This window comes from Schistocerca cancellata, chromosome 12 (assembly GCF_023864275.1).
Source record: "Schistocerca cancellata isolate TAMUIC-IGC-003103 chromosome 12, iqSchCanc2.1, whole genome shotgun sequence".
Classification (NCBI taxonomy): domain Eukaryota; kingdom Metazoa; phylum Arthropoda; class Insecta; order Orthoptera; family Acrididae; genus Schistocerca; species Schistocerca cancellata.
The window spans coordinates 83,113,082-83,401,439 of NC_064637.1; positions in this window are offsets into that span (position 1 = coordinate 83,113,082).

Sequence of the window (288,358 nt, forward strand, 5' to 3'; positions counted from 1 at the left end):
TAGAATTAACTTCTTTTTTTAACTTTGTGTTGTGCCTTGCGGCAGGTTTTGTCATGGGGGAAGCCTCGTCAGAGGGGTCCACCGCATGAGCGTCTAGAGAAATGATTCCAGTGGTGGTTTCCCGTTGCCTTCCACTGATGATGATGAAATGACAATGAGGACAACACAACACCTAGTCCCTGAGCGGAGAAAATCTCCGACCCAGCCTGGAATCGAATCCGGGATCCTTGGCTTGACAAACTGCCGCGCTGACCATTCAGCTATCGGGGTGGACAATAGAATTAAAGGATCACTTTTTCCAAACTCCGTAATTACCTTCCACTGCGACGCATAGCTTTGAAATTTGGCTCAAATGTGCGTGCAACCTTCCTCTGTAATGGTGCAAAACCATGGTGGTCTTCGAAGTTAACGTCGGGCTTGGCGACGCTTCAGGCAGCAGGGTGTCGACACCGGCGAAAATAAGGTCACGGCTCAGAAGTTCATGTGAGCTGTAAGGTAGATTACCTACGTCACATTGCCACCAGGTATCTCCACAATTATGCCCAACGGCACCGTCGTCGTGTGACAGCCTCTATTACCCCCCCCCCCCCCCCTGATCCCTTATTTCGACGTATCTGCGATGGAGTTTAGAGCCGCGACACGCATTGCTGAAATAACGCCATTTTCTTATGGGTGGCCTAGGAAAACACTCCAGGCATACCACCACTATGAATTGACTCGAAAAGGCCTCAGAGGGTGGCATAAAGGACGTCGGTCAGACCACACATTTGCCTGCGGCTTTGATCCCCGCATGTTTCGCGTTGAAAAGGACAGATGACAGTGCGACGCTCTTTATGCCACACCCTGAGGCCGTTCCGTGTTGATTCTGAGCGGCAGTGTGCCTGAAATATTTTCCTTGGTAACACATAAGAAAACCGTGTGGTTTCAGCGCTGGGTGTCGCCGTTCTGACCTCCATCGCAAAGCCGTCAGAAGGAGGAGTGAAATCATCACTTATCACTTCCAGGCTGAGATGCCGTGGTCCATACATAAGACTCTCCCCTGACGTTTCGCCCTCGACTGCGGAAGGCATCCTCCGAGGACAATCGGCGAACTGCGATTGTGCTCGGAAGATGCCTTCCGCAGTCGAAGGCGAAACGTCAGGGGAGAGTCTTATGTATGGACCACGGCATCTGAGCCCGGAAGTGTTAAGTATGACAACTCCTGCCGTGAAAGCCTTCATTCTATGATCAAGGAGTGAAATGGTAGTAAGAGTAGCTGTGACGAACTTCTCATCGTGTGACGCGTCCACATGGCTTTGGGCAGAATTGTGGCGAAATTCGGTGCCAGTGTGACCTCATTAACCCACCTTGCAGCTCACGAGAACTTCCGAGCTCTGTTTGAAGCAACGCCGAGGCCGAAGGTGGAACCGCAGGGCGCCACGCATTTGCACCGTTGCAGACGAAGGTTGTAGCCACCTTTGAGTCCAATTTGAAGCTTAAGCGTCGCAGCGGGTGGCAATTACGGGATTTCGAAAAAGTGACAATTTAGTTTTGTTGCGCAGTGTAGAAGTAACTAAGGTGTGCCCCAGGACAGTCCGTTGAGATAATTGCTCTTCATTCTGTAATCTGATGACCAGACAGATAACATTCATAGCAACCTCAGTCGTTTCGTAGACGATGTTGTTAGCTGTAGAGAACTCCGTCTGAAAGCAGCTGCAGGAACAGTCAAGATCTTAAGACATCCAAGTGATGCAAAGGTTGACAGCTCGTTTTAAAAGCTTATGAATGTAAAATTGCGCACTTCAGGAATCGGAAACTGGAAGTGTTCTGCAACATCAGTATCGATGAATCACGACTGCAGTCGGTCAACACCTAAAAAGAGCTGAGTGTAACAATTTGTGGGGATATGATGTGCAACGATCTCTTAGACTGAGGTGTAGGTAAAGCAGATGGCTCTGGACGTTCGTAGCTCACAGTCACAACGTTGCCACGATCAGAACTACTGTGCCGATATTCCCATTAGACGATGAAGGGCCATCCTAGCTGGGCTCTTCAGTTGCTAACAGGAGCGGAGCGTGGTGGTGGAACAGCTTCTTTACGATCGGCAGAGACAGTCGGCAACACCCAACGGTGCTCAGCACCATTCATCACTCCCGCACATTCACGACCATCATTAAGACATTTATACCACTCATAAACACCTATACGACTCATAAAATCCGTCCGTCTACCACCTTCAAACCTCAGACGTGCGAGCCTTTTTACGTGCTTGAAGGAAACGGTGACAAATTTGACGCTTGTATTACAGACACATCTTTCTTGTTTACCGACACAGAGGGGATTCAAAGGTTTAACTGTAGACAGTATGTAACGACAGATGCAAGAGCTAACGTGTACGAAAAGAGGAGATACGTGGTCCGAGTGCCACACAGATGGCCTTCGTTCAACGGAAATTAATATTTCGCGTCTTGCTACACAGTCAAATCAAATAACGGGTCTACTTGACCAGCGGAATGCTCTTGTTTTTCTGGCTTTTCCAACAGTTGTGTTGGGCCTATTGACTCTAAATAGACAATTTGAAATACACTCTAGGAAAAGGGACGGAATCAATACACGTGATGTCCACGTAGAGACAAACACATGATTACAATTTCAGAAAAATTGAATGATTCATTCGATAGGAGGAGCTCCACCAACTGAGGAAGTCAATAACGACTTGATCCACCGATGGCCTTTATTCAAGCAGTTATTCGGCTCGGCATTGGTTTATAGAATTGATGGATGTCCTCCTGAGGGATATCGTGCCTATTTCTGCCAAATTGACTCGTTGGAGCGTCAAAATTCCGAGCTGGTTGGAGGACCCTGTTCATAACGCTTCAGACATTCTCAACTGAGGAGAGATTCAGCTACCTTGCTGGCCAAGGTAGGGTTTGGCAAGGACGAAGACAGGCAGTAGAAACTCTCTACGCATGCAGGTGGGCATTATCTTCCAGAAATGTAAGCCTAGGATGGTCGGCCATGAAGGGCAACAAAATGGAGCATAGAATATCGTCTGCGGCGCCCTTACAGCACAGCGGTTCGCCGACGGTATTCCACGCTCCGTTTTGTTGCCCTTCATGGTGAACCATCCTGAACTTAAATTTCAACAAGATAACGCCCACCCGCATGCGGCGACAGTTTGTACTGCTTTGCTTCGTACTTGCGAAACGCTACCTTGGTCAACAATGCCGCAAGGATTTTCCGCATTTGAGAAAGTTTGGGGCTTCCCGAGAGGGTCCTCCAACCAGCTAGGTATTTTCACGAGCTGATGCTGCAGTTGGACAGAATCTAGCACGGGGATGTACGACGACTCTGTCAACCACGCAGAATAACTGCTTCCATAAGGGCCAGGGGAGATCGAATGCGTTACTGACTTGCTCAGTTGGTGAAGCTGTTCCTCTTGAACGAGCCATCTCATTATTTGTTTGAAACTGCATTCAAAGTCAAGTTTATTGCCTATAATACAGCATACAGTCACCTGCAATCTTTATCTTACAGTTATTATTGCCTACTTTAGCCCAAATAAATAAATACTCGTCAGAATTGAGCTGCTTCTTTCTTCTAGTTGACAAATAACACGGCTTGTCTGGAACCAAAGTAACGTGCGGAATTTTTACTCAGTAGTCCTGTACTCTCTGTTATACTCCAAGTCTTCGAAGCTAGAATGTTAGCACCAGGAAAATCTTCAAGGCCACCATAATCTGCATGACCGCCCCACACTACCGCCATGTACTGCCTCGAAACACAGCTGAAACATCACAGATGAAGTGCATTCTAAGTCCACGTAAGACACATGGACCTTCAATAAACTGCTGCTTATTGAACTGCCCAGTAAGGACAATATCTACAGCCTTCAATGACTTATACACAAGAACACTGCGACGCGAACGGCGACGATGATAACGTGGAACAGGCATTACAGCGGTACGTTAACACAATTGAACGTATATATATGCGCCAAAGAAACTGATATAGAAATGCGTATTCAAATACAGACATATGCAAACAGACAAAATACGACGCTGCGGTCGGGAACGCCTGTATAAGACAACAAGTGTCTGGCGCAGTTGTTACGTCGGTTACATTGGCAGGATATCAAGATTTAAGAGAGTTTGAGCGTGGCGTTATAGTCGGCGCACGAGCGATGGGACACAGCATCTCCGAGGTAACGATGACGTAGGGATTTTTCCGTATGACCATTTCACGAATGTACCACGAATATCGGGAATCCGATCAAAACTCTGACATCGCTGCGACCGGAGAAAGATCCTGCAAGAAGGGGACCAGCGACGACTGAAGAGAATCGTTCAATTTGACAGAAGCGCAACCCTTCCGCAAATTACTGCAGATTTCAGTGGTGGGCCGACAACAAATGTCAGATTGCGAACCATTCAACGAAACATCATCGATATGAGCTTTCGAAGCCGAAGGCCTGCTCGTGAACCCTTGATGACTGCACGAGACAGAGCTTTACGCCTCGCCTGGGCCTGTCAGTACCGAGATTGGACTGTTGATGACTGGAAACATGTTGTCTGGTCGAACGGGTCTCGTTTCAGATTGTATCGAGTGGATGGACATTTACGGGTATGGGGACAAGCTCATGAACGCATGGACGCTGCATGTCAGCAAGGAGCCGGCCACGGTGGCCGAGCGGTTCTAGGCGCTTCAGTCCGGAACCGCGCGACTGCTACGGTCGCAGGTTCGAATCCTGCCTCAGGCATGGATGTGTGTGATGTCCTTAGGATAGTTAGGTTTAAGTAGTTCTAAGCTCTAGGGGACTGATGACCTCAGATGTTAAGTCCCATAGTGCTCAGAGCCATTTGAGCCATTTGTCAGCAGGGAACTGTTCAAGGCGGTGGAAGCTCTGTAGTGGTGTGAGAGTGGTGTGAGACCCCTGCCACGTCAAGATACGACTCTGACAGGTGACACGTACGTAAGCATCCTGTCTGATCACCTGTCTCCATTCATGGCCATGGTGCATGCCGACAGACTTCGGCAATCCGAGGGGGCAGTGCGACACCCCATACGTCCAAAATTGCTACAGAGTGGTCCAGGCACAGTCTTCTAAGTTTGAACAGTTCCGCTTGTCACCAAACTCCTCATACATGAACATTGTTGACCATATCTGGGATACCCTGGAGTGTGCTGTTCAGAAGGGATATCCAGCCCCTCGTACTGTTACGGATTTAAGGACAGCTCTGCAGGATTCTTGTTGTCAGTTCTCTCCAGCATTACATCAGACAGTAGTCGAGTCCATGCCACGTCGTGTTGCGGCACTTCTGCGTGCTCGCGGGGGCCGTACCCGATTATATATATAGTGAACCTATACGTATATGAATGTATGAACGTGACATAGTGCGTACTCATATTAGTTACTTGTTTTTCGCGTAACACAACAAGTGCTCTGGAAGAAGATTTCAGAACACGTGAGGCAAACGTGACCTTCGCAGTATAATCCTTCGTGCTCGGCCGTTAGGCTTCGACAGTGGGACGGAGCAGTGACAATCAACGATTGCGTGGGAAGTTTGAAAGATCCACATTCAGAAGGTCTTAACTGCTTACTATAACAATTACGACTCCAATCATAGCGTGCTATCGACTGCCGGGACTGATATCGAAGAAGTGTGCTGTTTTCTCCCTAAAATATGAGGTCAAGTCGGTGAGGTTTGGTTGGAAGCCGTGTGCAAGATGTGGCAGCTGTCCGCACTCCGTGTCCTACAAGACGGTGAGCACCCGGAAGTGACGTCTGGCGTCGGCGCCACCTTTTTCGGAGGAACATTGTTGTCCGCGGAGGCAATTAGCTTCTGGGAACTCCGAGGGAGGTCGCCGGCTGCGGCGGCACGCCCCTGAAGGCGGCCCGGCGGTCTGTGTGGTCCCCGGGCTTCACAGGCGCCGCCGTGCGCCGATTGGTTTCCCGGGAAAGTGTCTGCGTGCTGATCACCGTTAATGGCGCCTTACGGCACCCCCTGCACGTACATCGGCCGACGCCCACGACGCGCATCGCCGACTCCGACGTTCCGAGGGGAAACAAAATTTCAGAGGGTTCACCCGAAAATTCCACTTGCCTAAAAAGCTTAGCGCGTAGAGCGCACCTTGTGTGACTGGGAGGCGATGAAGTACATAAGTGACCTAGCGGATACTTCCGAACCTCTTTGAGGCTGTTCCCATTTGATGGTCTTGTACATAGGGTAGTCTCAGGGCCGGAAGATTGCAGGGAATTGCGGGAAAACCAGCAGACACTCGACGCTTGCTGCAGAGATTGCCAGCTGATGCTGACCATAAACAGTGTAACGTTTGGAATGTAGCAGCGGAGTACAGTAGGTCTCTGGAGGATTGAGGCCTTCCAGGTGACTGGAATGTGCGCAGGTCATCCCCCTTGGCAAGAAAGGTCGTCGAACAGACGCACAAAACTACAGGCCTGTGTCTCTGACGTCGCTCTATTGTACAGTTTTGGATCATGCAACATTGCAGTGACTGTGTTATTAATACAGGGTGAATAGTTTTGAACTATATGGAATGAAATCGTCATAACTTCTGAAAGGTTTATCTTAGGACGTTCAAACTGCACAGTTGGCCGCGAGGCATGATGAGAATCAATATACGCATGCATGGTTTGGTTTAGCGATGAAGCCCACTTTCAGTTGGATGAGTTTGTCAGAAAGCAAAACTGACGCATTTGGGAGACTGAGAATCCGCATTTCACGATCGAAAAGTCTCTTCACCCTCAACGGTTGTCTGTCTGGTGTGCAGTGTCCAGTCACGGTGCAACCGGTGCGATATTCCTCGAAGACATGGTGACTACCGAACTGTACGTGAAGGTTTTGGAAGCTGATTTCATCCCCATTATCCAAAGTGACCCTGATTTAGACAAGGTGTGGTTCAGGCAAGAGGGAGACAGACCCCATCGAAGCAGGAGAGTGTTTGATGTCCTGGAGGAGCACTTCGGGGACCGAATTCTGGCTCTGGGGTACCCAGAGTCCACAGGCATGGGCCTCGATTGTCAGCCATATTATCCAGATCTTAACACATGCGACTCCTTTTTGTGATGGTATATTAAAGACACGGTGTACATCAATAACTTCAAAACCGTTGCCGAGTTGAAAACAGTCATTCAGGAGGTTATCGACAGTATCGATTTTCTGACACTTCAGCGGGTCATGCTGAATTTCGCTGTTCGTCTGCGCTACATCATCGCCAATGATGGCAAGCATATCGCACGTGTCATAACCTAAATCCGAAAATCTGTAGTGACGTTCACATATTGAATAAAGTGAATGCACGTCGTAGTTTGTAACTAATTTACAGTTTTTTCATATAGTTCAATAATTGTCATCTTGCAGGAACGATACAGTGTTCCTTTGAACATGCACGCATGTCCGAAGAAATATTGGATCGTATTTATGAACAACACATGCACTGCAGTATCGTATTTATAGGCCGATGCCAGGCCGCGGGTTTCAGTCAAAATTCCCCGTTCCGTACGGAAACGAGGCCTACATAATGTGTGCACGGGTACAGGCTGTGACGCTGAAAAGATAACATTTGGAAGTTGGGTCTCGCTGTTAGTCGTGCATGGATAATCACAGCGGTAAGTCAACCGCGCGCATAAAGTGGCAAATACGGGTTCCTGTCGCGGTCCGGCACAAATTTTCATTGTCGTGGTTCCCTTATACAGCTGATGGGTGTCTGTATTCCCAACTGCAATGACCTAGTACATAACCCTGGATGTTCCACAACGCTTCTCGCAGATGACGCTCTTATATTTTCTATCATATTTAATGTATAGGTTGATTAAATATACCCGATTGGTAATATTTTGTGTGTTCTGTAATCCTGATACAGAAAAATTAAATTTTGGAATCTGTTTCGTCAAACGACGTCAGACTTTTTGACATGTAAAAATTCAAGTGTTTTTAATTACGACGACAAGTGAGATTTGTAGAACAGTTCAGAAGTTCATTGATTTTGAAGTTAATGTAAAATGTCTGATACCAGATTCTGCGAAGGAGAAACTTTATTTTGAATACTATTTTCAAACTGAAGCGTTTGGATACCCCCTTATCAGTACCTCATACTCTTCCATGTCTTGTTTGTTTGAACACGAGGAATATTTTTTTAAAGAAATCATTTTTCAATCAGAGTCATAAAACAAATATTAATTTGCCAGAATCAGAAAAAAATGTTAATGTTTGTAAAATCTTCAATGCGGGCAGCACTGCACAGCGCTGCAGTATCCAGTATTTTCACTGAACATTTGCAACATTATTCATTTATCAAGCAATCTACTGATATTAGATGGATGAAGCTACTTTACGGCCAGCATTGCACTTCGCTGTGCGAAGACTGAATATTTTCTATACCTACTGTGGAGAGAACAGAACACCAAGATTACATTCGTTGCGACTCTAGAGCTAAGGGAAATTTATTTCATTGTTTGTTTGCACAGGGAATTTTATCAGTTTATTGCACAGAGCCATAGAACTCAGTGCTCACGGGACTGAGTAAATTTCAGAGGAATTGATTTCATTATGGTTCAAATGGCTCTGAACACTATGGGACTTAACAGCTGAGGCCATCAGTTCGCTGATTTCATTATGAAAATTGCGTATTAATTTTTGCAGATTAAGTCATTTGCTCAACAACACATCACACAGTAAATCTGAATGACGCAAACATTACACATTTGGTATTCATTGGCGAACAAAAACACAAAATTTTTTTTAAAGAACGTTAAAACCTAGATTGCCCAGCATGATGTCGGCGTTAATAAACTCCCTTATAAGTCACCAGACAAACGCATAGATGAAAGCGCCATCTGTCACACGGCTTACACTGAGGGGATTAAAGTTGAAGCATACCTCCTACTACCGTCTCAGAACCTACGTTTTTCCCGGCGAAGAGCAACCACTTCACGTGTCATGGACTCAACAACTCGTTGAAACTCCCCTGCAGAAATATTCAGCCATGCTGCCTCTATAGCCGTCTATAATTGCGGAAGTGTTGCCGCTGCGGAGGTTTGTGCACGAACTGTCCTCTCTATTACGTCCCAGAAATGCTCGACGGTATTCATGTCGCGCAATCTGAGTGGCCAAATCATTCGCTCGAATTGTTCAGAATGTTCTTCATACCAGTCGCCTGCAACAGTGGCCAGGTGACTGGCGCATTGTCATCCGTACAAATTCCATCGTTATTTGATAACGTGACGTGGTTCCGTTGGACGCGAGGACCGAGTCCATTCCATTTAATCAGAGTCCACGCCATTATGGAGACACCATCAGCTTGCACGATACCTTGTCGAAAACTTGGGTCCATGGTTACGTGGGGTCTGCGTCACACTCGAACCCTGACATCAGCTCCTACCAACTGAAATCGGGACTCATCTGACCAGGCAACGGTCGTCTGAACTCCAACAAATGTGGTCAAGGGCCCGGGAAAGGGGCTGTCAGCAAAGCCACTCGCCATATTTCATCGCACTGTCCTAACGGATGCATTAGTCGCACGTCTCACGCTGATTTCTGCCGTTGTTTCGCGCAGTGTGGCTCGTCTGATAGCACTGACAACTCTGCGCAAACGCCGCTGCTGTCGGTCGCTAAGGGAAAGTTGTTGGATACTGCGTCGTCCATGGTGCGAAGTAATGCCAGAAATTTGGTATTCGTGACATAGTCGTGACACAATGGATCCCGGAGCACTGAATTCCCGAACAAGATCCGAAATGGAATATCTCGTGTGTCTGGCTCCAATCACAATTCCCTGTTCAAAGTCTGTTAATTTCCGTCGTACGGCCATAATCACATCGCAGATATTTTCACATGAATCACCTGAGTACAAATGTCAGCTCCTCCAATGCATTGCCCTTACGTTCGCAATACTACCGCCATCTGTATATGCACATATCGCTATCCCACGACTTTATTTCACGTCAGTGTACCACACCCAGTTGCCACTGAACACAGTCATTCACAGTGTTGGATATTGTTTCCAGCTGTGTAGAAAGCAACGAGAAAAACTTAGACAGTTAAAAGTGCGACACAAATACTGGTTTACTGTTGGAGAGGAACAAACCAACTGCGACGTGGTGAGAGGGAAGCTGTGCCGATGATAAAAGACTGCAGAGTGATTTTGGTAAGAGACATGTTACAGGGTAATTTGTTTCACAGTCGTATGAATGAAACGGAGGAGGAGATGGGGATTTAGTGTTACGCAAAGGTGTAGCCATGACGCTGGAAGTATACGATATGGTACTGCAGTTACGAAATGATGAGAGGCATTTGATATGAGCTGTCGCGTTGCAGAAAGGCGTGCAGCGAGTCAGGTAGCAGACAGACGTCTCGGTCCTGGCGCTAGTTTCTTGCGTGACAGCGCTCGCCTGCCAAGTGCAGTAATTTGTCCGTAGTCGGTGCACAGTAGATCGTTGGCCGTAGATACAGCACGCCAGCTGGAAATTCCCAGCGGGGCTACATTTTATAGCCTCTAATCCTGTTAAACATGCAGTCACAAGATGGGCAAAAAGTAGCACTTCGTAAAGCGGGTAATGTTTACTGACTGATACATAGTCCAGTGTTAATGCAGTCCACCGACTCGAAGCAGTTACATATTCGGTTAGCGGCCGTTTAGCTTTTGTAATCAGAACAGTTTGTAAGAATAGCTGAGGTGAAATCTGGATTCACAGGACAGAGCGGATCAGGTTGTGGAAAGGGGCCAGGGTCAATTACTGTTAGCTATACAAGAACTTTATTCCTCAGACCAATGCACAGTTTTCTCTTTAAAACAACAAAGATCAATTCACTTCTGAGGGCCCAAGTAACTTCTCCAGAACAAGTTTAAATGATTGCTTTTAAAACACCAGGATTCAGAGAAACGGCTGAAGGCCTTACGTAAGTAAAATTACAATATCTTCTCGGCTAAAGGCCGAAATATTTCAGATCAGCTAAGGAAATTCTTTAAAAGCCAAGCATTTACAAATTCTGGCTAAAGGCCATATTAAGGAAAATTCAAGTTAATTCTTCGGCTGAAAGCCCAAATAAAAAGTCAGGTATAGATGGAAGTAAAGCCGTGAGAGTGGGTCGCCAGTAGGGCATGGATAGTTCACTCGGTGCAACACTCCTCCGCGTAAGGCAAAAGATCTTAGGTTCGAGTCCCGTTGCAGCACACAGTTAATATACTGAAATACGTGACGTATTTAAAAAATTAGGAACGTCTAGGAATTCGGTCGTTATCAAGTCAGTCTGAGTTGCAATAATAACACTGGCTCTATGACTAAAAAGGGAACTAGGATTAACCAGTTCTATAGAAAAAAAAACTGGTAGTCGCGTTAGATACGCCATGGAAAACGAATACCCTGTTATTAGGACAGGATTTCTTATCTCACTCAGCTTCTCTAGGACAGTCGCGTCTCGGACGTCAGAGCGTCGCTACATGCCGGGTCTTCCCTCCTGGAGCGCTGCCAGCGTCCGTTTCTTGCAGGGATGCTCATCATCAGCGTCCTTGTTTTGCGGACCCTCTCAAGGTGAGCCTTCCGCCGCCGTCCCTTTGCTCCTCCAGCCATCGTTACAGCACTCGTGTGCAGTGCCTACGGCGACAAACTCGAGTGGGCAGTGACGAGATCAAAGTGAGTGTCTGGAGCCATGGTGCGTTGGCAGAAACCGCTGGACCCGACGATGTCTTGCGAAGCTGACGCTGACTTCTAGGTGACCAGCAGCACTGCGAAACCAATATATCCGACGAGCGCTAGTTATGTCAGTTTAGAAAACGTCAGTTGTCATTCGCATCTTATTCCAAACCACATGACAACGCCAAAAAAAAGGCAAGCTAGTAGGCTAAAGGCTGTGAATATCGCCACACCAAGAAGAATTCGGGCGAATCAGATGAAAGCACAGATTTTATATATGAACTGTCGGGAACGGGAAAGAGAGAAAGAAGGAAGACTGCGATTTAAGTTTCGGTCACGACAAAGCGATCAGAGACAGAGAACAAACCAGGAATAATGAGGCAGGAAATAATAGGTGGTGTCCTTTTCAAATAAATTATCTCGACGTTTACTTTAAGGGATTTAGCGTAAGCACTTCAAAGCTAAAGCTAGACAGCCGGATGCGGATCTCAATCGTCGACCTCCAGAATGAAAGTTCAGCGTGGTTGCCACTCCACCACCTCGTTTGGTGCAGGAAGGCCACATGACAATTATTTCCCCACTTCTGAACATCTTTTAAAAAAAAGTCTTCACTCGCCCCACCTACACATGGATCAAACAACTACATTACTTTACTGCTACATTCGCTGGTTTTCCTTAATTTGAAATTTATATATTCTGCCACCGCCCTGGGTAGCAGCGCGGTCTAGGGTCGCCTTTCCATGGTTCGCCCCTCCCCCCCCCCCTGTTGGAGGTTCGAGTCCTCCCTCGGTCATGCATGTGTGTATTGTCCTCACCGTAAGTTAGATTAAGTAGTGTGGAAGCCTAGGGACCTATGACCTCAGTAGTTTTGTCCCATAGAAACTTACCACAAATTTCCAAAAAAATTTATATTCTGCCTTATAATTCTTTACACCCAGAAATGCTGTCTTAGCTTCTTACTGTTGTTTTGTCTCTAGATCTACAAATAATACTGCTTTCCCCAATGGTTTTACTCTTTCTGGAGGTTCAAGGGCTGTAGACAGTAACATATTCCACATCTGGACGTTGTGTAAGGTTCTTACCTGTATAGTCACGAGAGGAAAGGGAACTAAAAATACCTATGAACCATAATAGAAGACCATATGAATTCAATGATCAGTGAAAGCTCTTAATATCCCAATCATTTCGTCCGTAATTTCGTCCACTCTCGCATGACAGCTTAACGTATTACTAAAAGATGTTCATTTGCTGTGTTGTGAGCAGGAAACTGCGTGTTATTTACATACTGTGTATTACTGTGCAGCAATCCATGCGAATGTTCGCGATAATTCCAGAAAAGTAAAATCTCATTGTTCCTTCTTTGCAGGTGACAGGTGAGTGCGGTGCCAGCATCCACAGCGTGTCCAACTTAACAACGGCTGCTCCTGTGATATGAAAAAATATTGCTTCTTGATTAAGTGAGTAAAATGAAGAACTGTCCTAACTACTTCTTGTAGTTGTATTTTCGGTAATACTTCTCGCAGCTGTGTTTCTGTAACTTAAGTTGAAACTTCATCAGGTCATCGTGTCTGAGTGTCCCAGACGATATCGAAAGACCGAAGACTACCGGCTATTAAATCAGAACGGCAGGACGACGATTTGGAACACAAAGCCTGTGATTAACTGAATAAGTATCATAGTACATGTCAAAGGGTTATTTGCTTGTCAGTCGTTGCTACGGATATTATCTTTCACTTACATTTTGTTTCGCCCTTAGCAATGAATTGCTTGGAAACTGCTTGACGTACAGCTATTGCTTGACTGTACGTGTTCTTACAACTGGCTGGGTAGGTCACATGAAACGATTACACCCCTGGACCTTGGTGTTTCGTAGTCAAGTCCACTATCCTTACTTCGGGGAGTGTTAGGTCTCCAAGTTTAGCAGACGAGGTTCTGTGAAGTTTGAAGGCGCAGATCCAGAGTTCGAGTCACGGTCCAGGACATAGTTTCTTGCCAGTGAACATTGCACTGCAGAGTGAAAAATTCATTCTGCAAATGTGTTCTCTCGGAAACTATTCGGAATAGGTCTTAAGTACATACGAAATTTTTGCTTCAAATGAGAGTTCCTGTTCATCTCTAAATATTGACTGTTCCTCTTGGGACACCCTCTACAGACAGTTTTTGCCTCACTCCATTTGCTGACGCAACACAAAAGGGAATGAGTAGCTGTAGTACAAGGTATCCTCCGCCATGCACCGTGCGGTGATTTGGGAAGTGTGCGTATAGATGGAGAACAGGTTAGCTTTTTAGTACCAGGAGTACTCATCGGCACAGGCCTTAAAGTGGCTTGTGGGTTGTGGATGTAGATGTACAATATGTGAGCAAAAGTATCAGAATACCTGGCTGGAAGTGACTTACAAGTTTGTGGGGCTCTCAATCGGTAATGCTGGAATTCAGTATGGTGGTGGCCCACCCTTAGCATTGATGACGGCTCCCACTCTGGCAGGCATACGTTCAATCAGGTGTTGGAAGGTTTCTTGGGGAATGGCAGCCCATTCTTCACGGAGTGCTGCACTGAGGAAAAGTATCGATGTCGGTCGGTGAGGTCTGGCACGAAGTCGTCGTTCCAAACCATCCCAAAGGATGGATTCAGGTCAGGACTCTGTGCAGTCCAGTACATTACAGGAATGTTATTGTCGTGTAACCACTCCGTCACAGGCCGTGCATTATGAACAGGTGCTCCATCGTGTTGAAAGGTGCAATCGCCATCCCCGAATTGCTCTTCAACTATGGGAAGCAAGAAGGCGCTTAAAACATCAATGTAGGCCAGTGCTGTGATAGTGCGACGCAAAACAACAAGGGATGTAAGCCCCCTCCATGAAAAACACGACCATACCCAAACACCAACGCCTCCGAATTTTACTGTTGGCACTACACACCCTGGCAGATGACTTTCACGGGGCATTCGCGATTCCCATACCCTGCTATCGGATCGCCACATTTCTTTACAGCGGTTCATCACACCACATAACGTTTTTCAACTGTTCAATCGTCCAATTTTTGCGCTCCTTACACCAAGCGAGGCGTCGTTTGGCATTTACCGGTATGATGTGTGGCTTATGAGCAGCCGCTCGACCATGAAATCCAAGTTTTCTCACCTTCCGCCTAACTGTTATAGTACTTCCAGTGGATCCTGATGCAGTTTGGAATTCCAGTGCGATGGTGGGATTGATGTCTGCCTATTACACATTACGACCTCTTCAACTGTCGGCGGTGTCTGTCAGTGACAGACGAGGTCGGCGTGTACGCCGTTTTGCTAAACGTGTCCCTTCACGTTTCCACTTCACTATCACATCGGAAACAGTGGACCTATGGATGTTTAGGGGTGTGGAAATCTCGCGTAAAGACGTATGACACGAGTGACACCCAATCACCTGACCACCTTCGAAGTCCGTGAGTTCCGCGGAGCGCCCATTCTGCTCTCTTACGACGTCTAATGACTACTTAAGTCGCTGATATGGAGTACCTGGCAGTAGGTGGCAACACGATGCAGCTAATATGAAAAACGTATGTTTTCCAGACTGTGCGGATACTTCTCATCACATAGTGTAGGTTAGAGTTATCGTTGTGTTTGTCAATTTCTTCCTCTATTGCATGGGAAGCAGCGGTATTGATCGAAGCATCAAGAAGAACGAAGATTGGAATTAAACACTTCGTCGACGACGAGGTCATTAGTGACGGAGCACAGGTTCAGATTGGTGAAAGAAATCGGTCTTTCCCTTTGAAGGAAGCATTGGTACAGTCCAGCCCTCTGGTCCGTTACGGTTCCATAGGGAGAGAAAGCCTCGTTGGGTGGGTGGGCAGTTTGTGTGTCGCCGGTTGACCTACTTGCGGTCCCTCGTCCCACAACCGGGCGGTCCCACCCGTTACGCCCGCTCGGGGCGAGCGTCACAGGTCGGAGCTTTGTCGAGCGGCGGCTGAGGGTGACGTAACGGAACTCGGGGCGGTTGCCACGCGACGGAAACTCGCCCTGAGGCTGTCTCTGTCACTGGGCTCCGTGTGCGGCGTTCGCTGTGGACTCTAAAACAAACAGTCTCCGCCGACTATGGAGCGCCTGTTGCAGGCTTCGACTTCGCCGGTTCTTTTAGAGGTATGTACCGACAGCGCCACAGGATCCCTTAGATCATCGTAGTCTTCAAAAGCAGCTTTGTTGGCGTCATCTACATCTACATCTGGGCTAAATTTCAGTAGACTCGCGACGGACGGGAAGTTGGCAATGATAAATACGGGCCGTGGCAGCGCCTCTTCCGGAAAGTGTGCGGACTAGCTTGGAATCGGCACAGCTGTAACGCCTCTTGAGGAAATCAACGTGAGTTTTAAAATATAAGTATCACGTATTTCTGCAGGAGGTAGTATTGGTCAAAATTAGAAGAAAACTCCCATAGTTATATGTCCGGAAACCAACACGTACCGCAATATGGGATGAACATCCGCAGTTCAAAGCCTGCATGTTATTTACGAATAGCCTGCGTTTTATTTGCACTTCAGGGAGAATTCACAATAGGTGCCATAGTAAATTAGGGTCTACCGAAGAATGGGATACAACCCATTAGATTCTGACCAATGACGTCATAGTTTACTCATAGCTATTAATGTCTTTCGAATCATACATAATAAATCACTTATCTTCTGTGGCGAGGCGTCATCACTGTAAATTAAAATAAATGAATATGTTTTTAAATGACAGGGCTAGATATTGGGTACGATTTTTGTCGCTTGTATTAATTTAAATCATTTGTTCCTTCCAATTCGTTCAGTACTTATTTTCATTCTTAATGAGTTTGAGATACTTTGGAAAAATTGTTTGTCATTATGGACAGTTTTTACTTTTTGATTTTCGTTTGTAGGAATGGATTTATTCATCTTAACTGCAGTATGCGATACAAATTTTAAAGTTGTCCCTTTTTTCGCCTTCGCTAGCACTGGTATTACTACAATATGTTCCAGTCACACTAATTCTTCCGAAGGCGAAAAGCGCGACATACGAAAAATTTGTATCCCGTACTTCAGTTTACCTACATAGATCAACTGAAGAATAGGATAATAGTGCTAGCAAAGACGGAAGAAAGAGAAAAAACGACATACGTAACAATGGCGTCCTGTACCTCAGTACAGTTACGATGACCGTATTCTGTGCTTCAGCTGACCTATATAGGTCAAGTGAAGTAAGAGTTGCAAATGATATGTATGTCGTTATTTTACGCTTTCGCTAGCAGTTGTATCCCGTTCTTCAGTTGACTACAGAGCGCAACTGAAGAACAGGATACTATCTTCGTAGTTCAACTGAGGCACAGGATTCCAGGGTTACGTATGTTGGTTTTCTCGTCTACGCTAGCAGTAGTATCGTATTCTTCAGTTCACCTATCTCGGTCAACTGAAGTCTGGGATACAAATTTTACGTGTGTCGGTCTTCGCGCTTTTGCTAGTACCAGTATCAACTGAAGTATACGATGCTGGTAGTAGCGGAGGCGAAAAAAGCAACAGCAGTACAATATGTCAGTTAACCTGTGCAGATGATCTGAAGTTCGGGATATAATTCATATACGTCAGCCGAGGTATTCCATACTAACGTTCCTTCTATTCTTTCTTTCATTTCTTTTTTTGCACTAGTACCCCCTTCTTCAGTTATATAGGTCAACTGAAGAATAGGATAGTACGATTCGAAGAAGTAATATACTTAACATTACGTTGTAATATAGATGTACGTGATATATGTCTACCATATGTTTTCTCTGTCCTGTATTCCTTTGTTACTCAACATTCGTCTTTGCTGTTAAATGTGTGCAACAAATCATTTCTTGTAACTTCTGACGTCATTGGTCAAAGCCGACGGGTTGTATCCCATTCTTCACTAATCCCGTAAATTACTATTACAGGCACGTGTGAGCATATACGAATCCTAGACCAATCATAGATGCCAGACATCAGGATCACTTCAGTTTCAATGTTTCGACATAAATCAGCAGTGACAGACTCATAGGAGCATACAGAATTTTGTACGATAGCTTACTAGCTCTATTGGGAAACATCTTGTCGTGAAGAAGGACAATGACTGTTGTTTATGCACGACGGGACATAACCCCATTTTCTACGCATCATGCAATGGTGCTTCACCGCAACGTTTCGTGGGTGATATATGGGTCGAGGAGGTCCCGTTCACCGGATCTGAAACCGTCGGATTGCTGGCTTTGGGGACATTTAAAGTCATCGGCGTAGGCCAAACCCATCGACAATGTGCAGACGTTACAGGAGCGTGCGACCAACGCATGTGACGCAATCCGAATGGAGCCAGGTGCGTGTGAAATAGTACGTGATTCACTGCGAAGAAATGGTGATGGATGTGTTGGGGTGTGTGGTTACCACATGCAGCATTGCCTGTAGTATCTTCTTCTACGTAACAGACGGATGGGAATGACTGTACAGTCTGGTCCATATCTCAAGTGGTTTTGGTATCCGGATATTAAATTATAGAAACTTTTCTTATAGTTCTCCAATACTCTCTCTTGTAGAAATATGTGACTCTTAAACACCTTGTCTTTGGCCTAAATGGGTTTTTCAGGATATTATTTCGTAAAAATATGAAAGAAACTTTGATTTGGAGTGATTGTTACGTGGCTCATGGCGTACTGTTTTTGCGAAATATGTAGCGATTTCCGAGATGGAGGCTAAGTTGGGTCCTACGAGCACATCATATGTTGCTGCGGGGGTAACTAGCAGCTTTGATGATTACAATCGTTCGACAGTGTCATTCCCTGTCCTCAAGCATTCCACGTGAAAGAGAACATTCAGGAAGATAGAATTAGCCAAGAAATGAGACAGGATGAGTCAAAGAATACACTAACAAAGCCTAGGAAGTGTTAAAAACTGCATTAATAAAAGTACTGTAAACTGTCTACTCTCGCTGTAGCTGAATGTGACCCAGTAAAAGCAACATAAGAGCGGCTCCTTCGAAGGGCGCTGATGCTTCTCTTTCACTGATGTTAAATAGCGGCCTTACATCGTCTGTTCCCGACTTAATATCCACATAACCACATTGAGGTGTATCATAGAACACTATCATTGTCTATAGAAGCAAAGGTTCCTATACAATAAGCAGCCGATAGCGCTACTCAGTGTTTGAATGTAGATTATTTGTAGATGGAGTACGTAACAGTGAATGTACTTCACTTTTCTTCACAATTTTTTTAGTGATTCCTGATTTATTACACTATGTCAGACACGATTTTTTTGAAGATGTTCTCGCTAGGAAACAGTATCTCAATCTAAACGCGAGATAAGCAGAAAATGTCTCTAATGAGATTATTTTACTGTCTTGTTTTGTGGTTGTGCTAGTCACAGTGCAGCTTCAAGTGATTATTATTACTAGCAACAAACAGCTTTAAGGAGCCACCTTGCTGTCGATCGGGTACACTGGTCAGCTTGAGAGTGGTTTTCCACGGTCGCTCAGGCAAACGCTGGGCTGCTGCCGAATCTCGGCCACAGAAAATACAACAAACAGTTTAAAAACGACAACACTGAGAAAGAATTTACACTGTTCAGAAACTAGTGGCGCACACGACTTCCCTTTCTTAGGTATCTTTCAACTGTGACGACAGAAAGGGTGTGCAGCGGGAAAGTTAAAATGAAAATTAATTGATAATCATATTTTGGCTGTTCTACCTCTACTTATTTTCTGTGGCTGCTAGGGTTCCAGCTGTGCAACAAGCTACAGTAGGGTCAACTTGTACACGAACTAACACGGAGATCAGTTCAGCATGTTCTTCAGCCGGAGGTTTCTCTCATTATGTTCACACGCAGCCCACGGTGTTGGTTTATCTTGCACACTCCCACAACTATCGTCTCACTGAATTATCTTCTGAGAAAAGGCACCCAAACGAAATAATCTTTATTCGCCATAAGCGAGCAATAAAAATGTGTTGTAAAGAAGAAAGGAGACTCTCTTTTGTAACTTTTATTCTGTCGTATGCGCCCTACTTTTTTATTCATTTGACAATTTAACTCTGATAATGTGGGGAGAAATTCCATCTTATAGTGGACACCGTTTTATAGTTTTGTTTCGCCCGAACATGTTTCAGCTCTTCATGTGCTCTCTTCAGTGGGATTTCTCCGTTTTTTTCCTTCCTGAAAATTTTTACTTTAGTTTACAGAACTGTGTACCATATGTAAGCAAATCTAAATCATTTAATACCTAACTGCCGCTCCTTCGAACATGTAAATAGCTTTTAGACAAAAACGTATATAATCTACACAAAAGGTTGACATGTAATAATAATTTTTCAGAAAGAAAGTAAACAAAAAGGTCCACTGAAGTTAGTACGTAAAGTGCTAAACATGTTTGGATAGCACAAAATTGTAAAACGGTGTCTCGCATGAAGCGGAATTTATTCCGGTTTTTCGGAATTAAATTGCGAAATAAGAAAAACAATGGGCATCACACTGAGGATTCGCTATTAAAGGGTAGACATGATGGCGCTCCGGTAGCTACGCCGCTACGCTAAGTGTTGGCGGACGGTGTTGAAACGGTTATCAGTACATCTACTATCCCCCAGATGACACGTGCCGTCATCGGATCAACGGTGTAGTTAGCGCGAATATACTAAAACATTAATCATTTTAGTATCCATACTTCTTGCTATTTTGATGTCTGTTGCATGCTGCCTGTATGGTGTTGAAATTTCTGTGTCTCGCAGTTTATTTTCTGTTGTGGGGAGCTATATTAGCGGAAACTCACTGCCTCACCATCACAGTTAGACCGCAAGACCGGTGATGCTGTATTGTAACGTATCACCCCGGACTACAAGTCCCTGTATTTTTCGCGGTACGGGACTAAGTTCCACACCTTCACCTGCCCAAGTTAGGCAGATGATGAAGAAATAGATGGAATGTATGACGAGATAAAAGAAATTATTCAGATAGTGAAAGGAGACGAAAATTTAATAGTCATGGGTGACTGGAATTCGGTAGTAGGAAAGGAAGAGAAGGAAACGTAGTAGTTGAATATGGATTGGGGCTAAGATATGAAAGAGGAAGCCGCCTGGTAGAATTTTGCACAGAGCACAACTTAATCATAGCTAACACTTGGTTCAAGAATCATAAAAGAAGGTTGTATACCTGGAAGAATCCTGGAGATACTAAAAGGTATCAGATAGATTATATAATGGTAAGACAGAGATTTAGGAACCAGGTTTTAAATTGTAAGACATTTCCTGGGGCAGATGTGGATTCTGACCACAATCTATTGGTTATGAAATGCAGATTGAAACTGAAGAAACTGCAAAAAGGTGGGAATTTAAGGAGATGGGACCTGGATAAACTGAAAGAACCAGAGGTTGTAGAGAGTTTCAGGGAGAGCATAAGGGAACAATTGACAGGAATGGGGGAAAGAAATACAGTAGAAGAAGAATGGGTAGCTCTGAGGGATGAAGTAGTGAAGGCAGCAGAGGATCAAGTAGGTAAAAAGACGAGGGCTAATAGAAATCCTTGGGTAACAGAAGAAATATTGAATTTAATTGATGAAAGGAGAAAATATAAAAATGCAGTAAATGAAGCAGGCAAAAAAGAATACAAACGTCTCAAAAATGATATCGACAGGAAGTGCAAAATGGCTAAGCAGGGATGGCTAGAGGACAAATGTAAGGATGTAGAGGCTTGGCTCACCAGGGGTAAGATAGATACTGCCTACAGGAAAATTAAAGAGACGTTTGGAGAGAAGAGAACCACTTGTATGAATATCAAGAGCTCAGATGGCAACCCAGTTCTAAGCAAAGAAGGGAAGGCAGAAAGGTGGAAGGAGTATATAGAGGGTTTATACAAGGGCGATGTACTTGAGGACAATATTATGGAAATGGCAGAGGATGTAGATGAAGACGAAATGGGAGATAAGATACTGCGTGAAGAGTTTGACAGAGCACTGAAAGACCTGAGTCGAAACAAGGCCCCGGGAGTAGACAACATTCCATTTGAACTAGTGAAGGCAGCAGAGGATCAAGTAGGTAAAAAGACGAGGGCTAATAGAAATCCTTGGGTAACAGAAGAAATATTGAATTTAATTGATGAAAGGAGAAAATATAAAAATGCAGTAAATGAAGCAGGCAAAAAAGAATACAAACGTCTCAAAAATGATATCGACAGGAAGTGCAAAATGGCTAAGCAGGGATGGCTAGAGGCCAAATGTAAGGATGTAGAGGCTTGGCTCACCAGGGGTAAGATAGATACTGCCTACAGGAAAATTAAAGAGACGTTTGGAGAGAAGAGAACCACTTGTATAAATATCAAGAGCTCAGATGGCAACCCAGTTCTAAGCAAAGAAGGGAAGGCAGAAAGGTGGAAGGAGTATATAGAGGGTTTATACAAGGGCGATGTACTTGAGGACAATATTATGGAAATGGCAGAGGATGTAGATGAAGACGAAATGGGAGATAAGATACTGCGTGAAGAGTTTGACAGAGCACTGAAAGACCTGAGTCGAAACAAGGCCCCGGGAGTAGACAACATTCCATTTGAACTACTGATGGCCTCGGGAGAGCCAGTCATGAAAAAACTCTACCATCTGGTGAGCACGATGTATGAGACAGGCGAAATACCCTCAGACTTCAAGAAGAATATAATAATTCCAATCCCAAAGAAAGCAGGTGTTGACAGATGTGAAAATTACCGAACAATCAGTTTAATAAGTCACAGCTGCAAAATACTAACGCGAATTCTTTACAGACGAATGGAAAAACTGGTAGAAGCCGACCTCGGGGAAGATCAGTTTGTATTCCGTAGAAATGTTGGAACACGTGAGGCAATACTGACCTTACGACTTATCTTAGAAGAAAGATTAAGAAAAGGCAAACCTACATTTCTAGCATTTGTAGACTTAGAGAAAGCTTTTGACAATGTTAACTGGAATACTCTCTTTCAAATCCTGAAGGTGGCAGGGGTAAAATACAGGGAGCGAAAGGCTATTTACAGTTTGTACAGAAACCAGATGGCAGTTATAAGAGTCGAGGGGCATGAAAGGGAAGCAGTGGTTGGGAAAGGAGTAAGACAGGGTTGTAGTCTCTCCCCGATGTTATTCAATCTGTATATTGAACAAGCAGTAAAGGAAACAAAGGAAAAATTCGGAGTAGGTATTAAAATCCATGGAGAAGAAATAAAAACTTTGAGGTTCGCTGATGACATTGTAATTCTGTGAGAGACAGCAAAGGACTTGGAAGAGCAGTTGAACGGAATGGACAGTGTCTCGAAAGAAGGATATAAGATGAACATCAACAAAAGCAAAACGAGGATAATGGAATGTAGTCAAATTAAGTCGGGTGATGCTGAGGGAATTCGATTAGGAAATGAGACACTTAAAGTAGTAAAGGAGTTTTGCTATTTAGGGAGTAAAATAACCGATGATGGTCGAAGTAGAGAGGATATAAAATGTAGACTGGCAATGGCAAGGAAAGCGTTTCTCAAGAAGAGGAATTTGTTAACATCGAGTATAGATTTAAGTGTCAGGAAGTCGTTTCTGAAAGTATTTGTATGGAGTGTAGCCATGTATGGAAGTGAAACATGGACGATAACTAGTTTGGACAAGAAGAGAATAGAAGCTTTCGAAATGTGGTGCTACAGAAGAATGCTGAAGATAAGGTGGGTAAATCACGTAACTAATGAGGAGGTATTGAATAGGATTGGGGAGAAGAGAAATTTGTGGCACAACTTGACTAGAAGAAGGGATCGGTTGGTAGGACATGTTTTGAGGCATCAAGGGATCACAAATTTAGCATTGGAGGGCAGTGTGGAGGGTAAAAATCGTAGAGGGAGCCCAAGAGATGAATACACTAAGCAGATTCAGAAGGATGTAGGTTGCAGTAGATACTGGGAGATGAAGAAGCTTGCACAGGATAGAGTAGCATGGAGAGCTGCATCAAACCAGTCTCAGGACTGAAGACCTCAACAACAACAACAACATAGACAATGAAACTCATAGGGACCTGAAGTCGCTTAAAATAAGTGGGTAAAACGGTTGGATCATTGGTTTACGGAGTACGTGAGATCCCTTGCGCTGCTGCACCTGAGAGAATGGCGGCTTCAGTCACAGTTTACCCGCACTCCAGGAATTATCTGAGAAACGAACCTAGGACATCGGAAAAGGTCGTGAGCATGTGAGCATCACATTGCCTGCTGAGGGCAGAGCTATGAAACTCTTAGGGAGAGATAACGACGTATGCTTTCACTGCTTGGATGTCTCACTATGTTATCCCGAGGCAATAAATGCAGATTTCCACCGGTTTGTTAGTTACGACGTTTTTTACCTTTTCATTTTAACATTCACTATGTACTGAAGACTAGCTGAGTGATCGGTGTTTCCCGATGATGTTTAATATCTGCCACACGAAGAGACTGGCCCTGTGTCTTGTTGATACAGCGAATGCAGTTGAATCACTGGGTGTCAACGGAATGTGACGACCGTCACCTGTATGAGAAGATGATTAGTTACGCTATCTGTTGTTACAGTTTGCGGTAGGCATTTCTTTGTGCTCTTGGAGAACGCGTCTTCTATTGTTTCATCTCAGTTTTCACAGTTTCAAGTAGGGCTGTGTTTGAGCCCGTTTCGAACTGTTCAAACAGTTTAGGTCACAGTTCGGCAAATCGCGGGTTCTTCGATATTTTAATCGGTCCGCGATCTAGTGACTTCGTTGGTGCTATATACACCACCTGCCTTATCGTTTGTGTGGCACAGTCGATTTTAATAATAAAAATAACTTTGAAACCCGAATTAAAATATTTTTGAGGCATATATCATATGCAACAGCGGCAGCTACTCAATAAATAAGACTTAGCAATCATGTCTCTGTCAAATTCTCGAGATTTCGTCGTCCTCTGATCTAGTGGCGTCTGGTGGTATTATCTCTTAGACGGGTGTTGCAGCTGTAACGTATCCTCGCGATAGGAATTACATCCAGTTTACGTCGGTATATATTGTTTGTTAGGCATTTAATTCTTCATTTACTTTCTTCATTGTTTCAGCGGAATCTAGAAATTTGTAGTAAATCGACCTGAAGTAAATTGGCCAAGAACTTTTAGAGATTTTTGGTAACAACGTTCCCCTTTATATATAACATACATATATGTTTCAAGTCAGATTACGAAATCTCATGCAGGCAGTTAACACCCGCTTGTCGTGAAGGTAAAGTGTGCAAACTTTCATAAAGATGCTGACGAAATTGTAGATTTGTATGAATAACAAACAGACAAACGGACTCTCTTCTTTATATACATATCGAAGTCTCTATACTCATTTGAAGAAAGAAAGGTAGCTTAGGGTTTAACGACCTGTCGATATCTAGGTCATTAGAGACAGAGGAGAAGCTCAGATTGGCTCAAGGATGGGGCAGGAAATCGGGGATGTCCTTTCGAAGGAACCATCTCGGCATTTCCCTGGAGTGATTTAGGAAAATCACGGAAAATCGTACCGTGGATGGTTGGACGTGGATTTGAGCCGTCCTCATTCCGAATCCGTACACTTCTATGAGCCACACTTGATGCTATTTTCGTCTCTATGGGACATTCACTGCCATAATAGCGTACTGATTTCTATTAGTAAAATGATCTTCGGTTCAATCCCATATTTACGAAGACACTCTGTACGACAGTATCTCAGACAGAAGTCGACGACGTGTTACAGTGCGAATCCTCTTACGGAGATCTGGGAGGACGCAGATTACCTGCTCACCTGCATATATTGCTTGCAGTATCTTGTGGATGAATAAAGTAAGCTTTGTTACACACGAATATTTTTGTTTTTATTGAATAGGTCGGTTTAGTTTTGAGAGGAACTTGTTATGCTTTAGGAACGTCATAGTGCATGAGCTTAGATTGTCCTCTACGATTCTACGACATCTGTTAACCTCTTTGTAAACAGAACTTACCTCCGCTGTTTTCCCACTTTCAGCGTACAGTTCACAGCGCAAGCGTTTCTCGTTACATGTGAGCTAGGAAGGGAGCTAATTCAGCTGTGTATTCACCTTAAAAAGATCTCGGGACAACAAGTTCAGTAACGTTGGCCAACGAAAGAAACTGTTTTTGTTACTCTTCTTGTTAGATAAGAGCCTAGTTATCCTAGTTACTCTCGAAACGCATTGTGTTCTCCAATAACTGTAGAATTTTCCCAAAAGCGTGAAACTTTTTGTTGAATTCGAGCTAAAATAATCACGATATCGTGTCTCGTGACTTCAAATCAGATATTGAACCTAATAATCTCTTATCCAGGCGACTTGCGAAAAAATTTACGACCTTTGCGCCTTCTATGAACTCGTAACACAGCTGGAAATATTTACATTGAGATTAATCGAGTTTCTAGATTTGGATGTTAAGGACGGAATGAAAGCACCCATTACACGTTACGACTGAACGCTTGTTATGAAAACGAGTGGGCCATTAGCGTTTAATATCAGCCGTTTCTCTCACTTTTAAACCCACTCCCGGCCGTAAATTGTCACTCCCGCGTCGCTGGAAGCTGCTACTGCAGGCGATACAGCAGTATATCCGGTGCTAAGTCAAAGGGCGCCCGGCGCCATAGATGCGGCGATAGCGATAGGTGAGCGCGTTTTATGGTCCGCCCGCTGCCAACTGCTTTGCCAGCTGTCTCTATTCCACGCGTGTTCCATTCTGCCAGCCGATACGTGGCCTCACCGTCACCCGAGCACAGGACAGGGCTCTATCGCTATCTAAATCTATCGGCAGGGATGCGGAGTGTTTCCAGAATGAGATTTTCACTCTGCAGCGGAGTGTGCGCTGATATGAAACTTCCTGGCAGATTAAAACTGTGTGCCCGACCGAGACTCGAACTCGGGACCCGAGTATGGAGGCAAATTTAGATCTGAGCTCAAGCGGAAGCCTACCAACAGTTGTTCTTCCTGAGGACTATTCACGCGGAAGCCTACCAACAGTTGTTCTTCCTGAGGACTATTCACTACTTGAACAGGAATTTAGGAAAGTTCCAGGCATATACTAAGTACCGCCAAGCTTGCTTGGGGACATAGCTGTAGAGGAAAATGGATTTGAGGTAATTTTCATAAAAGAGAAATAGCAAGATGATTAAACTCGTATCTTAGTTACAGTAGTACTCTGTAAGACGAAAAAAAAGCACGAACCACGAAGGCATTATCCGAATGCGACAGAAACCGATCGATGTGATCTACATACGCCGGCCTCTGTGGCCGACCGGTTTTAGGAGCTTCAGTGCGGAACCGCGCCGCTGCTACGGTCGCAGTTTCGAATCCTGCCTCGGGCATGGGTAACGCGCTTGTCCATCTCTGGTCCTTTTGCAAGCAGTTATTCGGCTTGACGTTGATTGACAGACTTGTTGGATGACCTCCTGAAGGATATCGTGCCAAAATCTGCCCAACTGGCACGTTAGATCGTCAAAATCCCGAGCTGGTTCGAGGGCCCTGCCAATAATGCTCCAATCGATTGGGGAGAGGTCTGGTGACCTTGTTGGCCAAGCGAGAGTTTGGCAAGCAGGAAGACAATAAGTTGAAACTCTTGCCATGTGCGGGCGGATATTGGACCCACCTTGATTTCATGTAAGCCTATGGTGGCTTGCCATGAAGGACAACAAAACTGGGCTGGTTCAAATGGCTCTGAGCACTATGAGACTTAACATCTGAGGTCATCAGTCCCCTAGAACTTAGAACTACTTAAACCTAACTAACATAAGGACACCACACACATCCATGCCTGAGGCAGGATTCGAACCTGCGACCGTAGCAGTCACAAGGTTTCGGACTGAAGCACCTAGAACCGCTCGACCACCGCGGCCGGCCAACGAAACTGGAAGTAGAATGTCGTGGACGTACCGTTGTGCTGTAGGGGTACTGCGGCTGACAACCGGAGAGGTCGTGTTATGGAAGGAAACGGCACCCCAGTTCATCACTCCTGGTTGTCAGGCCGTTTTGTGAGCGACTGTCAGACTGATGTCCCTCCGCTATCCGGGGCGTCTCCAGACACATCTTCGGCCTGGAATCTAACTGACTTGAGTGCAGCTGTCTTCAGTGATGAGTCTCACTTCAAGCTGGACCCCTATGACGAGTGAAGTCGTGTCTCCAGACGCTCCGGACAGCGGTAGAATACCAATCTGACTCAGCCCGCCGTAATACGGCTCGACAGGCAGGAGTAATGCTCTGGGGCTCCAATTCTTTTCATAGCAGGACCCCTTTCGTCGTACCCTTACAGTACAGGGGTACGTCGACGAAATTCTACGCCCCGTTTTATTGTCCTTCGTGGCAAGCAACCCGTGACTTACATATCAGCAAGATAATGCCCGTCCGCACAAAACGAAAGTGTCTGTCGCTCGCGTTCGTGATTGCCAGACGCTGCATTGCCCAGCTCGGTCCCAGGGACTCCAAAGAGCTCAGAATTTCGACGATCTAACTCTCCAATTGGACATAATTTGGCACAGTATTCCTCACGAGGACATCCGACAAATCTGTCAACCAATGCCGAGCCGAATAACTTCTTGTATAAGGGCCAGAAGTGGTCGTATTTGGTGAATTTCTGAAGCTCTTTCTCTTGAACAAATCATCGAATTTTTCGGGAGAAGGAAATAATTTCTGTCCCATTCGGATAATTTCTTTTTGGTGGGTCGTTTTCTTCCCATTGGAATGTGCATGCAATTACTGTAGACGTTTTGATGTGTTGGTTACAGCGGCTTAATTTCGGTCCAGGTATATGCCGTAGTATCTCGTAACCTTCAGTACAGTGAGAGTAAAGCACGAAGGAGAGAGAGCTAGCAGAAAACGAAGTACGCACGTGGACGAGAAACTGGAAGCAGTGTGCAGTCCGTCCGGCTATCCCCGGCTGCTCTGCATTCAGTCGGCACAGTGAATTATAGCCGCCACGGCTCACGCGTCCCGCCTCTCTGTCCGTCTATGCATGCATGCATGCATGGGGGCCGGACTTTACGATATCGCCCCGCTCCGCGTCCATCATGGCTGGAGCAACCCCAGGCCCGCGCAGGCGGCTATAAAAGTGGACGCGCCTCCCTGCCGGTATATCGCGAATATACGTAGCAGCGGCCGCGCTGGACACACAAACTTTTCCGCCGGCCCTTCGTCCCGCCATACAGCGGAACGCATCAGCCGCATAAATAATGCGTATAAACTGACAGGGCTCGGGCCTGGATACTCTCTGCCTCTCCTCTTGCGCGCTTCGCACGCCGTCTGCTTTTGACGGCAAACGTCTCTATTTCCGCTCACCGCGTGAGACTCTCGATTCACATTTCGAAAAGCCGAATAGGTGAGAGTTGTCTAAATTGCATCACTTTTGAGATTTTATTCACTCCTGGACAAAAACTCGTATGTCCTTTTAGGGATTTCCTGTTCACTCGAGATTTATTGCTGCAACAGTGCATATGGAGCTGAAACACTCTTTATTAGTACGACGTGAAGCTCCAAGCCCCTAGCATAGTGTCCGAAGTTCCATGCGGCTTTTCGCGGATGATGCTGTAGTATACAGAGAAGTTGCAGCATTAGAAAATTGGAGCGAAAAGCAGGAATATCTGCAGCGGATAAGCACTTGGTGCAGGGAGTGGCAACTGACCCTTAACATAGACAAATGTAATGTATTGCGAATACATAGAAAAAAGGATCCTTTATTGTACGATTATATGATAGCGGAACAAACATACCGAGCGAGGTGGCGCAGTGGTTAGCACACTGGACTCGTATTCGGGAAGATGACGGTTCAATCCCGCGTCCGGCCATCCTGATTTAGGTTTTCCGTGATTTCCCTAAATCGCTCCAGGCAAATGCCGGGATGGTTCCTTTGAAAGGGCACGGCCGACTTCCTTCCCTGCCGTTCCCTAATCCGATGAGACCGATGACCTCGCTGTTTGGTCTCTTCCCCCAAACAATCCAGTCCAATCCGGAACAAACACTGGTAGCAGTTACTTCTGTGAAATATCTGGCAGTATGCATACGGAACGATTTGAAGTGAAATGATCATATAAAATTAATTGTTGGTAAGACGGGTACCAGGTTGAGATTCATTGGGAGAGTCCTTAGAAAATGTAGTCCATCAACAAAGGAGGTGGCTTACAAAACACTCGTTCGACCTATACTTGAGTATTGCTCATCAGTGTGGGATCCGTACTAGGTCGGGTTGACAGAGGAGATAGAGAAGGTCCAAAGAAGAGCGGCGCGTTTCGTCACAGGGTTATTTGGTAAGCGTGATAGTCTTACGGAGATGTTTAGCAAACTCAAGTGGCAGACTCTGCAAGAGAGGCGCTCTGCATCGCGGAGTAGCTTGCTGTCCAGGTTTCGAGAGGGTGCGTTTCTGGATGAGGTGTCGAATATATTGCTTCCCGCTGTTTATACCTCCCGAGGAGATCACGAATGTAAAATTAGAGAGATTTGAGCGCGCGCGGAGGCCTTCCGGCAGTCGTTCTTCCCGCGAAACATACGCAACTGGAACAGGAAAGGGAGGTAATGACAGTGACACGTAAAGTGCCCCCAGCCATACACCGTTGGGTGGCTTGCGGAGTATAAATGTAGATGTAGATGTAGAGTGGGAATGCAGGCGCTGACTCTGGCATCCAGTCGATTGTACAAATGGCGATTACTGTCTTGGTTTACGTTGTGTCACGCCTGATCGACCTTTCCACTTAGTTCTGTAGGAGTTGTTGGTTGACGAGTCGCTTCTCGTCCCATCATATCCCACACGTGCTCGATTGGAGACGAGTCCGGAGCTCGTGCTTGCCAGGGAAGTTGCTGCACGCCTTGCAGAGCACGTTGAGTTTCACGGGCAGTGTGCCGGCGAGCGTTATCCTGTTGGAATAACACCTACCCTTCCTGTTCCAAGAACGGCAGACGAACGGGTGTAACAAAATTCTGTACATGCCGAGTGCTGGCTCGCGCCCCTTCCAGAAACTCCAAAGATGAACGAAAGATTAGGTTATCGCACCACAGTTCATAAGGCCTGGGGTGGGGTGTGTGTGTTTTGGACGAATGCACTCTACGGGCAAGCACTCACCATGTGCTACTTCTTACGTGCCAACGGCCATCATTTGCGTACAGGCAGAATCTGCTTTCATCGCTCAAGATCAGAGCGCGCCATTCCGTCTTCCAAGTGATCCTCTGAAGGCAACTGTGGACCCGGGCACTTCGATGCTGTGTCATCAGTGGAAGACGGGCTGGAAGTGTGAGTCCCACTGCTTGTAACAGCTTCTCAGCAATTCATGCCCTGCAGAATGAATGATAGGATGCAAAAAGGATAGAACTTCGAAAAAAAATGCCAAGTCTTTTGACGCACACGTTGAAAACGATGGAAAACATATGCCGTTACATGTCATACACGCCCTTCACTTGGTTTTTAACATACCACCACAGCGATGGTCGCCATCACGTTCTGTTCATTTGTCCAGGTCGCAAACGAAAGCTTACATCATCTGATTCAGTACATTCAATTGGAATCTCCTCCACAGATATACGGATTCCAACTGTGGAATCAGGACGTGTATCGTACACTTGACTCTTCCTGTGCCTGCACAAGAAGAAATCAGGGGCAGAAAAATTTGGCGACCGCGCTGGCCAATGCATGCCTCCAAATCTGGGAAGCAATCGACCAGAAAGGTGACGCTGCAACACCATATACGCTGCTGCTCTTGCGCTTTAAAAATAAATGTCGTTGCTCAACACAGGAACGAGGAAGTCATTTAACTCTGGACATAGCAGTCGCTAGTACCAGATACTGGACGGCCTTGAAGATCCTCAAGAAGATATGGATCGATGAGGCCAAGCACTCACATGTTCACGCAGCACGGGATTCTCACGCAGCCGACGACCATTATCTCCTTTTTACGCGGCGTCCGGTGCCTGCAATTCTGTTTATTTTACACTGCTGTCTAGTTGAAAGGGGTCCTTATCCCTCGTCAAGATGTTGTTTCAAATCTGCGGGTCGGGTGCCAAAAATTCGAGGAGGTACAAGACGGAGGATCGCCGGACACCTTTATCTTCTTTGTTTAGCTTGGGTACGATCTGCAGATGTGTGGGTGGAAGTGGAGGTTACCACGGAAGAGGCACCGCTGAGAACGATCTGACACAGCTAGCGGCACGTTGTCTGGTGGCGGAACGGCGAGTGAATGGCGCGCCTCTTTCGTTCACTCTTTAAGGTTTCTGGCTTTACAGCTATCACATTCAGCTAGAAGAAGCTCTTCTTAGAGCAGTCGAGAAGGCAGCAGTGGGAAGATGACTTACTGTGCTGTGAGGTGGCAGCTACAGATGGTTTATTTGGTACTGTATCGTGGGAAAGACCTCCTAAATTGTGGCCCTTCTTCGCAATTGGCTGCTGTTTTAGAAACTAGCGCACCAAAATGATAATTTTTTGTTATTAGTGTAAGAAGAACTAAGCACTGAATTTACTGTTATTTCATATGAAAGACCTCTCACGAGCAGCCTATTATTCCATTATTTCAAAAGCGTTAATAAACATCAGGATGGTAAGAAATTGCTAAACGAAAAGGCAGATGATGCACTTCAGGCCGCGCCCAACTTGAATGGCGGGCGAAGTGACGCAGCTGGAAGATCAGTGCGGGTTCAGCAGTCTCGGAGGACTGAAATGTTGTCTGCGGTGGCTGGTGTCAGTTAAGACTTAGGTAGCAATCTGTGGTTTGTAAATGTAAGAGCTCGATCGGCGGTTAAGGGGGACAAACATGTTATCTGTCACAGTCGGTATTGGTTATGAATTTAATTAGCCATCCCTGATTTTTGGACGTTTAATTGAGAACTAGTTTGTAAGCAATTACATAAACAAACAATGCATTGTTTCGTTTATTCTCCGTGAAATTTTGAAGAATGGAAGCTATTTGCAATAAATTTGCAGTTTCTGGTATTCTGCTAAGAAAACCCGAGTGGCACCCTGGTTAAACAAACCAGATCCAAATTTAATTATTTATACAATACTAGTTCCTCGCTAACAGTTTATTACAGCCTCACGTTAACGGATTCGGGACCCCCGTGCTGATTTCTACGCAGGTGACAACAAGTATAGAAAAACGCATGTTAGTGAACGTTATTCAGAACTTTTGCATTCCACTATGGGCGTTGGAAGCAACTGGCTACCGCGCGTGTACTGCAGTTTTACTACAAATGAGGCCAGTGACGCGTCGTCTGTGGTAACACAGAGGAGGTATGAAGGGAGGAAGTCTTTGAGGGAATGATTTACCATACACACGTAAATCTGTCTCGCAATCTTTCTATTTCACTTGCCGTAACTCCGTCGTCCAGCGTGTGCTTCATCGTTCTGGACTTTTCTTCCTTGTATAAGATGCAGTAGTCCGGAAATGTGGTCCAGCAATGGTCTGGTGATCAGGCATAGTAGTGTTGATGTTTTTAAAATATCGCTAGTCCGATATATTGATATTTAAAAACGAAGTATAGGCTCTTGATGTATCGAAAAACGTGTCGATATATCTGCGGAAAAAGTATCAATGTACCTGCCTACAAAAATATCGCTTGCACATTGTAAGTATACTGCCGGTTTTACAGCTGTATATTTAACTGTTGATTTACTACTAGATATTCTGTAAATCGTCCGAAGTTTGTGGTCTTGCGGTACTGTTCTCCCGGAGGGGTCCCGTGTTCGATTCCCAGCGGGGTCAGGGATTTTCCCTGCCTCCAGATGACTGGATGTTGCTGTGTCATCTTCATCATCATCGTTCATCCCCATTAAGGTCAGAGGAAGGCAATGGCAAACCACCTCCGCTAGGACATTGCCTCTTCGGCGGCCCGGGTCTCCCGCATCTTCCCCTACGCTCCTCAGAGTATGGGACATCATCATCATCATCATCATCATTCTGTCATTCCGTAAATCAACAGCCTCTCTATCCCACTTAGAGCAAGAATTTAAAGGAAAACGATGCTCGTTCACACTCGGAGATAACCACTGTGTTATCAATGGTAACTGCAGGTAAGCGACACAATTAAAGGTGCATGATGGGTCCATCGTTCGGTTACGTCCTATATCGGATTTATCCGGAACACTTCGTGTCGACTTGCCTGTTTTTCCAGCGACCTAGCAGTTGTGGTGTCAAAATTGTGTGGTGAAACTAAACGATGAAGTTTCTGTTGGTAGCTCCGAGTGCCGAATACGTCAGCATTTCCCTTCTCGCGTCTCTACCCACACATGTCATTTCGATTTTAATTCATCGTTTTCTGCAACTGGTTTAGAAGAATCTCGATGTGAAGAAATAGCACACTAGTTGCGTTAAAAATCATCGGAAACTCTGTTTTCTATTGACACCGCCAGCTTCCGTCCTTCCTCCCCGGCAGAGCAATCGGACTTCTTGTGTGCCGTCTGTATTTGCTTCACATAGTCAGAGAGAGAAGCTGGACTCGATGACATATCAAAAAGTAGTAAGACTCCTCCATACAGTGAAAGTAAAATTGTGTTCTATTACAATTTCAAATGAACAGATTGAAATATTTACCGAAAATAGGGAAAAAATATGATACAGAAATTCCAGCACTCGTTATTTCAGTTTGGATATCGATATATCGTAGAAGATATATCACCGATACGTTTTGGAAAAATATCCTGAAGGAAATTGCGATGAAAGAGTGGCTGAACTGCAATGGGAGACGCCTAATTTTTTAAATACACATTGACGGTGAAAGCTGGATGCTCTGATCAAGTAAGACCATGAAACTTCTTGGCAGATTAAAAATGTGTGCCGGACCGAGACTCGAACACGGGACATTTGCCTTTGGCAGGCGAGTGCTCTACCAACTTCTTTCTTCCAGGAGTGCTAGTTCTGCAAGGTTCGCAGGAGAGATTCTGTGAAGTTTGGAAGGTAGGGGACGAGGTACTTTTCATAATCGGCCCTCAGCCAATTCTGTAATGTTTGCACTGATTTTCTGAGGAGGGCCCATCAGGCTTAGTCCCGGAGAATTTGTTGTATTAGTTCATGGTATTCCATGTTACGAGATTGTCAGTTCATAGCCACAGCTGCAGTCCTACAAGCTACTGAAAATAAGTAATTTCACTGTACTTGTGTTTCTTGAATAATAATCCTTTTCTCTAACAGTGTGCCGTACCGCATATTATTGCAACCTGGACTCCTTGAGCTCCTATCAACTCGGCCTCCTACTTATTTGCATTTAGTGACGAGCTGAAAACACCCACGCGATTTGTGCCGTTAAACAGTGAGACAGAATAGTACTGGCAGAAGTAAAGCTGTGAGGACGGGGCATGCTTGGGTAGCTCCAGATGATAGAGCACTTGCCCGCGAAAAGCAAAGATCCCGAGTTGGAGTCTCGGTCCGGTACACAGTTTTAATCCACCAGGAAGTTTCATATCAGCGCACACTCCGCTGCAGAGTCAAAATTTTAATTCAAGTAAGACCACAATTACGAACGGCTGTCCTCCTTCAATACAGTGCACACATACTTGCTCCGCGCAGGTACAACGGCAACGACGCAGTACTGTGACTCAGATGCTGCTATTCATTCTGCCGGATCCAGTACCTTCCAGAATTGACTGGCCACCTGTGGCGACACCAGTCCGCTTGCTGGAGCCGGGGCGGCTCGGTTCCAGACTGGAGTTGCGGCAGGCGGCTGCGGCGCGCGCTGCACTGCTTTTTCCCGCCTATCTGGCGCCGCCATCGGCGGACGCGGCCGTCGCGTGTCTGCGCGCCCAACACGTGTGCGCCGTTCCGCGTCTCGATAGCGCGGCCGGCCAAGGTCGCGCGCCAGCCGCCGCACTTTCCCACTGCGGCCTGCGCTGCCCCGCGCGCCTGTTCCCACGTCACAGCCAAGGGCCTTGCTCAGCTAAGCATTTCCATCCCCATCTCGAGCTGTAAGAACCGGCAAGTAAGAATCTGGAGTTCCCCAAGGATCAATATTGGGTCCAGTGTTTTCGTGTGCCACAAGGATCTATACTGGGTCCATTTTTCCTTCACATTCATCAGTTCCTCTCCTTTACAGCTAACAATCACTGTCTGTATGGTGTTTACAGTTTCTGTACCATTCACATTCGCCGTCGAGCTGTAAAGTTCCACAAGGATCCGTATTGGATGCAGTGCTTTCATGTGCCACAAGGATTTATACTAGGTCCATTTTTTCGTCACATTTATCAGTTCCTCTCCTTTACAGCTAAAAATCGTTGTCTATACGGTGTTTCAAGTTTTCGTTTGTTCACAATTTCTAACTGTTCCACAAACCCTCTCATGACAAGCTATAAAGGGTGCAACTAAGAGTTAGGAGTTCCCCAAGGATCCATATTGGGCCCAATGTTTCGGGTCCTACAAGGATCTATACTGGACACATTTTTTCTTCACAGCCATCAGTTCTTCTCGTTATGGCGAATAATCGCTGCCTATAAAGTGTCTACAGTTTTCTTATGTTTCTAATCATAGCAGTGGCTCCCTTCCCCCTCTTTCAAAAACTGTGAAGGGCGACAAGTAATAATATGGAGTCCCACAAGGATCTATATTGGGCCCATATTTTGTTCACATTCAGCAGTTCCCTTCCTTTACAGCTAACAATCAGAGTCTGGTATGCATCTGGGCCGCTATTCGCTGTTCGCCTGCCGGAGTGCACTGAGTCCTTGTGAGGCCAACTCAGGAGCCACGTGACCGAGTAACAGCTGCTCCAAAGTCACAAAATCTAACAGTGGCTGGGAGAGGAGTCTGCTGATCACACGCTCCTCTGTCTGCATCCAGTGACGCCTGTTGGCTGCAGATGACACAGCAGTCGGTCGTTACAGTGGTGCCTTCCAAGGCCTGATCGAACAAATCATTACTACAATAGCTCACTACACTTTACCCAGCTAGCTACTAATAACTAGAAATATACTGAAAACTCAATAGAGGAAGAATCACGTGACACAGTCTGAAATTTGCACGGAAACAAATGAAGCTTGTTTACCCTCCCCTAGCCAAGTCCGTCACTTTTATGGAACACCACTTCCATCCGGCTCCTGCCTACACGCTTTGCTCTGACTCCTCTTTTTTACCGAGCAACTCCACCCACAATAAGCTGCAATACTCAAGGAGATGAACAGGAAATTACGTCAGCAGAATGCCAAGCCCGCGCAGGGGACTGCACTGTCGACGGTCTTGTAAGCTTTCCTTACAGGAGAAGTGACTTCGTTGATAACAAAGAATTACCGACTCCGGAATTCCGAAATGCTAACCACTTTAAGAGACAGTCTATGTCCCAGAGAGTTCATGATTTGCTACCTCAACGCCACGAGGGCTTCGGCTGAATTGCAATGCAAAGTTCCCTGTAATACTCATACATGTACTTGCATTGCATCGTACTCACTATACTATAAAAGTAAGTGTACATTGTGAGTGTCTCTAAAACTCAGAAAAAATCCCGATATTATCAAGGGAGTTACATGGCGTTGTAGGCGTCTATACCCCATCCACGAAGAAGTTCCCGTTTTTACATGAAGGGCACGCTTTTGTAGATATAAGGTCTGGGAAGTTTTGCCCTCTAGAAATTTCTAGACTATTACGATACATTCGAGACTATTCGACAACATTACAGAAATTCGAGAGCATTGCACAACATTCCAGAATGATCCGGATGTTCTACAGTGCTCCAGTATGTTGTGAAATGTTCGGAAATAGTCTGAAATATTCGGGAAGATTGCAGAATTTTCGAGAACATCCCAGAACACTGTGGAACATTCCAGAAGACTCTCAAATGTTGTGTAATGTTCTGGAACATTGTGGTCCATTCGAAGCCCTTTTGGTACGTTCTCGACTTCGCCGCTGCTGGGGCTAACCATTGGTAAGGTACATAATGCAAAGCCCGTCATGAGTTAGAGCGTCAGTTTCTTATCAGTGACGAAGGGAGAAAACGGATTCGTTCTTCAGTGAATGAATAAAAACAAATAGTGAAGTGTGAGTACCCAAAGTAAAACGGTGACTGAATATAAACCTAAAATAAAGTATGGAAAGTGTGTAAAGTGTGCTTAGTGTATTTGTTAATGAAAATTTGATTTGATTTATATTTTAGACGATGCCCAAACGTAAAAGAGAAGTAGATCTTGCCAGTTCTGTATCAAAACGACGAAAATGAAAATAACTTCAAAAGAAAAACGAAACAGACGAAGGGCGCGAAGCACCAGGATGTTGTTGTTGTGGTCTTCAGTCCAGAGACTGGTTTGATGCAGCTCTCAATGCTACTTTATCCTGTGCAAGCTTCTTCATCTCCCAGTACCTACGCAACCTACATCCTTCTGAATCTGCTTAGTGTATTCATCTCGTGGTCTCCCTCTACGATTTTTACCCTCCACGCTGTCCTCCAATACTAAATTGGTGATCCCTTGATGGCTCGGAATATGCCCTACCAACCGATCCCTTCTTCTACTCAAGTTGTGCCACAAATTTCTCTTCTCTCCAATTATATTCAATACCTCCTCACTAGTTACGTGATCTACCCATCTAATCTTCAGCATTCTTCTGTAGCACCACATTTCGAAAGCTAAGCACCAGGATAACGAATGGAAATTGTTGTTAATAAACAAGTATTGTAATTAGTTATATATTCTCAATAAATCCTTTGGTTCCAGCTACCTCACAACCTCAGCTCACTGAGCGAAGCCGCGTACCGCAGCTGGTTGCGAATAACACAGCCACTGCAGTGTAGTATTCATGTGCCGTTCTAGTAGAAGTCTCCTTTGTACAGGAATATACAAAATGGATGTACGAGTGCAGGTTGTAGATATGTGGTCGACGACATACGGAAGTTTGGCTTTGGTCGTGAGTCGTGATCGAATAGCCAAATGGTAAGGCGACTGTTCGTGATAAGCGCGAAATCCGGGTTCGAGTCCCGGTCGGACACAAATTTTCATTGTCGTTATTCCATTATGCAGCTGATGTGATATTAATTCCGTGTTCGCAACTGCAAGTACGTTTCATGCCTTGCTTTACGAAGTTGTAGCCCTTTCAACCAGTCATCATCAGGAGCAGAATGCAGGCATTCTCATTGACCATTCTTCTGTAAAGTGGCACCTCCTACCATAATATTAAGAACTCTTACTGCAATGGCAGTCATGGTGAAATCACACTCCTTACAAACCAAACTATCTGCTCCGTCTGGCACTCATAAATATGCCGATTGGGAATTTCTACAAACGGAACCAAGACCCCGTCTCCAGCAAAACGTTGGGACCTGATCCATACTTCTCAGAAAGAGAAGAATATTTCCGGTGATTCTCTTCGCTGTACCAGTCCTGTCGGCTGTTCTTGGTACTATCTCGGAAACTGCAACATATTCGTAAATAAAAAGCTAGTTGGAAAACGACTTTCACCGGTATCAATGTAGGACTGGGGCCCATGAATGTACATATTTGGAGACATTCTAAAACGAAAGCATATATGTTTTTTAACACAAACTTATGTTTTTTTTAAATGGACCTCCTATATTTTTTCTTCATCAGTCCATATCATGATAAAGCACATACACAATGTCGTTGATTGCATCGCAATATTCCCATTACATCCCGAGATATTAAGACGCGAAGTTGACGCTTGAAACACCCGACATGCGCTGCTAGCGCACGTCCTGAGGCTCAGGCGTCAACCCCATGCTGCCCGTAATCGCGATGTGATTGACATGCGTAATCACATTTCCATACTTATCAAGAGGTCCGAAACGAATAATACGGTCTGCTGCCATCCTGCATTAACGTCGTACATTCCAGCAGGTATTTATCCCATAGGCTAGGGGTGATGCAGTTCTGTAACATATCTGTGTACTGCAACGTTAGTCACAAAGTTAACTTCGTTTATCGTTAATCCGTTACTAAAAAGGTAATGCCGTTCAACGTTAAAACTTTACATTATTGTAGATCTAGCGCAAGTGACAGTTAATCATTCACTCATGATAGTAAAATTCATGTTGATGGTTTTAGTGAAACGAACAAGTGGACTAAAAGTTTTACCGTTGTTTAGGTAAATATGTTTTGATTTTGGAAGTTCAGGTAGGACATAGAAGATGAATGTAAACATGTTTAACCAATTAGTTTTATTATCACATAATTATCAATGTTATGTTTATCTAATGCATTAAATGACAAATTGTTGCAAACAAATGTTTTTTAACATCACTGGGTAAAATGGCCCTTTGTAGAAACTTCCACTGTGATACCAGCACTACATACTAAACATAGCGTTCACATCTCATGCTCAGAGTGATGCCCATTGGCTTGCATACATTGGGTCATTCTGCGGATGAAGGATGCCCTACTTCGTGCTACTGTTTCCTCTTTGATGGCTGTACAAACATCAATAATGCGTTGCTTCATGTCCTCTGGTGTTGTTGGTTCATGTTGGTAAACAGCATCCTTCACTGCTCCCCAAAGAAAATAATCCAGCGGTGTAAGGTCCGGAGATCGGGCAGGCCACCTAACTGGGCCACCTCGTCCAATCCACCTACCAGGGAACTTACGGTTCAGAAGTCGTCGGCTCGTAAGGCGTTATGTGCAGGGCATCCGTCATGCTGATAGCACATGACCATTCTCCGGTTCAGAGGTACGGTGTCCAAGAGAACAGGAAGATTGTGTCGTATAAATCTGGAGTATTGTCTGCCATTTTGAATGCAATTTATAAAGAAAGGTCCGATAATGGTATCTCCAATAATCCCACACCAAACATTAACTTTCCACGGACGTTGATGCTCTACCTGACGGAGCCATTTTGTATTGTCTGCGGATCAATAATGCATATTCCTCATATTGACAATTCCTTTGTTGGAAAACGATGCCTCGTCGGTAAAGAGAACATCTGCAAAAAAATTTTGATTAGTCAGAAGTTTTTGCTGAGTCCACCGACAAAATGTTACCCTATTGCGGAAGTCATTTCCATGAAGATCCTGGTGTAAATGAACATGGTAAGGATGAAATTTATGACGTTAAAGAATACGCTGTGCACGTGATTTCGACACACCAACTTCACGTTCAATTTGACGTGTGCTGATTTGAGGATTCACAGCTATGCTAGCGAGCACAGGAACTTCAGCATGTTCATCTGAGCGTGTTCTAGGACGATGTCGAGGTCTTCGATTTAAGCTTCCCGTTTCACGTAGACGAGATGTGAGACGACCAAACATCCGGCGCGAAGACGATGGCTTGTCAGGGTATCGTCTTCTGTACAGTCGTTCTGCCTGAACAGCATTTCGTCCACCTACAACGGGTATGTAGAGTAGGGTAGAAAACAGACATATTAAATTAATAATCATAATGTTCGCTATCAGTACTATCAACAAACAAGCAATCTCATAACGTATTTCCCGTCAACGTACATTCTCCATAGATCAGCAGCATTTCTACCATATCTTCAGGTGTGTACATTATACTGTACAGTATAGGTTCCACAAGACAACGTTTATTCACAATGTGTACTACCTCCGTGCCGTCACTAGATTACTCTGATGCACGACTACACTGACAAGCGGTGTACTGCACGCCAAAGCAACAACAAATGGGATGCTCGGAGGGTGGTGGAGTACAGGAGTTTGCATGGGTCGCAAATCATCAACAAGGCGAAGTGGTAACTGTGGCAGTAGTGGGAGCTACGTTGGACACTTGACTAGGTAGAGCCAGGCCCTGCGCGACAGGCACAATGGGTCATATAACGCATTAGATAAACCTTATTTTGGGTGTGCAGGATAAATAAGACAACCTGACGGGTGTACACCGATCGGTACTGATTCATATTGTGTACGTAGATACGTAAAACGTACAAGAGGGAAACCATTATGTGCTTATGAGAGTTGATGGCAGCAGACCGTATTATTCGTTTCGGACCTCTTGATAAGTATGGAGGTGTGATTACACATGTCAATCACATCGCGATTACGGGCAGCATGGGGTTTACGCCTGAGCCTCAGGACGTGCGCTAGCAGCGCATGTCGGGTGTTTTAAGCGTCAACTTCGCGTCTCAATATCTCGGGATGTAATGGGAATATTGCGATGCAATCAACGCCATTCTGTATGTGCTTTGTCATGCTATGGATTGCTGAAGAAAAAGTACAGGAGCTCCATTTAAAAAAAAACATAAGTTTGTCTTAAAGAACATATATGCTTTCGTTTTAGAATGTTTCCAAATATGTAAATTCATGGGCCCCAGGCCCTACATTGATACCGGTGAAAGTCGTTTTCCAATAGCTGTTATTGTTCCAGAGATAGCTGGGACACCCTATATATATATATATATATATATATATATATATAGGGTGTACCCAGAGATATTTTGGGTGGACAAGATAGCTGGGACACCCTATATATATATATATATATATATATAGGGTGTTACAAAAAGGTGCGGCCAAACTTTCAGGAAACATTCCTCACACACAAATAAAGAAAATATGTTATGTGGACATGTGTCCGGAAATGCTTACTTTCCAAGTTAGAGCTCATTTTATTACTTCTCTTCAAATCACATTAATCATGGAATGGAAACACACTGTAACAGAACGTACCAGCGTGACTTGCAACACTTTGTTACAGGAAATGTTCAAAATGTCCTCCGTTAGCGAGGATACATGCATCCACCCTCCGTCGCATGGAATCCCTAATGCGCTGATGCAGCCGTGGAGAATGGCGTATTGTATCACAGCCGTCCACAATACGAGCACGAAGAGTCTCTACATTTGGTACCGGGGCTGCGTAGACAAGAGCTTTCAAATGCCCTCATAAATGAAAGTCAAGAGGGTTGAGGTCAGGAGAGCGTGGAGGCCATGGAATTGGTCCGCCTCTACCAATCCATCGGTCACCGAATCTGTTGTTGAGAAGCGTACGAACACTTCGACTGAAATGTGCAGGAGCTCCATCGTGCATGAACCACATGTTGTGTCGTACTTGTAAATGCACATGTTCTAGCAGCACAGGTAGCGTATCCCGTATGAAATTATGATAACGTGCTCCATTGAGCGTAGGTGGAAGAACGTGGGGCCCAAGCAAGACATCACCAACAATGCCTGCCCAAACGTTCACAGAAAATCTGTGTTGATGACGTGATTGCACAATTGCATGCGGGTTCTCGTCAGCCCACACATGTTGATTGTGAAAATTTACAATTTGATCACGTTGGAATGAATCCTCATCCGTAAAGAGAACATTTGCACTGAAATGAGGATTGACACATTGTTGGATGAACCATTCGCAGAAGTGTACCCGTGGAGGCAAATCAGCTGCTGATAGTGCCTGCATACGCTGTACATGGTACGGAAACAACTGGTTCTCCCGTAGCACTCTCCATACTGTGACGTGGTCAACGTTACCTCGTACGGCAGCAACTTCTCTGAAGCTGAAATTAGGGTTATCGTCAACTGCACCAAGAATTGCCTCGTGCATTTCAGGTGTCCTCGTCGTTCTAGGTCTTCCCCAGTCGCGAGTCATAGGCTGGAATGTTTCGTGCTCCCTAAGACGCCGATCAATTGCTTCGAACGTCTTCCTGTCGGGACACCTTCGTTCTGGAAATCTTTCTCGATATAAACGTACCGCGCCACGACTATTGCTCCGTGCTAATCCATACATCAAGTGGGCATCTGCCAACTCCGCATTTGTAGACATTGCACTGACTGCAAAACCACGTTCGTGATGAACACTAACCTGTTGATGCTACGTACTGATGTGCTTGATGCTAGTACTGTAGAGCAATGAGTCGCATGTCAACACAAGGACCGAAGTCAACATTACCTCCCTTCATTTGGGCCAACTGGCGGTGAATCGAGGAAGTACAGTACATTCTTACGAAACTAAAATGAGCGCTAACATGGAAATTAAGCGTTTCCGGACACATGTCCACATAACATATTTTCTTTATTTGTGTGTGAGGAATGTTTCCTGAAAGTTTGGCCGTATGTTTTTGTAACATATACATACTGAAGAGCCAAAAAAATTGGTACACCTGCCTAACATCGTGTAGGACCGCGAGCACGCACATGTGTCGCAACACGACGTGGCGTGGACTCGACTAATGTCTGAAGTAGTGCTGGAGGGAACTGACACATTGAATCCTGCATGGCGATCCATAAATCCGTAAGAGAGGGTGGAAATCTCGTCTGAACAGCATGTTGCAAGACATCCCAGATATGCTCAATAACGTTCATGCCGGCCGGAGTGGCCGTGCGGTTCTAGGCTTTACAGTCTGGAACCGAGCGACCGTTACGGTCGCAGGTTCGAATCCTACCTCGGGTATGGATGTGTGTGGTGCCCTCAGGTTAGTTAGGTTTAATTAGATCTAAGTTCTAGGCGACTGATGATCTCGGAAAGTAAGTCGCATAGTGCTCAGAGCCATTTTAACCAATAATTTTCATGTCTGGGGAGTTTGGTGACCAGCGGAAGTGTTTAAACTGAGAAGGGTGTTGTTGGAGCTACTATGTGGCAATTACGGACGTGTGGGGTGTCGCATTGTCCTGCAGGAATTGCCCAAGTCCGTCAGAACGCACAAGGGACATCAATGGATGCAGGTGATCAGAAAGGATGCTTACGTGCGTGTCACCTGTCAGAGTCGTATCTAGACGTATCAGGAGTCCCATATCACTACAGCTGCACATGCTCCGCACCATTACAGAGCCTCCACCAGCTTCTTCAACAGTGCCCTGCTGACAAGCAGGGCGCGTGGATTCATGAGTTTGTCTCCATACCTGTCCACTTCCGCTCGATAAAGTTTGAAGGGAGGCTTGTCCGATCAGGCGCCATATTTCCAATCATCAACAGTCCAATGTCAGTGTTGACGAGCCCAAGTGAGGCGTAAAGCTTTGTTTCTTGCAGACATCAAAGGTACGCGAGTGGACCTTCAGCCCGGAAAGCCCGTATCGATGATTTTTCGTTGAATGGTTCGCACACTGACATTTGTTGATGATCCAACATTGAAATCTTCAGCAATTTGCGGAAGGGTTACACTTCCATCACGCTGGACGATTCTCTTTAGACGTCGTCGGTACCGTTCTTGCACGATCTTCTTCCGGTCGCAGCAATATCGGAGATTTGATGTTTCACCGGATTCCTATTATTCACGGTACACTCGTGAAGTGGTCGTACGGGAAAGTCCCCACTTCATCGCTAGTTCAGAGATGCTGTGTCCCATCCGTCGTGCGCCGACTATAAAACGACGTTCAAACTCACTTAAATCTTGATAACCTGCCATTGTAGCAGGAGTAACCGGTCTACCAACTGCTCCAGATACCTGTTGTCTTACAAAGGCGTTGCCGACCGCAGCGCCCTATTCTGCCTGTTTACATATCTCTGTATTTGAATACGCATGCCTATAACGGTTTCTTTCTATATATATGTCTTCCACCTACTGCCGGAAACTGTCTGCAATACCAAATAAGTCTAGTACAGCTGGGCGGCTAGGAAATGACATGTTACAACAGTTGTTAAGTGAGTGCCGTTTAAACTATCTGTGGCGCACTCGGCGAACTTATTTATACTTGTCTCGCCACAGTTACGGACTGTGGTATAAATAACAAGACTTCCTACGCTCGCGACAAATGCCAATAGTTGCATCTTGCAGGTAGATCGTAACTGCCAACAAGTCGGCAGCTAACAAGAGAAAGCTTTTACTTCGCTGAACCTACGTCGGCGTTATGACCTATTAATTTATAAATCGACACTGGACGACATGCGTGCTACGCAAGCTTCAGGGAGCTACTGCTTACCGTCTTCCATAAAATAAACCATAAACTGACTTTAGAGGCCGCACGGACACACATCCGTCTCACAGAAAGTTTGACGTGTAGCGTGCCCTCGACATCTACATGGTTGGAAATTGGCTTAAGCTCGGATTGGACAAGATTTGGAAAGGAAATAGACAAGATCGTTCCCAATGGAACCACCCCTATGGCAATCTGGGAGGTTGAACCTCACAGTTTCTGTACGTGAGTCCAGAACCTCAGTCGAGACTTTTCTCATTACGTTTTGGTTTTAGGCGCGCCTACGCCGTACAGCAGCCCTATCAACTAATCACGTTGTATTCGTCGCGAGAAATGATTACGAAATGCGTGGTGTGGAGGGGCAGTTGCGCACACAAATGAGCATCATTTCGTGTGAGTCCCGATTTGTCTCGTATCTTATCTTTATAGTCCTTACGCACAAGTATGTTGGAGGCAACAGAATCGTTCTGCAATCCGGTTCTCTAAATTTTATCAATAGTTTTCCTCGAGAAGAATGCTGTCTTCCCTCCAGGGGAATTGCATTTGAGTTTTTCTCAATAGTGTTCCACGATAAGAATGTTGTCTTCCCTCCAGGGGAATTGCATTTGAGTTCCCGAAGCACCTCCGTAAGAGTTACTCATTGTTCGAACCTATCAGTAACAAATCTAGCAGCCTGCCTCTGTATTACTTCGATGTCCTCCTTCAACCCGACCTGGTACGGTTCCCAAACACTGGAGCAATACTCAAGAATACGTCCCACCAGCGTCCTATACGCGATGTCCTTTACAGACGAACAATTCTTTCCTAGAATTCTCTACCGCTTCCACAATCTTCACACGCTGATTCCATTTTATATCGCTTTCCAACGCTACGCCCAGATATTTAAACGACACGATTGCATCAAACAGGACACAGCTCCTAATGAGGGTTTGTTTATCCTATTCATCCTCATTAACTTACATTTTTGTGCATTTAGAGCTAGGTGCCATTTATCACACCAACCAGAAATTTTGTGTAAGTCGTCCTGTATCTTCCTACATCAGTCAACTGCGACAGCTTACCGCACACCACTGTATCAGCAGAAAACAACCGCACATTGTTGCCCACCCTATCTGCTAGATCATTTGTGTGTACAGAGGGATCCAAAAAAAATGTATCCACTGTTTAAAAGTCCATAACTGGCAAACTAGCTGACGGAGTTGTCTCATCTTCGGTAGTGTAATAGTATGTAGTTCCGGCAATCGCCACACAAGCGTTGTATTGCGTTGTTTTGTTTTGTCAGATGACAGTCGCCAGATAGTCAGTGTTTTGTTCATAGTAGCACCTAGTTACTCGAGTAAACATGGCTGGCGCAAGGATTACTTTCGATGAAAGGAAGTCAATTTTGAAGTGGTATTTTAAGTACGAAAACATTAATGAAGTTTAACGGCAATGGCGAAATGAGTATCAAACAGAGCCACCGACACGTTTAACGATTCGTCGCATTCGAGACAAATTTGAAGCCGAAGGCTGTGTTAAAGATGTACACAAACAACGATCTGGACGACCTGTAACAGTAACAAGTCCAGCTAACTCCCGTCGTGTGTTACAACAATTCACTCGCTCACCACAGAAGTCTGTGAGACAGTGTGCCCGTGAAACTGGAGTGAGTCACTCCAAGTGTTCGGCGAATTTTGAAGACAGCAAAGAGGAAGTGCCACATCCCACCATTGTTACATCCAATGTACGAGGACGACCCAGATCGTGGAATGGAGTACTGCGAGTGGTTTACTAACATGGTGCGCAACGATGAAGAGTTTGCAGAGATGATTGGGTGGTCTGATGAGGCACAGTTCAAACTCAATGGTACGGTAAATCGCCACAATTGCATCTACTGGGCCGCCGAGAATCCGAACGTCCATGTAGACAAAGCCGTGAATTTGCCAGGAGTAAATGTGTGGTGTGGGTTGTCTTACCAGGGCTTGATTGTGCCATTCTTATTTGACGGCACAGTTACCGGTGAGGTGTACCTTCAGAAGCTTCAGACATCCATTTTACCTGCCATCCGAGACTTGTATGGAGACGGAAGAGTTTACTTTCAACAAGATGGTGCCCCAACCCACTAGCAAAATCTTGTTAGGGCGCATCTCGACGAAAATCTACCAGGAAGATGGATAGGCCGTAGAGGTATTGTGGAGTATCCACCACGTTCCCCAGACCTAACTCCTCTGGACTTTTATCTGTGAAGAACACTAAAGGACGTCGCTTATCGACAAAAGCCACGCGCATTGGATGAACTTCGAGAATCCGTCGTACATTCATATGCAAATATCCAACTGAACACGTTGCAGTCAGTAGTTCGTGCTGCAGTTCGGCGACATCGTTTGTGTGTGGATGTTAATGGTGATCATTTCAAACACCTACAGTGATATCTTTAAGTTGGACTTTAAGCTACACTTTCACCAAAAATGAGACAACTTCGTCAATTAGTTTGCAAGTTATGGACTTTTAAACAGTTGATACATTTTTTGGAACCCTCTGTATATAGAACGACAGCCGTCCTATCACACTTTTCTGGGGCACTCTTGATAGTATAATTGACTCTAATGAACACCCACCGTCGAGAACAACTGGATTCTATTACTGAAGAAGTCTTCAAGCCACTCCCATATCCGTGAATCTGTTCCAAATGCTTGTACCTTATTTAAAAGACAGCATCTAGGAACCGTGTCAAAGGCTTTCCGGAAATCTAGAAATGCGGATTCGGCATGTTGAACTTCGTCCATATTTCGCAGTACATCTTGTGAGAAAAGGGCAAGCTGAGATTCGCACTTGTAATGCTCTCTAAAACCGTGCTGATTCGTGGACATAAGCTTCTCGGTCACAAGAAAATTTATTATATTCGAACTAAGAATATGTTCAAGCAGCAAACCGATGTTACCAATATTGGTCTGAAATTTTGTGGGTCCGTTCTCTTGCCATTATTGTACAGTGGCGTCAACTGCACATTTTTCCAGTCACTTGGGACTTTGCGCTGGGCGAGGGATTCGCGATAAATGCGAGTTTAGTAAGGGGCCAGTGCCGTAGCGCACTCTTCGGAAAACCGAACTGGGATTCCATCCGGACCTGGTGACCTATTTGTTTCCAACTCTTTTAACTGCTTCTTTACGTCACTGATGCTTATTACTATGTCATCCATACTAGAGTCTGTTCGTAGATCAAACGACGGTATGTTTGTACGACTCTCGTGCGCCAACGATTTCTTGAACGTGAAATTTAAAACTTCGACTTTCGTTTTGCCGTCAACGAGTTACTGGATGGAAGCCTTAGACCCACTTAGCAATTTTATTTAGGACCAATATTTTTTCGGATTCTCTGCCAGATCTTTTGCTAAGGTATGCCGGTGCTGGCAGTTGTATGCTTCGCGCACAAGTCTTTTCACGGACTCACAAATCTCTTCAAACCTTTGCTTAACGTCATTTGCGGTTTATCTTTTGAACCGTAAGTGCATCAGTCTCTGCTTCTTCGGCATTTTTCAAATCTCCTTATTAACCCATGGTTGACCATTTCCATCCTTAATTCACTTACTAGGCTTATAATTATCCACACGATGATTTACACTCTGCTTAAACTTTGCCCATAATTCCTCTACGTTCACCTTACTGGAACTAAGTGATGTCAATTCTTGCCTACCTGGGATGATTTCTTAAAGAATGATCCTGTCGAATCCTGGCCCACCCTACCTCCATCCTAGGTCTTCACACCGTCTGTGATGACGAAGCGTTAAACACTCGTCTTCCTTCCTTCCTGTCGACGTATTTGATTTTTGGGCGCACCGAAAATCTTCGCTGATTTCACGAGGCTGTTGCGATTCTACGCAAGGCCAGGTCACTGCAAAAATATCGCTGCTTGGTAGACGTGTTGTTTACAGCTTGTCTTCACCGTGCAAAGTAGCAGCCGCACCGAGTGGTAACGCCTGAGGGGAGATTCGAAGGCCGGACGCCTGGCCGTGGGTTCGCCGTCCTCGATACGGATGCCACGAGCCGGGCTTCAGCCGGGCAGGAACAGGTTATTCTGACGTCTGCTTCCCTGTACTTGCGCGTACCGCTGGACGGAGCACGTACTTCTGCCTCAGCGCGTCAACCTCGCCATTGCACACAAGGCAACATGAACTGAATAAAAACGGTATCCAGCCACCTTGAGTGTTCGTTTGATCCGAAATCCCGCTCAAAAGAAGTCATTGCTATAATCTGTTCCTTTCCAGTATACGACTTAAGATTCATGATATCCTCTCCCACCTTTCTCTAGTCGCAAATCTTGCACACTACGTAATATTTCCGGGCTTGTTGCAGTCTGCTAAAGTCAATATACACACATGTTCCCCGCAAGTCAATATACAGTGTATGGCTGAGTGTACATCGAACGAATAGTGTCTACACTCTAAAAAAAAAAAAAAAAAAAAAAAAAAAAACTAGGCACGACGAAAGAATTCTCCGAATATGACGGAAACCGATCGTTGTGACGTACATGTAAAGATGAACAGTTTCAGAAAAATTGGATGATTTGTTCAAGTGAAAGAGCTTCACAAATTGAGCAGTCATTAACACATTCCTGCACTTGTGGCCCATATGCAGGCAGTTAATGGGCTTGGCATTGAGTGACAGAATTGTTGGATCTCCTCCGCAGGGATGTCGTGCCACAATCTGTCCTACTGGCGCGTTAGATCTCAAAATTCCGAGCTAGTTAGCGGCCCTCCCCATAATGCTCCAAATCTCTCAATTGGGGAGAGACTCGGCATGTCTTCTGGCCAAGGTAGGGTTTAGCAAGCACAAAGAGAAGCAGTAGAAACTTGCCGTCTGCGGACGGGCATTATCATGCTGAAATGTAGGCTCAGAATGGATTGCCATGAAGAGCAACAAAACGTGGCGTAGAATGACGTCGACTCATTGCTGTGGTGTAAGGGGGTGCCGTGGACGACAGCCAAAGAGTCCTGCTATGAACAGAAATGGCGCCCAAGACCAACACTATCGGTTGCCGGACCGGTAGTTAGGTTAATGTCCCACCACTGTCCGCGACGTCTCCATACACTGGTCATTGGGGACTCATTTCGAAGCGGGACTCATCAGTGAAGACAGTTGTACTCCAGTCAATGAGATCCCAGGCCGAATGTGTCAACACCACTGCAAAAAGGCTTGTTGGTGTGTAGAGGTCATTCGTAGTCGGCTCAAGGGGCGCATTGAGCCCTCTTTCTGTGAGGCCCCTATTAATGGTTCTGTTGGTCAGTGAAGCACGAGTTACACCTTCGATCGGTGATGATGCTGAATCCGCGGCTCTGACTGCCACTCTGAGTATTGCTCTGTCGTCTCTCTGGGTCGACCGCCTCCTTCTTAGCAATGTGTTTGGTCGTGGTTCACCCATTCTTGCCAACATCGTCGAATAGTGGCATTGCCTCTCTTCAAATGTCAGACTGTTCGCTGATTACTTCACTAGCCTCTATGCGAGGTATAGTTACTGTTTGGCTGAGTACACGGAATGAAGTTCGCGAAGACTTGGTGCTCTGGTATCGGCGTTTCTCCTGTTTGCTATCTTTGCCAGTTGCGTGGTGAAACTATACTGTTGCGTCACACATTCGTCCATCGGCCGCCAAATTTTACAGTTTTGTATCTTCCGTTGATACCTGTGTGAATATCAGTTTGTGGGCGTTTTGTATTTCTTCTTCGAGATGCGTCTTTTCCATCTCAGAGTATATTTCATGTATATGACTTATGTTACTGACCAGAAGATTAAAGTTACATCCGTCGAAACGGTTGTCAAAACTAAAGACGAATTTATGCGATGTTGGTAGGCAATTGAAAGTTTTTTTACTAAGTGAACCATAGATGGCCCTTTATAATTTCTCAACGTGAGAAAATTCAGTCCAGCTACTTTTAGGAAATATTACGAGAGTCGACAACGTCACCAGTAGCAGTTGAGTGCGCCGCCCCCGAATGATTACTAGATAATCTCGCCGATAATCAACACAACAACAAAAGCAGAGTGAGTAGCTGAGCAATTACACGAAAATACCGCTACAAATTCTGAATGGGATCAAAAGAAATTTATTGGGATGCATTAAGCCTTGCGAAATACGCCGCTTTTCAAATGGTTCAAATAACTCTGAAACCATGGGACTTAATTTCTGAGGTCGTCTGTCCCCTAGACTTAGAACAACTTAAACCTAATTAACGTAAGGACATCACACACACCCATGCCCGAGGCAGGATTCGAACCTGCGACCGTAGCAGCAGCGCGGTTCCCGACTGAAGCGCCTAAAACCGCTTGGCCACAACGGCCGGCTTCGCCACTTTTATCTTACACCACCTGCAGCTAGCTAATGCTTGCAGGCTTCACTCTGAGGTCTCTTTTTACCATTGAAGTCCACGTCCACTAATCCTCAATGTCAGCCGAAAAAAAAAAACAACAGGGAAGTGCCTGAACAGAATACGACGCCCGTGTACGGGAACGCGCTTTCGAATGCTTTTTAGGCATTCCGTACCGGAACAGTAACCTCGTTGTTCACGGAGTACCACCAATGCGAGACTACCGATATGGTAACCGCTTTCTGAAACGCAAACACAGCCCCAGAGTGCACAGGACTTGACACCTCAATCCCAACAGAGCTGCTCGCCGATTCCTCGATTTCGCGAGTCCGTGAAAACTTTCCACGAAATATTGTAATCGGTAAGCGTACTAGCCAATCAGAACCAGGAAAATTATGTAGGCCTTCGTATTTGTCATTTTAAGCTGCTGCTTAAGACCCCTCCGCAGGGTGGTGCCTGCTGGCAGGACTTCGAGAACTTTTTCTGCAACGGTGTAAGGTTCTTTAAAATTATTGAAATACTTAAATGAATGTCGGAACTGGGAATGGATACAGAACTTGAGTTACCGTGTTGCGTCTTGTGACTGCTAGTTGTATGCTTACTCTGTGTTATTGTTGGCAAAACTTTGTATGAACTGTTTGGACAATGCAACTCGCAATACCAATAAAGAAATACGGTGACTGAAAATACATTCAGCCCCTTAAGTACTGAATCCTCTGGCCCTGTTCAGAACTGATAACTTTGCTCACTGTGCGTACAACAAATAAACAGAATTGTCTTATCTCTAAAGTAGCACGTTATGTTCTGCTCTCACATGAAGAAGAATAAAATATACTAGCTAGAGTCTCAACAGTGTGTAATGCTGGTAGTAATATTTTGAAATATACATAAACTTCTTTTGGCTGATTAATTAAAACATTTAAGAAAAACTGAATGTCTTTAATAAAAACATATGACCTGGACAGGGAGGCGGTAGTGATTACGGTGAATTGTTACCACTGAATTTTTCAATAGTGAAGTTTTTTCGAAGTTAATTTTGGGTTTTCGAAACATCTGACAATTGAAATTACGTAATTACACATTTTTTACTAAATTAAAACCTTTCTTGCTGACGTAGTCACAAACAATGAAATCTGTACAAAGAGCATTATCTAATATCACTAAAACTACAGTCAGTTTCCGAGCAAATATTTTAATCGCTGTTATGCTAGAAATAATGATGCAACTTCCAGTAAATCACCTGAAGATGAACCTGACAACGTTCGAAAACCGGTTCACGGAATAATAAATAACTATTCAAAAGACTGACTGTTTGCAGTTTTATGTATTTAAATTCTTTTATTCGTTCTGATACAATACAATATATCTACAGAGCTTTAGTAGTTTGATCATAATCTTGACGAGAACAGTAGTCAGAAGAAAGATAGTCACAGTCACTGACATTCAAGATAACAACTGAAATTATATATAAACCAAAGGTGATAGTGTTTTTCACATGTTTCTCCAAAATTACAGCGTCTTTGATTCCTAAATACATTGCACAGTGTCAAACAGACATTTCACTAATAAAATTGTTCATATTAGATTGTGACATTACAGTAGGAGGCCATGTACAGAAACGACAATAAACTTGCCAACAACGAGCGGTACTTCTGATACTCCCAGAGCTACCGACATGATTAGGACACCTTTCCCCCTCCTACAGGCTTTCGGAGGGAAGCTATGACCCAGTGAAGTAGTCCAAGTTTATATGAATGTTGCAGTTGTTATGCAGAGATGAAGGATTGACCAGTCCTCGGATTGAAGACTACCACGACGTCATTACCTTGTAGTGAGATACTTTAGGGTTGTTCCTCTTCTTTACAGGCGTAATCTTACATTTATGCTCATTTAAGTCAATGCAGAGGGCCATTAAAAAATTCTATACTGCAAATTTTATAATAATTATATAAACGTAACCCAAATCCTTAAGTGATTAGTGGGTCCTAATTTCATCCAAACATTAACTTGTAGATACAAATTTGATTAATTAGTGAGCTACAGCTATAACTAGATAACAATGGGCAACTAATTTATCTATAATCCCGACGGGCGTGCCCCTGACACTGGGCAGGCCAGGATGTTATTCGCTGCAGGTTCCTGAATAGCTAATTTCCTAATCTAAGTCCTGCTAACTAGTTCTCACCTACATCTACATCTACACCCATACTCCGCAAGCCATCTGACGGTGTTTGGCGGAGGGTACCTTGAGTACCTCTATCGGTTCTCCCTTCTATTCCAGCCTCGTATTGTTCGTGGAAAGAAAGATTGTCTGTATGCCTCTGTGTGGGCTCTAATCTCTCTGACTTTATCCTCATGGTCTCTTCGCGAGATATACGTAGGAGGGAGCAATATACTGCTGGACTCCTCGGTGAAAGTATGTTCTCTAAACTTTAACAAAAGCCCGTACCGAGCTAGTGAGCGTCTCTCCTGCAGAGTCTTCCACTGAAGTTTATCATCTCCGTAACGCTTTCGCGATTACTAAATGGTCCTGTAACGAAGCGCGCTGCTCTCCGTTGGATCTTCTCTATCTCTTCTATCAACCCGATCTGGTACGGGTCCCAAACAGGTGACAGTATTCAAGCAGCGGGCGAACAAGCGTACTGTAACCTACTTCCTTTGTTTTCTGATTGCATTTCCTTAGGATTCTTCCAATGAATCTCAGTCTGGCATCTGCTTTACCGACGATCAACTTTATATGATCATTCCATTTTAAATCACTCCTAATGCGTACTCCCAGATAATTTATGGAATTAACTGCTTCCAGTTGCTGACCTGCTATATTGTAGATAAATGATGAAGGATCTTTCTTTCTATGTATTCGCAGCACATTACATTTGTCTACGTTCAGATTCAATTGCCATTCCCTGCACCATGCGTCAATTCGCTGCAGATCCTCCTGCATTTCAGTACAATTTTCCATTGTTACAACCTCTCGATATACCAGAGCATCATCCGCTAAAAGCCTCAGTGAACTTCCCATGTCATCCACAAGGTCATTTATGTATATTGTGAATAGCAACGGTCCTACGACACTCCACTGCGGTACAACTGAAGTCACTCTTACTTCGGAAGACTTCTCTCCATTGAGAATGACATGCTGCGTTCTGTTATCTAGGAACTCTTCAATCCAATCGCATAATTGGTCTGATAGTCCATATGCTCTTACTTTGTTCATTAAATGACTGTGGGGAACTGTATCGAACGCCTTGCGGGGCCGGCCGAAGTGGCCGCGCGGTTCTGGCGCTGCAGTCTGGAACCGCGAGACCGCTACGGTCGCAGGTTCGAATCCTGCCTCGGGCATGGATGTGTGTGATGTCCTTAGGTTAGTTAGGTTTAACTAGTTCTAAGTTCTAGGGGACTAATGACCTCAGCAGTTGAGTCCCATAGTGCTCAGAGCCATTTGAACCTTTTTGAACGCCTTGTGGAAGTCAATAAACACGGCATCTACCTGTGAACCGGTGCTTCGTCCTGTGTCGGTGATGTCGTACCCCACTCCCCCTGTCCGCAGCTCGTGGTCGTGCGGTAGCGTTCTCGCTTCTCGCGCCCGGGTTCCCGGGTTCGATTCCCGGCGGGGTCAGGGATTTTCTCTGCCTCTTGATGACTGGGTGTTGTGTGCCGTCCTTAGGTTAGTTAGGTTTAAGTAGTTCTAAGTTCTAGGGGACTGATGACTATAGCTGTTAAGTCCCACAGTACTCAGAGCCATTTTTGAATCCACTCCCCCTAGTCCTGTACGCGGCGGATTCCAGACTATGAGGAAAATCGGCCTGTCCACGCACAGGCGGTATGGGAATTGGGAGCAAAATTCAGTATTTGGCGTGTCTCCATTGCCTGGATGGGCTCGTTAGCGGTGTCCGTCCAGAGTAGAGCCAGCGGTGGGGGCGTCGGCACCCCGTGCCCGGTGTCTGGCGCAGTGGCGGAGCCGGCGGAAGTCCTCCGGAGCGCACGGCGGCCGGCCGCCTTGAAGTGGAGGCGGCGATGCGCGGCGCGTCGCGTGCCGGCGCGGCCGCTCTGCGTGTCGCGCCACCCACGCAGCCGGCGCAGGTGCGTTCGCCGCCGCGCCACGCCGCACCGCACGGCACGGCCTTCGGCGTTGCTCAACTGCGGAAGCGGCGCGGCCCTCCTTGTCCCTCGAGAGGCCTGAGGCGGTCTCGAATGACGCGGCGAGAATGCTGTCTGCGTGCTCCGCGTCCAGTCGCGTCAGCTCGGCAGGATCAACGCTCACGTAGTCACTTGTCTGCAGTTAAAGACAGCGAGAACCTTAATCAAACTGTTTCCGGACTGGAAAATGGAGGAGAACAGGTCCAATCAACATGTATTCGGAAATGGACGGTGTGCGTGCAACGAGATCTAATCGTCCCCGAACACAGTACAGAGCTGCATCGTTCAAAGTGGGCTACAAGGCATTGCAGATGACAGGGATAGTAGCGGTTGTCATGCAGGGCAGATATGATGTTACTGTGGCTTATAACGCCATGTTGGTGCGCCACTGGCCTGGAGCTTGTGCTAGGGTTCGTCTCCGTATCCTGTAGAACCCTGTCCTCCGTATCTGATGTACACACAGTCCGCCGCCTCCCTGAAGGGACCCTTCACAACACAAACATCCAAAAGGGAATGAATGTTGTGTGATGTGGTTGATGTCTGTGAGGATCCTTGTTTAGTTGTAGCCGTGCTGCCTCTCTGCCATTTCCGTCTGCTTGGTCCTAGGCATCTTGAATCCTGTTAGCATGACCGGCCGTTGTGGCCGTGCGGTTCTAGGCGCTTTAGTCCAGAACCGCGCTGCTGCTACCGTCGCAGGTTCGAATCCTGCCTCGGGAATGGATGTGTGTGATGTCCTCAGGTTAGTTAGTCTAGGGGACTGATGACCTAAGATGTTAAGTCCCATAGTGCTCAGAGCCATTTTTTTCCTGTTAGCATGCTAGTAATGGACTTTTGCTATTTAGGGAACAAAATAACTCATGATGGTCGAAGTCGAGAGGATATAAAATGTAGACTGGCAATGGCAAGGAAAGCATTTCTGAAGAAGAGAAATTTGTTAACATCGAGTATAGATTTAAGTGTCAGGAAGTCGTTTCTGAAAGTATTTGTATGGAGTGTAGCCATGTATGGAAGTGAAACATGGACGATAAATAGTTTGGACGAGAAGAGAATTGAAGCTTTCGAAATGTGGTGCTACAGAAGAATACTGAAGATTAGATGGGTAGATCATATAACTAATGAGGAGATATTGAATAGGATTGGGGAGAAGAGAAGTTTGTGGCACAACTTGACTAGAAGAAGGGATCGGTTGGTAGGACTTGTTCTGAGGCATCAAGGGATCACCAATTTAGTATTGGAGGGCAGCGTGGAGGGTAAAAATCGTAGAGGGAGACCAAGAGATGAATATACTAAGCAGATACAGAAGGATGTGGGTTACAGTAAGTACTGGGAGATGAAGAAGCTTGCACAGGATAGGGTAGCATGGAGAGCTGCATCAAACCAGTCTCAGGACTGAAGCCCTCAACAACAACAGCAACAACAGCATCCTACATGTCGCGTAACATTGGCAGCTGGATGCCCGGGTGCCCCATCATGCATGTAGCACATTTCACAACCATGGGCGAAACATGAGTCCTATTTTACGGGTGTTTAATCGAAAAGTTTATATTAAAACAATCAGATTGGTGCATAAGTTCGTAGTGTTTTTATTTTCCGTGTTGCTTTTCTGATTGTTGAGGGTTTATTTCTCGACTGTTATTTTTTGTTTCTAGTTCACACCCGCTATTTGAGTTTACATATTTCACTTTGTCATTTGGAGATTGCGTGTCGAGATGCGGATGCTAGAAAATGGAATACCAAGTGGAGAAACCACAACATTAAAAAATGGTTCAAATGGCTCTGAGCACTATGGGACGTAACATCTGAGGTCATCAGTCCCATAGACTTAGAACTACTTAAACCTAACTAACCTATGGACATCACACACATCCATGCCCGAGGCAGGATTCAAACCTGCGACCGTAGCTGTCGCACGGTGCCAGACTGTAGCGCCTAGAACCACACGGCTACTCCGAAATCACAACATTCCAACATATTCTTCTGTTTGAGTTAACGAGAGCGGTGACAGCAGCAGAGGTAGCCAGAAGCGTTTGCATCACGTGTGGGCATATTGCCATTGGACAGAGCGCGTCAAGGAAATTGTTTTTTCGTTGCAAGGAAGATTGTTTTGATATTAGTAATTATCCACTTTCAATAGGACCTTAAACCACAATAACCCACGTCACTGTAATCGATAACTGGTAAATGTGATCATTCCACCTTCGTGCGACATTTTCATGCAATGGGAAAGATTCAAAAATCGGGTGTATGGGTACCGCATGCTCAAAGCATCAGCTGATGGCCATATGTGCAACTATTCTTGCTCGTCATCAACTAGCTCATGAACAACGCCGACCATTCTTATCGTGTATCGCTAATGGTGACGAAAAATGCAGGCTTAATAAGGAAAAGAAAGGAACAGCTGGACCGAAACAAAGCAGTAATTCCTCATACAAAGACCGGAGCGCATTCACAAAAGGTAATGTGATGCATCTGGTGGAGCAGCGACGGTGTGGGGTACTACGAATGGCTTCTCCGAGGTGTAGCCATCGCTCCTGTCATTTAGTGTCAACGCCTGAGACGTCTTGCAGACGCAGTCCAAGAACAACGACCAGGAAGACTGCTTGAAGTGACGCTACTCCTCGATAAAGCCCGCCCGCATTCTGCTAGACCGACAAACACCACTATACAGGAGTTGGTTTGTGAAGTCATTCCACACTCATCTTATTCACCTGATCCTGCGCCCTCAGTTTTTCACCTTTCCCAATCACTCAAGGTACTTCCTTTCCGGAAGAAAATGCGGTCCGAACATGGCTCGACATGATTTCTACAGTCGCGCAATGGAAAAGTTACCTCAGCGTTGGTAGACTGCCGTAAATAGTGAAGGACAATGTATTATTGACGACTGAGGTGTTTGCTGTGTGTACCTGTTGTGTTTAATAAACTTACAGGAAAGCGCTACAAACCTGTGCAACAAGCTAATACATACTTTGTATTAACTGGTACGGTATTTTATACGGAAGTCACTGGCCATTCGTAGGCACGCATTCGCAATTATTACGCTAACTGATCATTTGCACATCCATGTTTACTCGAACGGTCTTGCCTGTACTATCGTATACTTTCCCGCGTGTACGTTTTCGCTATTAACTGTTTTTCATACTTTTCCTTCTCTATTCCAAGGAATAAGCCGAGCTGTTTAATATACGGTCGATTGTAAAGTTGCCGTCCTTTCCTAGTCACTTACATTACTTACTAAATTTGTCCTACCCCTCCAACCGATGGGCCCTACGTAGACAATACCTCGGTAGTGTCTGTGGGCTTGGGAAAATTGATTTAGTTGTATCAATTCAGTAATTAAATTTGATGAATTGTTAATTGATTAATCGACTGGACTGAGTTACGTATCAATTTACTCGGAATTGCATTTGCAGTTCGAATACGTGACCAGAATTAAATGATTTATTTCACTACTCTCTCTCTCTTCCCTTGTGGTGAGGGCTGGTCTGGACAGATTCTGTGGGCTTCCCACGTGCGTTTTGTACTTGACAAAGTTACTGCTTACAACATGCCACATATATCCGCAAACCAGTTTCTATGGACACTGCCGATTATTCTTAGGGTTAGAGGGCATTGTGAAGTTTCTTCAGTACGCAGTTTCCTACACGCTGCATTTATACATGGTGAACATTAATGGAGGAAAAAAGGTCCTATGAAAATGTTCCCGAGAATGCATCGTTGCCAGGGTAGATGGCGCTGACGAATGAAACCTCCTCTGACGACGTGCCCTGTGTTTCTTGCGTGCTGCAGACTGTGTGATTGACGCAGCGTACTGTAAGCAGCAGAATGGTCCGGTACTCACGTTGGGAAGAAGCCGGTATGGTGCTTGATACAAGTAATGCTGCTTCATGCAGTCAGTGTTGAAAGTCACTACAGTATGTTGCATAAAACATACGCCGTAGACGTATAAACAGAATAAAAATTTTATTGTGTAGGCCTACTATTTTCAAGTGTTTGCACTATTAGTTCTGCGATGTTACTATTTTCTATTTTCATTCCACTCAAGTATAACTGGCTTTTAATTTTATAGTACAAATTGTTCTCATTTTTAGAGTTAATGTTTTACTTAACATTTTGTAATAACTTTTAAATCTGTAGGCATCAAGCAGCTTTCTTTACATCTTCCCTTTGATTTGTTCTTTGCAACAAACATCTACAGTTGGACAGTTTTCGGTCCATTTATTTGAGGTGATGGTCAAACTGTGAATTCAAGTTGGACAAAACTCCTTTTGTTCAAAGATAAGCTGCTCGGTTCTGTGGAAGTTCAGCAGTACAGATGAGGGAGTACATAAACGGATCACCATTTTGACATAATTGATTACTGATATTTCGCCTTTTACAAGTAATAATTTATACGGCCCATCTGCATTTAATTACACTTTACACATTTCGTCCATGTACATTCAATTACACTTAACGCATTTCTAATTGGTTCATGCATTGTGCACAGTTATCGCTATGATGGTGTAAATATAAACTGCTTGATATAATACTAGGGGTCACCAAGAACATTCCGTTTCAGGGCGTTGCTGCAGCGTATACTGAAAGTTGCGCAACTCCGATGCAGGTATGTAAGCACCAGCACATAGGCGAGGTAGTAATGTGGCATTCGAGTCTTTCCGACTTTCGTGCAGGCAAACATGAATTACTGCAACGTTATTACCACAAAAGTCGAAACAGGACCAACGTTGTGTTTGTTACTCTTTTCTTGGCTGCCGAAGGAGAAACACCGATACACATCCATCGGAGAAGGAAGGATGTGTATGGCGGTAGCATGTCTGCCGAAAAGTACCGTTTTGGAATGGTGCGTTACAAGGGGCGGGGCTGCTTCACAACAAGTGGGAACACTCGAGCACCCGCCCTATAACCCTCATCTCTCGCCTTGTGGTTATCACGCCTTGAGTCCCTTAAAAAAAATGCCTGGATGTATCGACGATTCCTGTCGGACGGGAATATGCAGCAGGCAGTTACTAACTTGTTCATGCAGCGGTGCACGGTGCACCGTCTTTTGCCGAACGGGTATTTTGAATCTCGTGCGCCGCTCTGATGATAGCCTCAGTGTTCACACCGATTTTGTCTGACTAGCATACCGATTCTACACTGTATGTCTTCCAACGGAAACTCTGATTGCCGCTTATAAAAGACAAGCAACTGGGTGTCAGATATTATACATGTTTTATGTTAGTGATAAAATTTATGATCTTTGCAGAGATTCTTAAAAACCTCCATAAACCTCCTGTACTGGCTGTCTGCTGCAAGGGATTGTCTTGTAAATCTATTCTTGATATTCCGAGAGTACAGCAAGATGATCAGCAACTAAAAGGATTACACATTTTCAAGCAGCTTTCTCTGCGAAACGAACGCTCGCGCTCGTAACTCCCAGTTGGGGCTGAACTCGCAAGCTTTCCGCAGATTATCCGCCATCGGCGCCGGACGGCTGAGGCTCTCCCGCGCGGCCACGCCCAAGGGCGACGGGCGCTCTACGGCCAGCCTGGAATCCTTGGCCACTTAGCGAGCAGCGGCTCGCGGAATTAACAGCCGAGGAGGCGCGCATTTGCATCGAAACGATAGGCGGACCGCGGAGGCTAGATCGTCCGCCGCCTCGGAATGCAGACCGGGAACTGGTTTGCCGTCGGATCTGCGGCTGTTTGTCCGCCGGAGATGAGGCGAAGCGCTCTCGTCTCGCAGAGTGACCGCCTGTGCAAATGTCGACAGCGGTTACCTCTGCCGTTCGCTTCCTGAAGAGAATACAAAGGCAATTATAAGCCACTAGCTGAAGAACCCAGCGCTGGCAGGGTATTTATTTATTCCAGTCTTCTTTTAGTCCATCTCTTCCTCCTCCCCCACTCCCTCTCTGTCCATCTCCTCTTCCCCCCCCCCCCTCCATGTCCATCGCCTCCTCTCCCCCTCCCTTCTCTCTGTCAATCTGCTCCTCACCCATTTGCCCATCTGCTCCTTCCTCATCTGACTATCTCCTCCTTTCGCCTCTAATTCCATCTAATCCTCAACCTCTCTGTCAGTCTCCTCCTCTCCCTTCTCTCTGTCCATTTCCTCCTCTCAACTTCTCTCTGTCAATCTGCTCCTCACCCCTTTGTCCATCTGCTCCTTCCCCATCTAACCATCTCCTCCTTTCGCCTCTAATTCCATCTCCTCCTCAACTTATCTGTCAGTCTTCTCCTCTCCCTTCTCTCTGTCCATCTCCTACTCTCCCTTCTCTCCATCCATCTCCTCCTCTCCCTTCTCTCTGTCCATCTTCTCCTCTTCCCTTTCCCTATCCATTTCCTCCTCCCACTCTGTCTTTTGATCTCTTTCTCCGCCATCTCTCTGCCTGTATCTGGCTCCCCTTGTCTCTGTCCACCTCCTCCTCTTGCCTTTCGCTGTTCTTCTCCTCCTCTTCCGTTTCTCTGTCCATTTCCCCCTCCCCTACCTGTGTCCATCTCTTCCTCCTCCAATCTGTGCCTATCTCCTCCTTCGCCCTCACCGTCTGGCGGCTCCTGCTCCTCCCTTATCTCTTCAGGTTATCACTCCTGCCACAATTCGAGGCTGATTCTTATTACCCCTACAGTATTTCTTTCCTGATTGTAGCTAATGTATGTACCAAATTTGCCCGAAATTGTTCCAGGGGTTTAGGGTCAGCTTTTAACTGGTGGTTTACCCCCATACGCACATGTGAAACATATTTACATTTACATCTACATCTACGGGATTACTCTGCTATTCACAATAAAGTACCTGACAGAGGGTTCAATGAACCACCTTCAAGCTGTCTCTCTACCGTTCGACTCTCGAACGGCGCTCCGGAAAAACGAGCAGTTAAATTTTCGTGTGCGAGCCCTGAATTCTCTTATTTTATCGTGATCATCATTTCTCTCTACGTAGGTGGGTGCCAACAGAATATTTTCTCAATCGGAGGAGATAACTAGTGCTTAAATTTTCATGAGAAGATCCCGTCGCAACGAAAAAAGCCTTTCCTTTAATGATTGCCACTCCAGTTCACGTATCATGTCTGTGGCACTGTCTCCCCTCTTTCTCGATAATACGAAACGAGCTCCCCTTCCTTGTACTTTTCCGATGTCATCCTTTAGTCCCACCTGGTGCGGATCCCTTCTGATGCGGATCGCACACCACACAGCAATACTCCAGAACAGAACGGACAAGCGTGGTGTAAGCAGTCTCTTTAGTAGACCTGTTGCACCTTCTAAGTGCTCTGCCAGTGAATCGCAGTCTTTGGTATGCTCTACCTACGACATTATCTATGTGATCGCTCCAATTTAGGTTATTTGTAATTGTAATCCCTAAATATTTTGGGATTTGTGTGACTTACGACGTAATCGAAATTTAGCGGATTTCTTTTAGTACGCATTCGAATAACTTCACACTTTTCTTTATTCAGGATCAGTTGCCACTTTTCACACCATAGAGATATCTAAATCATTTGGCAATTTGTTCATATGACGACTTTACAAGACGGTAAATGACAGCGTCATCTGCAAACAATCAAAGATGGCTATTCAGATTGTCTCCTATGTCGTTAATATGGGTCAGAAACAATACAGGGCCCAGAACACGTCCTTGGGGAACGCCGGACATTGCTTCTGTTTTACTCAATGACTTTCCGATTATTACTACGAACTGTTACCTTTCGGACAGGAAACCCCGAATCTAGTCGCACAGCTGAGGCAATATTCTGTAGTCACGTAGTTTGGTTAGAAGACGCTTGTGAGGAACGGTGTCGAAAGCCTTCTGGAAATCTAAAAATATGGAATCAATTTGACATCCCCTGTTGACAGCACTAATTACTTCATGAGTATAAAGAGCTAGTTGTGTTTCGTAAGAACGATATTTTCTGAATCCGTGCTGACTATGTGTCAAAAATAGTTTCCTTCGAGGTACTTCATAATGTTCGAATACAGTATATGTTCCAAACCTCAACGCAGATCGACGTTAGTGATATCACCCTGTAATTCAGCGGATTACTCCTACTTCCCTTTTTGGGTATTGGTGTGACTTGAGAAATTTTCCAGTCTTTAGGTAGGGATCTTTCTGTGAGCGAGCGGTTGTATATAATTGCTAAATGTGGAGCTATTGTATCAGTACTTTCTGAGAGGAACCTGAGTGGTATACAGTCTGGATCGGAGGCCTTGGCTTTATTAACTGATTTAAGCTGCTTTGTTACACCGAGGATATCTACTTCTATGTTTCTCATCTTGCCAGTTGTTCTTGATTGGAATTCAGGAATATTTACTTCGTCTTGTTTGGTGAAGGAGTTTCGGAAAACCGTGTTTAATAACCCTGCTTTAGTGGCGTTGTCATCAGTGACTCCAACGTTGTTATATGTAATTTAACGTATTTTACGCGTATTTGTACACATATTTCACCTGTACGTCTAGCGAATTTTACCCTGTAATTTAATTTTCACACACCTTAATGTTTACGACGTCGTACCTGCCGAAATATGTGCTGTACTAAGATATAGTAGTGCAGGTACATTCAGCGTTACATGTGCCTACTGTCGGCAAAAATCTTGTGAATAGAGTTAGTAGCAACGAAGTGATAAATTTAAACGTTTTGCATTATGCAAGTTTTTCACGCATTCAGTGTTTATCACGTCGTAACTCCTGAACTAAGGGTCGCACAAAGATGTAACTTTTCTGTTAAATTCAGTGGTGTGTGTGAATAATGTTTTCAGATAGAGTTGGTAGTATAGAAGTAACGAATTAAAACGTCATTCTTCATGTGACAGTTTCACTGTATGAGCAAGGGAAATGTAGTGAGCGACAAACGTTTTTCCCTTTCATCATTTTGTGTTAGTCGTTAGCGAAGAAAAGTTTCGCAAAGGTTTGAAATTATGTGTAAAGTTCTCTGTCTCAAATACTTGGTAACTAACATATGGGTATTCTCAAGTCGTGGGCTACACGGCTTTTTCATCCCAATCCTAGTCTCTTTGATAGTTGGTTGTTTTTAGCCTCACATGATTCTTTCCAGATATGTGTGCCAAGTTTTGTTGAAATCGGTCCATTGGTTTAGGAGGAGATGTGGAACGTAGATATATAAGTACATAAATTTCAGTAGATTGTGTGAACGTATGTTGTGGGGGTTATAATTGCTGAACCTGTATGGACATATATAGACGTTACTATCGTGTCGCTGTGTTATCCTTAGCAATACAACAAAACATTTACCTCCGACTGCATCCTGCGAGCGAGTTCAGGACGTCAGGAAACAGAGCCGGGATCGTGTAGCAGAAGTATAAATGCATAAGGCTACAGCTAGAATTTTGAGCTGACACGAAGTCTGCTGAAAAGGTACGAGATTCTGAGGATGCTACAAGAAATGAACTACTTTTGAAAGAGCAAGACGAAATATACCAAACAATGAGTATATTAGAGCTTCACTTTCTCGACCCACTACTGAATTTAAGTTAAGAACTTAAACGTAGCGTGGATACAATTACACATGAAACGTATTCAGGTAGCGAACGATTGAGACTATGTTAAGAATGTAACTGCAGCCTGCATTCAGTAGAGTTCTCAGACACACAGGCCAGAGTTAGTCGATAGCGCAGCTATAGACTTACCAAGGCAGGTGTCACAGGTTCCACAAATTACAAATTATCATATCTTACTCATCGCTCTCTTTCTCTCTTTCTCTCATAACTCCTTGACTGACTCCGTTACTGGTGAGTCCAAGTCTCCCAGCCCACGGGTTATAGGCTACTCTTCTCGACACCCTGCCCATCGAATTCGTGCCATATAATGAAATGTTTATAGACAATCAAAACCTCACCTACTGTTGGGAGCTTCCTCGGAATGGTCTTGTTTGCGTTACGTGCATCCAATACCCAGATCGGATGCTGTCGATTGCATTATTTACAGCACTCCTAATACAGAATTTATTGTGGAACACACAGCGAACGGTCCACATCCCGTGCCTCTGACCGACGTCTAGAGGGCGCTTTCGCTGCTATCTACATAGCTTCGACTTCTAAAGTAATGCTGGCAATTAATGGTTGATTTGGGGGGGGGGGAGAGGGGAGGGGGAAGGACCAGACAGCGTGGTCATCAGTCCCGTCTGATTAGGGAAGGATGTCGGCCGTGCCCTTTCAAAGGAACCATCCCGGCATTTGCCTGAAGGGATTTAGAGAAATCACGGAAAACCTAAATCAGGATGCCCGGGCGTGGGATTGAACCGTCGTCCTCCCGAATGCGCAGGATGTACTGTTCGGATACTTTTCATCAGTTAGTGTACGTACCTGGAGCTGAGACGAATGGGGAATCATTCTAGCCACAATATGAGCGCGGAGATGGCGAACTCCACTGACATAATATCTGATATCTGAACACATTATAGTTTTATGCTCCAAACAACTAAGAGCACGTAGGGCGGTAATCGGACATCCGTCATTCAGACGATTGTAAGCGCTTGCGTTCAGTTTTGCAGAAAACGATGCAATTATTTTTTGTCACGTCGCCGTCTTTCATTCTGGTTACGCCCACAATTTCCTTGTTCGGCCTGTGTCTCTATATCCTTGCGGCTTGCAGTTCCGTGCATAGTCTTTCATGCTATTCACATGTTATTCACTTATGACAGTATTCAGTCATCTCCTTATTAACGGCGTGTGCTTTCAACTCACTTCCACATCATCATTTTTTACTAAATCTCTTATCGTGCAGTCCTCTACTCTCCTCAAAGTTCCCATCTCTGCTGTTTGCATTTTGCTGTCATCTTTCTCTTTATGTATTCAAGTCTCGCTTTCGTTCAACAGTAAAGTTATCGCCATAGTTTGACAAAATTCATTTTTCATGTCTTTTCGTGCTGTACAGCTTAGTGTTGTGTTTACTGTTGCAAATATTGCTTGAATTTTGTGCAGCGTTTCATGGCATCGTTATCATTATCGTATCTCGTGTCGCAACCCAGGTATTGTGAACGTGACACCTGTCCAATTACTTCGATTTTAAATCCAGTCTTCGATGGCAAAAGTAAAGCTGAACACAACCACTAGGTTGGACTGAGCAGTGCAGCACTTTACTCGGCGTGGTCCTGCTGCATGTGGTATACCGTTGCCTCCCTCCGACCCTCGAACTGACTTACACTGACAGTTATCCTCCTCTCCTGAGCTTAGATTTTATGAATGATAAGTTTATGTGGGTTGCCAATGTACTGTTCTGAGACTAAGTGAGATCAAAATATTAAACTTAAAAAAGCTTTAGAGTGTGTTCGAAGCGAATACTACTTATATTAGAAAATATTCAGAGAAACTAACATTAAACACCTAAAACTATGAAAAAGTTCCACTAGAATGTGAATAGGTCGTTGTTTCATGTAGTTCCAATGCTACAAATAAATAAATATATATATATATATATATATATATATATATATATATATATATATATATATATATATATATATATATATCACTGTATTGTCATGATGAAACCAACAATCACTTATTCGAAAGTGTAGGATATATTAATTTATTACAGCATTTTCTAAAGACATCGTAGTTCAGGATTACTAAAGGCAAACATTGCCTTTCTTTCTCTAATACATGCTGATACTGCGATTAGCAGCTTTCTTTAAGCAGCTCTTGCAATCCACTTTAAGCAGAGGTGAAAAAAGAACTGATACATTAAAAACAGAAGGTGTGAGGTATATGTTACAATCAGGCACAGTGAGTTTAGTTTATTACCGTAGCTAAAAGAAGTAAAAAATAAAATAATTAAAGGAAAAAATTATATGTAGTATGCATGCTACATAAGGACAGAGGAAATTATAGGGGCAACTACAGTCTGAAGTGGACTCCGAACCATGCCTTTTTCGCATTAACAAACATTAAAAAAAGTGAATAAATAAACATTAAGAAAGGTGAATAAAGGATAAAAATGTTAAGACTGTAAGAAATCGAATCCAAGGCCCTCCATCCATAGTCTGGCACGGTACCACTGAGCTACCATTTCGGAGATTTATCTTGAAAGGCCGTCTAAGTTGCGTCATGTAATGAAATTTCAAGATTGTATTTTGTACGTATTTGTTTTAGCCGATTTACTGCTAACTGGAGGTCATCTTTGTCCTGCATCAAAAACCTTGCCGCCGTACTTAACTTCAGCGCAGAAACAGTTGGATGTAGAGGTGGGTGCTACCAATGTTTGCGTTACGTCATCCCCGGTATAATTTCATGTACTCGCTTTGCAAGACCGTTTGGCGGGAGAATAAAAAAAAATACTTGTAAGGAAGGAAACCTGCTGCCATTCGTAGGCTACCATAACAGGAGAAGCTGGATGTGTTCCAGACAGTCGCCGACACTCCTGTCTGATCGCTTATTATGCGGAATCGGCGGTTAGCGGGGTCCGGCATAACGAGACCGTATTTCTCTGCACGCGCTACCAACTCGGCCAGTGATTCGGCCGGACGCCGCCGTATCAGCTCCATCTCTCGCCGCCATCGTATTTTTATAATCGCCGCGCGAGGGACGTCCGGCTGTGGTGGAAATCACTGCCTCTCCACTCCTACGCAAAAGACAGGTGCGCTCTCTGCAAGTCCGGCGACCGGCGGCGCCAATTTCTTGCAAAAGATTTTCACTCTCGCAGCTCGCCAGCCGCCATTGCTGTTTTTACTGTCCGTATTTCACGCCTAGTAGCAGAGAACTGGACACCCCCCGCCCCCTCCCCCTCCCCCTCTGTCTCTGGAGCAGCTCGGCTGCGCTGGCGGTCTTCCAGGCCGTCTGTCAGAAAGCTTTGGCCTCGGCGGGGAGTTGGCGCTAGCCGCGAAGCCAGGCGAGGAAAGTAGGCGCGCTGCTCCGTCTAGGCTCTATCCTAGACCGCTGCTGCCCGGCTGGGTGCGAGCGTCTTAGAAAGTAATGCCTCAGAATGTTTTATTCTGTTCTCAGAATCAGTTGAGGCATTAGAATATCATGCATAACACAGGGGTTTACAAGTTCAGCCTGCCTGGTCCCATCTCCACCAGTTGAACCTGTCGTAACGGAGACACAGATGTACACGTATGCTGAAATGCAGTTTTGGAGCAGGTCAGCCTGGGTTTCCGCAAACCTGGCAAGTTTCACATACCCGCTCAGCCTGCAGCACCTGACCACAGGATGCAGTGTCAATCCAACGTGACTACCGAGGTGTATACCGAGGTGACAGAAGTCAGAGGATAGCAAAATGCATATATACTAATGGCGGCAGTATCGTTTACACAAGGCATAAAAGGGCAGTGCATTGGCGGAGATGTCAGTTGTACTTAAGTGATGTTGTTTTTGCTGTGGTCTTCAGTCCAGAGACTCGTTTGATGCAGCTTGAAAGGTGGCTACACTGAGTCATAGCGCCAGAGATTACGCCAAAGATTATTATTCCGCCGCATCCACTGGGGCAGTAGTAGTTCAGAGGATGTCGAGAGCAGTCGTTGTTCTGTTGGGCGAGGGAGTAGACGATCTGAGTGTTGACTGAAATGTGGTACTGTTCGGTTGGTGTAACGTATAGATGTAAGAAGATACAATTGTTAGAATATATTTGAGAAAGGAGATGGGCTTTTGATTTGTGATGCTGGTGTAATGGAAAATTTCCGTCGATATATAATGAGGTAAAAAGGTATTAAAGTTTTCTTTAATGACAATGCCTCTTGCTCACAGGTACAGTCAACAAGGTATCTGGCTCGTGTTCATTTATTATGATGTGTTGGCAGAAGAGCCAACACCGTGTAGCTAGAGGAGGCCGAAATGCACGCGTTAAGATCACGCAGGCTGGCGTGAGGTCTGGAACAGTAAAGTAGTTGAGTCTAGTAAGAAAAGAACGTAGTTGCTGGAATACTTAACTTTAATCCATAATTGTTGTACATCGCTCTTGATGATACATAAGTGCAATCTCAATATACACTGGTAATGGCGCCTTGCTAGGTCGTAGCAAATGACGTAGCTGAAGGCTATGCTAACTATCGTCTCGGCAAATGAGAGCGTATTTGTCAGTGTAGCTTCGCTAGCGAAGTCGGCTGTACAACTGGGGAAAGTGCTAGGATCTGTCTCTAGACCTGCCGTGTGGCGGCGCTCGGTCTGCAATCACTGACAGTGGCGACACGCGGGTCCGTCGTATACTAGCGGACCGCGGCCGATTTAAAGGCTACCACCTAGCAAGTGTGGTGTCTGGCGGTGACACCACATATTAGACTTGTAATTCTGGTTTCTGTGTGCAATTATAGTATTTCTGGTTTTTCAACTAGTTCATTGTAAATGGTGTTTAAAATATTTTGTCGTATTGAGAAAGAACCGAGCTAAATACATGTACGTTGAGTCACACTACGACACACAGAACAGTTACACTTGTGCTTTGTTGTTTCGTAGCTTTTATAGTTGCAGGGGACTTACTTAATCAAATGTGTTAACGGAAATCGCTTGTCATTCTTTATTTTTATTTTTTGCAGTCAGATTGCGTGCTAATACTAGTCAGGGCCAAGCGGTTACGAGACTTCGTAACGGGTCACACAGCTAGTAAAATTATTTCATTTATTCATTAATATTAGTCTTTTCTTTTTCATTAAGCCCCCTTGCAAGCTCTCGATGCTACTCTATCATGTGCAAGGTTCTTCATCTCCCAGCACCTACTGCAACCCACATCCTTCTGAATGTGCATAGTGTATTCATCTTTTGGTCTGCCTCTACGATTTTTACCCTCCACGTTGCCCTTCAATACTAAATTGGTGATCACTTGATGCCTCAGAACATGTCCTACCAACCGATCCCTTCTTCTGGTCAAATTGTGCCACAAATTTTTCTTCTCCCCAATTCTATTCAATACCTCCTCATTAGTTATGTTATCTACCCATCTAATCTTCAGCTTAGGTGATTCAAAGTGAAAAAGTTTCCGACGTCATTATGGTCGCACGACGGGAACTAACAGACTTTCAAAGCGGAATGGTAGTTGGAGCTAGACGCATGGGACAGTGCATTTCGGAAGTCCTTAGGGAATTCAGTATTCCCAGATCCACTGTGTCAAGAATGTGGCGAGAATACCAAATTCCAGGCATCACCTCTCACAACGGGCAACACAGTGGCCGGTGGCCTTCACTTAACGACCGATGTCAGAGGCGTTTGCGCAGAGATGTAAGCGCTAGCAGACAAACTATACCGAGTGAAACAACCGCAAAAATCAATGTGGAAGTACGGCGAACGTATCCATTGAGACAGTGCAGCGAAATTTGACGTCAATGAGCTGTGGCCGCAGACGACCGACGCGAATGCCTTTGCTAGCAGCACGTCATCTCCTGTAGCGGCTCTCCTGGTCTCGTGACCGTATCGGTTGGATCCTAGACGACTGGAAAATCGTGTCCTGGTCAGATGACTTCCGTTTTCAGTTGGTAAGGACTGATGGTGGGTTTTGAGTGCGGCGCAGACCCCACGAAGTAATGGACCCAAATTTTCCGCGACCAACTGTACGAGCTGGTGGTGGGCTATATTTACACAGGCTGTATTTACATGGGATGGACTGGTTCCTTTGGTCCAGCTGTACCGATCGTTTACTGGAAATGGCCATGTTCGGGTATCTGGTGACTATTTTCAGGCATCCATGGCTTTGCGTTCCCAAACATGTCACCAGGCCACAATTCTTCGCGATTGGTTTCAAGAACATTCTGGAGAATTCGATAGAATCATTTGACCACCCTGATCTCCTGACATGAATGCCATAGGACATCTATGGGAGGAAATGGAGAGGTCCTTTCGTGCACAAAATCCTGCACCAACAATACCTCCGCAGTTAAGGGCGGCTCTGGAGGCACCATTGGTCAGTATTTCCGCATGGAGGTCCGACACGATACTAGGAGGTATTTCATGAGTCTCAGCGTATGATCAGCTCGAGCGAGTGAAAAGAGATATCGGCCGAGGGCGCGACGAGGCTGGCAGCGGCCACACGCCGTCACAGCAGAGCGTGGGTGTCGCGTGTGATGCTTCCGTTTCCTGCCCCGCACGCTCCTAATGCGGCTGCAACGCGCGCCTGATAATGTGCGAAACTTTCGCAACGCTTCGCCAGCGCCTTCGTATACCAACACGTACGTGTCGTACGTATCCAAGTCGTGCCGTGAAACAGCCGGCGATATTAGACACAAAAAGGGACAATTCCCCTGTAATCCGCGGCAGTGCGTGCTGTCGCCGTTAATTGGCACTGAGGGAGGAATTCAGGTAGCAATACGGTTTTCGGAAAAAGAACGGTATGAACAGCCAACTAGTATGGCACAGTTTTGCACACAAACTAGCCTGAAACCCAACTAATGGGCACAGATCTTAAGCGATGGTCAGTGTGATTTTTTTATACACTGATGTAAAAGCGTAATGACGAAAGTAGCTTTCGCATGATGTGCTACTGTGCAAAGAAAGTCCTGCTTCTTTTTTTTTTGAGTCATCAGTCTTCTAACCGTTTTAATGCTGCCCGCCACAAATTCCTCTCCTCTGCCGACCTCTTTATCTGAGAGTAGTACTTGCAATCTACGTCCTCAATTATTTGCTGAATGTATTCCAATCTCTGTTTTCCTCTACAGTTATTGCTCTCTACAGTTCCCTGTAGTACCGTGGAAGTGATTCCTCGATTTATTAACGGGTGTCCTATCATCCTGTCCCTTCTCCTTGTTAGTGGTTCCCACATATTCCTTTCCTCTGCGATTCTGCATAGAACCTCCTCAATCCTCACTTTATCAGTGCAACTAATTTTCAACATTCGTCTGTAACACCACATTTCAAACGCTTCGATTGACTTCTTTCCGGTTTTCCTACAGTCCATGTTTCACTACCATACAATGGTGTGCTCCAAACGTACAGTCTCACAAATTTCTTCTCAAATATTGCATGGGGGCTTAATTATATATAAAGAATGAATGCAAATATTTTTTAGTAGCTGTATGTCCGATTACGCAAGTCTCGTAAACGGCTGGCCCTGACTAGTATTATTACGCTATCTGACTGCATAGAACAACAACAAAGAATGAAATGAAAATTTTCGTTAACACAATTAATTAATTAAGTCCCCAGCAACTACGAAACCTACGAAACCAAAGCACAAGAGTAACTGTTCTGTGTGTGGTAGTATGACTCAACGCACATCTGGCACGGTTCTTCTTCAACAAGACAAGAATTTTTAAATACCAATTATATTGACGTGATAAAAGAAAATTAGAAATACTATAATTCCGTAAGGAAAGCAGAATTACACTCTAATACAAGAACACAAGCCAGATGCTTTGTTGACGGAGCCTGTAATGATGCATTATTTGAGATACAGAAATATTAAAAAGAAAAAACAGGGAACTTGTTACCTTCATATATATTGACGAAAAGCACTCAGATCATTACAATATCTCCATTGGAACAACATCTGCTATCTCTCCCATCAAACCACTGCATAAAACATGGAACAACACTCTCCACTATCACATCTCCACTCCGACTTCACGACAAACAGTGTCCACCACAACTTCTCGGCAAGAACTGCGTGCCGCTACCTCTCAATAATCACTGCCAGTGGAGGCGGCGGAACAATACTCTCTGGTGCGATCTCTGGCGCTGTGGCTCAGTGTAGCCACCTTTCAATATCCTGCAAATATCAAAGAAAAACTAAGTATAAATAGTGGTCCCAGATTCGCACAGCAGTCACTAATGAAAAGAAACTAGGCACTCTGGAATTAACTGAAAATCAGTATTCGCTCTGTAACACATATTGTCACAGTGAAATAAACGATCTACCGTTGAACTAAGAATCTGTACATATTCTGTCAATACTAATACGATTGCTGCACCTCGTAAAATTAACTCTCTATGTTTTTGAAAAATAATGAAAAAGTGCAATATCTGGCGCGCATACAGGATGAGTCACAAGGGAAGCTACATGTTTTAAGATATGATTGTATTTGTGACCCTGAAAAAAGAAAGAAAAGGGAACTTCACACGTACATTTGCCAAATTCCCAACAGTTTACGAAGTAAGATCTGTAAAGTCAGTTTCGTACATTTTTCCTGAATCACTCGACAATCGCGACCTGTAGCGAAAACGTTTCTCAGTACAAAATTAAATTACATTACAATGAAAACGAGAAATATTAAGACACGATACATATAGTGGCCATTTTAGCAGCAGCTGTACATAAATTGCAGTTGTTTCAAAGAAAATGCCTTTTCCATGCTGCACATTGAAATTTTTATTTTTATTTGTGCACCCAGACGCGTTTCGCCTCTTTTTACAAGGCATCTTAAGTGGGTGTCCTGAAATATTACATGCCTTGTCCTTTTTACACATAGGTTACGGTTTCACATCTAGGTTATAGACTTGAAAATAGTTCCTTAACGTGTTTTTTTACGAAATGGAAAGGTACTTACAGGTAACTTCTAATTCACTGCATCCAAGCAAACTGCTTTTTCTCATCTTGCAACCAGGTGGACATCTTACAGTTCACTTTCAGTTCACTGTTTTCGTTGCACATCACTGTAACTGCCATCTTTTTAATACAGAGATTCATTTGTTTTTCTAAGTGTTACTAACTGTTTTGTGAATGTATGTGCGTGTGTGTGTGTGTGTGTGTGTGTGTGTGTGTGTGTGTGTGTGTGTGTTAGAGAGGGAGAGAGATTTTCATTTTTTATTCTTAAAAGTAATAATAATAATAATAATAATAATTATTATTATTATTATTATTATATTTTCCTGTATATACTTATGAGAGGAATCAGATGTGTACTCGTTTGTTGGGATTTCTGTCTGTTATATGATCAACCAGTGTAAACAGTGAGCAGTTAGTCATATTTACTTGGTCATTTAGTAGTTGTTTCTTTTCAGCCTTTGTTTTGTATATATAATAATTTTCCTGTAATGTTAGGAAATGTCTTTCATTACTTATTCTAATTATTTTCGTATCATTTTCTCTTGTAGTAGGTTTGCGGTTATTTTCTCTCAAATGTTCTCTAAAAGTTGAGTGGCTCGATCCATATTTCCATGCTCTGATATGTTCTTTGTAGCGGGTGCCAAATGTTCTGCTGGTTTGTCCAATAATACCTTCCATGTGTAACGAAAACAGTGAACCGAAAGTGAACTGTAAGATGTCCACCTGGTTGCCAGATGAGAAAAAACAGTTTGCTTAGATGCAGTGAATTAGAAGTTACCTGTAAGTACCTTTCCATTTCGTAAAAAACACGTTAAGGAACTGTTTTTAAATCTATAACCAAGATGTGAAATCATAACCTATATGTAAAAAGGACAAATCATGTAATATTTCAGGACACCCACTTAAGATGTCTTGTAAAAAAAAAAGGCGATACGCGTCTGGGTGCAGAAATAAAAATAAAAATTTTAATGTGCACCATGCAAAAGGCATTTTCTTTGAAACAACTGCAATTTATATACAGCTGCTGCGAAAATGGCCACTATAAGAAACGTGTTTTAATTTTTCTCGTTTTCATTTTTTCTCTCATTTCCTCACTTTTTATGCTGCTCGATTTGAAATTAATTTTCGCTTTAGATGGCAACCTAGTCTTGCCTGACGGTAGAAACGGCCTCGATAGGAAAGCGTGCAAGTAGTTGCCTCCTTACAGGCATAAAGCAACACCCAGTCGGATACCAGTGCGAGAGCATTTCCGCGGTGTCGGGCCGCAGTCGATATTGATTTGGAGGTCCGGCAGAGCGCGAAGGCCAGCGGGGTCAGTCGACCGTCATCGATTTACCCGCGCGCAGCCGTGCGGCCGCCGGCGCGGCTCGGGAGGTCGCGCGTTCGAGTCCCCGCGGGGCCCCTGCTTGCGCCCCCACCACGGCCCGCGGCGCGCCGCCCCCCACTCCGGGCCCCTGGGCAGCAGCGGCAGCGCGCAGACACACGCGGCCACCTCCTGGGGCCGGCTGCTCGCCTGGTGCGCCGTATGCCCTCCTAGATCATACGGCTGCCGGCGAGGCGCGAGTACCGTGGCGTCGCGGGCGGTGGCGGGGTGCGGGGAGCCCGACTGCGGCGCCTAGAGCGCCTAGATGCACCCTGCACTTTGGTCTAGGACAGTCCGGTCCCCTGCCTGTGGCCACGAGCCGCCAGAGACCGTTGTCCCTGCCGGGAAAATCGCGGGTTCGCTGCCCGAATGGTGCGTTTTCCGCCCATTCCGCTGCGCCGGAACTCTTTTTTGCGGTCGCCAGTGCCCCCTGCCGAATTCTTTTCGGAGCCGGGGCCCGCGACTGGGTGGGCCAACTACCGAAAAAGGGTCACTGCACACACAGTACCGAATCTGTCTCGCGTGGTCCGTCCCAGCAGAAATATCCTCCGAGTGCCGCTCAGTTCGCTCGCGATTCCTCGAGATCGTTTCGTCACTCCTGCCAAGTGAAAGAAGGCGGGCCTGCTGATTTTTAAACGGCGACGGGCAATTTTTTTCCGCAATCGATATAGGTGTTGCCGAATTTTATTTTGACAGCGATTTTCTCTGAAGAGAGACGGGCTGGGTAGAGGATCCACACGCGTGTATGTAGAGGAGTACTCGCGAAATTCAGAAGGGTCGCAGCTGCCAATTTTCGGGGCCAGAGTTCGCCAGACTGCCAAACTGAGAGGGCCCACTGCCGAAAAACTCTCGTCTGCTTCGCCCCGGGACGTATAGCTGACGAGGCAACGCTTCAGAATTATCGGCGAAACTTTGGGCGTGTTTAGGCTTGTGCTGGGAACTGTTGGTGCAACGCGGCGAAGCCGACTTGCCGTCTCTGGCAGGGCCAGGACCCCGAAATGACCAGAAGAGCAATGTCGGTGCGGTCCGGGGAGTAATTGTGAGGCGTACGCGCGTGTACCTGGCCGCCAGCGCTGCATCGCGCGCCTACTTGCCACCAGGCGAGCAGCCGGTGCCGGGAGGTGGCGCGCAGCGGCTGGCTGGCCGGCTGCCCGGGCCGCGGCCGTGACGTCACGCCGGCTGCAGCGAGCGCCGGCGGCGCTGGCGCGGGGCTCGAACGCGCGACCTCTCGCCGCGCGTGGCCGCCTGGCCGCCGGATGCAGCCTCCCGGCCCCTCGCCACTCCGCGGTCGATAAATAAACAAACAAAACTGTTCAAATTAACTCACTGGGAACGACGGACTGACGCGTTTGTGACGCCCTACGCCTACAGCTGTACTCCGCGAGCCAACAAGCAAAGTGTGTGGCGGAGGGAGCTTCTGCTGTCAAAAGGATTTGCCCACACCCCGTTCTTACCTGTTCGGTTAACGATTTGTCCGCTGATGGAACGGCTGTTGTGATTGGTAAACCTCCGTCATCATTTTCATCATCACGTCAACGGCCGTGCCGATTGCTCGTTTCGTTCATCTTGTTGCTGGTGTGTGTGAGTGTGTGTGTGTGTGTGTGTGTGTGTGTGTGTGGTGGATGGGTGTGTAGGTGGGTGCCTGACAGGAGGGGAGGGGGGGGGGGGAAATCACTCCTTTACCTTTCAGCATACTTACTGCATACTAGGATACAAAACACGTCAGTAAACATAGATTTATAAAACGAGCATTAAAGATGTATATATTTTGTACACTACTTAGAATGTGACAGGCTCGATGATTTGGCGAGCCTTCAGAAACGAAATGGCTAGATGGTGGGATCTCCAACACAAATCACTGATCTCTCCTATTTTCTGCTTCTCCGTATTAAGTAAGAAATTCTTGTTATTTTAGAAATTTTTCCGAATTTAGAATATGTCAAAAAGTGATAACATGTCGAACCTCTTTCCACCTTCCTAAATTTCTGTCTTTTGTTCATAAATCTTTAATGTTAAAATCTTAATTTCTTATTTGCTTTTAAGTTAAGAAGTATTTATAACTGCAGTTATATTATTCCTTGATACAAATAAGAATATCAAATAAGATTCACATTCTCTCCATGTAAAATTTCATATTGCGAAAAGACGACCTTTCTAAGCGGCCAGGTGGCAAGTTGTTGTAAATGGTAGTAGGAAATAAAATAATAAAAAATGACGGGACGCCTCGCAGTTGTACCGATACCAGGACAATTTTGCTAACACGCTGAATAAACAAAAAAAAAAAAATGCCTCTGAGCACTAGGTACTTAACATCTGAGGTCATCAGTCCCCTAGAACTTAGAGCTACTCAAACCTAACTAACCTAAGGACATCACACACATCCATGCCCGAGGCAGGATTCGAACCTGCGACCGTAGCGGTCGCGTGGTTCCAGACTGAAGCGCCTAGAACCGCTCGGCCACACAGGCCGGCCATGCTGAATAAATCTCATGTTTACCAGACAGGGTGTGGCCCTTATACGACAGAGATATCGAGCTGTCCTATTGGGGCAGATGATCATTACTTTTCTCGTTTCTAACTTTGGAGAGCGACCTCACTTATTGTGCTCTGTTATATATAGGAAGAAAAGGAAACAAAGAAAAATAAATTCGGTTAGCGTTGAAGCTCTGTCGTCCGCGGATTCAAAATTAGTTTATTGTTTCGTACCTATGGAGTTTGAGGTACCGCGTCTATATAGGGACGCGTGTGTCTGCGTCGCCAAATAAATAAATAAATAAATAAATAAAAAGTAAAAGGAAGTTTGAATGGTAGAGGAATAGGCTAGGAAACGACGAAAGGTTGAAGAGAAAAAAAATAAAATAAGAAAAAGGCGAGTAACCGCTTGTTTCACAGGCGCTTGTCTTTGAATCGAATCTCAATGCTGCTTTTTTTTCTCATTTTTGTGTGATTCTGACAGCAGCCATGCGTGGTAGGCCCCGACAAGAAGAAAAGGGGGAATACTCTGGTTCCTGTCAGATCACTGAAGTTAAGCCCCACTGGGCATGGCCCTTAGTCGGATGGGTGATCTTTCGGTCGCACCGCGTGGTGACAGCAATTTTCCCTTTGGATTTGCGGCAGAGGAGCTAGGGGAGGTGGTACTGCGAAGTCCGTGATCACCAGTCTCCAAACCTCTCATGAAGTGAGGGCATGTGACACTGTCGATAGCCCTCCGTCCTTCGAATGGTGACGTCACTTTCGGCGGCCCACCTTGGGGCTATTCGAGGGCAGGCCCTCACACTTCGCGACGGAAAGGTGTCCGCGGGCGTGAAGCAATAGGGAAAAATATTTCCTATTAGGTGGCTGAACCTTCCTTTCGGTGTCTCGCAGGCATTCGTGCCATATGACTTTACATTTTTATCACCATCATCTTCGCTTCCATGGATCCGGCTGACTGCTCGAGCAGTCTTCCAAGAGTTATGTAGAGCCCACCTCATTTTGAGCCTTGTAGAATTTCTTCTTCATCTCGGTCTTTAATTCCACAGCCGTTTCGTCAGCCTGTCTTCTGGAATTCTGCTCACTCGCTGTTTCTGTATGTCTCTGTTGCTTTGTTAACCCCTTCGGCATTTAGTCCTTCTCTAATTTGTTCATTCCTAATCCGATCCGGGAGTGTGCAGCTTATCTTTGTTCTTAGAGACCTCATTCCAGCTGCCTGTATTTCACTCTTTTCCCTCTTTGTTAGATGCCATTTCATTCCCGTGCGGCAGAGACGTCAGAGACTTAGTTACATAAAACTTTATTTTTGTTTCCTTCCTGTGCTATTTGTTGTTGTGGTCTTCAGCACGACTTTAAACTGTGCAAGCCTCTTCACCTCCGAATAAGTACTGTAAGTAGGCTGTTTATGTTTTCTTATTGGCAACGTTACGTAGCGTTCTGTATGAAAATCACTGGCTGTGCTGTGTGCAGTCTGTGGCCAATTTGCATTGTTGTCAGCCATTGTAGTGTTGGGCAGCTGGATGTTAACAGCTCATAGCGTTGCGCAGTTGGAGGTGAGCCGCCAGCAGTGGTGGAAGTGTGGAGAGAAACGGTGGAGTTTTGAAATTTGTAGGAGTGGACGTCATGAACTGCTATATATATTATGACTTTTGAACACTATTAAGGTAAATACATTGTTTGTTCTCTATCAAAATCTTTCATTTGCTAACTATGCCTATCAGTAGTTAGTGCTATCAGTAGTTTCAATCTTTTATTTAGCTGGCAGTAGTGGCGCTCGCTGTATTGCAGTAGTTCGAGTAACGAAGAATTTTGTGAGGTAAGTGATTTGTGAAAGGTATAGGTTAATGTTAGTCAGGGCTATTCTTTTGTAGGGATTATTGAAAGTCAGATTCCGTTGCGCTAAAAATATTGTGTGTCAGTTTAAGCACAGTCGTGTATAATTGTTCATAGGGGACGTTTCAGTACTACAACCTTCATCCTTCTGAATCAGCTTACTAAATTCATCGTTTGGTCTCCCTCTACGATTTTTAGCACCCAGCCCCCATACTTCCCAACAATAATAAACTGGTGATCCCTTGATGTCTCAGAATGTATCCTATCAACTGATCCCTTCTTTTGGTCAAGTTGTGCCACAAATTTCTTATCTCCCCAAATCTGTTCAGTACCTCCTCATTAGTTATGTGATCCACTCACCTAATATTTAATTTTTTTCTGTAGCACCAAGTTTCTAAAGCTTCTATTCTCTTTTTGACTAAACTTTTTATCGTCCATGTTTCACTTCCGTACATGGCTACACTCCAGACAAATACTTTCAGAAAAGGCGTCCTGACACTTAAATCTATATTTGATGTTAACAAACTTCTCTTCCTCAGAAATGCTTTTCTTGTCATTGCCATTTTGCTTTCCAAAGAGCAAAACTCGTCTGCTACTTTAAGTGTCTCGTTTTCTAATCTAATTCCCCTAGCATCACCTGATTTCTATGTTCTTTTAGGTTCTACTAACACTTTGAAGACCAGTCGCTTAGAAGAGCTTCGAGCTAAGAAAACCCCACGTTTATGACATTATTTACAATTTTACTCCCACATTTCTGTTTGAGACATCTGAAAGAGCACAGCATACTAAAAAAAGACCAAGCTTCACGGTTTATTTTTAATATCTATTTTATTTTTGTGGTAGATGACAAATTTTAAAATAATTTGACAGAAACTATAAGTATTCTTTAAAAAACGAATAAACAGATAAAAGTGTGGTGTGAGATACTGACTATTTTCACAGCAAGTGGGTTTTGTGTCTTTGAAAGATTCTGAAGTACTGTGACACGCAGAGAGGTATGTCTCAATCAAGGCAATAATGATTTGTTTCTTTCCTGCTCGTTTTGCCAGTAAATCGTATCCTTCAAACAGACCTTGGTAACAATTGCTGAGTGCTGCTTCGTCATGCTGGAGTATCTAAGAAGCGATGAAGAAAAGAGGAATAAAAGGGATGGGGATAATGGCGAGATAGAGTTGTATGGCGAAAACGATGCGGGATGCGGCGACATCTGTAGGACCCTGGAAACAAGAAGAAGACACGGAAATAATCCATGAAAAGAAAACCAAGAAGAGGACCAAGAACATCCATATTACAAAGCATTATCAGTGGAATGAACTGCGGTAACTACAACCAAATGGCGAAGATGATGAAAGAAAGTAAAGAATCGCTACATAAAGAAAGGGATTGCCTTTAGCGTCATGACGATGATACTAATAAAGAAACTGCGAGTTTCTTAAGCATTTCTGTAACGCTTTCGTGCTAATGGATCCCATGATGGGACGTGCCGCATTTCGTTGTATCTTCTCTATCTCTCTCTTCTATTAATCCAACCTGGTCAAGGTCACAGGAGGATGAGCAGTACTCAAGAATCGGTTTTAGAACTGATTTGTGCCTCACTGCTTTCATCGATGAATGAAATTTCTCTGAGATTCTCTCAGTGAATCCCAGCCAGACATGCGCTTCTCCTATAGTTAGTGCTACTTGTTCGTTCCAGTTTAAGTCGTGCCGCATGGTTATTCCTGGGCATTTCACGATGGTTCCAGTTTCCAGTAACTCATCGCCAGTAGTGCAATCGAACGGTACTGAATGTCTTCGCCTATTTATGAAGAACACGCTACCTTTATTCACGTTCAAAGACAAATGTCATTCTCTGCATCAATCATTGACGTTTTGCATGCTTTCCGCATTTCGCTACGGTATTCTGGAGTTGCAATAGCTTTGTAGAGGATTCAGTGTTGTGTCTGAACCCTGTCCTGCTGAAAAGGTGCGTTTCGTAGTAATTAGGTATATGTATCCAAGGATGCCTCTATAACGGATTTCCTAATAAAAAGTCGCCGAGTTGGTATTTTTCCTCGCTATAACAGATGAAAAATATTAGTACATTATCATTGAATACTGTAATAACTTCCCATGGAATCATATTCTTTGGCTTGGGCAACTACTAATCAAGTTACCCCCTTTAATGTTACCTAGAACTGGGGTTAAGATATACACCAATGTACTATCATAATCCAATCAATAGCTTCTTAACGCACCACATGCCTTAGCTTCGCCAACTCAAAACTAAAGAAATAAAAATGCAAAACCGTGTCACGTATGTAATATTTACGAAACAATTACTCATGAAGATTTGTTAATAAAGGCGAAACGTGTCTCTTGTAACAATCTTAAACTACTGTATGCTGAAGCCTGAAAAAGTGAAATAATAATAACTGAAATATGGAGGTACACAGCCGTCCAAAGGTGCACCTCTCGGTTCAGTACCGCTAAATGCTCTATTTTGAATTAGTAGAGTAGTTAATAGCGGTCATTACTGTCACTATGAAAACAACTGGGATTTTCACGCTGACAGTAAATGCCACTTACTCCTGTGTTCGACAAGATAGCAATCTACTTAACTCACAGTTTGGAGGTACGTGATGTGAGAACACAAAGGAAAGGCAAGACGAAAAGTACCTTACGTTGAGCTATTGCAACAGCTGAATTCCGTCACTACATGTTTCTTTGTTAAAAGGTTACACCCATGGTTCCGCCTGGCTTTTATCCACCAGTGGATATGTATCGAACGTGTAGGACAGGATTATGACCTCTGATCTCTTTCGTATCTTCCTAATATCATCCAAAAATTACCTCTCGGCCGAAGTTGGTCAGTCGCCATACGAAAATAAATTACAAGTAAATAACAGCTGCCGAGTCTGATGTTTAAAAGTAGCGAAATCGGCTAATTCATGTTCTTGTACTGAAGCACGGCACGTGTCGCAGTTACAAAATTTTCTGCACCAAACTTCGAAAAGGAAGGAAGACTGAGATGTAACGTCCAGTTAATAACTAGATCATTAGATATGATAAAGAAGCTCAGACTGACGAACGACAAGGGAATACATCGGCCGTACCCTTCCTTGTGAAATCATTCTGAAATTTGAGGTGAGCAATTTAGGGAAATTATGGCTAACACAAGTTCCTTTCAGACACAGTATTCATCACCAGAACCCACCCAACAAACATCCAGGGCTTCCTTACACCTACCATACTACTGATCTCACGTACTCGCCGCATCGTAGCATTACCCTTGAACACTTAAACAAATTGTTATGCTGAAAATTTTGCCAAGGATCGGAATATTCGAAATAATGTGCCTCGCTATAGTCTACGTGTTTATGACAATTTGAAATACGAATATCTGCATTTTTTCAGCCCTAAAGCTGAACAGCTGGCTGAATGGTTTTGGTTGAATATAATTAAGCATTTTAATTCGTGACGAAATTGGTCTCATCTTTTGTAACCCCGATAAAAATAAACAGGTTTATAGTTATCGGCCTATGCCACAGAATAAGCGCAACAAGCAGAACATTATTCCTTAGAACCATCCGTTCAAATGGTTCAAATGGCTCTGAGCACTATGGGACTTAACATCTGAGGTCATCAGTGCCCTAGAACTTAGAACTACTTAAACCTAACTAACCGAAGGACATCACATAACACCCAGTCATCACGAGGCAGAGAAAAGGAACCATACGTCTGTTTCCTACTAAGGAAACTGCACGAGATTGGTAAGTTACACTTTTTCCTCAGCCGTAAAATGCGAATGCAGCAACTTACAGCAACTATCGACCTAATCTTAATTTTCGTGGCTCAGAAAAAAACCATTATCCATTACTATATGACGGACTAACGGATGCCAAACGTTTGAATTAATCAATAAGAACGCAATCTTTTGTTCCTGTTTGGAGTCATCTGCCTTCTTATTGGTTTGATGCGGCCCGCCACGAATTCCTCTCCTGTGCCAACCTCCTCATCTCATAGTGGCTCTTGCAACCTAACTTCCTCAGTTATTTGCTGGATGCATTCCAATCTCTGTCTTCGTCTACAGATTTTGCCCTCTACAACTCTCTCTAGTCCCATGGAAGTTATTCCCTGATGTCTTAACACACATCGTATAATCCTGTCCGTTCATTCTACAATTTTTCCCCTTGTCGGATCTGCAGGGAACTTCCTCATTCCTTACTTTATTAGTCTACCTAAATTTCAACATCCTTGTGTAGCACCTCATCTCAGACGCTTCGATTCTTTTCTTTTCCTGTTTTCCAACTGTCCATGTTTCACTACTATACAATTCTGTGCTTCAAACGTACATTTACAGAAATTTCTTCCCCAAATTAAGCCCTGTATTGGATACCAGTAGATTTCCCTTGGTCAGGAATGCCCTTTTTGCCGGTGATGGTCTGCTTTTAATGTCCTCCTTGTTCGTCCATCATGAGTTATTTTGCTGTCTAGGTAGCAGAACTCCTTAACTTTATTTCCTTCGTGACCCCCAACTCTGATGTTAAGTTTCCCTGTATTTTCATTTCTGCTACATCTCGATGATGATGATGATGATGATGATTAGTGTTTTAGGGCGCACAACAGCGAGGTTATCAGCGCCCGTGCTACATCTCATTATTTTCGTCTCTCTTCGACTTACTCTTAGTCCGTATTTTCTTGCCCATGGAGCAGAACTGGTGAACGTTTATTTACTTTGTTACCGCTTATCCTGAGGTTAAGTTTCTCGCTGTTCTCATTTCTGCTACTTCTCATTATTTTCGTCTTTCTTCGATTTACTCTCAGACCATATTGTTAACCATTAGACTGCTCATTCCATTCAAGAGGTCCTGTAATTCTTCTTCACTTTCGGTAAGAATAGCAATGTCGTCAACGAATGTTATCACTGATACCTTTTCACCTTGGATTTTAACCCCCCACCCCCTCTTGAACCTTTCTTTTATTTCTGTCATTGTTTCTTCTATCTATAGCCTGAACAATAGGATCAAAAGACTGCAGTCATCTCCTGCATCCTTTTCAATTCGAGCACTTCTTTCTTGGTCTTCCAGTTTTACTGTTCCCTCTTGGTTCCTGTACATATTGCATATTAATCACCCGTCTTTTCCCGCAGTCTGCGCTCCTAGTTTTCTCAGAATTTCGAACATTTTGCGTTATTTTACTTGTCAAACGCTTTTTCTATGTCGAAAAGTAATATGAACCTGTCTTTACTTTTTATTAGGTCACAACCGATTATCGATCACAACGTGAGAACTGTCTCTCGTTCCTTTAGCTTTCCGGAAGCCAAACTGATAGCCTCAGTTTTTTTTTCTGTTCTTCTGTACATTATTCTTCTCAGCAGCTTGGATTCTTGAGGCGCACAGTTGATTGTGCGATAGTCCTCGCACTTAACTTCCCTCGCTATCTTCGGGAGTGTGTGGAAGGTACTCTCCCTCAAATCCGATCGTACGTCTCCATACTGACAAACTCTAAACACCAGTCTTAGTAGTCGCTTGTCTGCCACTTGTTAGGAGAACGAAACAAGTCGTCGTTGGGCATCATATGATTGTTTAAAACGAGATGCTTTATACAAGGTCTCACGACTGTCAGTTTTGATTAAAAAGTTATTTCAGTCAATGCTCAGATAAACTGTATAATGGCTGCAATGATTTCAAATGACTAGTCATAATCAATAGCGCATAAGCACTTCTTAAATGATGGCTGCGTTAGTGCATGCCTCGATTCGACGTTTACTTTAGGCTTTTGCTGTACGAACATGTGAAGTTCCAGAGATTATTCGATTTTTGAAATCTCGGCAGTTGAAACGCGCAGAAATTTGCCGGCAACTAAAGGCAGCTATTGCGATGAGATAATGGGAGAAAGAAATGTGAGAAAGTGGTTTGAAATGTGCAACAGTTGACAAAACAGTGTGCTTCACGAAACACGTTTCTGACTTAGGTTACTTATAACAGACGAGTCCGGACGTGGCTCTTAGGGAGCTTTTTCACGAAAGTGAAAGACTTCCAATGTGCAAAATGTTTCGGAAGTAATATTGAGGTGAAGAACGTAATGAAGAACAAGGTTAATCATCTGGTGACTGCCGACTTTGAACAAGCATTCTAAAACTTCGGGACAAATATAGCAGATTCTTAAAATAACAGTGGTGATACAGTAGATTTCTAAAGTAAGCTCTAATTTCGTAAATGCCGTATCTTTTGCTAGTTACATTTATTTCTTGAATCTAACAAAGCAAAATGTAGTTACATCCTGGAGTAACGCCGTGTGCGTAATGTGCTCGCAATCCATTCCGTCGTCTTGATGTGCGGTGTATTTCAAACTGACGGAATGGATTGCTGGCACACAATTAAGATATCTTTCTGAAATTCGGCTGGATTACTCCTTGGGCATGCCCTCAAAGGCTAATAGGCTATTTTTTATTTTCAGTATTTCATTAGTTATTGTAAAAATGTTACCAAAACCACGCGAAAAACTGTGCTGTTTCAACGTGCACAATATCCTATAGATTTAGAAAATTGTTTGCTTTTTTATTAAGATAAGATTTTCCGGCTGCAAGACTTGGTCATACACACCTCATTTTGAACAGAGCAACTTTAACTCCTCGGTTGGGAGGCTTCGTGATGACTAAATTACTTTTAAAAAATCAGAATATATTTTCCAAGAATCAATAAATAACGTGTAAAAAGATTTACCTTGTTTGCTTCATTAGTTTTTCCAGAAAAAAATTGTAAAAGTCGTTTATTTTATTGGCTGACTGTGGAGAATGGACCCGTAAAGTATGAGAGGAATTAGCTACGAGCTACTTCTCTTTGATTCCATAATGGTCCAAATTCTGCACTAGTGTATTTCTGATCAACAGATTGTGACATCTTAGTTAAATCAAAGAAGAGGCCTAGGATCCGCTACTTTTTGTGTAACTCTTCCAGAGCCTCAGACAAAAGACAGAATATAACATTTTCAGTTGTTAAATCACTTCTCAAACTAATCTCTATATTTAACAGCAAATTGCCGGCCGCGATGGTCTCGCGGTTCTAGGCGCGCAGTCCGGAACCGCGCGACTGCTACGGTCGCAGGTTCGAATCCTGCCTCGGGCATGGATGTGTGTGATGTCCTTAGGTTAGTTAGGTTTAAGTAGTTCTAAGTTCTAGGGGACTGATGACCACAGCTGTTAAGTCCCATAGTGCTCAGAGCCATTTGAACCATTAACAGCAAATCATCTGAATTTAAATGATCAATTACCCATATATATTCAGTCTTTTCGAAAACTTTAGCTAACACCGATGGCATAGAATTACAGTAGGTCAAATAGAATAGTTACATCATACCTTCTCCTTTCCTACAAAGTTGTTATAGTTGTGAGTAATTAAATAGTTCAGGAAACTAACTATTGTTGAAGGAAAAATGAGAGATGTGGCTAATTATTCGGGCATATAATCTATCATCAATAGTATATACATGGTGTTTCACAATTCATGTCACACATTTCTAGAGTTTGTACACTGGACTTAGTAGATCAAATTTTATCTAGGAATCTATGTCCAGTAACGTCATCCAACGACGCAACAGGACATCAAAGCTATAGTCACTGGCCCCTGTAAATGAATGTATATTTGCTGGGTGACTCCGTGATGATGTTACAAACTTTCCAGGGTAATGGTGAAGGACAAATATATCAATTTGTGGGTCCCTGTACCGAAAACGAACGAGTCGTAAATTAAAAGCGAAAACCTTTCTGACACCTCTGACAATGGAATACATGTAGGCTACTGGTACTGTTGTTGCTAAGACTGTAGGATAGGAAACTTTCAGAGATGGTAGTATGGACCAAACAAAACAACGTGTCTGTTCTAAAATGCAAACCTTAAGAGCTATGAGTAATTGTTCAATAGAGGACATACTTTTCACAGTAGCGAAGATGAACAAGTGATTATAACTCCTCAAGTATGCATGTTAGAGCCCACGTTTATTGACATTTTTTCTTTGTTTTCGTCCATACTACGACCTCTGTGAAGTAGCATAGCCTACATTCTTAGCAATAACAGTACTAGTATATGTGTTCAACTGTTAGAACTATCACAATGATTTTCGCTTGTCACTTTCGACTCGTTCTTTTCCGAACCAGGAATCATTACCTCAAATTGATACATTTATCCTCCACGATCATCCTTGAAAGTTTGTAACATCATCACTGAATCAGGCTGTACACGCACACATATACAGTCGCCGCCGTCTGTAACTTTGACGGTCCGCAGCTTCGTTGGATGACGTTAGCGGATGTGGCTTACTATGCAAAACTTGATCTAATAAGTCCCAACTACAGCCTCTAGAAGCGTTTAACTTGAATTGTGAAACACCCTGTATTTTCTGTATCACGCGACGTGTATGTCGAGTATGGAACCTTTATGATTGTCGAACTGAGGTGGAACTGAGTGGTACAAAGGTTGTCGTTTGGACTCGTTATAGCTGTCCATCAATAAACGGCCTTGCTTATCGGTCGAATTGGATGGGATTGGCAACTAAATACTTTTACAAGCACGTTGTGGCATACGGCAAGGTGTGTTTTAACAATTACTTACGAAGTACTTGGCACCAAGCATAGACGACTTATATGTATCGTGTTCGCCTGCTGGACAATCACAAAATATGTTCGCCGTTGCACTCGAAAGTAAAATAACAAATGAAGTTTATATCGATATAGTTTGAACAAGTTGGATGTTATATTAACGAGATGAGTAACGGTCTTTTTTTCAGTTCTGAGAAGAAGAGTGCAAACGAAGCGCGTCCCTTTCATCTAGTTTCTTATCTGTTGTCGTGTTCTAAGTCCCAAAGGGAAAGTCGTGAAGGGCGACAAGACGATTTGGTGTTGGGGGACGTCCATTAATTACATGAGGTCGAAATGAGGTGAGAAATTTTAATTTAGAGAATATACATTTTTAAAATGGACAATATTTTATCTTATATAATTAGTTCTGAGCCTAGACAATATTAAAGTGCTCACCAGTCTTTGCGGCCTCTCTGAACTTAACTCAGTGCTTTACACAGTATGTCTGGGATTCCCCGATTTGAAACAAATGCCACTCAGATGTTAGATTTGATTTGGGGGGGGGGGGGGGGGATGTTCTCTGCCACGCCGGTCAGAATCACCGCAAGTGATATTATGCTAAGCAAATAAAGTCGATGTTATTGTGTTCAACGTGAACTTGTATCTAAACTTTTAAATGAATTTGTCAAGCGATACGCCGAAAAGCCACAACAGATGTGCGAGCAAGTCGTTATTAGTTTGTGGAGGAAGCAAAGCCAGTGTTCACTGACAAGAATGCTCTCAGTGGTCACATAAATCTAGAGACTTAAAAGTTTCGTAATCGTAGAGTTCAAAGGAAGGTACGGACAATGTCGTCTTTCATGTGCAATGTAATTAAAGGTTCAATTGCATTTGAAATTGAGGAAAAAGGGTACTATGAACATGTGTCCTGAAATGGACGGTGCGCGTGCAAGGACAACAAATCGTCCGGGAACACAGAGTACAGGGCTGCATCGCATGCACGTCTAAACACATGTTCGAAGTGGCCTCCACGGGATGCAACGCACGCTTTCTCGCGTCATGTCGTGGATTCCAGCACTCATTCAGAGTAGAGTTACAGGCGTAGAACCCGGTGCTCCAGATCTGGTGTACCCACAGTCCTCCACCTCCCTGCTCCTCCATCTATCTGAAAGGACCCATGATTACAGAAACGGCCAAAAAGGATTTGAAATGTTGTGTGATGTGGTTGGTACCCGTGAGGCTACATGTTTCGGCAGAGCCGTGCTGCATCTTAACTGTTCCCATATGCGTGGCCGCACATCTCGGCTTGTTGCTGACACGAATACCGGACTACTCTGCAGCTTACATTACGCTGCGTCAATCACACAGCCTCAGTCCGGAACCGTGGGACTGCTACTGTCGCAGGTTCGAATCCTGCCTCGGGCATGGGTGTGTGTGATGTCCTTAGGTTAGTTAGGTTTAAGTAGTTCTAAGTTCTAGGGGACTTATGACCTAAGATGTTGAGTCCCATAGTGCTCAGAGCCATTTGAACCTTTAATCACACAGCCTGCAACGTACAAGGAACACACAGCACGTGGCCAGGGGAACTTTCTGTCGTCAGCGCCATCTAGCAAGGCAACGAGGCATTCCCGACACATATTCATAGGACCTTTCCTCTTCCACTTCCTGGCAAGAATCCGTCCCTGCAGTTTGTCGGGTTTATAAATGTTCACCTTGTATATTATATATCAATAAAATGTTAGTTTCTTAGGAATCCGCCAAACGGTTGATGCTATTTTCGTGGAGCCTCTTTGTCCACCTGCCCCTTGTCTGTCTGTCAGTCCTAACACTACTCAGGATTAGCATGTTTAAAACAGTGTTTTTAATCATGTGTTAAAAAAAACGATCTCATACACTTTACGAATGAAACATGTTTTTATTAAGGTGTCTTAATCAGTGTTTAAAGCAAATAACTGTTCCTTGTTACGTTTTCTTATCATATTATGGGTTAAATTTAATTTGAGAGGGAACGGGTCGCACCACATCTCACCAATGAGGAAGTCCAAATTTTAAAGTAAACGCCTCACGTAATTAATGGACGTCCTCTTGCCAGTATTCTCGCAGCAGTGGTAGCTGTAACTTCTTTCCCCTCTCCGACAGTTTCTCCTATTTTTCTGTTTTTTTTTCGCCAAAATGGTGCGCTGCGCAAGTAAACACCTCCTGCGAGAGTCTAATTTTTCGGTTTGCGCTACCGGTCTGCAGCAGTCTGCGCAGGTTCCGTGACGTAGCCGAGGGGTGTTTCCCGCCCCGTGTGTACGACCGTGGGAGGGGCGGTGCTAGGGAGCTATGCAACTATTGGCGGCGCGGAGGTGGGGCGTGTGTGCTAAGAGAACGCGCCCGGCCAACTCTTCGCGCGGTATGTTTTCCTAGTACAAGTAACTATTCTGCACTATGCACCGGCGTGCAATTGCACTTACTCTATGAAAACCTAGACCGCTGCAGAACGCGGCACCTAGCATTACGATCGTACCGACTGAGCCGGCGCGGAAATGACTCGGCCTATGTCTAGCGATCCCGCTCTAATTAAACACGCAAGAAATACCCCTCCGTTAGCTTGTCGATTTTCCTGCGTTCTCCCGTATTCTCATTTCCTTCCCCTAGCCGTATCCGGTACGGTAGTTACTGGACCAGTGGTGTTTATCAGTATTTTTTTGTCAAGCATCTCCGTCGGAGTAGAGGAAATCAATTCCCCAGTACGAAACGCATATACCGCGCTGGCTTTGAAATCCCGGCTCTGGTGCATCGCTGCCACGCGGCTATTGGCTGGTCCTGCTGCTGTGGTGGGGGCGAGATGCAACGAGCGAATGCACCCGGCCGCGGTGCATATGTGTGTGTGTGTGTGTGTGTGTGTGTGTGTGTGTGTGCTGCATTCGCCCGGTCCACCTCTTCAGCGCACGTGCTACCCTGTTCCGCGCAACTATTTCCAAGGGAAAACTGCGTCTCCTTCGCTGCGCTTTTCGACGGCTTGAGAGGGTAGGGATGGAACTCCTTCGCAGACGTCACAGTTCATAACCCTGCAACCCGTAGAAACAGAAGTATACTTTCTTCAGCAGATACATATGTATCCGACGCCGCATGTTCTTATCACTAAACGAAACTTAGCAGCAAATATTTACACGCTTTTCTTTCTTTTCCTAATAAGCTTTTTTTCTTTCGATTTGAAGAATTATCTTTAATAGACTGAGAGATATTAACGGTATTAGCATTGTATGCTACAGAGCAAACTTGGAGACGTGGTTGTTTTTTAACGATCTCGAAGGAAATATGCACTTCACAGAAGACGAATTATAAACGTGTTCAATTATCGCTTGCAGTATCTGAAAAGCATAAAGGTAGCAATAAGAAATTACGTCTCGGCCTTCCTCTTTCGCAAGGGACGCAGGAGAAATTCTCACCATACGTAGAATACTGCACTGAACCATTGAACAGATGACGGAATTATATTCTTCGCAGAAATGGGCCTTTTTAACTGTTGAAACTGGAGAAAAGAGTAATAAGATATAGTGAAGACGCTATTGAAGAAAATCAACAAACGGTCTTTCGCAACACCCAGAATGGACGCCCTTAGCAAACTTGACCGTGCAATATCGCCAAAAACCAATCGGCTTATCGTCCACAGATGCTAAGCTTCTCTGAATTCTGTATACCTACCCAAGACAATTTCCCTGCAAGTTTAATACGCCGTATACTAATTCCTTTTTGTTCCGCGTCAAAGAAATTAAAGACATAGAGACTTTTTTTTAGGCGAAAATCCGATTTTCTGGTTTATTACGACTGATGTGCCGCTTCCATTGATTGAATCGTCATTTCGAATGCGTGGCGATGTTACCTCCTCGCCGATCATGCTGCCCTGGTCGCTATTAATTTATCTGCACATTTGAAATAACAGATATTAATTGTTTACAACAAAGGCGCGCAGTACTTGCAAGTCAGCGGATGGTAAACGAGTGTTGGCTTCAGATACTTCGATCCATATGTGACTTTTTAATAGGCGGAATTACATTTTTATGCTGTGTAATTATTCTCCACAATAATGTCTAAACCTGTTTTCGTCAGTGACAAATGACTACCTAAGCTATCGGTCTACGTTTCATCACGCGGAAGAAAATGTTCATTACTTTTGCTTCATTTACCAGTCAACAACGTATGCGGCTTTTTTTTTTTTCTCCTCGATCCTGAAAGACGTTTCTTAAGAACATGAAAAGTACTTAATATGACGAATGCGAATTTTAGACTTTGTTATTAAAAGCGATGTAGTATTCATCTTTTCGGTTTCATTTCTGGAACACATTTGGGTTTTCTTACAAATTTTTAAATCACAATTTTTCTCCATCTGTTTCTTTTTCTCTTTCTTTACTTTTGCAACCGAAAAATATTTTAAGTTCCTTCCAACACTACGCATTATATTTTTCACTGAATGCGTTGCTTTGCTTTTCAAAGGTTGAAACTTTTAACCCTCTGGCTGCCTAATGTTTCTGAAAAAAATGTTTCTTTAAGAAACAGTAATTAAGAAGCATTCCTTCTCCTTATTTCAGCTTCTTCAGTACAGAAATATTTATTTTATAAATCAGATGTGGACGAAGTTGCTAAAAATGATAATGGTTGAATTTTCCTCGAGTGTCTTCCATCCGCGAACGCAAGCACGAGGAAATCACAGTGTTGCTTTGCGTCGGAGACCGGCTGCTCGGCGCATGCGCAGATGCAGCCAATGTGCAGCGCAAACCGGTCTCGCGGGACAAGTCTAGTTTTTCTCACTGGCGGCCAGGCTCGACTAGTTGCACGCTCAACTATCGTACACCTCTTCCCCTCCCGTGTTTTCCTGTCACATCTAACTATTCACTCCGCCGACGGGATCTATTTCTAGCGCAGTTTTAGAGTTAGAAACGCTGGCGGGGCGGGCTAATGCTGCTTGCTGCTGGTTGCAGCGGTAGTTGCAGTAGCTCACGTAGAGCCGAGCAGAACTAGAGAAACCTCTTCGACTAGCATGTTCCCCTGTTCCGTGTAGCTACTGCCGAGGGGTGAGAAGCGCAAATTTCTATGCTAGACCGACGCCACAGTTGCGGCAGACCTCTTCGCTCCTCGTGGTTTCCTGATACGCCAAACTCCGCAATGTGCAGCAAGCTTTCCATTCCGTTCACTCACTTGCATGGCGGTTTCGTTCTTTGCAATTTCATACTTACTCTTACGATATAGGGCTATAATTTTTTTCTGTAATTGTGCACATCATCCACTGTGGGTTCAAAAGAAATGGAGAACGTACATGTAAGAAAATATCTTCTTCACTTCACGCGTTATAGATTTGTTGTGCCCCTCTGCCGCTTTCATTCTTTCAAAGGCAAGCAGATATTAATATTCGATTTGTAAATGAGAAACTCCTTTTTCTCGCTCTGTTGTATTTTGTTTGTTCCATACTCGTTTCGCCGTTTACATTGAGGCACCGTCACTGGAGATACAGATTTGTTTTGATATGCGGTACTTGTAGACTGTAAAACAGTTCACAGCTTACTGTAACTACTGTGTGTTCTCTTTACGTCTCTTCCTATTTGGTTTGTTTATGTACTTGTTGCCAATGTTTCGAAGTATACGCTCAAACCTACTGTCTGCCTAGTTCTGTTCCTTTTTTATATCCGTACGTGTTCAAAAAAAAATGGCTCTGAGCACTATGGGACTTAACATCTGAGGTCATCAGTCCCCTAGAACTTAGAACTACTTAAACCTAACTAATCTAAGGACATAACACACATCCATGCCCGAGGCAAGATTCGAACCTGCGACCGTAGCAGTCGCGCGGTTCCAGACTCAAGCTCCTAGAACCGCTCGGCCACCGCGGCCGGCTCTCTCTCTCTCTCTCTCTCTCTCTCTCTCTCTCTCTCTCTCTCTCTCTGTGTGTGTGTGTGTGTGTGTGTGTGTGTGTGTGTGTGTGTGTGTGTGTGTGTGTCCATGGCTCGTTAAACTTGAAGAGTGCAGAGAAGTTGTCTTAGATAGGTGTACAGGCTTCAGATGTATATCTTTCCTTTTTTTTTCATTTGTCGGTCATTCGTCATTTTACTGCTTTGATGCGGCGATCCCTCTACTATGTCAACCTCTTCGTCTCACAGTCCCACTTGCTCCCATCGTCCTGGATCACTTGATGTATATGTTCCAAACTCGGTCTCCGTACATTTTTCACGCTCTACAGCTCCCTCTAGTAACCTAAAGTTATTCTGCGATGTCGTAAGACATGTCGTTTCATCCTATCCCTTCTACTCGGCAGTTTTTCTGTATATTTCTATCCTCGCCCATTCATGTGGAGAACCTCCTCGTTTCTTGTCTCGTCAGTCCACCAAATTTTCGACTCTTTCTATAACATCACACTTCAGACTCTTCGATTCCCTTCTTGACATCCTTCCCCACTGTCCATGATTTGCTGTCATACGATGCTGTGCTTCAGACGTACATTCTCGGAAGCTGTCTTCGTATTCCAGAGAGACATTCAGTATCTGTATTTCCTTTCAAACTGCTTCAACTTGAAACTGTGCAAAGTTCTCTATCTCCTTCTCTTTTTTTTCCTTTCTCTCTCTCTCTCTCTCTCTCTCTCTCTCTCTCTCTCTCTCTCTCTCTCTCTCCCTACAACTTAAGACGCGTGTCAGGCGTGGCTCTGAGCACTATGGGACTTAACATCTGAGGTCATCAGTACCCTAGAACTTAGAACTCCTTAAATCTAACTAACCTAAGGACATCACACACATCCATGCCCGAGGCAGGATTCGAACCTGCGACCGTACCGGTAGTGTGGTTCCAGACTGTAGCGCCTAGAACCGCTTGGCCACTCCGGCCGGCGTGTCAGATGTAACCAGCCAATGTATCCATAGAAGAGAGAATAATACTGCTTACGGAAATAGGCCCTCTGATGCCTCCTTTCCGAATTATGTGTTTGGATTCCAGTAATAAGGGTGGAGATAAGTACCATTACACCAAAGCCTTAAACTACATTCCTAAATTGGAATGCCTTAGTGTTCTGCTTCCAGAATACACCAATTAATCAAATGACTGGACTAGTAATAAACGAGTTTTCCCCTGACAAATATAGCTCGCAGGAGGTTGTAGATGGTCTTCATGTTTTCCTGCAGAAAAGTATTGCATAGGTTATTTGTTCTTCGCGACTTCTCAAGGATTCCTGTTCAGTGCCGGTTTCCACCACTGAAGGAAGACAGGGGGGCGGGGGGGTTAACATTTCGTCGATGACGAAGTCATTAGGGACAGGAGCATAAACTCAGATTGGGGAATTATTGGGAAGGAAATCGGCCGTGCCCTTTGAAAGAAACCGTCCCGACATTCATTAGCGGAATCATGGGAAACCTGGGTAAGAATGGCCGGATGGTGATTTTAAACGCTGCCCTCCCGAATGCAATTCCTGTGTCTTACCAGCTCACCCCACAACTAAAATACTGAGGCAGTTTAGAAAAGATGGCCGTGAAAAGAATGCGGCAAACGTTCGGTACTTTTTATACATGTGACATTTTGGAAGTTGATTATTTTATTTATTCGGCTTACATGGTCATTTTACAGTTTTATTTAAGGACTTCTTATATAAGCGGTTAAGTAAACCCAAAAATATACGAAGGTAAGTCCTTGCATGTAAATCTCGCTCTTGCCTTTGTTTCCTACTTCTTCCGCCGTCAGGGCTGAAGTCGCGTGAGTGAGCGAAAACAATATCGGGTCCTTTGAATAAAACAGCGGACGCGCGTAATTGTCGGAATTTCGTAGATTAGCAGATTCCCACGAATAAAGCGACTCGGAGAAAATACTTTATCTGAGAAAATTCTAAGTTCGTGTAAAAGGTGGGGAAAATTGCTCAACACAAAAAACATTCTCCGATTTCGTACAAATAAAATTAGAGAAGTTTCTCACAAGCGAAGAACAGTCTCAGCTTTTTTAAGTAAGCTCTGTAAAGCCTTCAAGCCGAATAACTTCTGTTTAATTCAAGTTTTACAGTGTCTTTTTATTTATTTATTTTAGCAAAAACAGCAGAATTTTTGTTGCTCGGGAGGCAAAAAGATATGCACAGCTCGAAGAAATACTGAAGAGAGAAACTACATGTTTATACAAGTTTAACAATAAAAACATCACTTGGCTGGCGAACTTCCTTCCCGAAAATCATGTAATAAGAGGGAACAAGCTTTCAAACGAAGCGAAAAGGAAAACATTTTTGTGCTCTTTAGCAAGCAGACCCAGATTTTCAGACTGGAGTAGGAGAAGAGGTTAAGTATATACCAGACAACTGTGTCACGGACCTTTTCAATGTTTATTATTATATGTTCTCAAAACGTAAGTCTGATATCTTACTACCTTGGAAATAAGTAGGTGGATCAGAAACATTAACGACTCGTTCATTAGAAACCTAGCGATTTGTTTCTCGTAACGAAGCCACAGGGTCGACTGCTTAAGTAACTGACGCGCGAGCGAACCATTATGCACCGCATTTAACAAAAATCATCTCGTGTTAGAAATCCCTCACGATGTTGCGGTTTGGAGTGGATTAAAATATCGTGTATTCTTAAGATTTCGTCCGCATTATGTGTTTAACTGCAATAACGAAAAGGTTCTCCTAATGTCGAAAATTTGACAACATCGTCAGAAAATGCGTTTATGTAAGCTGTCCGTAGTGGTCTTAATAATTAGTTGACGAATATTAAAGTAAAATCGAAACGTAGTCAACTCTTCCAGAACACATTGAAGCCAGTTCCATATTTGTATACTGAATAGTTTGTCTGTATGAGCGCGTTGAATCGAGTGTAAAGTTAAGCGTGTGTCTGTGACAGTGTGTGATGTCCTAATGTTAGTTAGGTTTAAGTAGTTCTAAGTCTAGGGAAATGACCTCAGATGTGAAGTCTCATAGTGCTCAGAGCCACTTGAACTGTTTTTGACACACACCGTCAACCTTCTCAAGGAGGAGACAAAGTTACAAAGAATTTCCTCGACAGAGAACCCACTTGGTATTTGTCTTTCATACGAAACTGGGAACTTTCCTGGAAAATTTTATTTTGCTCTAAGAATCTTCACCGAAGAATGTCCTCTTTTTTAATTATATGACCCAACGTTCCGCTTTTGCTCGAAAGTTTGCGCGGGTACATGGTGTACTGTTAATGGCGTATTGTGAAGATGTCATGTACAGCAATGGAGAAGTGGAGAAGCGAGAGAACTATAAATGCGAATCATCCACGACCAGAGCTATGGGACGTCAAAAGAAATGTATACAATAACCGTATTCTGAGATAGGACAGTTCACAAGCACCTGGAATTACGCTCGATTTTGTTGCGAGGTTAATCAAATGGTTCAAATGGCTCTGAGCACTATGGGACTTAACTGCTGTGGTCATCAGTCCCCTAGAACTTCCCCTAGAACTTAGAACTACTTAAACCTAACTAACCTAAAGACATCACACACATCCATGCCCGAGGCAGGATTCGAACCTGCGACCGTAGCAGTCCCTGGGTTCCGTACTGCAGCGCTTAGAACCGCACGTCCAACGCGGCCGGCCGAGCTTAATCAACTATGTTTCCGTGTACTGGCGGATGAAAAGAAAATGTATTAAATGAATTCACAATTGCAAATACGTACAACCATAAGCTGTAGAATGGAACATTTGTGCTGGAGTGGGAATCGAACCCGGATTTCGCGCTTATCCGGACCGGTCGCCTTACATTTTGTTTTTCTCTCTCATTTCGTTCGTTATTTTTCGTTCGGGGCAGACATCACATGACGTTTGTTAATTTTCATCGTTGAGCCATTAACTCAGTATTTTTAATTACAGAGGGCAGCTAACCCTCTGACCGAACACGCTGAGCTACCGTGCCGGCTACCATTTGGCTACCCGTGCACGACTCACGGCCCCACCCAAACTTCTATATAGCCTGAACCAAGCGCCTACGACCTGTACATTATGTGTATTCCCGTACGAGTCTGACACTATACTCGACAGTCGGTTGTCCGGTGTTGGCAGATAAATAGGATAATTCAGTGCCTGTGTTGTTCTGATTACGATGCAAAGTTCCTTTGGACATGCATGCATGTCCAAAGGAAGAGGCACTGCGGCGACTACAGCCGTTACGAAGTACATTAAAGGAATTCGCAATTGCGAATAAGGACAATAATCTTCGGCATAAATTTTCATTGTCGTCGTCCCATTCTACAGCTGATGGTTGTCCTTACTCGCAACTATGAATTCATTTAACGTATTTCCTAACGGCTTTAGTCCCGGCAGTGCATGTTCTTTTGGACATACATACATGCCCATAGAAACTTTATTTACATCGTAATTTAAAAATGGTTCAAATGGCACTGAGCACTATGCGACTTAACTTTTGAAGTCATCAGTCGCCTAGAACTTAGAACTAATTAAACCTAACTAACCTAAGGACATCACACACAGCCATGCCCGAGGCAGGATTCGAACCTGCGACCGTAGCGGTCGCTCGGCTCCAGACTGTAGCGCCTAGAACCGCACGGCCACTCCGACCGGCACACCGTAATAGGAATAACACAGGCACTGCAGTATCGTAAAAGAAAATGTGATCCTACTACTATTCCAGGCTTCCGTGATGAAAACCTTCAGTCCTTCTACCAAAGCACTGCATATTTCATATGCCATAAGGCTTGTTGATGAACAGCGAGTTTTGAACACGTACGTTAAACTTACGTACGAATCACTTGTTGCTATAAACAAAAGCGTGATCGCCGATCTGGTTATAGCTGACATACGGTCTGTGATATTTCTACCGGTTTTAACAATTCTCGGACCAAATGCTTGTACGAGATATTCGAAATCGTGTTCCGAATTCTGGTAATATTTTGGAAAATGGTATCAGTTCATGAGATACATTTTCTAAAGCATTCTGTTTACCTAAGAGAGAACACATCCACCAAGCAAGAGTTCTCGTGGCCTTCTTAACTTCACTTCTTGCGTGATGTAAAAGTATAAGAGCCGTACTCACTTCCACTATAGCTCGCGTTCGTCTATTTCGTGCCAGTTCTGGGACCCCAGAAACGTACTGCCGCAAAAATTGCAAGGGCAATAGCAACCGTTAGAGTTGTACTGCATCTGGCTGCAATTAGTGCAGCCACACTTTTCCCGGACAACATCGTCGGGATATATTGACGGCAATATATAACCTTTCTTTTCTTTTTTTCTTTTTTTTTTTTTTTTTTGCCTGTGTAAACGTAACTGCAGCTGGCGGCTGCCTCCTTACCCTGTTGCGCTAAGGCAGCTTCTCCACGGCTGGAACTCTTGCATTGCACTCATCTGGCTCGCAAAACGTTGAATCACGATTCCTCGAAGACTAGAGCAGTGTTTCTCATATTTAAACCATGCGAAAGATGAGGAAAATCGGTAATCCCATTACATGCTTCACCTGCTAGCGAAATCAACAGTTCACTCGTTCCCTGAAACTCTCAGCAAACATAGAAAAATTGATTTGAATAACTCTGCTTCAAATGTATTTTCTCTCATTTTGACCAGGAGAACATTAGCAACCGTACATATAAATTCACTGAAGAGCCAAAGAAACTGGTACAGTCGTGCGTATTCAAAAACAGAGATATGTAAACAGGCAGAATACGCCGCTGCGGTCGGCCATGCCCATATAAGACAACAAGTGTCTGATACAGTTATCAGATCGGTTACTGCTGCTACAGTGGCAGGTTATCAACATTGAAGTGAGTTTGAACGTGTTGTTATAGTCGGCGCACGAATGATGGGACACATCATCTCCGAGGTAGCGATGAAGCGGGGATTTTCCCGTACGACCATTTCACGAGTGTACCGTTAATAATAAGATTGCGGTGTAACATCAAATCTCCGACATCGCTGCGGCCGGAAAAAGATCTCCCGAGAACAGGACCAACGACGACTGAAGAGAATCGTTCAAGGTGACAAAAGAGCAATCCTTCCGCAAATTGCTGTAGGCACAGCAGACCCTCGAATCATGAAACGACGCAAGGCAGTCATGTTTCGATTCATGAGGGTCTGCAACTGATAAAAAAAAGGGGCCCCTGGGGTCCCAAGATCGCGATGGCGGCGTCACTGTCCCGCCGAGATAATTTGTCCTTTTAGGACAATTATCTGAGCAAGCACCCACGCCAGCAAAAGGTTGCCCAACACGTGCTGTTCGGTAATGTAATCTGGAGTAAGCTAAACCGTAAGCTAAAACGTAAGCTAAACCATATGTGAAAAATCTATGAACTTTGCGATATCTTGTAATGTTACCAGTATCTAATATAGAAGGAGCAGGTAATGGATCAACACGAGTATTAGGAGAATCACCCAGTACATTAGCAGATGGTGCTGCGGTGGCTGTTAACGTTTTTTTCTTCTTAGATCCACCAGATTGACCTGCTGCAGCCTGTCGTTTACCTGAATCTACCTGCATTGGCGAACTCATACCTTCGTCACTGTCAGAGTATGGTACTAAACGTTGTGGTGCAGAATGTTGTTGTATTTCTTCTGGTGCTTCTTCGTCTTCGTCTTCTTCGCTATGTGATACTTCTTCGTCGACGTGATGTTCGTCTACAGAACTTGTTCCAGAGGCTGAACCAGATGTTGATGGGCGGTCGTGATCTATAGGCAAACCACGACGAACACGAGACATTAGCCATTGTTCATAGGCATACCGTTTCTGGCCTTCATGCATAAACTCCCAATTAGACCGTTCCCACGGTGGAATTTCATAATTCTGAAGCACAGAAAAAAGTGTCAACGTGCGGATCATTCAACGAAACATCATCGATATGGACTTTCGGAGCCGAAGGACCACTCTTGAACCCTTAATAACTGCATGACAGAAAACTTGACGCCTCGCATGGGCCCGCCAACACTGATAATGGACTGTTGATGACTGGAAACATGTTGCCTGGTAGGACGAGCCTAGTTTCAAATTGTATCGAGCAGATGGACGTGTACGGGTATGGAGGCAACCTCAGGAATCTATGGACCCTGCATGCCAGTGGGGTGTCCCCAGCTCGTGGTCGTGCGGTAGCGTTCTCGCTTCCCACGCCCGGGTTCGATTCCCGGCGGGGTCAGGGATTTTCTCTGCCTCGTGATGACTGGGTGTTGTGTGGTGTCCTTAGGTTAGTTAGGGTTAAGTAGTTCTAAGATCTAGGTGACTGATGACCATAGATGTTTAGTCCCATAGTGCTCAGAGCCGTTTGAACCACTTTTTTGTCAGTGGGGGACGACTGTTCAAGCTCGTGGAAGTGTACTGGTGTGGGGCGTCTGCAGTTGGAGTGATATGGGACTCGTGATGGTTCTAGATACGAGTCTGACAGCTGACACAATACGTAAGCATCCCGTCTGATCCCCTGCATCCATTCATGTCCTCTATGCATTCGTGCAGTCTTGGGCAATTCCAGCAACAATGCGACACCCCACATGTCCAAAAATTGCTACAGAGTGGTTCCAGGAACACTATTGTGAGCTTAAACACTTCCGCTGGCCACCAAACTCCCCAGGCATGAACATTATTGAGCATATCTGGAATGCCTTCCAACGAGCTGTTCGGAAGAGATCTCCAACCTCTCATACCCTTACGGATTTATGGACAGCCCTGCAGGATTCATGGTGTCCCCTCCAGCATTACTTCAGACATTAGTCGAGTCCATGCCACGTTCTGTTACGGCTCTTCTGCGTGCTTGCGGGGCCCTACACGATATCGGGCAGGTGTACCAGTTTCTTTGTCTCTTCAGTGTAGCTTTTTCTCCTCGTGCTTTCCTTCCGTTTGTTCCACTTCCTTGCTCTCACTCGCTGTTTGGAAATAGTTCAAACGGTACATGCTTCACGGCTAACAGCAAAAAAGACTTGAAAAAAGGAGATGAAACCGCAAGAGGCAAGCCAGGCGCCATCGCAGCGTGAAAGCGCCGCTTTTGTTCGCGTGCAGGGAGGGCAGTTAATGAGGCGCAATAAACTGTGCATTACTTACGCTCCGATCGCCTACCTGACTTCCGCCGCAGCCTGCCCCGTCATTTCAGCTCAGGGATCATTCCTCACTCGAAGCGACGCTAATCTACACACCGTGTGGCGAGTGACACATCACAGCCGCATTCGTGAACACTCCGCTCCATATGGAAATCTTTTTTTTGAGCGCACCTTAACACTTGTCCTTTTCCAACGGCAACGTGTGACGTGGTAATAGCATTCATGTTTATTCAGCTCGTCAGCTGAATGCTTTCAGATGATTCCAAATGAATGGATATCAGTAGAGAACGGGAGGACGGGGGCTCATTAGAGACCGCTTATTGCAAGGCGTGGAGGTGCAATTTGCCACGGTATTCCTGACTAGGTTCTGCAGACATACGATACGCCAGCATATAATGTAAGAGGAACACATAGATGTTTGCCAGCTACTTTCGAATGTTTTGTGAATTGATTCCCGTCTAGGTTTTCTATTTGCGCTGATAGTTCGTTAATTATCATCACTTAAACATTTTGAGTCCATCGAACAATGAATTTTACAGGGGAATATTTCCAGGATATTATTTTTTACCATTTTAAATCGTCATTATCTCCTAAAAAATGTGAAAATCGGCTTAGTAAGCCGTCTGACGAAGAAACCCAATCTAAGGCAGATATTGATATAGTTGATGCAGCGGATTCAAAACTGATCGGTGTTTCCTTTAGTGATAAGTTTCGTGAAGCACCCACAAGAACAGTTGTTACTCATTCAGATATTGCTGCTGTTCCAGCATATCTTGAAGAAGATCAACGGACGTCTTATGACTTTGGGAATTGGCATCATTCAGATCAAAAATATTTTACGTGAATAGTCAGACGTGAAGAAACTATAGTGCCGATGGATTCCACATTAACTTATTTCCAATGAACAACAACAACCCATTATCTGACTCAGGAAAACTCTGCAAAAATTCCAAGGTGGCTCTTCAGATTTGGTTTGGAATGTCATTGCTGGTGATGGATGTTGCAATTGTTACAGTGATACTGGAAAGGAAAGTCAATCTGCTCAACGGGTATTTCGAACAGAAATTAAGCCTACAAAAGTACGACGAATTTGCAGTGCTTGTAAGAAGATGGTTGCTAGTATTTTTTTTTCTGAAACAGACCATATTGCTACTACTGACTGATACAAGCTACAAAAATGTCTGTTTACCGCAAAGTTTATAAAAAGCACGTGAAAATCACGCAAAATGAAAATAATTTTACGTCACGACAACGCATACAGAAAAACTACTGAGCGAGATGGAGCAGTGGTTAGCACACTGGACTCGCATTCGGTAGGACGACGATTGAAACCCGCGTCCGACCATCCTGATTTAGGATTTCGGGATTTCCCTAAATCGCTTCAGGCAAATGCCGAGATAGTTCCTTTAAAACGGCACGACCGACTTCCTTCCCCATCCTTCTCTAATCCGTTGGGACCGATGACCTCACTGCTTGGTCTACATCTACATCTACTTCCATACTCCGCAAGCCACCTGACGGTGTGTGGCGGAGGGAACTTTGAGTACTTCTATCGATTCTCCCTTATATTTCAGCCTCGTATTGTTCGTGGAAAGAAAGATTGTCGGTATGCCTCTGTGTGGGCTCTAATCTCTCTGATTTCATCCTCATGGTCTCTTCGTGAGACATACGTAAGAGGGAGCAATATACTGCTTGAATCCTCAGTGAAGGTATGTTCTCGAAACTTAAACAAAAGCCCGTACCGAGCTACTGAGCGTCTCTCCTGCATAGTCTTCCGCTGGAATTTATCTATTATCTCCGTAACGCTTTCGCAATTACTAATTGATCCTGTAACGAAGCACGCTGCATTTCGTTGGATCTTCTCTATCTCTTCTATCAACCCTAACTGGTACGGATCCCACAATGGTGAGCAGTATTCAAGCAGTGGGCGGACAAGTGTGCTGTAACCTACTTCCTTTGTTTTAGGATTACATTTCCTGAAGATTCTTCCAATGAATCTGAGTCTGGCATCTGCTTTACCGACGATCAACTTTATATGATCATTCCATTTTAAATCACTCCTAATGCCTACTCCGAGATAATTAATGGAATTAACTGCTTCCAATTGCTGACCTGCTATATTGTAGCTAAATGACAAAGGATCTTTCTTTCTATGTATTCGCAGCACATTACACTTGTCTACATTGAGATTCAATTGCCATTCCGTGCACCATGCGTCAATTCGTTGCAGATCCTCCTGCATTTCAGTACAATTTTCCATTGTTACAACCTCTCGATATACGACAGCATCATCCGCAAAATGCCTCAGTGAACCTCCGATGTTATTCACAAGGTCATTTATATATATATTGTGAATAGCAACGGTCCTACGACACCCCCCTGCGCCACACCTGAAATCACTCTTACTTCGGAACACTTTTCTCCATTGAGAATGACATGCTGCGTTCTGTTATCTAGGAACTCTTCAATCCAATCACACAATTGGTCTGATAGTCCATATGCTCTTACTTTGTTCATTAAACGACTCTGGGGAACTGTATCGAACGCCTTGCAGAAGTCAAGAAACACGGCATCTACCTGAGAACCCGTGTCTATGGCCCTCTGAGTCTCGTGGACGAATAGTGCGAGCTGGGTTTCACACGATCGTCTTTTTAGAAACCAATGCTGATTCCTACAGAGTAGATTTCTAGTCTCCAGAAAAGTCATTATACTCGAACATAATACGTGTTAAAAATTCTACAACTGATCGACGTTAGAGATATAGGTCTATAGTTCTGCACATGGGTTCGACGTCCCATATTGAAAACGGGGACGACCTGTGCCCTTTTCCAATCCTTTAGAACGGTACACCGCTACAAGAATGGGAGCAAGTTCCTTTGCGTACTCTGTGTAAAATCTAACTGGTATCCCACAGGTGCAGCGGCCTTTCCTCTTTTGAACGATTTTAATTATTTTTCTATCCCTCTGTTATCTTTTTCGATATCTACCATTTTGTCATCTGTGCGACAATCTAGAGAAGGAACTACAGTGCAGTCTTCCTCTGTGAAACAGCTTTGGAAAAAGACAATTAGTATTTCGGCCTTTAGTCTGTCATCCTCTGTTTCAGTACCATTTTGGTCACAGAGTGTCTGGACATTTTGTTTTGATCCACCTACCGCTTTGACATAAGACCTAAATTAACCAATAACCAACAGCAAAACTAGCAAATGTGTATTTGAATGCACTGCCGGCTGGGGTGGCCGAGCGGTTCTAGGCGCTACAGTCTGGAACCGCGCCACCGCTACGGTCGCAGGTTCGAATCCTGCCTCGGGCATAGATGTGTGTGATGTCCTTAGGTTAGTTAGGTTTAAGTAGTTTTAAGTTCTAGGGGACTGATGACCTTAGAAGTTAAGTCCCATAGTGCTCAGAGCCATTTTTTTATCTGAATGCACTAAATGTCACCACCATGAACCCTCTGCCATACAGTCCTAAGCTGTCGTTTATCATTCCTTAAAATACGTGGAGTCACTTGGTCATCAGATGAAGCAGTAAAGCTAAAAAGAAGGGTGTGCTTTCTGAAACGAATCAGGAAGAGTGAGTCGCATCATTGCTTTAAGGGCTGGTTTCATCGAATGAAAGAAATATGTCAATGTTAAAGAGAAATGAGAAAATTGGAAATATTTTATTTCGTACGTCTCAGTTCCATTAATATAAAATCCTGCTGCAGTGGTTACCGGTTTCGTGCTGCAAGCCCAATCTCAAACCACATATCTTGCTACTAACTATAAATTATTCGTACAATATGGGGCCAAAAGGCATGAACAGCTTTCTACATCTACATCTATATCCATACTCCGCAAGCCACCTGACGGTGTGTGGCGGAGGGTACCTTGAGTACCTCTATCGGTTCTCCCTTCTATTCCAGTCCCGTATTGCTCGTGGAAAGGAAGATTGTCGGTGTGTCTCTGTGCGGGCTCTAATCTCTCTGATTTTATCCTCATGGTCTCTTCGCGAGATATACGTAGGAAGGAACGATATATTGCTTGACTCCTCGGTGAAGGTATGTTCTCGAAACTTCAACAAAAGCCCGTACCGAGCTACTGAGCGTCTCTCTTGCAAAGTTTTCCACTGGAGTTTATCTATCATCTCTCTGTCTCCCGGAAAGGATATTATGGGCAACAACTACCCTGATTGACTTTGTCTCTATGTCTGCTGCAACTGACTGATGCAGCCAAAGAGAAATGCATTGAGGAACAATGAAATCATTAAATTTTTTAAAACTAATCCTTATTTTATTTACCACAAATTTTCAAAGTTGCCTTTATAACCCATGCTGGCTGTTGACAGGGAGTTGCTTGTGGCCACCAGAGCCGTGTAAGAGGCGGCCTGGACCGCCGAGCACAGGGGGATCAGATATTCCGGCGGGAAGACCCTGCCTCTCCTTTTCGCACCCCTGCGGTTCCGACCACCAATTCACGTCGTATAACTCTGGCAGGGCAAAAGGCGCCGCCCGGGTGGCGGCCTGTGCCAACAGGCAACTTTGTAACCGAAAAGTTTTGTAACACAAAGTCGTCGCCTCCCCACGTTCTGTTCCCCTCGCCGACGTCTAGTCTACGGCCGTCATAAGTTGTCGGCAGTCGGCCGCGGTGGGCCCGCTTCCAAGTTCTGACCCTCCCCTCCACTCTCCTCCTAATATTCCATCCCCCCTCATGCCCACCTTCCCCCCTCCCCCCAATCCTCGCCCACTCGAACTGCTACAGCTATCCAGCCGAGAAGCCAGCTCAGCGATTGAGAAAGAAAAAGAGAGAGAGAGGAATTCGTGTAATGTGTCCATTACGGCAGGCCGTCCTGTCACGGTCGCCAGTCGCACAGCTCCGCCGCGCGGGCAGTAAGGCGAGAAATATTGGAGGCTGTGCTCTCGGGGCCAGGCATTCGGTATGCCGAGTGGCGGCAGAAGGGGAACCTGGGAAGGGGGGCTTTGGCGGGACAGGAAGGGGAGGAGCTAAATTATTTAGCGCGTCGGCAGTAGTTGTCGCTGTACGTCACCGCCGCGGAGCGGCCAGCGGGAAAAACAACTTTTTGGTTAATTTAGGCGCGGGCACTATTGTAGCGTCTTTATTGAGGCGGCCTCTTCCCAGAAGACGCCGCGGTCGCGCAGTCGCAGTTGGAAGACAACCACACGGGCCGAACGGGAGTTTCAGCCCTCAGTTCTAAGGTCGGCTTCTCGTCCCACGCTTGCTTCCTCCGTCTGCAGAGGTGAAACAACCTACAGGCTGTCCGTGAAGCCCCGCTGTCATTTCAAAAACTTAGAAAATAGTGCAGACAGACCATCAGGGTTAGTTGTAAAACGTTTGGCAGCTGTCAAATTTTTTTTCTGTAATGCCATAATTATAAAGGACGATAAAATGTTTCCATATGAGGGCGTTGCTGCAGCGTATATGCAAAATAGTGCGATTCCGACAATGGTATAGTGCTTTTGTCAGAAAAGTACCAGGACGAATTAAAAAAAATAGAAAATTGCGCTTACCAAAGTAATGATCGTAATTGATATTTAAGCAGTCCGCTTGGCTATTCATACACAGTTGCCAACGTTTGTGGTGCTCTTGGAGCAAGCAGGGAAATTTTCAGCTGCGATGCGTGTAAGCTCATTCCTCACAGCCCGTTGGATGTCTGCGGTATCTTCATTAAGCTTTGCTTTCAGTTGCCTTTTCTCTGACAGAAACAAGGAAAAAACGCAAGGCGAGAGGTCGGATGAATATGGCGGATACAGCATGACAGTAACAGAACGTGTGGCCAGATACCCTTGGGGAAATAAAGAAGTAAGGGGTCTTGCACTGTCATGCAGTAATATCTGACAAAGCCACAAATAAAAAAATGGTTCAAATGGCTCTGAGCACTATGGGACTTAACAGCTATGGTCATCAGTCCCCTAGAACTTAGAACTACTTAAACCTAAGTAACCTAATGACATCACACACATCCATGCCCCAGGCTGCATTCGAACCTGCCACTGTAGCAGTCGCTCGGTTCCGGACTGAAGCGCCTAGAACCGCTCGGCCACAGCGGCCGGCAACAAGTTCCACATTCATTAAAGATACACAGCTGATTAAGATAAGTGTTAAATAAGAATGGCTAGTAATAACTCAACCAGTAAAATGACTTACAGAAACGCTAATATTAAAAAAGTGGCCTCACTTAACTAACGCACATAATGAATCAGAATGATTCCCAGATTGCACTTAACAGAACAGTGTGAAGGCCCAGAGCAGTATTTGGAAGCAATAACGCTACGGCCGGCACGCAGTACGAGCGTTCACTCCCCACGGCTTGTGTACAGGCTCACTAGCAGGCGGTATGTATTTATATACTGTCCGACCGGCCTCACAATGAGCGGTCCTGACAAGAATCCATAAACGCACCGACGCCAGGAAACGAGCCTGCAGCACAAATAGATTGCAATGAAAACAAGGTCAAATCACAGCCACACAGGAATATATAATAAGCATGCCCTCAGATTCTTATGGAGTAATAATCCAACATTACCCGTCTCCCAGTAAATTAGCAGGAAACTTCCAGTTGCCTTAAGGCACTTTCAACATTAAATAAACATACTAAATCCCGCCGTGACAAATGATTAAACCGTTAACTCTACTGCTGCCGGACGCATACACAACCGCAACCAGTCCCAAAGCGGCCAGTATGTCCTTAAACAAGTTAAAATTTGCACGAAAACCACTTAAAACACACACTCCACAGACGATGAGAAACGAAATGAGGAACATCAGCTTCCTTAAAATAGTCACTATGGAACCAAGTTCAGAACCGTCTCTGGCAGCTACCCATGCCACAGCAAGTTTCAACAATCTTCTTAGTTAAATACAGAATAAAAGTCATACGTAACTTGGAGCTTGCAAATTACGAGCTGGAAAGCTGTTCAGCGTGAGACGACGAACCCACCACAATTTTGCACGTCAAGGCGTCCAATGATCGGCACCGTACATCCGGCGCGACGAAAGACAAGGACGGCGAGCACTGCGAGGCCCGTGCACCACGGTTAGGGACGCGGGCTTGTTTTCAACACGAGTTGGCTCCATGAACGCCGACTCTCTCGTCACGCGTTCACACATAAAACCCGCCGGGGTGAGCAGTCAAAGGTAGCAGGACAGCCGAATATCGATGTCAGCGATGCAAGTAGAACACCCTGCCGCCAGTCGGATGAACTAGCGGGCCAGTCGAGCTGCGACAGGGTGCCCTAGTGTTTGCTAAACCCGAAATGGGCCAAATGTAAACTTCTCTCCGCAGAAATGAGTCTAAGAGTATTATTAGATGAAAATCTAAATTGGACTGAGCCTGTAACTGCAATGTGCTGGAGGGTATCGGCAGCTCTCCACGCCATACAAAAATATAAAAAGCTATTCCCTCTTGGTCTGAAAAAAGCAACTTACAGAAACACGTATGCTCCCAGTTATCGATTACCGCGATGGTATCGTGCAAGGCCTTCCTCAGTAAAGCTCATCGCGTCTGGAACTGGTTACGAATGCCTGTGATCGTTATATCTGTGATGTTCGAGTCTATGTTCGAATGTCACCCGATATGTACAGATATGCTGGCGTCATGACACGACGTCGATGGCGACATAGTTTTACGCCCACTCTCAAATCAGTGAGTATGCGGGATTTTTCGTCATCGGTTTGTTGATACGCAAGCAGCTGTGTACGGGAGAGAAACAGCGAAGGGGTCAAGCTGAGGTTTTTCGGGTCTCTGTGGTTGGAGACAGTACACAATGACTTATATGTTGGGCTAAGAAGATATATTTGGTGTTGATAGTAAAACTTACCTTACTGATCTGCTTTTTATTGCTTCTTCACGTGTTAACAACGAAAATGCAGAAGGACACCGACACCAGTTTACAAAAACATGGATGAGGCTTGCTAGAACAAATGGCCACTTCAGCCAGTAACTTTGTTAAGATGCAGTAACAAATGGTACTACTGACCACAAACTGTGGAAGTGCCATAAGTATTGTTCCTATCGAACACTTTGGTTCAAGTACCTGTCACAATGAAAGTGAGACAGAGACGTAGGTAAATATACAATGAAAAGCAGTAAACCTACTCCAGACCTACGTACAGACAAGCTTTTGAAAGCCCTTCTTAGCGCAGAAAGTTATTGAATCTGATGGTCACTTACACTATGCTGTAGTTTCGTTCGTCCAAAGCGGATGTCGTTTGCTAGAGCTCTCAAACTCTCAGACTCTGCCAAATGCTGCCAAATTCTGTCTTGCTTGGCGTTTGAAGGCCTATGTATACAGTGTTCGATGCTGTGTGCTTACAGGTGATACATGACTGCATCGCTTTTTATCTCTAGTTAGCAATCAGTGAGTGTGAAATCAGAGGTTTCCCAGTGCGTGTGACCTCTTAATGGACTGACTGAAGTGGCTTGCGCTGTATGCTTCTGCGTTAAGTTGTATCGGTTACATCTAATATTCATACATACATGATTCTTCTTTTTCGGCAGCCCCTCATCATTCGGTCATTATATCGCTACATCAGAAAACATGAATTGGTGTATGAATGTTTTTGGTGCGATTGTGGTGAGAGAAGGTTAGCAAGTGATTTGTGAGGCCGGCCACTGTGGCCGAGCGGTTCTAGGTGCTTCAGTCCGGAACCGCGCTGCTGCTACGGTCGCAGGTTCGATCCTGCATCGGGCATGGATGTGTGTGATAACCTTAGGTTAGTTAGGTTTAAGTAGTCTAGGGGACTGATGACCTCAGATGTTAAGTCCCATAGTGCCTTGAACCATTTGATTTGTGACTTTTTCTGGAATGGTTAGAGATTGAGGTAAACACGCAAGTGTGTAGGATTGTTTTGTGTTATTGAGATTGTAGTAATGAAGCTCAGATACTAGTATTGTTATATGGATTACTCTGAAAGGAAAATGATATTGGCTTTGCTTACGGTTATTTCTTAAAGTCGTGTTACGTAAATACAATAGCGAACATACGTTTGATTTTTAAAGCTTTACTTTTGAAAGTAGAGTTTCATCCGTATTTTGTCAGAAATAATTTCATAGCAGTTAAAATTCCCACCCTCCGTTCACTCACATTGCACTTTGAGGTGCGCAATTTTCAGTCGTAGTTTTTTAACGTTGCTTTGCTGCTGTATGGTTTCCGCAGCTATCGAGGTATCTGCGAAAACATTTGTTAAGATACGAGGTAAGTGAAACTACAGTTTGGGGCCAGGAATTTCTTTGAAAGTACAAAAATGGTTCAAATGGCTCTGAGCACTATGCGACTTAACCTCTGAGGTCATCAGTCGCCTAGAACTCAGAACTTATTAAACCTAACTAACCTAAGGACATCACACACATCCATGCCCGAGGCAGGATTCGAACCTGCGACCGTAACGGTCGGCCTGCTCCAGACTGTAGCGCCTAGAACCGCACGGCCACTCCAGCCGGCTTGAAAGTTCAGTTGCACATTTATTTCATACGTCAGGTTACTTTTAGGTCAGGATTGCATTTTTGCAGAAAAAGTTATCTTCAATTTGTAGACAGTGTTGAGCAAATCATATTAAGTCTTTGTATAATTCAGTGTAGTCAGAGCTTTGCGCAGTACCCACGTTAGGCATTAGTTGGTTTGGTAACCATTTTCGAGATTTTTTTTGGTAGATAGTTTTAGGAAGATTCATTCAGACGGAGAGCAGCAGATAAGCAGTCAACTTACAAAATGACTCCGTCTTCCAGAATGGTATTTTCACTCTACAGCGAAGCGTGCCCGATACGAAACTTCCTGATAGGTTAAAACTGTCTGCTGGACCGAGAATCGTACTTGGGACCTTTGCCATTCGCGGGCTCACGACCCGTCCTCCCAGCTCAAATTCAGCTTCAATTCACAGATTCTTGGCGGAATTAAAGCCGTGAGGAATGGTCGTTAGTCATGCTTGGGTAGCTCAGATGGTAGAGTACTTGCCGGCGAAAGGCAAAGGTCCAGAATTTGATCCTCGGTGCGGCACACAGTTTTAAAGCGCCAGGAAGTTTGACTTCGTCCTCTTCGGCGCGTTGTATGAGCTACACAAGCTTTCATTACATATGCCGGCCGGTGTGGCAGTGCGGTTCTAGGCGGTTCAGTCTGGAACCGCTTGACCACTACGGTCGCCGATTCGAATCCTGCCTCGGGCATGGATGTGTGTGATGTCCTTAGGTTAGTTAGGTTTAAGTAGTTCTAACTTCTAGGGGACTGATGAGCTCAGATGTTAGACCCATAGTGCTCAGAGCCATTTGAACCATTTTTCATTACATTTTTTCCCGTGAATTGTTTCTATGATGCTGAAGCACATTTCTAATACGCAGAAAGACGTCCAATTTGCGCAGTATTCTGAAGGCGAGACATTTTGTCCCGGAAGAGCTATGTTCTCGGAGCAAGACTGCCGACGGAGTGGAGTGGTCCGCGCTTTCAGCCCGCCAACCGACTGCTCCGAGGAGCCCGGGCCACGCCGAATTCGTTCCCCGCTTCTCTTAAAGCCAGCGCACTCCGCCCCGCTACGCCGCTCCACCATTACCGAATGCAATTTACTCTGACGGTAAAATGCTAAAATACCCGCCATAACTTCTTAAAACTTACTGTATAGAGCCCTCACGTCGGAGCGCGGAGCCCCGTAGGTAGACAATCTCGTCTCCTCCACCGCTCCTTCGTTCCTCCCTTCCTTCTCTCTCTCCTCCCTCTCCTTCCCTCCCCCTTCCGATCCCAGCCACGTCTGTGTTCGTCACCGGCGGGCTGCTCCTGCCGCATTAGGCGCTGCGCCCCTCAGTCTTACAACGTTATTACAAGGCGCACAGCTCGGACCCCGCGACGTGTCCACGTCCCCCACATAAATAACAATTCTCCCCCCACCTCTCCCTCCCCCATCTCTCAAACGACTCCTTTCATTTCTTTTTGTTATTCTTTCATTCGAATATCTTTTCACTTCTCTGTTTTTTTTTTCTCCTCCCTCCCTCCTGCAGGAGGGAATATTTTCCCAGCCCGTGCCTGAGTCGCCGGAACTCTTACAGCCCCGGAGGAAGTCTTAATGGAGCGATTCGTATGCCGGTCACTTCTCGCCGTGGAGAAGAGGAAGAGCTGTCAGCGTGGCTGCTTTGGTACAAAGTATTCGGCCGCCACTGCAGTCTGCGTCCGCCCGGCGGATCATCTTAACCGCGGCGATAGAAAGGAGGTGATTCAGTGGCGATGAAGTGTTTCGGGACTTGGGAGGTGTTATTCAGTCTTCTCGCACTGATTCAACTTGTAACGATGCTTATTTCGATGTTAATGCCTGTTTCGTTGATTATAAAAGAAGCCTTTGACACTGTTCAGCGTGACAAACTGATGCGTAACGTTAGTGAACAGGCGCTGCATGGTTGTAACGTGCGATTGCTTGCGTGAAGTGTCGGTTGAACTGCTTAACATACGTTTAAGATGCTAAGTCCTGTACCTGGTGACCTGCAGGGAAGGGAAGCTCCCCATAAGGTCGTGCGAATTAAAGAGAAATAATGTCACGCAAAGGATAGACCCGCCAGGACAGCCGAGAGCGCTAACGCGCTGCTTCCTGGACTCGGATAGGCGCGCCGGCCCCAGATCGAATCCGTCCGGCGGATTAACGACGACGGTCAGCCTGGATGTGGTTTTTAGGTGGTTTTCCACATCCTAATAGGTGACTACCGGGCTGGTCCCCACTTTCCGCCTCAGTTACACGACCCACAGACATTTGAAACACATTCACACTATTTCACGATTTACACTAGACGCAGACAGCTGGGGTACGCTAATTCCGTCCCGGGGGGTATGGGGTGGCGGCAGGAAGGGCATCCGGCCACCCTTTAAAATTAACCATGCCAGATCCGTACTTAACCGTGCCGACCATGCGCACAATGCGGGATGAATGCGGTAGCAAAAGAAAGAAAGAAAGAATGGCACGCAAAGGATAATGTATGATAGAAGAAAAGCTGCTAGGTGTGGCTCTTCTAAGCATGAAACTATAGATACCACACTACATGAATATATTAATGAAGGGGCTCATTTAACTATAAAATGAAACTAGTGGTCACTATTCAATTTACTTTATTGCCATAAGACATTGAAAAAATCATTTACCTATTGAATTAAATGTGTCATCATTTAATATGTAAAGTAAACGTTATAATTATGAAATATAACCTTGGGACTGGTGCGTGCACACATGAAACCGTAATGTGAAACTACACTGAAGTGCCAAAGAAAGCGATATAGGCATGCGTATTCAAATACAGAGATATGCAAACAGGCACAATACGGCGATGCGGTCGGCAATGTCTATATAAGACAACGAGTATCTGGCACAGTTGCTAAATCGGTTACTGCTGCTACAATGGCAGCTTATCAACATTTAAGTGAGTTTGAACGTGGTGCTATAGTCGGCGCGCGAGCGATGGGACACAGCATCTTCAAGGTAGCGACCATTTCACGAGTGTACCATGAATATCCGGAATCCGGTGTAACATCAAATCACAGACATCTCTGTGGCCGGGAAAAGATCCTGCTAGAACGGCACCAACGACGACTGAAGAGAATCGTTCAGCGTGACCGAAGTGCAACCCTTCAGCAAATTGCTGCAGTTTTCCATGCTGGGCCATCAACAAATGTCCGTGTGCGAGCCATTCAACGAAACATCATTGATATGAGCTTTCGAAACCGAAGGGCCACACGTGCACCCTTGATGACTCCACGACACAAAGCTTTAGGTCTCGCCCAGGACCATCAACACCGACACTGGACTGTTGATGACTGAAACATGTTGCCTGGTCGGGCGAGTCTCCTTTCAAAGTTTATCGAGCAGATGGACGTGTATGGGTATGGAGACAGTCTTACAAATCAATGGACCCTGCATGTCAGCAGAGGACTGTTCAAGCTGGTGCAGGCTCTGTAATGGTGTGGGGGGCGTGCAGATGGAGTGATATGGACCTGCTGGTACGTCTAGATACGACTCTGACAGGTGACACGTACGTAAGCATCATGTCTGATTATCTGCATCCATTAATGTCCATTGTGCATTCCGACGGACTCGGGCAATTCCAGCAGGATAATGCGACACCCCACTCGTCCTGAATTGCTACAGATTGGCTCCAGGAACACTATTTTAGGTTTAAACACTTCTGATGGCCGCCAGACACCCCAGAAATGAGCATTCTTGAGCACATCAGGGATGCCTTGCAACGTGCTGTTCAGAAGAGAGCTGCACCTACTCGTACTGATTTATGGACAGCCCTGCAAGATTCATGGTGTCAGTTACCTCCAGTACTACTTCAGACATTAGTCGAGTCCATGGCACGTCGTGTTGCAGTCCTTCTGCTTGCTCACGTGTGGCCAACATGATATTAGGCAGGCGTACCAGTTTCTTTGTCTCTTCAGTGTTTAACGCGGAGATAATAGCTACGAATATGGTTAGTGATTTAAAGACAGAACACCGGAAAAGCTAGTACAAACACCAATAGAATCGCAAAAGTACCTAATTACCTACCCGGACATCCCCCTTGGCTTGGTGATTGCATCGCTGGCCCGTGCTTATCACTCCAAAACACGTTAAGTGTGGAAGTCAGTGGCGGTAGCGACTGGAGATTCAGAGTCCAGTTATATCTCTGCCCTCCTGTCTAAGATGGAGACACCTCCCTCCCTCCCTCTCCCTCTCTCTCTCTCTCTCTCTCTCTCTCTCTCTCTCTCTCTCTATCTTTCTCTCTCTCTTCCTCTCCCTCTCCCTCTCACTTTCCATCCACAGCTGCCTAAAGTGAAGCGCATTCTCGACGGTTCACCTAAAGATGGTTGTCCCAGTGTATAACTCTTGCCATCCAATTCCAGCAAATCTCCCGAGTTGTGATCAATAATAATTTTATAAATGAGTTTAACAAATTCCTGCTCTTGAAGATATTGTCATAGTTTACCAGTAACGCTGTGGTGTGGGAAGCAAGACAGAAAATCTCTTCCACTACGTCACAGGTTTCTGACAGTGGTCAACCAAAACACTTGCAAGTAGACACGCGTGGGAGACCATGCCTTTTGCGGAAATAATTATTGTGAGACAATAAGAGTCCCTGTTACTCGGACTTAAATGAACATTCGTTTGTGGCGTTGGTATGAATAACTGCCTCTCTCACTGCTTCAGGTTCTGACTGCTACACCTGGATTTTCGGAAGTTTATCTCCCTAGAACGGATTACTCCTACTGCCTCGCACAACGCAGTTTTTAAGGAACGCAGGCTGCCCCAACACGCTTTCTGTGTGGAGAGAGTGAATTCCTTGCCCTGTACCTGGACGACCGACCATTTTCAGTGCGGCACAAGTTTAGTCAGCGTGGTCCTTTTAAGTTAACTTGAATGCTGTGAGCCGGCTAAGACAGCTCCCAAGGCTGCAGAAAATAACAGGTCCGCCTGACTGTAACAAAAGAATAGGAGAAGAAGCAGGAATTAGCTGTGCAGGCATTGGCAGCAGTGAACATTGTCTGCGGTTATCACGTAGTGCTAAAGAACCGGCTGTACTGACTATTGCAATGTGCTTATTATTTTATTTAATGGGTTGCGTGACAATCTGAAGATAAATGGCCATGTAATTATTGAAAGTCTGTACTGGAACTAAAGCCCAGGCGTGCGAGTCGATGGTAGCTCTCAGAAAAGGTATCAGTTACGAAAGGATTAAAACTGTGTGCCGGACCGAGACTCGAACTCGGGACCTTTGCCTTTCGCGAGCAAGTGCTCTACTATCTGAACTACCCAAGCACGACACACGCACCGTCGTCACATCTGTACGTCTGTCAGTACCTCATCTCCTACCTTCCAAACTTCACAGAAGCTCTTCTGCGAACCCTGCAGAACTAGCACTCCTGCAAGAAAGGAGGCAAAGGTCCCGAGTTCGAGTCTTGGTCCAGCACACAATTTTAATCTGCCAGGAAGTTTCATATCAGCGCACACTCCGCTGCAGAGTGAAAAATCTTATTCTAGTTACGAAAGGAGTTTGCCAGGGCTGCAGTCTCTCTTCATTACCTTTCAACATTTCTTCTGAAAATATTTTGTGAGATGCTGCTAACGAAAACTATCAAGTAGTGGTTGCTAATGGAGCTATCAACACTAAAATCAGCTATACTAACGACACTGTCTTACTTGTAGCCAGGCTGGAAGATCTCCAAGAACTACTAAACACCGTTACTGAAGACAGCAAAACCATGGGGTTACGTTTAAACATCGAGAAGACATAATGGATGGTTCCAGAATGAGATTCTCGCTCAGCAGCGTAGTGTGCGCTGATATGAAACTTCCTGTCAGATTAAAACTGTGTGCTGGACCGAGACTCGAACTTCGGACCTTTGCCTTTCGCTGGTAAGTGCTCTACCATCTGAGCTACCGAAGCACTACTCACGCCCGGTCCTCACAGCGTTACTTCTGCCAGTATCTGGTCTCCTACCTTCCAAACTTTACAGAAGCTCTCCTGCGAACCTTGCAGAACTAGCACTCCTGAAAGAAAGGCAAAGGTCCCGAGTTCGAGTCTCGGTCGGGCTAACAGTTTTAATTTGCCAGGGAGTTTCATGATGGATGGTTGTCAACAGAAACCGAAATGAAATTTAGGGCGCTCTTGCGCTGCATAGAGATAATATACACTCCTGGAAATTGAAATAAGAACACCGTGAATTCATTGTCCCAGGAAGGGGAAACTTTATTGACACATTCCTGGGGTCAGATACATCACATGATCACACTGACAGAACCACAGGCACATAGACACAGGCAACAGAGCATGCACAATGTCGGCACTAGTACAGTGTATATCCACCTTTCGCAGCAATTCAGGCTGCTATTCTCCCATGGAGACGATCGTAGAGATGCTGGATGTAGTCCTGTGGAACGGCTTGCCATGCCATTTCCACCTGGCGCCTCAGTTGGACCAGCGTTCGTGCTGGACGTGCAGACCGCGTGAGACGACGCTTCATCCAGTGCCAAACATGCTCAATGGGGGACAGATCCGGAGATCTTGCTGGCCAGGGTAGTTGACTTACACCTTCTAGAGCACGTTGGGTGACACGGGATACATGCGGACGTGCATTGCCCTGTTGGAACAGCAAGTTCCCTTGCCGGTCTAGGAATGGTAGAACGATGGGTTCGATGACGGTTTGGATGTACCGTGCACTATTCAGTGTCCCCTCGACGATCACCAGTGGTGTACGGCCAGTGTAGGAGATCGCTCCCCACACCATGATGCCGGGTGTTGGCCCTGTGTGCCTCGGTCGTATGCAGTCCTGATTGTGGCGCTCACCTGCACGGCGCCAAACACGCATACGACCATCATTGGCACCAAGGCAGAAGCGACTCTCATCGCTGAAGACGACACGTCTCCATTCGTCCCTCCATTCACGCCTGTCGCGACACCACTGGAGGCGGGCTGCACGATGTTGGGGCGTGAGCGGAAGACGGCCTAACGGTGTGCGGGACCGTAGCCCAGCTTCATGGAGACGGTTGCGAATGGTCCTCGCCGATATCCCAGGAGCAACAGTGTCCCTAATTTGCTGGGAAGTGGCGGTGCGGTCCCCTACGGCACTGCGTAGGATCCTACGGTCTTGGCGTGCATCCGTGCGTCGCTGCGGTCCGGTCCCAGGTCGACGGGCACGTGCACCTTCCGCCGACCACTGGCGACAACATCGATGTACTGTGGAGACCTCACGCCCCACGTGTTGAGCAATTCGACGGTACGTCCACCCGGCCTCCCGCATGCCCACTATACGCCCTCGCTCAAAGTCCGTCAACTGCACACACGGTTCACGTCCACGCTGTCGCGGCATGCTACCAGTGTTAAAGACTGCGATGGAGCTCCGTATGCCACGGCAAACTGGCTGACATTGACGGCGGCGGTGAACAAATGCTGCGCAGCTAGCGCCATTCGACGGCCAACACCGCGGTTCGTGGTGTGTCCGCTGTGCCGTGCGTGTGATCATTGCTTGTACAGCCCTCTCGCAGTGTCCGGAGCAAGTATGGTGGGTCTGACACACCGGTGTCAATGTGTTCTTTTTTCCATTTCCAGGAGTGTAAGAACGGTTTCGTCATACAAATAATTGAGGATACCAAATCAATGATCACTGAGAATTCTTTCAAGAAATTCGCTGCGGAATTGCACTGGCCAGGTGTTTCTTGCAGTAAATGAAGACAGTTCTGCTTCACACTCAACTACTTCGATACGATGTATTCAATGTGGCACCCAATGCGGTAGGACCATGTACACTTACCACAGCATTACGTCAGAAACTGGAGATATTTCAAAAGTGTGCGTATCGAAGGACGTTCAGGATACGATAGACAGATAAAACGACAAATGTGCAGCGTATGAAGAACGATTTACAAATGCTTAGTACTGTCGAGAGCAGGAAACTCTAATACTTTGGCCAAATGATGCAGAATATCAAATACAACATGCTGCAAGTAATGCTTCAAGGAAAGATCGGTGGCAGACACGCTCCAGGTCGTAGAAGATCATCCTGGCTAAAGAAGTTAACGCAGTGGTTTGGATTGAGCACATAATCGCTGTTCAGAAAAGCCATCGATGAACAACATTAAAGAAGAAGAAAAAGGAGAAGGAGAGTAAGAAGATAAACGATTCAAGAATTCGAGAATACGTTTTGTACTATCATACCCAAAGAAGTGCAAATTTTAAAATGTAATTATAATTAAGGTTCCAGTTGCAAAACGCTGTATAAAGCGAGCCACTGCTCAGAATGACTTCAAATTTGAATGGAATACTATCGAAGAAGGGGTAGGTGTAATTCACGAAAATTTTACGACTACGTGGAGCTGTAAACGGCAGAATATGCAGAATAGAAGACGCAAGGTACTCGGCTACTACTCAGTTCGCACCTGAGGTTCTGAGATGCTCGGCATGGCAAGATCACGTGGTGCTGGTGAAGCTCTTTTACAAGAACAGTGACTGTGCGCCAGTAGCTCTTCTGAAGTTCTGGACACTCAAGGCTATGAGAAAAGGCGCTGCGCCGCTGTCTGCCAAGTGTCTGGAAAACATTATTACGAATTTCGAAAAGACAGGTTGTTTTGAAGTGTAGACGGAGGATGGGAAAGTTAATCCGACGACGGTACAAGTTGTAGTCACAGCATTGAATGAAGGTTCTAGCGTTGGTGTGCAAAACATGTAGTGCAGGGGGAACTGCGCGAGTGTCGGACTTGTCTGAGAGCGCTGTGCATAGGAGTCTATGAAATAGTCTGTACTGCGGTCTGTGGTGTCACCGCCAGACACCACACACTTGCTAGGTGGTAGCCTTTAAATCGGCCGCGGTCCGCTAGTGTACGACGGACCCGCGTGTCGCCACTGTCAGTGATTGCAGACCGAGCGCCGCCACACGGCAGGTCTAGAGAGACGTCCTAGCACTCGCCCCAGTTGTACAGCCGACTTTGCTAGAGATGGAACTGACAAATTACGCTCTCATTTGCCGAGACGATAGTTAGCATAGCCATCAACTAAGTCATTTGCTACGACCTAGCAAGGCGCCAATATCAATTGTTATTAATCTTGTGATGCATGTACCGTCAAGAGAGATGTTCACCAATTCTGGATTAAAGTTAAGTATTCTACCAGTTACCTCCTTTTTTTACTAGACTCAACTCCTATATCTGTTCCAGACCTCACGCCAGCCTGCGTGAGCTTAAACGCGTGCCTTTCGGCTACCAGTCATAGTGGATTGGCTGTCGGGCCAGTCCACTACACGGTCAATACAGAATTACCCATGAGCAGGAATTGCTTCGTGCTGACCTGCCACTAAAACAAACGTTTGCTCTGGAATATCTCGCTCACATGGAAATGAACAATAAATGGCCATGGAAGACTGTTTAGACAGACAAACCCCATTTCCAACTACAAGGACATCTCAAACACAGAAATGCACAATATGAGCAATGAAAAAACCCGCTTTCACATCAGCCGCTATTTCATTCTGCATAGGTAAGTATTTGGTATGGGTTGACGGCATCTTTCACCGTAGGCCCATATTTTTCCTAGGAGATAGGTCCTGCGGGTACCGTTACCTGTGCCACCACTAGCAAACGCTGTGAGAGTCTGTTTGCGCACCAACGTCAGCAGCGTGGATGTGTGGGTAGGATCGTTTTTATGCGATACAGTGCCCCCCCCCCCCTCCCCACCGCACATCGCACAACCAGTGAAGCGGCTGCTGTAGAGGTTTTTCGGAAACACTAAAGTTACCAGCCGTTATTCCCGTACAGCCCGGCCGTCCATATCACCCCAGTATTAATCCGTGTGACTTGCGGCAGTAGTATTACCTGATGGATGCTGAGTTCAGTGTTCTGATTACAAACGCAGCTCAATTGAAGACATGCGTTGCCCAACACGTTCTGAATGTGGCCCCTGAGACACGCCGTGTTGTGGAACGTGCTGTTTCTCGATTTCAACGTATGGCCAGAAATGGGCTTGGGCCAATGTCGCGACACTTAAAAACCAATTTAAGTGTTAATTTTTGTGCAGGTTTTGGCCTCAGCACAATTTAAAGCCGATTTTTCCGATGCGATGTCGTACGACCTTGCCTTGCCGTATCTAACTAGCAGCGTCACAACTGTTGAGTGGCAAAGTTGAACAGTCATGCACATTACACAGTATGGTTGGTTTAATGTGCAACTCATACCATAGCTGTCGTATCGAGATTCATCTGTCATTTGTAGTCGAACCTATTTACGTTATGATGCTTACAGCGCCACTTAGTGGGAAAATTTTCGATAATTTCCTTTGTTTCCATAACGAAGCCACGTTCTTCGATAGTATTTCGTTCAAATTTGACGTTATTCTGAGAAGTGCTTTTTTTAGTTTCCGCCTGCTAAATTATTACCCATAGAAATTGTATTTCTGTACCCTGCATAGTGACGAGCGAAAACAATATCAGCACCCGCTTAGCAGCGCGGTGCTCCACCTTTGCAATGCATTGTAGCAGCGATTCCAACATGTGCTTGGTAGGTCTCCGAAGCAATATGGCACCATACGTCTACACACAGGTAATGCACTTGCCGTAATTATCGTTCCAGATGTGATCTGTCGGCTTCAGATGAGGCGATGTGGTGGAAGAGACACCAGCGTGAGTCCACCATCACTCTCCCCGAACAGCTGTTGCACGACACTGGCAGTGTAGCTCACTAATTAGGCCTTATGGTTTTAAAATACCATCTCTCATAGATGCCTTTGCGGTATTATTAGGCATGTAGTGAAACAAATACCCGCTGTTCCAAAAAACCTCACAGTCATATACCGTCATGAACATGAACATTTTCACGTAACGCCAGCATCATCCTTGTACCCCGGCAGCATTGTCAGTATTATCAATGGTGACATTTTTATTGTAATGCAATATCTTTTGAAACAATTTAAAAATTATAAATATTCCCCGTTAAAGTGTATTTTGAAAACATAACGTATCTTCGTTTGCTTTTTTATATACAGGGTGTCCCAAAGTAATGTATACACCCTTTCAAATTAAACATCTCTTGTGTTATGTGCCTCATGGTCCGACGTGAGGGGGTAATTGTTCAAACTGGTGATCTTCCATCGCAGTACACGGACGACAACGACTTACGACAGAGAGACAACCCAACTTTATTGTTTCCAACGAAATAGCATCAAAGGCTTGCTCAGTTTTCTCTCTAAGATCATCCAGTGTGTGTGGTCTTGCAGTGTAAACTGTGTTCTTGAGAGAACCCAACAGAAAGGAGTTAAACTGGAGATCGAGCGGAATACTCCACACTCCCTCTTCGTCCTGTTCATCTGGCAGGGAATGTACGATTGAGAAATGCCCTCAGATCCAGGTGAAAGTGAGCTGGCGCCCCGTCCAGTCCAAACACAACGCTAAGACCAGGAGTTATCGTTTCCAACATTTCCAAGTACGAGTCGCCCGTGACAGGGTTGTCAAAGAAGTACGGCCCTATAAACCTTCTAGAAGACAGACTGTTACTCCTGCTAGATTAACATGCCTTTGCTCGGTTACGTATCGATTCTCTCTGACCCAGTACACGCAATTATGGCGGTTAATTGTTCCAGCAAGTTTAAACGTCCCTTCATCTGACCAAAGAATTCGATCTTGGAAACGTTGTTCTTCTTCACATCCGTTAATGAACCACTCACAAAATTCGCTTCGCCTGTCAGGATCATCCTCGTTAAGAGCATTGAGAAGTTTTGGAATGTAAGGCTTAAAGTTCTGAGACCGCAAAATTCTATGAATTCCGCTTCTGCAGATCCCAGTCTCACGAGAGCGTTGCCTCGCAGATTTCTTCGGGGATCGTGTGTGTGTCTGGATTACTGCGTCAACACTCTCTTTGTGTGTTGAACTTCTCTTTCGTCCGCTATGTCCCTTCTTCATATCGTGCACCGTCCCTTCGACTTCAAACTTATCTCAGATTCTTGTAATAGTTACTATTATCGGTGGTGGTGTTCCAAATTCAACTCTCCGACGTCGGCGTACCGCACTCACTTTCTCAGTTTTCCAGTAACACTTTAGCACCCATTGCCGTTGTTCACACGATAACGCCAAGTTTGCTCACAATCCTGAAACAAAAGAAAGCGTTGTTATATTTTTCACCGCCTTCTAAATTATTACCCATTAAAATTTTATTTCTGTTTCCTTTAATTAAAGAGATATTATGTTTCAAATAGTGTATACATTATTTTGGGACACCCTGTATTTTAAAACCTTCTGTTAAATACGTAACATCTTTGGCTGAAGAATGGTTCTGTCCACTGTTCGCCGTGTCTTCGTGGGGGACTGAAATAGCAATAAAGAAGAAAATAGTTACAGAAACGGATTTGTAGATACTCTGAATGGTACAGGAAGTTGTTGCGCTATCAGCACTCAGTCATGAAGTGGCTAAAAGGAGCGATGTAGTTCAGCGCTTAAGTGTTGAGAAGGATTTTCCCCCGCGTGAGAGAGCTGTCTTCGGCGCTACTTACGGGAAAGCACGAGGGTGCGAGGCGAGGGTTAATTTCCTGCGCCACTTCCGGCACGACTTGTCCCCCAGCGTGTAGTCCGCAGCGGGGCGTAAGTGCGACCCTGTGTACAAAAGGCGGCCCAAGTGCCGGGCACTGGCGGACGGCCCGCACTGCGAGAGGGTGGGGAAGGAGGAGAAGGTGGAGGAGGAGGGAGGAGGAGAATGAGAAACGCCGAGAGCTCATTGCCGGCTGCGGGGGTGGGGCCGCGGGCGGGGGCGGCGTAAAAACGGCGCTCGGTTGCCATGGAAACGCAGAAGTGCGCGCCGGGTTTATCCCGAGGGATACGGAGCCGGAATACATTCCTGCGCTCCCGGGACGCGCCGGCGTTGCTCCGGGCTTTCCACCCAAGCATCTGCCGCCCGCTCAAACTCCCACACTCCTGGACGGTATTTCTGACGTCGATCTGCCGCCATCTTACCAACCAAACTAGACTCGCTGTACACTCGTCCTCTGCTGCTGATCGATCCTTTTCTGCACAAAAACAATATGAGATTTGTGCGTTCGCATTAGCATTTTGCGCAGGTATATTCGTTACACTCACTGTGGCTGAAGAACGGCAACTTTGGTTTGAAATCGCGGTTGATGAAGGTCTGTAGTGCAACCGGTCACTTTTTCAATTTGATATGCCTTATTGTGCCATTAACTAGTTTTCGAGCCACTGCAGCCTCGTCAACGGATGGAAGTGTTACAGGAACATTATGAGCACGAGGTGCAGCTACACGCTGATTCAAAAATTGTACTTAACACCTGAGGTCATCAGTCCCCTAGACTCACAAGTACTTAAACCTAACTAACCTAAGGACATAACACACCTCCATGCCCGAGGTAGGATTTGAACCTGCGACCGTAGCAGCAGCGTAGTTCCGGACTGAAGCACCTAGAACCGCTCGGTCACAGCGGCCGGCAGCTAGACTCTGAGGTCGTTGTGTTAACAGGAGGGGGAAAGGGTATAATATCGATGGAAAAGAAAGCATGCAGGAGTGGTAAAGTGCGGGAACATAAAAGAGTGGGCGCTTAAAAGCAAATATAAAAAGACCATACTCAAAAATACTATACTATCATTTCTCTCAAGTCCGATAATAATTCCGTGCCTAACGTATTTCTGCCTTTTTTTTCAATATTGCCGTTATTTTTTATTTTACTCTCAACCCATATTCTGTGTACTCCTTCAGCAGATCCTTAATTCTTTCTCGCTTTTGCTGATGACAGTGATTTTTTCAGCGAATATTTTTCTTGATAGCCTTCGTCCCTGACTTTAAATCCCACTTCTGCGGCTTTGTTTCATGTTTTTTCTTCATCGCTTCTGCGGTATACTGGTTGAACTGGGGACGAGAAAGACTCCATGCCTCATTTACGCCCTTTTTAATCCGGGCACATACAACGCACTGAAAAAAGTCGTGGTATATGACGGAAGTACCACGCACACAAGGTTGAAAAGGGCAGTGCACTGCCAGAGCTGTCATTTGTACTCAGGTGATTCATGTGAAAAGGTTTCCGACGTGATTATGGCCGCACAACGACAAGTAAAGGGCTTTTTAACACTTCGAACACCATGCACTTGGAGGAATATCGGGCCTAGGAAACCGGCCACTTAAAGCGTTGCTGGCACGCATGTAATTAATGGATTTTAATGAGTAATACATATTAAAAAGGGGCGAAGCTTCATAAATTTATTTTTCATGTTTACTTTAGTTCTTCGATAGATCACAAATTTGCTAGATTTGTTACACGTAAGTTCGATGTACACGCGAGTGCTACGGAGATTCTTCGTCAACTCAAATGGGAATCACTGGGAGAAAGACGACGGTACGATAGAGCAGCCACAGCGCATTCATATAACTGATTCTCCCCAATGGGTATGAATTCCCAAAGGAGAAAGGAAAGGATGCTCCAAACCAAATACAAAGTCAAGTATAGCGATATACAACCATGCAGCAACAATTGTTTTTATTTTATTTTTAAACATTTTTTGGTGTATACATGAAGAACCAAAGGGGAAGACCTAGCCAGCCGGTGTGTCCGAGGCGTTCTAGGCGCTTGAGTCCGGAACCGCGTCGCTGCTACGGTCGCAGGTTCAAATCCTGCCTCGGGCATGGATGTGTGTGACGTCCTTTTGTTAGTTAGGTTTAAGCAGTTCTAAGTCTAGGGGACTGATGACCTCAGGTCTTAAGTCCCATAGTGCTCAGAGCCATTTGAACCATTTGGGGAAGACCTATGGTACGAGGTGCTGAGTCGAAGGGAGAGAACTAAATGACGCATGTAACGCGTGATGGACTTAAGGAGAGAAATGAAAAACAAAATAGTAACAGACACGCGGGTAGTGACGCAGCATCGTACGTGACGCCGGGTCGGCCTGCGCGTCTTCTCGTTTCAATCCGTGTTGTGCCACATTCGTTCGATAAAGTATATGATCATTCGTATCAGCTTCTCTCACCAGGGACGTTCTAGCTATTCGGTGGATGGTGCAAGACACTCCATAAATAATTTCAGAAAAGTTGATCATATTGTGGGTGGCAAACTATGCCGTGATGGCGCTCGTGGAGATAACACCAGAAATCACGAACGTGTTTGCGGTCGTCACGGCAGAAAAATAGCTAAAATGGCTCTAAGCACTATGCCACTTAACATCTGAGGTCATCAGTCCTCTAGACTTAGAACTAATTAAACCTAACTAACCTAAGGACGTCACACACATCCATGCCCGAGGCAGAATTCGAACCTGCTACCGTAGCAGCTGCGCGGTTCCGGACTGAAGCGCCTAGAACCGCCACGGTAGAGAATATTTCACTGCCTGACCACGTCCGAGCCCTGGGGTCGAACGGTTTCATCCGGTAGAAGAGTCACGCGTGCCGCGATACGGTACGACTGTGCACGAGAGATATACGTCTAAAATCTGGCGCACGAAGTACCACACCTGTCTCGTGACCTCACAGCCGAGACAGTGTTGGTCGGCATGCTCCTCGTGGCACGTAGCCCAAGTGGATGAACCCGCCAGGTGACACCTGCAAAGGAGTTCGGGTTTCACATACTTCCTGTTGACTGCCACATACCTCGCGGCTTGTGAGTCAGTAAGTGAAGATGTGCCGTTCTCCACACCACTCTCCACCGCGTATTTGGACTCGGCGGTATCGCAGCAGGTCACCACAGAGTCGTTTCGCCGTCACCGAAAGTGTAGTCGGGGTCACTTGGGGTAGACAGGTGTGGTCCACATAGTGCCCGTCGTGACTGAAGGCACCCGGGGGGCCTTGCAAAATAATGAAAGGGGCCTAACCACTGAGTTAGGTGAGCGCACAGACTTTACCTACTGAGCTAGTACTATTGCACCTAAACTTTGATAACGGAGATGAAGTAGTGTGCGTCTGGGACGCAGTAATGACCGTCCGCTGCGCATCTGCATTTCCGTGCGGGATCTCCTCGCGAGATACGCGTCTCCTCGCCGGCTGGTTTATGGCTCGGGAATTTCCACCGGGATGATCACCCCGGCCCGCCTCCTCGCTAAATCCGAATTGAATCTGCGAGAAGCTTTTTTTCTTCTCCTTCCTCTTCTGGAGCGCCGCAGCGAGGAGCTAAAGCGGGGAGGAAGGTCGCCTGAATTGGCGGCTGTAAGAAGGCGGGCGGCGGGTGGAGGAGGGTGCCTTGCGCGAACCCTTTCCGGTCGGAGGAAGTGGGGAGATGCAAAGCAGCGATTGCGCGCGCGCCAGGGCGCGCCCGAGATTGCAGTCTGAGCCAGTAATCTGATAAGCCGCTCCTGCGAGAGCCGGGACGGCACGAAAAGCGAAGCGGCGGGCGCTCTGCAGGGCTGCTGAGCCGACCCACCCGCAAGCGGCTTCTTGGGAGACAGCCTCTGCCTCCAGCTGGCTGCCTCTCATACCAGCCAGCGCAGCTCCCACGTACTAGCTGTTTCTTCCATTTCTGGTCTCCCGCCCTTCTACAATAGCAGAGACGGGGACTAGTTACTATTAACTGTGCCTTCTAATTATTTTCTACTCATTTTTTTTGCACTACTTGGCGGGGAGATACTGGTGAAAGCGACGGATAGGTGTTCTTTTTCACTATAAAATCTCGTGACTTGTTCGGCAACGTCCTTGCCGCAGTGGCTACACCGGTTCCCGGGAGATCACCGAAGTTAAGCGCTGTCGGGCTTGGTCGGCACTTCGATGGGTGACCATCCAGGGCGCCATGCGCTGTAGCCATTTTTCGGGGTGCACTCATCCTCGTGATGCCAACTGAGGAGCTACTCGACCGAACAGTAGCGGCTTCGGTCAAGAATACCATCATAACCACCGGGAGAGCGGTGTGCTGACCACACGCCCCTCCTATCCGCATCCTCCATGGAGGATGGTCCCGGTAGGCCACTCGTGTCCTGAAGACGGAGTGCTTTTTCCCATGACTTGTTCACCTCAGTATATTGCGTGAGGAAAACAATCTTTATGTCTGTGAGACAATTTCAAACTGATTCACATTGAGCACAAGTAAACATTATGAAGTCGTGATAGATGACGCACTGGCTTTCTAAAATGATGAATGGTTCTTAGCAACATCGTTGAATGTGATTGTTGCACGATACTGTATACAGTCAAGAAATGAACAAAGTAAGAGCATATGGACTATCAGACCAATTGTGTGATTGCATTTAAGAGTTCCTAGATAACAGAACGCAGCATGTCATTCTCAATGGAGAAAAGTCTTCCGAAGTAAGAGTGATTTCAGGTGTGCCGCAGGGGGGTGTCGTAGGACCGTTGCTATTCACAATATATATAAATGACCTTGTGAATAGCATCGGAAGTTCACTGAGGCATTTTGCGGATGATTCTGTAGTGTATCCAGAGGTTGTAACAATGGAAAATTGTATTGAAATGCAGGAGTATCTGCAACGAATTGACGCATGGTGCAGGAAATGCCAATTGAATCTCAATGTAGACAAGTGTAATGTGCTGCGAATACATAGAAAGAAAGATCCTTCATCATTTAGCTACAATGTAGTAGGAAGCAGTTAATTCCATAAATTATCTCGGAGTAGGCATTAGGACTCATTTAAAATGGAATGACCATATAAAATCAGTCGTCGGTAAAGCAGATGCCAGACTGAGATTCACTGGAAGAATCCTAAGGAAATGCAGTCCGAAAACAAAGGAAGGAGGTTACAGTACACTTATTCGCCCACTGCTTGAATACTGCTCACCGGTGTGGGATCCGTACCATATCGGGTTGGTAGAAGAGATAGAGAAGATCCAACGGAGAACAGCGCGCTTCGTTATAGGATCATTTAGTAATCGCGAAAGCATTACGGAGATGATAGATAAACTCCAGTGGAAGACTCTGCAGGAGAGACGCTCAGTAGCTCGGTACTGGCTTTTGTTGAAGTTTCGAGAACATACCTTCACCGAGGAGTCTAGCAGTATATTGCTCCCTCCCACGTACATCTCTCGAAGAGACCATGAGGATAAAATCAGAGAGATTAGAGCCCACACAAAGGCATACCGACAATCTTTCTTTCCACGAACAATACGAGGCTGGAATAGAAGGGAGAACCGATAGAGGTACTCAGAGTACCCTCCGCCACACAGCGTCAAGTGGCTTGCGGAGTATGGATGTAGATGTAGATGTAGATGTGGAATGCACCTAGAGGGGATTATCGCATCTTAATGATATTTACTAGATATGGTGCTACTGATGAACATTCACTTAATCCTAAAATCAAGACATGTAAACAAATACAGTGAGTACAAGCAGACAAGTACAGTGCATCACCAGTAACGCGATTGACCACCTTTTGCTGCAATACATGCCTATATAGAGTTGATTAAGTGTCTGATGTAGTCCTGAGGCGGACTGGCCCGTTAATCTTGAACAGCCACGCCCAAATTATGTAAAAAGTAAGTCGGCGAGATCTGGCGTTTCAGCTCGTTCCGCAAATACTCTATAGGGGGCAAGTCGGGGGAGCAGGCTGGCCATGGAAGAGTCAGAACAGGGTGTAGCACTTCTTGGTAAACTCCAGCTGTAGACGGACGAGCATTATCTTGCTGGAAAAGTGTCCCTTGGTAGATGATGTAGGAAACATCCTAGGTAGGGTTGAAGAATGTCATCGACGTAACGCCGGCCCACTAAGATTCCACGTACCACGAAGGTACCGACTATCTTAAGTTATGGCCCCCCCCAGTCCATTGCTCTCGCTTTGCGGACGGTGTGGTGCGCGACAGCACGGGCGGAGCTGTGCCGTTCACCAGGCTGCCTCCACACTCGTATGAGGTTACCTTCCGTCCTCAAAAAGGAGTGGAGATTGATCACTAAACGCCACGTTTTGCCAATTTGTGGACGTCCACGTCGTTCTGTCCTGGCACAACTCTAATGGAGTCGAGTCGCCGATGTCCCGGTGTCAGCGGCAATATACGACAAGGGCATCTGGCTTGCAAATTCGCATCCGGAAGGCGTCTGGAAATGGTTTGTGGAACGACTGCCACTCTTACATCTGTTTGTACGAGATCGGATCAAAAAGTATCGGGAATTTTTGTTTCTCTTAAATAATTTTTATTTATTCATCAACATCAACTTTGCCCCTTTCAAAATAATCCACTTCAGATATAATACACTTGTGCCAGCACTTTTTCCGATCTTGGAAGGACTTCTGGAACTCACTATTCTTTATGGCGCTCAGCTCTTTCTTTCACCTATCCTGTTTTTATTTCATCAATGGTGGCAAAAGGACGTCATTTATTGAATCATATCCGGTGAAAGTGGCGGTTGGCGCAACAACGGTTTCATTTTTTGACAAAAATATCAAGAACAAACGTTGAGATGTCAGCGGGAATATTATCGTGATGCAATTTCCATTTGTGGTTTTGCCTCAGTAATGGTCGTTCTCTTCGGACTACAGCGCGTAACTCCCAGATAGTATTCCTATTGACCGTACGACCATCAGACAGGAACTCATGACGACTCATGGTGCACTACCCTATTATAATCGAAGGAAACAGTGAGAAGATGTGATGTAACTTGCCGAATTTTTTACTGTCTTGGCTCTTCAGGCAGTTTCCATTGGGACGAGTGGGCCTTGATTTCGTCGTCATACCGAGCAGTAGTTAGGACGCTGGAATCGCATTCGGGAGGACGACGGTTCACACCCGCGTCCAGACATCTTGATTTGAGTTTTCCGTGGTTTCCTGAAATCACTTAATATAAATGCCAGGATGGTTCCTTCGAATGGGCACGGTCGCTTTCCTCCTCCACGCTCCCCTATCCGAGAAAAAGCTCGGTCTCTAATAACCTCCTTGTCGACGGGACGTTCAACACTTATCTCCTGCTCGTCCTCCTCCTACGACGTTATAGCCGTTTACCCACCTCCCGTCACCTGTTATGACCTTTTCTTTAGAAGTTCTGGATAGTTATCGACTTCATTCAGCAATTCCTGGGCGATGTCTACGCCACATCGTTTTTGGTCGAAGTTCAACAGTTTCGCAACAAACATCCGAAAAATTGCTTGGCGTGTGCTAGAGGATATGCAGACATTTTGAGCAACCTCTCTGATTGTGATCTGGCGGTTTTCCAGAATCATTTTCGTTACTTCTTCCACACTGTCGTCCGTAATTGATGCCCTAGGGCGTCAAGCGTGGTCTTCGTCTTCAACGTCTCTTCGACCCCTCTTTGAAACGTTTACGCCACTTGTGAACTCTTGTATTACCCACAGTAGATTCACCACAGTCACTTTGGACTTTATTCCATTTTTAAAGCAAAATTTAACGCAAATTCTTTTATGCATCTTGTCCGACAGTACAATTTCGTCGAGCATTCGAAGTCTCGTATTACCTTTCCCACTGCCAACAATAAGCTGAATATTTCAAACAACTGAAAATGCAAACAGACATCAGGATCATGTGTAGCAAGAAGTTAAAAAATTAAATAAGTAAAAAAAAAACTAGAAATCGTGTGTATAAATCCGGCGAAATTAAAAATTCCCTTTACGTTTTGAGCACACCTCGTATCGTGGAGCGAGTGACTGTAGGATCTCTGATCGCTTGCCGCGCCATCCTCTGAGCCTCATCCCTACTCGTCTTCTTGGTCTGTCCAGACACTGTGCGTCGCCCGTTGGTGCTGTCTTGTGTCCACTGCTCCCAACACAGTCTGACGAAACACTCGGAACTTTCGACCTGGCAAGCCACACGGCGTGTGGACAGTCCTGCTGGTTTCCATCTCGATGACTAGGCCCCTCTCAAACCGGTTGAACTGCGAGGGATGTCATCTCACACGCCTACCTGGCATCCTAACGTTCTCATCGAGTCGGGATGCGATCGTCACGTGTATGCCTCGTGCACTTGCGACGTTCACCTAGGGTCCCCCAGCCCATGACAGTGAAACTGCAGGATCTGTAGGCATACTCATTCACACCACACTTGGATCATTTGCTTATCAGATCTCACGGTACTAATTAGCGAAGTTACTCGTTTCTATTTTCATTCCCTCTGGGTGTGCTATTTTCAGTGTTCTAGAGTGTAATTTCAAGTCATTTTATCAATAAAATAATTTTCACAAGGAACAGTTTGAAGTCTGCAGTGAGACAGTAACCCAGTGTTGAAGTGTCAGATAAAGCAGAGAGGCATAGTACGTTGTCCTCGATGGTGAGTGTTCATCAGAGGTGAGGGTATCATCTGGAGTGCCCCAGGGAAGTTTGGTAGGTCCGCTGTTGTTTTCTATCTACATAAATGATTTTTGGATAGGGTGGATAGCAATGTGCGGCTGTTTGCTGATGATGCTGTGGTGTACGGGAAGGTGTCGTCGTTGAGTGACTGTAGGAGGATACAACATGACTTGGACAGGATTTGTGATTGGTGTAAAGAATGGCAGCTAACTCTAAATATAGATATATGTACATTAACGCAGATGAATAGGAAAAAGAATCCCGTAATGTTTGAATACTCCAGTAGTAGTGTAGCGCTTGACACAGTCACGTCGATTAAATGTTTGGGCGTAACATTACAGAGCGATATGAAGTGGGACAAGCATGTAATGGCAGTTGTGGGGAAGGCGGATAGTCGTCTTCGGTTCATTGGTAGAATATTGGGGAGATGTGGTTCATCTGTAAAGGAGACCGCTTATAAAACACTAATACGACCTATTCTTGAGTACTGCTCGAGCGTTTGGGATCCCTATCAGGTCGGATTGAGGGAGGACATAGAAGCAATTCAGAGGCGGGTTGCTAGATTTGTTACTGGTAGGTTTTATCATCACGCGAGTGTTACAGAAATGTTTCAGGAATTCAGGTGGAGTCTCTGATGGAAAGGAGGCGTTCTTTTCGTGAATCGCTACTGAGGAAATTTAGAGAAGCGGCATTTGAGGCCGACTGCAGTACAATTTTATTGCCGCCAACTTATATTTCGCGGAAAGACCACAAAGATAAAATAAGAGAGATTAGGGCTCGTACAGAGGCATATAGGCAGTCATTTTTCCCTCGTTCTGTTTGGGAGTGGAACAGGAAGAGAAGATGCTAGTTGTGGTACGAGGTACCCTCCGCCACGCACCGTATGGTAGATTGCGGAGTATGTATGTAGATCGTATCTCGTTAGTGGCCATGTTGTACTACTGCATATTGCAGTAACTTGAATACCAAGAGTGAAAGGATCAGCACTGGAAGCCGGCCGAAGTGGCCGTGCGGTTCTGGGCGCTGCAGTCTGGAAGCGTGAGACCGCTACGGTCGCAGATTCGAATCCTGCCTCGGGAATGGATGTGTGTGATGTCCTTAGGTTAGTTAGGGTTAACTAGTTCTAAGTTCTAGGGGACTAATGACCTCAGAAGTTCAGTCCCATAGTGCTCAGAGCCATTTGAATTATTTTTTTTTTTTTGAGCACTGGAATTTCCAGAAGTGTAAACAGGCGGAAACGACTTTGCCTGTGCGTCTTTACGTGCAGCAGAAACTAGTCCCCATACGATCGTTGGTAATGAGTAATTAAGTTGTGCAGTCTCAGAAACGATGAGATGCAAGTGCGCCGTTAAGATAGAGCCACGTCAGAACGCTAAGTAATCCTTGCCTTCGCTTCAGCACGACCTGCAGTACGCACAAAAAGGTAACCATAAAAGCACTCACAGAAGGCAACTGCGTACTTAGAAGTAATTAACACCGTGCCCAGCAGAGCACACACAGATGGATTACCATCCGACAAGATAAACGAGACTTTAAAGCGCTCTTAATTAACTGCGCAACAGAAGCTGGCATTTTGTGCGTAACGACGTGGCGAACAAAGACTTTCAGTGCCTCTGCATTAAAAACTGAAAACTCGTTACCGAGTCAACACAGTAAGCGCAAGCTGTTGAGCTAACCACTTTCTCGGAGCGCGCATAACTTTGTTTTCAGTATCGATAGGTGCGAAAGAGTCAAACGAAAAGGGTAACAAGAAGTGTTAGCTAAACAGTAACTAGGACTGAAATTTCGCCATCATACTAAAAATTGTGAGATTATTTATATAGAACAGTATTCGCTACACAAACAGGTGTCTGAGGAATGAAGAATTATTGCCCTGACACGCACATGCTGGCGGGTTCTAGTTGAAAGCTACCTGCTTTTCTTTTTTTCGTCTTTTAGTAGTGGTCGCAAATGAAAGCAGAGCATTAGTAGAGAAGGTGAATGTAAATAACCTTGTGCACATTTTATAGATCAGATGTAGAGGGTAATATGAAGTATGTACAAGAACCAAGACGGAACAATAAGAATGGAAGACAAAGAGCGAAGTGCTCGAAATAAAAAGGGTCCAAGACTTTTACATGTGGTCTTTCGCCCGTTCTGTTCAACTATTCGTCAAAGAAGCAATGAAGTATGTAAAGAAAGTTTCAGTAGTGGGCTAGGCGCTTCAATCCGGAACCGCGCGACTGCTACGATCGCAGGTTCGAGTCTTGCCTCGGGCATGGATCTGTGTGATGTCCATAGGTTAGTTAGGTTTAAGTAGTTCTAAGTCTAGGGGACTGATGACCTCAAATGTTAAGTCCCATAACGCGCAGTGCCATTTGAACCAGTACTGGGCTCAACTTTCAAGATGAAAATATTTGCTGATGGCATTGCTGTCCTCAGTAAAAGTGAAGAAGAATTACATGACCTTTTAAATGGAATGAACGGTCTAATGATGGCAGGGCATGGGTTAAGAGTAAATCGAAGGAAGGAAAAAAGTATTTAAGAGTAGCAGAAATGAGATTAATCACCAACTTGGTGACAATGAAGAAATTCTGCTACATTGGAAGCAAAATACCCCATGACAGACGAAGCTAGGAGGACCAGTGCAGGCAAAGAGGGTAGTCCTGGCCAAAAGAAATCCCCCTGTATCAATCGAAGATTTTAATTTGTCTGGGAACTGATCTGACGTAATGGCTACGTTCTTTACCGATTTACTACTGGCTTTCTGAAATTAACTGTTCGGTTGATTTTAAAATTAATTCGCCAAACCGTCTGATGGCGTCGCACCTAGACAAACACGCTATTGGGTCCGGAAGTCTGAGGAAAGTTGATAGTATTGTATAAAGTTGCCTTTTAATTGTCTGACTCATTAAGTATTAATGCAGTAAGACTGTGAAGAGTATCGTTGGATTTGTAATTTATCCCTCATTATGGATCTGTGATTGAAAATATTTGTCAGCCAACTAAGTATTTTTGTTTTGTGGGGTCAGGATTGTACAGCCACTGAGGGCTCTCCGCGTGTGTGTGTATGAGATACATCGCGAAAAGGCCTCAGCTTTACACAGTGATTAATTTATGTGTGCAACAGACCAGCGAACATTCGTCTGGTGCACAACAACCGGTATGATGAAAGACTGTGGAATAAGGGGGGTGTCCCAGAAGGAATGGTCAGTTTTCAAGTGTATGACAGGAATGATCATTCGAAACAAGACTGTTTAGTAAACATGAACTGTAAAATGAATATCTTAAGAGCTACGAGCCCATACAAAAGTGCAAGCTCTTTGCTTTCTATATTTTGAGAGGAGGAATTGTGGACCAAAACAAGAAAAAAATTTCCAGTGAACGTGGGTTCTAAAATGCATACCTTATGGGCTAAAAGCACTTGTTCATCTTAGCTACAGCGAAGCACATCTCTGCTATTGAACAAGTGTTCGTAGCTCTTGAGGTAAGCAAAATTCAAATGGTTCAAATGGCTGTGAGCACTATGAGACTCAACTGCTGTGGTCATAAGCCCCTAGAACTTAGAACTACTTAAACCTAACTAACCTAAGGACAGCACATAACACCCAGCCATCACGAGGCAGAGAAAATCCCTGACCCCGCCGGGAATCGAACCCGGGAACCCGGGCGTGGGAAGCGAGAACGCTACCGCACGACCGCGAGATGCGGGCATGAGGTAAGCAATTTAAGCCCATGTTTACTGGTCTTTTTTTTTTTCTTGTTGTGACCCAATGCGAGGACTTTGTAGTATAAGACATTTGTTTCTCGGTATCGAAGATGAAGAGTGCACATTGCTCTTAAGGTATGTGTTTTAGACTCCATATTCACTAGACCTTTTTGCTTTGAATACTGAGCATTACTTCTGGGGTTGTTCAGGGATACTTTCTGAGTATTTTGACATAAGGGACCACGGACTCCAACGGACTCGCGACAACGTAATAATGTAATTAAGATTTCTTCAAAAATGGTTCAAATGGCTCTGAGCACTGTGGGACTTAACATCTGTGGTCATCAGTCTCCTACAACTTAGAACTACTTAAACCTAACTAACCTAAGGACATCACACACATCCATGCCCGAGGCAGGATTCGAACCTGCGACCGTAGCGGTCGCACAGTTCCAGACTGTAGCGCCTAGAACCGCTCGGCCCCCCCGGCCGGCAAGATTTTTTCGGTTTGTTACCACAGTTACTCTTGTTTCTGTGAAAATACCTTCGCAACTGCAAAGAAGCCCGTAATATTGAATAAGCAAAACGTACACCACACAACAGGGAGTAATACAACAACCCAGTTGTACTTACGTGATAATTGCACTTACGTTCCCATGTTCAGGGAATTCTTTGTGGTCAAAGAGACAAAATTCTCCTTGGTTTTAACCGAAATGACATCTCTGATGACAACTGCGTCTCTGCACGAGAGACGCTCAGTAGCTCGGTACGGGCTTTTGTTGAAGTTTCCGGAACATACCGTCACCGAAGAGTCAAGCAGTATACTGCTTCCTCCTACGTATATCTCGTGAAGAGACCATGAGGATAAAATCAGAGAGATTAGAGCCCACACAGAGGCATACCGATAATCTTTCTTTCCACGAACAATACGAGACTGGAAAAAAAGGGAGAACCGATAGCCGGCCGGTGTGGCCGAGCGGTTCTACGCGCTTCAATCTGGAACCGCGCGACAGCTAAGGTTGCAGGTTCGAATCCTGCCTCGGGCATGGATGTGTGTGATGTGGTTAGGTTAGTTAGCTTTAAGTAGTTGGCCAAAAGGACTGATGACGTCAGATGTTAAGTCCCATAGTGCTCAGAGCCGTTTGAACCAATTCTGAAGAGCCGATAGAGGTACTCAAGGTACCCTCCGATACACACCGTCAGGTGACTTGCGGAGTATGGGTGTGGATGTAGATGTAGAACACGAAAATAATGATAAATTACATATTTATATGAATAAAATTCTAACTCTTCAACTCATTAGCCACGCCGAACCTCTACTGCGGTGATCTAGTTCAACATGGTAAAAATAGTAAGAAATTAAATCAACTCATACTAGCCATCAGTGCATCTACAAAATACCCTATCTAATCAGAAGTATACGGACACCCCTGTGTAATTCGAGATTACCCACCAGATGTCACGACAGGCGGACCGCTCAGTGTGAAAGGAGGCGGGGCGTACTTTGCTGTCAGTAGAGAACAGTAACAGTAGAATGGGTGGTCAGGAGGGGTCAGTAACTTCAATCGTCGACTAGTCATTAGATGTCACCTGCGTAACAGATACATCAACGACATTTGGACCCTACAGGAGTAGTCCGTGTCGTCTGTTGGTGATGTGACTGAGAAGTAGAAACGCGAAGGAACGACCACAGCTGAACCGAGACCAGGTAGTCTGCATGAAATGACGGGCAGGGAGCACCTAGCATTGCGGGTGATGGACGTCAAAAATCGCATGAAATCAGTGAAAGGAGTTACTCGAGAGTGTCAAAGACTTACCAGCAGTCTAACTAACACAACGACTCTGCCCAGCCGGCCGAAGTGGCCGTGCGGTTAAAGGCGCTGCAGTCTGGAACCGCAAGACCGCTACGGTCGCAGGTTCGAATCCTGCCTCGGGCATGGATGTTTGTGATGTCCTTAGGTTAGTTAGGTTTAAGTAGTTCTAAGTTCTAGGGGACTAATGACCTCAGCAGTTGAGTCCCATAGTGCTCAGAGCCATTTGAACCATTTGACTCTGCCCAGTGAGATGGGAAGAATGGTGTACAATGGTCAGCCAGCTCGTCATAGTCCACCCATTTCTGCAGTCAATGCTGAACGACGCTTGGGGTGCTGTAAAGAGCCCCGTCACTGGACACTGGATGGCTGGGAACGAGTTATTTCTAGTCATGAATCACACTGTACTCTGTGGCACTCCGACAGCATGGTCTGGATGTGTCTAATGCTTGGCGAAGTGCGGAGGAGCTGCTGCTACGGTACATGAGTGTTTTTTGTTATTAGAGTGTGGTCCCCTTCTTGCGCTTAGGAAAACGCTAAATACAAAAGAATACGCGCAGCGTTGGGTACGGCGTACAAAAGAGGAAGAGTTCGGAGATGATGACTGTTTGTACCATCATCACAATATACCCTGACGTGAAGCAGCATCCGTGAGGCAATGGTTTGTGGACAAAACATTCCTGAAATAGACTGGAGTGACCAGAGTCCCATCCTGACCCCAATGGAACACCTCTGGGGTTTGGTGAAACGTCATCTTCGCTCCAGATCCTAGCGTCCAACATCACCATCTTTTCTGGTTTCGGTTCTTCAGGAAGAATGGGCTGCCATTCGTCGACAGGCATTCACATACCTTATTGGAAGTGTCCCCTACAGAGATCAAGCTCTCATACACGTGAAGGGTGAACATAGCCTACACCGGCCGCTGTAGCCGAGTGGTTCTAGGCGCTTCAGTCCGGAACTGCGCGACCGCTACGGTCGCAGGTACGAATCCTGCCTCGGGCATGGATGTGTGTGATGTCCTTAGGTTAGTTAGGTTTAAGTAGTTCTAAGTTCTAGGGGACTGATGACCTCAGATGTTAAGTCCCATAGTGCTCAGAGCCATTTGAACCATTTTTGAACATGGCCTACATTAACATCCACTAACAGCTGTCCAGATGCTGTTGTTCAGAAAGTGTATGTATGCAAAATTCGGTTTGCTGATCACATTAATCTTTCATATACTACGAAATATTTCTACGCCCTGTCACCAGAATTGTCTGTACTTTCACTGACATATTGAACATCTATCATCATTTAATAGCTCTAATACGAGATCTGCTAAGCTCAGCGTCTTCGCTGTACCTGTGCATTGCTCTAAACCTTTTCCCATATTCTTCTCCATTTCTGTCATAAACAGTCCAGTAACATCCATGTTATCCATTATTAAGACACATCATGAGAACATTATAGCTGTTCTTGTTTCACCCTATGTAGGTTCCCTCTCGGCATATCAAAGCTGCTATACTTTACTCCAACCGTGGACTAGTATTTCTCCTACACTGTCAAGACCGTCCAAACTTTCCTCATCTCCATCGACTTGCGTTTTTCCTTTCTTTTCTTCTGCTTACTTACATCTGTTATTCCCACTTCCCCGTAGTCCTGGGTCAGTTAACGTATTTGGATTTTATTTTCAATACTGACGTCATCTATTGCTTTTAGTGCATCATTATTCCCATTAGGATTGTTATTATGATAAATTCATTTACTACTAAGTTAATAACACTCATTATTGTATTAAAAATACTCATTTTTTTGTTGTTTTGGCCTACTACGGACCACATGAAATAACTTGTGTACTCTTTCTTTTCTCCTTTCTTTCTTTCCAGTAGTTTGTCATTCTTTCCCTATGGTTTTCTCTTCTGCCTTCTGTTCATATCACACCTGCCTTTTTCTTTGTTTTCTCCTAGAAGGCCTTGAACCCTTTTACTTTTGCTCTGAACCTTTCTCCTTCTCCTGTTTCTTCTTCAGTTATTTCGATTTCCCTCGCGTCTGCTTTTTCCTTTATCCACGTCATTGATGTTCTGGAGTTTCTGTCAAAGAAGTTAAAAATTCTTTTTATCATCCTGTTTTCATCCAACCTTTTTAGGTGTCCACAGAATGCAACTCTACACTACCTCATCGTGTCTGATATTCGCTCTATTTTTTCATAAAGTTCTTTATTACTTCTTAATTTCAATTTCCAATCGCACATTTTGGTCCGAAGATTCTCCTGATTATTTTCGTTTCCTTTGTTTCTGTTCCACGTGACTGTTTATCTGTATTTAACTAAAGGCATTCTGATGCATAAATTGCATTATTGTTATTATTATCATTATTATTATTATTATTATTATGCAGAAACGTTTTGAGTACGCACTTCATTGTCAGTGGTATTAAATATTCTTTAAAGACGTTTGGTCAGATGTAATAGAGGGCATGATGGACCTAATCTACCCAGATAAAATAATATAGCCAAAAATACTTGTCAATGTATGTCTTATGTGTCTTTAAGTGCAGCAGACAGCTATCATGTGATAATGGGCTACAGCACCCTATGAATATGGCACTAAATTTATTTCGTTTCTCTTCGAATGCTAGCTAGAAATCTCACGAACATTACGCCATTTATCTCCAGACGTGTACTGGTATGCAAATAGAACGGACGAAACAGGTTTTGTAGCGCTCTCTTCATTATAAATAGAAACGAGTGTCAAGAGCTGAGATGACGGTCAGCCACGCTACGACCAACTCACTGAAGCGTCACAACTGTTTCTTTTTTTACTGCGCATGCTCTGATGTGACACCATCACGATAAGGATAGAAACCTGAAATTTGGAGAAGGTGTGGATCTTATGATGTGACACCATCGCAGTAAGAATAGAAACCTGAATTTTAGAGATGTGTATCTTATACTGTAGGCGTCGATTAAGAAGAGATTTCTCGGTATTGCAACCATAAGGGGATGAAATTGGGATTTTTTTTTTTTTACTATCAAGGCAATTTTGAAGCTGAACCTAGGAAAATTGGTTTTCTCGGTCCGAAAGAAGGAAATACGTTTTTCAGCATCTTTGGAAATTTAATCCTGTGGGCGTGAGATAGCGAGCGAAAGTTATTTCTGAAAATATATCATTATTAAAGAATTACTAAAGGTTTTTTAAAGCTACTTCTATGAACACTAGTATTTGACTTCTCGGTTATAAATTTAAAAAAAAATACCTTGTTTCAGTCTCTCTGGAAATGCATCGCCTAAGGGAGTGCAATAAGGGATGAAATTTTTAAGAAAATACGTCGTTACATTAAAGAAATTTTATAGCTAAATTTATGAAAAGTTTTATTTCACTACTCGGTTAGATGTAAAGAAATATTTGTTAAGGGATGAAAGTTCCTACTGAAGTATCTTCACAAGAACGCAAAAGGCAAGACTAACAAAAATTTTGGACTGCAGCTACCTGAATGGCTTTTTAGTCAGAAGTATATTTGGAAAAGACCATGCTTATATGGTCTTAATTAGCATGAAAGGCTTAGGAGTTGCAATTGGAGGACAACATAAAAATTCAATAAAAAAAATCTGCAGACCACACATTCTACGCGAAGGAAGCTTCGCCGCGATGTCGATTACATTCCCTGTAAGATACGATCGGAAATACAGGTCAGCAATGTGAGTGATTTGTGACCAATGAACTTGGAAGCGCGAGTCCACGTCTCTCCGTTCGCCGCTGCGGTCGGTGGCAGGGCGTAAAATTAGCATCATCAGCGCCGACGGCGAAGCTGCTGCAGCACGGGCGATCGCGGTGTGTACGCGCAGCGCGCCGCTGTTTAATTACACGGGCGCCGAGCGCGCGTCAACAACGGGGGCGCGCGTTTACGCTGACGGCTGTCGTGTTTACTCTGGCGCTGGCGACGCGGCCGTGGACGGCACCAGCCACTGTGCGGTCCGCGGCCGCAGCCGGAAGTGTGTGCCCCTGAGCTCGCCATCTGGCGAGAAACAAAGCCGCGAGTTTACCGGCGATTCTCCCTGTGCTAATATTACTTACAACGTGCTGATTATTGGGACCCAAGCACCACCAGTAGAGTACCGAAGAACGCCCAGCAAGAAGTCACGTGGTATCCAAAGTATGCATGGCGTGTGTGTGTGTGTGTGTGTGTGTGTGTGTGTGTGTGTGTGTGTGTTTGTGTGTGTTCCATAGGATTGTCATTGGATATAGCGTGATTCCTCATTCTAAATCACTCATTCCCTGCCATCCACTGTGCAGTGGCGTCGTGTTTACAGCTCCTCAAGCGTCGCTTAGCATTGACTGCAGAAATATGTGCCTTACGGGGAGTTCCTGGACCGTTGTATTCGGTTCTTTTCCGTGCACACACACAGTGCTAGCTGCGCTACTGGTAAGCTTTGGTGCTTACAAGAGATCGCTTTCACTGATTTCAAGTGATGCCTTCCACTCCTTTTATGCGATGTTTTACAAGCACCATCCGCAGTGCTCGGCTGTCCCTGTCCGTGAAAACATGAGGTCTGCCTGGTACATGGTTATTCCTTCAAGTTTCCACTTCACGGTCACATCACCAACAGTCGATGGGGAAAACTTTGGAAGGCTCGGAACGTCACTGATGGACTCGCTTCTCAGGCGACATCCAATGTTTCGTCCACATTCAAGGTCCCTGACTAGTCCTGTCCGTCTCACTCTGCTGTGTCTGGTTCTCTGCTGAAAATACAGTTATCCCTACTGACTAGCCTGGGTCCCGTGGCACTTAACAGTGAACTTTGCATTACGGATGGGTGTCTGTACATTTTTGATCAGACACTGAATAATTTATATCAATGCCATAACATGGCACCAATGTTTTGTGTTTGATTATGGCGTAGGTGCCGAAATGGCGGTAACAAAAATGAAACGTTGAACAGCTTTAAGTGCAATATGACGTCCTTTCAACAATTTCTAAAGGCAGTGAAATTATTTTACCAGAAGAATTCGAGGGTGACAGTTCAAAAAATGAAAATATAAGTTTGAAATCTTGGGTCGTGTAATGCCAAAGGCCGTAAAGGCCAGGTTCGCATTCAGAATGGGCAAAAATTTGATTTTTATTAGATGTTTTGAAAGGTATATCTGTCTAGAATGTCGAGACGAAAAGATTTTTTAATTCGTGCGTTACAAAAGTTTCTACAGCAGCGTCACGGCCGCCGTGGGACGTTCTCAGCCGGAGACACCCGGCTCAGGTGGAAAACTCGTCGTGCCGCGACGCACGTTCACAAAATTTGAACGCATCCACACATACTGGCCGAGAAAGACGACGAACAACACGTGCAGGCTGCCGAACGCAGCATGTCCCGCTCACCCAGATCGACTTTTCTCCCCTAGAAGAACGAGGGAAAGCTCTGCAGGAACGATTAGAATTAGTGGGGTGGTTTATATATGAAGGGCTTATTCCAATAGTGGTACAAGTCCATTTTTGTTCATTCTAAGACACAGAGTCCTAAAGTTAAATGAGCGCTGAAAAATCTGCAGTTGAGATACCAGAAATATTCAACTGCATATTTTTCAGCGCTCATTTAACTTCAGGACTCTGTATCTCAGAATGAACAAAAATGGACTTGTACCAATATTGAAATAAACCCTTCATATGGTCCTGAAATTTCATTCGACATTAAACGTAAGTAATTAAAACAATTTTTTCTGGTAGAATGTTGGTCAAAATTGGTCTAAACATAATTTTTGGTCTGCAATATTTGAATAGGGATTTTGAATTCCGAAAATCGAGCTTAACATTTGTGTTCAGCGACATCAAAAATATGTAACAACATGTAGTTTTTATGCAAACTGAATTAATAATACTTATAAGAGTTCTCCCTAAAACTTTAAACACGTTTTTCTCGAGAAACGATTTTTCAAAACTACCTGCAGCGTAAAATAAAAACGGTTCAACCTGTTAACTTCTACCTTTGACCCACTAAAAGTAAATACTTTTCCTGGGAGCTTATTAGTATAATATACACATCAAAAAAAGTTTTGCATCACCTCGATTCCGAGAGTCCCGGAACCTGTACAAAAAACTGGAAGAGAGATCAACATGAACATCATTTTAGCCCTTTGTATTGCTCATGAAAACCACACATTGAATGTTGTACCACCATACAGCGAGACCTTCAAAGCTGGTGGTCCAGGTTCCAGCACACACCGGTACCCCTAATACCCAGTATCACGTCCTCTTGCATTGATGAATGCCTGTATTCGTCGTGGCATACTATCCACAAGTTCATCAAGGCACTGTTGGTCCAGATTGTCCAACTCCTCAACGGCCACTCGGATTAGGTCCCTCAGAGTGGTTTGTGAATCACGGCGTCGATCTCACTATATCCCAGGCGTGTCCGATAAGGTTCATGTATGGAGAACATGGTGGCCACTCTAGTCGAGCGATGTCTTTATGCTGAAGGAAGCCATTCATAAGATGTGGACGATGGGGGCGCGAATTCTCGTCCACGAAGACGAATGCCTAGCCAATATGCTGTAGATATCGTCACACTATCTGTCGGAAGATGGCAGTCACGTATCGTACAGCCATTACGGCGCCTTCCATGACACCACATAATGCCACCCCAAAACAGCAGGGAAACTCCACCATGCTGCACTCGCTGGACAATGTGTCTGAGGCGTTGAGCCTGACGGGTTGCCTCCGAACACGTCTCCTACGATTGTCTGCTTGAAGGCATAAGCGAAACTAATCGGTGAAGGGAACATGATGCCAATCCCGAGCGGTCCATTCGGCATGTTGTTGGGCCCATCTGTATCGCGCTGCATGGAGTCGTGGTTGCGAAGATGGACCTCGCCGTGGACGTCGGGAGTGAAGTTGCGCATCATGCAGCCTATTGCGCACAGTTTGAGTCGTAACACGACGTCCTGTCGCTGCAAGAAAAGCATTATTCCACGTCGTGCCGCTGTTGTCAGGGTTCCTCCGAGCCATAATCCATAGATAGCGGTCATCTACTGCAGTAGTAGCCTTTGGGAGGCCTGAGCGAGGCATGCCATCGACAGTTCCTGTTTTCTGTATCTCCTCAATGTCCGAACAACATCACTTTGGTTCACTCGGAGACGCCTGGACACTTCCCTTTTCATTGAGAGCCGTTCCTGGCACAAAGTAACAATGCGGACGTGATGGAACCGCAGTATTGAGCGCCTAGGCATGGCTGAACTACAGACAACACGAGCAGTGTACCTCCTTCCTGGTGGAATGAATGGTACTGATCGGCTGTAGGACCCCCTCCGTCTAATTGGCGCTGCTCATGCATGGTTGTTTACACCTTTGGGCGGGATTAGTGACATCTCTGAACAGTCAAAGGGACTGTGTCTGTGGTACAATATCCACAGTCAACGTCTGTCTTCAGGAGTTTTGGGAACCGGGGTGATGCTAAACATTTTTTGATGTGTTTTTATGAAATTTGTTAATATTAACAATTTTTGTAAAGCCATTAAGAGTCAAACAAATCCCCAAAAAGCGAACTCAAAACTCGAAGATCCATACCGTTATGTTTAAGGTTATTTCACTGTGGTTAGGTATAAGCTTCCGTAAATTTAATGTAGTATCGACTGACTTATCGAGTTTTAATTTAAGATAACTCATGGGAGGCTATCTCCATGCAGTCTGCGTTCTGCAGACTCGCAAGGTCCTGATCAAACCATAACTACGAGTGCCATTTTGTTCATTATTATTAATGTTTTTTAAAAAATCTCATGTATAGAGCCGCGCGGGGTAGCCGCGTGGTCTAAGGGACTTTGTCACGGTCCGTGCGGCTACCCCCGTCGGTGGTTCGATTCCTCCCTCGGGCATGGGTGGGTGTGTTGTCCTTAGCATGAGTTAGTTTATGTTAGATTAAGTAGTGTGTCGGCTTAGCGACCGATGACCTCAACAGTTTGGTCCCATAAGACCTTACCAAAAATTTCCAAAATTTTCAATGTGTAGTCAGTTATAATCCCCAAACAGATCCTTTGAATTTCTTTTTATTGTCTGAAAAATAATTTGCAAACTTCGCCTAATTTTTGCTCGTTTTAATTAGAATCTGGCCTTAAATGGATAACCCGAGTAAGGTAGGTGAGAACAGCCGCCAGCAGGTGGGGCTGGTGTGTGTAGCGGGCTGCGTCGCCTGTGAATACGCAGGCTTCCACAGGTGGACGGGGGAAAGGGCGCGAAAGCCCTCAGAGAGTGTGGCGCATGATTTAGCTCGGCGAGAAATGTGTGTTTCTCTGTGATGCGGCCATACATCTTAATTCGGGCAGACGGGCGGCGCTGGGGCGTCAGCGGCGCCGCGTTATGACCGCGCAAGCCATAAAAAGCGGGAAAAGCGAGGAAACTGCGTGGAAAGCCGCGCGCGCTGCGGCGGGGCGGCCGCTCTGCCGAGCTCCCCGGGAAACATCGCGGGAGGGGTCGCTGCCAAACTTCCAAGGCAGTTTGATGGCAGAAAGTCAGTCACCTGATTATACTTTAGCAGTGTTAAGAAACACAGTGTGGACCTCAAAAGTCTGTCGACCTCCTTGCACACAGACCACTGAGCAGTGGTTGCTGTGTATCGGGATCACTCGTGTCTCGAAGAAGGATGACTGCGTACAGAGGTCACACAAAAGTGATACCGTAAGCAAAGCACCCTGACAGCCAGAACATGGTGATCACCTACCTAATAGTCGGTATCTCCAACTTTGGCACTGATAACAGCGGCGTCGTAACATGGAAGCAACGAGACCTTGGTAGGTCGCTGCAGCAAGTTCGCCCCACATCTGCACACACAAGTCAACCAAATTCGCGTAAATTCCGGAGAGGGGGGCAACGAGCTCTGACGCTACATTCAATCACATCTCAGATGTGTTCGGTCGGGTTCAGATCTGGCGATATGGGGGGCAAACATGTCAATTGGAACTCTCCACTGTGTTCCTCGAGCCACTGCATCACATTCCTGACCTTGTGATATGGCCCATTATCTTGTTGAAAAATCTCACTGCCGTCGGGAAGAGGTGTACTTGGTTTGCAATCAATGTACGATACTCCTTGGCCGTCAGGGTCCCTTGCACGAGCTCCACTGGACGCATGGACGCGCACGCGAATGTTGCCCAGAACATAATGGAGCCGCCTCCAACTTGTCTGTGTACAAATGGTTCAAACGGCTCTGAGCACTATGGGACTTAACTTCTGAGGTCATCAGTCCCCTAGAACTTACAACTACTTAAACCTAACTAACCTAAGGACATCACACACATCCATGCCCGAGTCATTATTCGAACCTGAGGCCGTTGCGGTCGCGCGGTCCCAGACTGTAGCGCCTAGAACGGCTCGGCCACCCCGGCCGGCTGTCTCCGTACAGGTATCAAGGAGCTGTTTCCGGGGAAGACGGCGGATTCGCGGCCTCCCATCAGCATGATGAAGAAGATATCGGGATTCATCAGACCATACAACGCTCTTTCACGGCGTCAACGTGGAATGACGATGATCAGGTGTCTATTTCAGTCGTGGTTGCCCATGTTGTGGTGCACCGATCGACGACTGCCGAGGCCCATCGTTATGAGTGTTCGGTGCACCGTGTGTTCAGACATACTTGCATTCTGCCCAGCATTAAGGTCTGATCTTAGTTCCGCCAGAGCTCGCCGCCTGTCCTGTTTCACCAGTCTGCATAGCCTACAACGTCCGACATCTGTAATGAGGAGTGGCCGCCTGACCCCACGACGTCTGGACGTGCTTTCGCGACGTGTTGAAGACATTCAACACACAAGTCCTCGAACACCCGACAAGTCGTGCAACTTCCGAAATGCTCGTGCCGAGCCTCCGGGCCATCGTATTCTGCCCTCGGTCAAACTTAGATAGATCGCGCGCCTTCCTCGTTTCACACACGCACAGCACGCTCACTGATGCAAGACGCACCGTGAGCGTGTCTTACTAGCAGTCATTCCTCGCCAGGCGACGCTGCTATCATCCTCTCGAAGGATTTATATCTGTAGTAGGTCGGTGGTCATAATGTTGTGGCTGATTAGTGTACACAAACTGGACAGAGAACAATGACAGGTCACTCTAGCCATGATACGACCCACAAGTGGGAAAATCCACTGAGATATGCTACTTTGACGAAGGGCAGACTGTTACGATCCGGCATCCCGGAAACTGTGTAGCTGGTCGGTTGCTCGCACGCTACTGCCGTTAGCGTGTTAGCAAAAGGGCGGTGAAACCACTACTGGGCGAGAAGTATTGGACGTCCACACCTCATCAGAGAACACGGAGGTTCGGATGCTTGCTCGCTTTTCAGAGCGCTATAGCCCGCGATGTGAGGTGCATTCGACGACAGAATGCGATACTAGTGCGGGCACAAGTGTTTCGGAGCGCACCGTTGAACGCAGATAATCGAACATGGGACCTCGCAGTGGATGACCCCTGCTTATTACCCCATTCACCAAACGAGATTCTCAATTGCAATTGCGCTAGACACGGGATCGTCGAGACTGGACCGTGAATCAACTGAAAATTGCTACCTTCTCCGATGAATCGCGTTTCGTGTTACATCAGGTTGACAGGTGTGTGCGAATACGCCAACATTAGGGCGAACGACTGGGAACATGCGCCGCGCCACGGACGCAGACAGATTGGATTCACGCTGTATTACGCTGTGGTGGACATTCACCTGACCTTCTGTGGGACTTGTGGTAGTAACCGAAAGCACTGTGACAGCTAAGGACTACATGGACGTCACTGCGGACCACCTGCGCCCCTTCGTGCCCCATGACGGCGACGGCATTTTCCAATTGGATAACTCTCCGTGTCACAAGGTCAGAATCGCGCTACAATGATTTTCAGAGCAGGATAATGAACTCGGTTGATGCGTTGGCCACCGAAATCGCCTAACGTGGAACCGATGCTACACACCTGGAAGGCTCACTCGTTGCCCACAAACCACGGGAACCGGCTTAGTGCCCGCTGCTTCGCTCGCTCAGACTTCAAGCTATTCATGCTAATTTAGGTCATATAAACAAGGCCTTTTCCGAACTTACTTGCGACTACAAAACGATTCTGTTAGCTGGACTTGAAAAGTTTTTCCTAATCATGCCTTTTGCATTCTTGTGGAGATATTTTCATAGCAACTTTCATCCCTTAACAAATGTTTCTTTATGTGTAATCAAGAAGTGAAATAGCAGTTTTCATAATTTTAGCTTTAAAATTTCTCTAACTTTAAGATGTATTTTCTTTAAAATTTTCACTCCCTACTGCACTCCTTTAGGTATTGAATTTCCAAAAACATTGAAACACTTACGTTTTTTTATTTACATCCGGAAAGTCAAACACCAATTATCATAGATGTAACCTTAAAAGTAACTTAGTAATTAGTTAATAATTATTTCTTTCCAAAAAAAATTTCAGCCACTATTTTACCCCCTTATTAGTTGAATTTACAAAAATTCCGAAACCCGTAATTTATTTTCTGACTGAGAAACCAAATACAAGTTTTCATAGTTCTAGCTCCAAAATTCCCTTAATAGCGACATACTTCGAACAAGCCTTTCATCCCATATTTTACCCCCTTAGGACTATAATTTCGGACAGTCCCTTTTTCAACGACGCCTACAATATGAGATCCACACACTGTCCAAACTACAAGGTTCTATCCTTGGCGGTTTGGTCTGGGCGATGACCAGTCAGCCAGTCAGTAAGGACTTTGCCTCTCATACATAGAGATAACGAGACCTTTGCGTAGATATCTCGTCTCGCATACGTGCAGAAACGCGCCGATGACTTATCGAATATACGTCGAGCAGCACTGCTTCTGCATTGCTTTCCAAATGTGGACCAGCACGCTATTATGGAGGTGATGGTAATATCTTGGGTAACAAGTGTATCCTCAGTTAGTGGTGGTTGTCATCGAAGTAGGTTAAGTTTGAGTTGATACATGTCAGCAGTTGTCCCTTCCACTGTTCAAAACATAGCCGTGTGTCGTTTCATTGAAGATGCGCAGACGTTACACAATTTTACCATTCTGGCGAAGATCGAGAACACGTCAGTACTAAACTGTAACTGAGTTACGATATCTGGAAAAAGCTTCCCACACCTCAAGGACACAGTTGAAGATCGTCAGGTGCCCGTCTACTATTCCATCTAGCAATGGACAGTGTTCAAAATGTTTCGGTTGGTCAGTATATTTGATGTGTAGACAAATTTTCTCTCGCGTTATCTTCGGCGACAGTCTTCGTCACAACGATTTCTAAGGGTGTGTAAGAAAACCTTTGCAGTAAATTTCTCGTCCGCTGCCTTGAGTTGATCGGCAAAGAATGAAAGAAGTTTTTATTTGTCACCCCCTTGGTGTGGAATTTATTAAAGACGGATCCCAAGATTAGCTTGCGGAAAGTAAGAGGGAAGGAAACCGGCAGTGTCTTCTTTCAGAGAACCAACTTACATTTGCCCTAAGCTATTTGGGGGAAGCACCGAAAACCTAAATTAGGATGGCCTGACGGCGATTTGAACCACGTCTGTTCGTATATGAGTTCAGTGTCATGACCACTGCGGCATGAGTTGATAGTCCGATGCTGAAAATTGTGACAGAACTGTGGAAACGTGGAATGTTGCGCGCTAATACACTATGAAAAATGGTTCCGTAGTCAAGCGAGCACTTCCGTTTTGGTTTTGTGAGACCTCGGACAAGTCTCAGCCTCTCCTTGTAACTGTTACTCAGTAATGTAGAACAAGCTTCTATCAGCTCAGTGCAGTCGTGCGTCTTTTTGTACACTACTGGCCATTAAAATTGCTACACCAAGAAGAAATGCACATCATAAACGGGTATTCATTGGACAAATATATTATACTGGAACTGACATGTCATTACATTTTCACACAATTTCGGTGCATAGATCCTGCGAAATCAGTACTCAGAACAACAGCCTCTGGCCGTAATAACGGCCTTCATACGCCTGGGCATTGAGTCAAACAGAGATTGGATGACGTGTGCAGGTACGGCTGCCCATGCACCTTCAACACGATAACACGGTTCATCAAGAGTTGTGACTGGTGTATTGTGACGAGCCAGTTGCTCGTCCGCCAATGACCAGACGTTTTCAATTGGTGAGAGATCTGGAGAATGTGCTGGCCAGGGCAGCATTCGAACATTTTCTGTATCCAGAAAGGCCCGTACAGGACCTGCAACATGCGGTCGTGCATTATCCTGCTGAAATGTAGGGTTTCGCAGGGATCGAATGAAGGGTAGAGGCACAGGTCGTAACACATCTGAAATGTAACGTCCACTGTTCAAAGTGCCGTCAATGCGAACAAGAGGTGACCGAGACGTGTAATCAATAGCACCCCATACCATCACGCCGGGTGATAAAGCCAGTATGGCAATGACGAGTTCACGCATCCAATGTGCGTTCACCGCGATGTCGCCAAACATGGATGCGACCATCGTGATGCTGTAAACAGACCCTGGATTCATGCGAAAAAGACGTTTTGCCATTCGTGCATACAAGTTCGTCGTTGAGTACACCACTGCAGGCGCTCCTGTCTGTGATGCAGCTTCAAGGGTAACCGCAGCCATGGTCTCCGAGCTGATTGTCCACGCTGCTGCAAACGTCGTCGAACTGTTCGTGCAGACGGTTGTTGTCTTGCAAACGTTCCCATCTGTTGACCCAGGGAACGAGACGTGGCTGCACGATCGGTTACAGCCATGCGAATAAGATGCCTGTCATCTCGACTGCTAGTGATACGAGACCGTTGGGATCCAGCACGGCGTTCCGTATTACCCTCCTGAACCCACCGATTCCATATTCTGCTAACACTCATTGGATCTCGACCAACGCGAACAGCAATGTCGCAATACGATAAACCGCAATCGCGATGGGCTACAATCCAACCTTTATGAAAGTCGGAAACGTGATGGTACGCATTTCTCCTCCTTACACGAGGCACCACAACAACGTTTCACCAGGCAACGCCGGTAAACTGCTATTTGTGTACGAGAAATCGATTGGAAACTTTCTTCATGCCAGCACGTTGTAGGCTAGCGGCCCTTATTTGAAGTTCTTTTACATGTTTAGCTGTGCAGAGAATTGCTCCAGGTCCGCTAATAAACGTTTCGCATCACATCCACGGAGCTGTACGTCGCGCAGTTTGTATCCCATACCATACATCGCCAAGATGCACGCGCATTGTGGGTGCGATCGCGTGTGTGATTTCGAGCCATGGTGCTGAAGCTCCGATGTCCGTATGAGAGGAGCGTTGTTTCACTTGTTGCAGACGTAGCGTTGGCGAACCGCGAAGGCGAATGGAGGACTGGCTGCGGGATCCCAAACAGAGCAGTGCGTAAATAGCTGTGTTTGGTCTGCCTGGGCGCGTATTTAGGCCGTGGCCAAACACGCCCGAGAAAGGACACCTCTGTTCCGGGATTGCGTCACCCGCGATCCGTCTTACGCGGCAGTTCGAAAAAGACGGGCGCGTACATCTGTGTAATCACACACTGCATGTGGCTGCCATCCAAATCACTACGATGGCTTTGTTAAGCGACAAGTCAGGTTTGAGGGGTACAGAAGTGCCGCGCGGGATTAGCCGAGCGGTCTACTGCGCTGCAGTCATGGACTGTCAGGCTGGTCCCGGTGGAGTTTCGAGTCCTCCTTCGGGCATGGGTGTGTGTGTGTTTGTCCTTAGGATAATTTAGGTTAAGTAGTGTGTAAGCTTTGGGACTGATGACCTTAGCAGTTAAGTCCCATAAGATTTCACACACATTTTAACATTTTTTTGGTACAGAAGTGGCGGACAGGCCAGCAGTCGGCTGGCTCGTGGTGGGCAGCCAGGAGTGTGACAACGTCCAACACTCACACTTCATCACTACTCTGGAGGAATCATTCAGGGCGCCGTGTGGCAAGGAATTCAAACCTCGTAGCACTTCTAGGCTGTGGTCCAATACTCAGCTACACCTCTTGCGTTCCAGCATCGCAGTCCGAATTAGCCATCCCATGTTCATTCTACAGTAGTGTGCAAATTCTACATCTACATCCATACTCCGCAATCCACCTGACGGTGTGTGGTGGAGGGTACCTTGAGTACCTCTATCGGTTCTCCCTTCTATTCCAGTCTCGTATTGTTCGTGGAAAGAAAGATTGTCGGTATGTCTCTGTGTGGGCTCTAATCTCTCTGATTTTATCCTCATGGTCACTTCGCGAGATATACGTAGGAGGGAGCAATATACTGCTTCACACCTCGGTGAAGGTACGTTCTCGAAACTTCAACAAAAGCCCGTACCGATCTACTGAGCGCCTCTCCTGCAGAGTCTTCCACTGGAGTTTATCTGTCATCTCCATAACGCTTTCGCGATTACTAAATGATCCTGTAACGAAGCGCGCTGCTCTCCGTTGGATCTTCTCTGTCTCTTCTATTAACCCTAACTGGTATAGATCCCACACCAGTGAGCAGTATTCAAGCAGTGGGCGAACAAGTGTACTGTAACCTACTTCCTTTGTTTTCGGACTGAATTAATTGGGACAATCTCATACTTTATTAGAAACTGAAGTTGGTTAGCTGAAACCACTGTTATCCACAAAGCTGTTGGTCTCTTCGTGAGCTATTGTTGTCCATTCTATGAACAACAATTGTACGTCCCGTCCCATTCACTTGAGTGCCCGTATGGGTAACAACAGCGTGTGTTATTTCTTGGCGGGAAAACTCTGTGTTTGAGTTAAAATGGAAATTTTACCTAACAATCGGGCAAATATTGTTACTCTTCATGAACACACATCTAGCACTATAAGAGGCATTGTCTCTGTTGTTGGTATGGGAAAAATCTAGCATTTCATGACTTCTTAGGACATATAGTGATACCGCCTCATTGTCTCAAAAAAAATTGTTCAAATGGTTCTGAGCACTATGGGACTTAACATCTGTGGTCATCAGTCCCCTAGAACTTAGAACTACTTAAACCTAACGAACCTAAGGACATCACACACATCCATGCCCGAGGCAGGATTCGAACCTGCGACCGTAGCGGTCACGCGGTTCCAGACTGAAGCGCCTAGAACCGCAAGGCCACACCGGCCGGCCTCATTGTCTCCAAAGAGAAGAGGCAGATGTGGACTAAAACGAAAAATCAAATCTAGAACTGACAAAACTCTGTTTAGAAACAGTAGAATTCATCCTTACGACACAATTAAGGACCTTCATAGAGATTATTGGCTACTGGGGTTGAAATTTATTCTTCAACGGCGTAGGTTTCTTGATTGTGGGTGGAAGGCACGAAGGCCAATAAAGAAACAGCTGTTAACGCCTTCCATAACGAAAAGATGGTTGGTATGGGCTAAAATATATAAATCTTGGACCTCCAGCGATTGGAAACGTGTAATTTTCAATGATGTGACACATTTTATTGCTCAGGGTTATAGAGATTGTCATACGAAGCACCCATGAGGCAGTGGGAACTGAGCATCTTCAGCAAACTGAAAAATACGCTAAAAAAATGTTTTTGGGTTTCTTCACTGGAAATGAGCTAGGGGCGCTAGTTGCAATCAATGGCACGATTAATTTAACCAAACACAATGAAATCGTGAGGCGCAGGTTTGCGCCATTCCTACAGGCCTTTACAGATGGTGGAGGAACATTTCAACATAATCTGGCCCAGTGTCACATTTCAAAAGTACTCGAGACATTAATAGAAGTAAATAACATTAATGTGCTTCAGTGACTGGTAATTCACCACACTTAAATCCCATCGAAAATATGTGGAGTATTGCGAAAACTCTTCTTGGGAAAATGGACTGTTCAACAAAGGTATGTGCGTTAGTAACTGTGGAAAAAGTGTGGTTTTATGTCGACAAATGACGAAACAATTGCTCTAACGTGGTCGAATTTCCGTGACAATTTGTTTAGGAGCTCGTTAAAACAGAAGGAGGACACTTCAGTTGTTAATAGCTAGTAAGCTACTAACTGTATTACACAAATAGTAATAAACGTGTACAATTAAATATTAATCATCTTGTACCAATTAATTTGCAAACAGCTGCATGAAACGATGGCATGCTTGACCGGAGAAGCTACAAAACAACATCTGCACCGACTCGCAAGAACAGACACGCCGTACTGTGAATGTGGAGAATAATAAGACGACGACTCGTGAGCCAACGACGGAAATAAACAACGAAACCCCTACTCCTACATTTTAATCGAAGAATAAAAGTCGCTGTAGTCTTCAGTCACAAAGATGAGGCACGTATACAAAATTAACTCTCTGGATGGCACTTTATTCATCCACATGCACTACCATTACCGTAGCTGACGTAAGGTAAAAAAAAGGATACAGTATTTGTCACACATTACCAGAAATAAAATGTGCATAGCCATACATAAGGGAAAAACAGAGTGTATACAGTTAGAAAATAGACATACAAAACACAATACAATATATTTTTCCCTTGTATACTGGTATGCATACTTTCATTTTGGTAATATAGGCCTGTGATAATATATAGGCTGAATCAGAACTCCACAGAAAAAAATTATGGAAGTTATTCAGTGACATTTTCTGACAAGGAGAGATCCCCAGGGGTGGAACTGAGTTTTTGAAACCATCAATATGATGATGAAGGTTAGAGTCTCAGGAACCACGTCCTGCAGCCATTCATCCTGATGGGTCGGAGTTTGTTAGTAAACGACCAAATAAATTTCGTAATTTCACGTGATTCTCTAATGCTTAAATGGATCTTTTTGCCAACTACGAAGCCAGTTCGGCTTCTTCAGTTCACCAAGACTACATGAGGCGCCAAAGCTACGAATTCTCCGCTAGAAGTGAAGTGTACCACGTTTCCCTGGGAAGCGATCGAGAATCCTGGACAGATGAAATGTCTCGCCAGACCAGCACTTTTTAAGATACAACAGCCAATCATAGTGCGCTCTATCTACTTTTGCTGTTACATTTTAATATTTGTTTATCATTATAATTTCCTTGTCTCAGTCGGACTTGCTATGATTTCACTCTTCTAAACATCCCCTATGTTGGGTCAATGCAAAAGTTCGTGTTTTTTTTACAATGCTATGATTTTATAATGTTCCTACAATGTGCGCTAAGCTACTTTACAGTACATTATATAATAAAAGGATTGATTCATTACGCGTTCAATCACTGATGAAATTACTATCTTAGTGAGTGATCGTCTTCCGAAGTTCCTGTAGGAGTTCCATGCCTCTCCTGTAGAACTGTTGTACTTTCGAGTTTGAAGAAATCTGTTACCCAGGTGCTAAGAGAAGCTAATCATGAAACTCGTCTCCCTGTGTGTTGTTAGAGAGAAGCTGGAGAAACTGATAATGAGATGGGGCTAATTGGAGACTGAGGAAGTGGCTATAGACCAAGTTCAGGAATCGCATCTGTGCCTATTCTGGCCGTGCATTATCGTGGAGTAACAACGCAGGTTTACCAGGTGTTTTGTTTTCAATAGTAACGACAAGCAGCCGTAGTTGTTCAGTACACACAGCAGCTTTTATGGTTTCATTCTTTGGTGGCAGTTCATGATGAAGAACGCCAGTCTTGTTCCACGAATCGCGCAACATGTGGGTGTGCATTCGTCCCTCGCATCCTTCGATATGCTGAGCCCTTCTTTCCTGTTCTTTATTTCACAAACAGGTAGTATTTCTCGTTACCTCTGATACTGTTTGCGAGGAATAGGGTGTGCTTGCGACAAGTCATACGGTAACTGGCTAGCAAAGATGAACAAACGGTTATGCACTGATTTTTGTTAGTGTCGCGTAACACATGAGTTACCCATGTTCCCCATTTTTGCATCTTACACAACGATTACACAGTGGCTACAGAAGACGACTTTTTTTTTCTCGGAAAAGAGAAATCATTTCCATGCCGTACTCTCAGCAAATGTTTCTCTCCTGTACATTGCCGTAAATTCTTCTCGTGGCTTCTGCAGTCCTAGATCGTCGACTAAACTCGAAGAATACTGCAAAGTATCGAAAGTTTTTGTTTTCTCTACATGACGCTCTATGCCGAATAGACTTCAAAGTGGCCAAAACGAACTGTTGACGGCATACCAGCTACTATACGCATAAGTAGACTCCATACTCCAGACAAACAATTGAATAACGAAAAACGAAGCTGTCACAATGCAGTGGTGCCAACCTAATTACGGACGGCACGGCCTTACGCACCGATCCAATAACAATCTCTGTTCTGTGATTCGCTGAGGCGGTATTTGGTGCGCAGCTTTTGCTAGCCACACCTTGGGAGGGTCATTAGGGGTTCTTGTCACTCGCTGAGACCCACTTGTACCAATGTCTGGCCCCAAGGTAGTGACTTTTGACGATCTGCGCTGTCTCTGATCTGCGAACGGCACCACTAGTCGCTCACAGAACCGGATAAGACCAGCACAGAAAACGCAACGCACACCGCCTAACCTTAATTATATATTTTGGTAGTGGATTGGCGGATTACATGGTCGCAGTCCACAAGAAAGAAGTGCACCCCAAGAGCTTTATGTTGCGCCTAGTTGCGTCACTTGTGGGTGGTCCCGCCTTGCGGCCTCCTAGGCGCAGTCTCTGCGGCGGGCAGAGGCACGGACGCCGTTGCTTTCTGGCTGGCCGCTTCGGCCCGCCGTACAAAACGCTGCCCGCACCATTCGTTCCGGTCTGAAAGGAATCTGTGGTGGGGAACGGCAGCCCGGCCGCGGTCGATCTGACCCGGCGCGCAGCCAAGGCCCTCCCGTGTCTCGCCACAATCCACAGTACCTCTCACATTCCGCGGCGAACGGGCTGACTCCCGAAAGTGCGCCTGCAAATGAACGGAACGTCAAGTTTTATAATAGCCCAGTGATCTCTGTTACGTTCTATGTATCATAACTACGACAAACTGTATGTATTGCTTGACAGTTGCTAAGGAACGCAGGCATTGCTAGACAGAAATAACCACAGGCGATGATCGACGACATGAAACACAGTACACATATTCTGAGGTGTGGGGTTGATCTGTCATTCTGTTATTCTGTGCAACGGATTAATCTGAGATGTACCCTTTACCCTGTGGCTCCTGCAAGATGCAGTTTCCACACCCACACTACTACAGAAGTCAGACAGACGCTCCTAACGTTCTAAAGAGAAATGCCTGAAAAACTTTCAGCAATAAATATCTCCTGGAGTCGTCCGCTGTAAGGAAATGACACAAAAATTCACAAAATTTCTTCCGTAACTAGTGGGATACTTGGGTACTGGAGTAGTGCTAGTTAGTGTAAGAAAAACATGAAACTAACGAAAGTTATTATTTATTTTGCAAAAATTCTGAGAAATCACAATGGCACGTTTAGTTATGAATTGAACAAGTTATATCCTGGTTCTCTTTGGAATGTGAAGTTACCTCTCAAGGATAGGATTCGCTAATGAAATTTCTACACAGAGTTTAAGATGGTTGTTGACTTGGCAGAATGGCTGAGAGGCGCGCCTACTCAACTTGAATAATTATCCTGTAGAATGTTGCTAGGTACGGTCGAGGCTGCCGCGTGTGAAATGCAGTGAAGGGTACTGTTGTGGAGGAAATATGGGGCTCGCAATAGCTGTAGCGCACAATACCGTAAGCTGTGATGACTGCTGTCTGCGCCGCTCGCTGCTGACAGATAAGATAACTCTCGTTCTATCTGGATTGACCTTCGCCAATCAAACTCTCCCTATGCCTTGATGTCAAGGATTCCTATTCACCCCTAGTCTAGCTATTAGCGTGGTACACCGATCAGATAACCAGTCCACTGCGATGCTACTCAAAATTCGCTCGCAGGCGTTAACTATACCTCTGTCCATTCACACCGCACAATAAGTGTGTCGGCCAGCACAGTGAATAATGCTTAATCACAAGGACTCAATATAAAGTAGCACTTCGATTCGCTCTCGAGAGAGGTGCTCTCCCAGTGAAGTACTGAGAAGAGACTTGCTCCAAGAGCGACAACGGAACGGCGCCTCTCCACGCCAGACGTGAAGGTGTATCTTTCGGTCTCTTCCATTATTCCTTCAGCTCATAGCGTCAGAAATATCGTCTGGCAATCAGCAAGGCTCTTCTAAAACGGGAGAATGACGTTTCGTTTAAGGCGACCAATCCGGAAACCTGTAGCATTGCCGTTTGGCGTTTGCTGTCTCCCTGTGAAAATCTCTGAAACTGCGTGCTATGTCTAAAGAATGCGTAGGCTGGCCGCTCCCACACATTGTAGCGGAATTTGCTTTTAAGCCAAACACGGGGTTGTTCCCCCTTTTCACTCGGGCCCACGCTGTCCACTACACGGGTGGCCAACGTCCGACATAGGCTGGGTCGTCCTCTGAAGGGACCGGCGTCCCGTTGTGCGGTTTCTCTCCAGAAATAAAAGCTTTTGTGACCGTCGTGTCTGGAATGTATGTGTGTATGCCAGCCTCGAGTATTTCAAGCACGGTGCGCTTACTTGTTAATTGCATATTGTTTACATAAATTCATACATTATCTTATCAAGTTTGAGTTCGAATGAAGCGTCTTGAAGTACAGAATATGATTGTGAGGGCAGAATATGTAAGCAATGAAGGTCAGGAGACCACGACGTCTTACAATATCAGTGGAGGAAATTTTATTTGCGCGGCTGCATGTCCGAAATATAATGGCATAAAAGAGAGTTTGTGCACAGGCTTCGGTGCAGTTAACATGATCCGCCCTTTATATTTCCTTTTACTATCATAGGTCGTGTGTTCCGTGGCAGTTATTTGTTGTTCTGTGGCGACTGGCAGTTGTTTCTTATCAATCGTAAAGCAGTGTAGATTCATATAGTATGTTGCCGAGAAAAACGAATATCAAAAACGACATTTTATGGACAAAAAAGTGTACGGCTACATAGTTTACCATTGGAATCTGCACTCAAACGTAAACTGAAAGTTTCGTTACAATTTATTGCCAAAGAAGCGTAGAAAGGGGAGAAGACATTCGCAATGGTATTTTAGTCTTCATACTGATATACTACATTTCACCTATACAGGACGTCCAAAGCGTCTGCAGGAGATGTTCAAAGTGTCTACCGTTGTATTTAGAACACAGCTATGCCGTTCACCACCATCACTGCCGCACACGATGCAAAATCTATGGCATACCCGTCTTCGTTTGCACCAGCTGGGATTCGAACCTGGGATCTCCTGCTTACATGGCAGACGCTCTATCCACCTGAGCCACCGAGGTCACAGAGGATAGTGCGATTGCAGGGACTTACCTCTGTCTGACACACCTTCCGCGAGTCCAACATTCCCATCTTATTGTCCCGTACGGTATTCGTAGTCCGAAAGAACAGATACCATCTTATATAGATATACATCACATAAATAATTTTTTGTCATTTGTTATCTGATTCTTTGTCTGTTCGTCCGTCTGTTCCTTTCCTCAGACGTACCAAGTTGAAACTTATGTCCCTTACTAAGGTCTGTAGGCCCTTGGCGTTGTAATAAATATAAGCGTCTAACTCAATGCAGCCAAAAGCTGGGGCATTTAGGTCACATATTTTGATACTCACGAACTCACTCGTCATAAGCAACAATGATCACATTTGGCAAGAAGTACGGTTTCACAGTATCAGTAAAGAAAAAACTAGTCTGCAAATAATTTGTTTCACCTGCAACTTGAAACGCTATATCTACGTGCAGTAATCACTGCTGGATATCACCTGAGGCGTAAATTCCTAAAAGCTTCATATGAGCAATAAAGTCATTCCTTGCCTGATGTTTGACTTTTACCATTGTGACCTAGTCATCGTGAAAGGACAACTGCTGATTATTATGTTAAAGGTCGTTTGCTTTCTGCATTACCTTATGTCACATTTATATTATTGAAATTAAAATATTCTGGATAATCTTGGAGTCCCTGGGACCCATATATTGCCAGCATCAATGTCGATAATAGGCAAAAACGGTCACGATTCTCGATTCCCGGAACTGTCGATATACACAATTAAGTTTGTACGAAACTCTCACTGTGCGAGACCTATTTCCATCTGACCAAATTTTGTTTTATGGGCATTAGTCTGTGGTCCAAGACATATTTCTGGTGTTAACGTTTCGTCTCCTAATGCTGGAGCCGTCATCAGAGTTTATAAACGCTCACGCAGAAGTTTGAAACTTAAACAAGCTGAGCAATCCGAACTGTTTATACGTATTCACGCAACAGTCGGGTCGTGACGTCAGCGGACAGCTGCATAAGATCCCGGAGTTGCGCCGACGTGTGTTGCGAAGCCTGTAGTACGGAATACTTGGACTTGGGCCGGCCGCTGTTGCCGAGCGGTTCTAGGCGCCTCAGTCTGGAACCGCGCTGCTGCTACGGTCGCAGGTTCGAATCCTGCCTCGGACCTGGATGTGTGTGATGTCCTTAGGTTAGTTAGGTTTAAGTAGTTCTAAGTCTAGGGGACTGATGACCTCAGATGTTAAGTCCCATAGTGCTCAGAGCTATCTGAGACTTTTTTTTTTTTTTTTTTTTTTTTTTTTTTTTTTTTTTTAGCGTCGTAGAGCTGTAACGGCGATGATAGCGGCAGTCCTGTATTTTAATTTTAAAACTGAAAAGGCCTAATTCGGAGTAAATCGGTAGTAACAGTGACGTAGAACTTCATGTAGAACGTCACTGACTTTCCTTGAGACCAAATGCCTCTGTAGAACCTGTATGTGGGGGCTTAAACGTCAAGAAAAATTTAGCAATACTATCCCATTAGGCGTAGTATCTGGACACAAAAGAAAGGTACATTGCAAACGAATAAACTGTTTGCAGTGGCGTATTAACGTACGAGTGGTTGTCTATCTTTGACTTTTTAGAGCGTTCTTCTGAAAATGACTTTGAATTATACATTGATCTGCAAAATTTAAGGACGAGGGTAACTTTCTCATAACGTGTCACTGCCAAGTAAGATAGCATCAAGAAATATGGACAGCATACACAACGAAATGCTGCAGTATAATTCAGAAGGTAACGGAAAGAAATACGAATGAGACGATAGAAATGACAGTTTTATTCAAAGACAATATTTATACTGAAGTAGCCGCCATAAACGATAGTCTCCTGCCATTACAAAAGTTGGGACATGGTTCTAAATGGGATGTGTGATCACCACGGACAACACTTCATACTCTGCAAAGTGTTCCTGTGGTTGGTAAGGAGTGGTGCGTTCCAGTCCTCTACCAGAGCAGTGGTCGTTGGTAAAAGTGGACGTCTCTCCAACGCATGCTACACGTGCTCGGTGAGATTTAAGTCGGGGGAACGGTCCATTCGCCGATTATCCTCAAATTCCAGTAGCACCTCTACCTGTGCAGTTCGATGCGGTTGCGTCTTGTCTTCCATGCGAATGAAGCTAGGACCGAATGCACCCCGAAAAGATGTAGATGGGGAAGGAGTACCATTTCGCAATCACGCTGATTATGGATCCCCGCATCATAACACATGGACCACCAAAACGATCATATTCGGCAATGTCCTTGGATGCGTTGTGTGTTTCCACCTCTCGCCATGTGTGGGGCGTCCGGCATTGTAAACTTCCGTGTGAGTTGGAATATTTATAGTGTTTACCTTCATGGTCCTTTTGTGCGATATACGTAGGAGACAGCCGTATACTGGTTGAGTAAGGCGAAGAGAATCTGAAATAAAGCTCAAATTTACCACATGTCTACATCTGCATCGACATGCATACTCTGCAAACCACCGCACGGTGAATGGCGGAGGGTACTTTCTACCACTACCAGTCATTTTCCTTGCAGCGAGGGAGAAACGACTATCTATATACCTCCGTATGGGCCCTGATTTCTCGCATCTTATATTCGTGGTCCTTGCCCGAAATGTACATTGGTGGCAGTAGAATCGTTCTACAGCCAGCCTCAACTGGCGGTTCTCTAAATAATGACAATAATGACAGGGATTACCATTTGAGTTTACGAAGCATCTACGTAATATTTGCATGCTGATCGAACCCACCGGTAACAAATCTAGCAGCCCGCTTGCGAGCTTCGTCAAGAATCTGCAGTGGAACATCGAGTCAAATGCTTTCCGGAAATCTAAGAACACGGAATCCGACTGTTACCCTCCATCCACGGTTGGCAGCGCATCATGTGAGAAATGGGCAAGCTGGTTTTCACGCGAGCAATGTTTTCAAAGTCCGTGCCAATTTGTGGACAGCCGCTTTTCTGTCTGAAGCAAGTTTGTTATATCCTCTTTGACAACGACATTCACTTATTAGTACCGAATGAGGTGGTAAGAAGGTAGACTCGATTCAAACCTTCGTCATCCCATCTAGATTTTGGTTTTCTACAGTTTCCCTAAATCACTTGAGGCAAAAGCCAAGACGGTTCCTTTGAAAGGATACGGCGGCAACTTTCCTATCATTCCCCAACCCAAGCTTGAGCTCCGTCTGTAGTGACCTCGACATCGACGTGTGTTAGACTCTAATGTTTCTTCCTTTTTTAGGGTTCTATACCTCAATCGGTACAGTCGGAACCCTTCTAAGGCTGCTCTGTTGTATGTCTGTCTGTGCAACTGCTAAGCACCCTTTTTCTCAGGGACTGGTGGGCGAATGAAGTTCAAATTTATGTCACATACGGAGGACTATCGCCCGTTGGCGGCATAAAGAACGTTAGCTTCTAACAAGGGAACTCTCCATCGCACCCCCTCAGATTTAGTGGAAAATGTCCCAATGGATAGCCCGTCAAAAACTTAACACAGATCAAGCATGAAACCAGCAAGAAAGTGTACTAAATTGTGGGAAAAGAAGCAAAATCGAAATAGTGAACGGTCCAAGCTCAAGATGTCCAACATCGAGCGAATTGCAAGAAGCATGGCGTCGTGGTTGTGTAGTCACGGTGCTGGACGGCAAAGTGGGAGATGCCTGTTCAAACCTCTCTCGTGCATCATTTCTTTTTTTCCACAAAGTTTCGAACTTTTCATACGGTCACTGACGTATCTGTTCTCTTTCTGTAGATTTGGCAGTTGTCATATTATACATTGGTTACAACATATGAGTTATGTGGTAAGAATATATTACCGTCGCAAGCAAATGTGGTGAATGGCGAGAGCAGGCAATATGCCACATAAATCTCTCACAGAAATGGAAACAACAAATACACGGGTGTGAGCTATGTTGTTACAACAAATAAATTCAGGAGTCAAAACTTCTAAAACGGAACGCAAGAGTCTTAACATGTGATACTTGCGTAGAACAAGCAGCAGGTGCACACGTCTGGAGATCCCAGATCCCTTTGTCACGCCTCGCTGTTGCAAACGAACGTTACATCACGACACAGACACAAATTTGAATACAGCGAACAGACACGTCAATGACTAAACGGACAGTTCATAATTTTACAAAAAATAAAAAAAAATAAACAAAGGTCTCGAAGGAGATCTAAACGTGGATGTCCCGCTTCGCAGTCCAACACACTGGTCACATAAACATGACGCCGTGGCTATTTAAATTCGTTCGATGTAGCACATCTTGGGCTTGGACCGTTCATGTTTCGATTTTTCTTCTTTTTTTACAGTTCAATATACCTTCTTCGTGTTTTCATATTTGATGTGTGTACAGTTTTTGACGAGATGGGAAATTTCCCTCGTAAGTCGATGCAATGAAAAGGCACGGCCAACTACGTAACGTATGTGGATACTCGCAAACTCATTCATCAAAACCTTTATGGTACTTCCCACTGATATACAATGATAAAATTTGGCAAGAAGTAAGGTTTCACAGTAAATGTAAAGGAATAGATCCAAAAATTGTAATTTAGTAATTATATTAAACTAAAAAATATTTCGTTTGGCATTTGTTTTTTGACGCAAAAATTGAAATTAAAACAACCAGTAGTTCTGCATCCAGGGTGACGGGTGCAAAGGTAAAAGTCAAACATTGGGCAAGGATTGCTCATATGACGCATTTTGGAGTTTATTCACATCAGATTTCCAGGAGCGATTACTGCGCCCAATTAAGCATTTCAAGTTGTATGTAAAACAAACGTCTGCAGACTAGTCTATGCGCAACAATCGCTCCTGGATATCTGATGACGGGTAAATGCCGAAACATGCCATATGAGCACGTCACTGCCTGGTGTTTGGTTTTTACGAATGCGACCTATTCAGCCAGAATGAAGAAGTAATGATTATTGTAATGATGATCGCCTGCTTCCTGCATGGCTTTATGTCACATTTACACTACTGGCCCCTAAAATTGCTACACCAAGAAGAAATGCAAATCATAAACGAGTATTCATTGGACAAATATATTATACTAGATCTGACATGTCATTACATTTTCACACAGTTTCGGTGCTAAGATCCTGAGAAATCAGTACCCAGAACAACCACCTCTGGCCGTAATAACGGCCTTCATACGCCTGGGCATTGAGTCAAACAGAGCTGGGATGGCGTGTACAGGTACAGCTGCCCATGCACCTTCAACATGATACCACAGGTCATCAAGAGTAGTGACTGGCGTATTGTGACGAGCCAGTTGCTCGCCCACCATTGACCAGACGTTTTCAGTTGGTGAGAGATCTGGAGAATGTGCTGGCCAGGGCAGCAATCGAACATTTTCTGTATCCAGAAAGGCCCGTACAGGACCTGCAACATGCGGTCGCGCATTATCCTGCTGAAATGTAGGGTTTCGTAGGGATCGAATGAAGGGTAGAGCAACGGGTCGTAACACATCTGAAATGTAATGTCCACTGTTCAAAGTACCGTCAATGCGAACGAGAGGTGACGGACACGTGTAACCAATGGCACCCCATACCATCACGCCGGGTGATACGCCAGTATGGCGATGACCAATAGACGCTTCCAATGTGCGTTCACCGCGATGTCGCCAAACACGGATGCGACCATCATGATGCTGTAAACAGAACCTGGATTCATCCGAAAAAATTACGTTTTGCCGTTCGTGGACCCAGGTTCGTCGTTGAGTACACCACCGCAGGAGCTCCTGTCTGTGATGCAGCGTCGCGGGTAACCGCAGCCATGGTCTCCGAGCTGATAGTGTTTGCTGCTGCAAACGTCGTCGAAGTGCTCGTGCGCATGGTTGTTGTCTTGCAAACGTCCCCATCTGTTGACTCAGGGATCGAGACGTGGCTGCCCGATCCGTTACAACCATGCGGATAAGATGCGTGTCATCTCGACTGCTAGTGATACGAGGCCGTTGGGATCCAGCACGGCGTTCCGTACTGCCTTCCTGAACCCACCGATTCCATATTTTGCTAACAGTCATTGGATCTCGGCCAACGGGAGTAGCAATGTCGCGATACGATAAACCGCAATCTCGATAGGCTGCAATCCGACCTTTATCAAAGTCGGAAACGTGATGGTACGCATTTCTTCTCCTTACACGAGGCATCACAACAACGTTTCACAAGGCAACGCCGGTCAACTGCTGTTTGTATTTGAGAAATCGGTTGGAAACTTTCCTCATGTCAGCACGTTGTAGGTGTCGCCACCGGCGCCAACCTTGTGTGAATGCTCTGAAAAGCTAATCATTTGCATATCACAGCATCTTCTTCCTGTCCGTTAAATTTCGTGTCTGTAGCACGTCAACGTCGTGGTGAAGCAATTTTAATGGCCAGTAGTGTATATTACAGAAATGAAAACATTCTAGAAAGTCTTGGAATCCCTGGAAGCGATATCTTGCCAGAATCAGTGTCGAAACAAGCAAAAATGATCGCGATTCTCGATTCCCGGATTAGAAGAAGTGTCTGTATACACAATTAAGTTTGTACGAAACCCTCGCGCCTGGCCAATTTTGTACGAGTAGCTATATTACATAGATTGCATCGTAAGCCTAACATTGTTTCACAAGCTAAATTAGTACTGTAGAACATTCTTACAATGTGACGTGTTTCAGCAAAATAGGTCAAGTTAGTGTCGTGGAGGAGTAGCCTGCTAGCAAAGAATGCGGCGCAAAGCCGGAAAATGCCGTGGACCGCGACATCGTGTTCGTGCCCACTTGCACAGTAGCTCACTGGGAGAGTTCTGACGCAGTGGCAGCTGGTTTAGCAGCGTCAGCGCCCACGTCTGGGGCCAGATTTCGTGCAGGGCCCGCCTTTGTTCGGCCCTTTGAGAGGGCTCGGGGCGCGCCCAGCGGGGACGGAAAGGGCGCCGGAGTGACTTTGTGTGTCCGCCGGGGCCGCCCTCCGAGCACACGGCCAATCACTTAGGCCCCGCCGGCGCAGCGGCGCGGTCGATATCCGCGTCTCTGGCGCCCTGCCACTGCCGCTGGCGCTGTCCCACTCGGTACAGTACCCCCGCTCTCCGTACGGAGCGACCTGCTAAAGACCGTCCTGTCAAGCTTAACACGACGTGGAATACTTCCGATGCCGGCTGCCAGTCAGTCATAATATCTCACCAAAACATGGAAAAATTCGTGGCATCAAAGGCTGTAAATCAGGATCCGTAAAACCTGTCTCGCATTTTCCGATACACAGTGGCACGATGAATAAATAGCTGCAGCTTACTCCATGTGTCTGTGACATTCTGGCGACCGTGACAGGATCTGAGAATATGTTCAGCTACAAGTATTTTGAATTTGCGTGATACAAGACTCTTACAATAGCTGCAATCACCGAGCGAGGCGGCGTGGTGGTGAGAATATACACTCCCAATCGTGAGGACGGTTGCTCAAATCGTTGTCAGTTTCTCTGCCGTGCCCCAACAACCACTACAGAAAAGGACGGAAGAGCTCGTTTGAAAAGGACAGAGCAATTTCCTTCCGTCATTTCCCACCTGAGTATATGCTCCATCTCTAATGACCTCACATCGATGCGACATTAAACACCCCTACCGTTAAAAGTACAGCTAGACTGGATACCAAGACCCACACGTAAGTTCAGTGAGACTCTCTGTACTTTTACATGCCTACTTGGCACGTAATCCAATCAATAGAACAATACTGTTGAATATGGTTCAAATGGCTCTGAGCACTATGGGACTTAATATCTGAGGTCATCACTCCCCTAGAACCTAGAACTACTTAAACCTAACTAACCTAAGGACATCACATATATCCATGCCCGAGGCAGGATTCGAACCTGCGACCGTAGCGGTCACGCGGTTCCACACTGAAGCGCGTAGAACCGCACGGCCACAAGGGCCGGCACTCTTGAAAAGTTTCCATCAGCGTCTGTTATGCTGGTTTCTTTACAGATGCACTACACTCTCCCAAAATCCTTTTAGCTTGTCTATATTTTCCACTCCCTTTCCCTGCCGCTAATTTTACATGTTCGTCCTGTATGTAGCTTCTCATTGTTACCGCTACATAATAAGACATGTTCAAGATGTTCGTTATTAACTTTGTAATAGGAAAGTATCGGGTTCTTCGTATTCATCTATATTGGAAACCCTGTTCCAGTTACTGTAGCAAGCAGATATGCACTTAGGACGTTCTGCATTTGGTTGTGATAACCGATGATAGCCTACTTCCTACAGACAACAGGTTTGTCATTGAACAGTCTGACAGCAGGCCCTACCACTCATAAAATCTTCTGAGCCGTTTGTGTATTTTGACAACTATGGGGCTCCTATTACGCATCTTTGGGACACATGCGAAGCTGCTTTCATTTCTGTTAAACACTCGCCGTACAGTTTAACGTCCTGGGTTCTGATACTCGAAAACTCATGGTGGTGCTCGCATGTCACGAAGATAAACCGTATGATCACCTATTGTTTATTGGTCGACGATTTTGTACAATTTGCAACGGCATTCGAAATTCTTGAAAGAGAGAATCTACTGTTTGCAAGAAATGTAAGGGCCAGTGGGTATTCCGCGTAGAATCCTATTACATCGTAATTATTTAAAGACTGATAATAATTTTAATGTGATAGTTATACACTTAAAAATATCTTAAACAATATTTGAAGTCATTTCGGCCATTTGAAGTAACAGCACTGACTAAAAACTAAGGTTAATTACAATTAACAACATTACTACTACTACTGCTACTGCTATTACTACCACTACTACTACTACTAATAAAAATAATAATAGTAAAAATAGTGACATTTAAATCGCATTGTATTTATGAACGTTCAAAAAAGTGATCTTATGACATTGACAGTTGTGAGGGAGAGATAGTTGGTTATATTGCAACAGCTATTAGAGGTGTAAAATGCACAAGCTCTGGTGGAAAAGAATGGTCCTTAGTTGTTATCACGAACTGTTGTTGTGGTCTTCAGTCCGAAGACTGTTTTGATACAGCTGTCCATGCTACCCTATTCTCTACAAGCCTCATCATCTCCCAGTAACTGCTGCAACCTACATCCTTATCTATCCGTCTACTGTCTTCCTCTACGATTTTTACCCCCCACACTTCCCTCGATAATTAAACTTATGATCTCTTGATGTCTCAGAATGTGTTATAGCAACCGATCACTCCTTCTACTCAGGTTGTATCACAAATTTCTTTTCTCTCCTATTTATTCAGTATCTCCTCATTACTTACGTGATCTACCCATCTAATTTTCAGCATTCTTCTGTAGCACCACATTTCAAAAACTTATATTCTGTTCTTGTGTAAACTGCTTATCGTCCATGTTTGACTTCCGTAGACGGCTACACTCCATACAAATACCTTCAGAAAACACTTCCTAACACTTAAATCTGTATCGATGTTAACGAATTCCTCTTCATCGGAAACACTGTTCTTGTCATTTACAGTCTACATTTTATATCCTATCTACTTCAGCCATCAGTTATTTTGCTATCCACATAGCAAAACTCATCTATGACTTTGTTTCATTTCTTAATCTAATTTCCTCAGAATCATCTGATATAATTCCACTACATTCCATAGCCATTGTTTTACTTTTGTTGACGTTCATCTTAAACCTCTTTTCGAATCACTACGAAACCCGTTCAACTCCTGTTCCAAGTCATTTGCAGCCTCTTAGAATTACGGGTTTGTCGACAGACTTAAATATTATTATTTATTCTGCCTGAGTTTTAATGCTCTTTTTGGTTTCCTTTACTACTTGCTCATGGTACAGATTGAATAACAGCGGGAATAGACTACAACACTGTCTCACTCCCTTCTCAACCGTTGCTTTCCTTTCATGCCTTTCAACTCTTGTAACTGCCGTTGATCTCTGTAATGGTTGTAAACAGCCTTTCGTTTCCTGTATTTTACCTATGCTTCATTCAGAATTTAGAAGAAAGTAGTATAGTCAACATTGTCAAAAGTTTTCTCTAAATTTACGAATGCTATAAACGTAGGTTTGTCTTTCCTCGATCTGTCTTGTAAGAGAAGTCGTAGGATCAGTATTGCCTCGTGTGTTTCTGCGTTTCTCCGGAATCCAAACCGATCTTTCCAGAGGTCGGCTTCTACCAGCTTTTCAAATCTTCTGTAAGGAATTCTTTTTAGTATTTTGCAACTATGACTTACATGAATTAGAAAAACTTAGCAGAGGAAAAGTATGTAAAAAAATGTTCATATGTGTGTGAATTCCTAAGGAACAAATTGCTGAGGTCATTGGTCCATAGACTTACACACTAGTTAAACTAACTTATACTAAGAACAACGCACACACCCGTGCCCGAGGGAAGACTCGAACCTCCGGCGGGAGGGACCGCGCAATTCGTGACATGGCGCCTAAAATTGCGGGGAAAAAGTCTGTAATTTTATTAAAATTTTTTCAGCTTTATCGTTCAGACAGTACGTTTTCTGGTTTCTAGATATAGTGAAGTTTTCATTTTGCGGACGACCTTTTAGTGGTTGTATGTCTGTCCTCGTGATAGGAGGTCTAGGGGAGTTGGACCGTTCACTTGTGGAAGAAAATGGAACACCTACAGCCGTTCTTATGATGTCATTTATTTTATAGCTACAAGTTTCGGCGCTTCAGTGCACCACCTTCAGGCCATAGCAGATGTGATGGGGTTAACACTATCCACATACCTGATGCATGAGTGCCCAACATCACTAACTGGCTTGGAGAGTCAACTTTGCCGTTACAAGTAGTCTGCAAATATTAGTCAGAGATGGTGGCCACCGATGCATCGTGTATAGGGGCGCTGTTAACCCCATAGCATCTGCGAAGACCTGAAGATGGTGCAGTTAGGCACTGAAACTGGTAGCCATACAATAAATGACGTCACAAGGACAGCTGTAGGTGTTTCATTTTCTTACATGTTCTAGTGGAGTCATCGCTCTTCCTCCTTCCTCTTGGAAAGTACCGTAGTCCCTCACTCGGCGTGGGAGACGTGCTGGGGAGGCGTGGGTGGGGCCGGTGTACCCCATGTCGGACGCCGCGTGGTTGGCAGACGTCACCCGAGCCTGGCTGGAGCCCAGTGTTTACCACGGCGCCCCTCGCTCCGTAATTATTTACTCCCTGGACCAGTCCTAACAAACAGCCGGCCAGAGCCAACACTGCGGCTTGTCTCACGCAACGCGCTCGCGCCACCAATCTGTCGATATCGGGATCAGCGCCTCTCGCGCCCGGCACACCCTGCGAAAATCTGCCTCCTGCAGACTACGTCTCTGGCTCACATCCCCAAGCAACCTGCACTGCGTGGCGTATTAATGGGGGGACGTTCGGGAAATTGATCGAAAATATCAACGTTCAATTTATTTTTTGTTTATTAGTAGACCTCAAGTTCCCAAAGTTTCAAGGATGAAATCGTATCAGAAGAACCTAAAGAGTAAATAAATCATTTACGCGATCTTTCTGACACTTTCACTTTTTGAAGCAGCACTTCAATACTAGCGCGGTGAACAGAGATTAAGCAGACTTGCACGGGATACCTCTAGAAAACTTTGGACACATCCAGAAGAGAACGCGCTCTAGACTGGGGGAACTTGTCAGTGATATGCACAACTGCTCGCTCGTAACCATAGACTGGGAAGTCGCACAATCACAGCAATATCCAACAAAGGAAACAGGAGTAATCCACTGAATTACAGAGCCGTATCACGAACGTCGATATGCAGTACAATTTTCGGACATATACTGTACTCGAACATTATGAATCACCATTTATTGACAAATGACCATCACGGATGATTCAGATAGAGCTACACAGGGAGTTCTTTATTCTCACGAAGAAATAATGAGCGCGATCGACAGAACACATCAAACTGATAACATACTTTTAGATTTCCAGAAGACTTTTGACACTGTTCCTCACAAGCGACTTCTGATCAAATTGCGTGCCTGCGCACTATAGTCTCAGCTGTGCAACTTGATACTTGATTCGGATTTCTTGTCAGAAAAGTCACGTTTCTTAATAATTCACGGAAAGCCATCGAGCAAAAAGAAAAAAAAAGGTAATACCATACACGGCGTTCCCCAAGTGTTATGGGCCCTCTCTGGTTCCTGATCTGCATAAACTATTTATAAGACAATCCGAGCAGCCCTCTTAGATTGTTTGCAGATGATGCTGTCATTTATCGCCTTATAAAGTCGTCAGATGATCAAAAGGAACTGCAAAATAATTTAGACAAGATATATGTGTGATGCATGAAGTGGCAGTTGCCGGTAAATCATTGAAAGTGTAAAGCCACCCACATGAGCACTCAAAAGAATCCTTTAAATTTCAGTTACATGATAAATCACAAATAACTGAAGCCTGTAAACACAGCTAAATAATTAGGCATTACCATTAGCAATACTTAAACTGGAATGATCCTATAGATAGTGTTATGGGGAGAGCAAACCAAAGACTGCGATTTATTGACAGAACGCTTAGAAAATGTAAGAGGTCTGTTAAAGAGACTGCTTATATTTCCCCTGTCCGCCCTCTTGGGGACTACTGCTGTACGGTGTGGGATCCGCGTCAGACGGGATTGATGGACGATATAGAAAACGTTCAAAGAAGGGCAGTTCGTTTTGTGTTATTGCGAAGTAGAGAAAGGAGTGCTACGAAGTCTATACACGAACTGCTGTTTTCGCTCCAGAAGGACCTTGTCAAGAAATTTCAATCACCAACTTTCTCCTCAGAGTGTGAAAATATTTTGTTGACGCCCACCTAAATAGAGAGAAACAATCATCACAATTAAAAGAAATCAGAAGCTCTCACGGAAAGGTTTAAATGTTCTTTCTTGCGCCGTGTTGAAGAGCTTAAAGATGGTTCGATGAACCCTCTCCCAGGCATTTAATAGCGAAATGCAGAGCAATCATGTAGATGTAGATATAGATGATATGAAGGGCAAAACGGTGGAAGGTAGAGAAGGTGTTGGTCGACACAAGAGACTCACAAAGAAGATGATAGACACCCTTCAAGTGTCTAATGGCAAGGGTGTCCGACAGAACCTATCCAGTGTAAGTGATATGGAAAGTGTACAGTAGGCCAAATGTTTCCACATGGTATCAACAGATGAACATTCCATTCATCATCTGTGCAACATTAGCTGGTGCGAATATGAAGTTCAGAGAAATAACAACCCCTGCGTTCACAAGGAGAGGCTTCCAAATTGTATCTTGGATGTTGTAAAGCCCACTTAAAGCTCTCTAGCCGATTCTGAACTTCTAAAAAAATTGTGCTCGTGGCAAAAGCCAGAATCCAAATGAGCCTCTAAATTAACTCACATGAAAACGATGCCCTAAAACCACATTTTTATTTGCTGCAGTTGTAAGAATTGCAACTCGTGGTGCTCTTCTTATGTTTAATGATGGGGACATATGGAGAATGAAAGTTTTAGATAGAATGTGCTTTAAGATAGGAATTTTTACTCAAGACATCCTGAGAAAAATACATTTACAGCGCGTCTCTGCAGCTGAAAAGTCAGTTGAACACTTGGTAAAGGAAAGAAGGCAGAAAACAAGAAACTTGCAGAGAAATCTTGAGGGGAAAGAGGACCATGAGTACCAATCTGGCACCTTCTGAAGACGTGACATTCGAAAAATCGTTACGCTGAACTTTAAATTGCATTTCTTGAAAACAATATTTTTTAAAGTTTACATACCTTTTTCTCAGAATCTATGAATGATGGAATTATGACATTTTGTGAACTTATTTCTATAAACCAAATAAATGTGGACTCATGACTAAATGTTGAAACTCTGAGTGTAAACTGACATATGGATCAAAGTGCCCGGAATTTTGCACGAATTTTATGTTACACTTACAAAATTATAATTGAAAAATTATTAAAATTATCCTATTCGAAATATTCAAATAACCTCATCAGAGAAGCTTAGGCCTACCACATGTATAGAGATTAAACAGAGAAAATTTTGTAGAAATGTCTTGAATAGCTTTTCAGGAAAAGGTGCACATATTAAATTTTTGAAAATAAAGTTTTCAAATTGCATTAAATAAATTAACTATATATAATTCGAGGAACTTAACAGTATATGTGTTAATTTCATATAAAGCGTGACACAAAATTTCATGACTGTATCTTTAAGATTTTGGATTTGGTGACCCTTTCAAAAAGTATGTTTTTCATAAATGTCCCCTCTTAAGTACGGTGTCATCTCCGTCTCCCCTCACGCTCCCCCCCCCCCCCCCACCCTCGCCCACCTTCCCCGTTACCCCTGTCACTCCATTCACAGCCATTCATGATCCATGGAAGAACCACGGAAAGAATCGGAGGTACACCTCACTTCAATTACAAGTTGCCCTATCTTCCGATTTACGTTCATTGCGCTGTCTTGTAAACTGCACCCAGTGAATTTTGCGCTCAGAAAATTCTGGGGAGTGAGCCACTGATCCCACTGTCCAAACTTTGCAACTTGTCCGGTAGGTAACAGAGCCGAGGGCTCTTACGTGATATCCTGCTGGAGAGGACCGTGGGTGCTCCAGCAAGAACTGGAATGCAAAGCTTTTGCAGTCGAAGGTGATACTAATTTATTTTAATATCTCTCTGATGCAGTGACAAAATTTTTGCTTCTGATCGGGTTTCATCAGCTATAGATGAAACCGTAAAACGCAATATGAAAACATAGAATTTAATGATTGTACGCTCTACTTGATACGCTTAGACTACTTTAAAATGAACATGGAGTAAAATACGGTTCACACGGATGAATCTGCTTACGGTACATATAATGTAGCGTAAGATGCGTCTTCATACTAACTAAAGGCGCCTATTGTTTATATGTGACTTCCAAATATGAATCCAATTTTCTTTATTACAATTCTGCAGAATATAGATCGTATATTATGTAAGATATACAGTCACCCAAAAGTCCGCTATCATTTAAAAATTCATTAATTCACGTAATAATGTAGACAGAGATATAAAATTGACACAGATGCTTGAGATAACATTGGGTTTTATTGAAATGCATAAAAATGCACAAACTGACCAACTGATGGCGCTTAATATTATACAAAAGCAATAATTAGCACAGTGTTGTGAACAAAAGTGCACAGAACGTAAATACACGTAGTGTGGCACTGCCATTGGGTGTTGTCTTTTAGTATGCCTAATGAGCCGGCCGCGGTGGCCGAGCGGTTCTACCTGCTTCAGTCCGGAACCACGCGGCTGCTACGGTCGCAGTTTCGATTGGAATGGCTCTGAGCACTATGGGACTTAACTTCTGAGGTCATCAGTCCCCTAGAATTTAAAACTACCTAAACCTAACTAACCTAAGGACATCACACACACCCATGCCTGAGGCAGGATTCGAACCTGCGAACGTAGCGGTCACGCGGTTCCAGACTGTAGCGCCTAGAACCGCTCGGCCACTCCGGCCGGCTGTCGCAGGTTCGAATCCTGCCTAGGGCATGGATGTGTGCGATGTCCTTAGGTTAGTTAAGTTTAAGTAGTTCTAAGTTCTAGGGGACTGATGACCTGAGATGTTAAATCCCATAGTGCTTAGAGCCATTTGAACCATTTGAAACCATGGACCCAGCACGTCAACATTGTGCAAGCTATTGGTGGCTCCACAACGGTGTGGGCTGTGTTTACATGGAATGGATTGGGTGCGCTGGTCCAGTTCAACCGATCATTGACTGGAAATGGTTATGTTCGGCTACTTGGAGACCATTTGCTGCCTTTCATGGATTTCATGTTCGTAAATTACGATGCGCAACTTCACTAGGCAACAATTGTTTGGGAGTGGTTTGTAAAACATTCTGGACACTTCAAGCGAATGATTCGCCCATCCAGATCGCGCGACATGAATCCCACGTAATCGAGATTTCAGTTAGTGCACAAAATCCTGCACCGACAACACTTCCGTGATTATGAACGACTATAGAGGGAGAATGGCTCAATATTTCTGTAGGGGACTTCCAGTGACTTGCTGAGTCCATGCCACGTCGTGTTGCTGCACTAGGCCGCTAAAATGAAGTCCGACGCGTTATTAGGAGGTATCTGATGACTTGTGTCACCTCATTGCATATGGGAGGGGAAGAGTGTCAGGTGTTGAGAGGGCACTGTAAAGATCACGGAGATGCTTCCTACTCGTCTGAGACAGCGATATCAGCGCCTGACACAGTTCGAAAGTGGTCTCATTGTCGGTCTCCATTCGACCGGCTGGTCGAATAGTGCATTATCAAGAGCTGTGGAGCATTCGTAAGAGACCGTGGCCAGATGTTGGATTGCGTGAAACGTGAGGGCAGAGGTGCTCACCGTCGTTTCACTCAACAACGTCCACAAAGTAGCATCACTGGATTTGTGAACCAAGCATACTGTACACGCTTCACATCTGCGACTGCCTTTGGAGAATAAGCAATGGACTCCCTCAATTATTCAGTACCATCTCGAGCCATTGGTCAGATAGTGGCAGCAGGCGCAATACGAAAATATCGTCTCGTGTGTAGATTACCGTTAACACCATAAAGCAAATGATTCCGTGCGGAATGGTGCCGCGAACGAGTACAAACTGCTGATGAATGGTGTCGCGCTGTGTTGAGGGATGAATCGCGGTTCTGCAGTAGTGACGATGACCACCGTCGTCCAGTATGGCGGCCATTTGAGGAGATGTGCAATTCTTTCATTCTTTTGGAGAGGTGGTACTCCTGGTGTCAAGGTGTTGGGATCCATCGGGTATGCCTTCAGGTCACGTCTGGTAGTCATTGAGGGAACTCTGATGTCACAGTGGCACGCCACAGACATCCTGCCTCCTCATGTGTTACCTCTCATGCAACGGTATCGTGGCGTCATTTTTCAAGAGGACAATGCTCGTCCAGATATACGATGTGTGTCTATGAACTGTCTTCAGGTACTCCAGTGTCCAGCGAGATCCCAAAATCTGTCTCTGACTGAACGTCTTTGGGACCATTTCCGAAGTCAACTTCGTCCCTATGCCAGTGTCCAGGATATGAAGGACCAGTTACAACAGTCGTGGATCAGTTTACGTTAGAAGAGGATACAACGTCTCTATGGCACCCTTCGCAACCGAATCCGTGCACGTATCCAGGATACAACGTCATACTAATTATCAGGCTCATACGGGCAGTTTATTTGTAAGTTCCAGTCGAATTTGTAATCACCGAAGTAGCATCACATACTCTCTAAACCTGTGAAGTTTGATTTCGTTTCTTCCACCGGTTCTGTGTGTTTAATTTTTTGTGTCAGGCAGCGTATTTATTTTCGATAAGCAGTTGCTAGAAGTGTACTTCAGAGCTATGAACTCGTCGCAGCACCTGCAGCTCATCGCCTACTCATCGCAAAATTTAAGATGACGAGTTTTGGATCTGAAGATGGCCTAAAATACAATAGTTGCAACAGCTCATTGAAAATATAACAGAATTTTCCTCTAGGCGGTGTTATGAAATATTTGGAATACACAGGGTGTAAATTTTAAGCTGACAAACCAGAATAGCTCGAAAAATAAGCTTCACACGAAAGAATGTGTAGAATCCAAAGTTGATTATTTTCGAGGGGGACATCTGCTGGTGCTACAATTAGACGGCCATCCCAGACCCCTTGGGGTTGGGCGGGAGCCAACTTCAAAGCTTCAAAAAATGGCTCTGAGCACTTTGGGACTTAACATCTGAGGTCATGAGTCCCCTAGAACTTAAAACTACTTAAACCTAACCAACCTAAGGACATCACACACATCCATGCCCGAGGCAGGATTCGAACCTGCGACCGTAGCGGTCGCGCGGTTCCAGACTGAAAGCGCCTATCACACACATCCATGCCCGAGGCAGGATTCGAACCTGCGACCGTAGCGGTCGCGCGGTTCCAGACTGAAAGCGCCTTTAACCGCGTGGCCACACTGGCCGGCTTTAAAGCTTCAAATGGGAACACCCATTTTATATTGCAGAATCAGATTCTACGTAAAAAACTATGTACATTTTGTCTTAAACATTTGTTTCGATTCTTGGTGTTTGGCGCTGTAATTCAAGAAAATCCATGTTCTCATTTTTGCGTGGAAAATGGTTATGGATAAATAAAAACTACTTATTACTTAGAAAAATTTTATTCGCTAAAACTAAAACTCTTCCACCCTCCCCATAGTGTGGGGTTTGAGAAGGAGGAATTAGAGTTTTGCAAATGTTGACCAAAACAGCGCCAACTTCCAAGAATCAAAACAAATGTTTAAGACAAAATACACGTAGTTTTGTATGTAGAATCTGATTTTGTAATAAAAAATTTGAAATTTTAAAGTTGCCTCATGCCCCACCTCCACGGAACTGGGTGGCGGGCTAATTTTAGCACCAGCAGACGTCCCCCTCGAAAATAATCATCTTTGGATTCTACACATGTTTTCGTGTGAAGCTTATTTTTCGAGTTATTCTGGTTCGTCAACTTAAAACTTATACCCTTTATAAATAACTGTGTTGGCTCCATAATAGTGTAAATGGTTCAAATGGCTCTGAGCACTATGGGACTTAACATCTGAGGTCATCAGTCCCCTAGAACTTAGAACTACTTAAACTTAACTAACGTAAGGACATCACACACATCTATGCCCCAGGCAGGATTCGAACTAGCGACCGTAGCGGTCGCGCGGCTCCAGACTGTGGCGCCTAGAACCGCTCAGCCACTCCGGCCGGCTCATAATAGTGTAATGCGATCTTTTAGTGGACATAACGTTTATTCCACCTAGCTAAGTGTAAAGCTCCATTTCGGTTTCATCTCAAAGGACAGCGTGCCTTATGTGGGTTCGTTACTGCATTATCAAATACGCTTTTTGAACTTCACGCCATCAGCATAAAGTAACACTTCATTCCGCATGAAATACGCATACGGAAACAGAAATGTAATAGTTGTAAATACGCGTGTGATACTGGCAACTTGACACGAAGATGCATACTAAACAGAATAGATCCACAAGTGACAAAGATGTCTTACATCTTCTTTCCATCAGTCACAAGATATCAGAAGCAGTTCGATCCATTAAAGCCTAGCGATATAACATTTTTCAGCAGTCTCCTGCACGACTGTTTAATTTTTACAACATGGTCATTGAATTTCCTTCCTCCTTATCTTCGTTTCAACAAAGCATTATTCCCTTACTTTTGTTATCATTTTCAAACAAAACCTCTTCCACCTTGCCAGTTTTTTCAGTTACCGGACAAAAAGAAAATATTGTTTCAGTCTTCTCAAACATTGTACACGAGAGTATAATTCATATTTTAAATCGTCCACTGAGCATGAGCGTTCAAAACATTGCATTCAATGTTGTATCGGGTTTAGTACAATTTTTCATAGTCATTACATCTGCCGCAGAACGCATAATTCGGTATACGCACAAAAGGACAACAGCGAAAGATATCATACGAAGGTGCAACGTTATTAAAGATGAGATTCAAGCCGAGGTACAACATACTTGCGGTGGACGCAGTCAGAAATGTGGAATGGAAGTCCGTTACTCAGCGCGCGTCTGGTGTTCCACGGCAAAAGCTTCCGCTGGTCGCCGCACCGCGGCGCGAGCGGCAAATTGCTTGTATGACGTCACGGCAGCCATGTTGCCGGCGGGCCCCGCCCACCACGCTGGCTCGACTATTGGACCGCGTGGTTTCGCGATGGAGTCAGCTGTTTGTGTAACGGATTTTCCGATTTATAACAACACTCTTGTCGAACGCAAACAACAGAGAGCTTAATAGTGACCTAGTATTAGCAGCTAGTAATGTAGTCACTTAAAATCAAACCAAAAACATCATCTTCAAAATAATAAGACGATTTTGTACGTAAATCATTGCTGTACAAAATGGATGTTCGAGATATGCCGGCTTTTCAAGCGTTGCGCGTCGTTTTTTGTCGTTAGTTTCAGAAAAATGAGAGTTGAACAGCGTACTACAATCGTTTTGTCTTCTGTTGGCGACATTCGTCATTCTTTTAATCACATATCTACATTTCATTAATTCGTGATCACAAAATTAAATTTCCTTGAACGAAATGACGTTTTCAGTATATACTGATGGCACTGTTTATATGACAGAATTGCGTGAGTTTTATCACAATTGTTCTTACATGTTGGAAAAGCACGGAAATACGAAGTTTAACCTAAAAATTACCACACGGGTGAAAGTAACTCTACGAACTAATGGTAATAGCCATGAAGAATGTAAGTCAATAGTTGCAATACTACATTAATAAGCCATTTCAAATGTTTTGTCCAGTTTAACATGTAAATTATGTTCTTCTTAGAATTTTTCCCAAATATCAGGATCATAATGAGAGAATATTTAGAATCTTCCAGTATCAATGGCAGTGAAGTGTGACAGAAAATTGCTTTCCATTAACAGCGAGTATGCGGTTAAGAAATTAGTTATTGTGAAAATATTCTACAGCTGTAGCTTCTCGCTTGTCGTATTCAGAATCAGCATAATCGTTTATCTCGTGATATTATGTATCTTCTTGCATAGGCCCACGAACAGAGCTATTCTAAACAAGATTGAAATTTATACCCGGAATAAATAGTACAAAGCAGTCCTTTCCGTAGGCATCTGTAGTAGTTTTGCATAAATATGTTCCACACAAAGACCATGTTCGTGTTGTATGAAGTGGGAGGATGTGAGATGATTCAACGTGAGGAATGTTACAGAGTTGATCTTCAAAGAACGTCAACTAAACTTAATTAATCGTTTTATAGATTCGTGCTCCTTTTCCTTGCTTCAATTCAATATTTACTCTCCAGACGTGTTTCGCCTTTTATATTACGGGCATCTTAGGTAAATTTCTTGATTACTTGTCTGTCGTGCCGAAATCTGTTTTTATTTCCGTGAGGTCATAGGTTAAGAGCCACACTTCTGCTGCACTTACGAAGACTGGGCATAAACTCGAGACCAACAAACTTGTTAAACATCGTTTATTTGTACTGACATCTGTCAGTGTTATCTATTTTCCCTTAACGAAAAGAAAAAAAATAAGAATGAAAAAAATCATTTAGTATGTAACTCATTACAGGAGCAATTAGAAGAGAAAATTTGAAAGTGATCCTGTTGATGAATTATAATAAGAATAAAATAATGTGTAACCAATACTCAGAACAGAACATGAAGCATACTATTTCCGAACTCATAGAACCCGTTGACGAGTTTTTGTAAGGAGGGGATTCAAACCAATGACTGTAGTGTCAGTAAATGAAAAAAAAAGTGGGACAGGTATAGCGTGACTCTGCACACGAGATAGAGTTTACAACAAAATAACTTAATTAATTAATTAAAAACACTAACTTCGAATGAGTCTTGACGCTAAAATAAATGCAGCCCAACTAGCAATTAACGTACACACAGAATCAAATTATTTACAAAATAGATAATATTGGTTGATCCGAGGGCAGCTATTCAGGATATCTGGTCGATATGTTGCACAGAAACAACAGCCATAACTAAAATAAGGCACGTTTTAATGTACGTCGTAAGCAGAAACAGAGAAATAGTGCTTCAGTGAATTCCCTCCCATGCAGGAATAGACGGAAATGAGAATGCTGACCTACTGGACAAAAAAGAAACACATATACAAACTGACAAAAAATCCATCCACTTGACGCCATTGGATTCTTAGCTTTGGAGTTTCCTAAAGGATCGTGTGTATATGCCTCCACTACCAGCTGATTCGCCCGATTTTAAAAACATTGTTGTTGAAACAAATACCCCAGACACAATGATCAGTGCTTGGGAATAACTCGCTTATCGACTAGATATGTGACGAATGGTGTTCACATCGAACACTTGAATAAAAATCTCCCGGTGTACATGCCGCGTCAATTCAGGATAAAACTCCAAGCTTTCGACCAGTACCTCCATGGTCGTCGTCAGGGCTAAAACTGACGCGGGATAGAAACTATATCTATGGAAGTAGAGGGCACCACTTCACTACGCGCCATATCGCTGTTGCTATGACGTATTCCAGCCAATCAGAAGCCGTCCTTTGCATATAAAAGTGGGAGCCTCGCTAGTTCACGACAGTCAGTTTTAGCCCTGACGACGACCATGGAGGTAGTGGTCGAAAGCTTGGAGTTTTATCCTGAATTGACGCGGCATGTACACAGAGAGATTTTTATTCAAGAAATACGTCGCGAAAGACTTCGTAGCCACATTGAACACTTGTTAGAAGAATTGTTTGACTTCCAGAATGAGATTTTCACTCTGCAGTGGAGTGTGCGCAGATATGAAACTTCCTGGCAGATTAAAACTGTGTGCCCGACCGAGACTCGAACTCGGGACCTTTGCCTTTCGCGGGCAAGTGCTCTACCATCTGAGTTACCGAAGCACGACTCACGCCCGGTCTCACAGCTTTACTTCTGCCAGTATCTCGTCTCCTACCTTCCAAACTTTACAGAAGCTCTCTGTAAAGCTTCGCCGGTCAGTGTGGCCACGCCGTTAAAGGCGCTTCAGTCTGGAACCGCGCGACCGCTACGGCCGCAGGTTCGAATCCTGCCTCGGGCATGGATGTGTGTGATGTCCTTAGGTTAGTTAGGTTTATGTAGTTCTAAGTTCTAGGGGACTGATGACCTCAGATGTTAAGTCCCATAGTGCTCAGAGCCATTTGAACCATTTTTGTAAAGCTTCTGTAAAGTTTGGAAGGTAGGAGACGAGATACTGGCAGAAGTAAAGCTGTGAGACATGGCGTGAGTCGTGCTTCGGTACCTCAGATGGTAGAGCACTTGGCCGCGAAAGGCAAAGGTCCCGAGTTCGAGTCTCGGTCGGGCACACTGTTTTAATCTGCCAGGAAGTTTCAATTGTTTGACTTGCTTTTTCATTTGGTTTATTATTTATAATTGTACGCTGAATGTAAAAAAAATGCTATAGAGCCTTAAAACCCGTAGATTCATTCTGAAACACGCGATATTTAGACGTAACATTACAAAGAGTCACGAAACGGAAAGAGAACGAAGGTCGGTTGTAAGAAAGGCCAACGGTCGTCTTCGGTCTAGTGGTAGAATTCTATGAAAGTGTAACTTAGCGATAAAACAGACTCATTCTTGAGTACTGGCTCAAATGGCTCTGAGCACTATGCGACTGAACTTCTGAGTTCATCAGTCGCCTAGAACTTAGAACTAATTAAACCTAACTACCCTAAGGGCATCACACACATCCATGCCCGAGGCAGGATTGGAACCTGCGACCGTAGCGGTCGCTCGGTTCCAGACTGTAGCGCCCAGAACCGCATGTCCACCTCTTGAGTACTGCTCAAGTGTTTGGGACCAGCACGAGGTCTGATTAAAGAAAGATAGCGAAGCCATTTGGTGGCCAGCTGCTGGGTTTGTTTACTGGTAGGTTCGATCAATACACGAGTATTACGTATAAGCTCCGTGAAGTCAAATAAGAGTCGTGGACGGCCGACGACGACGATCTTTTCGCGAATATCTGTTTAGAAAGTACAGGAACCGGTAGTTGCGACAGTTGGACAACTGTCCTGCTGCCACTAACGTACGTCTCGTGTAAGGTTCGCGAAGTCAGGACTCGTATGGAAGCATACAGACAGTCGTTTTTTCCTTTGGTCCATATGCGAGCACAACCGAACGGGAAATGGCTAGCAGTAGTAAAACATACCGCGTGCCATGCACCGCATGGTGGCTTGCGGAGTGTGTGTGTGTAAATGTGGAATTGAATGACATTTGTGTGTTACTACGCGGGACAACAAACTATATCCTCAGTTTGTGTTCGAAACGTTTCGCTAGCCACTGGAAAGCTCGTAATGCTTGTCTCAAAGAAGTTACTGGGATGGTAGCAATATTTTCGTTATTCAGTTTACGTTATTTCATACTCAGAACACTTACGGCCACCACAGCCCTGTCCTCTGTGTGGAGCGTTTTGTAATCAACAAGTTTTACGAGAAACACTCCGAAAATCTTCAATTCAGCTACGACGTGACACTTAAGCTACACGGAGTGGGTCCTGTCCCCTCCGTAGATGTTCACAGCAGAACGTACAGCCCCGGATGCCAAATGAGCCGGAGGAGATCGGTTAGGTAAGACGCAAACTGAAAGGGGGTGACGGGGAGGGGGGGGGGGCATATCTCGCCTCCCCTGCTCCACAAGGCAGCCGTGGAACCGGAAATGCGCGCTCGTGGCCTTGACCACGGGCACGGGGACGATGACCTCCAGCCTTGCTCCTCTCGTCTCAACTGGTTTTTGCGAGGGCTGCATGAGTTGTGTGTTTACGGTGCCGCCTGTCTCTAAACGGACTCTCATAACTGTTCTTGTTTTACGCCGGCTACTGCCGTGTACAAAGGTTTCCCTCGCTGCACGTTCTAAACACTCTCCGTGTGTAGCTTACGTCGTTTAAATATCTGAGCGTAATGCCGCAAAGCGATATGAAATGGAACGATCATGTGAAGACTGTGGTAGGGAGGGAAAATGGTCGACTTCGGTTTAATTGAAAAATTTTAGGAATGTGTGGTTCATCTATAAAGAAGACCGCATGCACGACACAAATGCGACCTGTTCTTGAGCACCATTGGATTGTTTGGGATCCGTACCAGGTCGGATTAAAAGAAGACATGGAAACAGTTCAGGGATGGGCTGCAAGATTTGCAATCGGTAGGTTCGAAAATACGCAGGTATTATGAAGACGCTACGGGAACTCATATGGGAATCTCTGGAGCGATGGCGACGTTCCTTTTCGAGGAACGCTATTCCAAAAATTTAAAGAATCAGCATTTGAAGCTGACTGTAGAGCGATTCTACTACCGCTGACGTACATTTCTCGTAAGGAGCACGAAGATAAGTCACGAGAAATTAGGGCTCATACGGAGACCTACAGACAGTCGTTTTTCGATCACTCTGTTTTTGGAAGAGGAAAGAAAATAACTAGTAGTTGTACATGGTACCCTCCACCACGCACAATACGGTGGCTTGCGGAGTATATTTGTAGATGTAGAACTCAGCATGTATCCTAGTCAAGTAACCACTTTGTTTTAGTCAAGATGTGCCGTAATTTTTTTTCTCCTCGATTAAACTCAGTACCTCCTCATTAGTACTCCAAGATCTGGCTCATGGAAACAGACTAAGATCTAGGGAACTTTCATGTTAGGTCCTCGAGGAACTGCAAGACTTCGACTCAAAAGACAGCTTGGAAAGAACTATGGGCTCTTGGTGGATATAAGAAACGAAACTTGTTGGATGAACCCAAGACGAAGAACGAACGCGTCAACCTCTCTTGGAAATTTTGGACAATCTTGAATTTTGCCTGATAGTGTTGGTGGATGTAAGCAGTTCATCGACGAATGGGCCTGTCGGACAGTAGCGAATGTGAATGCAGTTAAATCCAATCAATGGACCGTTTGCTTCCGAATGAAGCGCTTGGCTATAAAGGTGTAGCAAGCGCACTGACTCACCCATGGAGTGGCTACAGGATATTCGTAATTTAGTGTAAAATTATAAGAACGTTTGAAAAAATATTGTAATTCAGTTGAAAGCTATAAGAATATTGTGGTTATTCATTGCGCTGAAAAGTTTATTTGGTGATTGCCTTTGTACATGCCGAATGAGTAAATAAATAAGAACTCCGATCTACGTATTTAGTTTTAAGCGTTCTTCTTTAGCATTACATTTGAAAAACTATTGTTCTCTTCTTGTCTGAATTGCTAGTCATCCACACTTCACTTCCATAGAAGGCTACACTCCAGACAAATACCCCCGGAAAATATTTACTAACGCTTAAATCTGCACCTGCCAAATATCGTGTAGGGCCCCCGCGAACATGCAGAAGCGTCGCAACACGACGTAGTATGGACTCGACTAATGTCTGAAGTAGTGCTGAAGGGATCTGATACCATGAATCCTGCAGCACTGCCCATAAATCCGTAAGAGTACGAGGGGATGGAGATCTCTTCTGAACAGCATGTTGCAAGGCATCCCAGATATGCTCAATAATGTACATGTCTGGAGAATTTGGTGGCCAGCGGAAGTGTTTAAACTCAGGAGAGTGTTCCTGGAGCCTCTCTGTAGCTATTCTGGACGTGTAGGGTGTCGCATTGCGCTGCTGGAATTGCCCAAGCCCGTCGGAATTCACAATGGACGTGAATGGATGCAGGTTATCAGACAGGATGCTTACATACGTGTCACCTGTCAGAGTCGTATCTAGACGTATCAGGGATCACATGTCACTCGAACTGCACACGCCCCACACCATTACAGTGCTTCCACAGCTTGAACAGTCCCCTGCTGACATGCAGGGTGCACGGATTCACGAGATTGTCCACAAACCAGTACATGTCCATCCGCTCGATACAATTTGAAACGAGACATCCGACCATACAACACGTTTTCAGTCATCAACAATTTAGTATCGGGGTTGACGGGCCTAGGGGAGACATAAAGCTTTGTGTCGTGCAGTTATCAACGGTACCCGAGTGGGCCTTCGGCTGCGAAAGCCCATATCGATGATGTTTCGTCGAGTGGTTGGCACGCTCACACTTGTTGGTGGCCTAGCGTTGAAATCTGCAGCAACTTGCGGAAGGGTTGCACTTATGACACGCTGAACGATTCCCTTCAGTCGTCATTGGTCCCGTTCTGGCAGGATCTTTTACCGGCCGCAGCGATATGGGAGGTTTGATGTTTTACCGAATTCCTGATATTCACGGTACACTCGTGAAATGGTCGTACGACTTCATCGCCACCTCGGAGATGCTGTGCCCCATCGCTCGTGCACCGACTATAACAGCACGTTCAAACTCACTTAAATCTTGATGACCTGCCATTGTTGCAGCAGTAACCGATGTAACAACCGCGCCAGACACTTGTTTACTTATATAGGCGTTGCCGAGCGCAGCGCCGTACTCTGCCTGTTTACGTATGTCTGTATTTGAATACAAATGCCTATACTAGTTTCTTTGGCGTTTCAGTGTAAATCCTGTTGAACCTGCTTACTGTCTTTTTGCCTTGGTCTACCACCGAGCGAGGTGGGACAGTGGTTGGCACACTGGAGTCGCAATCGGGTGGACGACGGTTCATAGCCGCGTCCGGTCGTAATTTAGGTTTTCGGTGATTTCCCTAAATCGCTTCAGGTAGACACTGGGATGATTCCTTTGACAGGGCCCCGTAGAGTTTCTTCCCCGTCCATCCGTAATCCGCTGGGACCGATAACCTTGCTGTCTGGCCCCTCCCGCAAATCAACCAACCAACCCCGTCGCGTCATTACACTAGAAAAGCGGGAAAGGTAACTTACTTCTCCTTCTCCATACTGAGACACCTTTGAGGCGCATGGAAAGCTCTCCTTCTTTACAGTCGGAGATTGTGTGAGCTCCGATTTATTTCTCCCTCTCTCTCTGTTCCGGTAATTATATCTTCCCTCTTCGCTTTTCGTCTCTCTCTCTCTCTCTCTCTCTCTCTCTCTCTCTCTCTCTCTCTCATTCTCTCTTTGTTGTGTCCCCCCTCCTCCCGCTGTATATATCTCTCTCTGCGTGTGTGTGTATTTGTGCGTGTGTGTGCGGAGTGGGTCGTAACAGAGGCAGGCAGTGTTCTCTCCAAGCGCTCATGTGGTGGTACAGTAGCAGGGTCTGCCGCTGCACAGCCACAAGAAGAGAGATCTTCACGATTGGACTGCAGTCTGTGTTACTAAGTAGACACGTCTGTCACTTCTTGCATTGGCCGCCAGAAGAGCCATTGTTGATACGCTTTCTTTTGACCTTAATCTGTGTTGTTTTTTCTTCACAGTCTTTTCGCAAGATGTACAGATTGTCACTGGACGAATGTTCTGTATTCAAGGATATGACAGGAAAGATCATTCGAAGCAAAAAAAAGTCTAGGAAATGTGGCCTTTAAAATGCATTCGTTACCTAAGGGCTATGAGCACTTTTTCATTTTTGCTACTGTGAAGCACACCAGCCCTATTGAACAGCTGTTCGTTCACTGGAAGCTTTTGATTTGTGTTTGTCCATAGCGCCTCCTCCTAAAAACACGGAAAGCAGTAGAAGAGATCTGTTTCACAGTATCAGAAATGAAGACGTGCTCGTAGCTGTTAAGGTACGCATTTTAGAGCTCATGTTTACTAGACGTTCTTGATTCGAATGATCGTTCCTGTCGTATCCCTGAATATTGACCATTCCTCCCGAAACACTGTATACGTGGAAAGAACCTACACTTTAGTACACTGACGGAACAAGAAATCTGCTACGTGTGCCACAGGAACTGGATGAGCATATCCGTAACGCTTTCGCACGTGATAGAGAAACCTGTGACAAAGCCCACCGCACCTCTTTGAATCTTCCCTCCTCTGGTACGGGCACCAGATGATGAACAACACTCACGCATCGGTCGATTGGTCGGACGAGTGTTCTGCAAGCTGCTTCCGTTGTGGATGGACTATACTTTCCGAATATTTTTCAACTGAATCTCAGAATAGCGTCTGCCTTACCTGCACCTAGTCTTAGGTGGCCGTTGCGGGTTAGATCGCTCTGTAACCATACCCCCAAATATTTTATGGATTTGACCTTCAAGTGATCGTCCGGCTTTCTGGTAATCAAACTATAAAGGGAACTCAACGTTGCATGGGACGCCGTATCCACGGTGATGCTGCTGCTCCTACCTATGGGTTTGATGCACTCCACATCGTCTTCAAATAACATGTACGAGATTTTTCATATTCTCTCGTTCGCTACGTGCACGCTGTTAGTCCCACAGAAACATGAATAAGGCGTGTTTGTCGGAAAAATGAATGTAGTTAACTCTTGAACTGGGGTAAATTTTTGCTGAAGGCCACGGCTTTCGAGTTATTCGAGAAAAACGCGTTTGAAGGCACTTTCGTACGTTTTCCTTGAATATTTCGAAAACTACGGCCTCTAGCGAAAACGTATCCCAGTACGAAATTTCGCTGCATTAAATTTCCTCCAAAAAAGCTCTGTTCACCCATTCTGTAAGACTAATAGTTAACGCGTAGTAAACGACAGAATATGAAAATTTGCACGTGGTAATTTAAGGTGTTGTGGGTTCCGTAAAACCCATAGGTAGGGGCAGCTGACTCGCTCTGTATAAGTGTCTGCTACTGGATTTTTTCTATTTTTGACATTTATAAGTGTAAGTTTTTAAATGTTCAATTGCAGAACATATTTTTTGTATCTGTTTGTAAGATATAATTTCAGTGCTATGCAATATTCTTGAAAGAATTTGCTACATGCAAGCTTCAATCTAGATCATCAAAATTTCCGAGCATTTATCTTGAAACAGAAGACGTCGAGCTGAGCTTGAAGGCATAGCTCTTTTCTTGATCCACCGGTAATTAAGTGAAATATTTGTAGACCTTTCAAGTTGCTATTTCCAGTTTGTTGTCGGCACCACCTCTTGACATACAACCTTCCCACTGATTGCACCACATTGATTCATTACGTCAACCACTTTACTAAAACAGCCTTGTTCGATAATTTCTTATTCAGTAGTCATGCCGACCTTATATCCTTAGTATTCTGTCTAAAACTCTTAATTATCTCAGTATTTCTACTGCATGCCCACACCATTCGCCGCGGTGACTCTCCCGTCTTCCACATTTTCCCCTCTGTTCAGTTGTGACGCTACTGTCGTTTCTCTGGCGCCCCCTTCCAGAAGTTTTGCGTCTCGGTGTCGCATGGCTTGCATCGTATGGCTTCATATGATTTGCTAATAAGTACTGTATTCATCTAAATAATATCCTTTTCCTACAGGCGCTTTTCCTTAACAAACCTCCATTTATAGCTGGTGAAGAGTTCACCTTTCCTTTATGTACTCATTTACCTATACAAAAGTATTAATTATTCGTCATGTAATAAAAGTTAAGGTGACAATTAAGGTTTTCGAAGATATGGTCACTCAATAAAACAATAACGTGTCTGTCGGCTACATGATTTATCAGCAAATCACATTAAGTGCCAGGCAGAGCATTCTTTGTACCACCTTCACACCATTTCTCTACTGTTCCACTGTCTAACAGTGGGAGGGGAAAATGGACACTTAAATCTTCCCGTACCAGCTCTGACTTCTCTTATTTTATTACAATGATCATTCCTTTAGGCTGGCGATAGCAAAATATTTTCGCATTCAGAGGAGAAACTCGGTGATTGAAATTTCGCCAAAAGATCTAGCCGAGACTAAAATACATTTATTTTAATGACTGACACCCCAACTTGCTTATCATGTCTGTAACACTCTCTCCCCCATTTCGTGGTAATACAAAACAAGCTGTCCTTCTTTTACGTTTTCCGATGTCCTTCGTCAACTCCATCTGGTAAGGATCTCATACAGCACAGCAATACCCTAGCAAAGGATGGACAGTTCTAGTGCAGGCAATCTCTTTTGTGGAATCGTATCTTCTCCTGTTGTGCTAATAAAACACAATCTTTGCTCCGTCATCCCTAGAACATTATCTATGGGACAGTTCCAATTTAAGTTGTCCATAACACAGATACCTAGGAATTTAGTAGACGTGATTTATCGTGTGACCGAAATTTAGTTGATTCCTTTTAGCACTCAAATCGATGACCTCACACCTTTCAGTTGCCACTTTTCGCAATATGCAGGTATCTTGTCTAAATCATTTTGCAGTTGGTTTTGATCTTCTTATGACTTTGGTATACGGTAAATAACAGCATCAGCTATTATATCGATATATTGTGACAGGAACCTAATTGTTGTGCTTTCTGGAGCCGAAAAATTGACTTTATTATTTGATTTGAGCTGCTTCGCTACAGCGATGATATCTACTTCTAAATTAGGTAAGATAAATTAAATATTCTTAATTCGAATCCTGGGACATCTACTTCCTCTTTTTGTGGTGAAAGATTGTCAGAAAACAGTATTTAGTAACTCCACTGTAGTGCCACTGTAATCGCTTGTATTAACACTGATATCGAGCAGTGAAGTTATTGATTGTGTCTTGCCGCTTATGTAGTCAACATATTACCAGAATCTCTTTGGATTTTCTGCTGATTTCACTGGAAGCTATTAAAAGAATCTCGCATGGAATTCCGTGTTAAATTTCGAGCTTCTGTAAATCTACCCCAATCTTGGGGATTTAGCATCCGTTTACATTTGGCATACTTTTTTCGTTGTTTCTACAATAGTGTTCTGACGTGTTTTATGTACCATGGGGATCAGTACTATCTTTTATTAATTTATTCCGTACAAATCTCTCAGCTGCTGTCGATACAATTTCTTTGAATTTAAGTCACATCAGGTATGCACTTAGGTCTACGTACTTAGTTTTGGTAGAATTTAGGTTGTGTCTTAGGAAAACGCAATGTGAATTTTTATGTGCTTTTTTAAATAAACGTACTTTGCATTTACTTTTGGTGGATTTGGATGTTGCGGTCGTCATTCCCTCTACAACGACATTGTAGTCGTTAATCCCTTTATCCGCCATAACGCTCCCTATTTGGTCAGGATTATTTTTTGCTAAGAGGTCAAGTGTATTTTCACAATGACTTGCACTTCTAGTGAGCTCCTGAACTAATTGCTCTAAACAAATTTTGGAGAAAAGATGTACGGTTTGTAAATATCTTTTTTTACCTACCACCAGGTTTCATCCTGTATTTTCTCCCACACATCGAGGGGAAGATTGAAGTCGGTGCCAACTGCAATTGTATGGGTGCAGTACCTGTTTGATACGGTAGTCACGTTTTCTTTGAACTGCCCAGCAAGTCCTGTTACAAACTGTGTTTAATTAATCTTTTCTTGACATAATTAGGATCTTTCTCAAAATTTCGGCTGAACTTACTCCAGCTTTAGCCAGCTTTTAGTACTTATAACAATGCGAGAATCGGAGGGGCCTATTAGTGCTTGGAGCTGGTGTTCTTTGCCAACACAGCTACGACGGTTTGAAACTACAGTACTTGTTTTTGTTGTTGTTGTTGTTGTTGTTGTTGTGGTCTTCAGTCCTGAGACTGGTTTGATGCAGCTCTCCATGCTACTCTATCCTGTGCAAGCTTCTTCATCTCCCAGTGCCTACTGCAGCCTACATCCTTCTGAATCTGCTTAGTGTATTCATCTCTTGGTCTGCCATGTCCTACCAATTGATCCCTTCTTCTAGTCACGTTGTGCCATAAACTCTTCTCCCCAATTCTATGCAATACCTCGTGATTAGTTACGTAATCTACCCATCTAATCTTCAGCATTCTTCTGTAGCACCACATTTCGAAAGCTTCTAATCTCTTCTTGTCCAAACTGTTTATCGTCCATGTTTCACTCCATACAAATACTTTCAGAAACGACTCCCTGACACTTAAATCTATACTCGATGTTAATAAATTTCTCTTCTTCAGGAACGCCTTCCATGCCATTGCCAGTCTACATTTAATATCCTCTCTACTTAGATCATCACAGTTATTTTGCTCCCCAGACAGCAAAACTCCTTTACTACTTTAATTGTCTCATTTCCTAATCTAATTCCCTCAGCATCACCTGACTTAATTCGACTACATTCCATTATCCTAGTTTTGCTTTTGTTGATATAACATAATTACACATACAATGTCATCGGTGAACCTCAAACTTTTTATTTCTTCTCAATGGATTTTAATTCCTACTCCGAATTCTTCTTTTGTTTCCTTTACTGCTTGCTCAATATACAGATTGAATAACATCGGGGAGAGGCTACAACACTGTCTTACTCCGTTCCCAAGCACTGCGTCCCTTTCATGTCCCTCGACTCTTATAACTGCCATCTGGTTTCTGTACAAATTGTAAATAGCCCTTCGCTCCCTGTATTTGACCCCTGCCACCAACAGGATTTGAAAGAGAGTACTTATTGTTGCACTCCTGTGTGTGCAATGCGCAGTGCAGACAGCCTGACGACGTATGTGCCAGCTACCACACGGACCACGCGAGATGAAGCGCGGGTTGAGCTCGGTGCGGGCCCGAGGCAGCTGCACGGTGAGGTTCTCACGCGCCGTCTATATCCGTCGGTGTCGGCGGCGCGCGCTGACAAATTTCGGCGCTACAAAGTCGCTCCGCGCTGTCGGCGGGACTACTTTATGCAGCGCGCCGCCAGCGCGTGTTTGTAAATACTCGAGCTGCGCCCACCCTGCGAGGCCACATGCCGGCTCCCAAATATTAATAGCCCCGAGGTGGCGGCTCTGGCCGCCGCGCCACCGCCCCGTTTCCCAGCCGTGACATCACTGGCCACAGACTATACTCGTATATCGCGCGGGCGCAGGAATAGTCTCCGCAGGTAGCTACGTGGCTGACCTGTATCCGTTACAGAGCTCTCACCCTTCACACTACTTTACTTCATTTCAACACACACGCGCAGTGATGGGAAAGCGATATGCACATGTACAAGTGGCGGTGGAATCGCCCAGACAAAATACAAAAGGGGTGAACAGTGGCCGAGTTGTCAGTTGTACTCAGGTGATACGTGTGAAAAGGTTTCCGACGTGATTACGTGATTACGGCCGCATTGCGGGAGTTAACAGACTTTTAAAACGGAATTACAGTTCCAGCTGGACGCATGCGACATTCCATTTCGGAAAGCTTTAGGGAATTCAATATTCCGAGGTCCACAGTGTCAAGAGAGTGTCGAGAATACCAGAGTTCAGTAATTGCATCTCACCAGGGACAACGCAGTGGCCGACGGCCTTCACTTACCGTCCGAGAGCAGTGGCGTTTGAATAGGGTTGTCGCTACTGACAGACAAGTAACACTGCGTCGAATAAGCACAAAAATCAATGTGGGACGTACGACGAACGTATTCCTTACGACGATGCAGCGAAATTTGGCGTTAATGGGCTGTGGCAGCAGGTGACCGCCGCGAATGCCTTTCCTGACAGCACGACAGCGCCTGTAGCGCCTCTCCTGAGCCGATGACCGTATCGGTTGGACCCTAGACGATTGGAAAACTGTGACCTGGTCGAATAAATCCCGTAATCGGTTGGTAAAAGCCCATGGTAGGATTCGAGTGTGGAGCAGACCCCACGAAGCCATGGACTTAGGTTGTCAACAAGACACTGCGCAAGATTCACCAACTGCGACATGGTCGCGTATACAAACAGTGATCCAATACTGTCAAATGATTTTTATTCCCGTCTTTGATCACAGTATCAATTCTTTAGACGATGACCGGTTTCAGTACGTAATGACCACCCTCAGATCTTTTTTACACCATGTCTTATAGTGATAAGGCCATAATGGCAAAGAGTGGAATAAAAAACATTTGACTGTGCAAGCTGGTGGTGACCCCACAATAGTGTGGGCCCCGTGTTTACGTGGAATGATCTGGGTTCTCTTATCCAACTGAACCGATCATTGACTTTAATCGTTTATGTTCGGCTACTTGCAGACCATTTTCAGCCATTCATCTTCCCAAACCAGTATGGTAATTCTGTGGGTGGTAATGCGCTATATCAACGAGCCACAGTAGTTCGCGATTGGTTTGAAGAACATTCTGGACGATTCGAGCGAATGATTTACAACGCAAATTGCCTGATAAAGAAGCCCATCGAACGTTTGTGGACCATAATCGAGAGGTCAGTTCGTGCACAAAATACTGCACCGGCAACATTCTTGTCATTATGGACGGCTGTGGGAGCAGCATGGCTCAGTATTTCTGCACAGGACTTGTTGAGCCACGCCACACTGAGTTGCTGCAGTATGCCGCACAAAGGGAATCCCGACACGTCCTTTGGAGATATCCGGAATCTTTTATCACCCCCGTGTACCTCTGTAGGATATTTATCAAGAAAGCAAGCAGGGCAGCGCTTTCAAATGTGCATAGAGTATATATGCACATTTGAGCCGATCGGTTCGTCGACGTGCGCGCCCGCCACTCTCAAGTAACTGGGGACTGGCCAAAAATACAGACACGAATGCTTGAACATAAATACTGTTGCTAATGAAGTGGTTGAGCTGTTAAGTTTTGACCACGAACGGGGCGCGTTATATGTCCTGAATACAAGGGCAATCAGCAGACAACAACAAAAAGAGAAGAACAAGAAACAACTCGTCAACGAGATGCTATGGAGGCAATGCAGTGGAAGCCTGCAAGTACTCCGACCCACCAGGGTAAGAGGGCATACCCTGAAGAAGATGCTCTAGCTGGCTGTCCTGAATACATTACAAGTGTTAGTCGCGCGGACAACAGCGTTCTGTATAGTTCCGTGTGCGTTATGTTGAAGCCAAGTGAATTCGAACGTGGGCAGATTATTGGTGCTCGCATGGTGGATGCTTCCATAACCCATATATGTATGTATACGTAAGTTTCTATGGGACAAACTGCTTAGGTCAAAATGGTTGAAATGGCTCTGAGCACTATGGGACTCAACTTCTGAGGTCATTAGTCCCCTAGAACTTACAACTAGGTAAACCTAACTAACCTAAGGACACCACGCACATCCATGCCCGAGGCAGGATTCGAACCTGCGACCGTAGCGGTCTCGCGGTTCCAGACTGCAGCGCCTAGAACCGCACGGCCACTACGGCCGGCAACTGCTTAGGTCATCGGTCCCTACGCTTACACACTACTTAATCGATCTTAAACTAACGTTCTCTAAAGACAACACATCCACCCATCCCCGAGGGAGGACTGAAACCTCCGATGGGTTCAAATGGTTCAAATGGCTCTGAGCACTATGGGACTTAACATCTCAGGTCATCAGTCCCCTATAACTTAGAACTACTTAAACCTAACTAACCTAAGGACATCACACACATCCATGCCCGAGGAAAGATGCGAACCTGCGACCGTAGCGGTCGCGCGGATCGAGACTGTAGCGCCTAGAACCGCTCGGCCACTCCGGCCGGCGCACCGACGGGGGGAGCTGCGCTCGCTAGGAAGACACTCTGAGCACTACGCCACCTGGACACTGTGGTCACCACAGCCACACAGACTACCCCAGAGCGCCTCCCATTAGACATAGATTCTCAACCTACCTTCACATTACAAACGTAGTGCCGCCGCCTATTACCCTCGTTACTCGTGGCATTTCCCCGATCCCCGTAAGAGTTCCTGAACTGGCGGGATGGTTGGTCAGCCTCATCTTAATTGTGTATGTGGTCTATGTACTTTCGGAGATGTCAAATAATATTCAGTGCGCCTGATTGTGGATCAGGACTCATCCGCCAGAATGACATTTTTCCCTTGCTCCATTGTCCTGGTTTTATGACTTCGGCACCATGTCTTCCTGTTACGGACTTTTTCATCACTGTTGAGTGCTTTTCGTATTCGAATTCGCTTTGCAAGTCCTTGCATCTGGAGCTTTTGTGTGGGCGCTGACAGCGTCTGCGAGTGCGACGTTCAGCTCTGCAGTGACTTCTGCAGCTGTCGTCATCTCTTTTTCGTCACAATCCTCATCAATGACCATGTGTCACGATCAACCAGCAGACCCTCTCGTTGGCATTGTGACTCAGCAGATGATGATTTTTCGATTTGCCTGTGTGTGGTATAAATCCTCGACATGGTGCCTCTTGGGAACACCAAACACTTCGGTTACCTTGGTTAGGGAAACACCCATCATACAATTACCAACAATTTGCCCACGTTCGAATTTACTTAGTTCCGACATAACGCTCTTACTACGACACAGAACACTGTTCTGGTCACGACTGACGCTTGTAACATTGAGAACACTGCACAGGTGGCGATCGTGGTCAAATACAACAGCAGACATTGCAGGCTTGTCTAGCATCTGCATTTATGTTGAACCAAGCATCTCCCTTGGATCTCTCTTGGTGTTCCCGGATTTCTGTCCAACCCCCGTCAACCCCACCGAGCGAGGTGGCGCAGTGGTTAGCACACTGGACTCGCATTCTGGAGGACGACGGTTCAATCCCGTCTCCGGCCATTCTGATTTAGGTTTTCCGTGATTTCCCTAAATCGCTTCAGGCAAATGCCGGGATAGTTCCTTTGAAAGGGCACCGCTGATTTCCTTCCCCATCCTTCCCTCACCCGTCAGCGTAGCGCAGCGGTAAAGGTTCACGGCTACCGCGCTGCAGGTACCCTCTTCGAATCCTGCCCGTGTCTTTTTTTTTTTTCAAAATCGACCGAATTTTTCAATTTTATTTCAAAGAATATCAACAAACAGTGTAAGGCCTGCAAAATTATAGAGATATGTTCAGTTACGATTTTTTTCAAATATTCATTCCATTTGTGGTTAGGAGTTCCAAACGTTCGTACAACGTTGGCTTGTTGTATTACCTGTAATCGATCTCCGCCCATTATCGTCCCCTCTCCCGTGAATGCCGTTAGCCGTACCGGGAACCCCAGCTCCTACGCCAATGAGGATGCGAGTTACATTCCTTTACGTTAGCATCTAACTACAGCGTCAGTTTCTCGCAAAGCGTCCCTTGTGCCGTATCTTAGAAAAATTCTGTGAAATGGAAGAACCAAGTGTTTCTGCAGTAGTGCAGCCAGAAGTAGATCCCTAAGTAGAGGAGTTGAACGAAGGATCAAAAGGCGAATTCACAAATGCCATTAAATACGCCGAAAATCTACTCCGCGAGCAGGATTCGAACACGGTAGCTCCAGCGCGGAAGCCGTGAACCTTTACCGCTGCGCTACGCTGACTTGCTCGGAACGCATGTTTTGTTACAGGTATACAAGGCACGCAATGAACTTCAAAATAGGTTTCTCAAAAACCAAGGCCCGTCGCTAGAAAACCGGATAGCCAGGTACTCAGGGTAAGTGCCTCTACAACGTATTTGAAGCGCATCAAAATCCATAATTTACAGTACGGAGGGCCCCTTGTCAGACGTGCAAAGCTGGCGCATACGGACGCCAGCTGTTCTTTGGCTCTTGGGCTGGCTTTGCTCTCACATAAGGAAAAGAAGAAGCGTAGAAAGATGGAATGGTATAAGAAAAGAGGTATACTGAAGCATGAAATTTACTGAGTAACCAGGGAATAAGCGAGCTAAATTTTTATCAGAATTTTCTGAGGATGGACGTTCCCTCATTGGAATTACTTCTGGAAATGGTTACATTTACAATTGTTATTATATCTGGGTGAAATATATTTAGATACAATTTTAAAATCAAGATGTGTACACATTTTTATTTAAATTTCACTAAAAAATTTCCTTGCACTTGCAAAATGTTGACGGCATCAGAGTACAAAAGTGGTGGCTGCGGTAACTCGTCAGCCTCAGGCCCGCTTTTCGATGCACTCCTAATTCTCTTCAGTTCTTTATTGTACTTTGTTCACAACGAATTTAATTTCGTTACTCGCTGAAGCTTACCAGCTTCCGGGTACATTTCCCTGTTTCTCTGCAGCAAATGATCGCATTATTCTGTTCTCTTTTGGCACTTACTATACTCTAAGCATTTAACACACCACGAAGCTAGCAAACACCTGTAAGCTTCCGATGAAAATTTGCGAATGAACGTGCATTTTGCTGACTTCGAAGCCATTTCCACTTCACGACACACTAAAATGGCGCAAAATGAACAGTTCAGCGTATGAGATTGAGCTGACAAAAGTTATCACTATGATCCAGAGATGTATAGCAGTTTGCTTAAGAAAAGTCTGATTTTAATAGACCCATTAATATACACTACCGGACCGCGCGGGATTAGCCGAGCGGTCTAGGCGCTGCAGTCATGGACTGTGCGGCTGGTCCCGGCGGAGATTCGAGTCCTCCCTTGGGCATGGGTGTGTGTGTTTGTCCTTAGGAAATTTAGGTTACGTAGTGTGTAAGCTTAGGGACTGATGACCTTAGCAGTTAAGTCCCATAAGATATCACACACATTTGAACATATACACTGCCGCAAAAGAATTAGTACATCTGGAAAGACGACATTAATTCTGATCTGATGACGTTACAAACGTGTGAAGCAATTATGCCACGGAGACGCAAATAAGCGAGATTCAACGAAGCAAATGGTGGCCTTACATGTGGCGGGAGATGGTTTAGGAGAACTGTCACTCAAGTTGTACCTGCTGCTGGTTACGTGAACGCTCTGACACTCGTGGACGAGGTTCTGGACGCCGAGGCAGCACAGACGTACTCCAGGCTCGTCGTATTATAAGGGCAGCAGTGCACGTCGTACAGCTACCACAGCAGAGATAACAGGGCTTGTGAGACGAGACGAGTCAAAACGAACTGTTGCGAACTGGCTGGGACTAAGGCGCTCTACCTCTAGCCCGTCTTCCGCACACACCACAGCATCGGCAGACACGGCTGGACTGGTGCCGTCAGAGGATCACTTGGAAGGTGGAATGGCGCGCCGCGGTCTTCAGCGATGAAAGCAGATTCTGTCAGCGCGCAAGTGACGCTCGTTTCCGCGTACGACGCTGACCTGCTGAGCGCTGTCTCGTAGAGTGCATTCGTCCAAGGCACACTAGCCTCATCCCAGCCCTTATCGTCAGGGGTACTATTACGTACAACTCTCGTTCACGTTTAGTGTTTCAGAAGTGGACCCTAGCCGGCGTTCGGCATGTGCATAATGTTGTTAGATCAGTTCTTTTGCCGTTGTAACAGGAAAGTGAGCCGTGCGGTTCTAGGCGCTGCAGTCTGGAACCTCGAGACCACTACGGTCGCAGGTTCGAATCCTGCCTCGGGTATGGATGTGTGTGATGTCCTTAGGTTGGTTGGGTTTAACTAGTTCTAAGTTCTAGGGGACTAATGACCTAAGAAGTTGAGTTCCATACTACTCAGAGCAGGAAAGTGATGTGTTGCTCCGAGAGGATAATTCGCATCCCCAAATTGCCCATTGCGAGACATGCAGCAGCTTCCCTGGCCAACACGATAACCGGACTTGTCCCCAATCGAGCACGTGTGGGATATGATGGGACGACAAGTGACTCATCAGCCAACAACTCTTACAGAACTAAGTGAACAGGTCGAGCAGGCGTGGCGTAACGTACAACAGGACAATATTCATTATCTGTACGATCGACTGGACGCTTAGAGTCAGCGTCTGCGTTGCAGCCAGTAGTGTCTACCTCACTTACTACTGTGGGTGTTTGGCCGGCCGCGGTGGTCTAGCGGTTCTAGGCGCTCAGTCAGGAACCGCGCGACTGCTACGGTCGCAGGTTCGAATCCTGCCTCGGGCATGGATGTGTGTGATGTCCTTAGTTTAGTTAGGTTTAAGTAGTTCTAAGTTCTAGGGGACTAATGACCACAGCTGTTAAGTCCCATAGTGCTCAGAACCATTTGAACCATTTGAACTGTGGGTGTTTCAGCTCGGGTCGATACCTGCTACGTCAGAACCAATTGTCCTATTGACCTGTAGATGTAATCATTTCATGTGCTCGATATGGAGTGTTGAAACAATAAATCTTGAGTGAACTGGAAACCTATAAAAGGGCGTAATAATTTTTTTACCGTCTATGTATTTGCGGAACCTTCACTCTCATCTACAGACTGTCAATGACACTGACATACTGTGCAATGCTATTGCCAGTCGGCGGGCTCGCTTGAGATTTTTTTTCGGCACGTTTTGCTCGATTTGCGGAGGCCAGCGCGGCGCGTGGCGACTGGGCGACACTGGCGGCGGCCACTTGCTGGAGCGGCGAGTGGCGGAGGGTGGCTGCCGCGTGCCGCGTGGCCCGGCAGTTACGGCCTCCTTAATGGCGCCATCCGCGGGGCAATAAAACCACAGCCGGCCTGGCCTCATTCAGCGCGCCCGCTGATTCCTCTGGCGGCGCGCCGCGGCCGGGACCGCCACCTGCCACTCACGCAGGACCACACAGCCGCGGCCCGGAGTTCTGTCAGAGTGACTCGTTACAACCGCGGGGCGCAACAGATCACGTAGTTGTTCCAAGAGTCATCACACAGTGCGCTCTGTGTCTCTCAAGAACCCACTCTTATTCATGTCTGGCGTCTGGCCATGATGATTTGTAGCCGTATGGCACTGTCCACTGTCCGTTGTCCCTTAACCTCTTCAGCCCTGCCCTCAGATTTTATGAAGGGATATTTCTATGCACCGAGGTTACGGAAGTCGTAGGATACCTGCTAATATTATGTCGGTCCTCCTTTTGCCCGGCATAGTGCATCGACTCGACTTCGCATGGACTTAACAAGCTATTGGGAGCCCCTGCAGAAATATTCAGCCATGCTGCCTCTATAGTCGTCCATAATTGCGGAGGTGTTGCTGCCGGCCGTTGTGGCCGGGCGTTTCTAGGCGCTTCAGTCCGGAACCGCGCTGCGGTCGCAGGTTGGAGTCCTGCCTCGGGCATGGATGTGTGTGATGTCCTTAGGTTAGTTAGGTTTAAGTAGTTCTAAGTTCTAGGTGACTGATCACCTCAGATGTTAATTTCCATAGTGCTCAGAGCCATTTGAACCATTTGGCCGTGTTGCTGGTGCATATTGTGCACGAAAGGACGTCTCGATAATGTCGCATAAATGTTCGATGCGACTCATATCGGGAAATCTGGGTGGCGAAATGATTTGCTGTAACTGTTTAGGATATTCTTCAAAACAGTCGCGAAGAGTTGTAGCTCGGTGACATGGCGCTTTGTGACCCATAAAAATTTCGTCATTGATTGGCTGCGAATTGTCTCCAAGTAGCCGAACATAACCATTTCCAGTCAACGATAGGTTCCGTTGCACCAGTGGACCCAGCCCGTTACGTGTAAACACAGCAGACACCATTATGAAGCACTCTTCGGGTCGCACAGTGCCTTGTTGACAAGTTGGGTACATGGCTTCATGGGATCTGCGCCACAATCGAACCCTATCACAAGCACTTACCAACTGAAATTAGGACTTACCTGACCAGGCCATCGTTTTCCAGCTGTCTAGATTTCAAAATGGTTCAAATGGCTCTGAGCACTACGGGACTTAATTTCTGAGGTCATCAGTCCCCTAGAACTTAGAACTACTTAAACCTAACTAACCTAAGGACATCACACACATCCATGCCCGAGGCATGATTCGAACCTGCGACCGTACCGGTCGCGCGGTTCCAGACTGTAGCGCCTAGAACCGATAGGCCACCTTGGCCGGCTTTAGAATTCAACACACACGATCACGAGCCCAGGAGAGGCGCTGCAGGCGATGTCGTGCCGTTAACAAAGGCACTCGCGTCGGTCGTCTGTTGCCATAGCCCATTAACTCCGACTTTCGTCGCACTGTTCTAATGGATACGTTCGTCGTGCGCCCAACAGCGATTTCTGCGCTTATTTCTCGCAGGTGTTGCTTGTCTGTTAGCACTGAAAACTCTACAAACGCCGCTACTCTTTTTCAGTAAGTCAAGGCCATCGGCCACTGCGTTGTCTCTAGTGACAGATAATTCCTGATATTTAGTATTCTCGGCACACTTCTTGCACTGTGCATCTCAAATTATTGAATTCCCTAACGATGTGCTAAGTGGAATGTTCCTAGAGTGTGGCTCCAGCCACCACGTCTCGCTCAAAGTCTCTTAACTACCATCGTGGTGTGGTAATCATGTTGGAAACCTTTTCATGTGAGTAGCCTGAGTAGAAATGATATCTCCGCTAATACACTGCCATATTATCCCTTGTGCACGCGTTACTGACGCCGTTTGTATACGTGCATATAGCTATCCCATGACCTGTGTCACCTCATTGTATGTGATCAGTGAGTTGTTCGGGGGCAGCGAAGCCTAAAATAATACATTAAAAATTACTTTTGAATACATTGTGGGAGCAACCAGTCATGAGTGTTATTACTAATTATTTATTTCGGTTACGCTTTTTCACCACTACTGTGGTCATCTCCAGACCAATGAGGAAGAACTTCCTTCTGGTGGTAAATCACTACCAGAAGCAGGTTCTTCCTCACTGGCCTGAAGATAACCACAGCTGTGGTCGAAACAGGTCACCAGAATAAATAATTTGTGATCAAGACTGTTTCTGACAGAAAGTTACTCTCAGAAACAACAAAAGTTGATGTGATTTACAAGAATATTTAAGCGCGATCAATTTGAATGCTACTTATATCAGAAAATATGTGCAATACTCGTAAGACACAGCAATAAACTTCTAAAAATTAAGAGAACATTACTACTGGAATGAGAAAGTACAGGTCGCTACAGAATGTGAATTCAGTAGTTCATCGAAAAAAGTGTATCGCTGTTTATTATCATGGAATGAGTGATTACGTATTCGTTAGCGTAGCATATTCTACAGACAGTCAAGTTTAAAATTTCTAAAAGGGGACACAAATTACTTTCATTTCTCGAAGATATGCTGACACTGCTGCAAACAGCTGTCTTTAAAAAGATGCACTCACCTACTGGGGACACCCAGAAACGAAATGATGCACAGACAGCAGCACTTCGAGAAAAAGTATACGCTGCCATTAGGCACAGGAAGTTTAGTTCATTCTCCGAGAATAACAAAAGTAAAAGCTACACCTAGCATATATGCGACATAAGGACTGAGAAGATAATGCCCAAACTGTGACAAGAATTGCCCGAAGCTGGCTAGTAAATCATAATACGCAAACAATGTTTATTAATAGGTCTGCTATATACCCGTATTACACTATAAAGAAAACATGGTGAAAGGTCTTCAGTACAAGGCGTTTTACAAAATCTTTCATGGTGTGCTGGAGTCCTTTTGCCTTATCTTTTAAAAATAATTAGGTAGTAGTACAAGATTTTATAAAAGACCAGTCACGAATCTTCGAAAGCGTAATACAGGTCTTACGGTAAATAGACTTGGACGTTCAAGGCGACAACTTCTGCCATTTTTGTATCCAGACATTGTGAACATCGAAATTTGAGGTAATCAGTTCCTCAGCAGCGACTAGTGCTGGTCTTATTAATTTCAATGTTGTGCGCTCCAGGTCAGCTACGTCGCTGTGTATGGATAGCTGACGGTTATTGTTAATCTTCTGATCCATTCTAAGAATGGTATTTTTACGCCCTATCTACGGTGATGGCATGTGTCGGGGAAGCTATCCAGAACGGGGTATATTCCACTGTGTCGCTGATACTGCACATATAGTGTCATTTAATATCAGATCATACTTGTTCGTATACCAGATATAAAGACGTACAGGGGCGCACTTTGCCGCCAACGAATAGACGAGATCATGTACGCAGCTCATTTGCTGTGGAGCTTCGAGAGAGGCCGCACAGTTTATGAATGAAGTTATCCCTGTTCTCAATTTGCCAGTGCCGGCCTGGGTGGCCGAGTGGTTCTAGGCGCTACAGTCTGGAACCGCGCGACTGCTATGGTCGCAGATTCGAATCCTGCCTCTGGCATGGATATGTGTGATGTCCTTGGATTACTCTTGTATAACTGCTTTCACACAGTAAGACGGCAGCCGAACCCAACTAACACAAACGTGACATGCTTTCACCTTTGCAGCAGCTCAGAAGGAAGAGGTCTTAATGTCAACTTCGAATCATAACAACTACGCCAAGTCTGCGCAGGACATTGTCTTGGAAGGAGTACGTGACAAAGACCACTGGCAAATTGGTTCAAATGGCTCTGAGTACTATGGGACTTAACGTCTGAGGTCATCAGTCCCCTAGAACTTAGAACTACTTAAACCGAACTAACCTAAGGACATTACACACATCCACGCCCGAGGGAGGATTCGAACCTGCGACCGTACCAGCCGCGCGGTTCTGGGCTGAAGCGCCTAGAACCGCGCGGCCGCAACTGCCGGCGATGTATTTGTTATTGAGATGCCATACAGTCTGCTGAACCTCTCGGTGTGGTGTTATATTTTACCTGACTAGCTGGTTTGGTTTGAGTTAATTTGGAGATGACTGTACTGAGGCTGTTACAGACAAAATTACTGTTGCGGCAGGTGAGGCGAACGTGCTGTCCGCCTCTGGTGCGGCCGGTAGCCCAGTTGTACGCTGAGGCGATTGCGGGGCTGACCCCACTTTTCGTAGAGATTGCGGGCGGCCTGCCGCATTCTGCCTCGCTGAAGCGGAATTCCAGTCTCCTCCTCCAGCAGACGAGTTTGGTACAGCTTGATTGCACATACTTGAATTATTTTCTGACGTAAGTAGCGTTGAGTCTGATCGTGCTAAAATATTTTTGTGAATCACATCAGCTTTTTTAATGTAGTATTTTAGTCCTCGCCAACGGTCTTGCCGTAGTGGTAACACCGGTTCCCGTCATATCACTGAAGTTAAGCGCTGTCGGGCTGGGCTAGCTCTTGGATGGGTGACCATCCGGTCTGCCGAGCGCTGTTGGCAAGCGTGGTGCACTCAGCCCTTGTCAGGCAAACTGAGGAGCTGCTTGATTGAGAAGTAGCGGCTCCGGTCTCGGAAACTGACATACGGCCGGGAGAGCGGTGTGCTGACCACATGCCTCCCCCATATCTGCCTCCAGTGACGCCTGAGGGCTGAGGATGACACGGCGGCCGGTCGGTACCGTTGGGCATTCCAAGGCCTGTTCGGACGGAGTTTAGTTTATTTTAGTCGTTGCTGTCCGAGAGCAACGCATTAATCACCTATACTAAGGCGGCGGTAGCATAGCGTACACAAGTTATAGAAGACCAACGCAATGGCGGAGCTGTGATTTGTACTCAGACGACTCACGTGAAACGGTTCCCCACATGACTATTGCCCCACGACGGCAATTAGGAGACTTTGAAGGGAGAATGGTAGCTGGAGCTGCACGCAACGGACATTCGATTTCGTAAATCGTTAGAGAATTTAATATTCCGAGATGCACAGTGTCAAGAGTGCGCCGACAATACCAAATATCAGGCATTAACTCGTGTCACGGACAACGCAGCAGCCGACGGCCTCCCCTTAACGACCGACAGTAGCGGCGTTTGCCTAGAGTTGTCAGTGCTAACAGACAAGCAACACTACGTGAAATATCCGCTGAAATCAATGTGTGACGTATCCCTTAGGACAATGCGGCGAAATTTAGCGTTAGTGGACAGAGCGCGTTTCAGACGTCGGTTCTACACTCCCTGCAGCGTTGCGATATGTGTTAGCGGCCTTAACGCATACCAAGGCCGCGTACACCAACACTGGTCTCACCGTTGTTAGGTGTAGGATAATGCCCTGGTGCGGCGATAGCGGCGACTGTGGATTAAGCAGCGGATACCGGGCGGGAGGGGGGGGGGGGGGGGGCGCCACACCGCTCTGGTTCTGGCGGTACGTATATCTGGGTCTCAGGTGAGCCTTTGTCCGAGGATCACTCCGAGATACTTTGAACAATACACAATACTCCGGGCTTCCTTTTATGGCGGCGGGTCCACATCTCGTGACATCTAGTGGACAATCCGGAGTTGCCCGGGGTTGTCTGGATGCTTTTGGTCGGATAGTGTACGTCGTCGCCAGCTGCGGTCACCGAACGATTGTAGGCGCTTCAGTCCGGAACCGCGAGACTGCTACGGTCGCAGGTTCGAATCCTGCTTCAAGCATGGATGTGTGTGATGTCCTTAGGTTAGTTAGGTTTAATTAGTTGTAAGTTCTAGAGGACTGATGACCTTAGATTTTAAGACCCATATAGTGCTCAGAGCCATTTGAACCATTTGTACGTCGTCGTATGTCACATACTGCTGGGTATTTGTCCGTGCTGCTGAGACACTCAACAGATCAAGTTTTCGTTGCATTGACGGGGCCGCGACCTCGCACCAGACGCGGTGCCTCGATGCCCGCGTGGACTCGCGCCACTGGTGGAGAGCGTGACGTTTCTGCGACTGGTGCATTATTCATCAGGAGCGCCGACGGGAAATGAAGGCGGGTGGGGCTGCCCGCTCCTACCGCGACGAGATGCGCGTGACGACCCACCGCCAATATCCAATTTCCGCCGCCGCCGCCGCTGGCGGGCTGGTGGAGGTGAGTTGCTCTCCGTGTCCACTCGCCACCCGGGCAGCCTCCAGTCCCGCGAACTCCCACTCACTAGGTCGGTCGCTGCTGTCGGCGAAAGCTAAGGCCAACGTAGGCAGCGAGCGTTTGCGACAGGTGGTCTCGTGGTAGCATCACGAATCCCACGTACTGCATGAAGCATTCTTATTCTTTTTGCTGTGCTAAAGATACCGTGTTCCCCAGAAGTTGCAGACAGAACTCAACACATTGCCCTTAATGGAACAAAACCTACTGATGAACGTAATTTCCGTAGTACTCCAAGGAGTTATTTGCTGTGAGCAAGGGTACAGTTCGCAGACATTGACGGAAAGTCATCCAGTAAAACGGAAGCAATATCTGGCGTTCCGCAAGGAAGTGTTATAGCTGTTCCTGATCTACATAGCCGCGCGGGATTAGCCGAGCGGTCTAAGACGCTGCAGTCATGGACTGTGCGGCTGGTCCCGGCGGAGGTTCGAGTCCTCCTTCGGGCATGGGTGTGTGTGTGTTTGTCCTTGGGATAATTTAGCTTAAGTAGTGTGTAAGCTTAGGGACTGATGACCTTAGCAGTTAAGTCCCATAACATTTCACACATATAGTGTCTGATCTACATAAACGATTGAGGAGACAATCTAAGTAGTACTCGTAGATTGTAGGCAGATGATGCTTTCATGTACCGTCTTATAAAGTGATCACATGACAGAGAAAAATTCTAAAACGATATAAACAACGTATCGTATGGTGCGAAAAATGGCAACTGACTCTAAATAATCAAAAATTTGAAGTCATCCACATGGAATCTACTAAATTTCTGTTAAACGATAAATCACACAAATCTAAAGACGGCAAAATCCACTAAATACTTAGAGATTACAATTACGAACAACTTAAATCTTAAAGATCGCATACAAATCGTTGTGGGCAAAGCTAACCAAAGACTGGGGTTTACTGGCTGAACACTTAGAAATTGCAACCGACCTACTACAGTGACTGCCAACGCTATGCCTGTACCCTGTTGGAGTACTGCTGTGCGCTGTGGGATCCTTACCAAATAAGGTTCAAAATGGTTCAAATGGCTCTGAGGACTATGGGACTTAACTTCTGAGGTCATCAGTCCCCTAGAACTTAGAACTACTTAAACCTAACTAACCTAAGGACATCACACACATCCATGCCCGAGGCAGGATTCGAACCTGCGATCGTAGCAGCAGCGAGGTTCTCCACTGAATAGCCTAGAGCCGCTCGACCACAGCGGCCGAACTTTTTCCTCACACTGTGAAAATATTTTGTTGGCATCCACCTACACAGAGAGGAATGATCATTTTAATAAAATAAGAGATACCGGACCTCGCACGGAAATATTTAAGTGTTCATTTTTGCTGCGCGCTGTTCCAGAGTGGAATGGTAGAGAAATACCTTGAAGGCGTTTCGATAAACTGTCGGGAATCTTAAACATTAATTTGGCTTTTCTGTTTGAATTTAAATGATTCACAACTTTTTTAAGGATTTCATTTGGTTCTAGGGTCTCTATTAACTCTGTTAACTCCGTCTGAACAGGATTCGCAAGACTAAACGGTACCGACCGACCGCCGTGTCACCATCAGCCAATAGGCGTCACTCGATGCGCCTATGGAGTGGCATGTGGGTAGTATTCCGCTCTCCCGGCCTTTGTCAGTAATCGTGACCGAAGTGAAGTAGCTTCTCAGTAGGCCTCACAAGGGCTGAGTGCACGCCGTTTACCAACAGCGCTCGGCAGACCCGGAGGTCACCATCCAAGTGCTAACCAACCCCAACAACACCTAACTTCGCGATGATCTGACAGGAATTGGTGTGACAAAGCCGTTGGTCTAGAATCTCGATAGTTCAGAAGAATTGAGGTTGAGAACTTGATTGTGGAAGTTAAGTCGTGAGGGACATGTATCCTGTCAGTTTCTCCCATCGACTCAAAATTTGGCGGCGTTTTTTTCCCGTTGGAGCGTGGTTTGCTGGGCCACAAGTATCTCGAGACTTAGTACCTCCGAGATATATGGTGCACACCCGTCGATAGAGAGCTTCGGCACTGACATTTCTTTACAAATAACTGTTTAACCACGGGTAACATCACTAGGCACATGTAGTATCGTTACAACCAGTGTTCAGAGCGATTGTGAGAGCCAGGCCTAGGGTGTCCGCGGGTGGCGCCTGCGAGCCACACACAGAGAGCCGGCGCGGGCTTCGTGGTGGCTCCCCGCGGCTGCCGCCATCAGGCCGCGCGCGTTTCGGGCGTTCAATTTCCTGGCGGTATATGGCGCGTGGCGTCGCACAGTAACGACGCCGGCGTTGCCATGGCGACCGTAACGGCGGGACAGATGGGCGCTCGCTCCTGCTCTGTTTGTATTGGGGGGAGAGGGGAGATGAAGGGTAAAGGGGGAGACGGGGAATGTGGAAGGGACAGCTTCTGGCACATGCGGGGTGAGGCGAAACAACGGAGTATGGTAGAATAGTGCTTTGCTCGGGAAAATTCAGATAAGAGCAGGTGCCCCACAATTCCTGCACTAACACACCTATTTTGCGAAATGACGCTCCAGTGTTTGTCTGTTTGAAGAGCTTTATGTACATTTTACTGTTAGCATTAATACGTTCGAGGACTCTGTTATATAGATGCACATTCATATACGCCCTTCTTGTCATTTGTGTGAGCCTGTTGAGAGGTAACTATATAGATTGATCTTCTCCCAGTGTAGGCCTACATACAAGGTGTTTCACACACGACGCAAGCGTTGTCTCTGGCGTTACGCGGAAACCAGTACGGGGAGGAGGATGACGTTTGGTTTGTGGAGCGCTCCACTGCGCGGTCATCAGAGCCGGTACAATGTCCCAATTTTTACGCAGTCCAATTTTTACACAGTCCACTCTAGCCCCTGTCACGAATGATGATGATGAGGATGAAATGATGAGGACAACACAAACACCCAGTCCCCGGGCAGAGAAATTCCCCAACTCGGCAGGGAATCGAACCTGGGACCCCGTAATGCAGAGGTAGCAACGCTAGCCACTAGACCACGAGCTGCGGACCCAGTACGGGGAGGCAGGCTCTCCCCACCACATACTCTCCGGCTCCTTCCTCGGACTTTCACAGATGGACTACTGGTTTTTGAGAATGGCAGCTGCATTTCATTGTCATCGATTTCTGAACTGACAAAGCTTCTACAACATCACAGGCTGTTTCAGGAGGTCCAACACCGGGCCGACAAGCTCTGATCGCTGCATTCGCTTCGCCCCGTTCTTGGACTTTGGCAGGTGGCGTATCATTTTTTTTATTCGAGTCAAAAGCATCAAACGTGGGCATACAAGATCACTAAATTCTGTAAGTTCCTCAGTATCTGTGTTCCTCTATGAAATTTAGCCCAATTTTACCTCCCACTCTATAAACGTGTACATATTACAAAGCTATGTACCAATAAACTGTTATCCATTTTAAACTCGTATGTTAAAGTTTTACTAAACAGAATCTAATTTGAAATGAACTGTAACTGGCCTCAATACCACTTGTCTATTTTAAATCGCAACTGAAGTAAGACAATTACCTGCTCCTAGTCAAAATTTCGACTTACCTCGCGTCTTGACAAAATTGTTGCCGATTTCTCGAAAGCACAACAGTAAACAGCAAGCAGGCAGCGGCTGAACTAGATTTCTATTTTATTATAAAGTTTTCAAACATGTAAGGACATTAGATACTGAAAAACAAATTACGCTGCTATAGTGTTTTTATTGAGCTGTTCTGATTGCTATGAGCTCATTTCGAACCCCATGGTCATGACGTGTTTGTGCGACGCAGAGAAAAAATAGACAACACAATGACGTCTGTACATATTAAGGTACCGCGTATGAAAATACCTGCACTTATCCTCGTTACACCTTGTACATTGCTATTAGTAGATCATGACAGTTACGTTTGCTTATTTGGCTTATCTCAGTTGTGCTCAGCTTCGATTCACCGAAATGAGCCACCTCTTTGCTTGTCCACTAATGCACTTGCGCATCTTTGGGAGGTCGCTTTGTGTATTAGCCAATGAGAAGGTTTTGCGGTTTGAAAGTCACGAGAGGCTCTTTGGCTGAACGTGCTTCCGCTGTTCCATTCTCCCTGTGTTCTGTTGTTGCACTGGTGAGAGTTCTACGGTTTGGAGATTCTACAACTATGTAGAAACAATGACCAGTATTGTTGCCTGGCGTGGTTAAGCTTAGATAAACTGGATACGTTCTATCGTAACTGCTTACTAACTTCCTGCACACTTTACTTGCGGCTACTGTGTGATCAGGCTTAAGACAGTATTCTTCCGCATGGCGAAATAGAAACTCTCACTTTTAACAAAATGGACGCTGATCATAGCGATCAGCGTTATTTTTTAAACTTGCCGTGCTGCAGATTCAAAATTATCAGGATAGCGTGAGTTACAAAAGAGTTACTTATCAAACGTTGAATACTGACAGTATTCCGATCGCTCATTGTTCTGGTCACGCCTGTTGTACTGCTTTGAGGGCACATGTGGGGTAGAAAATGGTTCAAATGGCTCTCAGCAATATGGGACTTAACATCTAAGGTCATCAGTCCCCTAGAACTTAGAACTACTTTAACCTAACTAACCTAAGGACATCACACACGTCCATGCTCGAGGCTGGATTCGAACCTGCCACCGTAGCAGCAGCGCGGTTCCGAACTGAAGCGCCTAGAACCGCTCGGCCACAACGGCCGGCGTGTAGTAAATCAACTACAGTCTCCTACGAACAATGTATTTATTTATTAGCGAACTTCTTTCTGAATTATTTCCCCTTCCAACAATTCGTATCTTTCTTAACCGTGCGTGATACAGTGCTAAGCGGCTATGTCGTCGTATTGCTGTAACTTATTGACTCTAATCACGATCCTTGAATATTTTTATCCTTCGGAAACCACTCACTGAAATACTTGCGCAACGACAAAACATTAGGAACAGGTATTCTCTCCGAACACGAATTTAGATTTCAGATGCAGAAAGTTAGTCCGACAACCATGGCTACAGTGTTCGGTGCATACTGAATGTGTTTCCGAATAATCTGGTACCTCACTGAGATTTGAGATGGAAATAGTAAGCATAAAACAAATGTTAATCTAGTTGGATCACTTCCTCGTGAGCACTGCCGGACGCTATAAGCGCAGAGCGGACACTTACTTAATTCTTAGTCAGTGTCTTGATGAATTATTACAAAAATGTTTCAAGTGGCTCAGAGCGCTATGAGACTTAACATCTGAGGTCATCAGTCCCCTACAACTTAGAACTACTTAATCCTAACTAACCTAAGGATATCACACAGATCCACGCCCGAGGCAGGATTCGAACCGGTGACCGTAGCAGTCGCGCGGTTCCGGACTGAAGTACCTGGAACGGCTCGGCCACTGAGACCAGCACGAATTATTACTCTCTGCTGGCCGGCAGGAGTGGCCGTGCGGTTCTAGGCGCTACAGTCTGGAACCGCGTGACCGCTACGGTCGCAGGTTCGAATGCTGCCTCTGCCATGGATGTGTGTGATGTCCTTAGGTTAGTTAGGTTAAAGTAGTTCTAAGTTCTAGGGAATTGATGACCACAGCAGTTGAGTCCCATAGTGCTCAGAGCCATTTAAACCATTACTCTCTGCTCTATGTTGAAATGACAGCCATGCAAAACCCAATTGCACTCTCGCTAAAACTATGTTGTGTGTGTGTGTGTGTGTGTGTGTGTGTGTGTGTGTGTGTGTGTGTGTGTGTGTATGTGGGTGCATATGTGTGTGTGTGTGTGTGAGGGGGAGAGAGAGAGAGAAAGAGAGCGAGAGAGAGGGAGAGACAGGGAGAGAGAGAGAGAGGGAGAGAGCGAGAGAGGGATGGGGGGTCTGAGCACTATGGGATAACATCTGAGGTCATCAGTCCCCTAGAACTTAGAACTACTTAAACCTAACTAACCTAAGGACATCACACACATCCATGCCCGAGGCAGGATTCGAACCTGCGATCGTAGCGGTCGCGCGGTTCCAGACTGAAGCGCCTAGAACCGCACGGCCACACCGGCCGGCGAGAGAGAGAGAGAGAGAGAGAGAGAGAGAGAGAGAGACTTCTCTGTTAATCATTTCCGGTCATACTGCGTTTCGAATTTCATTCTGGGCTTAAAGGTTCTTACTTGATGCATGGCCTCGCCGTAGTCCACTTCTTATCGCAACAAATAGCACACGACTTTCTTCAACATGACTCAAGGGCTATGTACGATCGAGGACGCAGTGATACCTGAGCCAATTTGACAACAGCTAGTGATTACGTCAGCAGATAACGAATGAGTGGCTACAGGCACATACAAGAGTCGAATTTCGGCTTAATGGTACGACAAAATGACAACGACGATGTTAAATAGCTGTCGCCGTGTTGTCCTCTAGAATAGTCAGCAGCGCAGGGAAAATAATGTTCAGTGGGGACCAAACCACCTATCGCATAGCTGAACGTGGACACCAAAGAAGGGGAGAAAATCGTTAATTTCCTTGACGACCACAACAACGCAATGCAAATGTAACTTTCATTTCCTGTGAGAAATATCTTCGTTGTTGGTCCTGCATGCACGAAGTGCTGGCGCGTACATACGGACACGAGACATACGAATGGGCTGGTATGTGAAGCTGCCGGAATATTCACCCGTTTCCTGTCCTCGAGGAGCCTTGGCGCTCGAAGGCGTCGTGAATAATTCATCGGCGCTTTGGGATAGCTGTGCGCGGCGCAGGATAGACGCCTTAACCAAATCCGCCTTCTGGAGACGCCGATTTTTGGCTACACCCCTCAGCACGCTGTCATCTTCGTGGTACCCCGTCAAGTATTCTTGCTAAGAGCAGCCTTAGGATTGTTGCTTCCGTAGCCACATGATTGGTTCCCTTGTAGGATCACAGCTTTCCGATATCCTACTGCGAGGTTCTCTGTCCGTTACTTCATTATGTGTGGTAATTAAACTGAGTGCCGTAGACTATAAACAACAATAAAATTCATGTAGCGACAGACACAGGCGAGGTACAAACACGTGCGAAGCCGTATGCCAGTATTCAGCGAGAATTAGGCTTCTGATACGCATGTAAGAGCGACTGCTGTCCCCCTTACCTCATCGCTTGTCATCATGTGTGCTCGCCAAAAATGCGATCAAAGGTATAAAGTAGGACGAAATTCATCTGGCGAAGATAGCGGTACGAAAGCCGTAAAATGAAGCACTGTGTAATAAAAACGGCTAACAGAGAGGAGGACGAACTAAGCAACCTTAACAGGCTAATCATGTTGCTCATTGCAAAAAAATGTCTATCAAAGCTACAACGCTATGTGGAAGTGAAATGCTAATATCACTGGTGAATCTGCATCAGTGTTGCCTCACAATATATATATATATATATATATATATATATATATATATATATATATATATATATATATATATATATATACATATATATATGCGCATGATTACTGGCGCAAATAACAACAACAATTTCCATCTTGTAGATCGTTACGAATAACGGATCAGTACTTTCTGATGTGAAATACTATTTTACAATGTGAAGAATTATTTTATAGTTTCTTTGAAGTAGTGTATCATTGCCGTGGACCGTGTTGCGACTAAATTTAATCGGAGAGCCATCAGACGTTTACTGATCGGATTACGTAACGTGAAGAAGCACCTGAAAAATCCGAACGCGTTCATTCAGCTAATATGTGATGCAAGAGATTTTTACTTCGCGTTATCACAAAAAGAAAATTTGATACGGTGCCTTCCTCCACGTAAGTATAATGAATACACGTTTGCACGTAATCTAGAGTGAAACCTGATAAGAGAACATTACGTTACTTAGGACTTGTTAAGAGCTGTCTCGACTGACAAAATTATAAACTCGTGCTCATCAGAAGATTGGCTCCAGATGCCTCTGCAATGTACAGCTATATAGCCAACTCTTCTCTTTCTGCTGTAACATTGCTGTTAAAGCAACATTAGTGTTGAGGTTCAGGCAGTAAATGTTGCACTCAATCCATTTCGTGCAGAAACACCGAGTTTCAAAATAGGTGATTCAACATAAACCATTCAAGCAACATCTTCATACGAACGTCCAAAACCATTTTCAAAATTGTATATACTTGACGTTCACTGTCAAAGAAAGGGAAACAATAAATTTTTTGATAGACATCATCCCATTTCGCAATTTTTGGTAACGCAGAGTTACGTCAATTAGTCAAGGATGTTGCTCCAACACAACAAAGCGACTGTAACTGTCACATTACTTTTTTTTTAAATTTTGTGTTTCTTCATTTCCCATTGCCTTTGTCCTGTTTCTCTGCGAACTTGGCATTAAAATATGTCGGCCTCGACAGTGTTGGTGGCATTTTATGGCCGGCCGCCGTTCCTCATACAACCATTTCCCACCCCCCGCACCCCCTTGGCAAGGAATCTGTGTACTCCATCCGTCTGCGTCTAGTGTAGATCACACGTTCACGAGTGGTAACAATTTCGTATCCTTGCATAGTGTGTATTTGAGGTGTGAGCCGCGCGGGGTAGGAGCGTGGTCTAGGGCGCCTTGTCACGGTCCGTGGGGCTCTCCCCGTCGGAGGTTCCTCTTTCGGGCATGGGTGTGTGAGTTGTCCATAGCGTATGCTAGTTTAAGTAATATTAAGTAGTGTGTAGGCTCAGGGGCCGATAACCTCAGCAGTTTGGTCCCATAATACCTTACCATAAATTTCCCATGTTTATTTCATAATGGGATGTGAAAAACCACCGAAGACTGACATCACATCCAGAAATTTCATATGTTTATGAAGTGAGACGTGGCAACTAGCCCTTATTTTCCTAATGGGATGTGGAAAACCACCAACGACTAACATCACATCCAGACTGGAGAGTTCATCGCTCCCCGTCTTTAATCAGGGCCTGGATCGCCTCCCCGTCTTCCAGAAGCGGACACGTTAGGACTATCAGCTATCCGGGTGGGTGGCTTTCTCAGAAATGCTAATAAGTAACATTTATCGAAGAGATCGTATAGAATATCTTTCAAAAGAGAGTAGTAGTAAGAAGTTGTAAGATTTGTTACAAAATCAGGAAAGGTATTCCACGATATGCATGGAATGAAACAGTAGCAACGCTACAACTAATTATAGCTCATGATGGTCTTGGTGAGTACCTACGTAGAATTCGTTTGTATCCGTTGGGTGTGTGTATATACTGTGCACAAGGTGTTCCAAAGTCTTTGCATCAAATGTCTAAAGGTGATAGATAACTTCATGGGGAACAAGATTTGTAAGAACCAAAACGTTCACTGAAACTTCACGACAACGTCAGGCGTCTTTTCATTGAATTCGCTGTCCCCGGCAAGACGAGATTTTAGCGAACTAGACTAGTCTGTAAAGCAGGTGTGCGGCATCCGTATCTACCTAACCCGGATCTTGAATAAGAGGTATTTTAAGAAAGGAAACCTTGAAGAGTCAATGTCCCTGTTAGGAAAAAAAATATTTTAGAAGCTGGAACTATCCTCTTTCCCGCAGAGAAGACGACTGCATTATAGGCAACACTTATTGCACGTGAACATTACAGAGTCCCTACACCCTGCTGTCCCTCAGGGGCGTAAATAATAGTAAAGGCGTCAGGAAGAGTCAGGCTACATGGGCTCTCGAACAAAATTTGTTCCTCTTGACGTGATCTATCGCCCCTGGACGTTTTGTGCAAAGAATGTGTCACCATCAACTGTGTCACATGCCCTCGCGTGATGAGACACTCTGGAGAAGTTTGAAATTTGATACAAGAAATTAGCGCAAAGTTTGGTAGTCAGGAATTCACCCTTTCTTTGTTTTTTTTTTCTCCCCATACTCTTATTGCAGTTTAATCACGTATTTTACTGTAACAAATTACTGAAAAAAAATTTTTTCATAATTTCTTACTGCTTTTAAATTATAAAATGTCTTCATACTATAAAATTTTCAAAAGTTGTAGACACATCCGCTATACAAACTGCTGTAACCTTTCTATCACGTAAAGCAGATGTTCCCAATTTTCATCACCAGATGGCGAGACACCTCATGTCCACATCGTACTACAGCCGGCGCACGCGCCGGCGCACACGCCACCTAGTCTGACGCCACCTGTTTCAGCATACACAATCTTTTATTGTACTACATTGTATTGTACATACTAGAAATGACAGTAAAACTTTTACTTAGGATGTTTTCTTATGTGACGTGGCCTTTTTGGTGTTAAAATTGTACGACGAGAACTGCAATGCTCAACGTTTTACGTATGTATGTGGATCTTTGTACAGGGTGTTACAAATAGGTACGGCCAAACTTTCAGGAAACATTCCTCACACACAAAGAAAGAAAATATGTTACATGGTCATGTGTCCCGAAACGGTTACTTTCCATGTTAGAGCTCATTTTATTACTTCTCTTCAAATCACATTAATCATGGAATGGAAACACATAGCAACAAAACGTAACAGCGTGACTTCAAACACTTTGTTACAGGAAATGTTCAAAATGTCCTCCGTTAGTGAGGATACATGCATCCACCCTCCGTCGCACGGAATCCCTGATGCGCTGATGCAGCCCTGGAGAATGGCGTATTGTATCACAGCCATCCACAATACGACCACGAAGAGTCTCTACATTTGGTACCGGGGTTGCGTAGACAAGAGTTTTCAAATGCCCCCATAAATGAAAGTCAAGAGGGTTGAGTTCAGGAGAGCGTGGAGGCCACGGCATTGGTCCGCCTCTACCAATCCATGGGTCACCGAATCTGTTGTTGAGAAGCGTACGAACACTTCGACTGAAATGTGCAGGAGCTCCATCGTGCATGAACCACATGTTGTGTCGTACTTGTAAATGCACATGTTCTAGCTGCATAGGGAGAATATCCCTTATGAAATCATGATAACGTGCTCCCTTGAGCGTAGGTGGAAGAACATAGGGCCCAATCAAGACATCACCAACAATGCCTGCGCAAACGTTCACAGAAAATCTGTGTTGATGACGTGATTGCACAATTGCATGCGGATTCTCGTCAGCCCACACATGTTGATTGTGAAAATTTACAATTTGATCATGTTGGAATGAAACTTCATCCGTAAAGAGAACATTTGCACTGAAATGAGGATTGACACATTGTTGGATGAATCAGTAGCAGAAGTGTACCCGTGGAGGCCAATCAGCTGCTGATAGTGCCTGCACACACTGTACATGGTACGGAAACAACTGCTTCTCCCGTAGCACTCTCGATACAGTGACGTGGTCAACGTTACCTTGAACAGCAGCAACTTCTCTGACGCTGACATTAGGGTTATCGTCAACTGCACGAAGATTTGCCTCGTCCATTGCAGGTGTCCTCGTCGTTCTAAGACTTCCCGAGTCGCGAGTCATAGGCTGGAATGTTCTGTGCTCCCTAAGACGCCGATCAATTGCTTCGATCGTCTTCCTGTCGGGACACCTTCGTTCTGGAAATCTGTCTCGATACAAACGTACCGCGCCACGGCTATTGCCCCGTGCTAATCTATACATCAAATGGGCATCTGCCAACTCCGCATTTGTAAACATTGCACTGACTGCAAAACCACGTTCATAATGAACACTAACCTGTTGATGCTACGTACTGATGTGATATGCTTGATGCTAGTACTGTAGAGCAATGAGTCGCATGTCAACACAAGCACCGAAGCCAACATTACCTTCCTTCAATTGGGCCAACTGGCGGTGAATCGAGGAAGTACAGTAGATACTGACGAAACTAAAATGAGCTCTAACATGGAAATTAAGCGTTTCCGGACACATGTCCACATAACATCTTTTCTTTATTTGTGTGTGAGGAATGTTTCCTGAGTGTTTGGCCGTACCTTTTTGTAACACCCTGTATACGAATATTAAATATTACTGTCCTGTATTTTTCTTATTAATGACTAACTTTGTATTCGCCTTATTTAGGTAATATAAATTATGATGAAGACTCTCTTAGTTTAGGAGTCGAAACCATGGTCAATTCGACTATAAAATTTATTGCAACCAGTGGGCTGTCTTTACTACAAAAAATATTTTTACTGTTGCTGCATAAAGCTATATTTGAAGTTGTAAACCTTTCTTTGTTGGTAAAATATCGGTCTTGTGAAAATCTTCCATCACCTATAGTCGAACGGGCTTACCTCCGAGTAGCCGGCCGGAGTGGCCGTGCGGTTCTGGCGCTACAGTCTGGAACCGAGCAACCGCTACGGTCGCAGGTTCGAATGCTGCCTCGGGCATCGTTGTGTGTGATGTCCTTAGGTTAGTTAGGTTTAATTAGTTCTAAGCTGTAGGCGACTGATTACCTCAGAAGTTAAGTCGCATAGTGCTCAGAGCCATTTGAACCATTTTTTTACCTCCGAGTAGAGCGCCACTTTGCAGGCGTGCTGTATCGACCTCGGCCTCGGAGGAGGATGGTAAGGATGGGAAATAAAAATAAGTAACCTAGCAACGCGGCAAGTAAATGTACGAAATGAGGAAGGCGCGGCGCGTTGAAGGGACGAGGTCCGCGGCCGGAGGTCTCGCCCCTCTTCTCATGCAGACCGGAGGACGCGCCGCCAGGGCGGGGGTCCGCGAGCCGCGGACGTGCCGGCAGTGCGGGCCCGCAGGTGTGCGTCCGCGAGGCACGCACCACGCACCACGCAGTCTGCGCGGCCCCGCATGCCCGAACAGGCTCGCCCAGCCGCACCAAAGCCGCGCCGCCCGGCTGTGTGGGCGGACCGCGTGACGCCTTCGTGCGGCGACACCGACGCGCCTGCGGACCCGTTTCGTCACCGGCACCTTCCCGTTCGTGTGTGTCCATCTCCCAGACAAAGCCAAACTAGCCTGACAAAAGGAGTGCGAGTCCTCGAACGATCAGGCACGCACGAAAATGAGCTTGGAACACAAATCGCTCGTCCCAAAAACTGCGCTCTTATCACTGTTGTGACTGTAGAAAATTTTAATTTCTATTCCTGCTTTTGTGGCCACAATAAGAGTCCAGGCTCCATAGGCAAACACGCAGCCGACATTAAGAAATAGTCCACCAGTTCGTAGGGACAAGATAACTGGCAGAAGCTGCCAAGTATGGCTTCTTGATCAAATAACTTAGTGTTTGACTTTGAACGAGGGCTTAATTAAAAAGAAAAGACTAATAACAATGAATAAATGCAATAATTTTACTAGCTGTGTGACCGGTTAGGAAGTCTCGTAACCGGTTCGCCCTGACTATTACTAGCACGCAATCTGACTGCATAAAATAAAAATAAAGAATGACAAGTTTTGTGGCGGTCTTCGTAGCAACGAGCACCGCCACACTTTTAGTAGCGGGCCGACCGGTCCGCTGGAACAGTGAACAAAGAATTGAAAACACAAACACTCGAATTGAATGAAAGTCGGTACTTATCTTTAATACGTAGATACAGAAACACAGTGGTGAACATTGTCTCTACAGCAATCGGTCTGGTTCGAGTCAGGCAGCTAGGTCAGCGTCGGCTGACGACAAATAACAACTCGGCTGCGAAGTACCCACACTGACTAACAAGTACACACTCCGGCGGCTAGTATGCAACTCAGCGGCAGAATCCAGAACTGAACTAGCGCTCGCGACGGCAGTGCTTAAGAAGCCAGTCGTGGCGCGCGCAGACTTGCGGCGATTTCCTTAATCGCTGGCGCTGCTTGTGCGGACGGCGTCCGGACTGATGCTGCCAACCTTTTGGCAGCGGGCTCGGTTGGCCAGACTTGCTAGGATATAACAACAAGGAATTTCCATTAACGCAATTGATTAATTAAGTCCCCTGCAACTATAAAAGCTACGAAACAACAAAGCACAAGTGTAACTGTTCTGTGTGTGGTAGTGTGACTCAACGTGCATGTATCTGGCTCGGTTCTTTCTCAATACGACAAAATATTTTAAACACCATTTACAATTAACTAATTGATAAATCAGGAATACTACAATTGCTCATAGAAACCAGAATTACAAGTCTAATAAATGAACGCGAGCCAGATGCTTTGTTGACTGTACCTGTGAGCAAGAGGGATTGTTATTAAAAGAAAACTGTAATACCTTTTTACCTCATTTATTGACGAAAATATTCCATTACACCAGCATCATAAATCAAAAGCCCATCTCCTTTCTCAAATATGTTGCATCTTCTTTCATCTGTACATTACACCAACCGAACAGTACCACATTTCAGTCAACACTCAGATCGTCTACTCTCTCGCCCAACAGAACAACGACAGCTCTCGACATCCTCTGAACTACTACTGCGCCCAGTGGAGGCGGCGGAATAATAATCTTTGGCGAAATCTCTGGCGCTGTGACTCAGTGTAGCCACCTTCCAACTTCCTGCCAGGGGAAGCAGCATGAATCAAACTTGTGCAGTGGAAGACGCAAACACCGGGGCGATAATACAGCAAGAGGGGATGTCAGTCACGTGCGGAAAAGACTCGTGTGGAACCAAATTAAGTTGTGTACAGCTAGAAACGAAAGTGTCGTGTGGAACCGAAGGCATTCTTGCGCAAGCCGACCAATTAGAAACGAGAGTGTCGTGTGGAACCATAGGCATTCTTGTGCAGTCCGATCACTTAGAAATGAAAGGGTCGTGTGAAACAAATTAACTCGTGTGCACCCAAGTACATGAGAGACGAAATAAAAGGCCAGGCAGCGGAATAGCTAGGGGCTGAGATTCAGATGCAGATTCAGAGCCAGTGCCGGCAGTTTGGAGATTCCGCAGCGAGACGCCAGCGGGGCCGAGTAGGCCCATAGCAGCCGATACAGCTGGTACAGACTTCAACTACGAGAAGACGGTGACAGACTCTGGTGGACAATCAGGAACTGCAGGTTAAGCAGGAGTTTAAGAGTTTCATTAGAATAGTGTTGAACAGAGGCTGTCAGACTTTGTCTCAATTACTTGGAGAGTTTTTAGTGCTAAACAAGAACAAGTGATTGCTTTGTACTTGTTTCTTATATGTACTGCCAATTAGCTTCGAAGTAGCAAGTCCGAATAAATAGACTGGATTTTACTAAGGGGTTTATGGTCCAACACCTCACATAAGTATATGTGAGAATAAACTTGATAGAAACTAACCAATCTTTTCTGCCTATTGCAATTCTGTAACCTATTTTCAGGAAACGTATTTGCTTCAAACCAAGGAGATTCTCTCCCTCTCATCTCCGATATAAAGGTTGACAGCAATATATAACTAACCCATTGTCGTTAACGTTCCGACTGCGCTAAGCAGTTCGCACTTACTTCATTCTGGTATAGTGAGGCTGTGCCGGGACGCGACACCACGAAAGAAATTTGAATGATCACCTCTTCTACGTCTAAGAGAGAAACTTTGGCAACGATAAGAAACAAAATATCCATATAAAACTCAAAGAAAAAAAAAGACCGTACCACAAAGGAATTAAACACTCACTAAATGGGATGGAAACCGGTAGATGTGATTTACATGTACAGGCAAAGAAATGGTTTCAGTTCCAGAAAGATTGAATGATTTATTCAAAAGAAAGAGCTTCACAAATTGAGCAAGTCAGTAACACTTTGATCGACCTGTGGCCCATATGCAAGCGTTTATTGGGGCTCGGCACTGATTGACAGAGTAGTTGGATATCCTCCTGGGGGAGGTCGTGCCAAATTCTGTCCAACTAACGCGTTGAATCGTCAAAATCTCGTACTGGTTGGAGATACCTGCCCATAATGGCTCCAAAAGTTATCGGTTCGGGAGAGATCCGGCGACATTCCTGGCCAAGCTTGCGTATGGGAAGCAGGAAGACAAGCAGTGGAAACTCTCTGCCCATGCAGCCGGGCATTATCGTGCTGAAATGTGAGCCCAGGATAGCTTTCCATGAAGGGCAACAAAACGGAGAGTAGAATATTGTCGACGTATCGCTGTGCAGCGTACGGCAGCGGGGTGTCCTGCTATGAAATGAAATGGCATCCCAGACGACCACTCCTGGCTGTCAGGCCGTATGGCGGGCGGCAGTCAGGTTGTTACCCTACTGCTGTTCCGGGCGTTTCCAAAGAAGAGCGGCGCGTTTCGTCACAGGGTTATTTGGAAAGCGTGATAGCGTTACGGAGATGTTTAGCAAACTCAAGTGGCAGACTCTGCTAGAGAGGCGCTCTGCATCGCGGTGTAGCTTGCTGTCCAGGTTTGGAGAGGGAGCGTTTCTGGATGAGGTATCGAATATATTGCTTCCCCCTGCTTATACATCCCGAGGAGATCACGAATGTAAAATTAGAGAGATGCGAGCGCGCACGGAGGCTTTCCGGCAGTCGTTCTTCCCGCGAAACATACGCGACTGGAACCGGAAAGGGAGGTAATGACAGTGGCACGAAAAGAGCCCTCCGCCACACACCGTTGGGTGGCTTGCGGAGTATAAATGTAGATGTAGAAACGTGTCTTCGCTAGTCACCCGCGCTGAGTTCTAAGCGGGACTCATCACTAGAGACAATTCTACTCAAGCCAATGTGACCGTCAGCACTGCAAACTTGCTTTTTGGTGTACAGAGGTCAATGTTAGTCGGCACTTGAACTCAGCCCCCTTTCTGTGGGCCACCTATTAATGGTCCTTGTGGACACTGAAGCACCAGTTGCACGCCGGTTCAATGATCATCCAGGGCTCTGACTGCCTCTTCATCGATTGCTCGGTCCTCACATTCTTTCATCTGCCTAGGTCGACCGCTTCCTTCTTGTCGCTATGTTCGGCCACATTTCGCCCATTCCTGTTCACATCGCGAATACTGGCTTTGCTCCTGTTCAAATGTCGAGCGATTCGCTGATTACTCCAACAGGCTTCTTTGAGCCCAACTCGCAGTTCTCTCTCTCAAATCCTGACATCTACGTATATTGCAGCATAGCTGCTGTCCAACTGAGTACACGGAATGAAAGTCGCGAAGACTTTATGCCCTGGTATCGACGTGTCCCATGTTTACTACGCTTGCCAGCTGCGCGGTGAAACTGCACTGCAGCGTCACACATTCACCCATCGCCGGCCCGTGTGGCCGAGCGGTTCTAGGCGCTACAGTCTGGAACCGCGCGACCGCTGCGGTCGCAGGTTCGAATCATGCCTCGGGCATGGATGTGTGTGATGTCCTTAGGTTAGTTAGGTTTAAGTAGTTCTACATTCTAGGGGACTGATGACCTCAGAGGTTAAGTCCCATAGTGCTCAGAGCCATTTGAACCATTTTTGAACCATTCACCCATCGGCCGCCAAAGGCTCCAATGTTGCCTTTTCCGTCGATACCTGTATGAATGTTAATTTGTGACAAATTTGCGTAACTCCTTCGTGGTGTGTCGTTGCATTTTGTGTTGGAGTGTAATATAACCTTGGTTCGATCAACTCCCCTGGATTCGGCTCCAAAACTACCTTCACTCTCCTCCAAGAACCGTGGATGACTCCTGCTGCTAGACTGACTCCGAAGAGTTTGCATAGAGCTCTGAATAATCCGTCTCCCGGTTATTTCAGTTGACCCGGAAAAATTCCATCCTATCCTGGTGACTCGAACGGTTGAAACGTTCCCATTGCCACTGTATTTTACCGAAGTAAGTTCATTCTCTCGAAAATTCCCAGCTCTCCCGTTGGTTGCAAGGGGGACTGAATCTTCTACCACCTGGAAGAGAACATTGAGGGATGTCGGTCTTGAGGAGTACATCTGACTACTCATGATATGTCCCTGTTCACTCACCTTCCTCCGTCCCTACTGTATCTCCTGGTTTTATCAGTATTCTTGTCAGGATTTTATGAAGTTTGGTCCTGACAGGATTTCGTAAAGTCTGGTCCTGACAGTTGTACTTCCCATCTCCTCACAGAATACCTTCCAGGGTGATTGTTTCGCTTGAGTTAAAGGAAGATTGTATTGGCAAGGGACTCTCGATATGTTCCCTTTTATCTTCCGTTTCTTGCGAAGTGTAAGAGTTTTCCCGTTTGCAATTCAAGTCTAATGATTGTTCCACCAAGATACATCCATGTTTGCACACTTCTTGCTAATTGCAAAGTTTTCTAAGTACGAGGTCTATAGGCAGACATCAATTCATCTGGAATGAGAATTTCACTCTGCAGCGGAGTGTGCGCAGATATGAAACTTCCTGGCAGATTAAAACTGTATGCCGGAACGAGACCCGAACTCGGGACCTTTGCCTTTCGCAGTCAAGTGCTCTACCAACTGAGATACCTAAGCACAACTCACGCCCCGTCCTCACAGCTTTACTTTTGCCAGTACCTCGTCTCCTACCTTCCAAACTTTACAGAAGGGAATCATCCCCCAGGCTGTGGCTAAGCCATGTCTCCGCAATATCCTTTCTTTCAGGAGTGCTAGTTCCGCGGCAGACCGGGGTGGCCGTGCGGTTCTAGGCGCTACAGTCTGGAACCGAGCGACCGCTACGGTCGCAGGTTCGAATCGTGCCTCGGGCATGGATGTGTGTGATGTCCTTAGGTTAGTTAGGTTTAATTACTTCTAAGTTCTAGGCAACTGATGACCTCAGAAGTTAAGTCGCATAGTGCTCAGAGCCATTTGAACCATTTGAGCTAGTTCCGCAAGGTTCGCACAAGAGCTTCAGTTTTATAACTTCATCTGTCATTTCCTCTAGATCTACTGTATTTATTATCGAAGTTTTAACTTCAGACAAGCTTGAGTTTATATCTTTCCCATACCATTCGCAGTCCGTTTTTCTAGCGTTCCTATAGGCCATGGACTGTTTAACGCCTATTTAAACCACAACATTAATATACTGCTTAAAACAATTACACTACCTGAACAAACCTCTTCTACTGACCTGTCAGCGCTGCACAGCTCTTCAGACTTGAAAATGGAGATGTGGGAATTCAGTGAAGTGGTCAAAGCGCAGTGGAACAACACAGTGTACACAGCTGACCGAAGCCGCTTTGTTACATTCAACATCACTTCTGCATTCAGCTAGTCCAGCATCGAAATTCACTCTAATTACATATTCGAACGACGCTCCTGGTATATCAGTATCATAACGAAACTTTTGCCAAGGGTATTGTAGCACATGCTACTACTCTGGTGTAGAAAGTTTACTGTATAGCACAGGGTGTAGTCTGATGATGAAATGACGATCGTCTAACTTTACTTGTGTTTTTCATATTGTAGTCTTACAGAATCAACGATCCTTTTCCTGTAGAGCCTATATTGCTTAAAGACGTATATATCAAAAGACTCGAAATATTTTGTTGTCTTCGTCCAATTTTATGGTCCTATTATACCGATATTTTGTTTCTTCGCGTTGCCGAAGTTCCTTTCGTAGGGCTTGAACAGGTGACCGTTAAAATGTGCCTCGTGGTAAGACGCGCAGTTATGCGAGCCAGTAGGTAACACCACGTTATGAGTACTTGTTTTGCAAATCAAACTCCCTTTTCCTGCTGCTGATTTATTTATCCCATACGCGTTTCGCCTTCTCCTGTTCTAAGGCATCATCAGTGGGATCTATAACGATACAGTTTTGCTAGTTATAGATTATCAAACAGTTGACTTCGCGATTTTTTTGTAAAAAAAAAGTAATTACTTACGATTTGATGATCTGCGTTTCGTCACATCTGGTCTGTAGGTCGCACTACCACTTTTATGAGTCTTTAGTACAGTGGTTTGCATTCCTTTCTCGATCCTCTTGCCGTTGATCACTGCTGATTCTTCCACGTTAAGGAACAGTTTTGCACCCATATGGTGGCTGCTGGCAGAACGAGGGTTAGCCATTACGCCGAAGTCTTCGGCCGCCGTTGGTGATATTTTTACTCAGAATTTAGCAGTGACTGGGATAGAAACGCATAATGTTCTGATAACAAGTTTTTTAATTATATTCTTCTACTGTACTGAAATACGAGGGCGTTCAATAAGCAATACAGCGCATGTTTTTCTCGGAGAGATTCGGTTGAAAAAACGAGGAATTAGCTGAGGGGGATTCAGAAATATTACCGCTTCAGCCTCTCTAGTTTCATGAAGTTACGTGGCAGCGCTATACATAGACTCAAACATGGCGTCTGTAACGGGGCTACACGGGGGCACTGAGTTTCTTTCGGCGGAAAACCAGAGCGTCGCAGATACTATCAGGCGCTTGCAGAATGTCTACGGAGACCTGGCAGTGAACAAGAACACGTTTCATCCTTGGGCGAGGCGTTTGTCATCATCGCACAAGAGTGCACAAACCCGTCCAATCTCCCTGCAGTGTTGCAACGTGCGGACACTCTCACTCCATGTGATCGACGGATCACAATCAAGCACCTCGCTGCTCAAGTGGATGCCTCTGTTTGATAGCGATGACACACTCGTCCACCAGTCTGGCTTCCTCGCTGCCAAACAGAAAACCATAAAGAGCAACGAAGGACCATCTATATGGAATTGCTTGTGCGCTGTCAAACATCGTCACAGGTGTTGAAAAATGGGTTCATCACTTCGAAACGGAAACAAAACGGCAATGCATAGAGTGGCGCCAAACCAGCTCTCCTCCGAAGAAAACGTCAAACGCCGCACCCTCAGTCGTGGAGACGGTTTTCTGGGACTCTGAGGGGATTATTCTGTTTGCATGTGCAACGATCAACTCTGAAGTGTATTGTGCGACCCTCAGGAAACTAAAGAAACGACTTGAGCATGTTCGTCACCGCAAGAATGCAAACGAACTTCCGGTTCTCGATGACAATGCAAGGCCTCACATAAGTCTGCGCATACGAGAGGAGCTCACAAAACTGTATTGGAGTGTTCTTCATCATCCACCCCATGGCCCGGATGTCGGACCTTCCGACTTCCGTCTGTTCAATCCAATGAAAGATGCAGTCCTCTGGAAGCAGTGCGTGCATGATGGGGAGGTTACTGATACAGCACGACGTTGCCCGCGACGTCGACCAATAGAGTGGTACCTCTCGGTATGGTGATATATGGTAAGGCCGCCGCATTGAATTCCGATTACGTAAAAATAAGGTTTTGTAGCCAAAAGAGTGGGGATTAATATGGTGTTTTGGATTCCTGAATAAAACCAACATGCTTTCAGAAAAAAACCCTTGCATTACTTACTGAATGCTCCTTGCGTAATGAACTATAACGTTTTGAAAATGTTGATGAATAGCTTATCCATAGTCGTGAATTCCTTTAAATTATTTACCTTAAGCAATGAATTAATAATAGTGATAGCAAAGTGGCAGACTATAGCAGTGTATATTTATTATTCACAAGAACGTACTTTTTACGTATTATACATTGTTTTTAAGTTGTTTTTCAGAGCATTTTCTTTATACCATCTTAATACATAGTTTGAACTATTTTTAGTTGTAAATGAGTGACACTGAAAAGCAGAATTGCAACAATTGCTACAAGGTTCAAGTTTTCCTCCAAAGTAAGAATATCAGATACACCACAAGAAAGTGAACATTTGATATTTAATAATGTGTATGATTGTTCAGATCCTGTTTTTGTGCGTGTAGTGGAAGTGATTTGTCCAATTTTTGTTAATTAAACTGTATACACAATAAAATTAGTCAGCGACGCCACACTTAGACCACAGTCACCTCCTTATTGATATTATCCTCTAAGCTTCTTAACGAAGACAAGTCTTCACTTTTAGTAGTAGCATGGGACTATAGGAACTTTATATGATCGCTACTGTTTACAGTACATAGGTTGGAAGGAAAAACAAGCTGTTAATGATGTCAGATCAACGTAGGGGACGCCACGAGAGCAAAATTTTACCAGACAACCATAGGTCGGAAATGAACGATTGTGCAGATACGCACATAAAACCACACATTTCAGCGACGAGCCTGCGAAAGTGTCTTCTTTCCAGTCGCCTTACCCTATCATGATACCTGTTAAGCTAATGAGCACAGTTACCAACAAAATTATCTGCAAATACGGTGGCTTCAGTTGAACATTCAAACTTCAAATTTGTTTCCATGTCTAGTTACGTTAGATACGAATTCTCTGTGATGATGACTGGGTAAAACTTGGCCACTGAATCAACTACGCTAATAATACCTTAATGACTTTAATTTATGAAGATAATAAGTGTTTTGTTGGTTTTGGTTTTATCTGACCTTCAGAGTTAACACTCTAGCCATGGAAAATACATGTTTACACATAATATACAGGGTGAGACAGCTAAGACAGGTCATCCCGAAGCTGAAATCGTTATAGGTACAGAAAGCTGGCTGAAGCCAGAGATAAATTCTGCCGAAATTTTTACAAAGGCACAGACTGTGTTTAGAAAGGATAGATTGCATGCAACCGGTGGTGGAGTGTTCGTCGCTGTTAGTAGTAGTTTATCCTGTAGTGAAGTAGAAGTGGACAGTTCCTGTGAATTATTATGGGTGGAGGTTACACTCAACAACCGAGCTAGGTTAATAATTGGCTCCTTTTACCGACCCCCCGACTCAGCAGCATTAGTGGCAGAACAACTGAGAGAAAATTTGGAATACATTTCACATAAATTTTCTCAGCATGTTATGGTCTTAGGTGGAGATTTCAATTTACCAGATATAGACTGGGACACTCAGATGTTTAGGACGGGTGGTAGGGACAGAGCATCGAGTGACATTATACTGAGTGCACTATCCGAAAATTACCTCGAGCAATTAAACAGAGAACCGACTCGTGGAGATAACATCTTGGACCTACTGATAACAAACAGACCCGAACTTTTCGACTCTGTAAGTGCAGAACAGGGAATCAGTGATCATAAGGCAGTTGCAGCATCCCTGAATATGGAAGTTAATAGGAATATAAAAAAAGGGAGGAAGGTTTATCTGTTTAGCAAGAGTAATAGAAGGCAGATTTCAGACTACCTAACAGATCAAAACGAAAATTTCTGTTCCGACACTGACAATGTTGAGTGTTTATGGAAAAAGTTCAAGGCAATCGTAAAATGCGTTTTAGACAGGTACGTGCCGAGTAAAACTGTGAGGGACGGGAAAAACCCACCGTGGTACAACAACAAAGTTAGGAAACTACTGCGAAAGCAAAGAGAGCTTCACTCCAAGTTTAAACGCAGCCAAAACATCTCAGACAAACAGAAGCTAAACGATGTCAAAGCTAGCGTAAGGAGGGCTATGAGTGAAGCGTTCAGTGAATTCGAAAGTAAAATACTAGGTACCGACTTGACAGAAAATCCTAGGAAGTTCTGGTCTTACGTTAAATCAGTAAGTGGCTCGAAACATCATGTCCAGACACTCCGGGATGATGATGGCATTGAAACAGAGGATGACAAGCGTAAAGCTGAAATACTAAACACCTTTTTCCAAAGCTGTTTCACAGAGGAAGACCGCACTGCAGTTCCTTCTCTAAATCCTCGCACCAACGAAAAAATGGCTGACATCGAAATAAGTGTCCAAGGAATAGAAAAGCAACTGGAATCACTCAACAGAGGAAAGTCCACTGGACCTGACGGGATACCAATTCGATTCTACACAGAGTACGCGAAAGAACTTGCCCCCCTTCTAACAGCCGTGTACCGCAAGTCTCTAGAGGAACAGAAGGTTCCAAATGATTGGAAAAGAGCACAGGTAGTCCCAGTCTTCAAGAAGGGTCGTCGAGCAGATGCGCAAAACTATAGACCTATATCTCTGACGTCGATCTGTTGTAGAATTTTAGAACATGTCTTTTGCTCGAGTATCATGTCGTTTTTGGAAACTCAGAATCTACTATGTAGGAATCAACATGGATTCCGTAAACAGCGATCGTGTGAAACCCAACTCGCTTTATTTGTTCATGAGACCCAGAAAATATTAGATACGGGCTCCCAGGTAGATGCTATTTTTCTTGACTTCCGGAAGGCGTTCGATACAGTTCCGCACTGTCGCCTGATAAACAAAGTAAGAGCCTACGGAATATCAGACCAGCTGTGTGGCTGGATTGAAGAGTTTTTAGCAAACAGAACACAGCATGTTGTTATCAACGGAGAGACGTCTACAGACGTTAAAGTAACCTCTGGCGTGCCACAGGGGAGTGTTATGGGACCATTGCTTTTCACAATATATATAAATGACCTAGTAGATAGTGTCGGAAGTTCCATGCGGCTTTTCGCGGATGATGCTGTAGTATACAGAGAAGTTGCAGCATTAGAAAATTGTAGCGAAATGCAGGAAGATCTGCAGCGGATAGGCACTTGGTGCAGGGAGTGGCAACTGACCCTTAATATAGACAAATGTAATGTATTGCGAATACATAGAAAGAAGGATCCTTTATTGTATGATTATATGATAGCGGAACAAACACTGGTAGCAGTTACTTCTGTAAAATATCTGGGGGTATGCGTGCGGAACGATTTGAAGTGGAATGATCATATAAAATTAATTGTTGGTAAGGCGGGTACCAGGTTGAGATTCATTGGGAGAGTCCTTAGAAAATGTAGTCCATCAACAAAGGAGGTGGCTTACAAAACACTCGTTCGACCTATACTTGAGTATTGCTCATCAGTGTGGGATCCGTACCAGATCGGGTTGACGGAGGAGATAGAGAAGATCCAAAGAAGAGCGGCGCGTTTCGTCACAGGGTTCTTTGGGAACCGTGATAGCGTTACGGAGATGTTTAACAAACTCAAGTGGCAGACTCTGCAAGAGAGGCGCTCTGCATCGCGGTGTAGCTTGCTCGCCAGGTTTCGAGAGGGTGCGTTTCTCGATGAGGTATCGAATATATTGCTTCCCCCTACTTATACCTCCCGAGGAGATCACGAATGTAAAATTAGAGAGATTAGAGCGCGCACAGAGGCTTTCAGACAGTCGTTCTTCCCGCGAACCATACGCGACTGGAACAGGAAAGGGAGATAATGACAGTGGCACGTAAAGTGCCCTCCGCCACACACCGTTGGGTGGCTTGCGGAGTATAAATGTAGATGTAGATGTAGATGTATCCAGAATGTGAGGTTTTCGCGAAGTCATTAAATTACCCTAATGTTTTTAAAGTTGTGCGAGGGACGCTCAATAAGTAACGCTCCACATTTTATTTAAAAATCCATCAATATGCAAAGACAAACGTCCTTATCGGTGCTTCACATAAGATGTTTGTTCTGTGCAACTGGGAGATGGCAGAGCCGTAGTACAGCGTCAAAATGGCGTTTACATACGACTCACGTTACAAGCAGCGTGCTGTTATTGAGAGCGTGGTGAACATCCATAAACGTTTGTGTGCAGTGTATGTCGATGCTGCAATTGACACAAGTACAGTTGGGCGATGTGTAAAGAAAGTTACAGTCTCAGGAAATGCAGAAACAGAGCTCCATCATCAGCCACGCTCGGGACGTCCTGTTACAGCCACTGCTCCAGACATGCTGAATCGTGCGAATGCCATTCATTATTCGTGCCGACCGGCGCATCACAAATCGACAATTGGCTCTACAGTTGTCGGTCAGGATTGGAAGTGCGTCTGCAGTGATCGAGACTCTCGGATATCCAAAACGGTGCTCGATGGATTCCACGAATCCTCACAGCGGACCACAAGATTCAAAGAAAGGCCATTTCATCTGAATTGTTGGAGCGTTTTGAGACCGACGGAGAGGCCTTTCTGTCACGGATCATTACTGGGGACGAATTCTGGGTGCACCACTTTGCGCCGGGAACAAAAAGGGCAGTCCATGGATTGGCATCGTCCTCATTCACCACAAAAGCTCAAAAGAAGAAATGCAAGTCAACCCCCTTTGCCGGCAAAGTTGTGGTAACAGTCTTCTGGGATTGTGATGGCGTCATTCTCATGGTTGTGTGGCCAAGAGGGTCAACCATCAATTCAGAGGCATACGCGAAGACTCTGAATAAACTCAAGAACTGCTTCCGACGTGTTCGATCGGACATGAGTCCAGCTCAAATCTTGCTCCAACACGATAATGCACGCCCATACACAAGTCTGAGAAAACGGGAACATATCGCAAATTAGGGTTGGACATAAATGCGTCATCCACCTTCCATTCCAGACCTGGCACCCTCGGACTTCCATCTATTTGGGCTGCTTAAAGATTCTCTACGGGGAACACACTTTGAAGATGACGAGAGTGTCAGTCATGAAATGAAAACATGGCTTCGCCTACAGAAAGAAGAGCTTTTACCAGCGGGGAATACATGACCTTCCACAACGCTGGCGTACGGCCATACAACATGATGAAGACTACGTAGAAAAATAGGACATGGGCAAGACATGTTGATGTACAGGGTGCGTCAAAAAAATGTACACACACTTTGAAGCGTCATAGTAAATTTATTTCCCGTTTTAGAATGTTAAATTTCTGGAAATGGAAAGCTTAAACTCCAATTGGAAAAATAAATGTACTTTGCAAATGTGATAATTGTTCAAACTGGTGGCCTTCAGCATCAATACATTTCAGAGTACGAGTCACCACTGATTCCGTACATCGTACCAAAGTGTCCAATGAGATTTCTGCGCGCACCGCCTAAATATCATTCCAAAGTGTGTCCAGGTTACGTGGTTTACGTTTCTACACCTCATCTTTTACTGTGCGCCATAAGAAGAAATCCAGCGGTGTGAGGTCTGGAGAACGTGCAGGAAACTCGATTGGTCCCCTGCGTCCTATCCACTGGCCTGGCACATTGTGATCCAGGTATGCTCGTACGTCCCTATGATAGTGCGGCAGGGCGCAATCTTGTTGGAAATAAAACTCATCATTACCGTATAATGCACGAATGGCAAGGAATATGGAGCCAGCAAGCATTGTTAGGTACGTTTCTCCAGTAACAGTACCTTCAAAGCGGGAAGGCCCAATGAGTTCCCTTGCAGACAAACCACACCACACATTTACACCAGGCAAATTCACAGCCTTTTCAGCTGTAATGTGAGGATTATCTTCAGCCCAGTACACACAATTGTGCCTATTGACAGTTCCATTGAGTTTGAATTGGGCTTCATCCGACCAAATTATGCTACCCATAAATTCCGGTTCACGTCTCACCATCTCCTGAACCCATTCACAAAATTCTAACCTTCGATCTGGATCGTCGTCACTTAGCTGTTGCACCAGCCTTGGAATGTACACACGAAACTTGCCTTCCGTCAGAATGCGTAGCACTCTACTAGCACTTACATTACTCTCACGTGCCGCCTGCCTTGAAGGTTTTTGAGGCGAACGCTGAAACAGTTCCAAGACCGCAGTTGTGGAATCATCACTTGTAACTGTACGAGGTCGCCGTGATCGACCTTTATGCACATCACACACTGTTCTATGAATTTCGAATTTGTCTCGTAGACGTGTAATTGTTAACCTTGAAGGTGGTTCTGTACCGTACTCACTTCTCCACTGTCTTCGAACCGGAGCTACATTCTCAAACTTCCCGTACCACTTAACTATCTGCTTCCGCGCTTCAAAGCTCAAACGCACGTCCGCCATGTTGCAGTTACTTCCTTGCCACTGCTTCTACCTGTCGAAGAAACATAACATTACTTTCTCACAGATATTTAACCTTGTAGAACGGGAAATAAATTGTCTATGACAGTTCAAAGTGTGTATACATTTTTTGACGCACCCTGTATATCGTCACCATATTTTGACTCTTAACAATAAATATGTTCGGAGAAAAAAAAAATAGGGTATTACACTCTGAACGACCTTCGTAATAGAACTTAGGAAATAATGATGCATTTGCGGGGTATAATTATTATAAGATATTTTGTTGTGGGAGCTTAGTTTTATAAGAGCTTCACGTGGGTCACACTGGGGAATTTGTCGTGTTACAGAGATCGCGCGGCCTGGCCCCGCTGAGCACATGTGAGCAGCCGTGGACGCAGCCACGCGGTCGCCAGATTCCAGCCTCCACTGGTGAGTAGCGTAGCCCACCCAGCATTCCGCTGCTCCAGCCTCTCACGTCACTGCCGCGTCAGCTCACAGCTGTTCTCTTCTGTAGCGCGTCCGCAGCTCGTGGTCTAGTGGCTCACGTTGCTGCCTCTGGACTCCATTGTAAGAGCACCAAGCCCGTATGTCCCGCTGGCCAACGTAATTTGTTGATTAAAAAATGCTGCGCGTTCTTTTCGTACCTCTGATTGTTGATATGCGATGTTTATACTGTTATACATTAGTTGCATGGGTACCTGGCGTGAATATGCGTCTTGTTTTGGCTGAATTTCGTTCGTTATGATTCATTGTTTTCGCCGGTGGGTAGAGCACATTATTGGTATTCTGTGTAAGAGAAATGGCGCACCGTGGTTTATCTGATAAAGAAATTTGCTGAATTTTGGAGACATTGTCGCTGCTCTTGACACTGAAGGACTCGGGTGTCTTTGAGGGCAACTGCAGTGCACAGTGGTCACGCACAGAACTGTAAAATAGTTTGCGGAAACTGTCTTTTCATTTGCTCTTGCTTGGAGTACCAAATCCATTTTCGTTACACAGTTCATATCAGACCAAGAAAATGACAATAACTGATTGTATTACCTATTTTTACAACAGCTCCAAATAATCAAAACGTACCTGTAGTCTGACCGACATTAAGGCCTTTCCTGCAACACTTTCCACCCACAAGCAGAAACTATGCGTCCCGTGTATGTTATGTCTGATCTTCAAAATCAAAGAAAGGAAATGGCAAAGCATCTCGAAAGGAGACAGGGTATCATTGCGAATGCTGCTGTGTAGCGTTGTGTATGGAACCCTGTATTAAAATATTTTTTACGAAGCCGGCCGTTGTAGGCGAGCGGTTCTAGGCGCTTCAGTCTGGAACCGCACGACCGCTGCGGTCGCAGGTTCGAATCCTGCCTCGGGCATGGATGTGTGTGATGTCCTTAGGTTAGTTACGTTTAAGTAGTTCTAAGTTCTAGGGGACTGATGACGTCAGATATTAAGTCCCATAGTGCTCAGAGCCATACAAACCATTTTTTTTTTTTTGTAGGAAAATGCAGTTTAAGTCCATGTACAAACTGCTATTGCAATTAAATACGATATTCAGCTCTGACCATCAAGTGTTTATGAACTCATTTATTCTAAGTATATAAATGTATGAATATCTTAATTTTATTAAAACAGTGTCATGTACCAGGTGGTTATAGTTAAACTTTCCCTATTTAACACGTTATAACACGGAAACTAGTTACCGTACGAGAACCAGACGTGGTTGCATTAATGTCCAGAGTATGGGGTGCACAGTTTCCATGAGTCACAGCCCACCGTTCAGATCCAACTATGGCCACCGGGTGCCCTGATCAGAATTGTGATTCACAGTCCCACACACCTGACCAGTCGGAGTGCAGTTGTTGACGTGTCTACGTGACCTGGGACAAAAGGAGTAGGGAATTATGGGTGAAGCTCTATTATCAAAACAACAGCAACGCTCCAGCTTCACTTCGGGGATATTGCCGGCTGAAAGAATTAGGGAACATGATGAAGAACTTCGAATCAACTGGGTAACTGGGCGTCGCTCCGAGAAGAGGCCGACTATCGGTTGCACCTCAAGTGGTTGATGAAATCGGTGTTGCTGTGGCAGACAACGCTGCGCGCAATTTCGGATCGTCAGGCAGTGCGCGTGCTGTATCACGACAGTTGAACATCCCCTGGTCCACAGTACGAAAGGCGGTTCGAACCAATCTTATATGGTATCCGTACAAGATCGATGTCGTACAGCATCTTGCACCGCAGGACGCTTAACGACGTGTTGATTTCGTTCTCCACTTTCTCGCAAGATTTGAAGTTGACGAGGGCTGCCCCTGGACCATCCTATGGACAGATGTTTCTCTGACGGGTGAGATGAACACACAGAATTGCCGTGAGAAGGGATCTTCACGTCCAGTCACTGTGCATGAAGTTCCTGTGTATGGCGAACATGTCACCGTATGGTGTGGCTCCACGGCTACGTTCATCAATGGCCTATTCTTTTTTGAACAGGTTGGCGCACAAGCACCAACGACGTGCAGTGTGAATGGCCAGATTTACTGCAAAATGCGTCGCCAGCATGTTATATCAGCCGTAATGGAGAGAGACGCATTGAACTCAACAGTCTTCATGCAGGGTGGGGCCCCACACCACATCGCTCTTGAAGTTCACCTGCTTCTCGGAAACACATTTGCAAACGATCGAATTATCAGGCGATGGTTTCCAAATGCTTGGCCGGCACGACCACCTGGTCTCACTTCCTGTGATTTCTAGTTGTGGGGCTATCTGAAGGACAGGGTTCAACAGGAGAACATTCACACATGTGCTGATCTGAAGCGCAGCATATCAAGGGTGGTAGCCAGCTTATCTACGGATATGCTTCGTTCTGATGTGCTGAATGCAATGCTGAGATTTCAGACTCTACAGGACAGTGATGGACGCCATATTGAGCCCCTTTTGTAACAGTAATGGTACCGGTATGTAATGGCTGGTTCAAATGGCTCTGAGCACTATGTGACTTAACATCTGAGGTCATCAGTCCCCTAGAACTGTTGTTGTTGTTGTTGTTGTTGTTGTTGTTGTCTTCCCTAGAAATTAGAACTACTTAAACCTAACTAACCTAAAGACATCACACATATCCATGACCGAGGCAGGATTCGAACCTGCGAACGTAGCGGCCGCGCGGTTTCAGACTGAAGCGCCTAGAACCGTTCGGCCACACCGGTAGGCTATGTAATGGCGTGATGTACCGTAGCAGCACATTAAAAAAGTGTTTCAACAGAACTGATTCTGCATTATTTCTCTTCCTCATGTCCTTGACATTAATGCTTCCAAGTGTAGTCCTCGTACGGTAACGTGTTAAACAGGAAAAGTTTAATTATAACAATTTGTCCATGTTATACCAGATAGGATTTTGTTTACAGCTGCATATTAAAGGAGACAAAATGGACTTAAAATAGGGTTAATTTTGTAGGTATATGTTCGATATTTTCCAAGATATGAATTTTTGAACACAGCTAAAACTGCCTGCGTTGTGCGGACATGGACAAGTATTAGGCCGGTACTGCTCTACCGCGAAAATTCTCACGACGACGGTCATTGTTCGGGGGCCAGCGAACCTGCGCCCTCGACGCCATTTTCCGCTCGGGAAGGCAGGCGGAATTTTTACGGAGGAGGACGCTCGACGACTCCCACGGTGATCGGCTGAATCGGCGGGTACCCCTGGGCAGGACAGACGGAAAGGAATGGACAGGACAGGACAGAACAGGACGGGGCAGTGACGTGTTTACAGCCGGCGCGACGTGTCCTGGGGGCGGCGCCCCGGATTACCAGTGGCCGCCTGCCAACGCCTCGTGTCGCGGCCACTTGCCGCTCTGTTTGCGTCGCGGATTACGCCCGTAATTCTGCGGAGAGCCGCGCCGAATGGCTTCCAGTTCGTGAGCTCCGGGACCGCAGCCAGATCGCGTACATTCTCCCCCGTCTCGCAGTGGTCAGCATTCTGAAACGCGCACCAATGGGGAGGGAGTGTCTCGACTTCGACAGTGGACAGCTTCTGCTTCGGACGTGCTGCGAGGGCAAGTGATTTTAGTTACCACCTCGACATAATGAAGCTACGTATTTAATTTTTGGTTAGTTCGCAGTTACCTAAACTACACACATCAAAAAAGTTTTGCATCACCTCGGTTACGAGAGTTCCGGAACCTGTACAGAACATAGGAATAGAGATCAACATAAACGTCATTTCCGCCATTTTTATTGCTCTTGAAAACCGAACATTGTATTTTGTACCACCATATAGTGAGACCTTCAGAGGTGGTGGTCCAGATTGCTGTACACACCTGTACCTCTAATACCCAGTAGCATGTCCTCTTGTACTGATGCATGCCTGTATTCGTCGTGGCATACTGTCCACAAGTTCATCAAGGCACTGTTGGTCCAGATTGTCCTACTTCTCAACGAAGATTCGCCATAGATCCCTCAGAGTGCTTGGTGGGTCACGTTGTCCATAAACAGCCCTTTTTCGACAGGGCTCATGCCTGGAGAACATGCCGACCACTCTAGTCGAAAGATGTCGTTATCCTGAAGAAGGTCGTCCACAAAATGTGCACGAAGGGGCGCAAATTGTCGTCCATGAAGACGAATGCCTCGCAAAAATGCTGCCAATAAAGTTGCACTGTCGGTGGGAGGATGGCATTCACGTATCGTACAGCTGCTATGGCGCCTTCCATGACCACCAGCGGCATACCTCGGCCCGACGTAATGCCACCCCAAAACAGCAGGGAACCTCCACCTTGATGCACTCGCTGGACAGTATGTCTAAGGCGTTCAGCCTGACCAGGTTGACTCCAAACACGTCTCCGACTATTGTCTGGTTGAAGGCATGTGCGACACTCACCGGTGAAGAGAATGTGATTCCAATCCTGAGCGGTTCATTCGGCATGTTGCTGGGCTCATCTGTACTGCGCTGCATGGTGTCGTGGTTGCAAAGATGGACCTCTCCATGGACGTCGGCAGTGAAGTTGCACATCATGCAGCCTATTGTGCACAGTCGGAGTTGTAACACGACGTCCTGTAGCTGCATGAAAAGCATTGATCAACATAGTGGCGTTTCTGTCAGGGATCCTCCGAGCCATAATCCGTAGGTAGCGGTCATCCACTGCAGTAGTAACCCTTGTGCGGCCTGAGCGAGTCATGTCATCGACATTTCCTGTCTCTCTGTATCTCCTCCATGTCCGAACAATATCGCTTTCGTTCACTCCGAGACGACTGGACACTTCCCCCGTTGAGAGATCTTCCTGGCACAAAGTAACAATGCAGACGAGACGAACCGCGGTATTGAGCGTCTAGGCATGTTTGAACTACAGACAACGCGAGCCGTGTACCTCCTTCCTGATGGAATGACTGTAACTGATCGGTTGTCGGACCCCCTTCGTCTAATAGGCGCTGCTGATGCATGGTTATTTACATCTTTGGGCTGGTTTATTGACATCTCTGAACAGTCAAAGGGACTGTGTCTGTTATACAATATCCACAGTCAACGTCTATCTTCAGGAGTTCTGGGAACCGGGGTGATGCAAAACGTTTTTTGATGTCTGTATCTGACCAAAAGTATTCGGACTCCTATTAGTTGCATTAATACGGGATGCGCTGTTGATAAAATATCTATATATTGATATTTCCACCAGAAAGTACCACTATATATCGGCTACATTTTCTTCCCCGATACATCGATACGTCGGTACAAAATGGCAATATCGACTGCCGATATTTTCATTTTCTATTATTGTTTTTTCGGAATTTTCGGTAACTATCTCCAATTGTTCTTTTGAAAATGTGGTAGGACATAATTTCACTTTGACTGCGCGAAGGAGTCCTACTGCTTTTTCAGCTTTCATGTGGTTCAGTCTTTGTCTTTGGCTGTGTGAAGCAAGTATAGGTGGCACAAAAGAAGTAATCTGATCGCACTGGCGGTGGCTGACGGTGTGAACTGAATAACAAAATTTCCGACGTGAAGAAATAGCACCTCCAGTTGCGTTAAAAACAGTTTTTAACGCAACCAGTAATGGGCGCTCGGCACTACCAACAGAAACTGAAACGTTTAGTCTCACCACGCAATTTTCCTACATCAGCTTGAAAAAGGGCTTATTTCGACATGTAGCCAATGACAAATTTGAAAATAAGGTATGACAGTTTAACTGGAACGAAGTGTTGCAGGACAGTGCACCATGTACACAGCTCTTAATTAACGATACAACAGCCTACCAAAAAAAGCATTGCAATACAAGCTCTTCATCTGCACAATGTCCCTATATTAACTTACAGATTTTCAAATTAAGTGCTTTTCTTTCAGTTCCTGCTCTAAGGGGGATAGGCAAGTTTGTAGCTTGTTGATGTACAGAATATATAATAATTAATAAAGGTTTAAGTATGCAGCTCTAAATATGTCCATATCTTTTCCTAAGATATTTCGGTATTTTTTGAGGATATATCGATGGCAGTAATGATACGTTTTAAATATCGATAAATCGGATTGTTGATATTTTTGTAAAGATCAACAGCTCTACTATCCACCCTTCTTCTATAACACGGCTTGAAATCTGCTGGAGACGCTTTCAATGAGGAACGGCAGTGTACGAGGTGTGATCAAAAAATACGGTGAATAATTTTAATAGATACAGAGTAATAAGCTTACATCGAATTAGGTTCAGTCTCCTTCATAGTACCGCAATGCACTTACCCATTGTTGAATCCTTAACTGGAAGCATTTCTGGAAGCCTTCTTTTAGAAGGGCTTTCAACTGCTCTGTCGTGCCCGTCTCTATGTCACCAGTGCCGAGAGAGGAGGAGGAGGAGATGGATGAAGAGAGGGGAAGGAGTTGTGCATGTATGTCCAATTCCGATACGTATTTAGCAATAGCGAAGCATTTCCGGGTTCGCATAGTTTATACGTTGAATTTAACTTACTTATATGTGTGTGGTGGTTTGGAATTTTATCCAGGACGTTGCCGCAAAGTCTTATGATCAGGACCTTTACTCAACCATCTCTCCTCTCTCTGCTGGCCAAATAACTGGAGTGAGAATTTCATCCACCACCAGGATTCGAACCGGCTTACCACCGATTGGAACGCCACTGCGCAGCTCTGGCCAGCGACCTCGGCTACAGAGGTAGAGTCTTGCACGTAAGCGATACGTGCACGATAAGCAGTTCAGACAAGAGGAGAATAGATGCTTTGGAATGTGGTGCAACAGAATATGGCTGAGGGTTAAATGGGTGTGTAGAATAAGTAATGAGAAGGTACTGAATTGGCGAAAAAGATTGTTGTATAGTTTGTCCAAAAGAAGCCATCGCTTCATAGGACACGGGCAAGTTGAAAATTCAAATGACTCTGAGCGCTATGGGACTTAACATCTATGGTCATCAGTCCCCTAGAACTTTGAACTACTTAAACAGAACTAACCTAAGGACATCACACAACACCCAGTCATCACGAAGCAGAGAAAATCCCTAAACCCGCCGGGAATCGAACCCGGGAACCCGGGCGTGGGAAGCGAGAACGCTACCGCACGACCACGAGCTGCGAACACGCGGGCAAGTGCTCTACCAACTTGTCCGCGAAAGGCAAAGGTTCCGAGTTCGAGTCTCGGTCCGGCACACAGTTTTAATCTGCCAGGAAGTTTCATGTCAGCGCACACTCCGCTGCAGAGTGAAAATCTCATTCTGGAATAGTCAGTTTGTTAATGGAAAAATGTGTGTAAGCGTGTGTGTTGGGGAGAGGGGAGGGTGGATAGGTCAAAAGTTGTACAGGGATACCTAGGTGTGAATACAGTTAGCAGGTTCAAAAGTACGTAGATTGCAGTAGCTATTCAGATATGAAGAGACTCGTACTTTTGATAGACTGGTGTGAAATGCTGGATCAAACCCGTTCTCGGAATGAAGACCACAAAAACAACGTAGGAGCGCCGTTAGTGTATGTGTGTGTGTGTGTGTGTGTGTGCGTGTGTGTGTGTGTGTGTGTGTGTGTGTGTGTGTGTGTGTGTAAGTATGTTTTCGTTGTCCAGCCTCCAGCGTGCGGTACGGAAGACTCCAGTGAGAAGCGCCAGGGAACGGTACAGACGAGGAGCCAGACGCGATGACGTCGCGCTGCCGTTTCGCCGGGCGGTTAAAAGGCAATTAAAACTAAATCCGCCATTAAAGCGTGTTTGAGTGCGGTCGTTAAAAAACGAAACAGCTCGGCGAGCGCGTGGCGGCCCGCACTGACCTGCCGCAACGCGGGCACAGCACGCGATCCGATGGCGGCGGCCGTGTGTGGTGTGGTGGTGCGCTCCGCTCCCCTTACCACCTGCACAGTGGAGGCTTCCGTACTCGCAGAGTCCAGGCCGGGGTAAACAAACACCTTGTCGTGTCAACACGGAGTGTTGCGGTTCCTGCATCTCAACACGTGCCCGCTGTTCGTGGGCATACCACAGGGTGAGTGACACGACAACTACATCCAAGAGCGTGGATTGATGAGTCTGATAAGAAAAATGTAGAAAATACACTACTGGCCATTAAAATTGCTACGCCACGAAGATGACGTGCCACAGACTCGAAATTTAACCGACAGGAAGAAGATGCTGTGATATGCAAATGATAAGCTTTTCAGAGCATTCACATAACGTTGGCGCCGGTGGCGACACCTACAACGTGCTGACATGAGGAAAGTTTCCAACCGATTCCTCATACACAAACAGCAGTTGACCGGCGTTGCCTAGTGCTACGTTGTTGTGATGCCTCGTGTAAGGAGGAGAAATGCGTACCATCACGTTTCCGACTTTGATAAAGGTCGGATTTTAGCCTATCGCGATTGCGGTTTATCGTATCGCGACATTGCTGCTCGTGTTGGTCGAGATCCAATGACTGTTAGCAGAATATGGAATCGGTGGGTTCAGGAAGGTAATACCGAACTCCGTGCTGGATCCCAACGGCCTCGTATCACTAGCAGTCGAGATGACAGGCATCTTATCCGCATGGCTGTAACTGATAGTGCAGCCACGTCTCGATCCCTGAGTCAACAGATGGGGACGTTTCCAAGACAACAACCATCTGCACGAACACTTCGACGACGTTTGCAGCAACACGGACTATCAGCTCGGAGACCATGGCCGCGGTTACCCTCGACGCTGCATCACGGACAGGAGCGCCTGCGATGGTTTACTCGATGACGAACCTGGCTGCACTAATGGCAAAACGTCATTTTTTCGAATGAATCCAGGTTCTGTTTACAGTATCCTGATGGTCGCCTCCGTGTTTGGCGACATCGCGGTGAACGCACATTGGAAGCGAGTATTCGTCATCGCCATACTGGCGTATCACCCGGCGTATGGGGTGCCATTGGTTGCACGTCTCCATCACCTCTTGTTCGCATTGACGGCACTTTGAAAAGTGGACGTTACATTTAAGATGTGTTACGACCCGTGGCTCTACCCATCATTCGATCCCTGCGAAACCCTACTTTTCAGCAGGATAATGCACGACCGCATGCTGCAGGTCCTGTACGGGCCTTTCTGGATACAGAAAATGTTCGACTGTAGCCCTGCCCAGCACATTCTCCAGATCTCTCACCAACTGAAAACGTGTGGTCAATTGTGGCCGAGCAACTGGCTCATCACAATACGCCAATCACTACTCTTTATGAACCGTGGTATCGTGTTGAAGCTGCATGGGCACCTGTACCTCTACACGCCATCCAAGCTCTGTTTGACTCAATGCCCAGGCGTATCAAGGCCGTTATTACGGCCAGAGGTGGTTGTTCTTGGTACTGATTTCTCAGGATCTATGCACCCAAATCGCGTGAAAATGTAATCACATGTCAGTTGTAGTAATATATTTGTCCAGTGAGTACCCGTTTATCATCTGCATTTCTTCCTGGTGTAGCAATTTTAATGACCAGTAGTGTATGTTTCTTTCGTAAACAAGTCACCTTACTTCTCGACATAGTGACCTTTGAAGTATATTCACTTGGTCCAACAATACTGCAGCTTTTTCATCCCATCGTAAAAATGGGCTCTGTCAAAATTCTCCAAAGTACGGGTTGACTTCAACGGTCACTTCCTGATTAGACGAAAATTTCTTCCCAGGCAGCCAAAGTTTCAAGTTAGGGAACCGGAAGAAGTCATTTTGGGGTAAGCCTGGTAAATATGGTGGCTGAGGAATCAATTCAAAGCCCAGTTCAGTCACTTTCGCCATCGTTAGCGCTGATGAGTGAGGGGGAGCATTATCCTGGTGAAGGAGCAGTTTTTTTGTGTGCCAAGATCCAGACGATTCAACAGTGGATAATGGCATCCAGTTACGATTCTGCCTTTTCCAACTAAATTATGAGATTTATTCCTTGGCAGTCCCCCACCAACCACCAAAAAAAAAAAAAATGGCCATGGCCATCACCTTACCTTATATGATAGCGGGACAAACACTGGTAGCAGTTACTTCTGTAAAATATCTGGGAGTATACCTACGGGACGATTTGAAGTGGAATGATCATATAAAATTAATTGTTAGTAAGGCGGGTGCCAGGTTGAGTTTCATTGGGAGAGTCCATTGAAAATGTAGTCCATCAACAAAGGAGGTGGCTTACAAAACACTCGTTCGACCTATACTTGAGTATTGCTTATCAATGTGCGATCAGTACCAGGTCGGGTTGACAGAGGAGATAGAGAAGATCCAAAGAAGAGCGGCGCGTTTCGTCACTGGGTTATTTGGTAAGTGTGATAGCTTTACGGAGATGTTTAGCAAACTCAACTGGCAGACTCTGCAACAGAGGCGCTCTGCATCGCGGTGTAGCTTGCTGTCCACGTTTCGAGAGGGTGCGTTTCTGGATGAGGTATCGAATATGTTGCTTCCCCCTACTCATACCTCCTGAGGAGATCAGGAATATAAAATTAGAGATTCTAGCGCGGACGGAGGCTTTCCAGCAGTCGTTCTTCCCGCGAACCATACGCGACTGGAACAGGAAAGGGAGGTAATGACAGTGGACGTAAAGTGCCCTCCGCCACACATCGTTGGGTGGCTTGCGGAGTATAAACGTAGATGTAGATGTAGATGTAGCTAACAATACGCTGTTCGCCTTCTTCGCTGCACTTTCACGAGCCATTGTTTTTACTGCCGTTTTGACTGTAATATGTAATGATCGATCCAGGTTTCACCGACAGTCCAAACTGGCGCAAAAAGTCTTACGCCTTGCGGAATGAGACTGAACATGACCAGACACTGTGTCGAAATTTTGTGCCGGACGCGCTTTTGGTTGACTGTGAACAATCCAGGCACCCTCCTCGCACACAGCTTTTACACGTCCAATTCTCCATGAGGATATTACGCTCTCTCTCAGTTGAGTATCTCCTTACTCCCTGCGTAGTCCAGTGACCAGTGTTGTGGACTCAAGCCGTTGGAAGTCCCCTGCAGAAATACTGAGCCATGCTGCCTCTGTAGCCTTCCACAATTGCGAAAGTTTTACAGGAGCAGCATTTTCTGCACGAACTGACCTCTTGATTATGTCCCATGAGTGCTGAATGGAATTCGTGTCGGGCGATCTGGGTGGCCAAATCATTCGATCGTACCAACTGCGAACAACCTGTGGTCCAATGACATGGCGTACTGTCATCCACAAAAATTGTGTTATTGTTTGGGAACATGAACTCCTTGAATACCTACAAATGGTCTGCAATTAGCAGAACATAACCAGAACCGAGTCTATTCCATGTAAATTCAGCCCTCGCCATCATGGAGCCATCACGAGCTTGCACAGTGCCTGACAACTTAGCTTCATGGCTTCATAGGATCTGCGCTACACTCGGACGCGATCATCAGCTCTTACCAGATGAAATCGGGGCTTATCTGATCAGGACAGGGGTTTCTAGTCGTGTAGGGTCCGACCGATACAGCCACGGGCCCAGGAGAGGCGCTGCACGTGATTCGCTGTTAGCAAAGTCACTCGCATCGGTCGTCTCCTGCCATAGCCAGTGCACTGCCCTTTTATACCTGTATGGAGGGTACTAGCGCCATCTATATATGGACTATATCGTTATCCCATGACTTTTGTCTCCTCGGTGTAAATAACTGAATTTAAAATGTTCAACTGATAGCGTTCTGTTTAATTCTGTGCTCTGTGTGCGAGACGAGTAGATCTCCAGCAATAATGTAAGCGATGTTATTTAAATATACAACTTCACTCTGGAGTCGAACGGATAGCATGACCAGTGCGGCAGGACCCGCTTCTATACCCAGCAGCTCGTTAGCGCTGGCCACCCTCTGTAATAAAAAAAAGGAGAAAAAGTTCTCATTGGTGGTGTTTGGAAGAAGTTGTGTGGCATTTGCTCAGAACTAGAGGAGAAAAGGGACGAAGAAACAGCTAGAAAGAAATAAAATAAAATAAAGAGTAGCTCCGTTACTTTCGATGCGAAAGGACCAGGGTCGATTCCCGGTACCACCTTAATTTTTCTTCTGTTGCTGGGAGGTATGGAACGAGGTTTACTCGGCCTCATGACGCCAGATGAGGATCTGCTTGAATTAATAAGTAGGGGCGTCTCTGTGATTCGTCTACTGGCTGAAGGCATCGTCGGCATGCTGATCACTTATCCCACGATCGTAGATCGCCCCTCATACTGCCTTGCAGGCAGTAGCTTGCTATTCAGAACAGGCCTAAGGCCTGATCGCTGAGTGGTCTTTACTTTTACGTTTTAACTTACTTAATGTGTACGCTGCTTTAAATTAATCTTTATACACAGGATTAAATATCAGCATGTAACCTCACTGGCACACACGGCAAATAATCCTCATTAGACTTCAGCTTAACGTACTTGTAACTGTAATCTGCCTGACGATGGGAGCATTCTGCTGAAACGTTGCTAAATGTCTGTGAAAAGTTACATGAAGCAGTAAAAGTTATTTCGTAAAATACACATGTCGCGCTGTGGGGCGAGCTGTATGGTTAGAAATGAGCAACACATTTCGTACCCCGCTACCTCAGGGCAGGTACATTTATTGTTCCAAGATGACCGTTTGCAACAGTCTTGTGCGTGATACCTGTTGTTTCGGACATGTCCAAAAGAACGGACACGAACCAATCATATAATAGATGCCTCCCTATGAGTAATGACTCCACCACCTTCAGTGCAGATGCACGATGGCGTTCGAACTCCTGAGGGACCTCAAAGTAACGATAATGTAGGGCGTGGATGGGCACTGCGAATAGGTGGCGCTATGTGGGACTGTGGTTCGGCCGAGATCCGTGCCGAGATGGTCCGCGAGATAAACTCTGTGCCCAGATTGCGCAGTGGTTAACGCAGCTGCCTAGAAGGCAGGAGATCCCGCGTTCGAATCCCGGTTCGGCACACACTTTCTTTCCTCGCCGCTGATTCCACATGAAGTCCCGTTGCGGCTGCCATCAATAATTCCTTTCCTTTCCTTTCTTTTGCCTCCTCCAGCTTCAGTTTGAAAGTTATCTAAACAAATAATAAAATAAGGCTGACGTTCTGTTTCTGAATGTAATATCTGAGCTGTAATGATAAATGAACTGTCGTAATGAAACTTGCACTGTTGTAATATGAAAACTAAGCTGCATTGTAATAATACGAGGGTAATTCAACAATTAAAGAGACAAATTGGTCTGGAGAAAAAGAGTTTACTTTTACAAAACAATACTTTTTCTACTTTTCAACATAATCCCCGTGAACCATTTATGCACTTGTTCCAACGGGCTACAAGCTCTTTTATTACTGCTGCAAAGAACTCTTTATCTTGATATTTGAACCAATTTCTCACAAGCTTTTTCACGTCCTCATTGTCCTGGAACCTCTTCTCACGTAATGCCTCCTTCAGTGCACCAAACAAATGGAAATCACTAGGTGCTAAATGAGGACTGTAAGGGGGATGAGGCAGTACTTCCAAGCCCATTTTGTCGATGGTTTCACGGGTTAATTTAGCAATATAAGGACGTGCGTTGTCTTGCTGGTGAATCACACCTCTCCTCTGAGATTCACGACGTCTCTCTCTCATGGCTGGCTTCACCTTGTTTAAAAGCTGATCCGAGTAGTATTGGCTGCTCATTGTACGCTGCTCTTCGAGATAATCACAAAAAACTGGACCTTCAGCATCCCAAAACAACGTCAACATGACTTTTCCTGCTGATGCTTTGGGTTTGAATTTTTTCTGGACAGGTGAGTTCGTGTGCTTCCACTCCATGCTTTGTCTTTTCTATTATGGCTCATAATAGTGAAGCCAAGTTTCATCTCAAGTTAAAATTTTGTTGATGAAGTGCTCACCTTCTCTTTCATAACATTGCTTTAGCTCTGTGCACACTCTCAACCTTGTTTCCTTGTGTAGCCGCGTCAACTCCGTTGGGACCCGTCTTGCACATGTTTTGCGGTACTTCAGCTTCTTAGAGATAATGTTATGAACAGTACCAGTACTAACTTGGACCTTATCAATTGTCATTTCCACAGTCACACGGCGGTTGGTACGAATAATGTCATCAATTCGACTTTCAAGTGAGGGACAGCCAGAACGGTGTTCGTCAGTCACTGAAGCGCGACCATTTTGAACTGCTCTACTTACTTGTAAGAATTTACACGATTCATACAACCTTCACCATAAACTTTAGACATCCTACAGTATATATTCACTGGTTTCTCGCCTTCAGATAGTAAAAAACGAATAACAGAACGTTGTTCAGTTAATGTGGACGTTTTAAGCAGACCCGTCATCTTGAAATGTATTTTTGACGTTATAAACAAAACAATGTTGATTCATCAGCTGATCAGGTCTCAGCCAGTAATGCCTACCTAAAGCCATAAAAGTACCAAACTTGCCCTATTCACAATTTTCGCCAGACCAGTTTGTCTCTTTAATTATTGAATGACCCTCGTAATTAGTTGACATAATGCAAAGGGAACTCTTTCATACTGTAGAAGTTAACAATATGACTGCAACAATTTTGAACAGTATAAACTGGCTGAGTTATGAACTCCCACATAAAACATACGATAATTAATTTTGCAGAACTGATCACAGATCCCAGAACTAAAAGTGATACACAATACAGAAAATCTATCAGTTTCTGCATAACATAAGTTGGCCCTGATTGAATAAAAAAACATCAAAATATTTAGTCGTTACCTCTATTCCTCACAAATCTGGATAACGCGTTGCACACATTTGAAACATAACATTACCATTGCTTCCTCACTCTAATACAGCTTGGTATTATTTGCTCACTGCGCCGTCGCACCCACCAAAAGATAATAACCTAACTTCTGCGATTCAGCTGCTCGCTCACAATCGGTTCGGATACCGAAATTATACATGGCACCGATCAAGTTTACATAATGTCTCCCAGGTTTGCCGCACAGCACTGCGCTACAGGCGGAGTGCTAACATAGGGGCGGCAGACCCGCTACAAAGTTACCTGTCTCGCCGTTGGATGGCGTGTGTAGTACACTCTAAATATCACATCCTGGGATTACAAGCAGAGAATTGCGTGCACCAGAAATAAAGATGGATTTCTCAAGAAATCCGATATAAAAATGTGGAATGCCAAGTGACCGAACATATGAAACTAACATGGGCTTACGCTCCATATAAAATCTGTAGTGATAGATACTGTTTGTTTGTAGTACAGTGAGGAAATTACAGTAATAATCAAAAAAATTATAAATGATAATCTATATGTCTAATTAACCAAGTGACATGAAGTAGAGAGAAAACCGCAGTGGAGCGAGCGCGAATGCCAGACCTGGGATGGGCCCGCGAAGTTTCACTCCTTTGAATGGTTCAGATGGATCTGAGCACTATGGGACTTAACATCTGAGGTCATCCGTCCCCTAGAACTTAGAACAACTTACACCTAATTAGCGTAAGGACATCACATACATCCATGTCCGAGACAGGATTCGAACCTGCGACCGTAGCAGTCGAGCGGTTCCGGACTGAAGCGCCTAGAACCGCACGGCCACAGCGGCCGGCAGTATCATTCCTGCAAGAGGTTGGTTCACGCCAAAACCGCGCGGGGCTAAACTTACTTCAAGAGTCATCTAATTCAGACGCAAGCCTGTTGGGTGCGAGATGCCTATTACAGAGTCAAATAGAAATTATGTAAACTATGAAAAATAATGTACACAATTACAATAAAATTAAAGGTATGAATGGGTCGTAACAGTGCGCATGTGAATAGGTCATGTTAGCGCGTGAAAGATGTCTGTAATCCATGCTGTGTGTTACAAAGTACTATAAACGGGGGCATTTAAAGAAATAGCAATAAAAGCCAAATATCTGAACGATATACAAATTTAGTATTACCGGTAGAGGATGAAAAGTAATCTTTATATCCGCAACCCCTGAGGATATTTGAGGATATATGATGGTAATGCTGCCAGCTACTGCACTTGACGATCAAATGATAAATGACAATCATACGAGATGCCCGTTGCGTACTTGATGCAACATGTATATTCGTCATAAAATGAGGCGTTTACACGGGGGATAGGTTACCTACAGGGTTTGGGATAATGACACGGTACCTACAGGACGTTCTATCATAAGTTCCAATATGTCTGTACACATGGTGGACGTTAATAAAACCGACGAACCGCAAGTAGGGATACTTAATCGGAAATAGAGGAAAAAATGTCCTATGAACATCTGTGAGCATGCATCGTTTTAGGGAGACGGCAGACTCTGCGTGCACCAGATCTGGACGACCAGGTTCTGTAGGATACTGTGACGAACTCCAGTACAAGCTTCAGGCAACATACATGCCAGTATCGTGTAACCCAAAGTACGATTATGTGATCACACAAACACCCAAAAAGAGCTCGAAATATGTGATGTGGTTGGTGTCTGTGAGGGTACTTGTTTCGGTATAGCCGTGCTGTCTCTCTATCGTTTCCATCTGCTTGGCCGTACACAAACGCCATCTCGGCTTGTTCCAGACACGAATACCAGACCTTTCTGCTGCATACAGTACGCCGCGTCAATCGCACAGCCTGCAAGACACTAGGAGCACACGGAACGTGGTCAGAGGCACTTTCATTCTTTAGGGCCGTTTACCGTAGCAACGATGTAGTTGCAGACATACGTTCATAGAACCATTTTTCGTCCATTTCCAGTCAGAAATACGTCCCTGCAGCTTGACGGTTTTATTAATGTTCACCCCGTATACACACTTTACGTATAAACTAGCTAACTTAGTAACCTGCTATCTCTTCCACTGACTTACCTGAACTTGTAATATACCATCAAAAATCTTAAAAAATTTTGGTCAGCTGACTGTAATTGGTCATTCAGAAGATGATCTGCTTATCTATTTTTACAAATGATACAAATTTAGATAACAATTCGAAGTGTACTCTTCATTTAAAAAAATTATGGTATAAAATTATGGTACAGTCGATGGTTTCGACCCTCTCCACACAACCCGCACCAAGTTAAGTTTTTTCTGCACCTGTCGAAGATCTTACACCCAAGATATCGTGCAGTTAGACTGTCTGCTCGTTAAACACCGGGCAGTTTGTAAGGCAGATGAAGCCACCAGCTTAGTGTGGTGGGCAGGGGGACCCGATCAAGCGCGCCGCCTGGCGCCCAACGAGCGAACGGGTCGCAGGTGTAGGCAGGCGGCGGCGCAGCAGGTGCGTGGGCCGCAGCTGGGCCCTCTGCACCTGCCACCGGCCGCTGCCGGCTCGTGGCCAACGTCAACTTGGTTCCGAAATCTCTTCTTAGTTCACAAATCCAATATTTGCCTTTGCAGCGGTATATGCGCTGTTAATCGACGAAGGAAAGAAGTACAAAAATGTTCAGGGAAATTCTGGAATACAGAAATACGGTTCACTTAAGAATGAAATAAATAGGAGGTGTAGAGGAGCTAAGGCGAAACAGCTGCATGAAAAATGTGAAGAAATCTAAAAAGTGATGATTGTCGGAAGAACTGACTAAGTATACAGAAAAGTCAAAAAACTTTTGGTGAGATTAGAAGCAAGGGCGATAATGTTAAAGGCGTTGTGGGAATTTCGCTGTTAAATGCAAAGAAATGCGGAGATAGGTGGAAAAAGTACAATAAAGGTCTCTACGAGGAGACGACTTGTCTGATGATGTGATGGAGGTTCAAATGGTTCAAATGGCTCTGAGCACTATGGGACTTATCTTCTGAGGTCATCAGTCCCCTAGAACCTAGAACTTCTTAAACCTAACTAACCTAAGGACATCACACACATCCATGCCCGAGGCAGGATTCGAACCTGCGACCGTAGCGGTCGCGCGGTTCCAGACTGTAGCGCCTAGAACCGTTCGGCCCCCCGGCCGGCTGTGATGGAGGAAGAAACATGAAGAAACAGGGAAGAGGTAGGAGATCCAATGTTAGGATCACAATTTGAAAGAGTTCGTACAGCACTTGTCCGGCGAAAGGCTAAGGACCAGAGTTCAAGCCTTCGTCTGGCAAGCAGTTTTAATCTGCCAGGAAGTTTCAATGGTGATCTCATTATGAACCGCCACTTACACAGTTCATTCAGTGTGAGCATTGCAGACCAAAATTTGAACTAATTGTTTTCCAGCGCAGATCGGTTGCGCATTAACGCATTAACATGATTACCAAGTTTCGCTGCCATACGATAATTATAGCCCACAGTGGATATGCGTAAGTAGCTAAACTTTAATTATAACCACCCGGTAGTAGGAATTCACTGCCACTGTTGTGTGAAATCTGTGAAGAGCCAGGAAGGAAAGGTCGTTGCATGAAGATGATGGCAATGTTAGCTGTGGCAATACTGTGCAGAAACGCAGAATTGACAGCCGGTATGGAGAATTACAGAGATGCCATCACGCAGCGTTTTGTTCACCATCAGAGTGACGAGTGCAGGAGAGAGAGAGAGAGAGAGAGGGAGATAGAGAGTCAGAGCTACCGCCTTGCGCCTTGCTGACAGGAATAGCAAGCGGTTCGCCTTTGTAGAGACGGCGCTCGCCACAGAAGACAGCCGCACTCGAGCCGTGCGCTCGCATAGTGCTGCCCGAGGCCAGGCGTGGGCCGAACGCCCACGCAGCGCGCGGAAACTCCGCGGGCGCCGCGCTGCAGGCTGTCGCAACCGCGGTGTGGCCTGACGCAGCGTGGAGCGCGCAAAGTGTTTGCGAGACGAGGCACCCCCTCCCACTTGTCTGTTCCCGGCAGCCTGTTCGGGCTGCAAATGATACTGGGTGGTTATAAATGAAATGCAGCTACTCACAGAAGTCCAGTGTGGGCTGTAAAAAGCGTATGGCAGCTAAATTTGGCAGATATTTTAATGCGTTAATGCGCAACCGATTTACGCTAGGAAAAAACAAATAGTTCCAGTTTTGACCACCAGGTGCAAATCTGGCGCCGTGAATGCAAGAGAGACGTATAGACATGTATGAAGATGATATATGTTCTTTCGGGCATGTCCGAAAGAACAGATACCTTCTTCATATAGTTAAGGCTAACCGACCTTCTTCTGTGCGAATGTACACGTATTGCCCGAACTCTTACGGGACTCGGTAAGATTGTCTGCCGCGAGTAATGAGTATAATGGGCAGTGGGACTACGAATGTAGTGTATGGACATTAAGTTGGGAATGTGGGTCTCACGGAGAGCGTGCAAGGGGTAAGTCCCTGCAGTCGCACTATCCTCTGTGCCCTCGGTGGATTAGATGGATAGAGCGTCTGCCATGTAAGCACGAGGTCCCGGTTTCGAGTCCCGGTCGGGGCACACATTTTCAACTGTCCGCGTTGATGTATATCCACTCCTGTCGGCAGCGTACGGTCTTTATTTAACTATAATTTCAGTATAGAAATGTTGCCCGATGTACGAACGTCACGTGGTCAGGAAAGGTCATACAAATGAGAAAGGCGTAATGTTGAATTTATTACTAACGTCGACTTAAACAATTTGTTCATAATGAGCACCGTAGTCGTCGACAAGACGCTTTGCAGTGCCACGTTTGCAGCTGGTGACCAAATTTGTAACTAATCTTTTTCCCAGCATAAATCGGTTCCGCAGTAACGCATTACACTATCTGTCAAGTTTGGCTGCCACACGATAATTGCAGCCTACACTGGCCCCCCCTGAAGTAGCTGCTCTTTAATTATAATCATCCGGTGGTAGGTAGACAACAGAAACGGATACACACTTAAGCAGACGGCATTTTACCCCAGCAAACGTAAAAGTTAGCTAACGCAGACGTAGAATCTCGCCGTCTAACGACGAGAGGCTCAAACTGTTGCCGAGATGACTGCCCAGGAGTGAGAGGCTCTGTGTCTTTCTGAAGTGTTCGCTCCTGAACATCATCAATGGCGGCATTCTACAAGTCTAAACACTTTCCTATCCGCCTGCTTTTTTATTTTCTTAATACATAAATGTTTATTCCTAGCATTTTTGTTTCGTAATTACAAATATAAAACGACTCTCAACGAATGAATTATCGGAATGGAACGGAAATCAGTAGATATGATGTAACTGCACAGACAAATAAATGATTATAAGTTTAGAAAAACTGGATAATTTATTCAAGAGAAAGAGCTCCGCAAATTGAGGAAACGAATAACGCGTTCGTCCACCTCTGGCGATTATACAAGCAATTATTCGGCTTGGCATTGATTGAAAGAATTGATAGATGACTTCCTGAGGGATATCGTGACAAATTCTGCACAATCGGCGCGTTAGATCGTCAAAATCCAGAGCCGGTTGAAGGGCCCTGTCCATAATACTCCAAACATTTTAATTTGGAGAGAACTCCAGCGACCTTGATTGCCAAGGTAGGGTTTGGCAAGCACGAAGACAAGCAGTAGAAACTTACCGTGTGTGGGCAGGCATTATCGTGCTGAAATGTAAGCTCTGGTCGGCTTGTCACGAAGTGCAACAATACGGGATGTAGAAAATCATCGACATCCCGCAGTGTTGTCAGAGTGTCGCGGCGGACAACCAAAGGAGTCGTGCTATGCAGTGAAATGGCACCCCGGACCATTACTACTGCTTGTCGGGTCCAATGGCGGGCAACGTTCAGTTTGGTATTGCATCCCCCGTCTGTGGCGTCTCTAATTACGTCCTGGAATCTCACTGACTAGAGTAGAATTGTCTTCGGTAATGAGCCCGTTTCGAACTGAACCTAGATAACCAGCTAATCTATTATTGTGACCATTGGTAACCGAGAGTCTTAATGCTACCTGTTGAAAATTCGGGCACGTGACGTAGGGAAGTGTATAACAGGAGAAGGGACGAATGAGGTATCACACTACAATATAAGTGCAAAAATGGTTCAAAAATGGTTCAAATGGCTCTGAGCGCTATGGGACTCAACATCTGAGGTCATCAGTCCCCTAGAACTTAGAACTACTGAAACCTAACTAACCTAAGGACATCACACACATCCATGCCCGAGGCAGGATTCGAACCTGCGACCGTAGCGGTCGCCCTGTTCCAGACTCAACCGCCTAGAAACGCTCGGCAACCACGGCCGGCAATATAAGTGCAGGCAGACGCGTTTCGGAGCGCATATTGTTGGACATGGAGCTCCATGTCAGATGAGCACTACATGTTTGTATGTTCACCTGACGACATCGACAATTACAATTGCATTTGGGTACGGGGTCATGGAGAATGGACCGTGAATCAAACTGAAACATGTTGTCCATTCAAACGAGTCACGCTTGTTGTTAAACCAGCTCGACGGTCGCGTCGGGATATAACGTCACGCAATCAAACGACTGTTCGACACATGCAAAGACGTCGTGGGCGCTTCTCTGTGGCTTTCAGGCAGTATAAAGCTACAGGGGACACTCACCGGGCTCCCATGGGACCTGTGCTGGTAATCGAAGGTAACACGACATATGTGGTCTCCCTTCCAGCAGGATAACTGTCCTTGTTAATAGCACAGAATGGTTCTACAGTGGTTGGAGGAGCGTGATATTTAAGCCCCACTGACGTCTCGGCCACCTGATATACGAGTAGATCTGATGGAACACTTCTGGGACGCTGCTGGGGTGCATCTCCGCGCCAACAAACCCCGGCTCATAATTTACGAGAAATGCGTGATTTGGACTCCGGCAGCTGGTGCCACATACCTCCAGAAGCCTTGCAGGGACTTGTAGAATCCATGCTACTGAGAATCGACGATTTGTTTCGTTCCAAGGTGGACCAAGAGGCTATTAAGCACACACGTAGGACAAAATGGATTTTTGTACTTAAACATATATATGTCGAAAAGCGTTACTGCTAAAATAGTAAAATCTGAGACTATTAGCTACAACATAATGCTTGGTATTCGTTGCAATTTTTATTTGAAATTGTGACACACATTTTATAAGGATCTGAAATTTTAATTACCATTGTTTCTATAATATATCCTTTCTCCTAAACTGTGCAACCAATAAAACTGGAATTTCACGGTTTTAATCTGCATAAGAGGCTAATAACACGCGTGGAACAGATTTTTGATTAAAATAATTGTTGCCTTGAAATTAATTTTTCAGTTTTGTGTTACCCGGGACAAATTTTAAAGGAGAACTTTTCTCAGTGAAAAGATAACGGAAAAGTGCTACACAGGATTATTCAGTACTTAATTCTTAAGAACTACGCAAAATTTCAGGATGTTAGCTTTTATAATTCCTGAGAAGAGGAACACTATAGTTCAAAAAAGTCAGTTTACGGAAATTCGAATTTAAAGTTAATGTTTCACTTTTTGACAATATTGCTATACCCCTAGCGACTAATGCTGTCCATACCCATAATCTTTATTCTCCTCCTCGTCTCCCTGGAGTAATTTCTTCCCCTGCCTCCTTTGCCTAGCCATCTTTTTCATTTTTTCTTCTGCTGCCTGAGCTTTGTCTAGTCACACTTCATCAATGCTCTTGAGTGTCTGCAGTGTGAATACACCAGAATGGAAGCCTAGTCTCTGCAGGCATTAAATCCTGCCTTCATTTCTACTACTGAACACTAGGCAGGCATCAGATGCAGCTACCTTCACAACAACTGAGGACACTTATACTGCCTAGCCATCTTTTGCATTTTTTCTTCTGCTGCCTGAGCTTTGTCCAGTCACACTTCATCAATGCTCTAGAGTGTCTGCAGTGTGGATACACCAGGATGGAAGCCTAGTCTCTGCAGGCATTAAATCCTGCCTACATTTCTACTACTGAACACTAGACAGGCATCAGATGCAGCTACCTTCACAACAATTGAGGACACTTATACTGCTTTTGGACAACGCATCCTTATAAGGTGATTGTAGCTCTCATTTGTAGTCCTTGTTTTCCCATGTACACATTTTGTTCGGCAGTTCAGGATAGGCTAGGTACCTGAAAGTTGGTTTTATAACATCTAAAAACGCAAGTGGTAAACCATGTTTGTCTGTGTATGACTTTCTACAGCCTTCTGCCTGAAGATATTTGCACCACAATATGTCACAAAGGGAATGTTGAGGATTAGCATCTGTGGAAAGTTCGAGAAAGAATATTGTCCACACACCTTGCTGCATTGTTTCCATACTATGCAAATTATCGCTGATAGCTTTTCCACTGTTATGACCCATTTCGAGCAAAACAAGTTAATATATACAAAACTAGAACTGAGATAATTTTGTAGCACATACTATTGAAAAACACGTTGTAAACAAAGGAAAAAGCACAGATCATCTTTCTCACAGCCTTAGAGACTCTTCTGCAGTTCGTTTTGATTGTGTGAACGAAGAATTAAAACACAAAAAATTTCTAGCCTGAAGAAGGTATGTGTCACAGCATAGAAAGAGGCGATGTGGCAGGCACAGACGTCCAAACAAACTTTTTTTAAACATATTTCTAGCCAGAATTGTGTTTCGAAAATTTTGCAACGTTATTCTTAAAGAATCAATCTAATAAATTACGCAATAAAATTTTTTTCGCAAATTTGCCCTGCATCTGCCCTTCAGCTGCTGGTCGTAGTGTTTTAAACTCATCTGTAGATCTTCCATACGAATCGTGAGAGTAAGGTAACAGAGATCAGGGTGCGTATACAGGCGCATAGACTGCTTACAGTCCAGTTAATCACTTGTATAACAGTCTGTATACAACATTGAATACATGAGTTCTGGTTATGCATTCTGAGTTTGTGTGCGTTAACGATCGTGGCATGTGGAAATTTCAACGGCCTGTGACATTCCCTACATAAATACTAAGAGTGTGTGTCCACAGCTATTTGTATGCTTTAAAATGTGTTGAATTGCAGAACTAAATACAGTGCTTTACTCTAGATGCTCTACTGCAAAGAGCTTTCTTGTCAAACGCTGATCTTTTATTGTAACAACACTAACTGATTCTTCGTCAGTACTTGTCATTACATAATAACCACACAAAAAAAACTTTCTTGATTTTTCACAACATTCTTTTATCTGGAACGTACTTTTTTGTCTGACAATCAGTTTTCTCTCCCGTTTCTCATTGACCTATGTCCAGGTGCACCTTGAACTATCTGCGTAATTTCCATCACCACTATTGAACGAATATCGTAAATTATGGCCCTGTCCACGCTCTGGAGCAAGTGTGAATCGGGGTATAAATCTTACGAAGCCCGGACGCTGACAGAAGGTTAAATGACGAGCGCGGCGGGTTTGCCTACGGCGGCTGTGGCAGGCGCAACGAGTGTTCCTGTCGCTCGGACGCACAAACCTTACTGACCGCAAGCGGTTCCGTTCCACGTTACCGTGCGAGGTAGGGCAATGGTTTACTACAATAGACTGGCATTTGTGAGGACTACTGTTCAAACCAGCGTCCGGCCATCCTGATTTAGGTTTTCAGTAATTTCCCTAAATTTCTGAAGGCAAATGCCGGGATGGCTCTTTCGAAATGGTACGGCCGCTTCTTTAACCTTCCCTAATCCAAGCTTGTTGTCCGTCTGTAATGACCTCGTAGTCGACGGGGTGTTAAGAATTAAATCACTATCGCTCCTCCGTTCCATATTAAAACTAATCTGCATTCATTAAAACGATCTGTTACACCAACAATATCTGCATTTCTTCACTTCAACGCCACACCATTTCTATCTCGTTTCGTGTGCCTCTTAGCACAAGGAAGTGGAGTAGAAACACCGAATTTTAATGGAAATCAGAGAAGCAAAGACAAATATTCAAAGCTCTGCAATGACGCCGGAGCAGGAACAAAATAGTACAAGGTAAGTGTAGATTGTAAACATCGCGGGACAATGTCGACGAGAACAAAAGCTGTACTCGAAACTTAATTCACTACTCGGCTCGGTTCAGATTTCCGCCGGATGGAAATACCTTGCTTACACGTACACCTATATCTGTACACCGGTTGTGAATTTACGATGTGTGGCGGAGGGTACTTCGTGCGCAAGTACCGTCGCCACTGTATGCTTTTCCATTCACGAATGATAGGCGGCGAAAACGTGCGTCAGTAAGGCACCATATACTGTGGAATCTCTCTAATTTTGCCGTGATAATCGATTTTCGAAGTACATGTAGGAGGAAGTAATACGCTGCCTGGCTGTTATTGAAAACGACGCGTCCGGAAGTTTAACAATATACTTCCTGCACGACGCTTCTCCTCTATACGCTAACAATGGAGTTTGTGCGAACACCTCCATAACGAAGGCACAGTTCTCCGCTGGTTCGGTTCTGTCTCTTCTATTAATCCAACCTGAAAGCGCTCACAGACTGATGAGCAATATTCTAGAACCGGTCGAACGAATGATCTGTAAGCCACTTTTTTCGTGGATGAATAACATTTCCTTGAATTTCTTCCGACAAATTTCATCCTGGTATCTGCTCCTCCAACAAGTAGTTTTGTTTGTTCATTTGTTCGCTTCGAACTGTTACTCCTGGATATTTTAACTTCGATACTGTTTCCAGGGATGTATCGTCAATACAGTAGCTCTTTTGTAATCCACATCATAGTTTTGCCGCCGTTCACGTCAAACTGACCACATTCGGTCACAGTTCAGATTGACTGACAGTGTTCTGAATTCTGCTGATAGTGATGGCGGGGTTTCTACCACAAGGAAAATGATCTTTCCGCTTTTTCTGCCCATGAGATAGCCATGTTTGTATCTTCGCCCGCCGTTGAAGTCGTCAGTTGTCTTCATCTGCAACCCCAGACTGGCACCACTTACAGGATGCTGTCCTCCAGCGCAAGATGAACTCTGTTTCTTCTTCTTCTTTCTCTTCTGACATTAGGGCCTTCTTGGACCATGTACCAATTTCACTTCTTAATTTTTTGATATTATTTCCTTTTCTTCTAGTATTTTTTTGTTGACTAACTTTGTTTCCTTTTCCTGTTTTCTTTCCACTTTGTGCTTATTTCCTTTTATCTCGTTTCTTCGTGTTTTAAAACTTTTCCCTAAAACCTTATCTTAGCCTTTTCAATCCAGGTGGTACTTCATTTATTTTTCCTAAGATATCTGAAGATCTGTTTGATGAGTTTATTCTAATTTAGGCTGGAACTGCTCTACGTCCTGATAATTTTCCTCTTTACGTCCTAATTTCCCAAACTCGGCATTTGTCTGACAATATAATATTTTCTCTATAATTCTTTTTTCTAATGTTTGTAATTTATCAAGCCTATAAAATTAGTGCTAGGCATTCACTGGCATACAGCCACTACCATGTTACGGTTCTTTAAGTTTTTTGATAAGCATTTTTTGTCACTGGTATTCTCGGTTATACCATTCACTTCTTACACCCTATTTACCTTTTCTCTAAATCAGGTTTTTCAAACAGTGTTTCCTTGAATAATTTTTAAAATGAATTTCTGCTACTTGATTGTTAATTACTGTACATTTATTTCACACATTTATGATTTCTGCTTTATAGCCATTCCCAGGAGCATGTTGATATGTTACAATATATCTCACCTGCCTATGTGACATGTCAGATATATTTTAACATTTCAGCATGCACATGGAAATGGCTATAAAGCCGAAACCAGGACTGTGTGCAATAAATGAACAGTAATTAACAATAAAATGGCATTAATTTCTTTCAAAATGCTCTACATTTCTGCGGTCTCCCACGAATGGAAAATTATTAACTTGCTGAATAGTCTACACCGAGTATTTTCCCCAGTATCTATTATTAAATGCTTTGGATCACTTTTTATATTTGTCAGAATTTTTTTTCATAGCTGTTCTTAAGCCTGTCATGTCAGATGTCTCTTCCAGAAGACTGATCACATAGTTTTCTGTTACTACTATTTTCTTACAACATGCTACTTTTCTCCTTCCACCTTCCGCAGCTGGACATTTGGACTACAGCCTGTCAGTGGATCCCTTTAACTCTGAGATTCCGTGTAGTACTGTGTCTCCGGTGATGTAGGCACTCCCGCAGGAGGCGGCGAACAAGTCAGAAGCCGGTCAGAGCAAACGTAACAGGCAGAGAATGCGCTCATTTTACACCCGTGCAGCGACGGACAGTGTGTGCAGATTCACCGAGCAGTGTGCTCCGAACGGGTATCAGTAACGAACAGTAGAAATGGTGTCGTTCTTTTGACAAAAAAAGAGCGAATTGACTTTCACACTGTGTGTGGTGCTATTCTTTACGTACCATGCAGAACAGAATTACCTCTGGGATACTGTTGCTTTTGTAATTACAATATATTACAAACTGTAAGGTAGAAGGAACATAAAGAGGGGTCTGTACAGGGCGTAAGTGCAGATATTTCTTTTGGCGATTGAGGAAGGTCTAGTGAACAATATTATATCAATATTTACGTTATTTGCTGACTAATAATTATACCTATTATAAATATTATATTTTTAGGGTGGGTAGTACCTCCAAGTACGTATGGCAGGAGCAAGCCATTAACGGTTATTTTCCGCTGGGCAGCAGGTCAGGCATTGAAGTATAGACGCGTGCATGCAAAACGGTTAGTCTATAGTGACAGGCGTAGTCTACTTAGTGCTGCAGTTACGACCGTGCAAGAAACATCAGGTAGTAATTTGTGACCTGTTTGTTGGAAGACTGTTCAACGCAGAGAAAGAAAGAACATCTCACTGACGTAAGTAGAGCCTACCACTCATACAAATATCTGCTCTTATACCTGTATAACGGAAACAAACTTGACGTCAGTAATATTGAAAGAGAAGATGTAGTAAGGTGAAATGAGATGGAGGATATGATACTTCGAGTAGAATTTGAAAGAGCCCTTAAAGACCTAAGAGGAAACAACAAGGCCCCGGGGTAAGACATGTGAGACAGGCGAGATGCCCCCATATTTCAGGGAGAACGTAATAAATCCAATTCTTAAGGAGACTTTTGCTGACAAGTGTGAGTACTACCGACCCATCATTTTACTACGTCATGGTTGCAAAATATTGTCACACATTATTTACTCACGAATGGAAAAACTCGTAGAAGCTGATGTCGGGGATGATAAGTTTGGGTTCCAGAGAAATTTAGAAACACGTGACGCAATACTGACCCTATGACGTATCTTAGAAGACAGTTTGAAGGAAACCAGCTTACGTTTATAGGATTTGTAGGTTATGTGATCGCTTCTGACAATGTTGACACAGATAAAATACAAGGTATGGAAGGTTATTCGCAAGTAATGCAGAAAGTATGCAGCAATTATACGAGTCCAAACATAAGAGGGGGAAGCAGTCGTTGAAAACTCATTCCGTATATTCAGCAAGTTGTTAAGGAAACAAAGGAACAGGTATCCATGTTTACTACTCTCTTCAAATGCTGAAACCAAATTATCGTTCAGTGAGTTGCACAATTTTGTTTTGGATCGTATGGCAGTGTGTTACGGACTGTGGCTCGGAGATATCAGTGTCTTCCACGAATACAGACATGGTACATGCTTTGCCTGCGAACAGACAACAAATTAATAACGTAGGCGAAGGTGGGTAAGACCAGATAGGGGGTAAAACCGGGTACCGTGTTTCTGACATCGCTATTTATATCCTCTGGTGGAGAGATACAGAATTACGTTCCACTAGACAAGAAAAAAGAGCGAACATACAGGCGAGTAGTTGGCGGTCACTTCACTGCGTCTCTCAGAAGGTAAGTTTTTCTTTACGATATCAGCTGAATAACATTATTTTGTTCTTATACTGCAACTCTTTTATAGTCACCGCACTACTTATAAAGTCTTTATTTAGTCAGGAATATTAGATGATTAGTAAGTATTTTGTACACAAGCACACAGTAGATACCCGGTGCAACATCAGAGAGCTTTAATTTAGTTTCTGTAACCTCTGCAGTCTGGTTAAGACAGGACACGTTGAGGAGGTATGGCAGACCTCATATTATTGCACTGCAAACTTTTCTGCAATGTCAAATACGCTGACAATTTACCAGAGGACGACAGACAGACAATTACGGAGGCAAGACGGCATGGAAGGGGCAACGGACGAAGTGTGTTGTCAGGTAGGAAGTTTAAACTGAAGACTGCAAGAAACTTCAATGTTACACTAAGTGTCGTAGAAGCTTGAAAAAAGGCCAGGACAAATAAATTAACTTCTAAGGAAGCGTCAGCTAAAGGACCGTTAGGGCCATGCCCACTTGTGTCTTCAGAATAACAGTAAAAAGTGTGAGTCGATTATATTTTAATGTTTTTAGGCTTAAAGATATCGGACGATGGGCATATAATCTTGCAACCAAATATAATTTGGAGCGTGAATTGAATGATGTAACGAAAGTGGCTGGAACTGACTAGTTTCATGCAAATTGCGGAAAATGTCATAGCTGAGCCGACGAAAGCTGCAAAACTGTTACTTTCAGTGTGAATTTTATGGGTGAGATTGTGATTTCAGTTGTATTTCATGAACATTTCTGCTGTTTTTCCACTGAAAATCTTGTTTTTCTATATTCCCATAAAATTAGTATGAATACCCGGTTTTACCCTAATAGTGGAGCAAGACGGAGTGATTCGACTTCATCTATAAAAGAACCTTTCATTTATATTACTGAATCCATGACTTTTGAGGAATAGTAGATTATAACAAATTAAACAATGATAATTTTTACCGGCTCTGACAACCTCTAGGTCAAAATAGCTTAGTTCCGAAGAGTTTGGGAACAGTAGCGACCCGATCTATTTTTTTTCGAATTGATGGTTAAAACTCTACTCGTTTGGTATGCGCTGGACATTACCGCTGACTGAAAGACGGCGAATGCATACGTACGACCTGTACAGACGTCGTAGAGACAACTATGCAGATTTTTTGTCTAGCCGCTACGACGTCGCCTGACTAGAATGCGTGTCGACGACCGCACAGGAGCATGTAGCGCTGCGTCGCATGCGTTCTAGTCCTCTCATCGGGCTGACAGGTGCGTCCTGGCAGTAAATCTAGCGGCTGACGCCGTCTGCTGGCCCTCCGCCAAGTTTCCCGGGGAGCGAGCTTTCCACGGCCACCGGAGGACGGTAGCCGTCTTCCTGAACTGTTCTTCCAGTTCTCTCGTGGGCTGCTAGCGGTGCAATATCCCCTCAGCAGCTATACGCCATTATGTTCATACAAGCAGTTTTAAAATATTTTTTTAAATATAGGGAAACTCTGGGAGGAATGGATTATTTAATGTTTAACATTTTTTGTAAAATAAAAGGATACAAGCAAACATTTTCAAAAGTATGGAAAAATCACCTTGTAGGTGAGGTATCTTATAATGTATACATTTTCGTGGGACGATCTAATGTTGTAATGTATAATATTAGAAGCCAAAATCGCTTGCTGTGAAATAGTTCGTCATGACCAGTTTCGACAGTAACTAGCTGTCACCTACAGATTCTCGTTTCTCCCTGAAACGTAATTACACACAAGTCTCAATATGTCGACGAGACTGATGTGTCATCATATATCTGGGAAATCTGAGGATGACAGCTAGCTACTTCGCTTCAAGCGATCTTGGCTTCTAATATTATAAATTACAATGTATCTCTCTTGAAAAACGCTTAAAACTCTATGTTACTTATTTTTGTATATTTTTCAAAGAAATACTTGCATATTTCCCGACTTCCATTCACGAGGCAGCATGGGACATTGCAATTTTTTGTGAGATTGTTGAATCAACGTTGAAATTATTGGGGATTTCATCTTGAAACTAAGACATAAAATTGTTTAATGAGCGATTTTGACTAACAAATATGAAATCTTCAAAAAATCGTTAACGCTAAGAAAATATTTTAATATATTTTGAAAAATGTATACTTATTTTTAATACATAATACCAGGTTATTGTAACTTTGTTGCATCCCATTGCTCGTGTAACAAATGTAGTTTCTGGCTTGACAATGTAGGATGCCTAATAATAAAGCTCACTATATAGTGCTGCCCAGCTGGCCAAGTTTCTTCTTCAGATCTGTGTGGTAAGCCATTTTCTTACCCTAGTTGATGGGCTAAGGATCCGACAAAGAGACAGTTCATCGTTGGGTTAAGAAGTCTACTCTCAGTTGACTACAACTATGCTGCCAGCTCGTCTTCTCATCCTGCGGTTAACAAAATTTATAAATTTCCCATCCGATTTTTCATCTCTGTGATAGTGATTGTTCTTAGCTGTATGAACGTATCTTTCCAACATTTATTTGGGTAAGTTAAGCCCCGTAGACGCTTTTAAAACTTCCATATCAGAAGATAAAATGGCTGAATCTGTCATTTCCATTGATTTTATATCCCACTGCATGCATCGGTCTTTGCAATATGAGTTCACACCACCTAGAAAAGGAAGGTTCAAATGGCTCTGAGCACTATGGGAATTAACATATGAGGTCATCAGTCCCCTAGAACTTAGAACTACTTAAACCTAAGTAACCTAAGGACATCACACACATCCATGCCCGAGGCAGGATTCGAACCTGCTACCGTAGCGGTCACGCGGTTCCAGACTGAAGTGCCTAGAACCGCTCGGCCACAACGGCCGGCAAAGGAAGGTGAACTAAGGAATATATGGTCCGACATCTATTTGCAGCGAAAAACGAAAGAGCAGAAGGGGACACAGTCCCATTCTGCCCTGTTCCGTTACGCCTCGCAAGTACATTTTAGGTTAACAATTTTTATGGGGCGTAGTAACTGACACATTCAAAAATATTGTACATCTATTGTATAACGAAGGGCTTGCACTTTAAGATTACTTTTCATTTACGAGCGTGCAACTCAAAATTAACGGCTTATCTCGTGTGTCGATATTCTCCAAAAGTTATAAAAATACTATTCGAAACGTGAAGGACTACCATTCGCATACAAGTCGCACCCCAAACCAAGTCCAAATAACTGTCGTACCTTCCCATTCAGAGACACAGTTACGTATCACTGCAATGGTGAGTACCTCTCTCCACTGCAGAAAACTGCAAATTCTGGCGTTGTGCCCCGCTTTCCCGTTCTGCCATTGTGTTCACCTAAAAGTTTCTCAAAAAATTATGATCTGGTGATTTGAAAGTTTGTGTTTTGGAATTACTTGTCTGGAGTATTACCTTTTACAGAAATGAAAAGTGGACGGTAGAGAGACAGAGTAACAAATAGAGGATTATTTATTTGAAATGTGGCCATAGTGACCTAGCGGGTAGGGCAATAGACTCAAGTCATGGAGGTTCTCGGTTCAGTCCACGTTAGGGCGGATTTTTGTTGCTGTTCCAGTCCGTTCAGGACAGTCTTAGCTCCACTCAGCCTGATATTAAATGTTTACAGGTGTGGCGGAATTGGTATTTCGTGACTTTAATCACTTATAAATGATATTTCAGGTAGATCAAAAAAATATAAAACCAGTTACCTATTGTCGGCGTAACAATTCGTTTGATCTCGAAAATGATTATCCCGGCTAATATTTGTCACTCTGCTAAATAAATCTCCACTTGACGTTGTGTAGAAATGTTGCATGTAAAGTCGTGTGAGTGGCACTAAATTGCATATCATTTATCAGATTTTACACAACTGTTACTTAAGATGGGAGCACCTTTCTCTAGCAAAAGGAACATTTAGTCACAAAATACTACCCGCGCACTACACTGACGTATGTCTCCTATTAACATATTTCATATAAATCGTCCGAAATAAGTATGCTTGACACATCAGCAAATAAGAAATTGACATTACGTAACGTGCTGTGAGCACTATTTTTTAAAGATTCAATCTGAGTTGAATTAAGTCTTTTAAAGTACATTCGGGACCACCGGTGCAGATTTATTTCCGTTCATTTATATCTAACAACATTTATGTTTGTTAAAATTCTCGATTCAAAACTTCCGCGAAGATATTTGTGCTAAGGTGGCGGCAGACAGACGATAGTCAATTTGTCTATTGTTATTCTCGATTCCTTTTATATCAAGTTAATATATTTAGATAAAAGTCTCTAAGCCTTTTATCTCTATTCTTTAACATTTAAAATTATTCTCAATGAAAATATTTCACTTTTTTTATATCAGCTACTAGTAAACTCAGCTGTAAGTTACTAGCGCTAATGGCTGCGCTCCTAATTGCGGAGCTGAAAATTAACACTTTAAAACATTAATTAGATTGGGTTACAACTGAAATAAATACAAATCCACGTCTAGGAAATAGCCACTCTACTTTTCAAATAATAATTAACAATATGTAGTTACAGGTTTTCTCTTTACAGACCTCACACGTCCCACGTCCGAACAGTTTATTGGCTAGCACAGGAAGAACAACGGAACCGCAGTTATTACAGATAACAAAAAAAGATTATATTGTCGTTGTCGATGAATGCAATTCTCTGGTGATAGTTTCAATCCACACATAAATTATTACAGAAATAATGAAATAATTATCGTCATTTTTACACGATACAGTCTTTTTTATACGTAGTATCGATAATATTGGTTGAAGTTCGTACACTTAGTTCATTTTAACATCCTGTGGCTAGAGCATAGTGTCGTGGATATTACACCGGGGACCTTCTTGGGACTGAAAGGCAGCCAGGGCGATGGACCCACCGCCCTCCCGTTCCTAGTGCCGTGCTGTGCTCTCTATGCAGTCAGGCCTATAGTCGGGTCACGGGCTTGTGCCACATGGTACAGACTTTATCGTTATCTTACTCATTCAGAATGGGGGAAAAAACAGTTTTGTGGAACAATTTGACTAAAATATATGGGCGATTCGTAGGATACGTCATACGGCATCATCGCATAGTAACTTGTCTGGTGGGATGGACGGGCTGTGGGTAGGAGTTGTGGAGGGTGACCAGAGCTGAACTGCGGTAAGCAGGTTGGATGTAGGTCGCAGTGTCGTTATTGAGAGCTGGACAAGCTTGCGCCGGATAAACAGGCGTAGAGAGCTGCATCAAACCCGTCTTCCGGCTGAAGTCAACAACAACAACAACCAAATAGTGAGACCAACTGTCTTCCTGATCAACACGGCCTAACATCATCAGTACTGCAGTTCAATACACAGTTCACATTATAGTACTACGTAGGGTACCCGCATTTCTTCCCCAGTCGTTTCGCGCTATTTTGTGTAGTAGATTTGGTCTTGAGCTTGATGTGTTATTGCAGCGCTGTTCAAATGACGGTGTCAGAACCAGCCTGAGAAGTATATATTAAGTTGGTACATAAGTTCCTAGCGTTTTTATTTTCCATGTTGGTTTTCCTGTTATTACAGATTTATTTATCAACTGTTATTTTTTATTTGTAGTTCACTGTTGCTATTTTAGTTTACATATTGTCATTTTGTCGTTTGGAGATAGTGAATGGAGCTGTGGACGCTAGAAAATGGAGTGCTAAGTGGAGAAATAGGATTATTTTCGATGACAGCAGCGGAGACAGCCACAAACCTTTGCGCCTTATTTGGGGATGGATAATGGTACTGGACAGGACACGGCAAGTAAATTATTTTCTTGTTTCGAGGAGGATCGTTTTGACATTAGAGGCTCTCCACGTTCAGGGAGACCATAGGGAATTGATGAAAATCGCTTAAACGCATTAATCCACAATGATCCAGTCAGTGTACTCGAAGACTGGCAGATGTGACGAGCTGTGATCATTCCATCATAGTGCGACATTAGCATGCTCTGGGGGAGGTACAAACATCGGGTGAATGGGTGCCGCATGCACTAATCCAAAATCACAAAAATCAGCGGTCACTCATATGTGCATCTGTGCTTGCTCGTCATATACTGGCTCGTGACCAACACTGACAATTCCTGTCGTGTACCGTTGCTGGTGCGAGAAATGGTGTCTTTATGCAAACATACGGGAAAGAAAGGAATGACTGAGCCTGAAAAAAAGCGGCAACTCCCCTTACGAAGACCTGCGCGCGTCCGCAGAAGATAATGTTGTGCATCTCGTGAAACAGCGGCGGTGTGGTGTACTATGAATTGCTTGCCCAAGGTGTAAGCATCGCTGTTCATATTTATTGTCAATAACTGATACGCCTTGTAGACGCAGTCCACGAACAACGACCACGAATAGTGCGTAGATTGATGCTACTCCACGATAACGCCCGGATAACATGGAGCGACAAAAAAAAAAAAAAAATTATTCAGCAGTTGGGTTGTAAAGTCATTCCCTCCCCATCTTGTGAGATTTTCACCCTTTCCGCTCTCTATCGAACAGCCTTGTAGGAATTTCCTTTCCGGATGAATATGCGCTACAAAGATGGCTCGAAGTCACATCATTTCTACGGTCGCGAAATCGAAATGTTACTCCAGCGTTAGCAGACTGTTGTAATAACATATTAGTAATGACTATAATATATGTTACGTATAAAGGGAGAAACGTTGCGAACTTACGCACCAGCCCAATATTTGGAAGGTGCTTATGAAAAACTTCCATCCCATCAAACAGCACGTGCAATAACCTTTGTGTGTCTTTATTACAAAGATGAAACGGTATCTGCTATACTAGTGCGAGACTGGAGTCTTCATTTGCTAAAGTACATGTCTGATGTCTTTATTCGAACATGTTAAAGCTAGGTCACCGGCCTATCGGATTTTCTGTGATTTAGTAGCTGGCTTGTCTCGGACACAACAAATTAAACAGAATTGGCGACAGAACTGACCCTTGAGGGAGACCATCGTTCGTAGCTCTCCATCTGAAACAGCAGAACTGTAAATCGTCGAGCATAGAACATTATGTTGTGTCAACCTGCTAGTCTGTCACTTTGAATCAGATCTTTCTCTCCGAACTGTATTCTGAGCTGTCCTCAAATCCACGAAAGCTGTAGCCGGTTTGAGGCAACTATGAAGTTCATATTCGACCAGTGATGTAAGTGCTACCACCAGGTCACAGTGATTATGTTCAGAGGAGGGCTATGCGAGAGGCGTTCAATGAATTCGAAAGTAAAGTTCTATGTACTGACTTGGAAGAAAATCCTAAGAAATTTTGGTCTCATGTCAAAGCGGTAGGTGGATCAAAACAAAATGTCCAGACACTCTGTGACCAAAATGGTACTGAAACAGAGGATGACAGACTAAAGGCCGAAATACTAAATGTCTTTTTCCAAAGTTGTTTCACAGAGGAAGATTGCACTGTAGTTCCTTCTCTAGATTGTCGCACAGATGACAAAATGGTAGATATCGAAATAGACGACAGAGGGATAGAGAAACAATTAAAATCGCTGGACCTGATGGGATACCAGTTCAATTTTACACAGAGTACACGAAGGAACTTGCCCCCCTTCTTGCAGCGGTGTACCGTAGGTCTCTAGAAGAGCGTAGCGTTCCAAAGGATTGGAAAAGGGCACAGGTCATCCCCGTTTTCAAGAAGGGACGTCGAACAGATGTGCAGAACTATAGACCTATATCTCTAACGTCGATCAGTTGTAGAATTTTGGAACACGTATTGTGTTCGAGTATAATGACTTTTCTGGAGACTAGAAATCTACTCTGTAGGAATCAGCATGGGTTTCGGAAAAGACGGTCATGTGAAACCCAGCTCGCGCTATTCGTCTACGAGACTCAGAGGGCCATAGACACGGGTTCACAGGTAGATGCCGTGTTTCTTGACTTCCGCAAGGCGTTCGATACAGTTCCCCACAGTCGTTTAATGAACAAAGTAAGAGCATATGGACTATCAGACCAATTGTGTGATTGGATTGAGGAGTTCCTAGATAACAGGACGCAGCATGTCATTCTCAATGGAGAGAAGTCTTCCGAAGTAAGAGTGATTTCAGGTGTGCCGCAGGGGAGTGTCATAGGACCGTTGCTATTCTCAGTATACATAAATGACCTGGTGGATGACATCGGAAGTTCACTGAGGCTTTTTGCAGATGATGCTGTGGTGTATCGAGAGGTTGTAACAATGGAAAATTGTACTGAAATGCAGGAGGATCTGCAGCGAATTGACGCATGGTGCAGGGAATGGCAACTGAATCTCAATGTATACAAGTGTAATGTGCTGCGAATACACAGAAAGATAGATCCTTTATCATGTAGCTACAAAATAGCAGGTCAGCAACTGGAAGCAGTTAATACCTTAAATTATCTGGGAGTACGCATTAGGAGTGATTTAAAATGGAATGATCGTATAATGTTGATCGTCGGTAAGGCAGATGCCAGACTGAGATTCATTGGAAAAATCCTAAGGAAATGCAATCCGAAAACAAAGGAAGTAGGTTACAGTACGCTTGTTCGCCCACTGCTTGAATACTGCTCAGCAGTGTGGGATCCGTATCAGATAGGGTTGATAGAGGATATAGAGAAGATCCAACGGAGAGCAGCGCGCTTCGTTGCAGGATCATTTAGTAATCGCGAAAGCGTTACGGAGATGATAGATAAACTCCAGTGGAAGACTCTGCAGAAGAGACGTTCAGTAGCTCGGTACGGGCTTTTGTCAAAGTTTCGAGAACGTACCTTCACCGAAGAGTCAAGCAGTATATTGCTCCCTCCCACGTATATCTCGCGAAGAGATCATGAGAATAAAATCAGAGAGATTAGAGCCCACACAGAGGCATACCGACAGTCCTTCTTTCCACGAACAATACGAGACTGGCATAGAAGGGAGAACCGACAGAGGTACTCAAGGTACCCTCCGCCACACACCGTCAGGTGGCTTGCGGAGTATGGATGTAGATGTAGATGCCGGGATGTAGCCTTTCGAAAGGATACTACAAAATTTTGGTTGTCTATCGTGTCCTGGTCGAGGACCGAGTTCGTGGGTAATGATCTCGCCGTCGGTGCTTCGTCTTGCGTGCCAGAAACAACTCTGCTAACAGATTTTACATTTCCGCTGAAATTGAACAAGTCTTAGATAAAGTACACTGTCTGATAAAAAAATGTAAAGCCACGAGAAAGGGACCATGAAAGGAAGTAAAACTTCACGATTGAGTGGGAATGTGACGTTATTTCAGCAATTACTATACATCGAATCAAATTTACGAAGAACTTTGCGGTATGACTCCACGTTTCAATACAACATTGCATCTCCTGTAGCGTGGATGCACTGGTTAGGTTAGAAAAGGACTCATAAAACCCTTGTATCATCTCCTGGCGCTGGCTGGTCTAAAAGTGTTGTAACTAGTCTTTGATATCCTGGAAACTGTCTGTGGGACATACCTGGGGATCCTGCTGGCCACATAAGTACCTCAAGATAACGCAGACGGTTCATTGAGACACGCGCTGTGAGTAGACTAGCATTGTCCTGTTGAAAAATGGCACCACGGTAAAGTCGTAAGAGAAGTAACAAATGAGAACGTAGAATGCTCGTGGCATAACGTTGTACTGTCTGACGTGGCTCAGTCACTACCACCCGTGAACTGGTGTCATAACTGTTGGCCCTCCACACGATGACGCCAGGAATGGCTCCACTCTGGCTCTCCAAAACATGGAAGAATGAGACCGCTCCCCAGGGTGCCTCCAAAGCCGCCGACGGTGGTCATCCGGGACAGCGCAGAACCGCTCTTCGTCGGTGAGCACAGCCCGACGACACCCATCAGCAGTCCGTGCTTCACAGTCAGGGCACCACTCCAAACGCAGCCCTTTGTTTTGTGGAGCTAACGACAGCCTAGGCATGGTAATTCAGTAGGCTGGCTGCTGCTCGTCTCCGACCAATGGTGCGGGATAATACAGAATGTTACAGGGTGTGACTTGTTCGCGGATGGCAGGCATAGATGTGAAGGGGTGAAGGTGTGCTTGGTGCACAATATGGCGACCCCTGCGTGTAGTGGTCACATGCGGCCGACAGATATGTACACGATGAGTATGCCTGTCCTTACGTTTCGATGCAGTCTACATCTACATCTACATGGATACTCTGCAAATCACGCTTAAGTGCCTGGCTGAGGATTTATCGAACCACCTTCACAATAATTCTCCATTATTCCACTCTCGAATGGCGCGCGGAAAAAACGAACACCTGAACCTTTCCGTGCTAGTTATGATTTCCCTTATTTTATTATGGTAATTGTGTCTCCCTATATAGTTTCGAATTCGGTGGAGAAAGTTGGTGACTGAAATTTCGTGAGAAGATTCCGCCACAAAGAAAAACGTCTTGGGATCCTGTATCTTGTCAGCGACGCTCCCTTCCCTATTTCGCGATAATACAAAATGTGTTGCTCCTCTAAGACCTTTCTCGATGTACTCCGTTAATCCCATCTGGTTGGGATCCAGACACCGCAGAAGTACTCCAAAAGAGGACGGACAGTCGTAGTGTAGGCCGTCTCTTTAGTAGATCTGTTACATTTCTGTTCTGCCGGCCGTTGTGGCCGAGCGGCTCTAGGCATATCTGTCCGGAACCACGCTGGTCCTACGGTCGAAGGTCGAATCATGCCTTGGACATGGGTGTGTGTAATGTCCTTAGGTTCATTAGGTTTAAGTAGTTGTAAGTCTAGGGGACTGATGACCTCAGATGATAAGTTCCATAGTGCTCAGAGCCATCTGAACCATTTTTAACTATTCTGCAAATGAAATTCAGTCTTTGGTTTGCCACAAGACAGGTATTTAGTGGAATTTACGGCACTTGCATTTTGCTGGTTTATCGTGTAACTGAAGTTAAACGGATTCCTTTTAGCACTCATGTGGATGCTCCTTGACTTTCCATTATTTAGGGTCAATTGCCAATTTTTGCACCATACGGTATCTGTTGTGGTTGGCAGGAGAGCCGACACCGTGTTACTAGAGGAGGCCGAAATGCACGCGTTTTAGCTCACGCAGGCTGGCGTGAGGTCTGGAACAGGACAAGGAAATTAGAATTTAGAAAAACGGACGTAGCTGGTGGACTACTTAACTTTAATCCATTAATGATGAACGTCGCTCTTGACGGTACATGATTCACAATATCAATAGTAACTGAATATGGCGCCTTGCTAGGTCGTAGCAAAATGACGTAGCTGAAGGCTATGCTAACTATCGTATCGGCCAATGAGAGCGTATTTTGTCAGTGAACCATCGCTAGCAATGTCGGTTGTACAACTGGGGCGAGTGCTAGGAAGTCTCTTTAGACCTGCCGTGTAGCTGCGCTCGGTCTGCAATCACTGATAGTGGCGACACGCGGGTCCGACGTATACTAACGAACCGCGGCCGATTTAAAGGCTACCACCTAGCAAGTGTAGTGTCTGGCAGTGACACCACAGTATCTTTCCTAAATCGTTTTGAAATTTGTTTCTATCTTCTGATGCTTTTGCCAGACAATAAACGATAGCATCGTCTGCAAACAACCAACACAGCAACTCAGATACTCTCCTATATAGTTTGTATACATAAGGAACAGCAGAGGGTCTGTAATACCTGGGAAACGCCAGAAATCACTTGTGTTTTACTCTAGGACGTTTCGTCGTTTACTATAAACTGTGATCTTTTTGACATGAAATCACGAATCCAATCATATAACTGCGACGATATTCCATTAGCACGTAATTTCACTACAAGCCGCTTGTGTGGTACAGTGTCCAACGCCTTCAGGGAATCTAGAAATAGAGAATTAATTTGAAGTCCCTTGTCAATAGCACTCAGCACTTCGTGTGTATAAAGAGCTAGTTGTGCTTGACAACAAGGAATTTTACTAAATCCGTTTTCACTATGAGGAGACCGTTCTCTTCGAGCTAATTCATAATTTTCGGACTCAATACATGCTCCACAGTCTGCCACATATCGACCTTAATGATATGAACCTGTAATTTAGTGGATTACTCCCACTACCTTTCTTGAATACTGGTGTGACCTGTGCAACATTCCGGTCTTTGGGTACGGGTCTTCGGCCAAGCGAGCGGTTGTATTTAATTGTCAACTATGGAGCTATTGCGCCGGCCGCTGTGACCGAGTGGTTCTAGGCGCTTCAGTCCGGAACGGCGCTGCTGCTACGGTTGCAGGTTCGAATCCTGCCTCGGGCATCGATGTGTGTGATGTCCTTAGGTTAGGTAGGTTTAAGTAGTTCTAAGTCTAGGTGACTGATGACCTCAGATGTTAAGTCCCATAGTGCTTAGAGCCATTTTATGTAGCTATTACCATCAGCATACTCTTAAAGGAATCTAAATGGTATACAACCTGTGCCGGAAGACTTGCTTTTATTAAGTGACTTAGATTGCTTCAGTACTCCGACGATATCTACTTCTAAGATACTAGTGTTGACATCTGTTCTTGATTAGAATTCTGGAGTATTACATCCGATTGCTCCACAAATCACGACACAGCACAATTCTACCAGCCGGCCACATGGATATCAACAAGCAAGCCCCTTCCGAGCTCTGCTAGGTGCTGATAACGCTGTCTCAAACGAGTACGCACCATTTCAGTGCCTTTCGCAGAGATTTCTCAACATCTGACGCTGTTCCCGCCTCTTATATACCCGATGAGACTCTGTAACAATGCTATGTGCAACGAAATTAATGCTCTCTGGCGGACGTTCTACCTTTTACAGAGAATTGCATCCCTTTATCATTTACATGCTTACCGCTGATGTGTTGATGTACGAAGTGACGTTGGCGTCCGGCCATGTCATTCACATTTTTCTGTCAGCAGTGTATTCCTTACTTGATTCAGTCTGAAGAATGGCACAATGGATGCTGTTTTGCCAGTAGGAGATAAAGAACTCCGTACCGAGAAGTCATAACCTGAAGCCCTGACAATGGGAGACAGAGCTGTTGAGTTGGCGCCACTGTATTGGTGTGTGGCCGAACACTTGCGACAATGGATGTGGAACAATGAACGAACTCTTAAGCTCCGACAGTATAGTATAAAGCCCCTGCCGCGTCGTTTTTAACCTTCGCGATTTCACATGTTGCTGCAGGTTTGCACGTGTCTGCGATAGCCACGCGAATACGGGTGCTATATATGTGAGAGAAGAAAGAACTGCTTTTACTTCAGCACGACCACAATGTTGAGATAAGATTTTACTACGAAGTAACCTTTTACCTTTCCACGAACAAGCCACTTCCCTGACTCGTACGGGGGAATGCAGGACGTTCATACTGCAACACTTTTGCGGCACGTGGTTACAATTTAGTCTTTGTCCAGGGCAGATGCCTGTTGTGTTTTCGGCAGTTTCTTGTAGATACGATTCTGCTTTTCCAACTGCTACGCGAGAAATCGGAATCCGTAACAGGTCAGCACGCAACAGTTTTTGAGCCTTAGAAAGCTTTTTATTGTCTGGCGTCAGATATGCTGAAGTTTCCGAAAAACATAGCAACAAGGAGATGACTGCAACGTCTCCCCGCTACGAAGAATGACAGAAAAGTTCTGCTGGGACAAATCCAGAATTAAACTGTGTGAATATATCCACTCTGTTTCTCTTCTGTGTACGGATAATTAGTGAAAGCTCCGTCAAAAGGTTTGCTGTTTGTTTACTGTTGCTGGCGATACTCTGATAAGCCCCCGACAGTAATTCAGTAACATTGTCTCCCCATGGTCTTTCCAACAACAAAATTTCATTTCGTGCTTGTATTCGGTAAATCAAATAACGGTTATCTGCACAATGACTGTGTCGTCAACAAATCATAAACTTATATTTTTTCTCCCTGAACTGAGTATCGTTGAGGATAGGCTACGAGCTAGTTTCATTCCCTTCTCTATTGCTGTATCCCTTTCATGTCCTTGGCGCTAATAACAGCAGTATGCTTTCTATGCATTCATCGCTGATATCTTAACAGTTGCAAAAAGTGTATTTCAATCAGAAGCTTTTCTACATCTAAAGCCACAAATCCTGTAAATATACGTGCGTCTTTCTTAGACGAATGTCGTAACATATACCGTAGAATCAGCATTGCCTTGTGTGTTCGTATATTTCTCTTAAAATTATCTTCCGGTGGACATGCTTCTATCAGTGGCTTTATTTTTCCGCAGATAATTTGATCTTTTATGACCAGAGAAGTATCAGTCCAAATTTTAACAGGAGATACTAACATCCTCCTCCTAAAAAGTTATTTTTATTTGTAAACGTTAATCGAAAAACAGAACTTCTTGGCTGAAATATTCGAATTCGCTTTGTACCATCTTGCTGATATCAAGTTGTCACTATTCATTGTAAGAGAGTTCTACTATTCCATTTTTTTGTATTTCTGGATTTCACATTTTTGTCCGAAGAACAGCGAATTAATGTTGGTAATGTACAACCATCGATAATTAAGCTGACGGCTCAGTGGTTATCACACCTGTCAGCATTGCATATTTTCGTATTGAGATTATTACATTATTCTTGAAGTCTAGAAGTATTTCACCATTCCTCATATATCCTCCATTGCAAGAAGAAGATTATCGAATGTAACTCTAAGTAAATCTAAACAGAACAGATGACTAGTAATTTTACAATTTTTATACATAGTTGTTGTTGCCGTCTCTAGTCTGAAGGCTGGTTTAATAGTTCTCCACGCTATTCTATCCTGCGCAATCATTTTCATCTCAAAAACAACTACTGCAGCATACATCCATTTGAACCTGCTTACTGTATTCTCGTCTTGGTCTCCGTATGCAATTATAACCCTCCCCTTTCCAACAAACTTCCTTCCATTACTAATCTGAGGATGTATTCCATCAACCGATCCCTTCTTTTAGTCAAGTTGTGCCATGAACTTGTCTTCCCCTTATAGTTATTGTATATCCCATCTAATCTTCAGCATTCTTCTGTAGCACCACATACCAAAATCTTCATTTCTCTTCTTGTCTGAATTGGTTATCGACCACGTTCCACTTCCGTACAGAGTTATAGTCAAGACAAATGCCTTCTGGAAAGGCTTACTACCAGATATATTACATGTTAACAAATTTCTCTTTTTCAAAAAATCTTTTTTGCACATAGCCAATCTATATTTTGAACCCTCTCTACTCCGGCCATCACCAGTTACTTTGTTGCACCACCATCAGAACTCATCTAGTACTACCAGTGTCACATATATTAATCTAATTCTTTCGGTGTCACCTGATTTAATTCTCCACTATTGTCTGTCCATTGCTAACACTCAGCGTAACCTACAGCCACTTGCAGCGATTTACAACAGAAATTCCTTGGTCTTCCTCTTCAGTGTTATCCCATGTTCCACACGAACTATCCTCCATTACCTTACTGATTTCTTGATGCTTCAGAATTTATCCTATCAATCGATACCTTTTTTTAGTCAAGCTGTACCATTTCGTTTCTCTCCAGTTTGATTCAGTGCCACTTCCTTAACAATCCGATTAATTAGTTACCCTATCTACCCACCTAATCGTCAGCATTATTCTGTAATAACGCCTTTCAAAAGCTTCTGTTATCATTTTTAAATGGTTTTTTGTCCGCGTTTTATTACGTACAAGGCTACACTCAAATCTATTACGAAACTTAAAAACGTTGACTTCGATTACCAAACTTCATCTGCAAGTGTAAGACGACACATTAATTTTCTAAGGACGCTTCTGAGAAAAAGTGTTGTCTTGTTCTCGGATGAATACTGTTCTACAATCGAACTCGTCCCCCTGTATGTTCTACACGGAGGCTGTAAGTATCTTTGAGTAAAGAGGAAAAACGCGGCAAAGAATTCAGGTGGCTACTACCGTATTCTGGGCCTTTATCCTTCTCAGACGGCGGTGAACCAGCAAGTGCAGTGAGCAGTTTGCAGATCCCGCCCAGAGATGTCCTTAGCTGTTCCGATTTTTCGCGAGCGCCCTCCCCCGCGTCTGCCTAATCCACCCCTGCAGATTCATTCAACACTGGGTCCGATCTCTCACCCCTGCTGGCGATTCCCCCCTGCGAGGTCGACGACGCCAGGGGTGTCGCAGTGTCTCTCGGGTCAAAGGCGCATCATCAGCTGCATAGGCACCTCCATGGGCACCCCTGAACTCAGACGCCAGCTTTCACCGCCTGGCAGTTCCGTGCGGCCCACGTGCTGGAGAATCCGTCCAGCTCCTGTCACTCGCGCCTCCGGCGATGCATGCGCTGCAGAATTTAACACTCTCATTCTTCTTTGTAGGTAGCTGAAATGTCTACACAAAAACGAAAAACGTAATTTTTTCTTAATATAAACCGTTTTAAATTTTCAATTTTCTCCACTGATTTCACTCAGTTCCAACATATGATGAACGTCAGTGATTGTGTCATAAACTGTTTTGTCATCATCTTCACTTCAAGTATTCGGCCATTTTTCATCTTTCCTATTACGGTACTGATCACGTCAACGGCCTATCCTGACTTCTTCTCCCAACTGAATAAAATCTTGTTATTTGGAAGGATAATCTTTCTGCGACAATTCCTTCAAAATGTTCGTTTCAGTTTCTTCTATTTTCAAGTATTTCATTGAGGACATTAAAGACAATGAAGAGCCAGATAAACTGATACACCTGCCTAATATCGTGCAGAGGCACCGCGAGCACGCAGAAGAGCCGCAGTATGATGTGGCATGGACTCGACTAATATGTGAAATAGTGCTGGAGGTAACTGACTCCCTGAATACTGCAGGACTGTCCATGAACTCGTAAGAGAACGAGGAGGTGAAGATCTCTGCCGAACTGCATGTTGAAAAGCATCTCAGATATGCTCAATAATGTTCATGTCTCGGGAGTTTGGTGGCCAGCGGAAGTGTTTAAACTCAGAACAGTGTTCCTGGAGCCACTCTGTACCAATTCTGGACCTGTGCGCCAACTCTCTCTGGCCCACATTCACGCACTGATTCGGTTGGGAAGGCACGCTTGACGACAACTATTCTAACTGGTCCTTGATATTTTCCTACTGGGACGGAACTGACGTACCAGCTGGTCTCAAACGTGATCTATCGGGAGACGGATATGAGGATCACATTGGCCAGAAGAATACCAGAGCTTCACGCAGACACTTCATAGAGACACGTCCAATTTGTGATCGAGTATTGTCGTGTTGAAAAATGAACTATACCGTCCGATGAGAGGTAAGACGTGAAGGCGCAGGATGTCCGTGACGTACTTTTGCGTTGTCGGAATTCCTTCAGTCACCACCATCTGTGACCGGAAGACATACCCTATGGCTCCCCACACCACTACACCAGTAGCAACACTGATGCGCCCCTCCTCAGTTCGTCGCCATACTCACAGACAACTGTCATACGATATAGTCGAGAACTGCGCTTCATCGATGATCACAATGCGACACCATTCATAAGCAGTCTATTTTCCCCTGTCACACCACTCCCAACTGAGCCGATTGTGTTGTGGTGTCAACGACAGCGGACGGTAATTCCCTAGTCCATTTGGTATTAGGACCCGATCAGTCACGAGAGATGACACAGAATGTTGCGGACAATCCATCTGATGGCAAACGCAGATGTGCAGGGGTTACGGTGTGCTTACTGCACAGTGCGGCGATCCTTTCGTGTGGCGATCAGACGTGATCGATCAAAACCTTGCAAACTGGCATGCTTGCCATCATATTCCCATGCAGTCTAACACTGGGCCACCATCAGTTCCGAATGCCTCACAAACTGGATGTTACACGATCCAACCAGCCGGCCAAGTGGAGGCTCATTGCGAGACACCCTGAAGCTCAGTGAGACCCTGATAACGCTGTCTCACACGAGTATGCGGCATCTCCGTGTCCTTCACTGTGATGACTCAACACATCACTCTATTCAGGCCTGGACCTGATATCGACACTAAACATGAACAATACTAAAACACTTTGGCGGGCGTTCTATCGTCATAGAGAATTGCAACTCTCATCATATACACCGAAACGCCAAATAAAGTGGTATAGGCATGCATATTCAAATACAGAGATATGTAAGCAGGCAGAGTACGGCTCTGCGGTCGGCAACGCCTATATAGGACAAAAAGCGTCTGGCGCAGTTGCTAGATCGGTTACTGCTGCTACAATGACAGATTAGCAAGATTTAAGTGTGTTTGAACGTGGTGTTGTAGTCGGCGCACGAGCGGTGGGACACAGTATCTATGAGCTAGCGATGAACTGGGAATTTTACCGTACGAGTCTGTCTTCAGTATCAGGAATCCGGTAAAACACCAAATCTCAGATATCGCTGCGGCCGGAAAAAGATCCTCCGATAACGGGATCAAAGACGACTGAGGAGAATCGTTCAAATCGACAGAAGCGAAGGCCATCCGCGAATTGCTGCAGATTTCAAAGCTGGGCCATCAACAAGTGTCAGAGTGCGAACCACTCAACGAAACATAATCATGGGCTTTCGGAGCCGAAGGTCCACGCGTGTACCCTTGATGACTGCACTACACAAAGTTTTCCGCCTCGCCTGGGTCCGTCAACACCAACATTGGATTGTTGATGACTAGAAACATGTTGCCTCATCGGACGAGTCTCGTTTCAAATTGTATCGAGCGGATGGAGTGTACTGGTATGGAGAAAACCTCATGAATCCATGGACACTGCATGTCAGCAGAGGATTGTTCAAGCTGGTTGAGGCTCTGTAAAGGTGTGGGGCATGTGCAGTTGGAGTGATATGGGACTCCTGATATTTCTAGATACGATTCTGACTGGTGACACGTACGTAAGCATCCTGTCTGATCACCTGCATCCTGACGGACTCGGGCAATTCCAGCAGGACAACGCGCCACCCTACACGTCCAGAATTGTTACAGAGTGGCTCCAGGAACGCTGTTCTGGGTTTAAACATTTCCACTGGCCACCAGATTCCCCAGACATGAACATTATTGAGCATATCTAGGATGCCTTGCAACGTGCTGTTCAGGAGATATCATCACGCCCTCGTACTGTTACGGATTTATGCACAGCCCTGCAGGATTCATGGCGTCAATCCCCTCTAGCACTACTTCAGACACTGGTCGACCCATGCCACGTCTAGATGCCGCAATTCTGCATGCTCGCGCAAGCCCTGCACTGTATTAGGCAGGTGTACCAGTTTCTTTGGCTCTTCAGTGCACATAGCCACTGATGGTGTATACCTGTGTGAGGCAACACTGAAAATGTCTTCTGGATCCTCTTTTGTGAGACAGTGCAAGTGTAGTTTTGCCTGAAGGAATGAGTTGGACGTAACTGCTGTGCTGAACAGAAAAAAAGCTTTCTTTTTGCCTGAGCAAATATAAAAGTTCTGCATGCCACGTGACTGGGACGTCGTCAGACGCTCTCCTGACCGTCATTGTAACATTGGAGCATAAGTTTGGCAATAATCGCCAGCATCGAAGCATTTGATCGCTACTGTGCGTGTATGCTCAACGCGTGGAACACTCCACCTCAGACGCCGTGCAAGCGCTGGGCTCTTCACGCATCACGAGTAAGGGCTGCTGGTTCGTGAATAGCTCGATTCGGGAAGGCATGCTACCCCCGGAGTCGACTTGAAACATCTCCACTCGTCATTCCTGCCAAAATACGTAACTATGTTGACCGGTTGTAGCAGCTAGACGCTTCACGCTGACGTTGCGGGTGGTCGTGTGCAGTTCAGGTGTTACGGCATAATGTCAGTGCCGGCGCGCCAGTCGGAAAAGACAGAGGTGAGACGGCTGTGAGAGGAGGTCAGCCAAGCGCGCTTATCGGACCTCCCTCCAGGGCAACAACGCGACAGCAGCGGCCCCTAGGTGAAGAGTCGACCGACTGGTGGCGACCCACTTCTGTAACAGCTTAAACGTTAGTCACTTAGTTAGCCGACGCATCGTAGCCTCTACCATCAGCAACCTCTGCGTAGCACAGACTTGTGTTTGTTTGTTCCGAAGAAGACTAATTACTTTGTATGTCGCCCTTTGCTAGCGACATATATATCAAAGTTAAGTATTTGGACTTACCTTGTTGTAATAAAACTCATTAATACACGTTGTTTGATTGTTTATCTAGAAAACCGAGTATGCAGGATTCCTAGACACAATCTCAGGCATACAGCGTGAATGTTTTTCTCACTCACCTTGCCTCTAATGGTAGTTGTGACCTTTACTCAGATGATAGTGCACAATCGTGGATCTGTTAATAGCGCCCTCGTTCGCTGTAAAGAGGGTGGGTACATATGATTAATATCTTGATTGCCTGTTGGCAATCTATTGTCAAACTTTTTTTTGGGGGGGGGGGGGGGGATGTCATGATACTTTTTACGAGGGTCACTCCAAAAGAAATGCACACCATTTTTTTTTTAATTCATCTTTTGTTCTACATGTTTGAAAGTTTTACAGTGTGTAGATACATCCTTTAGGAACAATATTTTCATTTCTCCACATAATTTCCATCCCTCTCAACTGCCTTACGCCATCTTGGAACCAGCGCCTGTGAGCCCTCACGGAAAAATTCTGGACGAACCTGTTGGAGCCACTGTTAGGCAGCCTGCATAAGGGAGTCATCATCTTCAAACCTTGTTCTACGAAGAGAGTCCTTCAGTTTCCCAAAGAGATGATAGTCACATGGAGCCAGGTCAGGACTGTAAGGCGGGTGTTTCAGTGTTGTCCATCCGAGTTTTGTGATCGCTTCCATGGTTTTTTGACTGACATGTGGCCGTGCATTGTCGTGCAACAGCAAAACATCCTGCTTTTGCCGATGTGGTCGAACACGACTCAGTCGAGCTTGAAGTTTCTTCACTGTCGTCATATATGCATCATAATTTATGGTGGTTCCACTTGGCATAATGTCTACAAGCAAGAGTCCTTCGGAATCAAAAAACACCGTAGCCAAAACTTTTCCAGCAGAAGGTGTGGTTTTGAATTTTTTTTCTTGGGTAAATTTGCATGGTGCCACTCCATTGATTGCCTCTTCGTCTCTGATGAAAAATGAGGGAGCCATGTTTCATCACCTGCCACAATTCTTCCAAGAAATTCATCCCCACCATTCTCGTACTGTTCCAAAAGTTCGCTGCATACCGTTATTCTTGTTTCTTTGTGAGCCACTGTCAACATCCTAGGAACCCACCTGGCACAAACCTTTTTAACGCCAACACTTTCAGTAGTCTGCAAGCACTTCCTTCTCCTATCCCATCGTAGCGTGACAATTCATTCACAGTGATGCGTCTGTCAGCAGTCACCAATTCGTTAGCTCTCTGCACATTGTCTGGAGTGTGTGCAGTACGAGTGTGCCGCTGCGAGGACATTCCTCAATATTGCCGTGCCCGCTTTCATCACGTAACCAGCTTGCCCACCGACTAACTGTATTGCGATCGACAGCAGCATCTCCATACACCTTTGTTAACTTCTTGGGGATGTTTCCCACTGCCTCGTTTTCACAGCACAGGAATTCTATGACAGCACGTTGCTTCTGACGAACGTCATGTGTAGCAGCCATCATGAAGACATGCTATGACGACGCCACTCACGGGAACAGGTTGAACTAAATTTGAAAACAAGCGGGAAGGATGTATCTACACACTGTAAAACTTTCACACATGCAGAATAAAAACTGTATTTTTACAAAAATTGCGTGCATTTCTTTTCGAGTGACCCTCGTATTTGTCATAAAAGCTGTCTTTGTGTAGTGTGTACCATTCGTAATCACTAATACTTTGAAGAATAATACTACATCTCTGAAGTAGAATAAAACAAACACGCCAACTCTATGTACGTCTTTTCAATGCATGTTCACCCTGAGCTTGGCACCACTCCTTCATGACAGAGTTTCGTGTCTCAGTTCTCAAAATCCAGCCAATCAGAAGCCAGAAAAGGCAACGCTCCCTTCTAAGCCCATGCTCTCACAGCCGATGGGACACGAAGAAACGTATTTCTCACTCGTTTCACATCATCGACCGAGAGCCAAGTGCGCGATCTATTGCAATACGTGTCGCTAAATTTAGTTTATCCCATACTGCACAACATTACAATTTCCATATACTGCATTATTTACCTGAAATAAAGCAACATCATGTTTCAGATATGGCAGCTCTCAGCATAGTGCCGATTAATCCTACAACATTACGAACAACCGTGCTCAGCAAGTTTTAAAATGGTGATCCGCCGTAGAGTAACTCGGCTTATGACAGCAAACATCGGTCCACAATGGACCAGACCACTCGTAGATTACACACCTGACAACAACAGCAGCAGCAACAGCAACAACCTAACCTCTTCTTCACTGCCCAACAGGAGACACCCTCGTCACACAGTAGCTCTATCCTGCCGCTGGGTACATGGTGTAGTGAGTGACACGGAAACAAAACGTCACCACTGGACGCCAGAAGCATGGAAAAAGGTTACTTGTAGTGACCAGACGCGGTACTCGCCATTGACAGCATACGAGTATATTAAAAACTTTGCAAGGTCACCAACAGAGCTTCTATTACACTGACGCAGGGATATTCTCATGTGGGAGATATTGACACGCGATAATGAGGATTCCGTGCGGTACAACGGCCTGGTGAAAGAAACTTCCTGGCAGATTGAAACTGTGTGCCGCATCGCGATTCGAACTCGGGACTTTGCCATTCGCGGACAAGTGCTCTACCATCTGAGCTATTCTGCCAGTACCTCGACTCCTACCTTCCAGACTTCACAGAAGCTCTCCTGCAAGACTTTCATATCAACGCACACTCCCCTGCAGAGTGAAAATCTCATTCTGGAAACATACCCCAGGCCGTGGCTAAGCCACGTCTCCGCAATATCATTTCTTCGAGTAGTGCTATTTCTGCAAGTTTCGCAGGAGAGCTTCTGTGAAGTTTGGAAGGTAGGAGTCGAGGTACTGGTAGAATTGAAGCTGGGAGGACGGGTCGTGACTTGTGCTTGGGTAGCTCAGATGGTAGAGTACTCTCCCGGGAAACGCAAGGTCCCGAGTTCGAGTCTCGGTCCGGCACACAGCTTTAACGTCCTAGGAAGTTTCACATCAGCGCACAATCCGCTGCAGAGCGAAAATATCATTCTGGCCTGCTGGAAGTCTTATAGATCAACACCAGTTCGGCGACTACGTGTCATTAAGCTAGACTAGAAACCTGCCGATTGCTTGGTCCTACCAGCATTTGATCCCATTATCTATTCATTTCCTACGATACGATACTGCAGGAGCTATGTCGTTGAGAATTACGATGCAATGTTCCATTGGACACCTGAACACTGCAATCTCGTATTTATCCGCCGACGCTGAGCAAGCGACTTTCAATTAAAGTGTCTTCCCTGTATGGAATATACGTAATGTATATACGAGTGCGGGTGGTATACATTTGGTTGACGATGTATGAAAGTCTGGATCTGGCCGTGTAGCGTACTCGGATAGCCTAATGGTAAATCAACAGCTCGCGATGAACTAGGAGTCCGGGCTCGAGTCCCGGTCCGACACCATTTTTCACTGTCCATATTCGCAACTGCGAATACATTTCATGTATTGATTTCCTATCAAGCCCTACATCTTTCTATGAAATGCGACCACGAAACCACATGGCATTGTGCCTCAGCCCCGAACTCCACTGCAGTGCGAAAATCTCGTTCTGGCCTGCTGAAAGTCAGTTGGAGGGGGCCGATTTATTCCATTAATGGAGCCCGCAGTGACCTGCACCTTCATTAAGAGAATGTGCAGCTCTTTATTAACGAATTGTACCAGAATGGTTGATTCGACCAGCCACTGACAAGAAGGTGCTGATCTTGTCCGACAGCTCACCTGACCTCAATCCTGTTGAGGACATATCCATATACTTGCATCTGTCCTACGCAAGCCACCTTATGGTACTTGGATTCCCCTCTTCCCTGTTCCACATGCGGATGTTGGTTGAAAGAACAACTGTCATCGGTAAACCTGCGCAAGAGCTCTTATTTTGCCTCAAGTTTTCCTCGTTGCATTTCGCGACACATTTGGGGAAGACTATGATACGTTGTCGGGAATTTCGACAGTAAAGCTCTCCGTGAAGCAAGACGCCTCTCTTGTAGCGCGTGCCACTGTAGTTTATCGAGCACCTCGGTAAAGCTCTCGTGTTTACAAATTGGTCCAGAGGCGAAACGCGTCATTCTTTCGATATTCTCTGTCTCTTCAATTAATCTATCATGGTAAGGATCCCAGATTGATAAGCAATACCTTGGAATCGTGAATGAATTACATTTTCGTAAGATTCTTCTACTGAATCTCTGCCTGACATCTACTTTTCCTGAAGTCTCTTTCTGTGTTCTTTCCACTTTACATCGCTCCGAACAGTGTTTCAAGGTTGCTATTGTTTCCAATGATTTAGGCCACAAAGTCATCTTCTTGTCCTATCTTTAATTTTATGTAATCTTTCCACTTTAAATCCCTACATACCTTACTTTTATCGTTATTGCCATTATTTCTCGACTTTAACGTAGTCATTCGTTTTACAAATAGAAACATTCTGCTGGATATGTTTATTTAAGTCCAACGTATTTAATTTTTAACATAATACTTCTTCAGTGAATATAATATGGAATAATAAAGATTTTTGTGTTTTTCTT